The sequence below is a fragment of the Xiphophorus maculatus genome, chromosome 4, assembly GCF_002775205.1.
Source record: "Xiphophorus maculatus strain JP 163 A chromosome 4, X_maculatus-5.0-male, whole genome shotgun sequence".
NCBI classification, from domain to species: domain Eukaryota; kingdom Metazoa; phylum Chordata; class Actinopteri; order Cyprinodontiformes; family Poeciliidae; genus Xiphophorus; species Xiphophorus maculatus.
The window spans coordinates 10,367,189-10,594,420 of record NC_036446.1 but is presented as its reverse complement, the minus strand read 5'-3'; the positions used below and the strand labels follow the sequence as shown (position 1 = coordinate 10,594,420).

Genomic DNA, 227,232 nt, shown 5'->3' with positions numbered 1-227,232 from the left:
TATTTTTTGTTAGTTTCTTTTTTCTTTTTGATGTTGCCAAAAAATGAATGAGCAGAACCTTTAATTTGGGTTTTCATTTAATGTTTAAATTAAAGACATTTAGGTGTTTCCCTGCTGCTGTACACCTGCATTAAATGAACAGGTGATTAACTGGCTTCTGCAGCAATTGAATGAATGCAAAGGAGGTGATGCAATCATATGAATCAGCTGTGCTGGAGTCCGGACTCATCAAAGACATGCAGGACAGCAGTCCCTGAGGACCAGCTGTTGGGGACCACTGTTGTGTAATATATACCATTTCCATGCATTGGGCTATGAAAATGTTATTAAATCTTGTCAAAACCTCTGGTGGTTACAACCTTTCACAATAGACAGCACCTTTCTGTGCAGAAAAAGTCAGGTAGGACTAATAGTAATATTTTTGCTTCCCTCATGACATCATTGACCATTTATGACAGGGATGAGAGTTTTAGGGTTTTTTTAGGGCAATTTATGGCCCTCTTTCCTACTCACACCTTTCTATTTCCCCACTCATCATTTTGTACCAATAGAAAAACTTTTAATTCCCAAGTGTCTACCATTTTGTCCTGGCTCCTTCCATTTTCATATTTAAGCTTCAGCAGTTTCTTTTTACGATACTTATGATTCTATGGGAAAAGATTGATCATGATGAGGGGGAAAAAACTTATTTGTAAACAATTTAATTCTTTAGTTTAATATTTTTTAAAAAAGAAATACAGTTTGTTTTAATTGTAAACAGAGGGCTACACTCTGAAGACTTAGGACAACAAAAGGGAACCAGGTAATAAAAATGCGGGATGACAAATCAAGTATGAAATGTTTTCGAGGTGGGCATGGATCGCAACAGAGTTGCGTACAAAATGGATAAAACTCCAAAGATAAGGTGAATTCCCAAAATTATTATCACCCTTGGGCGTGGCACCCAATGCAACACTTTGGAGATGAGCCAAAGAAAAAGTGTGTCCTGCAGTGACAGTATGCACAAATGGTCTAATTCTAGTTTCTCTTTGCAAATGTTTTTTTTTTTTTTTGTATCATTCTATTGTTAGCTTGTTTTTTGTCATTTGGAAAGACTAAGAAAATCTTGAATATTTTTTTTAACTGCCATACAATAAAATGGGTTGTATTTGGTTTTCTTAAAAACAACAGCAGCAATGAAATGATCACTTTTTCATTTTCTGGTGTCTGACGAGACATCCACTTGCCAAAACATGGACACTGTGGGAAGCACTGTTTTTTCTAGAGAAGCCACAAAGAAGATGTTCCACTTTCACCACAAAGCCAGCACAGATCAACATGGACATAAAAAGCAAAAGCACATCGAAAATTAGGATAAATTTGCGCCTGTGAGCATTTTTTTTTATCCCATGTGCCCTCAATCTTATACTTAACCTAACTGAAAAAGCAGGTTTATTTACCTATTTATTGCCACACACTGTGAACTGTGTGGCAAGTACAAGTGGATGATGTCAGCATCATGCCGTTGTGCAATAACACAATTGCTTTTAACTATATTTAGCTCTCAGATTGCATATTCAAGCAGTAAATAATGCATGTCAGCTATCACCAGACATTACTAATTGTTTCCTACTTGAAAGAAGGAAAGGGTACAAATGCGGCAAGAACAAATTGTTTGTAGATTAGATGTTCCACTCCCTTTAACCTCTGTACCTCTTCTAGCTCATCAATCTCCTCAAGTTTATCTTTATTGGGTAAACAACACAGAAGTGTAAGGCTGTAATGGGTTTCCAGCTTTGATTGTCATCTTGACTGACAGCATTTATGCTGCTGAACAGTTATTTCCTGCTGCAGTAATCCCAACTAATCATTTATAGCAAGTACACACTCTTTGGAAACACATGTAGATGCCAGTTACACGCTTGCACATGATGCTCAGTGGATGATCAAGACCTTTCTGTGTCAAACAAGTGTGTAATGTTTTGCCAAAGGTTTATGCAACACTGATAAACATAGTTATAAACTTTTATGCATACAGACATAAAGGCTGCTGTTCATTTTAGCTGTAACAAATCAATGACTTGTTTGGTCTTAATGATCACCCTGCTGTAAAAATCAACCATTAAGATATATTTTTTATGATCAATTCCATGCCAGCTTTTTGAAATAAATAACTTTGTGCTGTTCTAACAATTAAGATCCCAAAGATCATTTAGATTTTCTTTGAAAATTATGTTAACAAAACATAGATTTTCAGTAGTTGTTTTAAAAGGTTCTGCAGATAACACCCTCTTATTTTTCTTACACAGACACCGCGTACATATGCTCGAAGCATGTGGGCGTACAGACAAGCTCTCAGCTCACAAATGCAGCTCAAAGCATCAATATCACATTTCCTGTGGTCTTTATTTCCAAGCAAAAGTACAAAGGTTTTTTTTCCAACTTATTTGCAATTGTGTGAAGCGCTTCTCTTTGTACATGTAATTTGTTCCCCAGTTCTCCATATTAGCCAAGTTACAAGCAGACTTATAGTCTTCTCAGTATAAAATTTTAAAAGGAATTCCTACTTTGCTGCAACCAACAACAAATAAAAATGCATAACAAATCTACAGTTATGTTGTTGTGTGAAATAAAAACAATCTGAAATGAAAGCAAGAATATTCAAATTTATGCACTCCTATGGCTACTTTAAAAGCTGTTTTATTATTTTTCACTTTTGTTCATTTATACTCTTTATCCAGGTCACCATATACATCATGAGCCTGATATGATTTACATATGCAAAGAAACAATGATCCAAACAAATTTGAGGGAAATATTTGACTGAGTTTCTCATGAGTCTTTTTCTTTGTTCCTGTTCTTTTCTATTCTTTTTTTCATCACTCACTTTAAAATTCTAAAATACGTTTAGATACACTGTTACTAGTCTATTCCATTCAAATTACATTTTATAAATGCAAAACTGCTATTATAAATGCTATTATAAATCCAAATAACTTTGCCTTTCCACAACTCCCACACAAAAATGAAGCTGCAATTTAAACTTCCCTATTAAACAAAATGACACTTTTCCTATATATGTGTGTGTGTCATTCATATTTGGAGATTAAATTTTTTCCCGTGCTGAAGATCCACCCTGGTCTAATTCAGGCTACCTGCATGTCTTATCTTCGCTGATGACCTTTGAAGGGAGAAGATAAAGAAAACAAATTGTGTGGGAGGCTGTAGATGTGGTTTGTGATATTTTGTTCTTGTAAAGAAAGTTACGGAAGAAAAAAAAAAGAAGAAGAAGCACACACTGTCTGCCCCCACACTGGTCCTGTTTCAGAGGTGTCACTCTTTCAAGGATTGCTGCTTGCACACAGTGCACAAATGCAGCGCAGCACCATGGCAATGTGGTGCAACTTTACACATAAATGTCAGCAAATATCAGTCGGTGTGGTTCTGAGGAAGAATGTCTGCTGTCAGAGGAAAAAAGAGTCTTTACCAACTACTGTGGAAAAAAAGAGGACTCTCAAAATCTAATAGTAAAAGTTGTGATTTCATCCATAATCCAAAAGTACCTGGGGTTCTCTTCTGGAATCTAGAATTTGAATGACATATTCTAGGTTGTTCCATGTTTGTGCTGCAAAAAATGTGAAGTTTGAAGACAGAACTGGCATTACTATGAAGATTTCAGGCGACTTGAAACCTTCCTTTATGTTTTATGCTGCCCTCTTATGTTCAGTATGTGGAAGTGCGTGTTTGATTAAATACTCAGATCAACTCAGTCAACGCTCATAAAGCTTTAGGTTAAATGAGGATTAAATTTTATGGAATCAAAGAAGCAAATCACAAAACTGAAAAACGCTATGTTGCTATTAGCAACTTGTGTGAAGCAATAGGTCAAATCCATTGGTATAAGGTGCAAAATGTTATTGTATTGTTTAAATAACATGTTAAGACAAAATAAAAGAGGAGCTATAATATATAATTAATATGAAGTAATAAAAAGTTCAGATGAAATATTTAGGTGCAACAATAAAAAAAAATAGTGTTTCTCTTTGCAAATTTTTAAGATTTCATTATTTCTGTCATCCTGTTTTACATAAGAACTTTGACAGGTGTATGAGAAGTTTGATGTTGAGCAATGTCTTTTAAATAGCTCCAAGTGGCAATGTACAACCATTTATTTTTTTTAAAGTCAATTTGAGCAGCCTTCAGCTCATATATGTTACACTCACCCATCACTTTTTAGGTACACCTTGCTGGACACCGAGTGTGTTTCCCTGCTGCTGTAGCCCATCTGCTTCAAGATTCCACGTTACAAGCTCAGAAATGGTTTTCTGCATATCTATCATGTAACACGTTTTATTATTATTATTATTATTATTATTATTATTATTATTATTATTATTATTGTTATTATTATTATTATTATTATTATTATTATTATTATTATTATTATTATTATTATTATTATTATTATTATTATTTATTTATTTAGCTGCACTTGCCTTCCTATCACTCCCTGTGCATGCATGGGTTCTCTCCAGGTACTCCGGCTTCTTCCCACAGTCCAAAAACATGACTGTCAGGTTAATTGATCTCTCTAAATTCTCCCTAGGTGTGAGTGTGTGTGTGTGCATGGTTGTTTGTCCTGTCTGTCTCTGTGTTGCCCTGCGACAGACTGGTGACCTGTCCAGGGTGTACCCCGCCTCTCGCTCGGAACGATAGCTGGGGATAGGCACCAGGACCTCCCGACCCCACTAAGGACAAGAGTGTAAGAAAATGGATGGATGGATGCCTTCCTATCATTTTGAATCATTCTTTAAATATTCCTCTAGAATCAGCAACACCTTCTCATCCACGTTTTGCTAATAACCTTGCCATGTTCAATCAAGGTCATGTAAATCCTCTTCCTCATTCTGATGCTCAGTTTAAGCAGTTGTTCTCACTACTTTTAGAGGACTAAACACAACGGATTACTGCCATATGATTTGCTGGTTGTTTATTTGTAGTTACAAGGAATTACATCAGGTTCACCTATATATTATAAAATGGATTTAAAAGGGTTGATATCTGGTTTCACAGTTTGCCATAGCCTCTGCAAACTAAAACCATGCACCATGTATTATTAATGTGGACTCTACATATATCTTTATATCAGAGTGTAGTGATTTGAGCTTTTCTGTGTGTTTATTTTGGTTTCTGTGTTCTGTGGAGTCTCTGCATTGTCCCATCTACCCCTAGATTAGTAACATCTGTTCTTTGTTTTTCCTGATTGTCTCCCTGTGTATTTAAACCCACCTGTGTTCCTTGTTGAGTCCTTCTCTAATCTGTCTTGCTGTCTAGGCTTTTGTTAGATGTCTGTTAAGTTACCAGTTGCTACCAGTATTGAACTATTTAGCCTTCTGCTCATTCTGTGCTGCCTGGACTTTGGAATTGTATTTTCACCATTAAATCACCAATAATTCTCTACAACCTGGTCTGCTCTGCCTCACCACCTTCATAACTGCACTGCATGACACAGAGTACTTTTTTAACTAAGTAGTGAAAGGTGCAGGTGGATGATATAATTTTAGATTCAATTTGTTTTAATTGATGTAATGAAATCCATCAAAATGACAAACGCAATACAACATTAGAACTTCAAATATTGTTAGAAAAAATATTTTTTAAAAATCATATCTACATTTGTGTGTGGTGGATGAACATAATGTTCACAATCCTGAATTAAAACATTATTTAATGCAAAAATTATGAAAAAAAAACATTTACAAAAATGATTTTCATTAGCAGAAAACTGTTTTCATTTTTTATGCATCTGCCTTATTTGACATGATACTTTACATGATATGAATATGTTTTAAACTGTCCTTTGACAGTACAACACCCGCCTTGTGTTTTTTCTTGCTCTGTTGTGGACAGCTTACTCCTTAATCGGGACTGTGGGCTGCCAGCTTTTTGGACTGGCAAACATGTGAGAGCAACTCTGTGACTGAAAGCACAAGTGATGTTCCCTAAAGCTTCATCAAATCAATCAGTGAGTTGATTCATTCAGCACATGTTAACAGTGGTCGATGCACAATCAATGCTAAAAATGTGGTCGTATCACTAATGCAGAAAGTGCTTTATATATGTGAATTTGAACACATTTAACTTTTTAGAAGACTACAAGAAGGGAAGATATTTTAACAGAAATAAAATAATAAAAAAAATACAACTCTCATTTGTGGAGAGAAAGAAACAAGAAAACAGCAGAGGTCTGTGTTTTCCTTTGGAAGCTCTGTTGACGCATGCTTGGGGAGCTTAGACTCCTCTTTTATGAGCTTACTCACCAGGCAAAGCAAAAATGCTGGATTATCCCCTTAAGAAATCTGGAATGGCTATGCCAAAAAAAAAATTTAAAATTGGGTTTTCCTAACCCTGACCGTGTCTGCTCGTTTATCTGTAAAGATTAAATATGATTTCATACATAGCTAAAAATTAAACAGAAGCATTTTTACAAAGGGAAAAAAAATCAGAGAAATAAACCTTTTAATTTTTTTCAGATATTTAATTTGTTTTACCTTTGTTAAAGCATGACTCAAAGTCATGTGGACCTTTATTGACAACCATGGTTGTGTCAGTGACAGTCCTTTTTCTCACCCTTGTCTAATCTATTACAGTCTGTGACATTACAGTGCTGACTCACTGGGCCCACGATCAACTGATTGATTCATCATTAGAGCAGGCATGCGGAGTTTGATGGCCTACAAGCCATCGAACTCAATGCTCATATAGGACACTTGTTACGTGCATATACATATATGATATATCATCTATACATATATAGTACAAATTAGTATTGTTTAACCTTTCATTGTATTTAGTAACTCAGTCCACAAAGTGACACAATATATAGATTAATTACACACATAATCTATAATATTTTCAAACCGTTATTTCTGTTGATCATTATGATTTCCCACTTACAGTCAACTGAAACAAACACAGCATTTAAGATTAGAATAGTTCATCTGAAAAATAAATAAATAAATAAAACAGCAACGTGGGATTAACGTAAAGAAAGTTGCTCAAAGGTTATTGTATTCAAAAGGTACTTTTAATCCAACAATGGAGCCTTAGTTGAGTGACGGCGTGGATGTGACTGTGTATACACATTATATACTGTATATATCCTTCACAAAGGTTCTTCTGTGAAAAAAAATGTGCAAAATTTCCATAAATACATTTCTAAATCTTGTGAATGTAAAAGCCATTCTGGCTGCAAAGGTTAGGCTCACATCATATTAAACCCTATAAGTCTGATGCACCTCAATTTAATATGTTTGTGAAGGAAAGTACCTTTGGAAAGTTGAGATGAAATGTTTTTTTATTTATTTATTTATGCTTGATCAAGAAGAACAATCGTGGGAAGAGATAGTCAATATTTGACCAAAGATTTTTGACAAAACTTATCTTTGACGATAAAAAGCTCTTGGAAAGACATTTTTAGAGTTGTAATGTTATTTTAATTATTTTTTCAGAACATGATGAAAACAAATCCTTTCCAAATTTGTCTCAGAAAACCGCATAGGGTTAAAATAAAAATTTAATGATACATCCCACCACCATTTAGTGTGCCATGTGTTTTGAAAACGTCATCAAACCCCGACATTGACGTCATCAGTGCTTACCAAGGCAGCATGGCGCTCCTCGGTTGCTAGAATGCTAATAGCGCAACGGTGTTTTTAAAGAGTTTTGAAGGCTATCGCCGATCTTCAGCGCGTCTAACCGGCTTACCATCGTCAGGTTTGTGGTTTCCTTCTTGACAAGTTACAGCCGGATGATTGCGGGACGTAGTCCGGCCTCATAATGCAGACTTTGAAGGTCGCCCGGGTTGCCTCAGGAGCATTAAAAGCCCTCGGATCAGGCAGGCTGTTCCGCTCTGAGCTACTCACGGCGTCTTTAAGCCATCATTTCTCAGCGACACAGGCTCATTTTTGTCAAACCGAGCCGAACCCAGAGGACACGGTGATCGTCCGCGTCCCACGCTACTTGCTAAAGCGCGTGGAAAACGTGAAGCAAGCCCGAGGCAAACCCAAGATCAGCACCGTCAAAGCGGGCAAGTTGCTGATCCAGAGCAGGAACCCTTCTCTGAACCAGTCTGCCGGGTTCACCGCGGGGAAGTTCGAGCAGCCCGTCCTCTGCTCCAAGGGATGGAAACACAATAAGTCATTTGGTGACTACTTCACCATCAACAACATCAAAGAAGTGGCTCCTTTTATTGCAGCCAGCCAGAGTGGGGACACCGAGCAGAAATCACCCACAACCTTTCAGAATCTTCACATCTGCAAGGAGCTGGTTGAAACTTTGGAGAGAGTCGAGATCACGCACCCCACTATTGTCCAGCTTCAGACCATTCCAAAGGTCATGAGAGGTCACAACATCCTGTGTGCTGCAGAAACAGGCAGTGGGAAGACCCTGAGCTACCTGCTGCCTGTTGTTCACAGGCTGCAGGAAAACACGCAAGACCAAACGACGGACAGGATCCGAGCCGTGGTTGTGGTTCCATCCAGGGAGCTGGCTGAGCAGGTGGCGGCTGTGTCCAGGACTCTGTGTATGCCGTTGGGTTTGCGTACTAGTACTGTGGGTGGAGGACGAGGTGTTGGTCACATCAAGACAGTCTTTAAAAGGAATCATCCAGATATCTTAGTGGCCACACCAGGTGCCCTGGTTAAAGGCCTGCGTAGAAACTGCTTGGATTTGAGCGAGCTGAACTTCTTGGTTGTGGACGAGGCCGACACCATGTTTGACCCCAGCTTCTCTGATTTACTTTCGGAAATTTTATCTCATACAAACATTGCGAGCAATCCCAAGGAGACACGAGGCCTGGGCCATAAAACCCAGCTGCTCCTGATCGGAGCGACCTTCCCAGATGGGGTCGGAGAAATTCTCAGCAAGGTGACAGACCTGGGCAAAATTGTTACAATTAAGAGCAAGATGCTGCACTATCTCATGCCCCACGTCAAGCAGACCTTCCTGAAGGTAAAGGGTGCCGACAAAGTCCTGGAGCTTTACCAATACCTGACTAAGCTCCAGCATGAAAAAGGAGGAGGTGCTGCTCTGGTGTTCTGCAACAAGTCCTCCACCGTTAACTGGCTGGGCTACTCACTGGAGGAGATGAAGGTCCAGCACGCTCGCCTGCAGGGGGAGATGCCTGCTGTGGTGCGGACGGGAATCTTTCACTCCTTCCAGAAGGGCGCTGTGAATGTCCTAATATGCACAGACATAGCTTCACGTGGCCTGGACACTTCCAGAGTGCGCTTGGTTGTCAACTACGACTTCCCTGAGTCCCACACGGACTACATCCACCGAGCAGGGAGAGTGGGGAGAGCGGGAGGGGTGGAGGACGGGGAGGTGCTCAGTTTCGTCACGCACCCCTGGGACGTGGAGCTGGTGCAGAACATCGAGACGGCAGCTCGAAGAAAGACCAGTTTGCCGGGGATGAAATCCGAGATCCAGGAGCCGAAAGCTAAAGTGGAAAACACAGAGCAAATGATTCACATGTTGGGAGATAATTAATGTACAGCAATGAGAAAAACTGATTGTATAACACGTGAATGATGAAGAAAATGCTGTATTGCTGGTTTATCCGTCATATTTCTGTTATTATTATTATTGTTAGAAACATTTCAATTCTAATTCAGGGGTGTGCAAATTGCTGTCTTTGATTTTTTTGTGACCCCCATCCACGGTTCAAGAGTGGCAGGAAACTACACCGCTTTTATTTTTACGAGACTTTTTCAGACCTACAATAATGTGTTCTTTTCTGCTTTGATTAAAAGTATTGCATTTTTAATTTATTGCAAAGCAATGAAAAGTAACAAATTCTGATTTTCTGGTTTAGTTGGACAAATAAAAAATATGACCACTGAGTTCGTTCAACTTGCCAGTTTTGGATCCAAGGTGCAAAAAGTTTGGACAATGCTGCTGTAATCAAAATAAAAAGCTATTTTTAAATTAAAGCAGTCATTGAATTTACAAAAATGTTAGCTGAGTAGATGCAAAAGAAGGTTACCGTTTTGTACATGGTCAACAATTGTTAGGGTTTTATAATATCTTTTCATTAAATTCTATGTGCATATTCTGTAGATCCTTGTACAAATACAAGACATCTTTTCTGGAGTGAATTTGTTGTTGCATTTTCACATTGTCTAAATCTGATCTTTCTACTTTCACTGGGCTAACAAAAACGGAAAATTCTGAAAAAATGAAAGTCTGTAGAAATATGGAATTTTGAAACAAAATGTGCAGAAACCCTTTTTGTATTATATATTTATTCTACTGTACGGTTATAAAGTTTGGTTTTCACATTTGTTTCTTTAAACAAAGAGATCTTTAGGAATTCTGAATCACAATGAAAATTGTTGTATTTCTTGCCTGACTAGAACTGTCAGCATTATTTTCTTGCTTAAATAAAAATATGATTTTTTAAAAATTTAAGTTCGTATAAATGTTTTGGTATCTTTCTACTTGGAGGAAAAAAATTATGCACCCCGTATTGCATACTTTTAACCACACGATGGCGACATTTATCTGATTTTTACTTGGCCCTTAGTAGTTCACTTTTTTCATGATTCTCTTGCGAACCAGTTTATGATCAGTTTTAGGGAAAGTTGTCAGCTTCAGACAGTATCTGGAGCGTCTAGAGATGTTGCGACATCTTTTTACATGTTATTTTAAATGGACAAAATATATATTTTTTAATATAGACTATTCCAAAATAGAACAAGCTAAATTTTGACTTCCATTTGCTACAACTAAATGGGAGTTATGAAAAACAAATTGCAGTGAATTGCTTGAATGCTTGTGACTGTGTAGAGATTATAGCAGCAGACTAATATCAGTGTTAGGCAGACAGTGTTAACTTTAAGTAACAAGAGGCTTGTATCAGAATGTCTGGTATTTAGCTGTAGTTATCCTCCTCCAGCCAGGGGTCAACATCCCCAAGCTTTGACCCCTCCTCATTTAGGATCGTGTTTTTATCCAACTGTACCCTGACAACACAGACCCAGTCTCCAATTATAGCACGTGGAGCAACTGCTACCAATCCCTCAGCTTATATTTTTAACTGAGCTCAGCTAAAGTAAAGTATTATTAAAGTGAGAAACACATGCACATCATGTATCACACTTCCAGTTGCCCGGTTAGCCTCACTTGCTGAATAGAGTCAGTTATCAGCTGGAGTGTTGACTACTTTGTGGCTCTGGAGATTAAATACATACAAGAGAACAACTTAATATGTTGCAGCTAGATATGTTTTTAACAGAAAAATAACACTTTGGTTAAGCAGGAACATGCTAATCTAAGCAGCTTCCTAGACCTAGTTGACAGACTGAGCGACTTTCTTTAAAAAGGTGCAGAAACTATGATATTTAGATGCAAGTTTAACTACAGTGTAGAAAATACTGTTTTATTTTAAATAGATAAAGCCACAGTGAAAATGTACAGTTTCAATAAAAGCAGAACAGTGCACCTCAATAAGTGCTTTTTATGAGACTTTCGTAGACACACTTTTCACATAAAAAAGGAAACATAATAAAGCAATCTACCAAGGGATGAATAAACAAAGGTGAAAAATTCCAGATAGAATAAACAGAAAAGGGTTAATATAGACTATTCCAAAATAGAACAAGCTAAATTTTGACTTCCATTTGCTACAACTAAATGGGAGTTATGAAAGAAAATGAAGTAGATATATATTTTTTTGATTAGAAGTTGTTTCACAGAATGAGCTTAGCTACAGCTGAGCATACAAGTTCAGCATTTCTTTAAATAAATAGCAATACGTCTATGCAAGGCTTAAAGGACAATCAATAAAATCTTAAAATGTCTCCCGCAGAGAACAGAAAGCCAAAACTGATATTACACATATTTTAATGAAGGAGAAAGTAGAGCTGTTATGGAACAAATTATTCATTATGTATTAGTTGTCCATCTCAGTAAGATCAAATATGTTTTTTTAAAAACACCAGGTTGCTGAAAAATATGTTGATATAGCATGGTATATACAGAGATACCATGATCATTATTGAGAGAACTTGTGCTTTTTCCAGCATTCTGCTGGAAAATAAAATCAGCATCTCCATAAAGCTTCTCAACAGAGGATGAACATGAAGTGCTTGAAACTTCACTAGAACCTCAAGAAACTTGAATTTGTGCCTTCACCTTTTCCTCTGGACTCGTCAGTCTTGATATCTGAAATGCATACTTCACTGTCATCTGAAATGACTAAGGACCACCCTGTCTTTCTCATCAGTGCAGGTAAGACAGTTCAGATGTAAAGGGATGTAACTGTATAAGCTGTCCTGGATACGTCCATGTGTGGTGGATCTTGAAGCACAGACTCTAGTCACCGTATGCTCCTGGTTATCTTCTCCAAACTCTTGAATGGCCTTCGGATTAAAATTCCACCTAAAGCTGCAGTCATTCCTGTTGCACGTCCACCTTCCTTTTCCCTACAAACGTTTTTCCTTCCACTTAACTTTCCTTTTATGTGCTTGGATAAAGCACTCTGTGAACCGCCAGCTTCTTTAGCAGACGCAAAGTAACTGAAATTTTAGTTTTCACAACTTCTCGCTGTATTAATCAAAATGAGTGGAAATAAACATTTGAACTATATAACGCTCTGTGTACTAGTTTCACGTTTTAAATTGAATTCCTTTAAAAAAAATAACTCTTCAATAGTATCTGAATTTATTAAGATACCCATGCATGATTTATTCTGACCCATTGTGTAGTTCCAAGGGTTGCGCATCCGAGCCGACGGACTACAAAACGTACTGGCCAGTTATAATGACGCATTTCCTCTTTGCCCCACTCCCCATTTACACACATCCACGCACATCTAACAACACTGTCGCTTCGCCGCTCTCTCTCTCTCTCCCTCCCTCACATACACACACAGCACACCGTCCGGAGCCACTTGGAAATTTCTCTCAACGTGCAGGATATCTCGGTGCTAAGCAGCGGGACTGCAGGCTGGCCGGCTGCTGGTTTATGCGCGTCTTGTCTCTTGAAATGCCCCAGCAGCGCATCTGAAGGTAGGTCTATACTCCAATCCTGTAATCGGCTTATTGTGGAGCCCATCTCCCCCGCAGATCTGGGTGACCTCCTCTCTTTATAATATTCAAACAGCGCCCAGCGTGTATCCCAGCATGCATGTGAGTCTGTGTTAGTGCGTGACTGTCCCGCTTTACGCTGTGGATATTTTTTTTTCCAATTCTACTGTTAATTCTCATATGAAACAACTTGTTCGCTGTCTTCATTTTTTTTCGCTTGGTTTTTGCGGGGAGTTTACAAGCCACGGGGCTGCTACAGCTGAGGCTCGCCTGGTGAGTTTGCGGGCATTTAAATATAACAATTATCCTGCTCCAGAAGCCGCAGCTCTCCAGCCTGCGAATTGCGGCGGGTGTGCAGGACTCGGAAGCGTGGAGAGTTCACGGATAGGCTGGTAACATGAATTACACCACACTGGCCAGAGAGAAGCCAGCCTCCGCCATGTTTCCATGTCAGTCAAAGCTTCCACTAAATGCCAAAGCCAACTGTTTCTAACTTTTTTTGTTTGTTTTCATTTTTAACCCTACGGCTTATTTAAACTGACGACCCACGCAAGGCGCGTTTCTCGTTTGCTTAGCATCGCACTTTATTGAACTTGTAGGGACGCGCCTGTATTCTGCAGCGCCCAACGTATCTCTCAGTCCAGCGTGGGTTCCCACGCTTTGGTTGCGATTCCCCACCAAACTAGCGTCTGTGATTTCACGACGAGTGTGCTGGAGAGAGCATCAAATGCAACGCACGCCCGCTTGTGTTGGGTAAACGCTGATGATGGGAGTCTGTCTGTGTCTCCTCTCCGCTGCCACACCCCTTCATTGAAAGCCGAGGCGCCGATATTCATTCAGCCTTTATTTTATGTACAGGTGAACACATGCTGGCGCAAGAAATCTCGTGATATCTTCAGATGTCATCGCCCCCACGCTGAGTCCTTGCGTCTGTTTGCATGCGCAAGTTTGTGCCCGCGGATCAATAGGCTCTCATGGCTGCTGTAGTATTACAGCCTAGCTGGTCAGTCAGCAGCCAATGAATTTTAGAGTGGCTGCTTGTAGACTGTGAGTCGGCCAGGAGGCAGGCGTGACGGGTCATATGAGATGGGAGATAGGGGGTTCGGAGTGGTGGGCAACCTGTGTTGTTAGAGGGAAAGAGTGTGTGAGAGGTGAGGAGGCTTCAGGGGAGGATTTACGTTTGGCCATTAAACTCACTTGCACATCAGAGTGCCTGGACCTTGGCTTGTCAGAAAAAGACACATGACCTTATAGGCTGCAGCCGCTCCACTGTGTATGTAATTCCTCAGGAACCAGTGCTCTCCTAGCTGTTGTCTTACAAATCCCCTGGGTATGTCGGACATTAGCCTGTGTGTTTGGATTGGAGGTAAACGGTAAATGGAATAGCAATCTTCTTAACAGTTGCAAAGGTACTTCTCAGATGTAATATTGGGTGCATTTCAAGCGAAAAGCATCAACACTTTGCAGGCAAATAATAAATTAGACCAGTTATACTTTCACTGTGTTTGGCGCTCATGGCTGCAGGTGTATCTAAATACGGTTAATCAAAAGGTTTATTTATTTCAGTAATTCCACCTAAAAACTGAAGTTCAAATAGATTCAGCACTTAGCAAGTGACATTTTAAGCATTATTATAATTATGGCTCACCGCTAATATAAACCCAACATTCAGTTTTTCAGAAAATTAGAACGATTAAAATGTATTTTTATGATGCAAATGTTATACTTTCGCCTACATAATCACAAGTCGACTTCCTCTACAATGAGGGTAAGCCACATCATTGCTACAGAGACTGGGTGTTCAGTGTTTCCAAACACAGAACAAGGTATATAAATGGGAGTGGCGGAGAAAGTGTGAGAGAAAAAGGTGTGCAAACTATAGGCATAACCACATCTGTGAGAGGATTTTGTAAAACATTTTGGACAGTGGATAGCCTTGCTTCCGGAGCCACCACACACATGCAAGCTACCACCGTCACTTTCCTCGCGTTAACCCATTTGAAAATTAAGGTCTGTGAATCCGATGGAAGGAATCAAACTTTCCTGAAGTCCAGTGTTAAGTTTCTACAGTGATTGATAATTTGTGCAGCTATGTCAACGTTGGTGCAGCTAATTAATCTGGAACTTTTTTTTTTTTTTTACCCCTCCAGGGGGTCTTTTTGTGGGCTCCAGTGTCCCTTACATGATAGTAGGCTGACAGGAAACGGGGAAGGAGAGGGGGGAAGACATGCGGCGAAATGTCGTCGGGTCCGGGAGTCGAACCCGTGACGGCCGCGTCGAGGACTCGAGGCCTCCAAATACGAGTCGCGCTAACCACTGCGCCACCACGGCACGCCCAATCTGGAACTTTTTGAACACTTCATGCTTTCCTATAATGACAAGCTTCTGGCAGCACTTGCCACCCGCTCACTTTAAATGGCACCAATAACTAGTTTAACGATGATAGTCGACATCAATTAAACCTGGCCAGCAAACTCACCTGACACACAGAGGGTCTGTAGTATCAAGAAAAAGAAAATGGAAACAAGCCAAACTTTCAGATGAAACGAAGGTTATTATTATTATTATTATTACTATTGTAAGCTGGACTTCTTTACCATCACAGCAGAGCCACAGGCTGAGTGCATCCATACCACGCTGCACTGATGCAGTAACGCATGCAGAAGAACCCCAACCAATACTCAAATTGTTTTGAACATTTCACTCTGTTTTTCAATAAATTCAATAACTGAAATAAGTGAATGTTCTGCTAATTATTTTCATTTATTGAAATGAGCTTGCAGATGAGGATAGCCAAAATGCTTAAACTTTAAGAAAGTGGTGGGGGAAAAAAAATAAAAATAAAAACTGAAAAAAGAAATTAAACTATTTCTTCTTAATAACATGAAACTATTAGTTTAGATTCATTCGTCCAGTAAGCATGGTGGATCCTGTGGGAGTGGAAAGCATCCATCCTGAATCTGCAGCAGCAAAGAGAACATTCATGGCGCTCCCCAAAGTGTCCCGTATTAAAAATTTGTCCTTTCAGAATGGGAGCTCCTTGTCTAATGAGGCGGGCCTTTCGTGCTTCTTCGCGCCCATTGCCTCTTTTTCCCTTCCCTGAAAATGTCAGATTTTTTCCCCAGAACCCTGTAGTTAAGTCTTGCCTTCAGCTGCTGCTGCTCCTGCTTGGTATGCGGCTCCACCACCGGCGACAGCCCCAATCATTTATTTAACCGACCAAACTCGCATAACAGCAACAATCAGAAGCCTTCTCATTACATTTCTAAGTGCACTGACCTTTGGGGGAACGTGTTTATGCATCTGTTCTGCTATTTGATATTCCTTGAACAGAATTATCACCCAATACACCAAACAGAGTAGCTGTTCAGTTATATAGTGCTGAAATCACTTCAGGAAAGGCACTGCTGGTTAAAGACATCATTTAAAGCGTCTTCATTTTTTATAGCATAGAATAAGATTTAGCGGAATCTATATAATGTCTGTTAATGGACAACGAAGAAAGCTGTAAACTATCGGTGACAATCGTTTGTTTTACTAGTATCCTTTGGTGATGAACATTTCCTACCAACATTGTCAGGTTGCTGTACTACACATGGCCAATTTATTGATCTGTGTCTTTGTTCTGCATGAAAACAGGCCTCTGTCACGACCAGTGGCCACCAGGGAAGTAATGAGCATGAACCCATAACGACAGTTTAATCACAGTGTGGATCACAGAAGGAGAGAGAGCAAACAGTTTGCTGCAGCTGTGCTCGGTCAGGTAGCCCTGCTGTGCAGACAGGGAAAAAATGGCCAGGCGGGAAATGTCATTATCATCCAGGTCAATCATTGTTGCAGAGCTGTGGTCTGCAAGTACAGCTCGGTTATTACCATTTACCTGCAGAAGATTGCAAATAATGGTGTTGGAAGCACAGTTTGCGATTGGTGTGATTAACAGCCTGTTAGATTTAGATAGATGAAATGCAATTAGGTTAAATAAAAAAGCATGCTTGCATCAAGTATTTCTTTACAGTTCTTTTTCACGATTTCTAATTTGTATCCCCTAATACCTGGCCCAATGTTGCGCAGAAATAAGTTTAAAAAAAGTATAATATTTTCCTCTTTGCTGTTTCCTTTTTCCGTGCAATCTTGAAGCCTGAGACAAATGTTAGGAAATGGTTGCCAGGTTGGTAACTAAGCAAGCTGTGTTTGGTGGCCAAACTTGCCAGATATAATCTGTGTACTGTTCTTTCCTTCCCCCTACTTCAGAGAGATTTTTCCAAATTGGAGGTTATCATTGTGTTGTACACAAATCGAGAGAAAATGATTACCGCTGACATCATACCCAACCACAGCTGTAGTTTATTAGCCATGTTTTATATTGACTCTTTATCTCAATTTAAAGTCGAAAGTAATACGTTTGTTATTCAGAGAGGAAGACGTTGTTCACCTGATATTTTTGTGTGGAACAGTTTAGATGAGAGTTGGCTGCTTTGCTAAAGGTTTCATTTATTGGCTTCCTTACTGGAAAAATAAAATAAAACACAAGTTGGAAGACTCTCGACTTCAAGCAAAGGAGTTCAGCTTCATTTCCACTGAGCTGCACGGCCCGGGTCGGTGCGGTTCGGTACGCCATTTTATGGGACGGCGTATTTAAGAAAGTGTTTCCACCACCAGTTGGGCTCTCACTGGGCAGGTAGGGTGAAACCCAAACGCCTAGCATGTCAACATACTCTCCTCGTGCTTGTTGTAAGCACGAGACAAGTGTTTTCTGTCATCCAATCAGTCGACTGTTGTGTGACACCAATCACTCCACACTAACTTTGCTGTACTATTGGCTTGTGGAACTACAACTGAAGGGGGCCCAGAAATAATGCACTATGGGTGTGAACTACTTTTATAATGGAAACAGACAGCGTACTGAACTGTACTGACCCGTTCCTTACTGGTTTGAATTGAGGCATTGGCGTCCTCTTTATGTTTGATAGGATGATGGAGAAAGAAATGGGCACTTCACCAGTCTCTGGGGATTAGGGAATAAGTGTTGTACCAGAACACCAAATAGCACGCAACTGCAGATACAAGCCGGCAAAATTGGTTTCCTTCAGAACATGTCTAAAATGCATCTTTAATCCTTTTTGCCGTCTGCACTATCACCTGCAGGGCTGAACTGAAAAAAATAAGAGAATCTGTTTTTATTTTGTTTTCTCACATGGTCTTGATTTTGTCACTGCATAATTTTAAATATGTCAAATTGGCGCAAATTTATTTTGATATTTTGTTTGAATTTTAGAAGGCAAAGACTTCTTTTTAAATTCTAGTTGTTTTTTTTTTTCTGGAATTTTGATTGTGGGGTCCAGGGGTTAAAATTCCTCTAAAATGCCATCATTAGGGCACATGGTTGCAAAAAGACATCCTTGTTAATAAAACTCTACCTCTTTGTTTTTTGTATACTCACTATTCACAGCTATGCTGTAGTTGTGCTTTTACATAACTAGATAGTTAGAATGGTGTGTTCTACCTCTAAACACCTAAAGGCGCACAAACATTTACGCTCCATTCTGCCTTTACAGATCAGACGAAAAATGCTTTTGACTTTTTATTGAAGGTTTAGCTTTCTGTTTAGGTTGACTATAATACAGAAAGGTTTCATGATTTCCAACCTACTTTTGTTTTTCACCACTTTATTGAATGTGCTGTGCTCTCTGTATGTTAGAGTTTACATCATTAGTGTTGGCGCCTGCTTCCCCTCATGTTGGCTATATATGCATAACCACCCTTTGCTGTTCTCATGCATTTCTGCCAAAATGCAGATATGTAAGGATTGCTGGCTGTTGCATTAACCTAGCCTGACATTCCAGATGGTTTGCTTCAGAGCCATCTGGGAAGCCCTGTATAGAAACTGTTTACAAAAAAACCGGCATAATCCCCAAAAAATCACAAGAAATTAGGTTAACCATTTGTCTTTTAAACCATTAAGGATACTACCAGTCAGATGTTTTAGGTACAACCCCATGGAAATGACACTTAAGGTTTAGATTCCCAATTGTTCCAAATTTCTTTAAAAAAAATAAATTCAGAGATTCTTGGTAAATATGCTGACTATACAATCTGACATATCCCATGTTGATCCAGCTGCTTTACAAGATAAAGATACTGTTTAATGCTCTTGAGCTAACCAATGCAACAAAATGTAAAACAAACAAAAATATGTTGGAGTGGGAAGCTCCTGCACTACTGTGTGAGATTCTGAAGGGTGATGGAGGAATGTGTGGCCTAGTTCAAGTTGGCAATGTTGCAGAATTTAAATTTTTTTGTGATCAGCCTTGGCCTGTGTAACCTTTGAATATAAAAGTCATGAGATTTTAAGTAGGATAAAAAAAAGGCTAGCATTAAGTCACATTCCTTCATATTAGAACCGCTAGATCTGTTATTGCTCAAAATTAGATTTAAAAACAAAATCAAACTTCATATTTTAGAAGTTTGAATTTGATTTCATTTATTTATTTGCTTAAGATGGACATAATACATTGATGAACCTTTTGAACAACACAAATGTAAATGCACCCAATTACAACTAAGACTGGTTTCTGTTGCTTGTCCCCCTGCCAGATTATATGAATTAATATTCAGATTTTCATAAAACTAAGTTAAGGCATAACAAGTTATGAGGCATAGCTTTAGAGGTCATAACTTACTTTTTTTTTTTTGTTTTTACTAGCTTTCCTTCCCACCTCCCACAAACTTCTCATTTACCCACCTCCCACACAGTATGTAGAAGTATAAACCAGTAACAATTGCCTGCATGACAGCACACAAATTTTCTGCACTTTTGGCCTTTTCTAATTAGTTGATTTAAAATACTTAGACTAGCTCCAGGACAGAGCATGAGGACATCCATTTGTTCAGTCTATATTTAAACATAAAGTACCTTTTTTTTTTTTTTAAAGCTGAGCAGCCTGTAGTTTGAGCAAATTGTACTCTGCAGCATTCTCCATATGAGGCTCATTGTGTCTTGCGATGCAACTCATAGATTCACCAGTTTGCACGAAGAATGCGTTTTGTGCATGTTTCAGTGTTTTGGAACCAAAGAGGTTGCCATAGAGATGAACCGTTGCAAAGATTTTGGGCGTGAGCCAGTAGGATATACAGTATTATGACTCTCCAGTAACAGAAAAAAATTACTCATGGTGCTTGCTCAAAAATATAAAATATATAGATGGATAGATAGATATCTCTATCAACTTAGGAAAGTTGATAGTTTTACACAGCACTGATGTGGACATGGTTTTAGTGGCCAACAATATTTCCAAACAGGCACATTTATCTGTCTAATAAAGGAGGGAAAAGCATAGGAACCTTCTCTTTGAGCCTGTTGGCTGGCAGTGTGCAGGAACAAATTGTGGTGAGGCAGTTCTGTTCTGTTTTTCTTCAAATAGCCAGGTGAAGTCTTTTGTCTTCCCTTGACTTTTTTTTCTGCCATCTTAAGATAAATTTAAACTATAGGAAAAGTATATCAGAAAATTATAGTGATTTTTAAACCGTGACTTTATCAAATCTTGATACACATTGATTCTGATAACTCTTGTCGCTACAATAGCAACAACTGCATTTGCAGTTTGCTATTGTAGGGTTTCCAAACCATCGCTGTCAAAACAAATCCAGGTGCACAGTGAAATATTTAACATTTAACTTGTGGCATTTTGCAGCATCAGCTAACCTTTAGCTGACAGAGTACATGCTCAGAAATGGGTTTATGGCGTCTTCAGCTATTACTGGCCTGCGTCTCCGACAGAAATCCCTGCTGCCATGGTTGCTACCACCTCCAGGCTCATGCCTCTTAGTCACCAGGGCAGAAATGTAACCTAATCAGGTGTCTGTGGCTCCCAGTACATAAGCACACTTCTCTGCAAACAGCGTCCAGATGGCTCTGTGTCCATAGCCATGTGTCCCCAGTTACTATACAACAGCCTGTGGTTTTTAGATTTCTCCTGGTGCTGCTTTATAAAATGCTTCAGGTGGGACAGTCTTGTTCGTTCTGGTTGGAGCCATTTGATCTGGAAACGGAACGCCCAGTAGCCACCCGAAGGTTACAGGAGAACACCTATTACATTGCAGGGTGGAATCCATAAACTGAGTCAGAAAGTCTGCAGTCAGGAACTGAACCAAGCAGTTATGCTTCCATTACGTTTAATTTTAGATATACCTTGTAGATTAATTCAAAAAGCACTTTGTAGGAACGGCAGTAAAATAAAAAAAAATGACTCTATAGTGCTTATAGATCACAGGGTAAAATGAGGAGAAGATGGTGTTGGCTAGAACGGCTTTGAAGCAAAAATAAAAATCCAGACATCATATGAAAGAAAATCCCACTCTTCTATTTTAAAGATGAGCTCATTGACGTCCCTCTCCCCGCGGCTTCGGGGGTCCCTCAGCAGCTGGCTGTAACCGAATCTGTGGCAGAAAGAAATGGTGTTCTCATTACTCAACAGGCTTGTTGACAAATTTCAAACTTTATGTCACTCATCAAGGTATTTCTGTGTCTGTGACACTGGTTTGTGAAAATCATTCAATGTTGGAATTCCCCAGGAAGTGACTTTGGAGCAGCTCACAGCTTTGTTTAGAAGCTGAAGGACTGATCATGGTGGGCATATCCTGGAAATGTAACCCGCCCCCTTTCAGACCTCCTGCAGACTTAAAAAGCTATTCTTGGGCTTTCCATAAGGATAAATTCCTCCTTCAGATGTTTTGCAGCTGACTTGAATGAGGAGTTGCCCTCCTTGGGATAAGGCCACTGTGCTGGCTGAGGGGTTGAGTTTAGCAGAACAGCATGGACAAAACACTCTAGGGAAGAGTGATGAGCCTGGGTGAAAGTAAACAGTCAAAATGTTGTCAAGTAGTTGTGTGTATGTGCAAGATTTCAGATGTTCATTTTTGTTACTTTGCTGATGAAGTAAAAAGGGGAGCATTTGGTGTAGATATATTAATAAATAGCAAAATTGTGAGTCTTCCGATCAATCATGTTGCTGTGTTTTTCTTTAAATATTTGTTCAGCCCATTTTTAAATCAGCCACTTTTCCAAATCAGTTGGTTGTTCTGAGCCATAATTATAATTGCTAACAATTTGTATGCTTTTAGTCTATTATGCATGAAGTGGGAAAATATTTAAATACTTACCTTTTGTTTTCTCTGTTTTGGGAGGTTGACAATACCAGCTGTTTCAAATGTTTCAAAAGATATTTCATCACAATATATTTGAAAAGCAACACATTCTGCATGTGATAGGCTTTTTCATCACACTAATATCACACTGCTTTGTGCTTGGTTTCTGCCAAACAGTGCATTGTTCACAGAGAATATGTCACATAAATATTTGATTGATCTATTGGCCATCAAAAAAACATTTCACCTGTATTTTTAATTTTTTTTTGTATTTTCATGTTGGGTTTATGATTAGTATCCAACTCATTATGGGTGTGCATGAATCATTTTGCATCTGAATTTATGGCTTATTAGATATTTTTAAAATGTGAATTTGAGGCTTTAAAATAAGACCTTACAACTTTCTTCAACTGAACTTATTCCACAGATGTGGATTGTTGTTAATTATTGGCTTTAAGAGATTTCCTTTGTGTATTTGGTTTCCAGAGTTTATGTTAAAGTCATACTGACCTGGCTGATTGTGCTTTTAACTCTGTGTACAAATTCCTGCTGAGTTTTCTACTTTTAACATGGCTTCAAAGTGCAAAGTGCATGCAAATAAAGTGCCATTGGCCATTTGTAACCAAACTCTGAAGGTTGAGCTTGATTTTAAACATCTCTGGTGATTTTTGTCCCAAAGGATGAATTTTGCCCACAGCAAGCAAACTTTTATTTATTTATTTTGCAGTTTTGGGATGGCTGTGCCTCACTTTGCAACCCTCTCAAGCCAATCTAACCTGACACTGCAGAACTCTGTGCATGGAGGGTCCCAGAAATAGCTCTTTAAGTGGCTGTTAATGTATGAGTATTACACAATCATGCTGTCAGTGCTCCGTGCCCTTGGCCTGAAACCTTTCTGTCTGCAGGAGTCCAGCCTGCGATCCCCGTTTCCCTGCAGCCCTCTGGTGCTGCTCTGTAAGGTTGTTGAGTTTGAATAAAGCTATATAAGGGAATCCTCTCTTTGTTTATTAGTTAAGGGAGAGTACATGGGAGGGCTGCCAGGCCCTCGAAGTAGAAAAATTGGGACAGAGAGAGAGAAGAGGACCAAACACCACTCAAACAGTGTACTCTGCAATGTGGAGCTGTAAACATTACTCCTTTTTTAAGGCAGTGAAATTATTGTGGCAGCTGGTCTGTATTACTTCTGGGAAGCTCAGTGTTAATAAAGTGACTGAAAATAGCCATTCCTTGGGCATACATACAGTTGGACACAAGGATGCTGTCATTATATATTATAGCTGCATATCAGTCTTTCATAAATTAAAACGTATTCATCTGAGCAGGGAATTGCTGGTGTTATTGCTAGAGTTTCCAGGTTTGGTTGGGCCAAACCACAGCAGATGTAAGACTCAGACTTCTGGTTTTAATGGATACGTTTAAGTGGTTGTATATGAACAATCAATGGCTTTGTCTTTTTTCAGGTAGAAAGTTGTGCTGTGTTCTGTGGTGGGTCCCTGTTACCATTTTTGCATTTATCTTTCTAGTAGCTTGTGTTATAAAGTCCAACCTTCTTGTTTTTGCTTTTCTTTTGATCTATTATTCAAGAAATAGCAATCACAATTATCCAATATTTGAGAACAGTATACAAAAGTCTGTGTTTTCTGCGTTGGCAGAGTAAAATAATGACATTGACGGCCATAGTTTTGAGTTTAAAGTTGGTATGCGTTTCATATCGACTTGTCTGTGGGGAGCTTGTTCTCCAGCTGGCAAAGAGACAAATGCAGCATTGTCAGATCTCTCTGTCTAGATGGACTCAGGCATTTTGTCTTTCGAAGTGTGGAGAGAATGCCAGCCTTGTCTTCAGTCTGCTGACTTATCTTCCCTTCGCAGAGCACAGCTCCAGGAAAATTATTAGGGAGAAGGGAGCATTCTTACATCCTTTTAACAATGATTGAATAATTTTGAAGAGTGACCTTCCAGTAGCTATGATGTTCCTGGTAGGAATCTGACGATAATGTCTGTGCAGAAAGTCTGTCTGGGTTTTTATTTGGCATCATACCCTGCAAGGATTGTTGATTCAAATGCTTGTTCGCATTGCCAGATGAGAAATGCAGCATTTGATCTCTTTCCTCTTATACCAAGTGCAGCTTGGTCCCTGAATAGAGTTCCAGCTGTGCTGCCAAACATTTTGTATTTAAATTTATTATTTTTTTTATTTTTATTTTCGCACAGCTGTGAGAGCAGGTGAATGCTCCTTAGCAACCTGGCGTTGCAGTGTGTTTCGGGCTGCCAAGCATTCCACAGCTTTCTCTCTCTCTGCTGGGATTTATAGCAGCAGCCTGTGCTTACCTGAGGAGAACACTCACTCACTCATCTTCAGGTTTTTTTGTTTTTTTTTACAGCAGAGGTTTGGGCTACAAAGTTCATTCTTTGATAAATGAAAGAAATGCTTTAAAAATTATTTTGAACGTTAAGGTGAACATTGCCATGTATCCATTCCAGTATTCAAATCTAATTTACTTTGTTGTGTTTTAGACATATTTTATGAGAGACCAACACAAAATGGAGCTTGGCTGAAGTGGATCTAATGTAAAACATTTTTATGAGTAGAAATGTGAAAAGTGTGGAGTAGATTTGCATTTAGATCTCCTGAATCAATTCACTACAGAACCTATTTCCACTTCAGTTGCAGTTTTTACACTTTTTTCTATTTGATTTAGGTCTCTAACTGGGTCATTGTGTTTGGGGACGGAAGTGGTATAATTCTTCAGGCATACATCCAGTGTTTTGCATAGGCTATAATGCTAAATTGACCATAAATGCCCCATTCTACATGTTTACTGTCTCCCATGTGGATTGTGGAAAATGTTTTAAATGGGTTCTTATGGTTTTAAATTTCAAAATGGCTTCTTTCTCACCACTCTTCAACAAAGGCTGTGCATCGTCGGAAGTTTCTCCAGAACTACCATTGTTGGGTTTGGTGTTTCTCATCTTTCCCTTTGCAACATTCCATAAATTCTAAAACTTCTCAGGAAAAGCAAAGCATGAAGTGCTCCAGGATTTTCTTGTAGACGGTTGCGCCAACTTTTGAGTTGATAAAACACAGTGGACCAACCTGAGGAGATAAAATGACTCTTGAAGACATTAGACTGTGGAAACTTCACACTCAAAGGGCCTGGATTATGTGCCACTCGTCTTTCCCTTCATACTCACTGAGATTGATTTTGAAATAAAATATTTACTTTCTTCTGGAAAGCAGACAATTAACCACTGAGCAATTAACCACGCAGCATTGACATAAATACAGTCTCAGGTCACTGTGTCACCCTTTTGCTTTCAAGTGGCCAAAAATCTACTTATCTGATAGTCTGCATATCACCCGAAAGACCAGGTTACTGTTAGATAAATACAGCAGAGCATTTAGAAGATGAAAGCAGAGACTCTGATAGTTCAGCCTCTTTGTGACTGACTATTTGGAACCAGGTGATGTGTGACCATGTTGTCAAATGAAGTTGTGAAGAATAAATATGACCATAAATGACTTTCATCAAATGTGTGAGCACAAGCTTCCTAAAGGTTTTAAAATACTTCACAGTAAGGAAATGAGCTATATTATAGCATATCTTTTTATGCAGCACAGATTCAATTCAGAGTTCTGCTTGACTTTCTTCCCCTCTGTCTCTCTTTGGTGCGTTCGTGGTATTCCTGCTGAAAGATAAGCTGCCCTGAAATCAGCCCCAGTCTGCTGACCGAGCAGGAAACAGTAGCAGTCCTCCCTCCCTGTATCCCTCCAGTCTGTCTCTCGAGCTGAAGCTTGTTCGCTTTCCTCTTTCTCTTGCCTCCCTTATCTCCCCTTCACTCAATTTCTCTTGCCCCTATCTCTGTTTCAAAACCCCGCCCACTTCTCCCCTCAAAACCTCCCCAGCGGCCGGCGAGCGTGTCACCACCTGGGCTGCGATCCATTGACACAGGGATGAAGTGGCACCGGCAGGGCTCACTGGGCTGTAAATCAGCCGACACATCCACGAAAATTGATAAAAAGCGCCACATACCATAGATTAATATATTTGTCATGCTGCTGGTGTGATAGTTTGAACCTCTATAATCTAGTTTGCCCGAGTTTAAAAATAACACTTCCAGTGCATGAATTGTGATAATGGAAAATGGGTTTCCATTCCAACATGGAAGAGCACATTTTGATAAAGAATGAGTCGAAATTTGATAAAAAGCTTGCTGGGAGGTAATAATTTTAATCACATAAATAAAACGATTTAATAGGACTTTAAGCATTTTTTAAGCAACAGTGCCTTGCATAAAGGTTTTTCTTAATGGTATCAAAAAAAAAAAAAAAATAAATCAGGCCCTATACAAATTCATGACAGTTTTCTTTATTTGCTCGTCTCCTCACTGTTATGCACTAATTTGTGCTGGTTTATAACAATAAGTCCTTCTAAAATGCATTGAATCTTGCAGTTGTAAGACAAAGTACCAATAACACAATTTGTACTCAATATGAAAATGTTTAGTAGCTGCTAAAACGTTGATTTTGAGGCAAACACCAACAGGAAAGTTGGTAAGTAGCTAAATTAGCTTCGAACTGGACTTTATATCATTTGACTCTAAAAGTATTTGCACCAGCTTGTTATCCTGTACTTCCCCCCACTCCCCCAAACAATACAGTCTATTTAATGTGCATGAGGTGAGCTGGGAGTGGCTCCTGTCTGCTCCTGACAATGGACCTGACATGTAAGGGGGCTAGGCTTTTACTGCAGATCGCTGTGGAAAAAACAGGCTTGAAGTAACTGAATTGTTCCTTCCACAATAGGCAGCCAGAGCCCTGTATGGTCGCTTACCTCCTGTGTCAATCTTTTGTTCTCCTTTCATGTCCCAGAGCCTCTGAACAGAACCGTTCTTTTTTTAATTGGTTTCCCTGCCTGTTGGTCAGCTTACACACCTAAGATTCTGATCACATCCACCTGCCCTGGAATTACTGTGGCCCCCTTTTGGACTTTTGGAAAGTGTCACGCTTCGAATGGCCTTCATCTGTCATAAAATCTTTACAGCAAAAGCAGCTAATGAGAAGGATGATTAAAATATATGTTGGCCCATATTTCTCCTGACTCCTGTGCGTTTTTGAGTGCCAACACAGCTGGAGGTTCAGAAGCAAGGCGCTAAATGCCTGCTCACAGCTGTCCACTCATCGAGTGGATTATGAGACGCTCATATCCGTACGGCTGAGATGCAAAAAGGAGATTAGGCCAGCAGCTCAAGAAGAGGGTTGGTCCATCCTAATCTGCAGAGCTGCCAGTGCTGAGACACAGCTTTTAAAATGGGGCTTTGATGATTTATTGCGCCATGGAAAAGATGTGTTCTCTCCTGTGGCTGCCTGCACTGTTTTCTGCTTTTGTGGGTCGTTTGTCAGGATGGGTTTCAGGGTGAGGACGTGCACTAAACAGAATGAGAGGTAACTCATTATGCTGCTCGATATGAAGCAGTTTCCCTGTTTATGCTATTTTTGTTCTTGTTTGGCCTTATCAGTACCACCGGCACTTCAAGAGCGCAGTTAGTTGGATGCTTTTCGCTTCAGTTAATGTTATTATCACATTCTGCTTTAATTAATGGACAGGATCTCAATTCCAGCACTAATTGAGGGAAAAACTATTATCCTCTGTCTATTTAAATGTTATATCTGGACTGAGCTGGTGTATTCTTTAACTTACTACCAAGGATGGTGTAATATCAAAGGACCATATATAACTAGAGTTGGATAAGCTTTTATGCCTAAGATCTAAAATATGATTTTACATGCTATTATTTTTCAAAAAGCAACAATTATTCAAACTTCAGTTAACATAACATCATATATTGATAACAGTTGTGTTATCCAGACACTCGCCTACAAGTGTGATCTTAATGTAAAGACTAACAAAAAATGGGAAAAAAACAAACAAAACAAACAAAAAAAAAACACATCAAATGTAGTAGTTTTGGAATATTGTATACTTTCAAAGTTTTGGTCTTTATAGGGAAACAAAAGCATAATAAGCTGATTTTGGTTAATTAGTCTATTTGCTCAGGCAGTTCTTCTCTATGTGGCTACTTTATAGCTGCGTAGCTTGAAAACTGTACTTTTTGATGATAATGATCCTAATTTAGCTTCTTCCCTGAGGGGAAATTGCAGGCTTCTTTAAGCCATCTGATTTTAGTTCAGCTACAAGTGGGGGTGGGGCAGTGCTTTGTTACCTTTTGGTCCGCAGAGCCAAATCTCAGGAATTTTTCTCACAGGATAAATTGCCAGCACTTATCTTGATCAGGAGTTGCAGCCAAAACACTAAAAGAGAGGCAATAATTATGTTCTTAAACTCCAGAAAAATACATTCTCAAAATGATCTCTAATAAAAAATTTAAAAAAAGAATTGTAATGATTTACTCACTGGTTTGACCAGTGTTGATAGACATCTGAGAGCCTTCAGTAATGGCCGGTGATTTTTAGTCATGTGAACCTTTTTGGGTAGCATGCTTTGCTCAGTCATTTTATTTTCAAGGACCTAAGATCCTCCTCATGTGATCTGCCCTTTTCTACATCAAAAGCTTCAGAGAAAATCTGTTTAATAAATAATTAAGAGGTACCATGTGCTCTAATTCAGGTTCAGTGGACGACCATATTAGTTCAAATCGTCTTTTAAAAGATGAATTTCCTAACGTTATAACCTGTTGCTCATGTGATTTATTTATTGTTCTATTTCAAGCCTTCCATGCTCATGATGTTCTATCTTTTTATTTGATCTTTTTTAGACTGGATTTGTATTTTTATTGCTGTTGATGGTTATATGCTAATTGAATCTGGAAAAAAGTCAGACTTTTGTCAGAAAAATTAAAAACGGCATTGTGGGTAAATTAATTTGAGCATTCAGTCTTTTGAAATGGTTTGTTTATTTTTAGTGTATACTAAAGAGCTAAGATAAACCACATATCTTTCTTATGACCAACACAACATGATGCATAATAGCAATGTAGAATGAAAAAGTCAGGTGGTTTTCAAAATGGTTTTTATTATAAATTAATAAAGTGTGATGTGCATTTGTTTTTTGCCTCCCAGTACTCAGTTCTCCCATGCACTATAACATTTCCACCTAACTGAAACATAAAGTGTCTAGCAAACCTCCCCAACAAGCTGCATGCAGGTTACAAATGTAAACACCTTGTTTCTTCTCTGCTGCCGCCCCTTCTGCTCACTCCATGAATGGAGCTGAACAGGGGCGAGGTTGTGTTGGAGGGCTGGATTTGTCTAATTGAATTAAAAGCTTGTCCTTCTGTAAAGGACCCATCCCCACCCCCAAACCCTCTGGAAGGATGGAACTAATCACTGAGAATCTGCCGTCCCAGGAGAGAGTAGACCGGCTGCCTTGTATAGAAGAGAGCTCTGTTGTGTGTCTGCTTGTGAGGAATACCACTATACCAATTATGGTGTTTGTAATTGTGACTATGTGGTGTTTAATATCCAAAGATTGTTCATAGCTAAACCTCATTAAGCTGTGTGCCTGGATCCTTACTGACCTTCTGACCGGCTTGACCTCCCATCCTTAAATGGAGAGGCCATGTAACAACTAAAACATGAGCGTGTGTGTGATGCAAAGCAACAGCTGTTCTCCAGATGTCCTCAAATTTCCAAAAAAGGAGTGTAACATGATATCCTCAACCTACCCTCAGACACTATGCATTGATGCAACTTTTTTGTGATTCGGCTTTCACTTTAAGATATCTATTATAGGAAGAAATAAGAGCAGTGGCAAAAGTACTTAATTATTTATGTTGGACAGAGCAGAGATGATGTCATGGCACTGTTTCAGAGAACAGTCACAGTAAAAATAGGGTTTTTACTAATGTTTTAAAAGAAGAAATGCTTATGACATTGACATTATTTTAGCATCTTATATTAGCAAATAACATGACTAGGATAACAGAAATGTGCAGTCGCTATGCACATTGTGGAGAATGTATATCTTTATCTTGGCCTTTGTGAGAACTGTAAGGCTGACAACATTTTCAAGTCCAAAATGTTTTCCCAACCAACAGAATTTGAAAGTTAAAAAGCACCCTCTCCTGCTATCTAAACTAAAAGTCTTGCTCTCGCTTGCTCTTTTGCAGCTTGATTGAACTGCAGACACATATTGATGTTCCATAGATGGATTTCCTTTTTAAATACCCTTTTACATCTCTCCCTTCATGTCTTTACTTTAAATAATAGATTAATAGCAAAAAATGCTATTAATGGTTATTATTATTATTATGTTATTAATAACATCCACAATGAAGTGAGGTGTTGTCAGTAGAATTTGGTAAAGCTTATTGTGTTGATCAGTAAAAGATGGGATTTTAAAGTTTTTGACAAGCTATGATCAAATAAAATTTTAAACTGAAATGTTGATGAAGAATCTTTAATGGCTACACAGTAGGTCACTGTGAACACCTCTTTTCGTATAGAACAAGTTTATTCTCTATAATGTTACTGCAAGATGAATCTTCTGCCTCTTGATTCAGGGTAACATTTTTTTGCAGACATGTTCACTTTGATCAGGCATACACAGTGCTGGGTTCTGATTTTTGACCCAAAAGTTCACATGATCTTCTTCACACAGACAGTTCAGAGTAGGAGGGTTTCAGCAACTCATTTATTTATTCTTTATAAAATACATTTGACAGGAAATGTATGCCTGTTCATCAACAGTATTTTATTTCCTTCTTTCAGAATTTCCCCTGTAGACAGGTGTCTCCCAATGAGGATGTAGGGGTGTTGAGTCCCTACCACACCACCTCTGTTTCATTCATTAAGCCCAAATCCCCTGGACCCATTTAGCTAATTGAATATCGGGGTCTGGTCTGCTACGTCTCTTGTAGGTGTTAGGAGACAGAAGCAAATGGGTTAATTGGCTTCAATCAGTCTGGAGTGTGCAGTGTGAGGCTCGGCTGTGCCTTTGTCATTATTTAGAACATACTTTCGCTCTTGCAGATAACTAGAAACAATGCGCTTCTAAGGATTCCTTCCTTTCTGAATTGCCTCAAAAATGCAAATTTTACCTTTTAATATGTGAAGTGTTTTTTGTTTGTTTTTCTTTTTGTTTGTTTTGTTGGCTTTACTAATAGACATGATGATGGTAATGTGATGTCTGGGACTGCTTTGCAATGTCTTGGTATCGATTTTTACGAGTTGCTCCGAAAATGAAAGTCTGGACTTGAATACAATTGAAATGTAGTGGTGAGACGAGACCTTATTAAAAAAAGCCATTTTTACTGGAAAACCCACCAATCTGGTTAAGTTTAAACAATTTGGCACCAAAGAGTGAGCAGAATTTTATGGCCAGTTTTCACTAACATCTGATGGCAGTTTCTGTAGCCAAGGGTAGCACAACCAGTTATGTTTAGGGTGAAGCTACATTTTCATACAGGCCCATATTGGTTTGGATTCTTGATTTTTTTTCCTTGAAACTCCATTTCAAGTTATCTTGGTCTATAGATTTGTTGCATCTAAAAAATTCTGCAGTAATGTACATTGTAGAAGTCATGAGATGCAGGATACCCCTAATTTTCTCATGCAAACTCATCAAGTTGGTTATTTATTGACAGAATGCAGATTTGTTTGTACAAATCCTGAAAGCTAAAGAAAAATATGCATGGACAAAGATGATTTTTCAGGTTTGTGAGCAGCTGCCACTGATCAGAGTATGCCTCCAGCAGCAAACTTGGCACTCAGCCTCCTTTAATTGCAAAAGAGCTGCCTAGTTGTAACCATGTTTGGGCAGTAAATCAGCTGAATATAATGAGGCTCCACTGTAGTTTTTGCTTGATATGTGAAATGTCACATCAGAGTACCTGCAATTCAGCAATGGATTTTATTGTCAAACACTCCAGACACTCATTTGCAGATTCTCTGTAATTGATGCATGTTGCCCCTTTGGCCTGTGTGTAATCCAGCTGTGTTGGTTCTGTTTGATGTTGAGGCATCATGGTGGGCAGTTTTATGAAAGGCTCCTGTTTGGAGCTGATGCAAGATGTTTCCCAGGCACCTTTTTTTGTGACTTGTTCCCACTTTACCCCAGTCTGCACAGTGTGATTAATGAAACTGCACGACGGAAGAAACAATGAATTCCCGAGTGACAGGCAAAGCTGACCAGCTGTGATCTGCTTCACCTCAGGCAATTCTAGATTGTAAAAAGGGTTTTCATGCTTAATCAATTTCCTTTATTTATTTATTTTTTTAATTTGGCAGATTTTATTAACAGCAAAATGTCTTTTTTAAAATTGGGTTTGGTTTCTGAGGATATGCTAGACTGTGGAGGTTTTGTTTCTCTGCTGTTGCGGTTTTCATGCTTTGCAGGGTTGGAGAAAGGAATTGCAAGAATGCAAATGTTTTCCAAGTTCTGTGAGGTAATGTTTCTGTCACAGGGCGGTTTTAGTTTCAACTGTGTTATCACATTCATTTCCTTTTATACAATCATTTATATTTACAACAATATATGATCTTTTTAAAAGTACTAAAACTGTTGTTTGATTTATAATAAGTTCCTCTCTAATGTCCTGGAGAGAGTTTAATAAATAGCTCTGTATAACCATACATTATCACAGAATATGAACAGTGGTGGGTCCACTTAAGTAAACCTCCATGTACAACTGTGATATAATGTAATCAAATTTTTCTTATGTGTTGGAGGATCAGATCACACACCTACCAGTGACTGGTTAATTCTTTCAAATGTCTTTTCCCATTAATTTAAGTCCAGACTCTTCTGACTCTATTTTCCACAGCTGCATAATATTGCTGTCAGATGAATGCTGTGGTGTGAAGTGCTTGAACATAGGTTGTGTTTATATTGGCTTACTTACTCATTGACTTTTATTTAATAGATAAACCCTTTAAACTAATATGTAAACCCTATTTGTTTATTAAATACATATTTTAACAGGTGACTATATATTTTTCTTAGATTTACATTTCACATATTCAGAATAATGAGTGAACAAAATCACAAATTAAATTAAATTAGGACAGAATCAAAATACATAATAGAAGAGGTGCTGGGATTCAGATCTTATAAAAAAAAACTATGTAAGCTCCTTTCTGCAATATCAGACGTCTGCTTTCTGGTCTAATCAAAACTGGACTTTTGCTGTTTTGGTTTGACGATCTTAAAACATGTACAGTACTGATTGAGTACATAGGTTTGTCTTGAATGGCCTGATGGTGCAAGATCAAATGAACAAAGAGGTTGACCAAGCACTGCAGACCGTTCTTTCTGCTGGCAGCAGCTTCTCAGACACATCTCAGCATGCTGGCATTCAACTGTGGCCCCCATTTGTTCAAGCTTCTTTCAAGAGATTCCTCAAATTTACTGGCAATTTTATGTCTAAAGAGTATGCAGCAATTCAGAAACCATATATTGATTTTTGTTAAAAACCTAATCAAGGCATGATCTACAAATTAAATAAATTCTTTGTTCAAAGCACAAATTGCATTATTTCAAATGTGACTCTGTATTTTTATTCAAATATATTTAAGGTGAATTTTATTGAACCATGTCTGCAAATAAATTATTTTCATTAAATAGGCTTCTCTTGATTTTATGCAAGGTGGAAAGTGATGAAAGTGCCCCATTTCCCATTTAAGCAGCCTACATTTAACAGCTGAAACTCATCCAAAAATGCCTGACTACTGAGAAGTGTATTAAGCTGATATGATGCTGTGGATTCTGTTTATTTATTTTTTATTACCTCCTCAGCAGAATTTGATAGATTCATCACTTCTAAGTAAAAGAACAACAACAAAATGAAATCTTTTTTTAGGCCCTTGCCGTTGTCAGCAAATCGATGATGCTCAACAGACAGGTCTTTGTTGTTGCCAGTGTCCAGAGCCAAGCTTGAACTGAATTGTTGCACCAATTTAACAAAACTAAAGTGCTGCTCCTTAGTCTTAGCCATTTATTTCTGTTTACTTTTTATATCTTTGCTCCTGGTTGCATTGCTTTATAATTTTAAATAATGGACTCTTCAAAATTAGCTATGATCAGGATCCTTTTCACCATGCCAGTAAAATTAAATCAGTTAACTGAATTAAGTGGTGCATAAACTTGAACAGACAATGTATTTATTCAAGTTCACTTTGGAAGATGTGAAAGTCTGGAGAGTCTCCATCTACGATAGAAGCAAAGCATCCAAACCAATTCACATTTGGAGCATATTTTACTTGTCAGCATCATTCCTCCTTCCTGTCAGTGCAGCGGCTGCAGCTTGTGTCATTTCCTCTGGCTCTGGGAAAGATGCTTTACGATAGGGACAGGTACAATAAACCACACTGTTCATTGGGGAACAATATGGATGTTGACATTGGTTATTCCTGTTAAATTGCAAACTGCGGCTAACTGCAGCAAAATTTAAACTCTTATTTATTTTAGAAAGGTGACTGAAACACAACATCAGCAGTTTAAATTTTGAATGACTAGAGGTGAGGTTTCTTTGCCCTCATTACCAGAGCAGATTGCCCCGTCGCATTGTGTCCAATCAGCTAGCCAGCGACCACTCTAGCTCTGACTAATGTGATCAATTTAAGACATTTGATTGAACAATTGGTGGTATAATTGTGTGCTCTACTTGTTCTTTATAACACAGAAAAGTCACAACTGATTTTTCAGTGTTATTAGCCTACGGGTGCAACTAATCTGAAACCCTAAGCAACTCTGCTTCAATAAAATCTTGGTGCTTGCTCTTTGTTGGATATTACTGATTCACTGAATGTTTGTATATCATCAAAAACAGTATAATTGTGTTAGTCTGTTTAAAACCCTGCTCTTAAAATGCAGGAAAAGTTCAGTTCAAACATGCCTTAATTGCTTTGAGCCTGAAACAATCTCGGATGTGGGCTTTGAAATGGTTCTAACAGAAGAAGTTGTTAGTTAGAAAGTTACAGCAGGGCAGCGATACTCTCTTGTAAACACATATAGAAAATATACAGAGGAGGTAAAGTTGTGCAATTTCTCTTTTAACATAGCTAGATCAGTGTGTTTTTTTATTACATATGAACCAAAGCTTGAAATTTGTGGACAATTTCAAATCTTACATTTTTGTAAAGTTTTGAAATATACAACAGTGGAAGATTTTGCATGTTTGTGTGTATATGTTCTCTGCCAATTGCCTTTAAAATGATTCCTTTTAGTAGTGGCTGGAAGGCCATTTGGGATACGTCACTGTGAAGTTTTGGTTTTTCAACTACTTTTTTTTATGGTTCTTTTTGCCTTTTTTCACAGTATTCAGAAGAGACAAATCTGATTTCACTCTGTGTGTGTTCCGTGGTTAACGTAGATCCTAACTTTGACTTGTGTTTTTTAAAAAGGTTTCAAAACAGAAGTATTTAAAGTATAAAGGGATTAAAGATGACTTCATTGAGCCTTTTTGTTATCAGCCTGTGTGAACCAGAGACATGTCTTGTCTTGATGAAAAGCAATTTTCTTTTAAGTAACTTATTAATTCTGTGTGCTTCCTTTGTCTACTTTGCGTCTTCACTCAGAAGAGTGTGACCTGGTAGTATTTGTATACGCGCATTTATTCATCAGACATGGATGGCGTTTTTGAGTTCATCAAACTATGAATTGGCTAGTTCTGGTGACCGGCTTATTTCTCTATGAAACCTTGATTTTAGCCAGTAATGCTGTTAGTCAAGAAGAAAAGGCTCAATCATAACAATTTAAAATAGTTTTGTATACTATATATGTACCAGTGTGCTTCTTGGCTAGTTCTCCCTTAAAAATTAGATTTTAGCTCAAGGGACTTCCTGGTAAAATAAGGTGGTTGATTTTCTTCTTCTTCTTCTCCTTAATATATTTAAAGCGAAATACAAACCAAATTAAAGGGAATATTGGAGGTATAAATTGCTCTTTTTCTAATGAACGTTCGCGGGTTCAGTGTCCTGTAGTTATTTTATACTACAATTTTCATTTACGTCTTAACATTATCCAGGTTTATGTTAATCCTTGTTTTATGTGGCTTGTAATGATCATTTCCATCCATCAGTTTAAGCCAAGGCCACTTCTTTATGAGAGTTTGTGTAGGGGAAAAAAAGGATATACATTTTACTAGTTATTTTGCTTTAACTACATCTTCGGATCCATGTTATCTTTGTTTGGATGAGGTAGTGATTAACATCTTCTATTGAAAAAAAGGGTAAATGTGCTTTTTGTCTCAAATGTTTCACCGTTTGTTTTTCAGCTGTGAAGATCAGCAGAAACCCTCAGACTGCATTTTCCTCAGCAAAAAGGTAGGAAGCAGTTAATAATGACACATGTTAGATGAGAATGTTACTGGAGCTGGATAAACTTGGAAATGTCACTCCAGATGGTCGACAGGCTCATGGATGCGTTTCTTCAGACATGTGATTGCTGAACAGAAGTGTGAAATTTCACATATGCATACTTAAAATAAAGCACTTCCCTGAAAAGTTAGGTCATTAAGATTGCAATAATCATCATGGTTGGCACAAACTCTTTTACCGATATAAACTGTTAACAGTAATTGCTGTTATCGGTGCTGTCCTAACTTGTAGGATGAATGTTGGCCGAGGAAATCATATGACTACTGTGCCGTGTGGTACATGTTTCTTCTGGAAAGTCTAATATGAATATGGACAAGTTTCCAGCTGCTATATGGGTATTTACTGTTAAATATTACTGTAAATACTGTAATATTTACAGTAATATTTACTGTTGGGCTTTTACATTCTGCAAGCTGTCTGCGTTTCACAGTTTGGTACATACTGTATGACCAAAGTTTTCACAGGATGGATAATGTGTAAAGTTAGGACATGTTGCCCCTAACCCATCTATTGCTGCACACTGCTGTTCAGAAGGCTGAGAAAAGACTACTACACTTGCTTCATGCTTTCAGTAATGGCAAAATTCATCTGTTGGAGAGCGTTTCTAAACGGGGAAAACAAAAATAATCATTGAGTGAAAATAAAAGGAGCACCACCCAACACTTTTAGTGTAATTTCCCACAGAAAGAGAGTTAAGAGTTTATGCCATTAAAAATATGTATGCAATTAAAATTGATTACTGAAATTAAATGGTCTTTAGCTGCATATCTCAAGAGGAAACATTTAGCGATGAGTACATTTGATCAGTGCAGATGTGATCTTGTCTGTAAGATACTATAATAATTGTTAAAAACAAATGAAGACCAATGGCTTTTCTATTAATTATGAGTATGCCACTGTTTAGATATCTGTCTGACAACAATGTTGCTTTTCAAGCTGACTCGATGAGCTGATTTTCAGAGGGCAATTAGTTGGAAGCATCTGGTGCCCAGCTTCTCTGTTTCCACGCTCCGCTCCACAAATGACTTTACAGTCGCTCTGTGTTTTAGTTTTGCAGCAATTAATGAGCTCGGATGTTGATTTGCCTCATGCTGCGCTTCAGCAAACAGCTACATCTCAACATAACTGCGCGTACTTGAAGTCCTATATCGATGTGATATGGCTGCAGGTCAGAAAGTGGTCTTTGCAGAAATGTTAGAATGTAAATGATGATCTAATACGTCTCTTTGTGGACCTGCTAAAAGGGGTTAACTTTCTGCTCTGCCACAACTCATGTAAGAACTGTTCTCACAGCTTTCACCAGATGTTCCTCGTCCATCCAGTTGACGGTCAGGTCCAGTTTCTCAAATTAATCCCGATAAACCTTTCAGAGTTACTGTCCTTGTTTTAGTCCAAGACAGTTAACAGTGGTACATTTTTGCGTTCTTAGTGAGAGTGTTTCATTATGACATCATTCAGGGTATAACAGTTTGCACACTCCATCTTTGAAGGTTTTCAGCTTGATGGCTGAGGTGTATTCCTCTGTGGGCGACAACTCAAACTCAGAAGAGGTCTGTTTTGGGTCACATATTTCAGCTTTGTTGAAAGCTATTTTCAACTTGTAACAGAGCTTTAAGATTTCCAGAAACATGACTAAGGATATACTTGTGTTGAAATACTTCATGGTTGTTTTTTCATACAGTTGGCAACAGACTTTGCTCACTGTAGTGACTGTACAGGCAAGCTCACGTCCGACTATGACCAGATGTTTTGGAAGTATTGAGTCATTGAGCGGCATCATTTAGAGGCACGACCAGATGTATAGATCTGAGCAGCGCTGAGCTCAGTAATGACTGAGGTGATGTCACGGTTAGCAGAAACCTGCCTGTTTGTGGAATGTCACCATTTTTTAAAGAAAGTTTCCACTTCGCATACAGGATGACATCCAGTATGGTGCAAATGTGTCATTATTCCTGAGCGAGACTGTGACGTCGTGTTTAGTATCAGTGGACCCACAGGATGATGAGGTGCCTCATCAGAGGCAGATCTCTGTGGTTTTTACTCAGTCTGGAAAAATGACTGGCCCCTGGCCAAATGCTGCAACTCTTTCATGATTTCACAGCAGTTTTTTTCCCTCGACAAGGCATTTACTGGTAAAGCTTTGTCATGACTCCTGATGGGGGATCACTGAAGCCTTCGCCACCTGTTTCTGTTCAAGGCAGAATAGCTGTATTTTCTGGAAGGTTGGGAACCAAGCTGGGGTGCGGCTTGATTGGTCCTCTTGTTCTGCTATGGCTCTAAGGTGTATATATACACCTTGATTTTTACTGAAATTGATCAAATATAGGTTAAAAGAAAATACTCTGGTTCTGTTATTGGCTCCCAGTCTTTTGCTGTAAGCTGTCTCTACATTACAGTATTTTTGTGTGTTTCATTGGCTTTATTTACAATTAAGTAAAGGCAATGAATACACTAAAGCTGTGTGTTTTGGGTATTTTTAATCAATTTTTATCTTTTTAAATGGATCAAAATGATTAAGTAGTGACCAGGCTAGGTAATTGGTCTATCATATATTTTTGCATGAGTTTGTGTATCAAAATCAAAATAGATGACATGAATGTAATGGTAAAAATCAGTGTTTTAAAACATTTAAGCAGCAGTTGGGGTATTTGCCTTTAAATCACATTATTCATTGTTTAATTTTTAAAAAATCTGAACACCATGATGTAGTTATACCAAGATTTTTTTGTTCAAACTTATTATACAGAGAAACTCTTATAGGTTGATACTTTTATTGTGCTTTGTATACTTTACACCCTCAGCTGTAGATCTCCCCAGCCTTTATTTTTCAAATTTATTTACATTTTAGCCTTTACTATATTTCACATATCTACTTCCCAAACCAAAACACCTCTTCCGTTGTAGAGTTTTTCGAAATGTAGTTTTCCTGTAAAGTCATTACCCAGCCCCTATAACTTGACATTGTTTGGTTGCTCAGAGAAATGTTTCTTTTAAAATAAACACTGTTCAAATTAAACTATTGTAATCATTTCATTTGTTTTATCCATCTGCGCAAGCTACCACATATTTCTTTTAGAACAAAAAAGATTTGTCATCTATGAATGACACAAAAAACTGCCTTTCATATTTAACTGCTGCAGTGTTTGTCTTATGCGAGACAGTTTTGAAAAAATAAAACAAAGGCAATCATTTTTAAATCAAAAGTGCTTTATTGTACGAATGGCAAAATGGCCATTCTTACAATCTGCAGAACTAAATAGAGACAAAATGTTGGAAGATTATTTTTTCGGAAGAAATTTCACATACCTCAAAGATTTAACACATATTAAAAGAGACAAGTATAATTAAGTTATTCATACCGTTAATCCATCCACCTATTGTCTTCAGTTGATATGAGTTTGAGTCTCAAGGACAACATATTTATGTGGGAACCCTGGTGGTCCCTCGTCCGACCAACATCATCCAGGTCATCCTGGTCATTTCAAGGCGTTCCCAGGACAGATGGGATATAAAGCCCCTCCATCGAGTGCTGGGTTGTGTGAGGGTCTCCTCAGTGAAATGTGCTCAGAAAATCTCCAAAGGGAGATGTTTTCTAATATGATGAGGCATAACTATCAAACTATGTAGGACATAAAAGGAAGAAATCTCTTTCACCCAAACAGAATTGCATTTTCAGTGGGAAGATTGTTATAACTTTCTGGCTTTAGAGGTGTTGCCTTGTTACAAAAATGCATACAGTGAAAAAGCTTTGTTTGACTAAATGGGATCATAAGCTGAAATGGGGGTGGGGGAACTAAATGAACATTACAAAATATTTTCTTGGTCCATTAACTGTCTTTCTCTCTTCCTCTATGCCAATTTTTGATAATTGTTCAATTTATCCAAACCTAATTCACTTTTAGATGGAATGACGCTTTGTGGAATAACAGGAAATTCAGAATAGAAATGAACAGAAATCTCCTCTTTTCTGCTGAGTCTTTCCAACAAATGATCGCAGACACACTCTTAGAGATATGTTTGTGTTGGATCTCTGTGTCTGAGTGGTCTGTGTCTTGTGTAATGTTTTTTTTACATCTCTGTGATGGAGATGTAAATGAGATGAGTTGTACATGGCCCTGCAATAAAGAGTTCAGAAAGTTCACTGAAGCTTCAGGTAAAACTACGGCTGAATACATGAAAGCTTTTTAGATGACACACTTATCCCTTTATACATCATCTTCGATATGGATGTCTATAAATTGGCTGAATAATCTGAGGGACACCTGAGTGAAACCATTTTTTTATGCTGCAAATTGCAGTAATAAGACTGTCATATTTTGTCTTATGTATGTTAGTATTTCAAAATTTTATGTGGGTTTAATTTAGCATTTGCTTCAACATCATTTGACATTGCTATTTTGCACTTTATGAACTGGCTGTATACTGGGCAGAAAGTTCAGTGGTGTATCTAAACAGTCTGAATGCTAATTTGCTAAAATAAGGAGAAAATGTATCCAGCTTCTCTGCACTTCAAACATTTGCAATGCCGAGGTGAGGAAATGCTCCAAATTTACGTGTTTGTGCAGCACTGATGTAATCTTTGTAGCTGTACTGTTTCTATAGGGTGTATGTTGTATCTCTAAGCTGCAACAATTGCACAAACATCAGTGGTGAGCAACCTTAGTTGGAAATCAAATTTTACTACATTATCAAATGCATATAAAGGTGATTTTGTAGCATTATTTTCAGGGTTTCTATGTAGTATTGAAAAGTATGTAAATTATTTTCTATGCTTGAATAATATGAAAAAATTAAAGACTTTATCTTATTCCATTGCCTGTATTTGTTGTTGTTTGTCACAACACAATTCAAGTTTTTGTCCAACTGCTATTACTTGAGCTATTGACAAAAACATATCAAAAAAGCAGTTTCACAGCTTTTTGGGGAATGCAGATTTCTATGCTTCATGTAGAAACAAATTGAAGATCTTACTTTTTGGAAATTTGCTAAATAAGGCGATTACTTTTTATAAATATGAGTCTAGGGACAATCCAGTAGTGAATTAACAAATCAAAGTTTTTCCATATGCCAAGGAAACAATAAAATTACTCTTTACTTATCTGCCATATCAGAGACCATGCCGATTCAGAATAATAAACCAGATAATAAAACCAGCAAAGGCAAAAGATTTACACAAATGAAAAGAGAAAATTTGAAGAAACCCTCTACTTACTTGGAGCCACGTGTTTTCATATGCTATTGAGACACAGGAGAGCTGTACTGTAGTGTGATGGACAAACTTTCAGCATTAATTCAGAATCAAACTCTGGGTGAATTCACTTATATTTTCTGGTTTCTACATTCATTCATGGAACAGCATGACCACAGAAATCATTTTTTGGTTTGTGCAGCTTATTTTTGTGCTGGACTATTATTTCATTCAAGTATTTTAAGAAAGGTTACTCGACTTACACCCTCTTTTCTGATTGGTTGTGTGTAGAAGTTTGGCTGCTTATTCCAGGAAGTGATATTTGTGTGGATGACTAAGCTCTTGGAGCTGGTTGAAGGTTTGCACTTGGAAAGTGTTTCTCCCCAAGCACTCTGTGTGTGTGCGTGTGTAGGCGTGCGCACACGCGTGCGTCCTATGGTGATATAGCTGCACAGATAACATCATGTTTTGACAGTCTCTTTGCCAGAGGCAGCAGCTAATAACCAGTGTAGAGCAGGGAGATTGAACTGAGGTGATGATGTTAATTTTATGTGTTGGGAAAATTCCCTCATAAAAATTCAACTTTTTTGCTGTTCTGTTTTCTAGGCTGCTACCATTCACCTTATGAGTTGTTTATGATATTTTACTTGTCATTGATTCCTTTAATTGTTTAGTTGAGTCATTAGCATCTGTGCATGTGCAAAATTGTCAGATATATCAGAATGATTAGTAAGACATGGGCCATCACTCCGTCTCAAGTGCAGGGATTGATCTATAAACTGGGTTTGTGGGCTGAATGCAGCTAAGATCATTTCACAGATGACTCCTGCAAATCTTGTGTAATTTGACGTTTTAATCCATAAATAAATGCAGCGGCAGACACTGTTTGATTGCTATTGTTTTCTCATTCGGCTGTCCTTGTGAAAAACACCAGATATTATTCAGGTTACAACCAGAGTGTGTTACCATGGTGATCTGTGGCTGAAGACATCATTTAGTCGCTAAAAAGAAGGTACAGACTGATTCTATGTTTTGCAGAAAACTACAGCCTTCAAGGGGGCAATACTGTGGGACTAAGTGACTGCTGTGTTGCAAAGTTAACACGAATGGTTTGTTTTTTTACATAGTTGTTATATTTAATGGAGTCAATACATTTAACCATCCACTTTTGATTAATCTTCTCCTGCAGTTCTGGCTCTAGTTTTCTTCATATTGAAACTTAAAAAAGCAGGGGTTAATATATCCCCATGTTTAATGTATGATGGTATATTATGTTGAACTGGGCACTGTCAACAGGCTTTGCAGTATACTAGTGGGACTGTTTTCTCCCTGCATGAAACCAGACACTTGCATTGAAGTTGCTGTTGACAGAGGTGCATCACCTGCCTACTGCTGTCTTTCTCATTCAAACAAGTATAAATGCATAGCATACAAATTGTGCATATGCAAAAGATGCACATGTAGGCCAAAAATTTTCCTGCTACTCAGCCTGTTGACTCCTCTGGCCATGCTAATAATTATGCAAAATGTCTTTATTTCTTTGTTCCATGTCAGGTTTTTGCCTGCAAAGCTATAAATTCATCCCACCTGGCTGTGATGTGTAATGATCATTTAAACTTAGTGGTGCAGTAAAAACCCAGGGTGAGGAGGGAACCTTATTTAGTGGTCAAGTTATTGAACAGGAATAAGATGATAATTAGATTAAAAATTGGCCCTACTTCAGCCTGGGTCCAGATTTGAGGTACTTGGTGAAAGTTAAGCAGTAGTTCGGTGTCACACCTCCTCTGTTCCTCATCTTCCCTGCATTCCCCACAGTCTCCTCCTCCACCACCCTGCAAAGTGTGCTGAATAGTGATGACCTCACTCTGAACCGTGCCGGATTGGTCTTGTGTGACTAAGACTGTGTGCTTTAGATTCATTTCATATTTTCCCAGTGAGCAGCCAGAGTATTGAATGCCTTGTTTGCACTTCATGAGTACAATGAAAGCTAAATCAACAGATGCAATCATAGTTATCAACAGCCCAGGTTATTAAGAGAGATGTTTTGCTTGTTCTGGCTGTACATGTTAACGGTTGTGATTCATCATGGAAAATTACCTTTAACCTGTAGCATTATGACTATGTGTGAAGCTGTAGGGGGTCTTGAGAAAACGCACATTAAATATATATTTGGTCTTATGAAAAGCCAGTAGGCGTTAGGAGCAACAGAGGAGGCCAACAACTTGTCAGCCGCACAATTGGTGCTTTTATTGAGCTATACTCTCAATGCAATATTGATGACAAGAGTTTGTCCACAAAAAATATTGAGCCCCTAAATCCCTTATAGCAGAGCTACATATATCTTCGTCCAATGTGTTCAATATGTTCAATGAAGCTGTATAATTAGAGACACGCCTGATATATTTTTCCTGGCTGATATTGATTTCCAGTTTATATTTCTATTGATTTTTGTTATAACAAAAAAGAAAAAAAAAGTCCTGCAGGTTCCTTCAAACGGGCCGTATTTCTGATTCCAACAAAAACAGAAGAACTTCAAAACCACCTCCGTGTATGCATATCCCTCTAAACTTCTTTGAAGTGCATCAATGCACATGCTTTTGACTGATGTATTTAAAGAACAAACATATTGTGAGTTGTTCATTTGACCATATTGATGACTATGAAAGATAAAATCTTTTTCTCTTTTAATATTGGAATTACTGGCCGGCGCTAATTAAGTTTGAGTTTGTATATCTCAGCCTGTTCTATTAAACATCAGACTAAATAATGAGTCAGGGTTCCCTTTCAGACAACAGTGTATCATATTAATTACAGTACATGGTGCTAAAAGCTTAAGAAAACTAATTTGGAAAAAAAAAAAGTTGTATAAATACATATTAACGACTGTTTAAAAATAAACTTCTGTATGATATGAACTGATGTTGCTTCAGAATAATCTTTAGCATTTTAAATCATTACAGATTCTCATAAAAACTTTGTTAAACACAGATGTGATAAAAGTTTTGAACCTTAACAACCTGGTCAATTTTACAAGCTCGTTATTCAGTAGCAATGCACATAAAATAAATGCCATTAAACACACCAGGCTCCAGGAATTATCTATCCGTTATAATGAACTTCACATCATTTTTTTCCCTGCTTCTGAGATTTTATAGGCAGTGATTTCATATTTGACATTTTCCTGCTTCTGAGATTTTATAGGCAGTGTTTTCATATTTGACATTTTCCTTTTTGAGGCTTTAATCATGAATCCCAGCTTCTGAAAATGCATTTTGAAAATGACATCACAGCACTAGTTTATTTTTAACGCCAGCAGAAATGTGTGAAAGAGGGAATGCCTTTGCCCTATGACATGGCTGAATTGTGGTTGCGTGATATCATGTCTTAACAAGTAAGACTAAGTACTCCTGATTTTAAGAAAGAATTGGTAAACTTTTGACTTAAAAGGTTTGTGGTTGGCATCAGTAATCAGAAGGATTAATAACTGTGTCTGGTCATTTTTATTTCGAGGCTACCACCATGCTCTGTGTTTGATCTTTTTTGAATTGTGTGATGTTTTATTATTGGATTAAAGACCATGTTACTGTAATAGGGCCTGGGCATTCCCACTGGGCTCCGCACTGCTTCATTGATCTACTGAACAAAAGCTGCATGTTCCAATGCTCAGTCTCATTTTCCTTTTATCTCCTGAACCCTTTGTCTGCCTCTTTGGCTGAGCGTTTTCCTTAAATGAAACTGAATTGCTTATGTGTACACCATGACTAAATGTACCCTGCTTTCTTCTGACTCATTTTTTAATCCTCTGTGAACTGCCCTCCAAAACTGGTGTTGTGTGTACAGGTTCAGCAAATATTGTTGGCACTAAATAATCTCCAAAAATAAAACAGCTCAGTTCAACAGGTTGCAAACATACAGACTCTGTATTGTTACAGTGTTTGGATAGAAGAAACAGAATGTTATTTTTAACAAGTAACAAACTAACTTGTCCTAGAGGACAAGGTTTCCGGTATACAGTATGTTTCTATGGTGATGAACCCGGGGAAGAAGTGAACAGACTGTCCTGAACTGACCCTCGGTTTGTCCTGAGGGCTGCAGGTCTCGGTTATGGATTCAAAAACCACAGTCATGACACATCTGAAGGTTGTAAATGTTGCAACACACAGCTAGACCTTAATTTAGGAATTCTCTATGTGTGGCTTATAAAATTTGGAGGCAGTGTCTTACTTTAAAAGATTTGCTGTTATCGTGAATTAATTTTGACAGCCCCAGCAGGAAGCTGATATGTCATTGGGGTGTCATGGATATTTTTATTTAAAGATTGGTAACATTAACATTTCCATGAATGGCATGTAAAATTATTTAATCCTGCAACAGATATTAGGATAAAAAGTTAATATTTTTCTCAAGAAAGATTGACAGTGATACTGATCATAATTTTCTGGTCAAATCAAATCTCAAGTTTTTTGGGGTTTTTAATTTTTTTTTTTTTAAGTTCTGATTATACTATAAGAACTACAATATGAAGAGATCCAAGAAAAGCTTTCTAGACTTCTTGCGGTGAGTGAGCTTTAAATATTTATATTTGTAAATGAGGCAGCAGTACACACCATGGTAATGAGAGAGCAAGTACTGTAGGATTCAGTTTAACTTTTTTTTAAAGTCTAAGAAAACATGATTACAGATTATTAATCTGTCATGGTTAGAAGTCATACACATCAGTTTCTGTGTTAAGTAGAGAATGTAAATCCCCGCTTTAAGATTTTCAGAAATGTCCATGACAGATGGCAAAAAAGATAAAGAAACAACATCACAACTGTGCTGTACTCAGTTCAGTTTTCCTGTTGCTTGCTGAAAGCCTGACTCTTTTGCGGGCTTGGAAAAAAAGACACTGAAATGTCTTGACTTGACATAAATATATATTGAAAAAAAAATGCGTCTATAATTACACAGTGGTAGTTGTTGAAGAAAATTACATTAGTAAGGTTTAGAATGTTGCAAGTCATGGTTTCAGTTGAAGTGTACACCTGAATAATCTCAGGTTGTAGAGGTAACTCTAAGCTCTCCATCTAGATCTCATAAAGAAATTTTTCCTCCACCACTAGTTCAAAAAACCCTCATCTTGAATTTTGATATCATATGCCAAAAAAAGACCCCATCCAAGTATGAAACCCTTTTATTCCTTTCTTGGAATTATACAAATACTCATTTAGAGGTAAGTGAGAATAAAAGATTTCCCAGATTGGGGCCTCTAAGCTCGGAAGGGGACGCCTTCAGCAATTTTCATTCAGAGACTTAAAACAAGGATGAATACTTTGAACTGGTGTTCAAAACATGAGCACAAATGGCGATCGAAGCTTGTTGCAGAGCCAAAGATGCAGAGAAACAATCTTTCCTCTTACAGTCAAAATCTCTTGCACAATAGAGCAAGATAGCAATGCGGAGGTGGAATTGCTTTAGGGACAGATGGCAACCAGGTGAGTGATTGCTTGAAACTAGACGTGATCACTTGATTCCAATGAAGAACTATGGACCAACACAAAAACATCAATTAATATCACAAACACAGCCAGAAAGGTATATATTTATACAATGTGTGCATTGAAGGGGCAGTATTATGTGAAATCGACTTTTTTGAGCTTCATATCATGTTATGTTATTCCCTCATCAAAAATATACCTGGAGTCTTTCTTTGACTCTTTCATTCATGTGTCAGAAATCCTTTAACATCCTGTGGAAATCATTCAGCTGTGCAGGGTGGGTGGACCAAGAACCGCCTTTGAGACGCAGCTCCTTCTGCCTCACAGAGCACAGGACTCAGCTCCTTCAGCCTAGCCAGTAGCAATTAACAAACACCTGGTGGGACTGCAATCCAGCTGAGCTCATTATACCAGCTACAGTGAAATGTTGTAAAAACATTATTAAAGAGTTTCACAAAGATCATTGTTTGCCCAATTTCAGGCCACTAAATCGCAAAGTCAATTTTTAAAGTCTTATTTGATATATAGCATTTACAGCAGAGGTCATGTCAATTGATTGTGGTATAAAATTGCGCTATGTACCTGAAAAACACTCAATACTTCCCCTTAAAAAAACACATAATTGGGTCTTGAATTCTGTATTTTCAAGTTGAACTCTCTCCATTAAGTTTTAGTGCATATTTATATACTACTTCTTGTGTGTTTGGTTACAGTAGCTGTAGTTTATATACTTTCAGGTAATGTAATCTGCTCAAGTGCATCATATTTTATAAGCTCATCTTTTTTCTGGCATATTTATTGCCATTGATCAGATGGGAGCAGTCACTCCAGACAGGAAATATGGGAAAGATTGCAGAGACGTGACATGCAGTAAATGTCTCTCTGGCAGCAGATCGAACTGAAGACCCGGTGCTTGATGCAATTTAAGGCCATGTGATTTCCGCCCTAATTACTCTGCCATCAAGTGGCCCAGCAGCTCATTTACTGTAATTCTTTCTTTCCAATTATTGCAAAGCAAACGTGTAGAGTTGACTATGTTTGAAATACTTGCAAAAAGCACAAAGATATAGAAAGTATGGTCCAACCTTAAGGTAATAAGTGAGTAATTGTTTCTCTTTGATTTTGTTTAGCTATGAAGTAATGATATTAGATGCAGCCATTGGATGTTCATTGGGTTTGGATCAATACTTTTACGATTGATTTCATAAAATCATGCCTTTACATATAGATTACCATTGTAGGTGATATATCTTTGTCTGACATTCTCCACAGACTCTTCCTCCTACAGGTGACTCTGCTAGATCCTGTGATGGAGATGCTATAAGGTTATTATAGGTTACATCCATGCGTTCATCTTCAGTCGTATTGATTATTGCAACAGTGTCTTCACAGGTCTGTCCAACAAATCAATCAAACAGCTGCAGCTGATCCAGAATGCTGCTGCTCGCGTTCTCACTAAAACCAGGAAGATAGAGCACATAACACCAGTTTTAAAGTCCCTGACCTGGCTCCCTGTAGCTCAAAGAATAGACTTTAAAATACTGTTGTTAGTTTATAAATCACTGAACGGCTTAGCACCACAATACATTAAAGATCTGCTTTTATTGTATCAACCCTCCAGACTTCTCAGGTCTTCCGGTTCTGGTCTGCTCTGCATCCCCAGAACCAGAACCAAACGAGGAGAAGCAGCTTTCAGCATCTATGCACCATAAATTTGGAACAAACTTCCAGAAAACTGTAAAACAGCTGAAACACTGACTTCTTTTAAATCTCAACTAAAAACCCACCTGTTTAGAATTGTATTTGAAATGTAATCAATTACAAATTTATTGATATAACTTGACTTAATGATTGATTCTATATTGCATTGTGATTCTGTGTTTGTAATGATGTAAAGCACTTTGAAATGTCTTGCTGCTGAAATGTGCTATACAAATAAAATTTGATTGATTGATTGATGAAAAAACATACCGAAATTAGGACAGTGCTTCTGAAAATAGACCAAAGTTACTTAAATTAGGCTGAGCTGCTTATTCAATAACCAAAGACTCTCAGTACAAAAAGCAGCGTGTAATAGTGATTAAGGTCTATACATATGTGAGGTCAGTTAGATTCTTTCTTATTTCAGGTCATATTTAATTCAAATTGAGATTATTATGGATGGATTTCTGTTTTGTATGTAAATGTATTTTTGAAATATTGCTAATCTTATGAAAATATGTGACTCCTCTATAATAACATTAAAGTTTCTGTGTGCGCTCTGGGGAACTGTTGAATTGTATACTTATGCAGTATTACCTTTCTTCTCTACCACAATGTGTCCAGCAGAAGTATCTCCTCACGTTTTGTGTTGGGTACATATGATACAAGGCTAAAAACACACCATTAGAGCCTGGCAGAAGATCAAATCGACACAAATGTTCTTCACTTGTTTTATCAGTAACTGGAACAAAATGTTAAGAGGAACACCTTTAGTGGTCTCAAACTGCAGTCCTCGATGGCCAAAATCTGGTAAATTTTAGATATGTCCCTAAGTGTCTAAGGGTTTTAGACACTTGAAATAAGTTGAAAAACTGCCTCCATTCAAGCTCTACAGAACTTTTCTAATGAGCTAATATTGGAGCCTGGTGTACTGAAGCAGAGAGACATCTAGAAGTTGCAGGACAGAGGCCCTTGAGGTCTGGAGTTTGAGACCGCTGCTATATGCTATTTAGCACAAAGATTTCAGTTCCATGTCTTCAACATAAAGTTGTATAGAGGATGCAAGCTCATTTAATACTTATGTGAAAGTAGAGCATCTCTACATTTGCAGTTCTATCTATTTTGAAACAACCATTTCCACTTTAATTAGCATCGTCTTAAATTGGTTTATGTTGCTTGGTTAGTAACAGTCACATAGTCCTGCACAATGTTTCGAAACTCGGACATCTTCACAGTATCACTGTGTTAAAAATATATTTGCAAATGACTGCTTAGATGTAATTTTTATTTTAGATGCATTTGAACTTTGATTTCTAATGGAAAATTTACTGCAGTTGGATTGACTTTGCCAACCCTCGATAAAGATCTTAATGACTGATATCCTAGGGAAACGGATAGAAACCTTTTGATGGTAAAAAAAGAAAGAGAACAGTTAATTGTAATTGATAGAATCAACCCGACATTTAACAATATTTTAATCACTTATATCTTGATTTCCGGCATCCCTTGACAAATATTTCTATGTATTTTCACCTAAATAAAGTTCCGCTAGTCCTCCAGGCTTACATGTATTTGTCCATAAAGAACAAGAGAATATGCAGCAGCACATAGAATGAATGAATGAATGAATAACCTAGAAGTATATATTTATACTAGAGGTATAAATATTTCATATCTCTGTTGTCCTGGAATTTTGTTTCAACAAATCATCTTGAAAATAAGTGAGTTTATCTCAGCCAACGTGTTAAGTGAAAGGCTCTTGATTCTTGATGTTTTAAATTTTGGTTAAACCTGACATCCAAAAGCATATTTCAAGTCTTTGACACAAGCACAGAGCTGCCAGACTCGTTCATTGGCCTTACTGCACCTCTTCAGACATTTTGTTACCCAGTATACCTTTGTATTTGATTCAGGCTGCTGACTCAACTTGTTGATCTCATTGTAAAAGAGTGATTTTATTCACAGGTGATGGTGTTTTCATCAGAAATAATCATTTCTTTAGTTCAGGCATAAATGCATACAAAAGGCAGTTTTAAGTGCTCTGGGAATCCCAGCTCTAGAGCAGAAGGAAAAATGTCAGTGGAGTGCATTTCTGTTTGCTATGTTGGTCTGATGCAGATGAAAGAAGAGGCATCATAGTTGGTGGAGTTGAATTTAAATTTGGTAGAGGGAAGGAAAGTTGTGTTTTTGCATTACAATGTGGGAGCATAGCATGCATAACTTGTGTAAAATTGATGTGTGCATGGTTGTTTGTGTGTGTGTTGAGAAAAATGTCATTACTTCCAGCTTAGGTTTAAGGTGGAGGTTTACACAAGCTTATCACTGTTGTTGAGGTTTTTAAGTTTGTTCAGCAAAATGGAGGCCTGATGTTGTAAACTGCAAATTGTGTGCAGCTGCTGTAGGGGGACATCAGTATTGTGTTTATAACAAGAAGGTTCTTGGATGTGAGTTTGTAAATGTATCCGTTTTGGGCCTGCAGTGAGCTGGTAGCTTCACTACCCTGAACGCCACCTTTCGCCCACTGATTGCTGGTAATGGGCAGCAACATTTGTGTTATACTTTCCGCATGAAAAAACTTTATTGCTTTGATGCCCTCGACTTTTTCATTAGGGTCACAAATTGCCAACAATTTAGTCAATTACAACATCATAAAGCCTTCTTTTACATCTTGTAGAGATTAATCTCAAAGTTTTAGAGCTTTGCCACCTCCAGGGATGGTTACAGAATGAATTTGTAAATATGTTAGCCGCCTAATGAGTTGGCTCTAGCTGGTTTAGTTTTTGGGGGGATTTAGAACAACATTTGATCTTAGAAAATGTCTTATCACAAGGAAGGAAAAATCAATGATAAGATGCTTTAGTGGTAATCTGCTTTTGATGGAGACTTTGTCTTGATGCGCAAGGGAGAGATTTGCTTTCAATTGTTTTTGTAATGGCTTTATTGGAGCTTCTTTTGATCAATCAACCCTCAGATCTAGGAGTAGAAAATATCATGAAAGGCAAAAAAACTGATGAAAGCTTTGCTTAATAGTCATGTTTGACTATGAGGCAAACCAGCCATTGTTGTAAACATATTTGTATGCTGTGAAGTAAAGTGTTATTTGCTAAGGAAACACATCTAGAGCTTCAGATTGGTTTAAGGGAAGAATAAATAAACCATGGTGTGTAACATAACCAATTTCCATATTGAGCCTAAAGCATAAGAGGATTATATTTGAACCGATTTCATTTATTGTTTTGACTGCCCCCCTCCTTTTTTAATATAAATTGGTTGTTAGATTTACCTACTTCTGAAATTACTCTAAAAATCCTGCCATTAATGTGTAAATACTATGCTTATTTCAGTTGACACCAGAAATGTAGATCCTCCTGTAAAACCGCTCTGTCGATATTACAAATGTTTATTTCTCTTGCTGGACTCCTGATTGTGTTTTAGAATCGATTTAGATTTAAATCAACATTAAATGTATATTTAAGCACATACAGACAACATTTCCAGGGGCAGTAGGCAAATTCAAATGTAATGTTTTTCACAACAAATAACGTCTTATTTTCAGTGTACATTTCTCTAGCTGGATTCTAAAGCATGTGGTTTTATTTCTGCCATGTAATCCCGTAAAGACAAGCAGAAGTCATCACATCACTGGGGGAACGTTTATAATAGTGGCTAACGGCTAATTCCAAAGGAACATCAATAACATAAACTACTGTAAAGATCACTATTACTGATGAATCAGTCATTCTGCCAGTGATTGAAATGGATTGCTTGATCTGCTCTGACGGGGAAACCACAGGTAAAACAAAAAACATTACTCATTAAAAGGATAAAGTTGACATACATGTTCTAAAATGGATAGATTCTAAAAGACTGATTAGATGCTTATAACTAAGATCATAATCAGTATAAAATAACTATACAAATAAAACAATATATACACGTGTTCCAAATTATTATGCAAGTAATATTTTGCAAGTAACGGACTGTTTTCTTCACACACACATACAACCTGTAAATTTTATCTGCCATTATTTATCTATAATCCATTCCCTAACATTCTTGTATATTCTGTATAATCTGTATAATCTGTGCATATAGCTCCCATATTTATATTTATACACAATATCTATATCTCTTGCTATAACCCCTTATAGTCCATGCATACATAGTCTTGTACATCTGTGAATAAATATTTATATCTCGTAGAGCACTTCTGGATAGATGCAAACTACATCTCGTTGCTTGTACTTGTGACAGTGCAATGACAATAAAGTTGAATTCTATTCTATTCTATTCTATTTTCTCAGATGTTCCTAAATGCAAATGATGGTCAGTATAATTTTCAAGTCATGAACTATTACAGTATAAATCAAATTTTACTGAACAAAGTTCCCCATGAGAACAGTTTTATTTTCAAAAATAAAAAACTCAAAATACAATGTTCCAAATTATTATGCACAGCAGATTTTCTAAACATTTTATGGATTATAAAGAACTGCAAACAGTCATTTGGAACATGGTGGAGTTGGAATATGCCTTATGGGACCAGCTGCTACTTTTCTAACTTCATATGGCTCACTGTACTGCACTTCTATCACTAGGTTGAATGTAAATGAAGAAGCCAAAGCTTCATAGATTTAGTTAATCTGGAACCATATTGTCCTTCCTAGCAGTCTGACATCTTTCCTTCATGCATCAGCCAAGGGAAGTCAGTCCAACTTAACATCAGTTTAAGACCAAAAGTAAAGTATATTTGACATTGTATAGCTGTAATGCTGCTTACTGTCAGTAAAAATTGTAATGATCCTTTTCACCTCTTATGGTTGTTGGATCCTCCTAACTCTTATGTAGAATTACTGGTGAGTTGGGTTGTCTACACAGTGTGTTAATAATCTATTCATCGCCTCATTATAATTACTTATTAATAATTTAGCTGGTTTACATCACTGAAAGTCATAGGTAGAACTAGTGGGGACATTTCTTAAACATACTGTACATGGGTTGGTCTGTTTTAATCTTTTCTTATTTGCACACATGATGGATGATCAGATGATATTTGCAGTAAAGGGTTTTCATTGACAAAATGCTCAAAAACAAAAAAGGAAAATACCTAACAGGTAAATGAGCTGTTTTTATGTTTGAGCCTATTGATGGAGCATCAATAAGCCGTTAACTGCTTTATCACCCTCCTCTTTATTCTGCTGTCATTGCTTTGTGTCTGTATGTTCTCCAGCTGTTTGCCTCCTGTAGGCTTATGCTGCAGCCATTGCACTGAAAGGAAAGGAGAATTAATTATAGATGTAACTCTATTACAGCTTGTTTGCAGAAGGAAAAAAAATACAGAGGAGAAAGCAGACAATTCAGCCGCTAGTAAGTAGCCAAATCAATTCAGCTTTGTGGAGAAACAATATGTAATAAAGGACAAATATTTATGCCAATGAACTGCACTTACCCTCTGACAGTTTTTACATGCTCAATGTGCTAGTGTTTTCTACAAAGAGATTTGTTTAGTTAGATTAAAAGTGTTAAAGCAAATCATCACAAGAGTTATGGTTATTACAGGTGTTAGAATAATGTGGTAGAGAAGCAATTGATTCTTGTATTGAGGTGGCAGGCAAAGTCTTGTTCACCCAGAGGTAAAATCTATTGTAAACATAAATAATCCGAAGAGTTGGGGTTTACTTGAAATCTGAATAGGAAATTTCACAATTTTATTTCTGTCTCTAAAAGATAAAAATGGCAAAATACGTACAGAGAGCATCATAAAGGCTTGTTTGTCCGGCTCATTGCAATGAGGTCTATTTCAGAGTTCAGGGCGTGTCAGAGACGTCATGGTGGGGAATTTTTATTGTTGGCAGCTTGAAGGCGCTGTTGGCAGCTACAGTTCAGAGAAGTTCCTCTTCGCCTGAAGCTTAACAATTTGCAACAGTTGGTTTGTGAACTCTCAAATCAGACATGACACCTTTACTTCAGCCCTATTAAGAACTTCCATCTCCTCAAATGCTGACTGCTTCCACATTTTTCAGGTACCAAATTATGAATGATGAACTGATTTTTCTTAAAATCTTGTAAATCGTTCAATCTTTTGCCAACAAGCCAAATGTGTTTGAAGTAATGCCTTGTCGTGTTTGCTGGTGTCGGCCGCAGCAGCAGATACGTGTGAACATGGCCAGCTGCTCGAACACCTTCCCTCCTGTGTGTGAACAGATCTCACATAGGAACCAGATTCTGAGTGTCTGGGTCAGGGTCATGAACAAACGGACCGGAGGAGAGGCCCCATACGAACGTCAGCCGTGATCTGACCTGACCTCTGACCTCCCTGTCTCACAGCGGCTCTCTGTTCCCGGTGGTGTCTCACAGGATGTCCTCTGTTGGAGATGGCACAATCCTCTTTTGTTGCCCTTTCTCCATTTAGATTGTCATCATAGCAGCTCTAAGTCTAAATATACTAAATAATTGAATCTAATTTAAACTTTGTTTAAGCAACGTATTAAGAAAAAGACTGAAGAGAAATATCTCCAATTTTCTAGTTACTTTGCACAGTTTGCTGCTTTACCAGCTCCGCTCATTGAGTCGTTTTTTTGTTCCCGTCAGGGACCAGATGGGCCATCTCCTGAAAGTGATAAATTTGTTGTCAGCTCCTTTATCTTGTGAAGCATAACAATGGGCCCTCTGTGCACAAATTAGCACTTTCTCCACTTTTATAAAGTTTAATTGTTTATGACAGTGGAAGTGAGGGACATTGTTAGAGCTTCTGTTCAGTAGATGGCCTCAATTTATGCACATAAAGTAAGGCAATGTTTTCTAGTAGAAAAAGAAGAAATCCAGCTTTTTAGTTGTTCAAACTTTGAAAGCACCTTTTAGATAATGGCTCATCTATGATAAGTCTGTCTCATTTGCTTTAGTTGGTAAGTTTGCCTGTCTAATAAGTTCCACGTCACCAGTATTGTTCGTTTTCTTTATGCCCAGGTGTAGCTGCAGTTCCTGCCCACACTGCCGGTCAAGATGGTGGTGTTGTCGCTCAAAATCTGCGTGCGACAATGCAACGTTGTGAAGACGATGCAGTTTGAGCCCTCTACAGCTGTTTATGATGCCTGCAGGATTATCAGAGAGAGGGTCCCGGAGGCTCAGACTGGACAGGGTGAGCCTCTCAACAATACTGGAATCTGCAGCATCAGCTAAGAAACGGCAAGAGTCTGGAGAGTTCAAAAATGGAAAAAATGGCCAACATTTATGCATTGCCTTGCAAAAGTATTCCCATCTTCTTCCACATTTTGTCACGTTACAACAACAATTTTTTTGTTTTTATTGTTTAGGATTGATATTTTTTATATGACAGCAAAACACAAAACGGTGCATGATTGTAGGGATAAAAGGGTGCATTGTGTCCAAAAATCAGCTGCAGTTACAGCTTTAAGTCAGGACACTTGTTTGCACTGTCCTCCACATGGCTTGTTACAACCTTTAAACGTGAATTTTTATGGGTTTCCTTCAACAAAACAATGCATTTCTGCTAAATGCTCTTCTTCAAAGGCCAGAGTTTTAGATCGAATGCCCTGTAGTTTTTGTCATTGGATTTTTCAACCTGAAGTGTGACTTTCTACTCTGGTTGATTAATTACTAATAAGATGACCTATAAAGGCAATTGACTGCACTGGATTTTATTTAGGGGTGTGAAAGTAAAGAGGACTGAATTTAAATGCAGATATTGTTTTTCTTTGGTAAAAACTTTCATAAACTGTTGCTTTCTTTCTATTACACAGTTATGCGAACATCACGTTGAAGTTTGTGAGAAGAGTTAAGGGGGTGTGAATATTTTTGGAAGTTTTTGTAAAAATATTCTCTGATATTTTTGGGAACACTGATTTTCTTTTTTAAATACGGCCTAATTTATGGTACAGATGTTTTTAAATGTCTTCCTTTTACTAAGTTTAATCTAATTATATATTTGGACAATCTTTTGTACATTGTACAATAGATGAACAGTTGTGCCTTTTATGAGTTCAACTATAAAATCTGAAATTCTTTCCACAACATCCTGGACCACATGTTGGAGCCTCATCAATCTTAGCTTTTCATCTTTTTTCATTGTCATGTCAGACTTATTTGTTCCACATGGCTCCACTGAAGTCATCATTCACTCCTCTATGTTTGCAAATGTTTTAGACTTGGGATCTCTGCTCCAATAAACTTTTAATATAGAAAATCCTTGAAAATGCCATTATCTTCTCTAAACCTGAGCAAATGTTGTGCCTGATGACCTCTATTCTCTGTGCTCAAGATGTTTTCTGATGTTCTTTCTTTTTGATAAATATCATCTAAACCTCTGATGTTTATCCTCACTGCTTCAGCTTCAGATTACGGCCTCTTCCTGTCTGATGAAGACCCCCGGAAAGGGATCTGGTTGGAGTCTGGAAGGACGCTGGACTATTACATGCTCCGTAACGGGGTAAACACATCAGTCTGTTTAACCTGCAGCCACATGGGGCGAAGCTGCAATCACGGCATGAACGTTTGCTTTGAACATAGAGTAAAGCTTAAGGGAACTCTTAAATGAAAATTATGAGACCACAAAGACACACACTAGGCACACACAGTTATCTTGGTACCTTTGTGTGAGTCACACACCAGACATGGATGTGTGAATAACGTAGACAAACTCATCAGCAGTCTGTCAGTTAATGCCTGGCTGTAGCTGTGCCACTCTTAAATTGGTTCCCCTCTTCAAATTCACCAAAGGCAGCCCAGGTAGGAAGCATGACTGTGACCGTTTATTGTGAACCAAATCTCAGCCCATTGTTGTGACTGGAAGGGGAGCGGCAGGCCGTGATAGACAGCCATTAAATAAGGTTTTCAGGCTTCTGTTCTTCCTTCCCTGCATACGACCTGGTTGCAAATGATCATTTCCTTAGCGGAAACCTTTGATTTGTCCCTCCGTTTCTCTCCTTCTGAAGTGAAATCTACAAATTCACCTCTTCTAGTTTTGATTATCATTATTTTTAACTGTGTTTTCCCTCTTGTGTTTGAGCAGGATATTCTTGAATACAAGAAGAAGCAGAGGCCCCAGAAAATCAAAATGTTGGATGGAGCCGTTAAAACAATCATGGTGGATGACTCAAAAACAGTGGGCGAGCTGCTTGTGACTATTTGCAGCAGAATAGGTACATCGTAATCATCCGATCTGCATTCTTTCTCCTTTTTTTTTGCTTTCAGCAGAATGTATTTTAAAATAAGATATTGCAGTCGAACAGCATTGATTTTGCTCGGAGTAAAATTTGTCCAAACTGCTTTTATTGCTTTTGTTGGTGCAGTTTTGTTGCACATCCATAAAATAAAATATATATCTGTGGCTTGCCTCCACACTCATGCTTATGTAGTTTTCAGGTGTAAATGCTGCAATTATCAAATGTGAAATTTAAAAAAAATATTTAAAATAATTTCATTTTTATTCCCTTTTCTTAATTATGTGCAACTTCACTTTGGTTAGCGAGTATTGACATTTTTTTTTTGCCCTTTTGTAGCATGACAAAGTACTTTTGCAAATGACGCTCATTGCATCTTAAGATTTTTATTTAGGTCTGTATAACAAAGTCACTGGACTTTTATCTAAAATAAATATTTTTACTTTTGATCTCAGGCATCACAAACTATGAGGAGTACTCTCTGATCCAGGAGACGGTGGAGGAAAAGAAGGAGGACGGGACGGGGACGCTGAAGAAGGACAGGACACTGCTGCGAGACGAGAGGAAGATGGAGAAACTGAAAGCCAAACTGCACACGGATGATGACTGTAAGTTAAAAAAAACAACAACATAGAAACGTTTTAACTGACATGGAAAGTTTCCCAACCTAAATGAAGTGGATCTCTTACATAATGCACACATATGAGAAAATTTCAGCTACTTATAAAGAATGCAGCTGGACTTCTTGTCTCTTGAAGACGTTTCACCTCTCATCCAAACAGTTTCTTCAGTTCTGAACACAGGAGTATCTTCTAAATTGTAGTTTAGTCATTGTCCTTATCTTCTACTCGGTTTAATATGTGTGTTGTTGTCATTCAAGTAACAAATAACTGAGTTGTTTTGGTCACATCTTAAGAAATGGCTGAAGTAAAACCGCCAAGAAAGAGGAGTCATGGCTGCTGTGTACGTAGGTGTTAGAAAGATGATGACTTTCTGTGTCCACCACCCTTAACTGGAATATGGGAGCTCTACATCTAAAGTTCTTACTATTTTAATCTGAAAAGCTTTCCTGTAAGGACATGTTCAACCTTGCAAACACACAGTCACTTCTTCTCATAAACATTAACTGATCTAATATATGTGGTAAACTGATGGAAATGAATCTGTGATTTGCAGTCCAATTAGATTTTTGTAAACTGGCTTTAATGTTATGACAAATGTTGCAGCGATTTGTTTCCCATGATGTTTTCTGTACATTTTTGCTTCACAGTGCGAGGTAATAAATGTATACACAGGACAACACAATATTTAAATCTAGTGCATTGACAACAGCTCAAACAAATGAAATCAGTTTACTTCATTTAATGTTGTTTTTTAGTGAACTGGCTGGACCACAGCAGAACATTTAGAGAACAGGGCGTGGACGAGAACGAGACTCTCCTGCTTAGACGCAAGTTCTTCTACTCAGACCAGAACGTTGACTCCAGAGACCCGGTCCAACTCAACCTGCTTTACGTACAGGTGAAGTGTTTAAGATATATTTATTGTCCTTCGCAGTAAAAGACGAGCAAGAGCGATTTTTTTTATTTTTTTATATTTTGTTAAAAAAGGTCCACCAATTTGTGTTTTGTTGATCAAAATTACTCCTGGAAAATAAAGAGATATATATATGCTTTTTATGTTATAAAGTTACAAAAATATGCATGCAAGTAATTTTAGGACAGCACAGCACTAAAGTTTCTCCTTTTTTAAAAAATAAAATTAATAAAAAAATATTATTTGTTGCTGTTGCAGGCACGAGATGACATCCTGAATGGTTCCCACCCAGTGTCTTTTGACAAAGCCTGTGAGTTTGGAGGCATTCAGGCCCAGATCCAGTTTGGACCTCACATAGAGCACAAACACAAGCCTGGGTTCTTAGAGTGAGTATTTGACCTCATTTTATGATTTCCATGAAGATTCAAGATAAAAATAAAATATTTAGAATTTTTTTCCCCCAATAATGAAGTTCAAAGATTGTGGCGAAACTGTTTAACTCATCTTTGCTGCATTAATTACATTCTCAAATGTATTTAATTTCTTTCAAAGTCTGAAAGAGTTCTTGCCCAAAGAATATATAAAACAACGGGGAGCTGAGAAGAAAATATTTCAGGTGTGTGAATTTCATCCTCATTTTAGTTTTCTTTTTATGTCAACAATGTTGTATGAGTAATAAGTTCCTCTAAATTAATTAACCTTGCAGGAACACAAAAACTGTGGAGAAATGACAGAGATTGAAGCAAAAGTGAAGTATGTCAAACTGGCACGGTCTTTGCGGACGTACGGTGTCTCCTTCTTCCTCGTCAAGGTAAGTCTGAAGTTATGCACAAAATTTAGTGTTTTATGCTAAAAGATTCTGACGAGCTGCACGAAATACTATGAAATTGAAGCACAGAGTAAGAGAAGAAGTCAGTTGCAGGCAGTTCATGGTGGTGCTGAAAGGAAACTACTGCTGTCTGTGCAGCAGAGGAGGTTTCAGAGTGAATATAGAGCGGTTGGAGTGACTGACAGGTAATAGGGCACAATGTGCAGGTATATGTTCATTAGAGTCCAACTGGCAGCAGAATCCAAGTGAATCCAGCAGACTTCTACTACTATGTACTATAAAGACAATATTCTGCATTACATCACTGGAAATCTTTCTATTAGCTGAAATTTATTTTTAAAATCTTTTTGATTATATTAGTCTTGCACAAATTAATATTTCACACAAAGAAGTTAGTTTATTTTATCTCATCGTCAGATAGTTTAATCTCTAGAAATTAATTGCAATGAGCAAATATGAAGAATGAAATCACTTCCAATAGTAGAGCACATGTTACAGTTTCTGCTCTGCCTTTTTATTCCTCCTAAAAATGCCACAGAAATCTAAAAGTGTCCTTTAACTTCTTGGTCCTCCATATGAATTCCCGTTGAACAGTTCAGCTTGGTATCTCCTTTTGTCTTTGAGTCTTTGGTCTCGAGGTTAATCCGGTGGAGCAGAAACATCTCTGAAACAACCCTGGAAAACTTCAGCCGGCGGCTCCTAACCTTTAACTCTCGGAGGCCTGCGGAGAGTTTGCAGTCCCTGCAGGACTTCTGCACACCTCACCTCTTGGCCCTCACGTCACAGCCCATCACATTCTCTCAGCCTGCTCCCACCGGCTTCGTTTCCACAAGAGGCCTTTGCTCTTTTCCACACTGAAAACACAAACGCTTTTATGCATTTTAGAGAGGGTGTTTGCAATATGATATTGAAAGCTAAGAGAATTCAGGAAGAGATTTCAATTAGCTGATGTAAAGATAAGGACACACTTTTTTTTTTACTAATTAAGACAGTTTCTAATTTTTCTTTGCTACTTAGACTGATGTAAAGTTGTGCCACCAGTAAATAGATATGAAAACTAAATCAATCTCTAAGTTAATTTTTTTGCATGAATTTCTGTCTTGTTTTCTGTCTGTAATCTGTCAACTAAACATCATAAAGGCAATTCAAACTTGTAATGATTTTAATTGACTCTTTATATTCCTGACTCTTTAAATTCACTCAAGTGATGTACATTCATTGCTGTCAAGAATGAAGTCATTTTATATGCCATAAAATTCCTGGGTTGAAACAGATGTTACCGTTTTTATGTCATGTTATAAATTTTAGCAACCACATTTTGGATTTTTACTTACTTTAATGATAAAATTGAACAGAAATTAATACTAGAATATATCCTTTTGTAACTTCACTCCGTTCTAATTTGCTAAGAGTCACCTCTACATTCTGTGTAATGTTTGAGGCTTAAACGTTATCTATTGATGTGTCTGGCTGAAGTCAAGACTCTCTTTTTATTACAGGAAAAGATGAAGAGTAAGAACAAGCTGGTGCCTCGGCTCCTGGGCATCACCAAGGAGTCGGTGATGAGAGTGGATGAGAAGACCAAAGATGTGGTTCAGGAATGGCCTCTCACTACGGTGAAGAGGTGGGCTGCGTCGCCCAAGAGCTTTACGCTGGTAAGACCGCCACAAGCCCATGTTCTGTCCAGAGGCAGAATGAGAAAAGCTGCACACACTGCAGACCCAGCTATACTACACATTAATCACATAAATAGTTTTTGTAGTCTGGAAAAGTAGGTAAATTAGCTCTTTTATTTTGCAAGTCTGGATAAGAACTGAAAAAAAGAATGGAGTCTGGAAAAAGGTTTGAGTTTCTACACTGTTACGTATTGGGCAATCTGAAGGTAGATCTGAAATGATTTTATATTGTTTTATATTTAGATGACCTCTTTCAATAATTGATTTCCACATCAAAAATAAAGTTTTATCCATCTCATTAATTGCAGATAAATTCACACACAAAAAAAATTGAATTTTGATGGTAGTTCATATTGTAGACCTTCATACAAATCTTTGGGATATTTTATTTACAAAGTAAAGTTATCAAAGATCACAAATTGACTTAGAGGAGTATTTATTGAAAATCCAGTCTAGCTTTAGTATTTTAGAGTTTAGAATGATGAACTAACTAGCGTGCAGTTACCAAAACCCAAAATTAAAATGGTACCTGCTGAATTGGACAGTCTTGTTTTGTGATTTGTGAATCTTACCAATAATAAAACTCATCAAAGTAAAGATTTTGTGTTCAAACGTCCAGAGGATTATAAAGAAAACTGATGGAAATATGTTTAACTTATAACTTAATTTTGTAAATAAAAAAACCCAAAATGCTTATGAACCCTGATTCTGACTTTTCTGCCTTAGAGATTTTTATTTTTACTTTTATGGTGCGTATTGCTCACCTTTTCATTCGTCTCCTTCAGTCCTCTGAACAAACTCTTTTCTCTTTGCTGCCAATATCTCTCCTTTGTGTCAGCACTCAGAGGTCGAGCCACTAAACACAGCTTTAGTTTTGTAGGTGTGTTGAATCTCTGTTGCAGCTCGATTAACACAGCCTATTGTATGGAGGTTAATTTGCTGGAGTGCTTTTAACCATTTAGGTTGTCTGTATTGGTGTCACTGATTTAGAGGTTGTGTAGCTTCTCTCTATTTACCCTTTTGAATATTTTTGTGTGAAAAGGTGCTAAAAATAAGTGGAAGCCGCAGCTAAATCTTTCCTCATGGAAGCAGTTAGTTTTCCTGCACTAAGGTTTACGTCCAGAACGGCTCTCGGGTTAATCTGACTCTCTGCTGCAGCTTCATATCAGCCAACACAATGTGCGGTGCTCATCTGAGTTGAGCTGTCTCCATGGATTCACTTTAATCCTCCCAGAAAATCCTCAGCCTGTATACCGTACACGCTCTGCTTTCGGCTACTCCTTTTACAATTTCACACAAATCGGATGTTTCACTCTGTGGATGCGTTTCTGCAGGACTTTGGGGAGTACCAGGAGAGCTACTACTCAGTGCAGACCACCGAAGGGGAACAGATCTCCCAGCTCATCGCCGGTTATATTGATATCATCCTTAAAAAGGTGAGACATTCATCACTGGAGACCCCGTAATCCTGATGTTTTAGTATTCTCCTGAGGGCTACGTGTTTTCAGCTTTGCGGGTGATTGATGGAGACCATGCCGCTCTGTCATGCCGCTGTAGTTAAATGAAAAGTAGCAGAGGAAGGCTGGCATCATATGGTGCTGGTATACAGCAGGAGCTCATATCTTAAGCCTAAAGTAAAATCTGAAATGTATGTCTGGGTATCTGAATGTGTGATTTATTTTTATTTAATTTTTTTAGGAAAGTTGAAGATCTTGTCTCATCTCATGATTTGTTGTCCACTTTCCAACTAAACAGGTCTTAACTAAACCACAGTCTGATTTCCTGCTTTTCTGCTGTGTTTGCCTCTCTCCTGCAGAAGCAAAGCAAGGACCGGTTTGGATTAGAGGGTGATGAGGAGTCAACCATGCTGGAGGAATCGGTTTCCCCTAAAAAGTATGGAAATCAGACCTTCTCGGTTTATGTTTGAAGCATGGCTTGAAACTTGCCATTTCTTTATGTGTGCATTTTGTTGATTGATTTGAACAAAAAAAGAATCGCTTAACTGTATTCTCTTTATAAAACATACATATCCCAGTTTAAATAGGAACATTATGATGATGTTGAACACATAACCACTACATAACAAAGCTATGTACACATCACTCTAACAAGCTACTACAACAGCTTTAACATCCATCTATCTACCTGGACTACATTTTGACATGGAGAACACATGCCTGACATTTTTCATCCTCCTGAGGGAGGAGCATTGCCTCATTTAGCCTCAGGTGAAACTGTTTCTGTGCATTCTCAGCTGATAGTTTTCCTGCTTTCAGCGTTTTACAACATTTATACTTTTATATACAACCCCTACACCCCCATTTTCTGTGCTGATGCCAAAGGCAACAATCTGTAATACTGCAGAAACATTGCACACCCAACTTTGCAAGTCTGTTCTGCAGCAAAACAAACAAGGCTTTGTTTGCTGAAGGAGGAAAGATTTTTCCCTGTCAGTGTTTATTGTGTTTAAGGTCTTTGTGGCTAATGTGTAAAATCCAAACGAGCTCAGAGTGATGATGAATGTGTCCAGTTAGAAACATAATTCTAGAGCAATGTATTTTGGTGGTTTGCTTCTTTTAGAAAACGTTTTTAAAGGATTTAATTTGCAGAATTATTCATACTAAACGAGCGTTTCCCCATTTTTTTCCATTACAACCAAAAGCTTTATGTATCATTGTGGGATTTTATGTGGTAGATAAACACAAGTTTGCTCATAAAATGTGAAATGGAAGTTAAATGGTACAGAGTCTCTCAAAATTGAATACATTAAAATTTAACAAATGTGCCCGGATTTGTATTGAGCCTTCTAACTTTGAAGGCATTTGGCTATGAAAGACTTTATTAAAGTAAATCAGTTAGTCCACCTATGTGTAATTTATTCTTAGTATAAGAGTAGCTTTTCTTTGAAGGGATCACAGGTTCCCTTACGCTGTGGGAACACAGGAAACAAATGTGTTCCCACATTCCCGGCGCTCACAGCCGGTCAGCGCTTCTTGACTCAACAAAAATCATATTGGCTAAATAATTAAAAAAAAATGCCGTGGAGGAAAACTAACAATACTGTTCTGTCAGTGAAACATGGTGATGGTAGCATCATGCTGTAGGACAGAGGTATGAAACGCATTTTCACCTCGGGCCACATCCAAATTACAAAATTCCTCAAAGGGACAGAGGTTTGAAAATGTATTGATAAAGTTAGTATTTCATAAAATGTAGCATTTTTTAATAGCTTTTCACATTGGGTCATGTACAAATGAAAAGTGACTTGATTCGACTGATAAAATAATACTTAAGCACACAAATGTTGACATTCAATTTATGAGGGCCACATAAATAACTGGTGAGCTGGATTTGGTTAAAATATGCAGAAGACTTGAGCCTGGGACAGAGGTTTACCTTCCAACAGGAAAAAATAAAAACCCAAGCGATACAGCAGTAAGCTACAGTGGAAAGTGTAGGTGTTGGAACAAAGTCCTGACCTAAATCAAGTTAAAAATATTTTTGCAAGGCTTATAAATGTAACTTTGTGGTTGTTACGTGAAATTTGTAAGAAAGTCTGAGTAACATTTTTGCATGGCACTTCAAAAAACATTGCTATACGAGCATCAGCCTTCCACATCATTATGCTGCACGGCTGTAGACTCAGTGCTGATGGTGCTCATGTTGTACTCTTGCAGATCCACGATACTTCAGCAGCAGTTTAACCGTGTGGGTCAGGTGAACCAAAGCTCTGTGGCGTTGCCGGGAGTGATCCGCTTTGGCTCTATTGGCACCGAGTCGCCCAGCATGGGCACCATGCCGTCCCCTCAGCAGCAGATCACCATGGGTCAGATGCACCGTGGCCACATGCCTCCACTGGTACGACATTAGATGTTGTGTGGTGTCTTAAAGTGCAGATATTTTTTCATTTCTCATTATTAGTTTGCAATATGTCACCTCAGGAGAGTGTAAGCTAATTAGCTTCTCATAAATTGTTTGTATGCAGAGTTCAGCGCAGCAGGCTCTGATGGGAACCATCAACACCAGCATGCAAGCTGTTCAAAAAGCCCAAATAGACCTGGGAGAGGTTGATGACCTTCCGCCGCTGGGGCAGGACATGGTAGAGTCACCCCCTCACACCCAAAGGAGCATAAAGTGTTTATTCACAGCAGTGATGAAACCTGCTAAATGTGCTCACGTCCAAAACAATTTCTGCCATCTCCGCTTAGGCCTCCAAAGTGTGGATCCAGAACAAGATGGACGAATCGAAACATGAGATCCACTCGCAGGTTGATGCCATCACTGCAGGAACAGCTTCTGTTGTGAACCTCACAGCCGGTCAGCACTTCTTGACTCAACAGAAATCATATTGGCTTTTTTTTTTCTTTTTTTTTTTACTGTGTCTCTAGCATTTCTGAAAAAATATGTATATTTTTTTAGGAACAGCAATTTTTTTTATTAAAAGCAATACATGTCAACGGGCTTTACCCGCATTTTTACAAGTGCGTTTAAGGCATGGTGTGCTCTGCAGTTAAAATTATTTGGCCAGTTTGTTTGGGTAAAGTAGAACTTTTCCATCAGGCTGCTGTTTGTTAGTAGCCATGTAAAATCTAATAGTTCCCTCATATCCTGCTGTGGTTTGGAGAATGTGGGAGAAAGTGGCCTGGCAGCCTGCAAACCACTCCATCTCAGATGTTTGTTTTTTTTTTCACTTTTTTCCCCTCGTATCTTTTGTCAACTGTAAGTTTGTACAAGGTCTCACACAGACTCCCTGCAAGTAAACGATTTTGCACTTTGTTTTACATTTACCTCATGTTGTCTTTCCCTATTTCCTCCCAGGTGATCCCACTGACACAGACTACACCGCTGTGGGCTGCGCCATCACCACCATTTCCTCCAACCTGACGGAAATGTCGAAGGGTGTGAAACTGCTGGCCGCGCTGATGGAGGACGATGTGGGAGGAGGTAACGACCTGATGAAGGCTGCCAGGACGCTCGCAGGCGCCGTGTCCGACCTCCTGAAGGCCGTGGAGCCGACCTCCGGAGAGGTGAGAGATGGCATCTCAAATTTTCAGACTTAGATTGGGTCACTTCCCTCGTAATTGAAATCTATCCTCTTCACATCTTCATTAAAAGCACATTGTCAGACTGGAACTGTTTAATTTGTGGGAAACGGGCATCCCTTCTGATTTGAATTCAAGCAGCAAAACAAACTCCTCAGCTGTTGTGTTTCAGACCTGATGTCAAACAGCCAGCCAAAGGCTAATTAAATTTGTCGCCAAGCAGCTGCATCCCGAGACGACTCGTCTTCTCTTAATAATTCTGTCTCTCTGCTGGTCCAAATCCTAACCCAATTATATAAACATCCTCTTCTGCTTCCCTCCAGCTAACTGAAAATGTCCTGGGTGATCAAAATAAAGATTCCAGACCTCTTTAAATCATCAATCCTGGAGCTGGTTTAAAATTACTTCAGGGAACAAATGCTCGTTTTGCAAATTGTCCATTTTGATGCTTTTATCAAAGCCTGCTTGCTTGTGTTTAAATCTTCAGTATTTGCCTGACAGCCAGTTTTTAAAGCCACAAATGGTGAAATAAATGACAGTGATACTCTTACAGCCAGAATAGTAGAAGAGATTCAAATGCGACTCCAGGTCCTGATTGATCTTTTTCTGTTTGTGTGACTTTAGACCAGACAAACAGTGCTGACCGCTGCAGGTAGCATCGGTCAGGCCAGTGGAGACCTCCTGCGACAGATCGGCGAGAACGAGACAGACGAGAGGTTCCAGGTAACTCATCAGCTTTCATTTTATCATTCTGCTATAGCTGTATTATGAATATGAAGAGAGAAGAAAGTTCATCAATGTGCATATAATTTTCACCGATGTAGCTGAACACAATGCATGAAAAGTAAAAAAATTGCCTTTAAAAAAAGGTGTTTTTTCTTTTTTTTGTAATTTTTTTCTGCTTTACAAGAACAATTTCTAAAAGTGCTTGTGAAAATATTTGGTGATCTCTTATTTTTATCTGTGATGACAGGATATCTTGATGAATTTGGCCAAAGCGGTGGCTAACGCGGCGGCCATGTTGGTGCTGAAGGCCAAGAACGTTGCCCAAGTTGCAGAGGACACGGTCCTGCAGAATCGGGTCATTGCTGCTGCCACACAGTGCGCCCTGTCCACCTCCCAACTTGTGGCTTGTGCAAAGGTACAAGAATGAACATTTTACAAACCGACCTCAATAAATCAGAACATTATAAGTTAATTTGTTTTAGTAATTTGATTTAAAAAATTATGTAGATTCAGTATATGGTGATTTTCTGTGTTTAAAATGTGTTTTATTGGTGTTGTGTAACTTTTCAGAGTAGCTGCATTTTGGGTTTTTATTAGCTGTAATGAATATCACTCTGTGGCTAGAGAATTTACATTAAATGAGTGTCACTTTATGGAATGAAATACTGAAATAAATTACATTTCAAAGCTGTTCTAATTTAATGAGAAGCACTTTTATACTAAAATTACATAATATTAATAAACTCTAGGCAATTAAGTAAATTAAAGAAAATGAGCACGTTTAAGTATTGGAGATCTCTGCATTTATCTTTTTTTTTTTTAAAGTGAATGTATGATGGTGCAATTAAACACTGTGTGCTCTCATTATTTTGCTCTTTCCGAATCATATGGCCCACATGTGTGTAATTAGTGGAAATGCACTGCTGGCTTTGAGTCAGAACAGTTTCATTTATTAGCTGCAGTGTGCTGAGATTATTGCAATTCCTGTCCAATAATTTTTTCTCTTTTTGGGTCGTTGCTTAGTTTCACTTTAAACAGAAAAAGAGGATCAAGATGATTTGAGTGTTTCATTAGCATTAAAACGAGGAGCTTCAATAATTTATCAAGAGGAAAGTTTTCCACTCAGTGATAATTTGTCCGCTGCTGGTGACAGAAGTTAAATATGGCCATATTTCTCAGTGACAGCTTTAATACTTTTAACCCTTTGGTTGTTTCAGGTGGTGAGTCCGACTATCAGCTCTCCGGTTTGTCAGGAGCAGCTGATCGAAGCCGGGAAACTGGTGGACCGCTCGGTGGAGAGCTGTGTCCAGGCCTGCCTCTCAGCCACCGAGGATGGGGAGCTGCTTAAACAGGTCAGCTTGATTCATGGACAGATATACAACAAATCTGCCATTTTTACCTTTTTATTAGTATTGGTTCTAATATTAACACTACAGGCTACAATGGGACACCTTCGTTTAATCAAACAGGAAGTTTGATTTGTTTAAAAACAGAACTGGTGATGCTAGTCTTGTGTCCTGAAGGTGAGCGCAGCAGCAAGCGTTGTGAGTCAGGCGCTGGCAGATCTTCTGCAACATGTCCGTCAGTACACTGCCAGGGGAGAGCCAATCGGGCGCTACGACCAGGCCACAGACACCATCATGACCGTCACAGAGAGCATCTTTACTTCCATGGGAGACGCAGGTGAGCCTGAAACATACATAAACCAGCAGCAAGACGCTGTAAAATAAAATAAAAATGTATAAAGATGTTTTTACCAAGCTTTCTTGTGTAAAAATATTCCCTGGTTTTTACATACACATGAAAAATGCAGCCAAAATGGTCAGGCCGTAGGGGGCGACACATGACTCAGCGGTTGAGCGAGCGCACCGTTTGGAGAGGTTACTCAAAAAAATCAATAAAAAATTATACAGTCAGGCCATGTGTGGGAAATGTATTTCTAAAAGTTCTGAGTATCATTTCTGATATTTTTTAATTAGTGCGGCAGTTTTTTTTAAAATTCTTGCTGGGAAAAAAAAATCTTCAAACACAACACTCCTATTTATAATGCTGTTCACAGGAAAAGATGCTTCTTTTAGGTACATTTGATCCATAAATATGCATAAACATCTGTATTTGCCCATATGGATTCTCTGTATTAACTGAAAGACGTTGATTGTTTAATCTATGTTTGTGTACATTCAGAATATTCACTAAGAAAGGATCATCTGAGCTCTTGGTTAGTAGTTTCTGAAGATGCCCTGTTGTGGCTTTACTCCTACCCGGCCCGTCTTCTCCTCAGCTTTACTGACACTGTGATGTGTTTGAAGTGACTGCTGTCAGCTGAAAGCACAGAGAAAAGCTGACAGTCATGTTAACAAGTCTGACAGTAGAAAAAGACCAGAGGGAAGGAGGAAGATGCACAAAGAATGTTGTTGGCCTGGAGGTCAAACAAGGAAATGGATCGACCCAATAAGAAAAGTTGAATATCTGATATCTGCTGCAGACTGTTAGATTGAAACCGCCTCCTCTGTCCTGCCTGATGGTAAAAGAGAGACAACAACTTTAAAAGATTACAGCAGAAACATCATCAGACTGGAACTGTTTGATACTTCAATTTATTTACTTCTGATCAGGTTCTATAGAGAACCTATGTGGTATTGTGAAGACTAGGATAAAGGGACACCAGATCCAACAATGGAGATGAACTGGAGGCCGCTGTTAAGCAACCTGGACTTTCTTTATATCTCAACTGAGCTGCAGACTAGTTGCTTCCACGTCGGGCTTCATCGAAGCAGTGATTCATGCGAAACGAGCCTCTGAGAACCGTCAGGCGCATATTTAGTACATTATATAGACACTATTTTCTGGAGGTCAATTTTTCTGTATTAAAATACGGTCCTGTGTATGGTCGGAGAAACTGCGATTTAGTTTTTATATGCTACAAACTAGATTTATCAACTCACTTTGGCAAAAAATAATCACTCTGTAATAACTCAGTACAAGTGCCACTTTTATAATTGAATTACAGAAATAAATTAGCTTTTTAATGACATTCTAATCAATTTAGATGTTCCAGTGGTTTAGTGTATTTGTTGTAAATTAAATTGTTTTTAGCTACTAATTTGACTATATTAATTATAATTGAACCATAATGAACATCCCTGTGTTTTGTACGTCAAAAAGACTCCTGGTACATGTAGCTGATTAACAGCAGCCATGGTGGCAACAGTATGGCCAGTGACTTAAAAAACAACAACAAAGAAGGTGTTTTTAGACTTGTTTTAGACAGTGACTCAATGTATAGTGTGGCCAATGATCTCAGTTGTTTGTGGTCAGCTACATGTAAAGTTGTGAAGCAGGCACAAACAAAAGGAAACAGTTGTGAAAGTGCGAGAAGACATCAGAATGTTCAGATAGCCAACAAAAAGCCGAAGAAAACGTAGTCATTGGAAACGGGAAGGATTGGGTCGTGGAAAACTGGATTCAGATTCAGAAAACTTAACATTAAACATTAACACTTCAGTTTAAGGAGCTGGTACTGTGTGGCTATTGTGAACATCTTCTAAACTCAGTCTCTTTCTTCATCTCCATTCATTTTTGGCTGTCGCCATACAGGAGAGATGGTTCGGCAGGCTCGGGTTTTGGCTCAGGCTACCTCAGACCTAGTGAATGCCATGAGGTCCGACGCTGAGGTCGAGGTGGACGTGGACAACTCCAAGAAGCTGCTGGCAGCCGCCAAACTGCTGGCAGACGCCACTGCAAGGATGGTGGAGGCAGCAAAGGTGAGCGGCTTGGAAGATGAAAAAATCTTGGAAGACAGTTATGTCTTGTTTTTTTTGTGGCAAGTAGATGTAACGTTAAAATGGATGGAAAAAATGCAGAAAAAAATATGTTTTGTGACTTCAAATTGTTTTAAAAATTATGAACTGAAATAGTTATTTCTCGATGTGTGTCCACTTCAGAAATGTCTCAAAGTAAAAACGCTTTTTTAAGGCTTTCATTCTACATTGCAGAATGTTTTTAAGGCCATCTTAGGGACTAATAGTTTGATGACAGGAGTGGCATTTTTCAAAACCCGGGAAACGGCTGCTCTCTGCTTATCTGGTGACCTTTTCTAAGACAGCAGGGAAGAAAACGCAGAACCAGGAACACAGCAGTAATGTGGTGTGAAAAATGGGACTGAGAATGACACAAGTGCAGAAGTCTGCTTTGTCTTGTTAGTTTCTTGGTAAAAAAATGACATTTAAAGCATCTGCGCGTTCAAAACAAAGCATTGTTTGAACGACTTTTTTTTAATTTATGAATTTATTTGCTTTACGTGACAGCGTAAGAAGCAAATCTGCAGTGTCTTATAAAGTCTGGCCTTTGTTTTTCCTCATTTTTCAGGTCTGGATGAATATAGAAAAATATTCATATGAAAATGTTTTTTTTTTTTGTTTTTTTTTACTTCTACCTTTTTAACTATAGGACAAAAGTCTATTAATGCCTGCTTGTCACATGAGTTCATATTAATTTGATATGCTTTATCTATGATCTACTCATCTGTATTTTTATTTCAATCTTTTGACTATTAAATTAAGGCTCAAGATTTTTTTTATGGAACCTACAGTCAAGCGTTCAATACTGTTCAAGAAGATTCAAGCTTAATTATTTCTTCTCAAGTAACCAAGATGTGCAAAAGTTTGCATTAAAATCAAATCTTTGAAAGTGTGGATATTTATTATTAAATTAAATATGGTGGGTCTGGTTGCCATGCAGTGTCAGATTTTGCTGCTCGAACCGCACATGTTCCCATTTATTATTTAAAAATGAAAATGTGACTGCATATGTAAATAAAATTATCTTACTTGATTAATATTGACTCTAACTTCATAAACTAATGTTAACCTTTGCAGAGGCAGACTTTTTGCTTGGAAATGGCACTTTGCTGTATAAAGACATCTTAGCACTGAATTATTGATAAAAGCAATAATCCAGTTCTCAGTCAATACAGAAATAAGCTGAGTCAATACAGGATTTAGTCACTCTCTGCTTTTTATTACATCTCATATTTTTAGAGTAGCAAGATTAAAAGTAGAAGATCTGTTTCCTCAGACTTGACTCCCTCGCTGCTCCATCCATCTGCTCTCTCCCCACATCAAGTCTCATTATCTGTCGACAGGATTGCTCGCCGATATTAATACGCTTCTCTTCCTCCATGGAAATGAAATGATGCCCTCCAGCTGGTTTGCAGTTTGATGCCAGATTTCTCACCATCACAGCTGTATATTTAGTTGTGTTAATGGAGGCCGAGGCCCACAGTTGATTTGGCAACTAATTATTAATTTGATTTACTTCATTAATTTCTCTGTGTTGGCTTTTAAAAATTGTCAGGCTAAGATCTGCTGTATTCACTTTTAAGCAGATATGTAGTTTTGCAGGGTTTTTTTTGCAGTGAGGACATTTGACTTCAATTTAGATGTTTTTTAATACTACTGCTTGTCAAACAATAAAACATGGAAATGTTGTCATTGTTTGCAGAAAGTTTAACAATTATCCTAATGATTTGTTTCTATGCAAAGCCAGGTTCCCAGTTATTAACTTAATAGCCGCAGGATTTTTCTACAGAAGCAGGAAGCTTTCTAAGTGTTAGCTTTCAAAAATTCAGAAATCTGTTCTCTTGAATAAAAAAAAACCTACAGAGAACAAAAGGAAAGAGCTCTTTAATATTAACGGATATTAAATTTGACTATCGGCAAAAGGATTATGAGTGAAAAAGCTACTGTTTCTTTCTCTGACCCCAGCTCATCCTTATTAGATATCAGATGCATGTAAATAAATTTGATTATCATTAAAAAGTCAGCTTAAGGGTTTCAGGAAAAAATTTAATATTTAAGAGATATTTTATATATAATTTAATATTTGCTGATCTACTAAAATTAGATAAATAATTTTAGCACTTGGTTGCACAAAATATGCACTTAGCATTTGATTGGGGCTCTTTTAGCTTGAATTAATGCATGAATACTTCACAGTCCTAAAGACTGGTTATCTATCTTGTTTATGCAGTTTTTTCTTTCACTTAACTTTCCAAATTAAATGTGTGGATACAGCACTAAACCGTCTTCCCTATGGTTATGTAACCTCACAATTCTGTATTAAAAATGAATCTTATTTAATTATCTAATTATCTATTCAGTATTCACATTTGTAGAGAAACTGAAATCAGGCTTTTCCTTAGCTGTGAGCCATAATCATCAAATCAAAACAAATTAATCCTTGAAATGCATCAGTCTTTATATAATGAATCTACAGTATATCGCATATAAACTTCACTTTTTGATAATCTAATTTACTAAGTTGCACATTGGTATACCGTGGTGTGTGTTTTCAGGGTGCAGCAGCTTACCCAGAGAATGAGGACCAGCAGCAGAGGCTGAGGGAGGCTGCTGAGGGCCTGCGGGTGGCCACCAACGCTGCGGCTCAGAACGCCATCAAGAAGAAGCTCATCAACAGGCTGGAGGTTAGCAAGGCAAAATCAACCTCGAAAACAGACAGACATATATCTGTCTTACCAAAATATTTTAGTTGTATATGTTTTAAAAAAAAAAAAATTACAAATATGTTTTTTTAACAGACTGTTGGTAATTGCATTTTTCTGATCTAGTACTTTCTGCAGATTTGCTTTTTGCACATTGAATATTTATTTTGTCCTCAGAACGCCGCCAAGCAAGCTGCAGCTGCAGCCACACAGACCATTGCTGCTGCGCAGAACGCTGCCGCCTCCAACAAGAACACAGCAGCTCACCAGCAGCTGGTGCAGAGCTGTAAGGTGAGGATTAGAGCAGACAGACAAATGCATTTATGACGTCTGTTGTTTTTTATTTAATAAGTCTCCGTCAAACCTTTTATTAGCTCTTTGATCTGCCCGCTTGAGTTTTTATAAAGTTATATAACAGGATTTTAACTGATTGTGTGTTTGTGCGACCACAGGCCGTCGCAGACCACATCCCCCAGCTCGTCCAGGGAGTCCGAGGCAGCCAGGCAAAACCAGAGGACCTGAGTGCCCAGTTGGCCCTTATCATAGCCAGCCAGAACTTCCTGCAGGTACAGCATGCTACAACCTCAGCACTTCTAACTTCACTTGCCTAAGGACCTCTAGAAACTTCATATTCCCAAACTCTTCCCCAAATAACTTCAGTCCCACATTAGGAACCAGGCTGAAATTATTAATAGTGCTTCTGTCATGGGAGGTCCCGTTAAAGTAGGCCTGTAACCTCTTTTTTGTTTAAAGAAACATTAATAGTGTTGTCTTCTTAATGCTTCAGGGCTGCATGAGGTGAAACTTCTGAAAATGAAATGAGCACAATACAAGACCATTTCATTCAAGCAAAATCTTTTTAGTGAGTGTTTATTTAGTTGGATTCGGGAAAATAATGCATCTGCTTTTCATTCTGCAGCCTGGTAGTAAGATGGTGACCTCGGCCAAGTCATCTGTTCCCACAGTGACCGATCAGGCCGCGGCCATGCAACTGGGTCAGTGTGCCAAAAACCTGGCCACCTGCCTGGCTGAGCTCAGGACATCTGCACAGAAGGTAGAGCAAAGAGAAACCCGCCAAAACAACACAGTTTAATCCTGCAAACTCAACATAAACCTTCAATTAATTGAAACATTTGCATTTACAAATGACACAAGATGCTGGAGTATCTCGACGTACAGTAACACAAGATTGATGGAGTTGCATTAGAAGGCTGAATATTCCCTTCCAGGCTCATGAAGCATGCGGCCCCATGGAGATCGACTCGGCGCTCACCGCCGTCCAGACCCTGAGAAGCGAACTGCAAGACGCAAAGCTGGCTGCAGCGAACACCCAGCTCAAACCTCTGCCTGGAGAATCGGTATGAGGCATTCTCGACCCAAGAAAAGATGTTCAAGGGGGATTTTCCTCCAAACACAGCCCCCCCACCTAAGCTAATTTTTTTTTGTTTACACCTTTCTTGTTTTAGTTGGAGAAATGTGCTCAGGATCTGGGCAGCACCTCAAAGGCTGTGGGATCCTCCATGGCTCAGCTGCTTACATGTGCAGCTCAAGGAAATGAACATTACACTGGTTGGTTCTGCAAAATGGGCACTTTCTTTTGTAGCCAGAAAATAATGCTACAAACTTGCCTGCCATCTCATTTAGAAGGCATGCATCTTGTGGTGATACATGCTGCTGTTGGGGGAATCTGTTTCCAGGAATCGCTGCCAGAGAGACGGCCCAGGCCTTGAAGATCCTCGCCCAGGCAGCACGAGGCGTTGCCGCTTCCACCATGGACCCCAAGGCTGCCGCCGCTATGCTGGACTCTGCCCGAGACGTCATGGAGGGCTCAGCGCTTCTGATCCATGAGGCCAAGCAGGCGCTGATGTCCGACGGAGACGCTGAGAGTCAGCAGAGGCTGGCGCAGGTGAGAGGGTTTGGGTTTTACTCCAGGATTTTATTTTATTATTATTTTTTTTTTATTGCATTTTCCAAGAAAATGATGCCACTCAATATTTTAAAAATGAATATTTTGAGTTTGTAAGAATCTTCAGAATCTTAATCTGGTTTTGTTTTGCTGATTGTTTTTTTTTCCTGTGTTGCTTGACTCATGAACATCATGAGCAGATTTTTAGCTAAGCCAGGTCACCTCCTCTTACCTCTGTAAACCCTGTGTTGTGATCCTGCTGTGTGTTCCAGGTGGCCAAAGCCGTCTCTCACTCCCTGAATAACTGCGTCAACTGTCTGCCTGGCCAGAAGGACGTCGACATGGCTCTGAAGAGCATCGGCGAAGCCAGCAAGAAACTTCTGATTGAAACTGTGAGTCAACATCCCGCTTATTGTTTATGTTTATGTATTTTTCCCCGCTGCAATAAATGATCATATCAGGAACAGCTTCCATGCTGCTGAAATTTCACTTTCTTTCTGGTGTTTGATCTAAAAACTGCGATGCGTCTCTCCCCTGTGTGCCCTGCTCAGATCCCTCCGGCCTCCAAGTCGTTTCAGGAAGCCCAGAATGATCTGACTCAGACAGCAGCAGACCTGAATCATTCGGCAGGCGAGGTGGTCCATGCCTCCAGAAGCTCCAGCAACCAGCTGGCTTCAGCCTCCGGAAAGTTCAGCCAGGACTTTGATGAGTTTCTGGATGCTGGCATAGAAATGGCTGGGCACACGCAGGTTGGATTTAGTGAAAATCAGCTCCCCAATTATGTCAAAGTAGAAGCTTGGAAATGTATTTTCTCAGTTTGATTATTGCCGTTATGATGGTGCCGTTTCAGAAAAAGGATGACCAGGTGCAAGTGATTGGCAACCTGAAAAACATCTCCATGGCTTCCAGTAAATTGTTGCTGGCTGCTAAAAGTCTGTCTGTGGACCCTGCAGCTGCAAATGTCAAAAACCTTCTCGCTGCTGCAGCAAGGTAGGACAACTAGACACAAGAATGCTTTGCAACAACGAACTATTTTGCATTCTGCAAATTTACTACTCCAGGAAAAATTAAGCCTGTTTTTCAACACCTTTTTACAATAATTTACTTTGTTGCATATTTTTTCCCATATGTAGCTTTTACAAACTACAGAACTTATCAGTTTGCTTTTTAAAAATAATAATTTTGCTCCTTTTTTAAGATGGGCAGATTTATAGAGTGTACCACTAAAAACCTAGTAACAGAATCTCCCATCTGAGTTTTTAATATCGGCAGGTCATCCAGACTTACTATGTGCCTCTTTATGAGACTCAGTCACATAGAGGAGGTACATTCACTAACTAGGTTACTTGTAATTGAAAACACTTATTATTTAGGGGTGTCAGATTAATAATGCACACCAGTCTTAACAGAATTTTTTAAATGATCTAAGACCTAAAATCCTCCACAAAACATTAAAATCTGTGGTTGGAACCCGACTAAAGGTGTAAATGTTATGTTTGTGAGGAGTGAATACTTTTTTTTAAGTTCCCTTATATTCAAAACTAAAAGATGGAGCAGACGCCATGAGTCTAGAGACACTCAAACTTGATTCAAGGACCTAAATGCCTCTGCACTGGAAGTAAATGAGAAGCTGGAGAAACTAAATAGGTATAGCATATTATCCTTGTTCCAAAAAAAAAAAAAGTCATTGAAAGCAATATTTACACTTTACAGTTCCATGAAATGAAATGTATACAACCCATATGTGCTCATGACACATGCAACACTAATAATTGTACTGCTTTAACAATTGATTTTGTGTTCATTTTGTTTTTCAGAGCTGTGACTGACAGCATTAACCAGCTGATCACGCTGTGTACCCAGCAAGCGCCCGGCCAGAAGGAGTGCGACAACGCCCTTAGAGAGTTGGAGGTAAATCTATTAGTTTCTGATTATTTGCTTGTCTTTCTCTTTTATGTAGGAATAGGAGTCACTCATTCTCTTCTGCTAATTTGTTCACCAGGCTGTCAGAGGAATGCTGGACAACCCCAGCGAACCCGTCAGCGACCTCTCGTACTTTGACTGCATTGAGAGTGTGATGGAGAACTCCAAGGTAGGCCTTTATGTCCAGCAGCCTGAAGATCAGAACACCCTCTGCCATACCACAGCTTAATCATTGGTCATCCTCTTTATGGTGCTTTGTTCAGGTCCTGGGAGAGTCCATGGCTGGCATTTCTCAGAACTGTAAGACCGGGGATGTGCCTGCGTTTGGAGACTGTGTTGGCTCTGCCTCCAAAGCCCTCTGTGGCCTCACTGAAGCTGCGGCACAGGTACAGAGTGAAGAAGCTGCTGTGTGTATGCAGGTGATTGTGACTAGCGGTTGTGTGTGTTTTTCTCAGGCCTCCTACCTGGTGGGTGTATCGGACCCCAACAGTCAGGCCGGACATCAGGGGTTGGTGGATCCCATCCAGTTTGCCAGGGCCAACCAGGCTATCCAGATGGCCTGTCAGAACCTGGTGGACCCACAGAGCAGCCCTTCCCAGGTGCACATTTATACATGCAAATCTTTGAACTATCAGTGATTTTATAACAACTGCTCTTTAAAAAAAAATTTGTTACAAAAATCTGCATTTTTTCTTCCTACATTTCCATCTATCTTGACCTGAGGGATGCTGTTTTTATAACATGTATATATATATATATATATATATATATATATATATATATATATATATATATTTTTTTTTTTTTTTTTTTTTTTTTTTTAGCTTTGGTGATTATACTTATACTGTGTTTGTGAAAATGATAATAAAAGTGACCCAACTTGTCTTTTTAGTGGCAAACCTTTTACTGATTTGTATTCAAATGGCCATCCTCCTTATATGAAAGTCTAATATTGATATTTCTCATTATCAGCTGGATTTTTCTATTATTATCTTCTTGAGTACAGCTAGCCTAAAGCTGAAGAGATGCTTATTAATATAAAAGTACTTCTTTTCTCTTTTCCTCACACTTCTATACAAGACTCTAGTTGCCATTTTATTGCTTAGTGGAGTTTCAATGATTCACTTTAACATTTATATAGTTATTTTTTGGTGTAAAAGGCAGGATGTTTTTGTAGCTGCTTTGTTTTAAACGAATAATTGTTTTGAGGTCAAATCTCCCTCGCTCAGTGTGTTTTTCATTGTTTATCATACAACAGGTGCTGTCTGCAGCCACAATTGTTGCAAAGCACACCTCTGCATTGTGCAACGCCTGCCGTCTGGCCTCATCCAAGACCACCAACCCAGTTGCTAAAAGGCACTTTGTACAATCTGCCAAGGAGGTAGCTAATACCACTGCCAACCTGGTCAAAACCATCAAGGTAGGTCAGAACCGGCATTCCGCAGTGCATAATAATAATATTTTGGTAGAATTTTTTTCTTAAGTTTTTTGACTTTGATTTATTTTCCATATTAAGATATTTCTGCTCAATAATTTTGTGTCTGGTCTTAATATTCTCTCAGTTTTTTGAAAGCTGACCCACTGATTTTGACTGGTTCTGTTCCGTTTTCAAAGGCTCTAGATGGCGATTTCTCAGAGGAGAACAGGAACAGGTGTCGGGTCGCCACCGCTCCGCTCATCGAAGCCGTGGAGAACCTGACGACGTTCGCCTCCAACCCCGAGTTTGCCAGCGTCCCAGCTAAAATCAGCACCGAGGTGTGTCCACGAGAACATCAGAAGCCACGGTTTACACCTTTGTAGTGAAACAGAGGAGTGTGGAACACATTCAGGCGTTTCTAATTTACTTAAGAAGCATTTTTCCCCTTAAAGGGCTCAGCAGCTCAGGTACCCATCCTCCACTCGGCACGCTCCATGCTCGACAGCTCCACCCACCTGCTCAAAACGGCACGTTCATTGGTTATCAACCCCAAGGACCCGCCCACTTGGTCCGTACTGGCTGGTCACTCTCGCACCGTCTCCGACTCCATCAAGGGTCTCATCACAGCCATACGGTTAGTGAGGGAGGGATTGTTCAGATCTTATGCATCATGTTTACGTTGATTTCTATGAAGAGATGTAAATGTTAAAATTGCAAAATGAGAGTCTCATTAACTAGATCTAATACACACTAGATCTAAATAAACAGGACATTTTTATTTCTGTTCATTAGCATGGGTTACAGCTAATCGAAAGTTCTTATAAAAGTAGAACATCACAGAAGTCTGATAAAAACACATTGTTATGTTATGGCCTGCATCATTATGGACTTCTGCTTACTTGACATTTGACTAACGCACAGTCATCAGGGTGCTGCCTCCAAACATATGAATGGAAAGTTAAGTGTTAGGCAAAAGTGTGGCAGAGGCATGGAATCCATGCTGCTCAGTGTCCATTATGGAGTTTCCAGAGTCAGTAATGATCTGTGTCATCTACTGGTAATGAAACACGCTCAGCCGTGTTTCATTAAGTCTAAATCTTTGCAGCTGTCTATCTGGAAATTTTAATGCAATTCATGCTTCCCTCTGCTGATGAGCTTTTTAGAAATGCTGATTTTAATTTTCAGAAAGTCCTAGTGCCTGATCACACTTCAAACCTGCCAAAACTGCCTGTAATGACCTTCATATTTCCTTTTTACTCCTATAATAATAATAAGGAAAATTATAGGTTTCCTTTACCTTTAAGTAGTCATAAAAGTTTTTTGAATATGTCAGTGTGTGTATAATGAATCCTTATGAACTTCAGGTTGAACTGAATGAATTAAAACATTTTTTGATTATATCCCCATTTATTAAAATTCACCTCTAAAGATGTTGAACTTGCTCAGCCAAGATTATGGATTAAAATTGTCTTTATACAGTCATTCATGATGACAGTTTTGCAGGTTTATTTTTTTCTTTCACACCTTTTTGCTCCTGACCTTGTTCAGAACAACACCGATCCCCCAGAGGGACTCGACCCCCAACAACAGACGCACTGAATTTTGAGGCTTTCTTCTCTTCCCAGAACATCTACAAATTAGCATTCACACACAGCCAGCCAGCTTATCATCTCTTTCAGTTCTGCTGCTCTTATCGCAGGCTTCCTCATGGACTGCAAATTCACAACTGGGACTTTGGCCCATGCCTTTAATGGGATTCTATGAGCTTCTGCGGTGCTGGCGAATACAAATGGCAAAGGACCTCTCTGTCCTGCAGAGGTCGATCTCATAACTCTGTTCGTCTCATTAAACACAAAGATGAGGTTTTCTGGTAGATTTCCTCACTGTCCCACCATGAGGCCAAAGTGATACTTAACAGACTTAATCTGCCCATGAGGCCAGAGCCACAGGCAGCTAAATTACCTTCTCATCTTGATTTTCTTGCGCAAAGAAAATGTTTTAAAAATACATCCGTTTTTCTCTTCTGTTGTCCTGTCTTCTTCATCTGTTCATTTTTATTAATATCAGAGTATTTCATTGCTTTCAGTTCTTAACCTTTTTTTTTTTTGTCTGGTTTTCAGAGACAAGGCTCCTGGCCAGCGGGAGTGCGACTCGTCAATTGATAACATTAACAAATGTATCCGAGACATTGAGCAGGCCTCTCTGGCAGCCGTCAGTCAGAACCTCCCCAGCAGGGACGACATCTCACTAGAGGTGAGCAGCTGAGACAAGACAATTTTATCACAATGTTCTGAGCCCATTAGATCCTCCTGCTGAATGTTTGTACCAAGAGAATCCAAAAATCTTCACGTTTCTCCTTTGCATCTTTGTTTTATGTTGCTTCCTGACGGCTTGTCTACACAAACCAATACATTTTAATTAAATAAAATGAAATAATGCCACTTAACTTCTTTTAATCCCTGGTTCAGGCACTACAGGAGCAGCTGACCTCTGCTGTGCAGGAAATTGGTTACTTAATTGACCCCGTTTCAACAGCTGCCAGAGGCGAAGCTTCCCAACTAGGACACAAGGTATGTGGGCCAGGACGGTAATCACAAGTGCACTGGAATAATGGAACAACAGAGTGGTGTGATTTTTGATATGTTCTCTTAAAGCAATGGGAAATGTGACAAAATTATGGAAATTACCAAAACTTCAGATGCCTTTTAATAAGAGTTGGACAGAACACACTCACCTTAGCCAGGTAGGGTGGGGCAAGGTCATTAAAAGCCATTTTTAAAATCAATTTTTTGATTTTAAAGTTATATTTATTGATTTATATTCTTTATCTTCAGTTTGGAACATGTCAACTTGATTTTAACATTTTACCGAGAGCGTTTGTAGTTTTGACTTACTGATTGAATGCATACATCTAAAACTAAAAAGGAGCCGTTTTAAAAGTTTTAGAGTTTTCGACTCATATTCAGGTTAAACTGGAACTGTTATCCTTTAAACCTGATGTGGTTAAAAAAGTGCTAAATCTTTTTTTGTTTTTTACAAATAGATTACCAAAGCTATCAAATACTACTTGAGGGATTTAGCATTGATTTTAAGATACCCAGTCCTTTTTGTGCAAATTGAATAGTTACAGATTTTGGAGTAGAGCTGGTCTAAGCTGCTGTGAAAGGTCCTGCACCACACTATGAAAACTGAAGACAATTTCATGCGATGTGTTGTTTTGTGATTTGTAAAATGTACACAATAGACTTCTGAACTAAAACTGAGTCTTGAAAAGGATGGACATTTTAAATAGAAAATGTGTATGAGCTCTGTAAAAGTTTTGTTGCACGCTTGAGGAAAAGAAAGTTAGAAAGTCATGTTTAGCTTCAAGTATTATTGAGTCTTCTGCTCACAGAACGTGTATATTTTTGTGTATTTTTCCCCATCAGGTTACCCAGCTGGCGGGTTACTTTGAACCTCTCATCAAGGCTTCTGTGGGTGTCGCCTCCAAGCTCAGTGACCACCAGCAGCAGATGACTTTCCTGGACCAAACTAAGACACTGGCTGAGTCTGCCCTGCAGATGCTCTATGCTGCAAAGGAGGGTGGAGGAAATCCAAAGGCAAGGACATTTTTTAATCCCCTATGTTTTGTTTAAACTAATTCTGCCCAGCAGCTGAGATGATTTAAGAAGTCTCAAGAAGGATATTTAACCTTCTCCGCTGGTACTTGTGTGATAACTTCATAGGCAGCCCATACCCATGATGCCATTGCGGAGGCAGCTCAGCTCATGAAGGAGGCAGTGGATGACATGATGGTGACGCTGAACGAGGCGGCCAGTGAGGTGGGCATGGTGGGAGGAATGGTGGAGTCCATCGCTGAGGCCATGGCCAAGGTAAGTTCATCCAGGGAGGGAAATTGTAACTCCACAGTGAATGAATGAAAACCCTCTCACTCAAGAAATGTTTGCTGCCATTGCTTCCTAACTGTACAGTGTCTTGGAAAGTCTTACTACCCTTTGATGTATAGTAAGTCATGTCCCTAAAATTTTAGGGGATTTTATGTGAGCCCATAATCAAAATGAAAGGAAAATTAGACTCAATGTTTTACTTTTCTTCACATAAACATCCCTTTCCAGTTTTGAATGACTGATTGAACAGTTCTCCATGAGACAACCTCACTGATTTAAAAGTTTTTTCTCTGATGTGATTTGCAGGTCTTTGTGATTCTGGTTCTGTAACGACCCACTGAGGCCTTTACAGAACATTTGAGATTGAGATGAGATTTGTCATAGGTTGACTTTTTCTGTCACATAAAATCCCCTAAAAAGACATCAACACCTGTGGTTGTCATGTGACAAAATGTCTGAAGGCTCAAGGTGTATTGATGCTTTTGCAGTGATCTAGAATAAATTATTGTATAATAATATAAGTTTCAGAATTTATTCTGTTAAAAAGCTTATTGGTTTTCTTAAGCTTGTCACCTCATGTTCGCAGCATAATGACTGCAATCTTTGTTTTGTTTAAGCGCATTTAAATAATTCAGTGGGGGAAAATTAACTGTTGACGTGTCCATCCTTAAACAAAGCCAGGCTTTTTTCCAACAGAAAAACTGTTGTCAAAAAGATAAAGTGCAAAGAAAGTCAGGAACCTTTTTACCCTGATAACAGGTGAGGAATAACACTAGCTCGTTACTTTCTTACACTCCAGAACTAGAATTATCACTAAGGCAACAATTACTCAGATGTGTGACCTCACCAGAGAGAATGACGTGTTTGAATTCATTTAACATTATGGATTATTTATAAAATGATTAGTTGTAGCTCTGCATTTTCAGCATTCGGGAGTCTATTTGCCTGCGTGACCTTCAGCGCAGTTGATTAAACGGGGATAATCAATCTGTATAATGGTTTGTTGTCCTCTGTGATTCGAGCAGAGCTCATTTGAAGCTTTTTCTCATGAACTCAGTCACTTATTCAAGGCTGCAGATTCCAAGCTGCGACATCTCTCAGCGGGAGTGGCGAAGATCACGCACTTATAATATTATGAATTCCTATCAATCCGGGCATGCTTTTCCCACATGTTATCTTTTTTCGTCTCTTCCTTTCCTGTGACAGGCACTTGTGTTGAGCACTGTCTAATTTAGTAAAAGTGCTGGAAACAATATGCCTGCATTGCTTTTTTCAAAGCTGTAATTGCAAACTTGGGTGGATAATTTATAATGAGTGTAAAGAATTCATTTGTTTGCTTTTAAAGATGATTTGCAGGTGAAATTATGCCTGAAGCTAAAGACCTAAAAGATTTTCTTTCTCTGATGTGTGCATAGTGAACAAATACAAGTGAGCTGCATTGCCATTTCTAACTAGTTTGTGTCCAAATTTAGCTTGATGAAGGAACGCCTGCCGAACCTGAAGGCTCCTTTGTGGATTACCAGACTAACATGGTGAAACATTCAAAGGCTATTGCAGTTACTGCCCAGGAGATGGTAAGCCTTCACGACAAGTACAACTCCAACTTGACAAAGTTGAGAATATTTACAACATTATCATATGTCCTGTAAACAATTGTGACATGTAGTAATTTGGCCGATGCTTTATGAAAGGTCACCAGTTTTAAAACGCTGATCACTAGGCTGAAATGAGCCCCTGTGTTTTATCTCTACTCTGAAGTTCATTGTGTGTGTTTACCCATTAGATGACCAAATCAGTGACCAGTCCGGATGAGCTGGGGGCTCTGGCCTCTCAAGTGACCGTGGACTACAGCCAGTTGGCCGTTCAGGGGCGGCTGGCTGCTCACACTGCTGAGCCAGAAGAGGTGAGGAGGAAACTAAGACACTCATAAAGCAGCTCCACTTTCACAAGCCAAGGAGATGGAGTTTAGTCATCAGGAACAAAGAAGCCAGTTAATTAACGAGGATCTTTCTGTGCAACTAAAATCTCGTCTTTGTAAATCTGTGCTAAAGTTTTCTGGTCGGCTTCTCCGTTGTTGCAGATCGGCTTCCAGATCAAGAGCCGAGTGCAGGAGCTCGGTCATGGCTGCATCTTCCTGGTCCAGAAGGCCGGAGCTTTGCAGATCAGCCCGTCTGACAGCTTCACAAAGCGGGAGCTCATCGACTGTGCCCGTGCTGTCACAGAGAAGGTATCAGATTTATAAAACCTAGCTGCGTGGCATTTCTAAAAAAAAAAAAAAAAACAACTAAAAAAAAATTTTCTGCAAGTTCATAAAAAAATTTAATTGAAAGCGATTAGTTTCCCTTAATAAAGAATTAGCGAACAAAACTCACTCAGCTATTTGCTCTTTAAAAAAAAAAGGTTGTACCTGCAGGTAATTGTCCATCCTCACCTGTATATTTATGGATTTTAATCTCTCTACATCCCCAGGTGTCCTTGGTGCTGTCAGCCCTCCAGGCTGGTAATAAGGGCACCCAAGCCTGCATCACCGCTGCCAGCGCCGTGTCGGGCATAATCGCAGATCTGGACACCACCATCATGTTTGCATCAGCAGGCACGCTCAATGCAGAAAATGACGAGTCCTTCGCAGACCACAGGTCGGAGCATGAAATACTTGAATATAAACATAATTACAGCTTCTTGGTTCAGGCAATTTTTCATCCCAGACTGACAGAATGAAGTGTAATCTGCTAAATGCAAAGGAAGACTTTGGTGTTTAAAGATACAAATTACCCAGAGTGCACTAAAGATGGCGGAGGTGTCACACTGCATTAAATTAATATTTTGGACTGTACTTCACGCTCAATGCACAGTCTTACTGTTTTTAGGATGAATTGATTGATTTATTTGTGTACTCCTGGGCCCCTCTTCATGTTTAAAAGGCACATTGTCTCCCGTCAATGGAGTTCTGAATGCAGCACAGTGCAGAGACGGACATATCTGCTGATTCAAGCTGAGACCTGTGACATTACATGACACAGTGACATGGATCCTTTCAGGCAGTGCTCAGGCAGTTTTTGCCTCATGCTAGAATAGAAAAGCATAAGTGGTAGTGCTGCATGAATTTGGTCTCAGGGTGTACAGAAGTCTTAAAAACTTGAGAATTTCCTGCAGATTTGTGGCTGTCCTCCCTAACAGTTTTGGAAACAGTTCTGCTTAGAAATCAAAACATCTGTGCGACCGATGATTGTTTCTGCAAGTGTTAGGCTTTGAGTTTAAGCTTTTATTTACTCAAAATAATATTTGAAATTTTTCCGCAAAACCTCACATTTCTTCAAAGCTCAACTGAATACTTGTCATATTTTGTGGGACAAGTAGTTTGTTTGTTTTTTTTAACTTTCACTCTCTTTTCTGGAATCAGGGAAAATATTCTGAAGACCGCCAAAGCCCTGGTTGAGGACACCAAGATGCTTGTGTCCGGAGCCGCTTCTGGACAGGACAAGTTGGCCCAGGCCGCCCAGTCTTCTGCCAAAACCATCACCCAGCTCACCGATGTTGTCAAACTGGGAGCAGCCAGCATCGGCTCTGATGACCCTGAGACACAGGTGACTATTAGTTGTGAAATGATGTCATGTCACATCTTTGTGCTTCCCAGACGTCACGGTAACAAGTCAGTGTCCCTGTCTACCTTTTTCACCAGGTGGTTCTGATTAATGCAGTCAAAGATGTGGCCAAGGCGCTAGCTGAACTCATTAGTGCCACCAAGTGTGCAGCCGGGAAGGCAGCAGATGATCCGTCTATGTACCAGCTGAAGAGTGCTGCTAAGGTGGGGGGATCATTCTGGAAAAAAGTGTTTGACGGATCAATTTCTCCATGCATTGGTGTAATATGATATGAACTGTGAACCTTGAACAACAAAAAATAAACCCGTCTAAAATACTTTTTTTTGGTTATTTATATCTTATCGTGGGAGGCCTAAGGAAAGAGGAAATCTGAAATGCATATGAAACCCTGTTCAACAGAAATGAACAGTTGAATTGTCTTTTCTGACACACATGCAGTGTTAAAGCTGCAGCTCATAATTCACTGATTACACTGTTCGACTCCTCATTATCACTCTGAGCTGGGAAGATGTCGTTCAGTCAGCAACAGCCCAAGGTGTCAAAGTCTTGCAGATGGTGAAAAAACATCCATATTTAGGTTTAAGGTTGGAAAACAGAAACTGTAACTAAACTTTTTAGTTTATTTTCCTTCTGTCATTCATTAAGGTAAAAAGCATCTTTATTTGGATATTGAAAACTACAAACAGAACAACAATGTTTCCCATAATTTAGGTGTAGAGGTTTTAGAATTTAAATTAGTTTATATCATGAGCAGGAGAGTCATTCATGCGAGACTTTTAATGATTTGTTTACAGCGTTCTTTCCTTTGTCTCAACTGAAGAAACAACTCTATTGGGCTCAAAAGTTTAATTTCATCGTGGAGTTCTAGAGGTGCTATTAGGACTTTTCTGGAATTTAAAGGAAATGTTTTCATTCCCTACCAAAACATTACTTGTATGTGACTTTCGTATCTTTATACTGCATACAAAACATTTTTTACTGATATGACAAAAAGCTTGAACATATACCGACATAAGGTAAACTATTAAAATGCTGTCTACATTGTTTTAAACTGTGTGAGCGTGAGTGGGAATAAAAATAGCAATAGGTATTTTTTTTAAATCAAGTCAAATTTTATTTGTATAGCACATTTCAGCAGCAAGGCATTTCAAAGTGCTTTACATCACATCAAACACAGAAACACAGTGCAACATAGAATCAACAATCAAAAACATTACATTAAGTCAGGTTCCATCAATAAATTTGTAATTGATTACGTTTCAAATACAATCCTAAAATAAAATTTTGTTCCATATAACACAGTAGGAGTGTAACCTTTAAACCTTTTATGGATGCAAACTCGACTAAAAACCCACCTGTTTAGGATTGTATTTGAAATGTAATCATTTACAAATTTATTGATGGAACTTGACTTAATGTCGTGTTTTGATTGTTGATTCTGTGTTGCATTGTATTTCTGTGTTTGATATGATGTAAACACTTTGAAATGCCTTGCTGCTGAAATGTGCTATACAAATAAAATTTGATTAAGCTACAGTATGAGTTCATTTTCTGACAAGAGTAATCAGAATTGTGACCCTCTGTATTACAGTCCTGCAGATTACAGCGCCCCCTGGAGCCACAATGTGTAATGGTTACTGAATTTGATGGATTTTAATCATTATTCAGAATACACAATATGCAGAGGATAAATTAACGTATGATTGTAACTTTCCATTTTACTTTTCCCTTTTATGTATTTTTATCACCTTTATAACCAAACTGTGAATAAATGGGCCTTTATTTACTGATTTAAGAATGATTTGTCATGGGGGTTAGGCATCTTAACTGGGTGTAAAACCAGTAATGCTGTGCTCCAGGTGATGGTGACCAATGTGACGTCCCTGCTGAAGACTGTCAAGGCTGTGGAGGACGAGGCGACTCGGGGCACCAGGGCACTTGAGGCAACGATCGAGTGCATCAAACAGGAAATGGCAGTAAGAAAAGCCAGGAAAAAACTCTTTAGCTGGAAAAACTCATCAGTTTTTTTTTTTCACCAAGACTCAGTGATTTAGTCTTTTAGTTGCGTAACTTTACTGTCTGGTTTTCTCCATCCTATCAGCTGTTTCAGTCTAGGGACGCTCCCAATAAGACCACCACACCAGAGGAGTTCATACGCATGACTAAGGGCATCACCATAGCTACCGCTAAAGCTGTGGCTGCAGGAAACTCTGCACGCCAAGAGGACGTCATCCATACAGCCAACCTGAGTCGCAAAGCTATCTCCGACATGCTAACAACCTGCAAGGTGCCGAGCCGCTTCAATATATGCTGGCTGCCATGTGCTAAAGAGATTAAATTGGAAAAGTTAAAGTGTTTATTAATTGATTTTCCTTTCCAGGAAGCGGCTTACCACCCAGAGGTCAACGAAGAGGTCAAGAACAGAGCCCTGATGTTTGGAGCAGAATGCACAACTGGATACATTGATCTGCTGGAACAAGTATTGCTGGTAGGTTAAAAACCACATCAGGAAGGGTTTGCATGGAAATAACTTTCTCCTTTTTGTTAGCTAGCTCCCACTCTCGCCTGTACAAGTGTGTTTAAGTGATCAGCGTGTGTGCTCAGGTGATGCAGAAGCCCTCAGCAGAGCAGAAGCAGCACCTGGCAGCTTGCTCCAAACGAGTGGCCGGTGCCGTCACGGAGCTCATCCAGACTGCTGAGGCCATGAAAGGTAACGGCCGCCACCCAGACCGGCACCTAAAGACAGAGCCGTGCAGAAGTATTCCAGCCTCTTGTACCTTTCCGCATTTTGTCACATAACAACCACAGATTTTAATCTGTGTTATTGGGGTTTTATTTGATGCTCCAACACAAAGTAGATCATATGTGTGAGTCCGAAGAAAAAGAATAAAAGATTCTCAACATTATTATTATTATTTTGTTTTTACAAAAAAAAAAATCTCAAGTGTTGTTTGCATTTGTATTCAGCCAACCAATGCGAATACTGCATTGAAACATTTTACTTTAGAAAACGCCTCAACCTCAGTCAGATTAGATGGAAAGTATCTGAATTCTTGTCTCAAATCCCCAAATGGATTTCGGTCTAGACTTTTATTTGAATAGGCTTTGATTTAAGTACTTTGATTTAAGTAATTTAGATTGTCTTTAAGGGGGGTTTAGTCTGTCTGTTGCAGCCTCTAACATGTCTTCCTCAAGATATTATGTATTTAGCTCCATCCATCTTTCCATTAACGCTGATGAGCTTCACTCTGCTGGAGAAATGCAAACCATGGAGGAGATGTTGTGTTCAGGATCATGTATTAGTGTTAGATTTCTGTCACACTGTGTCTTTTTATTTTGACTCTTTTTACCCATTAGATGACTTTTGATAATGGCTTGCACTGGATTTTATTTAGGAGTAGCAGAGCCTAAATACAAATGTGCACCACATATTTCTGAAGATATTTTTTCAGTTTTGTTTCATTCTATCAGGACGCCCTACATTGTGTTGGTGTATCACCTGAAATTAAATATCACTTGGAAGTTTTTGGTTACAAAATGTGAAAGAGCTCCAGGGATTTGCATAATTTTGCACGGCCCTGTATAAAACAGACATTTTTAAACATTTTAATAATGTTCCTGTCCCTTCTTATTTTGCCACAGACGAAGGTAAGTTAGCATTGATTTGTGTACTGTGACTTCTTCAGCACTACCAAGGGTTTCTTTAATCAGCCACCATCAGGCTTCTCAAGCATCTTTGTCTTTATTTATCGCACCTTATTTCCATTTAATCTACATTACTTCATTTTCAGCCTGTTTGTTCGCTCCATCAGCTGTGCATGGAGATGTGCGGAGATTTGCTTTTTTCTGTGCTCACGGTTCTGTTGTTTTCTTTTGTGATCGGCGTGTTGAGGCATGCTCTAATGCAACACAGGTTTCTAAGGCAGTGTTTGATTTCTGCCTTTGAGTTTAAAACCTAATGGTGTGTGTGTATTCCGCGCTTCAGGTTCGGAGTGGGTGGACCCAGAGGATCCTACTGTGATCGCAGAGACTGAGCTGCTCGGGGCCGCGGCGTCCATCGAGGCGGCAGCGAAAAAGCTGGAGCAGCTGAAACCCAGAGCGAAGCCAAAGGTGGGGGACTTAGTGATGGATAACTGAGGGATAAAAGGGGGGAAATAGTTTTAAAATTTCTTAAATTGCACAAAAATGTAGACATTAATTTTGTCGGCTGCTGTAAAAAGTAAAAAAATAAAATTAAATAGATTTTCGGGCGTATATTAGTAAATGTACAACTGAATGAGATATGGATATGAAAGTATGTAATTCACAATTTTTTCTCTGCAAGATAGATCTAATTTAAATTTTTTGATTTGATGTTAATGGATACAATTTCCTTAATTTGTTGTTTACATTTGTTACCAATGGTACGGTGTCACTAAGATGAAAATAATAATTCACCGGTGATTCTAAATATTAGTCAAACTACTCTTTTAGCATTTATTTGTGAATGAAAGTTAATTTTATAAAAACCCACTGTAACTGCGCAGCTGCTTTAAGTACTTCAAAGGATTTTATAATATCTCTTGTTTAATGCAGTAAAGAAATGTATAAAGGTTAGAATATGCTCTGGTAAAAGCATTTAGGATCTATAAATAGGGTGTTTCATTGTTAAAACAGCACATCTTATATCTAAAACAACTTTTTAAAATAAAACTGTTACTGAAATGTAAATAATGCATTTAATTTTACATCAGTCCTTTATCTGGTGTTTGTTTTAGCAATGAAGCCTAATCAGAAAGACATTAGTACTGTTATATTTTTAATAACAAAATATCATCATGTTGTCATTCCAAAATTGACTAATATTATTGCACATTAAATGTTTTTGAATACATAAAAAAGTAACATAGTTTCTTTAGTTATTTAGGTGTCTTTCTAAAGCAGAACACTTTTGTGAAGATTTCTGTCCACCTTCATCTTCAGTCTTTCTCATTTTTATGTGAAACGCACAAACCCAGCCTCTGAGGTGCCGTCTCTGTTTGCATCCCACGCTCCCACAACAACACAGTTTACAGTCCCCCCTCCTCCTCCTCCTGTTCCTTTTCCCTAATCCATTTCCCATCAACTCATATGTCCTGGTTTTAGCTTAGTCCGTCTGAGTCTGCTGCCATTTAAACCCCCATCCTCTCCTCCCTTGCCTGCCCCCACCACCGGAGGCCTTCTCTGCAGGGCTCTGTCTGATATGTTTGATATATTAGGTTGTTATTCAGTCCCAACTATATATCAAACATATTCCTACAGTGTCCCGCTCTGTCTACAGACTTGTGGTGTGAATGTGTGTCTGTGTGTGAGAATGTCTGAAATACTGAATGTTTGTTCCTCTTCAGTTGATCCAGACTAATTTTGTTTAGTTTTTTTAGGAGTTAGGAACTAGTGTTTCTGGTATTTTACTGACTGGCCCTCCTTCCGCCCTCAGCAAGCAGACGAGACGCTGAACTTTGAGGAGCAGATCCTGGAGGCTGCCAAGTCCATTGCCGCAGCCACCAGCGCGTTGGTCAAATCTGCCTCAGCCGCTCAAAGGGAGCTGGTGGCCCAGGGCAAAGTGGGCTCCATCCCTGCCAATGCTGTGGATGATGGACAGTGGTCGCAGGGGCTCATCTCTGCCGTAAGTTCTTGCCGCTGAAGAGATCCAGCCGATAACAATCAGAGCAAACATTTGTAAAATTTCCTTTAATTATTATCTCACAGGCACGTATGGTAGCAGCAGCAACAAGCAACCTGTGCGAAGCAGCCAACGCCTCAGTGCAAGGCCACGCCAGTGAGGAGAAGCTCATCTCTTCAGCCAAACAGGTGGCGGCCTCCACCGCCCAGCTGCTGGTGGCCTGCAAGGTGAAGGCGGACCAGGACTCCGAGGCCATGAGAAGACTGCAGGTATGCAGTTAGCATCCTGAACCGTATTTACGAAAACCTAAATTTATTTTTATTAGTACCATAAATTGTCTCCTTGTTAGTACAGTGGTGAGTATCCCCGCCTGTCAGGCGGGAGACCGGGGTTCGATTCCCCGACGGGGAGCGAAGTTTGTTTCAGGTCCCTCTTGAAAATGAGATCTACATCTCAACGGGGTTTACCTGATTAAATAAAGGAATAATAAAAATAAAAGTGTGATTATGGTGATAAAAAGCTGTTTTGATAATCTCACTAGCGTTTTTTCTTACAATTCACACCACTTTTCTATTTTTTGCCGTGGTTAATCCATCTTTAGCAGGAAAGAAAAATCTGAATAATTAACAGTTTTCATAGAGAGCATGTGGTAAGCTTGACTTGTAATGTCCAGACACTCCATTTGTTTCCTGGTTGTTAGAAAAACATCTTAGTTCAAAATGTTTGAACTAAATGGAAGAATAGTCTCTTCCATTTTCAGCAGCTAACACTTGCTGCTGAAAAGTGCATTTCTCAAATGGGATATTTTTTCTCTTTTTTGACTTGCAATGCCATTAATGTATTAACATAAAACAGTTTGAATGAACAATTTTCCATTTAACCTTTCTGCCATTGTTCTATTTTTCTCCGTAGATTGCCGGGAATGCAGTAAAAAAGGCATCAGACAATTTGGTCCGGGCGGCTCAGAAAGCAGCTTTTGACAAAGCGGATGAGGACAATGTGGTTGTCAAGACAAAGTTTGTGGGTGGAATAGCACAGGTAATGATTTAAACGTCATGTCTTTTTAGTTGCTACATAAATGTTTTCTGATAGAACGTTAATATTATTGCAAACATGAGAGGCAGATCTGTTGTAAAAAAAAATCATAAATAAATTTAAAAAACAATAATCAAGTTTTATTATTATTATAATCTGTGATTGTGCTGTTTTATAGTATTACTACTACAAAGATTATTTATCCATCTTGGCACCCAAGAGGTGTTGAGAGACAAACTGTACTCTCCAGCCAAGTGCAATAAAGTTTTTGGTCATAAAAGGAAAAATTGTCAGAGCTAAATACATTTTAGCTTGACATGTTTTTACTTATTTACACTATTTCAGTAGAGTATGTGTTATTTTAATTATACAATTGTGGGAATTTTTGTTCACTGTCATTCAGACGTAACGACGTAAAGAAAAAAATACCTTAAAGGATTTGTTTTGTTAATGTTCTCAACTTTGTAGCAATACCAGTTTATTTATGCACGTGCAACCTTTTGGACTAAATGTTTCTGCCACCTCTGCTAACATGGGTATTAAAAAAACAAAAAATTTCTGTACTGTCTGCGCAGATCATTGCAGCCCAGGAAGAGATGCTGCGGAAGGAGCGGGAACTGGAGGACGCCAGGAAGAAGCTGGCTCAGATCAGGCAGCAGCAGTACAAGTTTCTGCCAAGCGAGCTACGAGAAGACGCCAACTGATACCTGCTGTGTGATGAGCACATCTGTGTTTGGTGCGGCAAACCTGGACAGGCGTATGGCTTCAGTGACTTCTGTGACCGGTTCTTGAAAGACCGGTACTTCATTGCATGAAAAGATCTTAAATAGCTACGAGTCGGTTTAAAATACTGCTGTGTGGAGTCAACTACTTCCTGCAAACAACATAAAGATCGACCTGACAGAACTTAGTGCTCTCTTATACTGTCTATAATAACTACTTAACCCAGAATGTGACATCCCTCGGACAAACAGCACAGCTCACATTTCACCCTATAAGCTTTTGTTTTCCATTTCCGCTTGCAGCTCCATTGTACAAGCTTTCAAATGAAGAACTGATTGTACTGCTGCTTGTATTGCTTAGCCATATAAACACAACATGAATCTGAAGGCAAAAAAAAATACTCCCCAAAACATTTCAGCTTGGTACTCTGACTGTGTGAATGTTGGCCTTTATGCTCCAGTTGCACCTTAACGTCTGTGTGAATCGTGTGAATCGCTGTGGCACGTCTCTGCTTTAATTCAGTGGTCAGTAACCTTAATGTGAAGTAAGATAATCCAGTCGTATAAATATTTTTTCCTCCATTCTGCTTCCTTATATTTCTCATCTCTTTAGGCAAAACATATGAAGATGCAACACATTTTACTGATTTCTCAAAGACACTATGAATACGTTTTATGTGCAACCACTGTGTTACATTGTGAATGTTTTTTTTTTCTTCTACGCAGGAAAACATGTTACCACAGAGATTATTTATTATGGTAGGGTAATTTTAGCTGGGAGGGGTCTATTTTCAGGGTCAGATAAGGTCTGAGTTTATAGCAACCAACAGCAGAGGATTGTGTGGCTTCCAAGCAGGGTGTCGGATATTTTCCAAAACCATAAAACATGTTTTTTTTAATTGCTTATCCTTGAAGGCGATGAAAGTATGAACAATGCAATAACATAACAGGTGCTTTAGGGGGCAGCATTGGTTGCGTTCATGCTGTGCAGAAAGTGAAATGTGTTTTTTAAGTAAATAAATATTTCAATGATCTTTGTAACCTGGCAGCTGTACAAAGAAAATTGAGACTACATTTATGAAAAAAAAGTATATTGTTAACGCGTTGATTTATTTGGAGGGCACAATAACTGTCTCTTCTAGAGTTACTTAATGACAATTTCTAAAGCAATATCTTCACTGCCTGGTATTTCTTTTGGTCAAATTCAGCAACAAAAAATGTTGCAATCAGTTAACTCTCTCAAACATTTGACTGCTGAGAGAAAGTAAAAGTGAAGCAAGTGCAAAGATAATCACAAAAGTTTTGTCTTGTTTTTTGTTGCTGCGCTGCAACTTTAACCAACAAGCAGAACAGGTTATGTTTACAGCGTTTGATTGTGATGTCATCAAACATTTCCCTCTTCTTATTCTAGAGGACATTATTCAGTTAGATATTACACTACACTGTAAGTTTAGGTCCTAGGTGAGGATGCAAAGCATTATGCTTTAGGAGTAATTCACACCTCCACATAGCAACACTGTATCCTGCAGCATGTAAGCAGTGTGTTTTTCTAAGTTGACTTTTGTTTCAGTTGATTCCTGGTATTGTGACCTGTGTGTGTGTGTGCGTGTGTATGTGTGTGGACATTTTGAAAGAGATGGGGAGCATCCACCGCTTATCAGTACAGTCTGTAGTGTTATTATTGTTAGTGCCTTAGTCGTTTACTCATACAGCGTCTGCTGCTGCAGCGATAGCTTCACGTAGAAGACAAGTTTTTGCTCGGAAACGTCTGTTCCTGTCTGTGGTATTTTAACATGCTGTTCCTTTAAGTGCTGAAACAACTGCGCCTCCTTTATCTCTCCTCTCTGCCACATGTAAAGCCTTTTCTGGGTTGACAAATGGACTGTCTGCCAGTCAGAAAATAAAATGTGTTTGAAGTTTAAAATGTATTATAATACATATATGAATACATTTTTGTACTGACTTTTATGGGCATGTAACCACAGTGCTTCTGAACAAAAACACTTACCAGAGACAAAAGTGTTTCAGCCCAACTGCTTTGTGTGTAATGAAGTCCCCAACATTTTACGAATGAGTTTTTTTTTTCTTGTGCTTTTAAGATACTTCGGAAAATAAATTTGATAGGAATATTTCAATATATCTGTCACTGTTTTATTGCTGTGTGGAGTAATAGAAGTGTTCCCACTACCGTAAAAGAAATTGAATTAAAAGGTTGTTACACTAAAGATGAATGATAAATTAGGATACTGAGAATATTTATCTGGCCTGAATAAAACTTATTTTTTGTATTCACTGAAAATAAAGCATTTCAATGTAAATGATGTTTTGCGTGTATTTTTTGAGTCCCTGGCATTTCTGTGGAAAATTTCTACGTATGGAAGAGCGCTGTTCAATCATCTGAAAAGGATAAGACACAACAAACCTACAAACACATATCCATTGTAATTATTTAAGTTCTCTTGGAATTATTAAAGTACTTTACAGGTGAACTAAATGTGTTACTCATATGAAATCCTAATTGAAGTTTGTGGTTGTGATGTGATGTGATGAAAATGAAAAAGTTCAAGAAATTTATTTCTTTGAAAAGCACTTTTAATGAAATTCATGCTTCCTTTCATAACAACAATCAAGGTTTTGAATTATCAAACATATTTGATAACTCAAAATTGCTGGTTTATCAGTGTAACAAAAAACAGCAGTTTTAAAAATGAAATAAGTAATCAAGCTTGTAGTTCTCAAAACATTTGGGTTTGAGCAACATTTCTGATAATTTGCCTAGTATTTAGCAAATTCTCAAACACTTTATTGTAATTAATTCCATGACATAAAATTCAGACAGATTAAAACTAACTGCAGAAATCATTAAGACTTTTGACGATTCATTGTGCCGTAGCTTGACAACAATGTTTAAGGGCCAATTTTATATCAGTAAAAAGTTTCACCTAAAACATTAGTTTTTTAAAAAAGCTTCTCCATACTGAAGCTTTTTTTCAAACCTGAAAATTTTTAAAGTATTGTGCACATTTTGTCCACATTTCAGATTTAATTTATTTTTCAGCTATGTGTATTTTATCTTTCTCACTAGTTTACAACCCAGTTCTTCAAAGACATTTGTATCCTGGAAAACCAGAATCTCTGAAGTCTCCTAGCAATCACCAAAACTGTGTCCTGTACAAATGACAGTACTTTATTTTATTTGCAATCAGAGTAAAAATAGATTTTCTGATTTAAATCAAATCTCTGTTTTTATGGTTGAGATTCCAGGACCATAAAGACTCAGCTGGAATTTTCTCTTGTCATTCTATGTAACTTTTGCTTGTGAAATACATTTAGTACTGCTAGTTTGAATAGTTTTTCTTTACAGATGCATTTGGAATAACTTTCTCTCTACATCAGCAGGACCGACTTGACTCAGGCTGAGTCAAGGTCTTCTGAGGAAAAGCAAGAGAGGTCAGTTCTGCCAGGAAAACAAGGTTTCCTTTTTATTCACAAGACCAGATAGTATTTCTGAGTCAGCACAAATCTAAAGGATATATTGAGTCCAGACTATGTACTGAGACTCGTGCTAAATCTGTCCGGCACTAAAATCCAAGGAGGCGACGTCAATTTCAGTGGCACAGCTGCTCCTGGGACAGAGTTCAAATCTGCCTTCCATCCTCTGATATTTACTCAAATCAGCTTCGTGTTGCAATTCTGTAAATGCTTGCTGAAATTACTTGAATCAAGTTTTCTTGTGAATTTGACTTGGATGAGATGAAGGAAGAAGAACTTGGCTAAATTAACGATGGCATTGAATTTAATGTTGACTGGCGGCAGATAGAAGACATCTCATCTAATATTTTCCTGTTCTAAATCTAATTCTAATAAAAGTCAGAAGGCCGATACTGTTACTGATGATGACAGCAGATTACATGGCGATGCTGGTACTTTCATGTCATTAAAACACTTGTTGTAACATGGAGGCTTTTTTTTTTTTTCATTTTGTTACAGTTCTGAAATATTTCAAATTTTTCAGGGTGCCTCACCTACCAACCTGATGGGAGATTACTGACTTGTGGCATACAGAAAGTACTATGTACTTAATTTGTGCATGTTAATAATTTAATGAGATCTCACCTGCATGTTGTAAAGAAAAGTGTTAAGATGGAAATTTGGAAAATAAGACTGAACCTCAACTTTAATCCTCCATAAAATTTAAAACACTTCTTAAAATTTCAAAATAAAATATCCTCCAACATTATACTGTCCACATATCAGATTAAATTATACACAAGTGGATTTATATAGACGTACTATGTAGGTGACTTCTGGATATCAGAATAAATGTGTTTGAATACAAATGTATATCACACTTCTTAGATTTCAAATGCAAATTAGAAAAAAACAACCTTTGTTGGCTTATTGCATAAAATCTCAAAATATGTTGAAAGTCGTGTTTTTAATGTGATGAACTGTGAAAAGTTAAATTGAATTTACTTTTGCAATGCACTATACTGCATTGGCTCGGATGGTTCGATAGGCAACCTAAAAAATAAAATAAGAACCTTAAAGAAGGTAAAAATATGTTTGGAAACACCACAAACAAACAATCAAAAAATAGAAAACAATCTGGAAATGCATGATCTCAAACAATTAATGCATAACACATGTTTTGTCAAGTTTCAAAAGCTTCAACATCTCACTTCTGACTCAAAGGATTAATATTAATAAAGGATATTATTATAATTGGAAATTCAAAGAATACTGAGGGTAGTTCCAGGTAATCCATCAACCGTACATATTTGTTTTTGCCTATAATATATTTTTTTAATCCTTTCATTTCACATTTTCTTTAATAAGCTGTCTCTTTAATACCGATAGAAGAAGCCCACCTTCTAAATGTTTGCTAGATCCATGACAATCTATTTTGAATCAATAGCGCCTTAGTGTTATCTCTGAATCTTTAAATTCAGTATTAATAGAAGTGTTTTGTTCTGAATCAAACGCCTGATCTAATCAGACAAAGTTATCATTTGCTGGATGGGTACAACGTGATGATCTTTGTCTCTTCATTTATTCAGAGACTACGGGTGACACGGATTGTGCCCTGAGGCTCCCTGATCTCTGACTATGACTGGCATGTGTGACTGGCTGCTAAGGGCTCCATAAAACACATGGCAGGATGACAACATGGTGACAGCTGACTGGCTCAAAAAAGCTTCACAGGAAAGATGTTGCACACGCCAGACCACCAAGAAATAAAATAGAGGGGTAGGGTACAAGTAACCTTAGAAAGATCAGCAACATGAGTCTTTTATTTCTTCTGTTCCTCGTGTTCGAACTTAAGGTCACAAACTGACACGCAGGAATTTGTCCACAGGATTTTCTTATGTAGCACATAATTTATCTTTCCATCAATTAAGGCCAGTCATTCAGGTCCTGAAGAAGCTAAACAGCCCAAACAATTACACTACCACTACCATGTTTGACTGTAGGTGTATGCTTTCCTGAACTGCTGTGTTAGTTTAACCGTGAGTGTACCAGGACACCCTTCCAACTAAAAACTCATCTTTTTACAATTGATTTTAATTGATTATATTGTTATGTTTTTAGTATTTTGTCCACTGAATTTTGTGATCTATATCTTGAAAGGTATTACATAATTAAAGTTTTACTTACTTGCTTTGTGACCCTTTGCAGATTGATAAAAGTTAGTTACTGTTTCTCATCTGCTCTCTAAGTTTTTATTTCATGTTTCAGACAGGCCAAGCATTAGTGATTTATTGATTCTGCAGTTCTGACAGTGAAATTGCAGCCACCTATCCACAAAAATATGTAAATTATTACATTTAATTTCTGATTTATTAAAAAGGCAATAACTTTTTGAAATAGAGCCTGGTCAACCTTCTGCCCTTTATAAATGAAATCATCATTTGAATCTTTCTTTTTTCTTTACAATTACATTCATTTGATAGTCTTAAATATTTAAACTTGATGAAAGAAAGAAAAAATAGAAGAAATCTCTAATGGAACAAATACTTCTTTTTTTTTTTTTTTTACAGAACTTTATGAGGCCTGGATGGTGTCCAACAGGTGGCACACAGTTCATCAGATCCTAAAATATACACTCAACAAAACAAATGCAGATCATAAAGGCCAATGGAAGAATATCATCATGGGATAGTAAAGAAGTATTTCTTCTTCTCTCATTTTGCCGTAAATATGTGCAAAACTTGAGCTACTGTAACTGACAGTGACTCTTTAATGGCCAACCATCCACTGTTCTTAACAGCAGGCTGTGTGTGACAGCTGCGACTGTGGCACAGAACTATTACAATGGGGGTTGTTTAAATGCCAAAGCTTCTCTTTTGTCCCCCACAAATACCATCGCTTTCCCTCAAGCCCATTTGTGACAGAACTCTGAGGAATCCTTAATCCACCACAGAAGCTGGACAAGCTCGACTGTTTGGTCGTACGGTTGATCCTCTCTGATTGCTGCCCCGGTGTTGAGCTATGTTGAAAGGGAGCTGCTGAAATGATCAGTGGAGGACGAGCAAGCTGCTGTGGTTAACATGACACGCCTCAGAGTGAGAGGGGATTTCACAGGGGCTTATCCAATCACCTCTGTGTGTTGTGCGTGAATAGTTGTCATACTTGAAATGCTATTGCAATTCATCGGAACAGATCTCTGAATGAACAAGGAAGCAAATTTGAAATCAAGTTTCACTGTTTGATTTTTTTATAGGAGCAAATAAATAGCAAAGAATCAAATAAATGTTTGTGATCAGTTTGTTTTCTTATCTCAGTGTTTTTACTTCATCTTTCTAAGTGATAACTGAGTGAAGATTATCTCCCAAGTAACCCCTCTTGGAGCACTACTACCTTTTGACACTTCACTTCCTCTTGGAGGGTGATAGAAATAGGAGAGGACGTCTTGCTGCTAGGTGTGGGAGTAGGACGATTCCTCTCTGACGCCTGCACCCCATGTATAGTCATACAAGTGGTCAAATGTCCTGGGAGAGCGAATCGGTGTGGAGATTGAGTAAAATCAAAGAGCCCATGTTGGCTAACAGCTGCAGCCCTTTCCAAAAAAACATTGGGTGTCCAGTATCTGACTTATTGACTCTCAACAGGCTCTGCGACTTCACACTCCAGCTAGGTGTTCGGTGTGGTTCAGACGCTCCCATCTTTTCTGTTCAGGTTCACAGATTTGCAGGCAGTGCAAACACTAAGCAGCCATGGATGCTATCAAGAAGAAGATGCAGATGCTCAAGCTTGACAAGGAGAATGCCTTGGACAGAGCTGAGCAGGCCGAGTCAGACAAGAAAGCATCTGAGGACAGAAGCAAACAGGTGGGTGTCTGGTTTTAAACCTGTTCTTGTGTTTTTGTACACAAGATGCCTTGCATAGCTCATATTATTGTGCCTGTGCAGCCATGTGTTTTCATGTGCAGGATCAAGACATAAGAAACTTTCATGTTGTAATTATTTTCTGTTATATGATGATTTTATGCATTGAATATGTAGAGAACAGCTGTACTTTATAAGAACTGAGGCTGTTATATGAAGTTAGATGACAAGGTAAAGTGTCTTTTGAGGACAACAAGAACAATTTCTTTGAATTTTGTGATTGCTTAAAGCAAACATTTCTGGTTTATCTGTGCACCAGCTTGAGGATGACCTGGTAGCACTGCAGAAGAAGCTGAAGGCCACTGAGGATGAGTTGGACAAATACTCTGAGGCCCTGAAGGATGCACAGGAGAAACTGGAGCTCGCTGAGAAGAAAGCCACAGATGTGAGTGTGAACTGAGGGGAGAAACACTTTCAGTAAAATAATGCAACTCCCCATGCAGATTGATGCTAATTCTGAAGTACCAGAGTAATATGTTACAAAATACACCTATGGGTTGCATATGAGGAATATAAGGGTGCAGGTAAATTTAGCCCTTGTGCTGGATATGGTAATGCCACAGTTCATAAGCTAGCTGTTGTGCCATTTGGATGAATGTTATTGCCAGTGTCCAGTTTCAGTCGGGCTTTTTTACAGGCACATTTTGGACTGAGAAAATCCTTGATATATTTGTGGTCTTTCAGGGATCAGTTGGCACACCCAAGGTCAGCCCTACTCAGCTGGATCAAAACTGTTGATTTGGTATAATGTTTAGCCAATTAACCTATGCCATATTGAGTTAAAAAGCTCATAAAACAACACTTTGCTCAAAGATAAACCTTATTAATCAGCTTAGAATAAACTTAGGTTTATAGGTAGTTCAAAATTTATAGACTGACCAATTAGGTTACCAATAACAATGAAATATTTCACAGATGTTCTATGAAATTTCTGTTTTCTTCTAAATAAATAAATAACTTAATGTGGAAAAAATTAAGTTAATAAGAAAATGTATTTTGTAAGTATTTTGCCTGTTTTTTTGGTGTCTTAGAAAGCGAAAATACTTTCTTTTGTACATTTGGCAAATCAGATGTACATTTGTACATCTGATTTGTACAAGTCTCCTGAAATATATATATATATATATATATATATATATATATATATATATATATATATATATATATATATATATATATATATATATATATATATATATATGTACTGCTCAAAAAAATAAAGGGAACACTCAAATAACACATCCTAGATCTAAATGAAAGAAATATTCTCATTGAATACTTTGTTCTGTACAAAGTTCCATTTGCACAACAGCAGGTGACATTGATTGTCAGTGTTGCTTCCTGAGTGGACAGTTTGATTTCACAGAAGTTTGATTTACTTGGAGTTATATTGTGTTGTTTAAGTGTTCCCTTTATTTTTTTGAGCAGTATATATATATATATATATATATATATATATATATATATATATATATATATATATATATATATATATATATATATATATATATATATATATATATATAACAAAACATGTTGATTTTCAAGAAAAATCAACATGTTTTGCATATTTGTCCAGTTGTGTAAATTACAGCGCTGTCATCTCCAAGTTTACGGATAACTCTCATTTCCTTATTGTGTTGTGCTATGAACAATAATTTTGTTGTTTTGTTGTTAGAATACAGAGTTCAACAGGGAGGGTTTGAAGAGTCAAGAGCGAAGTGCTCAATGATGGGTAAATGGAACCATAGCATACAGAGACCCCAGGCTCAGATTAAGATTATTACTGAATTACCATCAACAATATTAGAACATATTAAAATATGTGTTTAACAGAAATAATAGAAAGTCTATTTTGCTTAGTTTCATCTGCATTACAGAAATTAAATTTACACAGAAGATTTGACAAATGCATTGCAAACTTACACATTAAGAACTATGTTAAAATAGCTTTATGGCTTGAAAGATATGTTAAATACAACTGTAATTTAAAGCTAATTAGATCCTTTCTTCTGCTTATGTCGGGGCTGGTAATTGTGGTAATTTTTACAACCACTACTGGAATCTGCAGTATGCCAACACAAAAAGGAAGACAGTAAACACAACAACAAATACATTACAAAAAATGCACCGAAAGATTTCGTAAACATTGCTGTCCTTATTTGGATGCCAAATTAATTAAATTAACAGTGCAGGAGTAAACTGTGATGTCTGAGGCTATGATCTTGATGGGACTGGCTCAATTTAAGATTCAGGGATGCAAGTCAAATTGCAACACAATTATTTGTACATATATCTTCACAAATCCACAACAAACGTTATAAAACCACAACTAAAGACTCCACAAGAACAATCCATGAGATTTATTTTTTATTCGGTGGACGCATTTTATGGTTTGCGGGTAAAATGAGTTACTTCCGGGGCTGGTGGCACGTCCCGATCCTCATCAGTGGTTGATTAAAGGCGGTGGGGGCAGGGATCAAACGCGAAGCATCCCCAGCAGCGGGCGAGGCAGCCAGCGCACAGCCGGGAGAAAACTAGCGTAGCTGAGGCAAAATTAAACGACAAAGCGAAAAAATGGCCGGTGGAAGCTCTCTGGAAGCCGTGAAGAAGAAAATCAAATCGCTGCAGGAGCAGGCCGATTCGGCGGAGGAACGGGCATCGTTGTTGCAGCGGGAACGGAACCAGGAGAGGAGTGCGAGGGAAGCAGTAAGCTGCTAATGATTTAAGGCAATTAGGGCTCTTGGCTGCGGGAGGCATTAGGTGCAAAGCTGGTCAAAAAGCGTGGCCGCCAGGCCCAACACCCCGCGGTTCCTGTTCGAACAGTGCCGAGTGGGTATCAAGCGAATGAGTTTGAGCTCAGCGGCTCAGCGTCGGGGTTGAGGGCAGGATGGTGTCTGGAAGGGACAACACCCTGAGCGCTCCGGATAAATTAGCGGCCGCTCCGTTAATAAAAGGCTGACGTGAGAGCAGGTCCTCTGAGGGAGATAAAACCCTCACTAACGGTGCCACCAGCTAGTTTAAGTATGGGGAGGCGCCTTTATCCTCAACTAAGCCTCGTTTTCTTTATTGGTCAAAATAATACAGTAGGAATAGTGTAGTTTACGAAATTATACAGCATTTTCTTCATGCATATTGCTAAAACGTCAATTTATAGTAAGAGAAATGCAGTTTTACTCCCTAACCAGACTCCAGAATCTGCATTATGCATCTTAACATTCCTCCCCCACTGGGTCCTAGAGAAGCCCCTCTTGTTTTCCAACACAGACCTGATTTATCATCGCTTGACCAATAAACTTGATCTGATTTTGGTTGTGTTGCTCTCTCCAAGGCTGAGGGTGATGTAGCTTCCCTGAACAGACGCATCCAGCTGGTTGAAGAGGAGCTGGACCGAGCTCAGGAGCGTCTGGCCACAGCTCTTACCAAGCTGGAGGAGGCTGAGAAGGCTGCCGATGAGAGCGAGAGGTGGGTGGTCAACGTCTTTTTCCTGTTCAAATACAAAGGTCATTATTTTAAAAAAACAATGGCTGAGTCAAAAACTAAAAAAGGGGATTGGTTGACCAGGTACTCAAAATTAGGGAGTTCCCGTTTTTTGATCAGCCAACAGAATCTACAATGATGCAGGTTTTTTGTTTCACTAGGAAAAACAGATAAATGCTAGAAACAAACTTTGATACATTGTGATTTTTGTAATTTATTTTTGTTGAATTCAAAACCAAAACCTCTACATATTGTGTTTTAAGCTTTAAAATAAAAATTTTGAATCAAATCGGAACATAAAGACAACTGGAAACATGTATGGGTCAGGAAAAAGCTTTATTATTGCATCTTTAGAAATAAATCACTGCATATTCATGTTAAAAAAGATTTTTTTGACTATGCTAATTCTTAAGGTCTTATGTTTTGTGAATTTCTTGTCTTATTGTTGGATTCTCTGGATCACTTTCTTTTATTTTCAGAATGATAAATTTGTCCAGTATTTGAGACCTTTTAGAAAGGCTTTTTTTTTTTTTTTTTTGCTTTCCTCAATTCAGAGGCATGAAAGTCATTGAGAACCGAGCAATGAAGGACGAGGAGAAGATGGAGCTGCAGGAGATCCAGCTGAAAGAGGCCAAACACATCGCTGAGGAGGCTGACCGCAAATATGAGGAGGTGAGTTTCTCAGCTCCTTACTGTACTTCTTAAGTGTTTTCCACCCTCTTTTATCAGATATAGCAGCCTCCACGCTGCCTTCATGTTCACAGTAGAAGCATAAAAGCATTTTGGATCCGTTTGGTGACAGAACGCCGTGCTGTGATTGCAGGTGGCCCGTAAGCTGGTGATCATTGAGAGCGACTTGGAACGTACAGAGGAGCGTGCTGAGCTGTCCGAGAGGTAGCATCCCCCCTTCCTCCATTTGTTCTTGGTGACAACCTTAAATAGGATTTACAATGTACTTTGTTCAATGCTGACACTCTACAGTAAATGCTCTGAGCTGGAGGAGGAGCTGAAGACCGTGCAGAACAACCTGAAGTCTCTGGAGGCCCAGGCAGAGAAGGTAGGTCGATTAATTAGGTTTGATGACATTTTAATGTAAACTCGTAGGGGAGATGATGGGTGCTGCAGGTTTTCTGATTTCAGTCTTTGTTTGTAACCACAGTACTCACAGAAGGAGGACAAGTACGAGGAGGAGATCAAGGTTCTCACAGACAAGCTGAAGGAGGTGAGTGAGCTACAGTTGTGCTGAATTACACATTCAACTCTGCATGTGTAACGGTTTAGAAAATATTTCTGCTTCATCCATCCATCCTATGTTGTCTTCGATTTGGCATTTTGTGAAAAGGTCTGCCTTACTGGCTGCTTTTTAACATTAGCTTATTTAACACTTTTAATTTCAGCCCATTAAGGCTTCAGTTGTTAATGTAAACCTCTTACTGGCGGTTTGCTGATGTTGCTGTGTTGCTCCGCTCAGGCTGAGACTCGTGCTGAGTTCGCTGAGAGATCAGTTGCCAAGCTCGAGAAAACCATCGACGACCTGGAGGGTATGATTACTTTACTTTCACTCTTCATCTGCCTAAAATGACTTGTGCTTGATTAAAATTTAAAGGGATTTCTATTTATTCATGTAGTCAGGTAAACGACGTAAGCTGTAACTGCTGAGACTTTAAATCAAAGTAAAATGAATATTTGTCTCTGAAAGATGCTAATTCACTTCAATGCTTGACAAATGGAGAATCGTTCACAGGTCAACTTTAGAGCCAGACTAATTTGTTGGCACCTCTTGGTAAAGATGGTGCTAAATTAAAACGGTCTTGTGAAGTATTGTAAATTCACATGAAGCGATAAGAAAAACCCAATACTAAATTTGAGTGCATGTATTAAGTGCGGGGACCAACAGATGTTTGGAACTAGTCACTGGTCGTACGTTTATTGCTCCTCTAAAAGATGCCTTAATGTTTATGGAGTAGTTATTCTTTACCATCTTATGGCATTTTAACATCTCACAGTCTCTAACTCAGGTAGTGGTAAAAATAATCAGAGAAACCTTGGGAAGCTGATGCATTGTTGCTCCTCGTCCATTTTTACCATACAAACATTTTACTTAATATACTGGAAGTCTTGTGTAAGCTGCTAATCCTACAAACTTTTTTTGAACAAATTTGGCTCTTTATTTACAAGTGTACCTCTGAACGTCTTGAAAGTGCTATTAATCCTTCCATTGCTTAACAGAAACAAGTGGAAAACCAAAAACCTTTGGGAATGTAGAGTTAAGGGCCAAGAGTGAGGGGCAACAGGTTAAATGGGATTCAGCTCCTGGTTCATGTTAAAATCCCAGTTAAGTTTACCAAACTAGGGCTAACTCTAGAAACTGGGTTCATCCTAAACTTGAAATTTGGTTACAAACATCCAAATGGATATGATTTGTTGCTAAAAAGTTTGAACTTATGCCCATTGGCATGCATGGTAGAGGATCTGTGACACTGTGGACCTGTTGGGTCTTGCAGAAGCTTTGAGAATCTTGTTAGAAAAATAATTTTACATGGCCTTTATGTACCAGGTAGATTTTAATGAAAATAAGCAATTGGCTTCTACCAGAAAACTCGAAATAGGTTATTGAATATCATAATCCGAGATGTATGAACAAATCACATGCAGTCAACATTTCCTGTAGTGACTGATCTCAGTTCCCAGACCTAAATCCTGCCGGACAACCTGTGGGCTGAGCTGAAGAAGAGAAAACGCAAAACTCTGGACTATCTAGAGTTTCTGTAAATAGGAATGTAATGGTCTGTCTTCGTACTTTTTAATATTACGACAAGACTAATTGATGTTTCCCATTTACAAAAAATGAGAGGAGGTGTAGTACAAAGTATTTATGGAAGGAGTGCCAACAATTGTCATGAAGGCTTTAGTTATGCAATTATTTGGTATTTGTTTTTCGTGTAGTCTAAATGTACCTAAAATAAGAGAAAGGTTAATTTATTTTAAAGGTTTTTACACATTTCCAGTAGCATCAGAAAATGTTCCATGCCTGTCTGCATGGTGAGTTATTCATCATAAGAAAAAAAGTATAAGCGTGACATTATTTATGTTGGCAGTATTTGTCACTATGATGTGGTTTGCCACTGTTCAGTCCACGGCATTCATCACTGGGTCACGGAACATGTGAAGCAGGTTTTCCAACTCCTCAGGAATTTGACCCGACATCAGCAGCTGTTCCTTCACCCCTTCTCGTTTCTGCACCTCCTTCCTTTCTTTTAGCTGTTTCTATTTTCCTTTTTGCTTCTATGCTCTGACATTTATATTTTCTGTTTTTGTTTTTACACCATCCACTGCCACTTAATAACAATTACAACTTGGTAGATGAGCTGTATGCCCAGAAACTGAAGTACAAGGCCATCAGCGAGGAGCTGGACCACGCCCTCAACGACATGACATCCATGTAATTTACAACATGCTTGATTTTTGATTTGCTTTAGATCCCACTAGGACTAACCTTCATCTTAGTAGCTCCCCCTTGTGGCATGGTGACTGCAGTGAACTAGTTTTAGCTCTAGATTTAACCTTTTGACTAACACCATAGGTTATATTACGCAAATAGTTTTTTGGAGATCCTCAGTTGTTTTTCTTTCTTACCCTCTCCTGCATCATAACAGCATTTAATTTCCCAACTTTCAAATCCTCCCTGAATCTAAGTTTCTTTTGTTTTTCTTATTTTCTTTTTCCCCTCCAACATCTGTTCTTTTGTGTTTTCACAGCTAAACCTTTTCACTCTTCACTGTGGAAGCTTGTCGAACAACATTTCACTCCTGTGCAGCTCAGCCTCACTTCCTGTATTTTTTTTTTTTTTTTGTCCATTTCTTTATTGCCCTGCCAGGACTGCACACCGGGCTTTTGCTGCCAGCACCCCTTGTTCCATGTCTTATACAGATTTTTGAGCCATATTGCTTTCTATGAAATAAACAATCTTTCATCTATGTCTATGATCCATCTTTCCCTTTCTGTTTTCTTCATTTGTCTTTTTTTGTCTTCACTATTTAATTTATTTTAGCTTAAACTCTGTAGCTCCTTCCCTATTTGCTGTTCATGTCTCTGTTTGAGAGGATGATCATGGTACTCCTGATATAATTGGTTTGATTATTATTGAAGTAAATGAAGCATTTTCAACACTATCATAGCTGTTTGCAGTTTGTGTTCAGAAGTTGCTGAATTCTGAGAAGAAAATGAGTGGTCCAGTAAAAAAGAGAGCTTTAACATCATATTAAGCCAGTTGGTGTTAAAAATAGTTCAAGCAGTTAAATGTTGCATTAAAAGACATTAGATGTGCTGTATATTGCTTGATGGATGTGGAAGTTTTAACCCACCAAGTAATCAAGAGATTGCGAGGTTATCATCCTTATCCAAACTTTTTATATACATTTCGCTAATCTCAAAACATTAAATCAAATGGGTTGTTTGTGTTGAGAGCTCAACTGTGATCTTTCAGTTTCGACACATTTTAGTACTGGAGAGCAAATTTAAGAATGCTTTAGACTATGCACACAGGGCATTCATAACTTTTCTCTCCACGAGGCAGTAGGCATCTATAGTTGTAACCATAAAGTTCAAGTCTGTTTTCTTTGTTTCGAGACTTTTATTTTGGTGTTTGCTGAGTGGAAAAACATATTCATAGTACAATTTAAGCTACATTTTTCTTTACATGTTTAGTTGAATCTCAATGAAAAACCAGATCAAAAAGTCAAACTTTACCTAATTTGCTGTCAAGATGGGTTTTATTTAAAGTGTCGACTCCTAAGGGTATATATCAAGACAAATACCAAAGAGTATGTAAGTTTTACCTGAACACAGTTAAGAGGCCTTCTGCTCAGTCTGTCAAAGGTGTGTGAGATTTGGTGTACTGCTGCAGGTCTTTCAACATTTTTAACCAAACAACCTGTCAAACAGTTGAACTTAGCAGTTCTTTGCAAGCAAGACCAACTCTTTAAGTTTGACTGGTGGTTGGGGATAGTGAGTGGAATATTAAGGGGCCTAGAAAAAAACTAATGTATTGGAAAGTCTCAAGATTTCAGTGTTTAAGAAAATCCAGTTACAGGTATACATCATTTAATCGATTGTGGGGGAAAAATAACTAAGCAATTCATAAAGGCTGTAGTTTACCAGGACTAAACTAACAGTTTTATACCCAACTTTCTCCACTAACATTGTCTTTATGTACTAACTTGTCTTCTGTCTCTTTCCCTTTTTTCCCTTACTGCTTTCTGACTGTCAAGATCATCTATACAAGCAGCTTGATAAAAACCGTCTTCTGACCAATGAACTGAGAGTAGCCTTAAATGAGGCCTAACCTGGAAAGGGTTTGCTTGATGTTGGCACTTTTTTTATGTCGCAAAATAATCCAAGAGCATTGTGGATTTATTAGATTAAGCAGGTAGAGATTGACATCTACACCACAGAAATATAATCAAATGGTACAAATTGCAGTATACTCAGATGTTAAAGATGGGGTATCAGAAAGTAAACATGGTGTTGCGTGTTTTCTTTTTTTTTTTCACTGAATTAGTTAGTTAAGTTTATTTTACTGCAGGTTTGACTTGCTCTGCCTTATAGTTACTGGAGTGAGTTACTTCTACATGTAGCACAAGCCCCAAAACAAGTAAACAAGAGAATCACTAAGATTTGCAATTCACCTCCAGACTGAGCTCTTAAAAATAAATAAAACACAAAGTAGGGTTTCTACATGGTAGATTAACCTATTCAGATGTATAAAAACCCTCATTTAAATTTGTGACAAATGACAATAACTTGGTTAAGTTAATTCATATCTAATAGATAAAAATGTTCTTTTGATCCCTAACAAACTACAAAAAGTCAGCTGAGACCAAATTCTTTGGGTAACGGAAGGTGAATATCTAGGTTGAGTTATTTCATAGTTAAAAGAACTCCAATGTGTAGTGAAAAGGATGAACACATTCAAAATATAACTGAATGTAGTTTAAGACCCACTGTGGAAAAACTGGACTGACTTTCCAAGTACTAAATTTAAGATTATTAAATTTCAGACCACTCGGAAACCTTGGTTAAATACACTTCAACTTTTTTTCGTTTTTTTTTAACTCAAAATGATTTGCCATGCAGTAAAATGAAATTAAGTTTCTATTTCTGCTTGATTTTAGAGTCTGAGAGGCTGAAGTGGTATTTCAGCAGTAATGGATTTGTTTCAAAGCCTAATTTCAAAGAAAATGATTTAAAGTTATAATTATTTTTAAAAGTTGAGCACTGTAATTAGTCCCACTAAATGCATTGGAGTCTAGACTTCATCTCTGTCAATAGCTTGAGTTAAACCTTGTCAAATGTTTATCATTAATTTGGGTTTCTGGTACTAGTTTACAGCATGAAGCTTTTCAGATGTGCTTGGTGAACACTTAATGGGGGGGTGAAATTAATTTTGATTCTTGGCTCATCAGCATGTATGTTTTCTGTCCACCAGAACCTCAACAATGTATATTCTCTGCACTGTTTATCTAGTGGTCCTAAACTGATATAATGCTGTATTGACAGACAAACTCGCACGCGCTAAAGAAGAGGGCCTGAGCGTTAAGCAGATGATGGATCAGACCCTACTGGAGATGGTTAATATTTGACCCAGCTCTGTTCCTCTCCACTACCTGACTTCACATGTTCTAAATGACCGACTCCCACATGCTGCTGCTACGGTAGACATGTGGGTCTGTGTTTAGCTGTACCTCTGGCATTGTTGACTACAGAACACAAGCTCTGTATGAAGTAGCAGAAAAGGCATTGAGCGCCAGCTCAGCTACAGTGTTTATATTGCACTCTCTGTTCAAAGACCTGTTTAAGTTCGCTGTACATGACCGATGGTTTACATATGTGTTGGGACTTTGCACTTTTGATGATGAAAATACTGCACATTATCATTATGAATGAAGCCATAATTTAAGCCAAGCCTGTATAAAAGGGACTTTTATTATATGTACTTTTGTAAGATCATGTATGTGTTAGTTTTTTCTTTTGTTATAAACTTGCATTCAATGTCTGATCTTTTTTTCTTCTGAAATTTAAGGACTTCAGCTATGTGAAGCAAACACTTGTGCTCTGTACCGTTTCTAACATTTTCTCCCATGAAAGCTAATTTGCTTGTTTTCCCATACATTTTTATCTTGGAAATGTAAGAATAAAAGATTAAACCAGATCTTACTTGTTTTATGTTTTATGTTCTTTGACAAAAAAAAACATGCAACAAAACTAGAAAATGTATGTGATGTTACAGCCACAAGCTTCATTGGCCTTTTTTGGGGGAACTTTGTGATGGACCAAAATATAAAAACTTAATTGTAAAGGGAGAGATGAATTGTTTTTCAATTTTAATTTTTTTAACAAAGTTTTAGTTGTTTGAAAACTTTAGCAGTTGTTATGCAGTCTGACAGATGTTTTCTTTGACAATTTTTTTTACGGTTTAAATAAATGGGGTGGAAAAATGTGTTTTTAATTGCAGCTTGCTGTGTTTTACACAGGCTTTTCCTAGAAAGGACTACCAGGAAAAGACTTTTGTCTAGTTTTCTAAAGGACAAATGTCTTAACACAGCTTTAATTTATTTATTACATGTTTCATCTTTAGTTTGCCAAATCCCAACTTTTTACCCATCAGTTTTTTTAAAACCTTGCTGACTGTATGCATACACATTCAAGCCCCCTGAAACCATTTTGACATTTAAAATTTTATACCTGAAATTCTTGTGAAACTGAATTTTGCAAGAATTTCTGTGGTCTTTAGTTCCTGGTTTAAAAAGCTGAACATTACACTAAATGCTGCTTTTCTTTATACCTTTTATAATAAGTCATAAAGTTCACAATCTGCTGTAAATTTTGCATTTATTTTAGAATATCTCGATCCTAATTTGTCAAATGCATCTGATGCACAACTTGAAATGGAGTTGTCTTAAGTTCAGTACATATGCCAGAAACTAAAATGGCTACAAATCTCATTCTGAAAAATGGATAAAATATTGCAACTTTCCAGATGTGGCACATGTGGCTGGTTTTAAGTTTGAGGCATTGTAATGTATGATTATTACTCTGAAAGACTGTACCTGTAAGTGTAACATTTACCTCATTTCACATGTTTGCAGACTCCCTTCTCTTCATGAAGGACAAATTTGTGGAGCACACAACTGTTTGGTCAAAAATATTACTCCACCTGAGCTATGGCTTTCTGGCCTTCCTCCAGAGCTACCATGGGCCTCATGGCTGAATTTATTATTATCTCTTTTATCAGCATGTCAGATTAGGTGAAGGCCATGTCTTGATTTTAATTTTAATTTATTTTGTACCATGTTTTTTTTTCCCAGATGTAGTTGACAATACTACTCAAAGAAATGAGATGCTAAAAGCTTCAGATATTGTTTCATAACCTTACCTTGCTTTAAATGTCTCAATAGCTGAATCTCTGACCTGATTGGTGAGTTGGTCTTCAGGATGGAGTTTATTCATTCATGTTCTCTAACAAATCTCTGAGCCCTTTGTAGACCTAATACAATTACACTCAGATGGACTCTTGCTAAGTAATAAGGTGACTGCTGTCTGTAATTGTTTGCACTGGGTTTTATTTAGAGGTAGCAGCTAGAAGCATGTCATACTTTTCTGATTTTATATTTAAAAACACATCAGTTATGTATTTACCTTGTATTAATCAGGACAGAAAAGATGTCTGATTTCTGGTTGTGAAATAATAAAGGGACAAGGTCTGAGTGTGAACTTGCATGACACTCCATTGCCACAGTGCAAAATGCAATAGGGATTATATATCCTAATAAAGTATTTGGGGAGAAATAAGAACTTTTAACATAACTTTTAAAATTGTGACATTAGACTTCCTGATGTTGACTGGATGGAAAAAGCCTGTGCGTTTTACCCTCCGCGCCGCTTGGGGCGGTATTGTAAATTTACAAGAGGGTTCAACAAAGGAAGTGCAGAGGTAAAAGTTCCTATCTGGGATAACCGACCATCGGATATTGAAATATGAGTGAAAGTCTGGATTTTTGCGAACCTTTTCAAGACAGCAAGGCTGCATATGTACTCAGCAATGTCGCCGAAGTGGTTGAGAGAGTTCTCATGTTCATACCAACCAAATCGCTTCTGCAGGTCGCCAGGTAATGGGAAATGTTTACAAGCTAAACTGCTATCTTGGCTAGCCTTAGTCTCCTGAATAAAAAAAATGAAAATATGTATCTAAAACAAGTAAGCTGGAGAGTAACCTGAAAGAAAAATAGGTAGTTGGTTATCACAGTGATGCATTATATGCTTAGATTGTAAGCAGAGAAGCGTACTCTTTTTGAGTGTGTATGGTTTTTGGTTGGGCAGCAGGTGAAAGTGTGTGTCCTGGTTAGTGTGTGCAGATTGTGGAGGAACTGTGCCCGCAGAGTGCTTCGGACTCAGCAGCATCTGACCTGGGTCTCCTCCTCTGGACCCTCCACCACAGAGCTTCACTCTTTCTGCAGCATCCTGGCTGAAGAAGTGGAGGTAAATCGCAAAACTGAAAACCGTAAAAAGTATGGCTGGAGATGAACCGAAAAAGAGAAGTAGATGAGAAACAACCACTCGGAAAGGGAAAAACAAAGAACCTTCTTTGTCGGTTTAAAAGAAATCACACGGTGATAGCTGCTATGTTGCTCCTTAACTTCGTTAATGTAAAGGTATATCGTTAAATTAGAATAATCATCGGTAAATTAATTTATTTCAACAATTCAGAAAGTGAAACTCAATTGCACGCAGAGTGACGTATGACGTTTACTTTGGTTATTTCATAATTATGGCTTACCGGAAATGACAACCCTTTATCAGAAAACTAAATGTGTATTTAGACCAATCAAAAATGGGGTTCTTAAAACTAAAATGTCATTTTTACTGCAACATATAGCCAGTATGTGCACTAAATGTTGGGTTGGAGCTCTATCGTTGCAACATAGATCAGCCTTTAGCAGATCTTAGGTGTTATGGAATCCCAGGTTGCTTTAAAAGTTGCATTCAGTTTCTCTGCATTGATGCCTCTGATGTTTCTCATCTTCCTCTCAATAATAGATCAAATCTGTTGGGTGTTTTGGCCATCTCCATATGTTTGGTAAAGAAATGTCAAGTCTGCAGTCTTCCTCATGATTGAACTCCAGTCACTGAGAGTCACTGTCTTGCAACTTTTAAATTAATTTCTGTTAAAACTTGCAACACCTTGGCATATTGAAACCTTCTCAACATATCAAGTACTGCATAGGTGCCCTAATGAGTCCTTAATTTGATTCAGGTGTTGAACTGGGGATGCATCTAAAAGTTGCAAGACTTTGACTTTCAAGGACAGGAGTCTGGAGGCCATACCAATGGAGTAAAATCTTTGTGTAATTTGTTTTCATTGGTTTTGTGTAATATTCAATTTTTTTGAGAAACCAAATCCCGTGTCCTCATTAATTGTACACCGTAATCATTAAAATGATCTGACATAGGTGCTAACAAATACAACACTCTGTTTGAAATAAAATACATTTCACTGATTTTCTGATTCATAAAGAAGTAAAACCTCTTATTGGTTGCACTTTCAAATGTGCATTTAAGAAGCTTAATACACATGTGTCTTTGCTGTTTTCTGTTTGTTTAGCTAAGGAAGTAAAACAGGCTTGTATTGCATAATATTACAAATTCATGCAACTGTGATGGTAAAATCAACAATTGTAGTATTGTGGCAATGATGGTCACAGTTGCAATAGATCCACATGTTCCTGTCTGATCTGTTTCTCATCCATCATAATGATGCTTCCAACACTTTCTGTAAACTTAAACGTCTTGGACAGTGTCATCTTGGTCACTTTGTTCAATCTCACTGCAGTGAGGTTGAAGACAGAATATTGATTGTACACAAAGTGGTATAAATGCTTGTAATGTATCAAGCACATCAATATTGTATTGATATCTGTTTAACATGTTGTAAAGCCCTGTAATTTGTGCATTATTGCACAATTGAGGCAGATATTAAGCAGCTAATAAATTATACAGGTGGTAATATATATTTGCATACTTATGGCTCTATGAATGATGATGTTAGTTCTGGAATTGATCTGTCTGCAAATTCTCCACAGGATGTATCAGATTAAATGGAGGGTGTGTGAAATGTTAACTATTTTTGACTATACTTCTCCATCTGATGAGGCAGTGAGCGTAGTAGATGTGACGTAGAATGACACATAAAGGAGAATTAAATGTGTTCCTGGGTTAATTTTGATTAGGGCTACTTAAAATCTTCTTGGAAGATAAATGGAGTGAAATGAGGAATGACCTAGAAGTTTTTCACAGTTCTGTAACTTGGAGGTTACCAACAGATTAATAAAGCTGCCTTTCAGGTATAATTACTTCAAGCATCCCAACATTATTCATCAGTTTAACAGTAAGTGCTTTAACATGTTCAATTTCTTTCCTGTTGTTTTCAGAAAGTATTCCTCCTGCCTAAAACAGTCCTGATGATGGTCGACTGTGAGGCCTTGACTGGACAAGCTTATTGTTATGAACAGAGCAAAGGTCAGTAGTAATCATTTTCTCTGTGACTCAGCAGGAGGTTTTTATAATTGTTTGTAGAGAACATGTTCTTGAATAATGTTTGTCTCGCACTGTTTGGACCATCATACTTTTTGTTTTGGCAACTTACAAAAAAACCCCATCTTGTTTATTGTTTTCAATTTGGTAATTTTGATTAGCCCTGTAGTCTACTGTATGTTGCCAACTTCACCCTTTTTCTTCTTACTTTACCCAAGTATGACATAAAAACGTAATTTTGCTACTTTCGATGTTTTTCATACAACTCAATGTGTTTTTGGGACTGTTTCCTAATAAAGTCAGCTTTGTTGAGTGGCAGTTTTAGTAGCTTAGCTGTTAAGGAATAAGACTAGATTTAGGATTTAAAATCTTTGGCTTATTTACATTAGGCCCTCAGCATGTTAAGGTTGTATTCTAGTGAAAATTTATGCATTCAGATTCAAATGCAACAAACAATCCAACATTTGCTTGGTTTTTAACCTTTTAAATGTGAGATTCTCATAATGTTGTAAATTCAGTGTCACTCTTATCTGATGCCTCTCTAATGCTAGTTTTAAATCCAAATAATTGAAAGTTCTGAATCGATTTGATTACAATGTTTTTTCTTCTTCTAAACTGAAGCAAAAAAGAGTCGCCAATGCATGAGTACGGCTGAAGAACTGAACCAGATCTTCCCCAAAGGCTGTGACATTGTTGGCATCGCTACACCAGGCATAGTCTGTGAGTTTTTCTCTTCTTTCTTTTCTATTTATTTACCTATGGAGAAAAAAAAATCACACACTAACCCTTTTGCATATAAAATATATATTTGAACCTGCCACAATTCTCCACTAGTGTGTTTAATTAATGTTGTAAATCTGAACTATAAACATGTGTATGCATTGTACTTTGTTCCTCTGATTTGTTTAACCTCTATAAGAAGACCAGTGAATTCTCTCTGCTTCTGCCTCCTTGGAAAGCTCCGCTCACGGCTTGCATCTTGCTGTGTCGCTCGCTGATCGATGGCCCGCTGTCCCCACTGCTGAGCCTCCCATTTCTCGTTATAATCACAGTCCCCTGGAGAAGCGATTCTCCATCAGTGTTGTTCTCCTTCCTCCAGAGAATGTGCTTATGAGGCTCTCTGTCTGCCATGTTTAATAGCTGCATGAGCTGATGGTAACAACACTGACATTTTGTAATATTGCAGCCATAGGTGACTAACAGGTTCAGCCTGCTTAACTGATTCTGCTAAAATAAATCGTCAGTGTGGTGAGATTTCAAACATCTCAAATAGCACTTTATTCAAAATAAAAAGAAGTGATGTCATAATGCAGCTCTTTGAACTAAAAAGTCACAGTCTGACGATCCAATATGTAGTCCACCTTCAGTTTTGATTAGTTATGTTTTCTTAAGCACATAATTTCTGTCTTTGTGGAATTGGATCAAAGGTTGCTGCTTAAGACCCTTAAGATGTCAAGGTTGGTTGCAGATCTCTATGCAGTGTTGCTCAAATTACTCCTACGATTTAAACCTGGTGAACCTCGGCATTATCAGCTTGTAAAATGAGAGTGCAGTCAGAAGACAAAACCTTTATTTTAGTTTTCGGTATATTCGGTCATATGGTTTTCGAGCATTCAGTGTTACTTAACATATTCACAACCAGCTGAAGTGGCCTCAGACATACCACTGCTCTCTCTTTTATTAATAACCCTAAGTGTGATGTGTGCATCACTTTATCTGGCAATGTTCTTATTCTGTTGCTCCAAGGATTTCATGTGGGCTGATGAGTCTAGACCACAAGGATGATGCAGTCTAGACTTAACAGACCACCTTCGTCAATGTTGCTTTAATATTCAAAAGTGGTTTTATCATGCATCTTTTATTACTGGTTGCAGAGAGTTAGTTTAGATTTCTTGGCTTAAATGGTTGAAGGAGACGAGACGGATGTGTTGGTGTAAAATAACTGCTGAAGCCGTTTTCTGTATTCAGTCGACAGAATTTCTATCCTCTATTTCTTTTACCTTCTTTCCTTTTTTCACTTTTAAACATCTCGGCTTTACTTCAGTGTTGCCATAGTTACAAAAAGTACTGCTTTGTTTAATGAAACCAAATACTACATTAGGAAGGTAGCAGGAGGTTCTAAGGGCTGATAAAAGTAAGACACTGTCTGCCACAAATGTCAGTGTATGTTATTTAGATTTTGTGTGTGTGACCATCACACAGTGGGTCATAATTTGTTGTGCAATTGTATTCAGTCTAAACTGAGGAAGGTAGGTTGGATACAAGTGCATATCATACTTTTTAGAGTGTTTGTAAAATGTTTAATTTTTGTTCCACTTCACACTTATGTGCCTCTCTGTCTTTGCATATCACATAATGAATAAGTAAGTAAATAAATAAAATACATTAAAGCTTGTGGTTACAGTATGACAAAACAAGGAAAAGTTTGATTGAGATGAATAGTTTAGCAAGGTGCTGTGTGGCTGTGTGGGTAAATTGGTTGTCTATCTATTAAATCTTTGTGTTGGCCCTGATTAATGAGGTCCAGGTTGTAACTTTACTACTCGCTGTTTTACAGCTGGATACAAATACTAGTTCAAACCTAAATCTGGAACTAGGTGAGGACAGGAATGGAATGCAGGCACTTGAAACATTTATCCATTTCAGAATTAGTATTTTCTTTGTACTAATTCAGCTGTACATCAACAGTTAGGCTCAGGAATAATTTACAACCTAATTTAACATCCTTATCCAATAAAAGCTTAGGAGTGGTGATTGAGACAGTCTGTCTTCTGAACCTTTATATCTATTGTAGAGCGGCTTATCGTTCTCTAATTTCCATAGCAACATATTTATGTCCTGGACTGATTACTTTTGTTGTCAGTTTGTGGTTGTTTCAATTTTTTGAAAAAGTATGCTGCTGCAGTTTCTCTAAACTCCAGTAGGTGGTGACTTAGTAAAAGCCAGCATGAAACTCTTAAGGATTTATTTTCTTGAATTTGAAGTTTTCATGGTTTATTTTGCTTGTAACGTAATGAAAAAAAAAATTAATAAGGTGGAACTTTGAGATGTGGTTTAATGATCACTACTGAAGAAAATTGTTTGTGATGCCTTATTAGAATGGATCATTTGATGACTAATAAGGAGTTTGGGAAATGCAGATTATGTAGCATGTATACTCACGCAGCATGGTTTTCACCTTTTTAACAGTAACTCCGACCGGTTCGTGGACCGGTGCTCCTAAGGAGTACCAGGAAGGGGAGGCAGGCTTTGCAGTCATGCTCCCCAACACTGATGGTGTTCACATCAAGCCGTTTCACTTTTGTAAGAAAACAATCTCTTTGTCAGCCATGAAAGAAGCAGGTGAGTGCAGATGTTCAATAAGTTAAGAGAAATCCAATCCTTAGCAGCCTCTTATATTTTGTCTTGTTGTTTTTTCTAGGACTAGTTGACAACCCAGAGCTACGCGTAGTGGTGATGTTCATCTATGAAGCGTATAAATCTGGAGGAGCACGGTTCCTCAGCCAGATCCTGGAGCCGCTGACAAACAGCAAGGCTTTAATTGCAGGAGGGCTGGTGGAAGGCGTCTTCTCTCCTCCCAGAGATTGGTGAGTTTAAGGCTCCACATCGGATTTGACGACTTGATACATATGGCGTAGTGCTTACAGTTTTCGTCATCTCAATCTCTGTAGCTGCAGCAAGGGATCATACGGTGTGATTGGCCTGGCTCTGAGCGGCCATAAAGTTCAGGGGGCGTCCGTGCTCCTTGACCAAGACGTTGGCACCGCAAAGGAAGCGGAGGCCACGGTCAGACGGCTAAAGGCAGCCAGGATTCCTGAGAGAAACACCCTGGGCTTCATGTTTGCCTGCGTGGGGAGGGGCCAGAACTACTACCACAACCAGCACAACGTGGAGGCCGACGCTTTTCACAAGGTCTTCCCCAATACTCCGCTGTTTGGTCTGTTTGGCAACGGCGAGATCGGCTGTGACCGGATTGTTAAAGACGACTACACCCTCTGCAACTCCGACTCCGACACCTTGCAGCACGAATACACCACCGTCATGACTCTGGTCCACTTTGGCTGACTGACCAGTGGGAAGAAGGAGTAAGAGGAAAGAAGTCAACGTGTCATGCTTCTGTTGTCAACAACGACTTGGAGCAGCAGACATTATGTACATAGTGTCACCCAGGATATTGCTCTCTTCATTTATGCTTACAAAGCAGGACAATAATCCCCTCAGCCATGAAGGTGTAATGGCAAAACCTTTGGAGGTTTTAAGTCTTGGAAACTTTGAGACGAAAAGATTTGCCCAGAGTGTACATACTGACAACAAATTCCGCTTGTGTTAGTAGTATGTTTATGTTTTTCACCCCAGTTTCCTCGCATACTGAAGACATATTCTTCCCCGTGGCTGCACTTTTTTGTTCATGGAGGTAAAGAAATTTGGTTTGTTTTTCTTCCACAAAATCAGGGTAAGCTTTGGCAAGTTTGACACAGTTTTGTGTCACCAGTGTTAACCTACAGATTTCAATTTTTTATTTTTTTTATACCTCTGTTTAATTCATCCAGCTGTTAGCTTGGCACGCTGGTCGTATTATCTCAGCTTCCAAAATCTTAGGCTTTTTTCAAGTTTTCTGCTTGAGTCAAGTTGTTATAGAAAACATGTACAAACGGGGGGTATTGGGGCGTAGCAGTATTTGGGTTTTTGGATCATTACATGCTAGATTATTTGAAATGCCGTTTCACTTTTGTAAGTGAAACGGCAAAGTGATAATTTGCCCTGCATGCCGAATGTTTAGTTTGGATGTTTTTCATTTTCAGATACAAGTTGTAGAAAGTGCTCAGCTTTAAAGATGTCTCTTCAGTGCCTAGATTCACACTCCTTGAACCTTTTTACATTTTGGTAAGTGACGATGTATTTAATTAGGATTTTGTGTTTATAGACCAACAAAAGGTCATAATAATTGCAAATTTGAAGGAAAATAAAGCATTTTTCATTTTCACTTCACAATTATTTACTACTTGGTGTTGGTCTACCACATAAATGTTAAATAAATACATTGAAGTTTGTGATTGACAGAAAATGAAAAAGTTAGGAGAAATGGGACAGCATGTCTAATAGCATTCATCCCTCTAAAAATGTACTAAATGCTAATCTTTATGTCGATTTTTTCTTATTTTTATTTTTACCGATGCTGAAGAGTTTGTTGCTAATTGGTGCAGTTTCAACATATACATGGTTTATCAGGTGATTGTTTTGTCTTGAACGTTGCTGATGGTGTCATTGTGGAAAAAAAAGAAGAAAAAAAGCTGCAACTGTGATTGTAACAAAAAACTATTTAAAAAAATTCCAAAATCTTTTTCTTTTTCAGAAAATAACTCTTGTACATCGTTTAACTGTAATATAATACACCATGTATAGTTTTTGAAATAAATATGAATATAAATTGTATTAGATAAAAGAAAATAAGTTTGGTTATTGTCAGACTTATTTATGCCCAATCAGGTTTTCCTTAAACAGACAATAAATTAGACATGCAGTTTATTGTAAATATTGTTTGGAATCGAATCATTCAACATTATCTGTAGACAATATTATAGCTTAAATTGGTAGATTTTTGTCAAACTCCCTTAAAATATGCGCGTCAACTTCTTACATCCTCAGCAGCCCACATCCAGGCGTGTTTAAAAGAAGCAGCGACGCTTCAGATTGATGGATGCACTCTTTAACCATCGACTGGCTAATCCCGATGAGTGACAAATGGTTAAGCCAATTGCTGCACAGGCAGTTTATATTCCCATAGTATCATTATTTTGGGACACCAGGAAAAAAACAAAAACGTAGCTCATGACACCGAGAGGAGCGACCAACCAGGCGTAAAGCTAATAAAATCCTCCGAGGCAACGATCCGATCCTAAATTGGCCTCAACTGGGGAACCGCACACCTTTGACTCGCAGGTTTTTCTTATCCCGCTCATGCACACAGATCCACCCCACGGCTAATGTTTTTACTGCTCTGTCGTGACCGGATCGATGCAAATGTCACACGATTCACTGGCTACCGCCAGACTTTGGCACGAAAGCGTCAATGTTTTGGCCGCCTTCGCGTGAAAATTCGCGGTGTTCCGTCCTCCCGCCGCTCCGGAGGCGCTTCTCTGACAGAGCCGAGGCTCCGTCGGGCTGTTTTCAGCACCTGGACAGCTCCCCTCTCGCAGGGTTCCCCGCTGCGCACGTCGGGGAAGCCCTCGGCTGGGGAGCGCAACCCGGACCCCCAACTCAACTCGTCTAATCCAGGGAGATAAAGAAAAAAAGAAAAGAGGGGGGGCAATTGACTCGGTTCTTGTGACTGCACTTAAAGCTAACATGGCTCTTGTTGAGTGACGATGCTTCATGCATTCGAGTTGCAGCCTCTGGTTTTGCACCGAAATCCGCACAGCGCAAGGGAGCAGCGAAAGCAGCGGCGGTGCTCGTCCAAAGCAAAAGTGCAGAGGATTGCTGCAGCCTACACACACTGCGAGCCTGCCGCCGCTGCTTCACTCACTGTGAGCGCCACCGAGGGAGACATTACTTTCTGCAGGGGAGCAACGACAGGCACAATTACATATCAACAATATAAATCAATCACAGGTAAGAGGCTCTCTCTGTGGTTTTTACTGTTATTCAGTGCATCTAATAGCAAAAAGGTTCTCAGTGCAGGTGTAAAATATAAGCTATTATTACTGGTGGTTGAAGCGAGTGAAGTCTGAAAGCCAACTCTGTTGATGGGTGGATGTAGAGCTGCAAGTCTAAATAAGAGTTAACGTCTAGAAAAGTTTGTGGCATTTTAGAAGCAGCTTTTAAAACTGTATTAATCTTGTTTAGTTTGACTAAGTGTGCAAGTATGTGGATAGCACAGTGCATGAGCTTTGTTTGGTCAAGAAAGCTACTGGATGACATGGCACCATGAGGCAGGCAACTGTTTCTAACAACAAAATAAGTCAGTCAAAATATCTAAAAACATATCTTTTAAAAATATTCACATTTCCTGACGCAGTTCCAGACTTTGTTACAACCATACATTTTCATGTAGTTTATCAATATGTTGGATCAAAACAGAGTGCTGCATATTTGGAAAGTTAAAGAAAAAATTATTTACATTTTTTGGGCTGAAATCACGGGGAGTTAATCATTGGTCTGCCCCTTCAGAGTCCCCGAAGTTGTGAGAATGACCTCAGCAAAGTATATGAACTTTCTGACTGATCACTTTTTTTCATGGTTCAAAAAGAAGAGCTGTACCATCCATAGCAAAATCATCTTCATGCATCACAATGCACCATCTCATGCTGCAAGGAATACCACTGTGTCATTGGCTGCTATGGGCATAAAAGGGGAGAAACTCATAGTGTGGTCACCATCCTCCTCTGACCTCAACCCTATTGAGAACCTTTGGAGTTTCCTCAAGCAGAAGATCTGAGGGTGGGATGCAGTTCATATCAAAACAGCAGCTCTGGGAAGGTTTTCTGACTTCCTGCAAAGAAATTCAAGCAGAAACTCCACAAGCTCACAAGTTCAATGGATGCAAGATTTGTGCAGGTGATATCAAAGAAGGGGTCCTATGTTAACATGTAACTCGGTCTGTTACGATGTTTTTGATTGAAATAGCTTCTGATTTTAGTACATGTGACCACTTAATGCTGCACAGGAAAATTTGTAAGAATGTGAATACTGAATAAAAAGACTCACACATTTTGTCTTGCTTAGGCACCCCTGAATGGCTGCCACAGGAGATTCAAGAATTTCTGAAACATGCATGAAAGAATCAAAGCAACACTCCAGGTATGTTTTTGATGAGGGAATAACATTATAACAAGATGTAAAGCTAAATAAGTTGATTTTACATAATGTCTCCCCCTCTTCCCCTTTAAAAGTCAACTATCTCTGATACTGACCAAATGTATGTAAACTTAGAATTTTATGGCATTTACAAGAAAATCAAACATATATATATATACTGTATATAATAACAAGCAACCAAAATACATAAACCTAAAACCTCAAAGATTGCACTTTTTAGTTTTTAGTTCTGCTTCTTTATCTTTTGAATTGTCGATTTTCCAGCTCAGACTTTTGCTTTTCCACAGAGACGATCTGAGCTTCAGCCTCTCTGAGCTGCTTCTTGTCTCCTCAGACGGGCTCCTCTGGTTCTTCAACTCCTTATTCAACTGTTTGAGCTCCTCTGATTTCTCCTCATTCATCTTTGTGAGTTCCTCCTCCTTACCTATTTTAATTGCTTATCTTGATAGTCAAGGAACAACTTCCATGGAAGTGAAATGAAACATGAGCAGAAAAACAACCAAAATCAGTTTAAAAGTTACTTTCATATTTTTTATTTTGATTTTGTATAATAGAACTGGACAAAATAATGCATAACTACATAATCGTAGTAAAGTGATATATGGTTTGACAATCGATCCACTGCTCAGGCAGAAGAACTGCAGCAAAATTTTACTCTAGGAAGCAGTGTTGTAGTCAAGACCACCTAAACCGAGACCAAAACAAGACCAAGACCAGAGTGTATAGAGACCGAGACAAGATCAAGACTTTTATTGTCCGAGACCAAGTCAAAACCAAGACCAGTGCCCAGCGCTACATGACACAATAAAATGTGAAATATGATCAAAATTCCTAATCAAATTGATCTGAAAGATTCACATTCCTATAAGAACACCTAGATATTAAATACTTAAGATCTGAAATAAATTTTACCAATATTAAAAGCAGAACAAACTCTTTGTTCTGCTTATCTAAAAAGATAATGCCCTGGGCATTTGCCCATATAATTCATGTCAGAAATCACCACTGTCTGCACTAGCAATTGAGGCAATGGCCTGACGGTAAACAACGCTCAACTATGAACACTGACCAAAGAGCAACAAGCAAGAAGTAACCAAGCACAAGGCGCTCACCATGACTGTTCTCACCTTCTCTCCCACTGCATGAAGTCAGGCAGCACAATGCTGTAATGTCTACCATCATGACAGACATTACAGCTGCCACTTTGAATGAAAACAATCAATGAGCAATGTGCATGCTATGCATGCTTTTTTTATTCTTGTGTTTTATTTATTTGCTAATTAAATAAATATCAATGTATATAATTAAATAAAATAATGATAACTACTGCAGTGTACTGCATTACAAGAACAAAGAACGGCTCTCAGTGAGGCTCCAGTCCTATCTTCTTAGTAAAAAGAAGTTTAGAAGACTCGGATCGTTTGTGAATGTCACATCACTATATTGCAGATTTTTGGACGCAGTGTTGTCCCATATATACGACACCTTAGTCCAAGGGTGTAACCTTGTGTTTCCACAGTTGCGGTCTTGACTGGTCTTGAAATAAAATCCCGAGTACTCAGCACCCGAGACCGAGACAAGACCGAGACCAAATGCGGTCAAGACTGAGACCATCAAAAAATGGTTTCGAGACCAAGACCGGTTTCGAATACTACAACATTGCTAGGAAGGACATCTTTATATGTAAAAATTTTCAAATGTATATTTTGTTTTTCTTCTCTTTGACTGTTTTGTCAGTCTGTGTGGTTCTAACACACAAAGTCCTGATAAAATGCATCGAATTTTGAGTTTGAAATGAGATAAATGAAGAAAATATCAAGGGGATTAATACTTTTTCAAGACTCAGAGACTGTAGCTCTGTTGGCTTTTGAGCTACCGTTTGTCTTTAAAAGCTTTGCACGTCCAGAGATAAAAAGTTTGGCTATTCTTCTTTGTGACGCAGCTTAAACTCAGTCAGATTGGATAAAGAGTCTGTTAACATCAATATTCAAATTTTGCTGTCTTCCCACAGGTGTACCTTTCCCCTTTATTCAAGTCTTTTACAACCTCTAGCAGGTTGAAACCATGTATAATTTTCTTTCCAGTTAACAGTGCTGCCTTGTTTTGGTACATCACATAAAACCTTAAAAAATTCCACTCAGGCTCATGTTTGTAACAATGTGGAAAAGCTCAAGGGGTTTGAATTATATTGCAAGACACTCTATGGATTATAAAATAACATTTTCCTGCTGCGTGAAGCTGTGTTAGGTACAGTCGGACTGTACGTCTCTGAGTTCCTGACGGTGTAACTAGATGTGCTCTCCGCAGGTTTAGCATGAAAGCGGGACCTCTTAGGTGGAAAGGCGAACTGCAGCTCTAAAACAAAAGTAAGGGGAATCGTGTGGAGAGACTTCACCACCTCATCGCTTCCCTTCTCCATCATCCGTCATTATGGCTAATGCTGAGTAAGTAAAAATCATAAACTATGTTTACCATTGATCCAGTCACTCAAAATCTTTAAAAAAATAAATAAATCCTTTTCCTTTAGTTAAGTCCCCCCCCAAGCATTTCCCCCCATTTGCTCGTTCTCTCACTCTGTCACCATATTTGTGTTTGTGTCTCCATTGGAACAATAATGGCCTTTACTGTATGGACTCACACGCGTCTGTTTGAATGAGGATGCACAGGTTGGGTCAGGCACAAATGCTGACCGTTATGTTGATTCTTGAGGTGAAACGTCTTCTGTGTGTAATGTGTAGTGAGAGCAGACAGACAGACAACAGAGGGAACATGAAGTTTACTGTGGGTCTGTGAGTGTGAGGAGAAAAAAGTGGGCAACGCTGAAAACAGTTTCTCTCTGTCAGGGTATAATACTGCTGGCGTCGTATTACTCTGTAATTTGTCTCTTCTTAACGAGCTGCATTTATTCTCTTGACCTAGATAAATGGCCTCAAATCATTGCTCCATTTTGGCTTTTATGAGTATTCCAGTTCAGTTCATTATTTCCTACAATGCTGGATTCACCGGCTCTTTGGGACATCGCCATATGATGACATGACTGAGGTCGTATTCATCCTGAGAGCGATCTGAATGTATTCATGAAAGAGGAAGGCTGATAAAGAAAGGCTCTTGTATTATGTTCAGATCTCCTGGGGCTTTCTTTAAACTTCACTCTGTGCAGCATGTAGACGTGCGTCAAAATTGTCCTTAGCCAGTTTGATGTTTGAATTTTGTTGCCGTTATTTTTTCATGTGAGATCCAAGTTTGAAAGGTTGTGTCTGTCAGTTAAGCTCTTTGATTTATGTTTATGAATTTGTAGCCTGACAGATTCTGTAGAAAAATAATCATCTTACGGACGCATCTTAGTAAATTACCATATCACTGAAAATTTTCAATCATTCCACTGATTCACTCCAAAGAGTGAAACTCAGATATTAAATACATTTGTTACACATAGAACAATGTATTTGAGGATTATTTTAGTTAATTTTTCTAATTGTGGTTCACAGGAAATGAAAACACTTTATTTTTAAAAAAAAATCTGAATATAATTTTTTTCTGATATATATCTTCCTTCCACTTAACTTTTCATAAATATGTACAGTACTTTAACAGGCACCAAATACTTTTTTTGTGAATTACCTGCGTTGTATAGGCTATGAATGTGTGCCAGACATCTGTCAAGTCATTTAAAAATATTTTATAATGATCTCAAGTAAAATTCACATTTTTTGAGAATTTGAATTTTCATTCCCTGTGAGCCGTAATTGTCAAAACAAACAAATAAACATTTAAGATGAACTTATTCAGTAGCAATAAGATATAATGTGAACTGAACTACAGGTTCTTCAGAGCTGGATGTGACTACAGTACGCTCTTTTTATCCATTCAATGTTAAAATGTTGATGTTTTTTTTTAGGATTTTCATTCTCTTTTTCCTTGTGCCATTTTATAATTAATCTAGTACAAGTTGTCCATTGTTGTGAAACTATAAGGCCTAAATTCATGTTATCTTTAAAGTTGTTTCATATTTTATAACTTTGTGATGCTCTGTACGTCAAAATGCAAGAAAAAGCATGAGTAATCTGTCTTTTCAGTTGTTTCGTCTTGGAGGATTCAAACTTCAGGATATTGAAATAATGTGTAATTATTTGGCATTATCTGACACTGAGGCTGTGCAAAGAGGTCTGCGGACCTTTCCGCTCCGGAGACAACATGTGCTGTCTTCGTCCTGCACAACAGGGCTCTCTGGGTCTCCTGTGTCTTCTGCTGCTTCTATCCGTAAAAGTTAGATAAGACACTGGTCACTCCAGGGCCAGAACAGTCTATTGTGCAGTTTGCCAATTCATCACAGGTTAATCTGTTATATTATAAATGAGCTACTGTGCTTGGCAGACTTCATTAATATCTGCTGGCAAGAAGTAATGGAAGTTTCTCTGGAAACGGAATTGGCTTTTCTAGTGCATAACCTGAGGCACTTCCTAAATTCTGTTAAAGTGACAAATGCTACGACATTAACTATGTTAAACACAGACTTTTCAAATCCATGACCATGCTTAGTGGGAATTACAGACATAACTTACACTTTGTTAGAGGTAAGAGAAGGCTTGTCTCATGGTGCCAGAGCTGGAGCCGGGCTTCTGACTGAGGCATAGCACCTTCCTATTGGATAAAAGTAAAATGCAGTGAACTGTTGGCTGTCTCTGACTCCTCTGAGGTAAATCTGTTATGCCCGGTGGTGTCCGGCTTCTCTAAAGTTGTCCTCAGCAGCTGGTGGGAGCAAGGGACATCTGCTTTGTTCTCCATACTCTGACCAGGTTTGATGTGAGCTTTTGATCTTCAAAAACTGTCCTGAAACATTCTCATTGTCTCTCGCCTGCCTGTGGTCTGTTAGTCGACCGAGATGTTTAAGATGGTTTCTGTTGTCGGAGAAAATCCTTTATCAAAGACGCTGTTAGACGTTTAGAAATGAAGTAACAAGGAGTCAGGAGATCAAAACTTTAACTTGAAATAGTAATTCAAGCCATTTTAAATGTATCCATATTTAACCTGTAGTCACTTGACAAGTGTTAAAGTTGCCAGATTTATTTTAAGCGTTTCACACATTTTTATTTCTTGTGGACACTTACATCTTTATTATTATGTATATTTGGACCTTTGGAACAAATTTGAAACAAATTTGCATCCAGACCCTCATGTTTACTGAAGCTTTGGCCAGTCCTTTTTGCAAAATACACTTTTTGCCCCCTTAAAAACAGTTAGCACCAAAAAACACAAAGGAAGTTCTATTTGACCATCCTTAGCTGTGACTATAGTACATATTTGCTTCATTATTGATAAGCTTCTGCAGTGTAACAAGATGTTTTTCCATCCAGCGCTGTATTCATTTTTTACCTAGATTTTGCATTGATAATGGGAGTCTGACCATTAACTCTAGTTTCAAACATTTCACAGCAGCTCATGCAAAATGTGTTTTATGAATCTTCCACACATAAAATATGTTTTAAATTAATTGACTATTTAGATAGAATCTCATGGTTATTTTCGGAGAAAGTCATGTTGGTCTACAGTTCGTAGCAACGACCTTCCCATTGGAAATGTGTGCCGCCAAACATATCGCTGAGTGCTGTGAAATATAATTTTTTTTACTCCGCAAATTTTTTGCTCATCTCTGTGGATTTGGGAAGGTCATCACTACACTCCAAGAAATGCAATTGCGTATTTAATACAAACAGGACAGAGCTCTAAAGGACCATAAAATATTGGTCACATTATCTGCGATAACATTTCTGGGACTGAAGTCATTTTGAGATGACTCACTTTTGTCTTGGTTCTGTCCTGGCTAGCCATTAGCTTTAAAACTCAATGAAGTTCTGCAGTGCAGTGAATAAAGCGTAAAATTCAATGTTTCTGTGCTTGTCTGTTCAGTGTGTTGGTATGCTAATATTTTTAAGCAAGCAACAAAGCTTAATTCGTCCTTATTCTTGTCCCCTTGGTCTCTTGTGATTTATGTAGAAAGAAGGTAGGGTTGCTAGCGTTCATTTGAGAGAGAACATGCTTCGGTGCTCCAGCCCCCCAGTTACTTCCATGACCTTCTCTTATGGCCAGTAAAGTCCCCTAAGCATATTTTGGCGCATAATAACCTTTCCTACCTGACCCACAACATGACAGTCCACCATTTAATTTTATCTGCCGCCCTTAGGGCAACATACTCCCCTTAATATCACCTCTGTCCTGTGGCTGCTCTTCTGCAGTTGAAGCTTTTTTTGTTCTCTTCTGGAATTAATCATTCAGAATTTTCCCATCGCCCATTTTTGTTACATAAAAACACCAACAAAGGTCAGTATTTGTTTAAAAGGTACCAAGTGCAGATAGACAAGAGTAAGAGTCTTTGTTTCTCAGGTTTGTTAATAATATTAGCAATGCATTTTAAAATTATTTAAAAAATGATTTAGAGACTTAAACTGTTAACAGTATGTAATGTAATGACTTTAAATTTTATTTGATTCATGATAAAGTGCAGAATAGCTCTCATTTAGGAAGAAAAAGATATTTCATCTTATTTTATTTTTTATTTTTTTACAAATGAGAAAATTAGACTTGATGGATATTTTTATTCAACCAAAGCCCTGTCTAATTGTAAAAAGAATATCAATATTAAAAATTTGCCAAAAATTTGATTTAACATGTATTTATAATTTAGATTTAACCATTCTATTGTCACACTGGCCATATGCTAAGGTGAATTTTCTGAAATCTTCATCTGAACGAACTTTCTAATCCCTGTTGAAAAACCTTCCTCACAGCATGATGCTGCCACCACCATATTTTCAAATTCGGTTTTTGCTCCTCAACCACCTCCACTTCTTCTTCGATGATGTGTTTGACATAACTCTGTTTCTTTTTAAATTTGACACAGTTCGACTATATTGACTTCTGAAAACAATTAGTTGTGCTGCATTATATTTAGTGTTAATCAAAGTCCATGCCACACTTTTTAGATTTTAATTGTAGCATATATGAAAATAATTTATTGTTTTCTTTTCACTTCTCAATTATGACTCACTTGCTGTTGGTCATTAACTTCCAACAATGTAGACGGAAGTTTGTTCAGGGCCTGTAATGCCTTTTGCAAGAGGTTGTTAAAGTGATGCAACTTTTTGTTGCAACTTTACCTGCTGCTTTTTTATAGCTTTTTTTAAAAGTCTTTTTGTTGCACTATAATGGAAGATAAATGTAAGGAAACAAATATGTAAGTTAGAAAATATGAACACATTCTAATCTAAATAACTGAATGAGCGATAGCTAAGATGCACTGCTAATTTCATTACTTAAGATCCAAAAATCTCTGAATATTTTACAAACCCATGTCAAGGTCAGCACCTTCTCCTGACATCTTGACTGTCAGCCAGGCAGAGAAGTACGGCCGCATCGCTGCAAGCTGTGCGTTGGTGAGCGCAGGACAGCTTGTGTCTGTCATGAACAGTTATGTGCGCGCTTCTGATTGCTTGGGAATCGAGCCAAAGCCTGCTGCTGTGCTGTGAATGCGAGGTGGTATGGATGAGATGTTGTTTGTAGGAGAGGTGTGGAGAAAACAACATCTTTCTGGCCTACACACTGTGGCAGAACATCGCATATCCACAGTCTTAGCGGATCAATTCTTCTCTACAGAATCTTGTTTTTGCGAGATGCCGACATTTCCAGAAAATAATACTGTTTGTTCGTTGTCACTTACAGTAAATGAATTGTAGTGGAAAACAAAGGAATACATTGCATTCCCTTTGCTTGTTGGCTACTACAGAGTGTCACCTTTTTCAGAATTAAATGGTATTGGCGAAGCTGCACAGAAAATCAGATGCTCTCTTGTCTTTGTGAAGGTAAACATAATCTTCCTGCTGGCTGATCTCAAGTTTCCTGAAAGTTCACTGTTACAATTGCGTGCATATGTACTTTAAAAAAAAAAAAAAAAAAAAGAAACACCCTGGAGCTTTAAAACTGGTTTTATTAGCCTCAGACATGTAATGCATATTGTGTTTCTATCTATGAGTCAACAGCATCTCAACCTCTGGTGTCTTATGTTTTGAATATATAGAAGATATGAATCTTCAGAAAGTGTTGGGCCCTTCTTGCCAAGGGAAATATCCCTGTCAGACTTAAAATGAGAGCTGCAACTCTTGAGACTAAAATACAATAACAGTTTTTGAAAGTGAAAAAAGCAATTCTGTTTCACGTCAGACAGTGATAAACCACTCTCAAATAGTTTAACCCCATTTATTTCTTTTAAATCATATTAATGCTACATGTTATGTTTCAAACAGGATAAAGAAAAGTCATTGCTGTACTTTTATATACATTAGAGACCTGGAATTTCACAGGACATCATGTCACAACATTTTTGTAACAGCTGCTTGCTCTTACAAATCAAGTAAAGGTTTTAAAGTGTGCATAAAATATAAAAACTATGAAATGTTGTTGCTAAAACAAAATTACTTTCAAAATTACATTAAATGCTGAAACTGATAAATACAGTTATTTGCCAACAAGAATAAATCATTTCTCCAGGGTGTTAAAAAATTAGATGAAAGTTGTACATTTATTTATCTTATTTAGGGTTTCAATTTTTTTTATCTAAGCTTAAAATAACAACGCCATCTTCCAAATCACTTCTAGCTAGAATTTAAATGTGTACATTTGTGCATTTATTGCTTTTTCTGTTCATATTTTGTTTTCACTTTGAGAAATAATTTGGTGATGTGAACAAATGTGGACATCACATTTGTTCACATGTGCTGTTCACAAATGTTCACATCACATGTGGATATTCACCAAATTATTGGAATTTTTATGCAATAGGCAACACAAAATAACATATAGGTTTGAAGTGAATTTATACATTGCGTTAATCAGTTTTTACATATTAATAGAAAGTGAGACATATTTGTTTTCATCCCTCTTCTATCTGGTCCAACCAGTTGCTTTCAGTAAGCACCAAGTTCATGAATAGCTTAGAGTAATACTTTCATGATTTAATTTAAAACTTTTTTTTAAAATCACATGTCATTTTCCTTCCAAAACAGTGTACTACTTGTACTACTTGCAGTTGATCTATCAGGAAAAGAAAATCCAATAAGTCCTAAAAAAATGTGTGGTTGCTATGGGTGTGTTACGTGGCTCTGTGCTGAAGTGACTCTACAGAAAAGGCGTAGCTTTATGCAGCATTTCAAAAAACACACCATAGCTTTCTTTCATGCACCAAATTGTTACTAGTTGTGTTTTTATTTTTTTATTTTAGGTTGAGCATTTTTATTTTGCAGCCCAGGTTGTGGCAGCCATCTCTTACCATCTCCAACTCCGTTCACCATTGAAGTTTTCTGTCATACTTTAAGCTCTTTCCATTAGTCCATTTCAGTCTTTCCTCTCTTGACTCCATCCTTATGTCCTTTCCTGGTATCTCTTCTTGGTTTCTACCCTCATTTGTGTTGTGTAAGCCCTCCTGTCCTTCCCCCCTCCCTTACTCTGGTTTCCCCTCCAGACCCACCTTTTCTAGACTCCCTTTGACATTTGTATGAGAGTGGGGATTCACTCAGCTGACAAAGGGAGAGGCAATGACGTCACAGCAGGCATGATACACCAGCATCTGCTCTGGTCTAAAAATACCCACCACAGGGCACACACAGTCAGTCTGCAGCTGCACTCAGCATTTATTTCCACCTCCACGCTCTACTGAGATGGCCCAGCTTTTACTCAACTAGGGCTTGTGGGCACGCTGGGGTACATGCTGCTTCGCTACAACTAAACAGTGGTGATGTGTCTACATATCTTGCTTGAAGAACAGGTTTACAAGGGTGTACATTTGCTCATGAAGACGTTTGCATTCTGCTGATAAATTGTTCAAAGCTCTTATGTAATTAAAATATTTAATATTCCAATATATAGTTTTATTTTAATTGCCTTTTGTATTATGGCAAATATGAATAACATAGCATATTTTGAATAATAAAATTTTAGCATTGCTTTCTAAATTGTCTATTTTTTTTTTAACATTTACTTACATTTTTATTGTTTTGCCCCCTCAACATTAGTTATTAAACTATTTTTTTTAACAAAACCTGACATACAGTACAGTAAAATAGCTCATGCATTACTTTATATTTTGCAAAATCCAGGACGAACAAACACACATACACAAAAATCATAACAGTGATAACCCCAATAGTTAAAATAATAATGAAAAAGATTCTAACATTTTCCTGGTATAATTGTTCAACAGCTTTCTCAGTCTGTTTTTATTTCCAATTAACTTATATTTCTTTCATTAATAAAAAACAGAAAAGTTTGTAAATGTGCAGAGCTAAAATGATCTTGACAGTTCCTGTCCCTTTACTCTTCCATTGTAGCTGTTTTAAACAGTTTTTTAATAACATGCTAAACCATTAAATAAAATCCAAACAATAAGGTCCTAAGTTTGCAATTTTATTTTCAAAATCAGCCACGTTTTAATTTGAATTTCCCCATCTGTTGGGTCCAAACTGACGTTACCGATTTGATATATTTGTACATGTTTCTAAAATAAATCTTCATTTTCTAAATCTTTTTCTCTCTTATGTCTGCCTGTGTGTACATGTTCCGCCCATCTGTTGCTGGGTTTGGCATATAACTAGAGAAGTGGAACAGGAAGGTCTGTCAGACTTGGAGATCATCTCCCAGCCGGTGGAGGATGAGAACCAGCGCCTGGCTCCTCCGGTCCAGCTGGTGAGCTTTGGCTACAGAGATCTGCCCCTCGCAGCTCTGGACCTCTCACTGGCCGGCTCTCAGCTGCTCTCCAATGCAGACGAAGATGAAAACAGGGAAGGGTAAGTCACTGGCAACATGCGGGAGGCATTCAGGACTTTAGACGTATTTGGCCATAGACAGGTTACATAGGCGTGGTATTAACATATAGTAAATTGCTAAAGTAATTTACTATATGTTTTTCAACAATTTTAGGAAATCAGCCTTACATGAAAGAGCAAAAATGGTAAAATCCTGTAGAAACACTTGTTAGAGGCTTCAAAACACCTGAGTCTTAGGTTTAGATTTAATTTGTTAGCAGAGCAACAACCTCAACCATCCTGTAAAAGTAAAGTAAAGCAGCTTAGATCAAAGTATATTAATTTCTTAGAATGGCAGAGTCAAAGTCCAACCCTCAAATGTATTGAGAATTTGTGGCAAGACTTGTACGATGCTCTTCAGCTACTTTGACTGAATTTGAACTAGTTTTCAATGAAGAATGGGAAAAAACCTTCTAAAAGGTCTATGTGAAAAGCAAACATGGAGGTGTAAACCAAAAGACGTGATGCTGTGACTGCAACAAGTATTTACTCAGGGAAGCTAAATTAAAAGGTCCTTGTTTTGTTCTCTTTACAATTGTGAAGTATTTGCGTTAGTCTATCATAAAATTGTATAAAATATATCAAAGTTAAAATTTTAAGCTAAAAAATTGTGAATATGTTCAGAGGTAAGAATACTTTTGCCAGGCTCTTATAGCAGCTGTAAACTATGCTCAATGATTTTTTAACTTAAATAAGACCCACAAGCACTGAAAGCCATTGTTTCAGAGCTTTACAAGAGTTAATTTCTCAATCTTCAGTTTCTCCTTTAGTTCATTTGTTTTTCAATGTGAACTCTGGTTTACTATTTTTCAGACCAGTGGGACTATTAAACATTTGGTGTGTTCTTTTTGTTCTTACTGTATGAGAAGAACTTAACAGCTTTTTCCAAAGAACTATCCAACATTAAAGGCAGGAAACATTCATAAGTCTGTAAACAAATATAGTGTATTAATTTAATGATACGATCATTCCTTAAGGCAGTTACATTGACTCAAACATCAGACTTTTAGGCAAATGACAGAAGTGGCATGCCAGTCATCCCCAACCTGTCCTACTCACACACACACACCCCTGTTGAAGAAGAGGCTATCTTTTAATGTCCCAGTGCAAAACCTGACTGATGCAAAGCAAATGTTACTGATCTCTTCCTCGTCAGCAGGGCTCTGAAGAAACCTGACGAGACAGCAACGCTCAGCTTGTGTTGGCCTTTGCAGAAATTTTAAAGAAGTTGCCTGGTCTGGGTCACGAAGTGGATGAGCATTATTGATTGATCATGTCAGCAGTGTGTAGACTAGATATAACCAGGAATGTATGCTGGCAATTTCAGCTGACCATATGTTTTGCAAATGTTGGCAGAATTTCTTTTAACTTCACTTGAACAGCCATAGCTATGCTCATGTGTACTGCACATCCCAACTGGTATGCTCAACAGTTCATGAAAAACACTTTTAATTTGCATATCAACCAGGAAATCAGAGTATAAAACACCCCATCAGTTCTGCACAGAAAATGCAAATCCATCATAGAAAATGTTTTAAATCTCTATGATACTTTAGACTCAGCTTTTGTCCGCAAACCTTTGTGACTTTTGCAGGACATTTTAAATAAAAGTACGGCAACTTCTGACACTAAATTAAATTTGGTTACCATGGGCTTCATAATAATCCAGGATATTCCAACAAACACAAAATCAACCTTGCATTTCTGTCACAGGTTCCCGACCAGCATCATACTGAAACAGTCCATGAAAAGGAGAGGAAGTCATGACTCTGGATAGTCCAGAGAGATTGTACATAAATAAATGGTCATATAATCTTTCTCTGAATTTGTAAAAATTTTACAGATTATGCTGCTGCGATACAGTTGCATTTCAGGTTTACTTTTTAAACCACCTCTGCTCTCCTTGCACAATGAAGTGTATGAGGAAGTGCCAGGACTAAAATAAATCTATCTACAGCAGAGGAACAGTTTCTAATAGTTATGTCTTTAAGAAATAGTAAATAATTCAACAATGACCTGAGACAGAATCGCTTATCATTCCTAAATCTGAAAATAATATTTTGAGTCTTTGGTAGTTTTGCAAATTGATATCAGATCACGACACAGTAGTCTTTTATTTTTAATTTGCAACGTTAGGTAGTTTTTTTTTCACATGCACAATCCATTAAATATGAGTCAAACCTTACTGTAAGCTCTCTGAGAAGCTCATACACTCTGTACGCTATAGCACAGGATTCAGCACACACATCCAAAAACTCCGTTTGACACCAAATCAGGCTTCACTCCATTGGTTCCCTTCAGTTAGCCAGTAATAGCCAGGAACAGATGGATTTCACAGACGCACCATCAACAGCAGGTAGTGAAGACTGTCACAGTATGCTGGTATCACACCTCGTGCAACCCAGTTAAATCTTGTTCCATATCGGGATCAGTAGTAACATGAATTTCCATTGCTCTTCGTGCTGACACAGATGTGTCAGTGTTTGTTAAAGATGTGATTTTTGTGGTACAATGATGCTAAAGCAAGGCCACCGGTTTGTAAAAAATAAGCTAAAGAGTGAGTCTGTTTTTTTTGGTCTGCAGGCAGATAAGTGCTTTTAACAGACAGGGGCTAAAGTTATTTTACCGTTGAACTCAATTTAATCAAAGTGTGTGCAATGTAATGCGGATGCTTTCATATCAAAGTCATTGGCGTAACATATCTGCCCATAAAAAAATAAAATGCAAGTAGGAGTTATAAAAGTAATCATACTTTCTTTAAGCGTTAATGAAATTCCATTTTCAATGCCAGGAAGAAATTTACATGCACTCATCCCTCATCATGGGCATTAATGCCAGGACATTTTTGGGGATTTATTTATGTACTTTTTTTCAGGGTGATATAATCATGCAAACTGCAACTTCAGTTCTTTTTAAAAACAAAAACCAAATGTGAATTTGAGTGGATTTTCTTTAATACACAAAGACTCAGAAATATACATGCATTTGTTTAAGATAATCAGCCAGATTTTAATGTCATTCAGACTCAATGCAGTTTTTAAGTGATGATTTTATTAAAATAGATAAAAAGACACTTGATGTATTTTGTGAGATGTGCCTCTGTGTTCGCATTTCTTCGCTTTGTAATATTTCTCTTTCTTATTGTTCAATCGTGAGATCTGAACTGAGAGTTGTGTTGTTCTGGGGGTTTTTTGTGAGCTTGTGTGTTATTTGAGGCTACGCACTTGAAGTACTTCAGGTATGTTGGTAATTCCTGCACTGTTCCATTTTTTCTGTGTTTGTAGATAATGGCTCACAAAGTGTTTTGCTGAAGTCCCAAACCCTTAAAAATGACTTGTAACCCTTTGCAGACAGAAAGATGTCAGTAAAGCCGTTTCATAAATATTGTTGAATGTCTTTATGTTAGAGCATGAATTTTTGAAATCTTTTAGCCTTCTTCATGTTTTCAGACAGATTCATAGTCGATTTCTTGATTTTGCTGTAAGTGAATGTAGTTACTGAAATTAAACCCAACTTTTTCAAAAATTAAAACTAAAATTAACATGGGTTAGTCACAGTTAATCCTTTATTGAACAAAAAGGTAATTTCTTTTTCATGTTTTTTTCCCTTTCTGAAAGAAAACACCATTAGAAAACTATGCCTAGTATTTTTATTTGATTATCTGAAACACACAAATGCTCCTAAAAAGCAATAACATAATTATTATGCCAGGAAACAAATACTCTTCCACTGCACTGTTGATACCTTGATACCTACGAAATTGCTTGAAATACATCATTTTGGGTATCTTTTTGTATTTATTTACTGGAGTAAGTTAAATATTCAATAAAATTCTGATTTCCTGTGAACAATTTGTACATTTTTAAAATTACAAGTTTACTGTAGAATGGACATGCTTTACTCAGCTAAGCAAAACTCTTTTCTTAATTGGATGTAATCATGTCAGAGTTTTTAAGTTGTTTGATACTCCAGATCCACATCTATGCTATCAGGCACAGAAAAAAGAAACTGTTCATGTATCCTCTTTGTCTGAGTGCTTTCGTGTCACCTGAGTTAAATGGCAGAGCAATGTGTGAGAGCCGCCGCACCAATATCTGTTCTCACTTTCAGAATGCAAATAGGATGAAGCTGGAGTGTGTATCTCAGGGTGAAGGATTGCTAAACTCACCTTTGGGGAAATGGAGCAGAGGAAATGAACCCTTTTCTTCTATTGACTAGCAGAGCGATGAAGGAAAACTGAAAGGAAGAACGACAGAAGCAGTTGGTTTTCAATTCACAGCTATGAAAATGAACATTTATACGGATGAGGAATGTTTTGGCTGCTCTGCTGACTCCACCTGGGAAAGTGGATTGCCCCACTGCTGGCATCCATCTGCCCCCACCTCTGAACATACACAAACTCACCCACTTCTTCCAGTCAGCATTAACTGGCTCATTGGCTCGATGAGTCAGAGGTAGAAGCATCACAACAAAGGCTAGCACGGTGAATGGTCAGGCATGATGATAGCTCTGAAAGTGAGTGTCACAAACGCAGTACAGGTGTTTCATCAACTCAGTGATTGCTGATTGGGTGAGGGGTGGGAGTTATTTTCAGTGGTAGTTTGGGAATAAGTTGCTGTCAGCAAGTTTTCTCATTTAGCCACTCTGCAGAAAAGGTATATGCCAATAAAAAAATGCATATTTAACTGATGAGTTTTCTCTCTTTAGTTTATTTTAGAAACTGTCAGCCTGTCAATTATTTTAAAGTTGTGAAACCATTCAGTTTTAGTGTTTAGTCCCTAAATAGTAACATAAAAAGGAACTGCAGCAGTTTTTGAATAATTGGCATCGTGGTTTATAAGAAGGAAGCAAGCAGCGAGGATTAATCAAGAGAAAAGACTTCAAGCTGCTGCTGTGTGATGAAGCACCTTCTGTCAGGCATGTTTGCATATCATAGCCTGTAACATTGTGAAGGCGGAGCTGACCTTACGGCTATCTCCAGAGTATTTGCTCCCTTCGCTCCTTGTAGTGGCAGAGGAGTCACTTATATACAACCTGTGTTTCTCGTGCTCCCCTTGTCTCTCCTCCACACATGTATATTTTTATGCGTGAGCAGAAATGCAGCACTCAGAGGATTTACACCACAGAGAAAGAGAGGCAGAAAACAAGGCCAGGCCTGAAAAGCTTTCTAACTGCGCTGCGTAGTGGTTGTTATCTAATCCTCTGTAATCATGGTTCACTTCATATTCCAGTTTATACTGGGCTGTCACACCTCATTAGGAACAATGGTACTCCTTTACTGATGCCTCTGCATATTTAAAAAAAATGCTTCTTTTTCACCACCTCTCTGTGTGTTTTGTTTTGGGTTTTTTTCCCAGAACGTCTCTGAATCCATGCTTCTACTTATATTCTCATATTCTGCCCTGTCTTCTTTAAGCAAGTACTGTTTAATTTCCACCCCTCTGCATTTTCTTCTACCCAGACTCACACTGACTTGTATTCAGTGTACGGACTTGTCAGTACCACAACACTAGATCAGAGAAAGCAACCTGTGTCATTCAGATTTATTTAATTTAGTGGGTGAAAGAGTTGATGGTTTGGAGATTTCCAGCACACGACCGCTGTGTTGCCAAACAGAATGTTCCCATCAGGAGCAAAGTGGGCGACATTGTGGGAGGTGGTTGTTTTAGGTAGCATCAGGGGGCAGCTGCAGTGTTAGCGGTTTTGGCGCCATGGTAAGTGGAGTGTAGTTATTATTAGAGTTGGGCCCATCCATCTTCCTGTCTAGAAAAAACCCTGGAAGGACCAAGGTGGCGTGGGCTTGTGTTCAGCACTTTCATGTCCTCCCACACACCCCTTAGTCGTCAAGCTGCTTCTGTTTTTTGCTCTGTTTTTTTTCTCTCTCTCTCTTATTTTCCATCGCTTATCTGGTAAAGAGTTTTTTGGTTTTGGTTTTCACAGATATATCTCTCTGACCTGCTCCCATTAGTCGTCCCCCTACAAGATTCTTGCCCTTTATGCTCAACAGCGCTCTGCATGTTCTCCATTACTACATCCATTAACCCTTAAGACCTCAACATACCTGTCCGCATCTGTGAATGTGAGCTGCTTGAGCCATGCTAACGTCCAGTTCCAGTCCAGTTCCAGAGGATTAACAGAAGACAAAAAACAACAATCCTTGTCTTACTTGTTTTTACATTTTCCCCTACTTAAATATTTTTGTATCAGGAACCACAGTAACACAAACCTGCATTTGTGTCTGAAACTGATACTTCAATTGTTGTACAGTACAGAATTCGCACCTCTGCTAAAGAAATCTTGGTCTTAACCTTCACAGCTTTATAGTGATACTTACTCTCATGTTCTTGATTGATGTAGCATCAACTCATCTCATTGTTGGAGGTAATCTAATCAGAATCTTTTAATGTCTGCCACTTTTAATGGCTGTTTCAGGACACCGATCTTTCCAAACAGTAGCCTCCAGACTTTGATATGCACCATCTTTATTTTTGTGCCAGTTGGACTGTGGAGGTTTTAACAAGCAGCTGAAGAAATTTTGCATCCAATAAGCTTTTGTCTGAACTTGAGCTTTCATGAATGTTTGTTTTGGTTTATTCTTCTGTATTTTTTGTTGTTGCATACTTTATTGGGATCCATTATGTGAAGCAATCTGGGGCCTTTTGTTTGTGGAACCAGCTATTTAAATGACTTTTTACTTAGTTTACAAGTGAACCCCAGCAGTGTGTACAGATGATGAAACTTTTGCAACACATGCTTTGTGGTCGAGCAGACAGTAGAGGCTGGGAGGTATAAATAATGTGGTCTTTCTCTGATTTTTTTCCACTTTCTGTTGGGAGATTCATTATTAATATTTATTGTCCAATATATCCAGTGTCTTCCTCTTCACACTTTCAAAGCATCTCAGCTTTACCACTCTATGCAGTCCTGATTAGTCAGTACTTTACAGAACCAACATTTGATGCTGTTTCAGAATCAAATCTTTTAGGCTTTGTCTTTACGAATTTTGCAGATAAACGGACAAGACATTTTGCTCATTCTTCTTTGCAAAAATATCTAAAGTATTGTCAGGTCGAAAGGAAAACTCTGTAAATCAACTGTAAGTCTAAACCAAACCTGTGATCATATTCAAAATGTGAAATAAGTGATATGATCAGCAAGACGGTCTTACTGTCTGAAAACAGGGGTTTTGGATTAACAAAATATTCACTATGTAATTTTGATTAATTTTCTTTTCAAGTTGCCATATTGGGTGATTAAACCACCTTGTGCCATTGATTGAAATTACAAGTTAACACCTGAGCAATGGAGTGATGTCACATCCCATCCCAGTGATGGGTGTGTGGCTGCCAGACGCTGAGACAGAAGCATATGTTGTTGGTATGACTGGTCCAAATGTGCAAGGAGTCCATGGTTAGGTACCAACACCAGATGGTTTATCTAAATTTGTTGTAAGGAACAGGAAAAAACAAGTCCTCCTATCGTGTACCACCTACCAGCTTTGGTGCCAAAGGTCCAAACTTGTATTTTGGAAATAACAACGCATAATTTTGTGAAGAAATTGGCTCTGTGGCGCAATGTTTTGAACATTACTCACACTGTGACTTTTTCTGTAATTAATTAATATAATTATAATTGTATAATATATAATTGTGTTGTATTTCAATGCACTGTCAGGCAAATTCACAGCTATTTTACAGGTACTGAATGGATGCAAAACTAAATTTGTTCATCGTTAATTCTGAACAGAGACACGGGAAGAGATCTACTTCTAAAATAGCTTTACCAACCAAATAGCATCTCACCTCAAAGACTGTCCATATTTAAATTATAGGAATGAATGGAGTAAAGTCCACCCATATTTATGTACATCTAGAGTAAGAAACATTGCATTCTCACGGGAAAAAAACTGTTTGTGTTACTCTGATTGCGCAACAAAATAAAGCTAATATAGAAATTAAATTAAATTAAATTAAAAATCAAATCATGACAACCTGGTGGCATCTTTAATGTAAAAAAACAACTAAATAAACAATCTGTTGTCCCACTAGCTTCACAAAAATAGGTCCGGGTGTCGCAGAAGGTGGGATTCATCCTTGTTTCTCTTAAGGTAGGCCTGATATGTGGGTAGATATTTATTCTAAACAACCAAAGTTTTAAATTGTGTTTAGAATCCTAACTGAGAGGATAATGGCAATGCGTTGCAAAATGTAGGTTTAATTTGCTCCCATCAACATGACTTAATGGGTGTGTTTTGTATCTACATGTATTTAGTCAAACTTGTACATGGAAATATGCAGAAATTAGGTAAATAGCCAGTAAAAAAAACTGTTGCAAAACATGCAGCTGATTTATCTTAACATACTGCATGCCTTATTTTATTCAAAAGTAAAAAAGTAGAATGTTAAAATCCTCCTTTTCAGAGTAATGCTCTCTCAAAGGGCTCTCACCTGGCTGAGCCAATTTGTTCTGATTTAATTAGAGTGCAGAACCTCTCTCGGAGTCTGACCTGCCTTCCTGTTATCTTCTCAAGTCCTCTGCCACATGGACTGCTGCAGGCCCATCTGGTAGAGAGACAGCCTTAGACAAAATCTTTACTATTCAGTTGTATATTACAATTTTCTTTTATTGAGAGTATGTTTTTTCCCTGCAAATTATTTTTATTTAGTTACCCTTTAAAATTCATATTAAATTTACTCAATTCAAATTCAGAAAACATCAGATTTGTTGTTTCTGTTGTAAGCGTATTCTGATCAATGCTTGCTGTGAATGTCTGGAAATATATCAGTATCAGTGTGGTACACAGACATGGATTATAAAATAGATTCATCTGTGTATGATAAATATGCTACATTGATTCAGTTTAATCTGAAGCAATGTAATCTGATGGAACATTTGTCTTGTATTCAGTCAAGGTCGACTTTAAGTCACCTAATTTGGTTTTAGTCAGTTGGTCACACATCAGTTTGTTTTTTTGGGGGGGTTTTCTGTACCTGGTAAGATTCATACATTACAAATTTTCAGAGTCAGAGGAACAAAACAGCGAGATGTTCTGAAAATGAGGATAGAAATCATGTCAGTGTTTTATTAGTCCTTATACAGTAAATTGCCAACAATTTTTGCTCATGATTCCAAACGATGATATCCATGTGCTCCAGTCAGTTTCTTAGCCACATACGTGTGAAATTCAGCACCTTTTCTTTCAGACTGATTCTACAAACATTTGTTAAAGAATAGGTCGCTTCCAGAACTGCTAAATGAATTCCAGCAAGGTAAAATGATAGGATGCCAACTGTGCAGTGAGTCCAGTCATAATTTCCTTGCTACCCAATGTTCCACATTGAACTGTTATTGGAGTTTTAATGACGTGGAAGTAATTGGTGACAACTGCAATTCGACCAGAAAGTGGTAAATCATGTAAATCCCATAGTATGGTTAGTGAATTTTAAAGAGCAGTGTATGCAGGTTGGCGACTTTTTGCTAAATTAATAGCTACAAACTTCATGTGGCCTTTAGGTTAGCTTAGTAACAGCTTGTAGACAGATATGTGAAATGGCTTTTTATGGGCAATCCAAGCCTTACATCACCAAGAGCAATAAATAGCATCAAATGCAGTGGTGTAAAGCACTCCACCACTGGACATCAAAGCAATGTAGTTGTGTTGTCTGGACTGATGAATCACACATTTCTGTTAATTACTCTAATGGACGAGTTAATCTGAACATTGGAGTATGGGTTTGGCAGTTGCCAGCAGAACAAGAGGAGCCCAAATGCAATATTTCAAGTGTAATGTTTGGTAAAGATGGGCGATTTGCTGAAACATTGTAGGAACTGTTTGGTGATGTACCCTCTTGTTCAGATAAACCTCAGTGCCAGTGCAGAAGTGAAGGTCTATAAAGACATGGGTGAACAAGTTAAGCTGTGGAAGAACTTGATTGGCCTACATAGAGTCCTGCCTTCAACCCAAGATTAGATTCAAGATTAAATGGAATGGAGACTCGGATTTAGGCTTTAAGTCCAACATCAGTGTCTGACCTTACAAATACACTTCTGGAAGAATAGTCAAATATTCCCAGGAACACACTCCTAAAGTTTTCTAGGTCAAGCATATATTTTTGTAATATGGTATAGAAAAAAGTGTAAAGGTAAAATGGTGGAATGCTTTGCTGTCTTTTTTTAAAAGAGATCAAAATCAAAGAAATCATTGTTCTTGTACAGCTTATTATCTGAACTCATATACTCAACATCACAGCATATCTTAAGTTTTGAGGAAAAAAGCATACAACAGCCAAATGGAGGATATTTTTCTATTTTAAGGTTGTCAGATGGTGAAAACAGCTGGTAGAAAAGCTGTGCAACACCAAAGTCATGCCGCTGTCATAAGTGTTAACTGATGATGATATTTCACAAGCTACAGAAGGATCAGAGAGGATGATAAACACAAAACAGAACCAGCTAGTCTAACTTAACTAAACCTAAATGTTATTCCAAACTAATCAACGAAAATCCAAATTTACTTCATTTTAATTGACTGCATGTTGGAGTATAAATTTGTCTACTTCACTGGTGTTAAATTTCTCAATTGTTTATTGCAAAAACAATGTTTTGTTCATCTCTTTTACCTCTTCTAACAGTTGCTGTCACCAACTGTTTAAAACTCCTCAGGTAATTGCCCATTGAAGATAAAACAAAACAACCTTTGAGTACAAGACAATGGCAACATTTGCACTAATATTTACATATATCATGTACCTACAGTCATAACAAATAGCTCCTCATTCTTGAAAACGAGTTTTTGTTTGGTTTCATGCAAATTCTGCCAAAACGGTTCTGTATAAAGCCGGAAAAACAAATTTCATCCATCCATCCATTTTCTGTACACCCTTGTCCCTAGAGGAGTTGGGAGGGTTGCTGGTGCCTGTCTCCAGCTAACGTTTCGGGCGAGAGGCGGGGTACACCCTGGACAGGTCGCCAGTCTGTCGCCCCTGCCTGGGCTGCTAGTTAGCATTTTTTAGGATCAAAATGCTAACTAGCAGCCCAGGCAGGAGTGACTTCGGTTAGAGATCTTCAAATAGTAATAATAATTTTAACGTCTATCCCATAAATAAAAGCAAAAAACCTCAAGATTAAATCAAGGATAGTGAAAAAATAGAAATAAAAATCGTCACCCATGGCCTCAGTGCACAGTGGTGAAGGTTCTGTTCTTGATTTATAAACAGGCTCTGTAAAATAACCCAGAAAATAGATCTATACCACAGCCCTGCTTTAGGTTGTTTGTTGTTACTTGCTGTACCTTAAAGTGATCAATGGATCTATCAAAGCTGTAGGAGACTGTAACCTTTATAAAGTTCTGTGAGGACCGTATTTCATTTTTATCACTTCCTCTTCCTCCAGAGTTTTATAGTTGTAGCCTTTTTCTGCCTTCCAGCGGTGGAATGAAGCATTAACTTGATAAAAGGCAAAGACCATGATGGGCTTTCAATCAGACGGTGAAATTTGGCTGAACCATAACTTATGAAAATGCCTGCTTTTTCAAACTTGTATTTTTAATAGTTTCTTTATTGTAAAATAAAAAGAGATTTTACAAAACAGCTACAATAAATGTTGGATGTGCTAAAGTCAAGGTTGAGCACTTTACAATGACACCTACAATTGTGTTAAGTGGTTGCAAACCAAACATTGTCTTTATGCTACTTTAGAAAAAATATCCAGCCTTCAACTATCTCTTGCTTTTGACTATTACTTTATATTTTATTGTAAAAAAAATCTTTTTAAATGGATTAATTTATTTAATTCCAGTAATTTTATACCCTGCAGCAAAACTTAAGTGTTGGAACTTAAATTATTACTCGAAGGATCTGAGACGTCTTTAAACATTGCTTTCCAGATTAAAATGAAGCGCTTTAATAGTTATACTGTTATACTGAATGAAATGTTCACATTCCTCCATGATGTGTGGTGTAAAATCGTTTCTGAGGCCGCAGCCATTTTGCCACCATTGCAGCTCATATTAGCACCATGCCAAGGAATGAAGACATGATCAGAGGAGGGAAACGCTCTGCCAAAGTCTGCCTCATCCATGCCAGACCATGAGGAGATGGGAAAGGTAGTGGGCAGAGCCAACTTTCCATTCCAGCTGGAAAGCTGGAAAAGAGGCATTGTTTTTCTCAGCTCCGGCTGTCGGCCCTTGTAGCTGATATGCACGAGTCAGTGGAAACAATTTACTATTTCAGAACAGGATTCAGACACTTTAATAATTTAATGTTTGCATAATTACCATATCTATCAGCACCCAGTGATCACAAAATAACTTTGTCTGTTTTCAGTTTTTAAAAATGTGTCTAATAATAATCGGAAAGCAAGTTCCCTTTAAAAAACAATTCACACATCGGTTCCTCCTTCTTCTGTATAATACAGCCAGTCTTCTGTTTTGAGGCACTATTTGTGTGAAGCAGAAAACTCTTCCTTCTCAGTGTTATCCCCTACAGGGACTTCCTTCATTGCCACATAAAAAGAAGCCCATCAGTATTCTGGTTACAGAACTGATAGTGAAAATAGTGGTTCACAGAGCCTCACTGTCCCTCTCTCTGTCAATGGTGTCTCTGACCACCGTTCGCTCTGACTGTCAACCCCAAACCTCGCCTGAATTTGAACGAACATCACCTTTCATGATTGGAAACTGACGCCCTCTTTTGGTCATGTTTGGAACTTCAAGCAAAGCACCTAAAACATCAAGTTGGTGGTATGGGTGGATGCTTATAAGAGTAAATATGTAATTCTTGCTATTTTTAAGATAATGTGCAATATTTTATGTTTAATATGGGTCTGACTGATTTACAATCTCTGTTCTGTATTCAAATTGCTCAAACAAAATGTGAAATGCTGGTGATTTTTTAAAGTTTTAACTTACCCACCACCCATCTTCCCATTTCTCGTAGGTCCAACTGGCTGAAGCCTTGCTGTGGGCGTCGAGTGGCTCTGTGGCAGGTCTGCCTGTTCAGTGCTGGCTTCAACTGTGTGCTGGTGGCCTGTGTTATTCTGGTGGTGCTTTTTCTGTCTTTGGAGTTGCTCATAGACACCAAACTCTTACAATGTAAGAATTTGATTTGTTCTGTTTTGCTCTATAAATTTCTTTCTTGCTATGGGAAAATGTGCTACTTTAATCATGATTTGTCATTATTTACTCTACCTCTGGTTTCCTGCACATCCATCTTTTGGAAAGCACTATTTAAAACAAAGAGAAAACAGATGCCTTTATTTTCATAATTAACATTTTGCTGCAGTTGTACAATCTTTCAGCAGGTATCACTTATCCAGGAATGTCTGGAAAATACCTTGCTCTTTTGAACAGAAAACAATTACAAAAATACCTAAAAGTAATGATGGAAAATTAATGTCCAGTAATTACAAGAGTATACACAACTAAAATAAAAAATCAGAAGCCTCAAAGTAAAACTGAATGTGGTTTATGTCTTTGCTCTTGGCACTTTTAATTTCATTTAGTTTAATTTTTATTTTATTTTATTTTCCATCCATCCACAGTCTTTACTGCATATCTTTGCCTTACCAGCTCAAGCCAGCCTTTTATTTTGTATTTTGTTTTGGTTTTGGGATTGATCACACATTTGGCACCAAATAGACTCATTTCTGGGACACTAACTTCATGGGAGTTCATACTTGCATATTCTCATTGGAAGAGATTAATTAATTAATTAAACCTTGGAACCATCCTCGTCTGGGCTTTTCTGAACTCTTTGAAGGAATTGTATTGTATGTAAACGTCTAACTTTAAAGACAGAAATAAAAAATAAATAAATAAAAAATTGGTAATTCTGAATTACATATAGCACTAAAAGTGTTGACTAATTCTATATCAAACAGTGAATATAAAACGTTGTTATGTATCTGAGTTTAAGTAACTGGTTTCAGGGGTATGTCACCAATTTTGAGTTTATGGTCTGTCTGTCACAGCAGAGCTGCATGGTGAATTATTGTGATGTAGACTCATGCAGAGAGGTGATAATGAACAAAGTCTCTTGTCAGTGGCTGCCAGCATATCTCTATTGATTACTGGCCAGTATCCAGGCCTGACCAGAGTCTTAAAGCACAGACTGTTGGATTTCAGTCTCTCTAAATCTATTGTAATTTCATCTAATTCCACTGCAACTCCAGCAAGGCAAAGAGAAGGATGTGGTGGATAGTGAGGTGTGATCAGTCCTGCAAGTTAGTAGATGAGTTCTCAGATAATAGATAGGCATTTTTTCGTTTATTTTAAACTTCTTCAGGGATGCATGAGTTGTGTTTCAAAATTGATTGCAATGTCATGGCTTCTTTACAGCTAAAATATTTTCTCCTGATTCCTCATCCTTCAGTTTCCAATGCGTTTCAATTCGCCACCATCATCCACTGGATCAGCCTTATCATCCTGTCGCTTTTCTTTTCAGAGGTAAGACACGTCTTAATCACCTTATTTTTCTTTTGATTGCAGCAGAAACTGACCTTATGCAGTAATCTGTGTTCAGAAAGTTAAACTTGCTTAACATTAAGCGTGCTTAAGGGCCTGTCATCAACAATGCAAGCAAGTTATTATCTGAAGAAAGAAGAGACCCAGGATGCTGAAATTTAACCCAGTGGAACCTAAAACAACATTTCTGAACAGGATGTTTTATTGTGTACAAAATACAAAAAATATCAAGTTTTAATTTTTCGTAATTTCCAGATTGTCCTGATGCTGAATATTCTACACTGGCAGAATTTTATTATTGTCTATTTTGTCCAACAGTTCAAGTCATTTTAAATTAATAAAACTAAATCTTATTTAATTTAATCACCTTCTAATATTTTGGTCTCATTTTTATTCGTTCATGAAAACTGCTGTCATTTTTGCAAAGTCAGCCAGCTTGTATGGGTTTTAATTAAATTTTTACTGTCTAATGAAAAATAAAGAAGGAGACAAAAACTGTGATGGAAATTATCAGTCAGACAAATAGCATTGGTTTGTATATTTGGATACATCTTTAGTTTTGTCTCTAGCTTAAGGAAGTATAAGTAAGTGTCATCATCTGAGTTAAGGCCTCTGTGCTTTCCAATTTTATTTAGCCTCTTTGACCGAGTCCAGTTTCTTTACATATTATTTAGCTTAATTTTTAGTTATTATTTCATATCATTTGGTAATAACATACATTTAGAAATTAATGCAGGCAAAATCTCACAAAAGTTGCTTGGTGTGATGCCAACTCAAAAAGACTGAGAAGATGAAAAGGACTTTTGAGACATGCCAGCATTGCCTGTGGCTTATCTATTTTAAAGTTTCTCTTTGTCTTTTTGTCTCCATCAGACTGTCTTCAGAATTGTAGTGCTTGGGATCTGGGATTACATCGAAAACAAAGTGGAGGTCAGTACTGGTTCACCAGCAAAAACTTTGCAGTATATTACAATGGTGTGTTTCCATTTTACAAAGCATCTTGCTTTTATTTTACCAACCCAGTCTTTTTTTAATTTCATCAAAAACTAACAAAAAACCCCCAAAGCTACACAAACACAAACAAGGACTGTGCTCCTTGATGTTGGATAGAGTTTACCAGAGGTCTCCAATTCTCTGTAAATTCCTCTGCTTGTCCTCTAACTACATAGATCAGATACTCTGTGACACTCATTGTACCTTCCAAAATAACCCAAGCACAATCGCAATGCACATATTCTCAGTGGGATTTATATCTGGACTTTGAATGGATCGTCATCTAAATCATTCTGTTGTGGTTCTGGTTCTATGTTTAGGGTCACTTTTCTGTTGGAGGTGAATCTCTGGTCAAGATTAAATTTAATCAACATCAACATACGTAATGACAAATTGCATGATATACACACACACATCCTTCCATTTCATTTCTAAAAAGGCTTCCTAGAAATTAATCTTTTGTATTTATTTAAAGAGTGCTGATGAGTGTGGATTGTTAAAATTATCACTCGAAATGTTTGTTGTGAAGAAGATCACATCACAGTCATACTGTCTTACTCTGAGTTGTGAACCTTGTCATTACCGCAATTCACAGTTTAATTCTGTAAACAGAGAGAAATTGAGATGAAAGATGACGTAAATTACATACAAGTTTACTTTTGATCCTTATTAAAAGAGTCATGTATATTCTCTGTCAAGTTTCTGCTTTACTGAATCTATGCCATTGCTAGCTATTGTTACATAAAGCTTATGTACTTGTACAGCTCCTGCAAACTTAGCACACTTTTTAACTCCACCAATCTGTGCATTAAGTTCTTTTCTGACACTCTGCTACCTTACACAAACACACACCATATATTGGCATACCATTGGACATTTAATTATTCATACACCTTAACGCCTAAGTAACTTTTGTTTTATTTTTTTCATAATTGTAAATATGCTTGTGTTTACATCCCCAGGTGTTTGACGGTGCTGTCATTGTGCTTTCTCTGGCCCCAATGGTGGCCTCCACAGTGGCCAATGGGCCCAGCAGCCCCTGGGACGCCATCAGCCTCATCATCACCCTGCGCATTTGGAGGGTCAAGAGGATCATCGACGGTGAGAGAGAAATAAAAACATATCTAAAAATGATTTGTCTTGTAAAGAAACTAAGTAATTTCTGAAGTCACAATGATCACAACAGAAAATTAGCTGGTTTTTCTAATAGCCTTGTTCTTCCCATCAATGTACAAATTATTTGCAGTTCAGGGCCGTACAACTATTGATCATCATTCAGAGTAAATTGGTGCCTCTCTGCTCTGACTCGGATTGATTTGAAGGGTATGGTTAAGTAGATTCAAAGAAAGTGTATTGAATGTAATTGTTGTCTCAGCTATGTTAATGCATCTCGGTTCGATCCATGTTCAGAGGTCACCCTTACAGCGGGTCTCTGACTGCATACAGGAGCGGCTGGGCACAAAACACAGCTGACTGCAGCTTGTTCATGTTCATGTTTATCAAGGATGGCTAACAGCTAACATGGCCATGTCACATTTGTAGTTCTTACTTAATCTGGTTTTTGTCATTCTTTGAGTGTTTCTCTCATATTCTTAACGTAAATAACCTTCCTGTCAATATTTGAATGACTTTAATCTCGGTATTAAAGTTTTAATGAAGATAAAGTCATTATCTAGGTGTCACTATTTTATTGCATAATTTAAGCGGATTTACGAATGGGAAACAGAGCCAGCAGCATATTCTGTTTTAACATACAGCTGCAGCTGGAATAAACCTATTTTCCTGCTGCTCACTTCAAGCTGAGTGATATATTTTTTTGTTTACTCAGTGGTAAAACACATCAGTAATCCACAAAAACGCTCAAGCTACTACAGCAGGTGGTCTGTCTGCATAACTTGACATATTAGGCGGCAGCAGTCTGATGATAATGGAAATGCAGAGGAACGAGCTGTTACTCACTTCTATGCAGCTGAAAAACTGGGATTTATTAGCTGTGTCAGATGGGAAATATCACCCGCTTAAAATAGAAGAGGATGCGTGTCTAAGAACACCCAGAACAAAGTAGTGTTTTTACTGAAAAGTGAAAAACTCAGTTGACTTTGTAGCTAACTTTTCAGCTCATCCAAATGAGTCCTTTGGATGAGTTCCTCGGTCTCTAGGGCATTTCTAGCATCTCAATTCAGCAGCTTATATCCAGAATCTCCTTCCTTTGGTGAGGTTACATATCTTATGATTGATGGTTGCAGCCTACACTCTCTCTTCTATTCACACATCTGAACATAAAAGTAAAATGACCTTTGATCTTCACTACTCTTCATAAACTAACATCGGTTATGGTGTGAGGTTGTTTGTCAGGATTTTTTTTTACTGTCTTCAGCAAGTTAATACTTTCCCAGTGACACACAACGCTATTTACAATGGCAAGATAGAAAATGTAATCAGGTCAGGTCTGTCACTCTCTGGAAACACTGGAGTGTTTTAAAATGAATATTGTTAATAAAAATAAAAAAACTGCTAAAGGTTTGCTTAATGAGTAGAAACAGAAACACAATTTCTTCAAACAAAAAATAGAAATAGTTACATACTGGCAATCACATCATTAAAATAATGTTGACAAAGATAATATTATTATATTTAATATGTACCGGGTCTTTTTTTATAAACAAGCTCTATGCTAGCTACCAAGTGTGAATAAGTCTTGTTTTACGTTTTCAGACGGGAGTCTGTGATTTTGCCGTATTTTTCATTGGCTTGTGCATTCAGTCAAACATCCAATGAGGCGAGTTAACAGAGCGGAGCAGGACAATGTGTTGGCCTCTTTGACTTTTACGAGAATCCTTTGTGGTGTAAATTACACTTGCAAGTGTCTGCTGCACAAAAGCTGCCATCACTGCTGAGATTTGCACACATGCAGACGCTCACACAAACAGAAACGCAGTATAAACACGCGGCTGACTCTGACGCAAGCGTCTACAGAAATATGTGTCACATTTTGTGGCCAGACAGCAAGCTTCTGCTTGAGATTCTGTGCCTGTTTGAAGTCTGACTGAACTGACCCCTTGTGACGTCTCCTCCTTTTGTTATGTGAGCGTGCCAACATGACTATAAATAGGCATAAAGAAGCATGTGGTGTTGGCTGTGAGCTTTGCTTTGCTTTACTTTGTAAAAGAAAAGCAATGGTTCATTTTCATGCCAGCATACTTGAAACGCAGGAACCAACAGATTAAAAGACCTGAGTTCAATTGTAAGTTGCTAGGTTTAACATTTCAAGTCAGAATATATAATGTCACCATGTCTGATGTCATGCGGCAAAGTTACAACTGTGAAAACAGGAAGGTGTGAAATAGTTTGTCTGGCAACTGGGATGCCACCAGGTATCTAAATTTATTCTCATCGCGTTTGTTTAAGCAGATTACCATTCAGAATCACCCCATAAATAAACAGATATATGGTATATGGTATATGGTATGAGTGTATACTTTTGCATTCTATAACTATCGCTACTCCTTGATCTTTTTCACATTTTGTCAACAACAACTTCACACACAGATTAACTCTGTTCAGCAACGGGATGATTTCAGAAGGTATTTGGTTACATCTGATTTTTCTCAATGGTGTTAGACTAAAGAGAGCTTTCTACATATGCCTGCTACACTTCAAAGTGTTTTATTTGTAAAAAAAAATTAAACCATTGATTATTTTCTTCGTTTTTCATAGTTTTTTGCTACTTTGTTTTAGTCTTGCATAAAATCTCAATAAAATAAATTGAAACTTGTGGTTATAATTAAATTTTGACTAGAATCAGATGCAAACATAAAACTTCTGTCCAGGTGTTGTTGGCTGATATGGCTTAAAATGAGCCCACACACATTTGAATGACAAAATCCATGTCTTTTGTTTTATTTTCCAGCTTTCTTTTTGCACATCAAACCATTGCAGAAATACAAATCAGTTGAAACAAAAGTTGAGCCTGATTTATTTGCATCCAACATGAAACTGTTGGCAAACTAGTGATGTTTCCAAAACCATGTAGCACTTCTGTCCATATGGATTTTTGTGACTCTTGTCAGAAAATACTTTATTTTGGCTATGTCTTATAAGAGTGTACTTAAAATTTATTTAAGCTTTAAATAAACTTTATGTCAGGACAAGTGAGCTCTTTTCTTTTTTAGCACCTTGGTTTATTCATTCAGTGAGGTTATAATGTTACTATTAAACCCGGATGGTGGTCTATGTGATGATGGATGTCTTGGGAGTGAAGGGCTAATTGTCCAGCCACACTGACCTCCGACCTTTAAATAGTCCTGATAAGATACAGGACTTTTATAGAAAAGTAACTGATGTGTCTAAATACTATGCATCAAAAACCAGTCCCCACATGTTAAACTGTTAAAATCCTTTTCATATTTATTTTTTCCCTGTCGTCCTTCTACATTTTTAGCGTATGTCCTGCAAGTCAAAGTTGAGATGGAACTGGAGATCCAGCAGTGTGAGAAGACGAAGGCTGTGAGGGAGGAGCAGCTGGAGCGTCTCACTCAGATCTGTCAGGAGCAGGCTGTAAGTCCACATCCAGAAAAAACCCTCAGAGGCAGTTTTTTTTGACACTTGTGCACAAACGTATAGGTCAGTATGCACATGTGATCTCAGAAACTGTCTTTGAGGTTGATTCTGCTTTACATTCTGCAATATTTTGACAGAAAAGGTTGTTTTGTCAAACAAGAAGACTTTAACGTTGTTAAAAGCTGTTTTGTAGAAGTTGTTCTATCTTTTAAAAGAATTTCTGCTCACGAAATGTTCTGTGATACAAAAAATCACAGAAAACCTTTACAATACTTAAAAAAATGATGGTGCATTTCTAGCTCAAGATTTAAAGTGAGTTAAAATGAGAAGGACGATGTCCAGACAAGATCAACAAAATATTGGACATATATAGCACAACATAATGTCACATATGTCAAAGTATATCCTAAAAATCAGTAACAATTGTACCTAACCCCAGGACATTAAAGATGCTGAATTATATTTGTTTTAGATACAAACACAATCATTTTAAAATTTGTGCTGCATTTTCCAACTGGTAATGTGTCAGAAATATTTTCTGTCATCAATCTGACCAAGATTTTTGGGTTATTAATTTGTTATTAGGTATTCTTCTACATAAACTTGTCTTTTTTAATTCAATAGAATTAAAAATATATATATTTGCATCCTTACAGAGTCTTTCTATTTTTGTCAGAAAAATGAAATGAACACATGTGAGAGAGACGATATAGGCCACCTTCTGTCAAATTTTAATCGGAGTTTGATGGATGAGTGATTGATGACTAATAGATTTTGATTTCCGGTCACAGGATGCCCCTCCCCCACCTTTCCCACCCATCCCCCACACAGATCCGTTATTCCCACGCCTTCTGACCTCTATGGATTTGAATCAGCCAATAGAAACAGACAAGGGGTTCGGCCTTTACTGTTTCTGCTATAAGTAATGTTGGAAAAATCAAGCACTCTACTTGTAAGAGTTGTTCAAGAACTTTACAATGAATGGAACTAAACGAGTTCATCCTGCTGCTGAGAAAAATGGACCTACCTCCTCTGCATCAATTGATACGGATTCGAAGTTACCTAGCCCTAAGACATTCGCTAAAATGATGAAGTCAACACCGTTAACAAACAAATACTTGCTTGCTGAACAAGAAGAAGAAGAACCTGATATTGTATATGAGATCCCGATAGCAGTGAAACCGGATATGTGCCCTGTGCTGGATAAACCTGCAAGCTCACCTTCATCGCCTGATGCATCTGCCTCAAACACTGCTGATAAAAGAGAAATACCGACAGGCGGAACGTCTCTTCTATGCGAGACCCCAATATCCATCTATGACAACTCCAGGTTTGGAGCGGATGCCCCGAAGAAATCGACATTTTATCTGTGTCGTGTGCAGAGCCCGGTATTTGGATCTCTCAAGGCAGACTGGTCTTTAAAACCTCATGGTCTATGGGGGTCATGGGGTTATGTTTTCCGTTATGAGATCGGAGAGCTTTACCTGTACCAGCTGGACAAGGATGAGGAGCTTTCACCGATATCAAATACATGCAGCCTCACCTATAACGACTGGGCAGTGCTAAGGCTCGCAATTCCTTGCGCCAATGAAGATATGGAATTGGCCTTAGAGCAAAATACAAGAGAAGATGAGGCTGACCCTCGATCTGCAAAGAAAACCAGAAGACAGTGTTTCCCGACCGATACTGAAATTGGAAAGGGACAAATTCTTTTCAGCGCAGTGTGGAAAACGAAAACTACAGAATCAGGGCGCTGGTCCTTAAGGGCGAGCAGACAGAGGGGACAATTTGCAGTGACCAACTGACCTGACCGACATGTTTTAGGAGATGTGGGGGGAACCGGAGCACCCGGAGAAAACCCACGCAAACACGGGGAGAACATGCAAACTCCACACAGATGGTGTCTGTGAAGACGCAGCGCTAACCGCTGCACCACCGTGCTGCCCACGTTTTTTCCAATTGGGTTGGGAAGGGATCTATTTTCTAGTTTGTCAATGGGGGGAAGAACTTTTTAAATTTGGTCTTGACGGAGCGTGGCATGGCGCCCCGTTCACAGAGGCTACAACCTCCATGCGTTTGATTCCAGTCCTCGGTTCGTCTCCTGCACGTCTTTCTCCTTCTCTAAATATCAAAATCAAGAACTTTAGACACGTTCTTGATTGTCTTCACTTGTTTGTTTCTTTTTTGGCTTCTTCCATCGCAGAGTGTTTCGTACTTTCTTCCAAAATGAAATTTTAGACTTTTTCTTTTTACCATCTGGATTGTCCAAATCCTCCAGGATGGTTTCTCCAGCGACCTCGGTCTCTTCTGAGGATTCTGGATCCGTGGAAGAACCTGGTAAAAGTTCTCCTGAGAGTTCCTCCTCTGAAGAAACCTCTTGATTTAATACTTTAACTTGGTTCTGTGAGTTTTCTTCCTTCTCTTGGGAAACTGTGATGGGTTGTTGTTGGAAACCTTCTTCCTCGGCTCTCAGAGTGTCGGCCAGCAGCAGATCGTCTCTTGCTCTTTGTAAATCATTTTTCACACAAATGAGCTCCTCCTGGTGTTTTTCTGCTTGCTGTTTTAATGCAGTTACTTCGGTTTCAAACCGACTGTTTAGCTCCATGTACAAACCGTTAACATTCTCCAGCTCAGCCTTGGCACTTCTTTCCTTGTCTTGCAGGATTTTCTTCTCTGTTGTTGTGATTTCTTGGAGGATGGCATATTCAGCTCTCAGCTTCTCTAGAAGCTTCTTGTCCTCCTCTGTTTGCTCCAGGTGAGCTTTTCTCTCCTGCTCTACCTGCTGCTGGTATGTCTCAACCTCCTGCTGTAAATCCATATTGTCTCTTTCAAACCTACGTTTTATCTCCTCGTGCGAAATGTGAACCTGATCCAGTTCGTTCAGCATCTGCTTCTCTCTCTTTCTCAGAATTATGATTTCTCTAGCCATTTTTCGAAAGAGCTCCTCCTTCTCAGCTCTCAGCTTGTTGACTAGCTTCAGACTCTCTTTCTCTCTTTCTATGTTTGCGTCTTTCTCACGTTTCACCTCCTGTCTTACCAGAGAAATATCTGCTTCATACTTACATCGCAGCTCCTTGTAGGAAGTCTGGAGTTGGTCCAGTTCTTCTTGGACAGCCTCAGTTTTCTTTCTCTCAGCCTGTATTCCAGCTACAAATGCTTCCTGGCTGAGGAGGTGGGCCACCTTTAAATCCTCAAACTCCTGCTGCAAGGTCTTCTCCTTCATGTTTTTCACATCGTTGTGAACCTTGGAAGCAGTGACTTCAGCGTTAAGGTCTCCTGGATCACTGGACATCTCTTCCCTCTCTTCTCTTTCTAGTCTCTCAAGTTCTCTCTCTGCCTCTTTGACCTCATTAATAAATCTCTCTCTGAGGGCTTCCTGCTGTTTTAGCCGGAGTTCCATCTCTTCCAGCTCCGCCTCCAGGTCGGCCATGTTTTGATTGTCTTCTATTCTGGCGCTCTCCATTTCAAGACTGGAGTCCAGTCTGTGGGTTTCCTCATCTAAGATATCCAGATGTGCAGGAGCGAAGCTGCCTTGGGGGTTTTGCTGGACTCCCGTTCTCGCCTGGGGTCCCATCATTTTGTTGCAGTATTGCTGAAATAAGTGAAACATTTCTCCTCAATACAATCACTAAAGTTGTCGATTGGTAAACTACCTCACTCGTTTTTATCCAAACTCATTTCCGTTTTGGGCCAGATCAAAAACCTGAATGTTCATAAAGGGCCTGTTGTGCCAGAACATATTGATAAAAACCAATTAAATTGTTAAAATATCAATAAATAGGTGTTTCAGCATCAATAAGTGTTTCTTAAAATAACATAATATTGAACATCTTTTCACACTAATCAGTTCATCCAGGATTGTTTTTGTGCTTTTCTGCAATCAACATCACAGATTTTGTGGCGCTAATTTAGAAATATCTGTAAGGAATTTTTTACAATATTTGCGCAAACATATGATGTTAAATGTGATCTTTTATTAATCGCTCTATCGGTCATGGACTATAACTTGACATCAGGTCAGGCTGAGACAGCAGGCACTTGATCCAAAGTGTTTATGGTCAATTTTGAGAAAAAAATGTTGATAAACTCAGAAAACATGTTGATAAACTCAGAAAACATGTTGATAAACTCAGAAAACATGTTGATAAACTCAGAAAACATGTCGATGAACTCAGAAAACATGTCGATAAACTCAGAAAACATGTCGATGAACTCAGAAAAAATGTCGATAAACTCAGAAAAAATTTCAATAAACTCAGAAAACATGTCGATAAACTCAGAAAACATGTCGATAAACTCAGAAAACATGTCGATAAACTCCGAAAAATGTCGATAAACTCAGAAAACATGTCGGTAAACTCAGAAAACATGTCGATAAACTCAGAAAACATGTCAATAAACTCAGAAAAATGTTGAAAAACTCAGAAAACATGTCGATAAACTCAGAAAACATGTTGATAAACTCAGAAAACATGTTGATAAACTCAGAAAACATGAGGGGATCTGTTGATTTTTGTGTGAATTTTGCCGTTAGTAAATTAGTAATGTTTTTCTTTTAAATAAAGCTAAGTGGGTTTAAAATGACAATTTAGAAATAAACTAACCAAATTAATTGTGTTGATCTGCGTCTGGAGGGGCCCATTGCAATGATTTGGAGTCTAGAGGGCCACATAAAAATCTATGGCTGTTTGACTAAACAAGCAAAATTAACTTCAAAATGTATAGATATTGAAAAAAGTTCTATAGATTATCATATGTGGCACGTGTGTCAAACTCAAGGCCCGAGGGCCAAATCTGGCCCCCCATAGATTTTTTCACATTTCGCACGAGGAGATAAAACGTAGGTTTGAAAGAGACAATATGGATTTACAGCAGGAGGTTGAGACATACCAGCAGCAGGTAGAGCAGGAGAGAAAAGCTCACCTGGAGCAAACAGAGGAGGACAAGAAGCTTCTAGAGAAGCTGAGAGCTGAATATGCCATCCTCCAAGAAATCACAACAACAGAGAAGAAAATCCTGCAAGACAAGGAAAGAAGTGCCAAGGCTGAGCTGGAGAATGTTAACGGTTTGTACATGGAGCTAAACAGTCGGTTTGAAACCGAAGTAACTGCATTAAAACAGCAAGCAGAAAAACACCAGGAGGAGCTCATTTGTGTGAAAAATGATTTACAAAGAGCAAGAGACGATCTGCTGCTGGCCGACACTCTGAGAGCCGAGGAAGAAGGTTTCCAACAACAACCCATCACAGTTTCCCAAGAGAAGGAAGAAAACTCACAGAACCAAGTTAAAGTATTAAATCAAGAGGTTTCTTCAGAGGAGGAACTCTCAGGAGAACTTTTACCAGGTTCTTCCACGGATCCAGAATCCTCAGAAGAGACCAAGGTCGCTGGAGAAACCATCCTGGAGGATTTGGACAATCCAGATGGTAAAAAGAAAAAGTCTAAAATTTCATTTTGGAAGAAAGTACGAAACACTCTGCGATGGAAGAAGCCAAAAAAGAAACAAACAAGTGAAGACAATCAAGAACGTGTCTAAAGTTCTTGATTTTGATATTTAGAGAAGGAGAAAGACGTGCAGGAGACGAACCGAGGACTGGAATCAAACGCATGGAGGTTGTAGCCTCTGTGAACGGGGCGCCATGCCACGCTCCGTCAAGACCAAATTTAAAAAGTTCTTCCCCCCATTGACAAACTAGAAAATAGATCCCTTCTCAACCCAATTGGAAAAAACGTGGGCAGCACGGTGGTGCAGCGGTTAGCGCTGCGTCTTCACAGACACCATCTGTGTGGAGTTTGCATGTTCTCCCCGTGTTTGCGTGGGTTTTCTCCGGGTGCTCCGGTTCCCCCCACATCTCCTAAAACATGTCGGTCAGGTCAGTTGGTCACTGCAAATTGTCCCCTCTGTCTGCTCGCCCTTAAGGACCAGCGCCCTGATTCTGTAGTTTTCGTTTTCCACACTGCGCTGAAAAGAATTTGTCCCTTTCCAATTTCAGTATCGGTCGGGAAACACTGTCTTCTGGTTTTCTTTGCAGATCGAGGGTCAGCCTCATCTTCTCTTGTATTTTGCTCTAAGGCCAATTCCATATCTTCATTGGCGCAAGGAATTGCGAGCCTTAGCACTGCCCAGTCGTTATAGGTGAGGCTGCATGTATTTGATATCGGTGAAAGCTCCTCATCCTTGTCCAGCTGGTACAGGTAAAGCTCTCCGATCTCATAACGGAAAACATAACCCCATGACCCCCATAGACCATGAGGTTTTAAAGACCAGTCTGCCTTGAGAGATCCAAATACCGGGCTCTGCACACGACACAGATAAAATGTCGATTTCTTCGGGGCATCCGCTCCAAACCTGGAGTTGTCATAGATGGATATTGGGGTCTCGCATAGAAGAGACGTTCCGCCTGTCGGTATTTCTCTTTTATCAGCAGTGTTTGAGGCAGATGCATCAGGCGATGAAGGTGAGCTTGCAGGTTTATCCAGCACAGGGCACATATCCGGTTTCACTGCTATCGGGATCTCATATACAATATCAGGTTCTTCTTCTTCTTGTTCAGCAAGCAAGTATTTGTTTGTTAACGGTGTTGACTTCATCATTTTAGCGAATGTCTTAGGGCTAGGTAACTTCGAATCCGTATCAATTGATGCAGAGGAGGTAGGTCCATTTTTCTCAGCAGCAGGATGAACTCGTTTAGTTCCATTCATTGTAAAGTTCTTGAACAACTCTTACAAGTAGAGTGCTTGATTTTTCCAACATTACTTATAGCAGAAACAGTAAAGGCCGAACCCCTTGTCTGTTTCTATTGGCTGATTCAAATCCAGAGGTCAGAAGGCGTGGGAATAACGGATCTGTGTGGGGGATGGGTGGGAAAGGTGGGGGAGGGGCATCGTGTGACCGGAAATCAAAATCTATTAGTCATCAATCACTCATCCATCAAACTCCGATTAAAATTTGACAGAAGGTGGCCTATATCGTCTCTCTCATGTGTATGCATTCTCTAAAAGATTTGGCTCTCACCCTAAGTTGTTGGTTTAATTTTCTATCGTTTCAAGTTGTTTAAGATTAAAAAAATGTTAATTTCGCACATTTGTGGCACACAGAAGGCAATAATTGCATGAGAATTAGCAAACAAACAAATCAATAAAACCTCTTGGCGCCACTTATCGTCACCTCATGTTTATGGGCTTTATGGCCTTCCACCACCAGAGGGCAGCAGTGATTCACAAACAAGTCGAGACTGCCAGTAGATTTAATCTCCGTCCCTTAGAGCTAAAACCAAACAGATAAGCTGTGCTGGAAAATAAAGACAGTCACAAATGTCATTTAAAATCTTGTGTGCATTCCAAAGAGCAACTTAATTTTGCACATATCTGGGGTTTTGATCAGATTTTAACATAAGGCTGACGTCATAGCGATCTAAATCAATCTGTCTGTATGGCTAAGTATATTTTTCATTCTCAGTAAGCTTTTTTCAGTCTTTCCTCATCTTGTCTCTTTCTTCCCATTACACTTACTTTTTATCTCTTTCTTTTCTTTTTCTTAATGTTTTCTATTCCTGTCATCTCCCCCATGATTCTCCGTTTGTTCAAAAATCCCCCAAATCTTATTCTAAACCTTCATTTTTTCACTTTATATTCATTCACATGCACATCTGTATCATTTTCAGTTTGAGATCCGACAGCTGCGGGCACATCTGGCTCAGCAGGACCTGGACCTCACAGCAGAGCGTGAAGCAGCTATGCAGATCCACCACGCGTGGGGCAAACAGGGCAGGAGCTTCCAGGTCGTGGAAGGTTTGACGCCTGGGGAGTCTGATGATGAGGGCGGGCAGAGAAACCCCAGGGAGCCACATGCTAATACAGGTTCGACTCTGGAAGCTACGCATGTAAGGTCTGAGTCAAAGCTGAATGTACAAAAATATGTTGTTTGTTTCACCATAATTATTAAAACTGTCTCTTTGTTGTAACAGTATGGTATGAAACAGATAGTCTGTGAAACAATCAAGCTCTTCTTCCTCCTCCCAGTGCTGCTATTTCAGTCCACAAAAATGCACAGGTTCCGCTAAAAAAAACAACTAATCAGAGCGAGGAGGAGGAGGATCTTAGTGCTGTTCTCATACTCACAGCCTCTATCGCTCTTTGTTGCGCTACATCTCCTTCACAACCCCATGAATGCTCAAGCTAGTTACAATGGTCACTGATGACAGTTGATAAACAGTTTTTCTTTACTGGAAAGTTGTTTCTCAGCCATTAGCACATTTAGCAGCATGTTAACAAGCTTAACTCACAGCACCAAGACCCTCCTCCTGGCTCTGATTGGTTGTTGTTGGCCGGAAGTGGTGCATGTTTTCAGACAGCAATAGCAGCGCTGTGAGAAGGCGAAAGAGTTAGATTTTTTCACAGATTGTTCGTCTCATTTTACATTGTCGTGATATGGGGACAGTTTTGACAAATATGTAAAAACAACATATTTTTTTACAAAAGTTTTATGGATCATTGAAACTAGACTGGGAAGATCTTACACCAAGTGAATTGAAATTAATCAAAACTCCTAAAATGCCAAATTCAACACATACCAAACCAGGTACAGTTTTTGCTTATGAAAAAATAAAGACAGAGCCATCAGAGAGCTGTAGCATAAAGTATGTACATAAATATGTGAAACAAAAAGACTGTAATGAGGTAACATCAGGTGAACTGGGTGCTGGAGTTGTGTACAGTTAATCTGGAGCAGTAGCCCTGGAGCAGCTTGGAGGCCAAACTCTTAGCCTCTTCATGCTTACATACAACTGCCATCAGACTGCAGGCACTCTGGGATTAATGTGATGGCAAAAAAGCTTTTAGGATCCGGAGAATACTTGTGACAAAACAAGCATGTTCTCCAACATTGTGTCACACTGCCGGGGCTTCATCACGCCCTAACCATCTGTCTTACTGACCCATTATGACCAGCCAAGCTGAGCCAGGACATGTCACTTGGGCCAGTTCAGGTACAGAGTGCTCTCCTGTGGGCTCGAGTGGGCTCCTGTCAGCAGCAGCCCCCCACCTGCAAACCACGACAGGCGCTGAGGAGGCTCCACAGTGACCACAATTTTACCCCGAGGGCATAGTGGGAAATCTGGCTGAGAGAAACAAGCGAGGCTTTTTGCAGAAACATGGTCACTGGGACAAGCACTGAGGCCACAGAGGCTAAAGTCAAGTCAGATGAACTCAAATCCAGTTAAATTTATTTGTATTACTCAACAGCTCTGGCTGTTTCACCTGCAAGGTGCCACCAAACTATCAGGGAATCTCACGAAATCAGCGGCTCTCACAGGGGAGTCTTTGTTAAGTGCCTGAAAGTACAAAACCATGTTGATTTAAACACAGTTTGGTAACAAATTTTCTTTTGTGGTAATGGTCATTGTTACATCATGACCACATTGTTAAACAGCTCACTGGAATAAGAAATGCCCTTGAGATATAAATGAATAACAGTCAGTGGCTTGTTAAATTAAGTTATGTGAACTAATTAAGTAAATTTAGTTTGTAGTTTCCCACAGGTGCATTCCTTAGCAAAGAGAGAGAACCGCACACAAAAACACCTCAATGAATCAGAATATCATCAATGGGAAATTTACAAAAATTAAACTAATATAATCTACTGCACACATATTTCAAGACTTTATTTCTGATAACTTTGACTCTGTCAGATCGGATTTACTATGCACTTATGTATTTCAACTAGATCTGGTTTGCTTTGTCATTTCTGCCTTAGTAGTTGTAGCTTTTTAAATAAACAGAATTAAACAGAAGCTGAATTGAATCAATTATTTTCTCAGAAAACAAGCACACCAAAGGAGTTTTAGGAAGATTCACAAGGTGTGGACAACATAGAACGATTGATAAAAATTAAATCGAACAGAATAAAATGCTTAGAAATTAATTTACTTCAGGATTTGCAGAAAAAAACAGAAAACAATCACTCTGTGTGCACTTAATATTTACGAATTACACATTTGGAGTTTGATTTCAGAAATAAATGGACTTCTTAATGATATTCTTTTTTAGAGAGATGTACTTGTATCTGTATGACAAAGCCCTACAAAATACACAATAATATAACTATTTACATTTTAAACAAGCTTACATATCAACTTCTATGGACTAATAAAAGGCTTCCTATTTCTGGCTGCAGCATCTGTCCCTTCTCTTTACCTTTAGAGAACAATTGCCTTAACAATGAAATTCACAGTTTAGACTTAAACTCAGTAGACGTGGCGCTGCCAGTTTTCTGGTGCCACCATCGTATGACAGCCTGGTAAGCTGAGTGTCACAGACAGAAGAGGAAAACCTTTTACGTATGCCGGATAGCTCATTCTTTTTCTCTCTCTCTCTCATGCTTTATTAATTGTAGAGTGATTGTCTCAGTCTTGTTTTAGTGACTGCAATGCTTCCTCTCCAGGGGTGGCTCAGGGATTAATATTTTAGACAGAAAAATAAATGAAACTATCCATCAGAGTCTGCTGCATGTCCCGGGGGACAGCGGCTAGCACTCAGGGTACTCTGGCTTCGCACTCAGCCAGCGGACAGTGAGCTCAAGACCAATCAAGCGAGTAGAAAAGCACAGCGGATGGCAGCCGTTTGCCATGCATGCAGAGGCCAGCTAGGCCGGAGGGATCAGCGCTTGAACAAAGAGCTTCTGGTCTCCCAGCTCCTACCCCACCCCGATGTGTCCCAGTTTATTCATGGCGCACTAAGGTGCAGCTAATGTACCTAGTAGCAGCATGTGCATGATCCTGACCGCCTGTCTATAAAGCATCTGTGGCCTGGGGCACAATCCTCCCTGTCAATATTGTGGTGTAAACATAAGATATAAATGCCAATTGGACTTGTTGGTGCTGTGATTACTGAAATAGACCCAACGTGTTGACGGAAAATTATGAAAATGATTAAAAATGTAAATATGTCATGCTTTGCAGAAGTTTGTAGTAATGTTACACCAAAATTACAGTTCACTGTATACCACAGAGATACTAACCTTTTACCAGTGAACAGTTTTTAGAACTACTGTGCTAAAACTATATCTGGTAAGTGCTGGAAATGTGTGAGTGGAAATATCTTTAACTCATATTTTACTCCCATTGAGTGGTTGTGTTATTCTTGTCCAGTAGGAAGTCGTGAAGGAGGAAAGAAGGAATCAATGCCACGTTAAGATCGTAATAAAGTCATTTGTTTCTTAATGTCCATTTCTTTAACTCAGATGCAGTGGTGCGCGATGACATGAATAACTACATTAGCCAATACTACAGTGAGGCCAGCAGCGGTAAGTGACTATTACAGAAGACATATTAGTTCTCATCCAGCACCCTGTCTACTTTTCAAAATGTTTATCAAATAAAATGTAAAAAGTGTGGCATGCACACCCATAAGTAAAATCCCGTTTAAACAATTGTGTTATTATGTCACCTACTTGATAAACAACAGTCCAGTGGTGTGTAATTGAATTGCAGTATAAATGCAGATGTTCTGTGAAGGGCTCAGATGTTTGTTAGAGGACAGAAGTGAACAAACAACATCACCTGAACAAGAAAGTGGAACAGATGCATCTCTAGTTTTCTGTAAGTGGAGAAGTTGCAGTCCAACAATTTTACATAGTCTCCGTTAATTTTAGCTTTACTGTTTAAACTAACAAAAAATACATATTAGAAATAATAATCTCTCAGCTCTTTTCAACTAACTGATTAAAAAGCCCTTCATCTTATTGTTATCTATGGACTGTTTGTAGCAATGGACAGGAAAAGTAGAGTTCATGAAAATCTCAGTTTGCGTCTTATGTGTTTGAACACTTCTGCATCTCTCAGACATTGTAAAGCCACGTGTGGTTTTAGATCTGTGAAAGGTGCTACATTAATAAAGTTAGCTAAATAAAATACATTTTACTGCTTTGCAGGCGTAAGACACAGAAAAAAGAGAGAAGCATGGTTTCAATTCAGTTTATTTATACAGTGCTAACTCTCTACAATGTCATCTCAAGACACTTTACAAAACATATTTTCAATTCAATCACATATACATTCCAATTGGTCCTATTTATCAGGTACTACAGTGTGCTCAATTAGTTATTCTAATAGGTTAAAAAGTTCCTATCTAAGGAAATCCAGCAGATTGTCATGTGTTTTATAGAGTTTTATAATGAACTGGCTAAATTATTTTAAAATATGATAATTTCTTCATCTATATGTTACTTTTTTCCAAATCTTTATCAAGATGCTGGAGCATCTGGCATAGGGGCCCGGGTCATCACCACGGCAGCCATTGATGTCCACCTTCCTAACAGCACCAACTCCATCCAGTCCAATCCAAAGCTTACCATGCAGCGGGTCGGCAGCGCTGTGAGCGACGCTTCCACCAGCATATCACAGTCCAGCGGCAGCTTGACGGTCCGGCCTCCCAGCCTGAGCAGCCACACCCCGGGTTCATCGCTGACAGACTGCAGCAGCAGCTCAGCACAGGCCGCCAGCCTGAGCTCGCATCGATGCTGCCCCGCTTCCTTCTCAGGCCAGGACCCCTGCAAGGACCCCAGTGCTGTGGTGCAGGAGCTGCTCTCCTCCCTCTCAGAAGACTCTTGCCTCGCTCAGAAGGGCCTGGTGGTGAACCCCATCAACCTTAAGCTTCCCAGCCCCACCGGCTCGGAAAACGGCAGCCCCGAGCTGGACAACAGAATAAACCTGTTCAATCGCAGGAACCAGGAGGAGAGGCGAGGCCGGGGCAGAGGGTGTGTCCTGCTGCAGACCAAGCCACTGATCCACCTGCAGGGCAGCACCACTGAGCCGTCTCTGGAGGAGAAGTACAGACTTCTGGGCCCAGCCGACTCACCTCTGGGGCACATGTCTGACACTTAAGCTACATTTACACAGAAACAGAAGCTTTTCATTTACTTTTTTCTGCCATCCTGTTTGGCACACGTCTAACCTTTTCTGACAGGTCGATCCTCTTGAGAGGAGCCACATAAGAGTCAAAAAATGGGTTTTATCTTTTGCTTGTTAAAGCCAAGCCTATTCAAACTAAGCTTGAGTTGCAGCTTCCAGCTAACTCTGATGTTCCTTCAAAATAGAAAAACAAAAAAACAAAATGAGAGTTTTTCTCATTTTGTTTTCCAAGGCCCTTTGTAAGTCTAATCAGTCTCATCAGTTTCCTCTTAATGGTTTTTCAATAAAAAAAAGTACCCAGGTATAGCACAACAGAGCCTAAAATACCATGGTCACAGGGAATCTAATGTGTCCTTGGACACATTCATTATCAGGAATTCTCACTTTGCAGAGGTCAGAAATGCACTGAACTTCACAAGAATTAAAACCAGCAAAGGGTCACTCAAGCCTATACTGAACGAAAAAAAAAAATGGTGAAGAAATTTCAAGCAGTTGAACAAATGTTTGCAATTGCGTTTTCTTTTATTTTTTGTTTTCTTTTGTTTGTACTATTAATTGTAAATGTTGCTCAAGCTGTTGTCTGTTCAAACTGTTACAGGGTATGCAAGATAGGATGGACTTTTCAAACAGCCAATTGTTTTTGCCTTTGACTTCTTGCTTTCCATTTGTTTGATTTTTTTTAACCCATGGACCAGGAATGAAAGCTGTCTCATTGGCATTTTTGTCTTCACAGAAATCTTAGCGAGGGGAACGAAACTAAAAGTTACCTGAATGGTCTCTTCACACGAAACTAGACCAGAGTGCTTGTAGCATGAACCTTTAAACGAGACGTGCCAGAAATGGCGATCAAATTCTTTGCACTTTAACGTTTACTGACACTTTTGTAACCTTGATACGAACAAAGTTGTTGCCAATTGCAGGTGTTGTTCTTTGAAGGAAAACAGCAACAAAAATAAAAGTTCTTATTTCCTTATCTGCTCTTAGATCTGTCTGACTCTTGGAAATCCGCAGACACTTAACACTGCACCGCACCACACACACAGCCTCTCAGCATCATCTACTTTATTGCATGCGGTTCTGAAATTGCTAAATTATTTAAGATTATTAACATTAGACTTGTCACAACAGCGCCTAATTGGTGAAGCCAATGGGACAGAGCTGTGACAAGAATCATCTTCTCCTTAATTATCATCTCATATCATTAATTCAGAAGATAAACTGCTGTACCATTTTGCTTCTTGTCACATGTTTACAAGTACCCAGAGATTTTTTTTTTAATTCTTAATATCTACGGGTATGTTGTAATAAACGTTCCAAATTTTCTTTACTGTTAATTTCAAGGAGTATGACTTACAGCTAATGAAAACCCCAAATTCAATTTCTCATAAAAATGGTCCGATAAAAATTATTTTAAATGCAGAAATAAAGATTCAGACAGCTTAATTAATTCCAATGGACAATTTACTTATAAACCGCCAGTTCATACATTCACCTCTTACGTGGATCCACAAGCAAAAATCCTTAATCATGTCAGCTCACTGGAATATCTGTACATGTACTTTACAGTATATGCACTAAAGGCATGGAGGCAGTCAGCCTCAGTCAGATTCAGATTAAGTCTTTCTGAAGTAGACTGAATCTTTCCTTCCACTCAATTTTCCATTAACACTCTTCCACACAGGACTGTCAACAGCCAGACTGCCTGCTAAACAACTGTCAAGTCAGCAGTCTTCCCCATGATTGTATAAACATCCAAAGCATGTTATGTTTTGGAATAAAAATGTTTTCCAATTGGTTTTAAACTTTTAACATTGGTGGCCTTACATTACTGATATAAGGAAGTAAAAAGCTGCCATTATATTTTAAAGTTGGTTAAAATTCTGGATTAGCATGTTAAAAAAATAAGGGTTGAATTTGGGTTTTTGTCAGTTGTTATTTTATAACAACTGACATGAAACTTTGTCCAGAGTATGTGCAAACCATTTGATAAGATAGTGCGTCAATTTGGCTTACAAAGACAACAAGGCACATCGGCTGTCATGGTGTCAGTAAATAAATAATGACTCGCTTGGCTGTTGATCCACACAAAGGAATCCTGTTGAACATGGGTGCCAAACTCTGGCTCGCACTCTGTGTCTCGCAGCTGCCATTGCATTAATGCCTGAAGTGAAAGTGGGCTGTCTCTGAACTAAATCATCTGCCCATGTAAGAAAGGAGATAAATCAGATGGTTTCACCCTGAGCCACACAGACAGGATGTTATTTGCCACAAAGAGTGCTAATGCTGCACTGCTTCCACAGTGAAAAAACAACAAAACAAAGTTAGCAAATGTCTTTGCTTCCAGTTTACCCACTTGATTTATATTGATAGTAGATTATCCAGCAGTTGGATCCAAGTGTTCAGTTTTGATAGAAAAGGACACTCACACAAACCTTTAGGAGAAACTCCAAGCAGTAAATTGCTTTTGGGACCTCTCCAGTAAAATTAGAGGTGCAGTGCCTGTCACTCTCACAGGAAGAAAGTGAATTAAGATTGACCATTAGATTCTTAATAATTCAAATGTTTTAATAATGGCTCAGAGGGAGTCACTTTGATGGCATTAACATTACATGATCACTGTTTTAATTTTGATTAGTTGAGGGACACCAATGACCTGCTAGATTAGGTTTTTATTCACTAACTTGAGCATCAGGCCTAAGTACAAATAAGCAAACGCTTATTGTTACAGGGTTTTGATAAATGAGTTCCCAAAATCTGAAAAGAGAAGTCAGTACATAAAAAATAACTTATGTTCTTCTCTAAAGTGGTGAGTTATCTTCTTAAATCACAAAATTATTCATATTTTTAGAATACAGAAGTTTTTTTCTGGTCAGAGCACTGTGTTTCTTGTTTTTGCTTTGATGGTCATGAAATCCACACATGTAAAGATAAACAGTTTTTATTCTAAATTTTACAAATATATATGTTAGAAAACTGTTAGAAATAAATGTTTTCGCAGAATGATACAAGAGTTTCTGATTTATGTCAGAAACACCACTGGTCTTGTTCATATGTGTAATTTTAAATGTCAGTAGTGCTGTGCTTAAACTCTCAGTAGAGATTTTAAGCACAGCATATTGGCACCAAACAGCAGGGTGTACCGAATATAAGAAAAGTCTAATTGAGAACAAACAGATGTGGGGTATCTGACTGCATCTCTGCTTCATTCTGACAGATTCAGAACACATCTCACGCAAGACACTCCTCCAACGGGCTCTAACGCAGGAGAAAAATACAGATAAATTATACATGACTTTTTAAAAAGCTTCTCAGGTTCTCTTTTTGAAACATTCTTCTTAAGTGGAAAAAAGTCGCTCTAGAGACTGTTGTCATAGCTACAGAGGACTTTGTTTTTTCGCATTTCTTTAAAACAGTTTTCATCTGTGTCCCCTCAGACGTGTCTTCTCTTCATGAGTAGAAGTGGGTCAGCTTAAAAAAACTGAAATAAAAGAGAACTAGAAACACAGAGTGACCAAACTAAATCACTTCACTCCTCTGGGAGGACATTATTAATTATTTAGTCAGTTTGTTCTCTAAACTTCACAAAAAAATGAGGTCTGAAACAAGTGCGCGAATCTGATTTGACTGCCCACATTTTTCCCAGTATGAAAGGCAAACAACTAATTTACATCTTTAATGGCTTCTGCATAATCAGACAAGAAGTAGACGAAGCTAGTTAGTCAGGTGACAAACATGATAACACAACTGACTTATTCCCATAGTTAAAGGAATACAATATGCACCATTAAGACAACACAGTGAAGATCAACATTATTTTAGCAGTCATCTAAAGAATTTAACAATCCATGACTGGCCTGAGAAGAAATAAGTAGAATAAAGTAGTAAGCATTCTTTTTCAGAAATTAGGTTTCAGACTTCAGATAGTATTTATGCCGACATGAACATGTTTTGGTTTGATTTTAATTTTGAGATTTGCATTCATCTGTTATTTCTGTCTGATATGCTCAAGAAAGCCAAATTAAATCTTTTGTTTTCTGATAACCAAATTAAATCTTTGATTATCAGAAAACAAAATATTTAATTTGGTCATCAGCGCTGATAACATCAGTTATCAGTGCTGAATAATTCAGTCAAGGTTTGACCTGTTTTAAAAGGTTATTTTTATGTTTGCCAAAATCTTGTTGCCAAAACATGTTTTGCTCTTTTTAGTACAGAATAATCAAATTCAGCTCTGACTAGTCTATGTGTTTCATATTTTAAAACACATAGACTGTGTTTTAAAAGTCGTCCAGATTTTACAAAAAAAGTGAAATTCTTTAGTCAGCGCAAACAGAAACCAACTTTGTTATCCTCAGTCTTCTTAAAGTGCTTACATTATTCGTTTGATCAAAACTACGTGTTACGCTCTCCCAATGGGCTCACAGCAGGAGAAAACAAGATAAAAGTCATGCCGTACCTAATGGTTTGTCACCCTGGGCAGTAAACCATATTGTCCATAATAAAAGACCTGGAAAAAGACTTTAAATAACCCCATGAATGTTTCATTATTTCTTTTCTAACTTCCTGCATCAGCTAAGTGTGCTGCAGTGCTATCAGCCTCTATGCACAAACAAAACTAATCAAAAGTAGAATACATGTAAAATATTTCATTCAAAAAAAGAAGGAAATGTGAATATGCAAATGCTGTATTAGATGTCTTGTTGTAGTTGTTCACTTGCCAAATGATTTTCTGTGTTACACACCAGGTATTTAGCAGTATCTGTCTTCATGGGGGTTGATTTGGCCTTCTTAATCTTGTAGTCTTCAGCTTAGCCTCGGCTAAATCACAATCACTGTCCTGGCCAGAGCTCAGGGTGTCTGCTGGCGCGTGTTGGGGCCCTGGAACATTTCCATCTGGTCTCTGGGGAGTCACACATCAATTGCTCTCAGCTAAATGCACTCACATATGAATATTTCAGTACAATTTAATGTTTCAGCTACAGCCCCAAAGGAGCAGAGCATCAATTTGTGAACACAGTTCTCCTGGAGTTAAAAGCCAGGCCGAATAATACAGTATGAAAGGCGCTGTCAATCTAGAATGAAAAAAAAAAAAAATCACTCAAGGGGGAAAAAGAAAGCCCTCTTACCTTCAGCATCAGGCTGCTCACAAACAGCTTTTTAACGTTTCCTCTGGAAAGATGAAGCAGACTGAAGCAGCAGCAGGCAGATGCTGCTTCAGTTGACTTTTCAGACCAGGTCTGTTTCCCCGCAGCTCTGGCTGACTGCCATTTGGTCTCAACATGCACCAACCAGCACACAGCTGGTGAGCAGGTCAGGGAGTTGTGCACCTGCTGTCCTGTTGATAAAATGCCCCAAAGTGATGCTGAAACCTCTTCCAGGTGTGAGAACATGAGTGCCTCACAAAACAAGCAGGTCACGAGACAAATCAGGTTCATCAGCTGGTCAGTAAACAGCAGAGAGCATACTACATTAATCCCCATAATTGACCGCCAATAGGACAAACCGCTTGTGTTATTTAGAATAATTAAAAAAATTTTGTCAAAAAGGTTAAATTAACCATATAATTTACCTATCACTGCTCCTATGTAAGATCCCAAATTATCATGTCAAACATGGAGCCCAAATTTTAGAGGATCAAAATCAGAAATGTTTGTTCAAAATCAAAAATACTTTATTGATCCCAAAGGGAAATTACATGTTGTGGTAACACATTAATTCAAAGTCTTGGTGTACACGGCGATGGCTGTTGGCAAGAAAGATCTCTTGTAGCGGTCTGTATTACAGTGGATTTGAAGAAGCCTCTGACTGAAGAAACTCTGTCAAACCATCAGACAACCACCAACATTGTGCCTGTCAGTGTGATGCTCAATTTCTGGAAATCTGTGTTTGTTTTATGAGAGATGTTACAGGACATACGCATTTCATGTGTCAATCCAATTCAGAAAATATTTAATCTAATTCATCTTTTAATTTGTGAATGTATATTTTGCTTGGAAATAACATTAACATATTGGAGAGACCAAACCAGATTCCCGAATTGGATATTTTACGCTGCAAATTGAGCGAAGGACTATGACACATGAAAGGGAAGTTTTTCAACCTCATATATTTGATATAACATCAAAATACCAGTGGAAAAATACAAAACGCTAATCAAAATTATAAGAAGGATTTAATGGTTCTAATGCAAATAAACATTTTTAAGGTATAAATATTTTTTGCAACATACTAGTTTTACCATGCCATAAAACATTGACATTGTTTTATTATCTTAGCAGCAATGCCTGTCTCATTATCTATAAGAAAAACAAAAAAACCCTTTTGGCTGACTGAAAACAATCTTACATCTAATCTACCAGGGGAAATAATAATACTGACCCTGCCTGCAACTCCACCTACCTGGAAACAAACTGAAACTGCATGTTAAAATAAAATCAATTAAGAGAAGTGAACAAACTACCTGCTATTAGAGAAATATCTCAGATTTATTTTACAAACATCAAGTTGCTTAGCAGAGTCTACATGTCAAAAATAATGAAGGTAATTGTTTTGACTAATCTAAACAGAGCTCCTTTCCCATCATTTAAGTGACACAGCCGTCCGTTAATGGTGCCGAAAAGCAACAAGGTGTTGATGAGAGCATCTAACAGTAAAATACAAGATGCATATTTGTAAAGTAAAACAGGCAGCTGACAGTTACACTAAGAAGGCAATAACGGTGCAGGTTATTCAGCCTAACAATGCAACGCTGCCCTGAGGCACCAATCAAAAATTAATCCTAATTATCATGTGAATAGTGCATTAACTCTGAAGAATTATGAATTATAAATTTGCAACATGGTTCCCCTCTCAGTGCGTACTTGCTCGCATGTGGATGTGATTTCTTGTTTCCAGAAGACAGGTCACAAAATAAATAAGTGTGAGGGGAAACCTGACATAACTTTGACATTGAAAACAACTTGTGAAATATATCAAAATTATGTTAAAAACTGAATATTTTATCTATGAATGCAGAAATTATTTCAGAAAATGGCTACCTTTTAAAAAAAATCTTTGTTAGTTTTTGCTGAGTCTGGACGTCACGATTGGTCGCAATGCACTTAAAGACAAGTTAATGTTGGTTCTGGTAAATTATTCAGCATCTTTAAACAACTCATCAACTACCTTTCAGGAATGTAGCATAAATGTCTTGAAGTCAGCAGAAAAGCCAAAAATTACTTATGTAAGCATAAAAAAATTTAAGGATGGCCCTATTAAATAAAACTGACATAGAGAAGATTTTTTATTCTACATTAATCTCATATTGTTAGTTGTTGGGGTTTTTGTAGTCTTAAAAAATGCAAGATTTTTCATATGTATTTATTTAATTTTTGATTATTATGATTTACTGACTGAAAGTCCAAAATTGAGTTTTATATAAAATAAAAATATTAAAGAACATCAATAAAAACTTATTATAAACACCAAAATATGTAAAAGCTGAAAATGTTCTGTACAGTACGTCACCCAATACTTGCTGACATCTCATTTTACATGAATCACTGCAGCATGGCTTGAAGGTAAGCAGCCTTTGATTCATAAATTAAACAAAATCTCCATTTGTGGTTCTCATCCTACACCATACCTGAATTAAATCTGCTTAGAAAAGAGCTTCCTAAAAAATAGTATTTGATGATCATAATACCCGAAAGCAGTAAACACCAATAATTTGATGATTTTCACATTTCATTAGCATATTTTAATAAAGGACAGAATAAAAAAACTGTATAGGTTCTGTAAAATAGACAATATGAAATGTTTACTTATAAGTGTGGACAAAACCCTGATGTCAGTCACACACACTCTGGCACAACTTCAACTGAATCACCCTTTGGGACTCAGAAAGGACGACCATAGTGAATTATTTCTGACAATAGAAGGAAAGCACAACTGAAACAATTGTGAGACAACAAGTCACCAAGAAAACACATTTTGCCCTTGAATGCCCCGTTGAATTCCAAACAGGCGTATTCGGCTCCTGCCAAAGTTTAAGTGGATGAGTTCAGTCACACATATATATTTCATGAGGTTAATGGGCCCAATCAAACTGTGATTAGATTCTTCTGGGAGCCTCTCATGCCAGGGCTGCATACGGGGGTGACTGGGTCACATCTAAACACCATAAACACAAACAAGAACCAATAATGTCCTGTCAAAGAACGTAGACAAGATTCTTCAAAGATAAACCACTGACCAGCAAAAGAAATGAAACACAGAACTCACACAGCAATTCAGCCTTTATCAAGTTTTGTTTTCTTCCTTTGGGTACACACTGATGGCAATATTAATTTATAATACATCATGCATATATAAACAGAAATATTATGGCTTGGCCCAGAGTGAGAGCCCAGAGATTCATTGAATGATTGCTGTACAAGGCATTTCTGTCTGCTTACTTTACTTGCTCTGTTCATCCCAACAAGAGGATCACTGCCACATGTACAGACAGAATTTGGCCCAATGTACAAATTCAGTTTCATTGCCAGTGAGAAAAATAAAGGTGAGGGCATCGCTCTTGATGAAGTTCCTCAAGAGATTTTGAAAAAGGTTGGTGAAAGTAAAAAACGACTGCAATATATCAATATTCAGTTTAAATATAACATATACACGTTTTTGTTACATTGGAACCAGTGTTTAAAACATTAATTATTATAAAATCTCACTATTTCTGAAACAAACCTTATGTTGCGGTTCAAAATGTGTAATGTTTTTGATTTGATCTCATCAGATTAATCATATTACTCCTAGAGGATAAAAAACAGATGTATCTGTGAAAATGTCAAAGAATTTACACTTTTATTTTTATGTAGAAAATACATTAAAAATATATTTAGATCCTTAGCTTTATAGTAATACCATATACTCAAACATCCTAAAATATTAAAGATCAAAATTTCACCCTTAAATAACAAACAAAAATGCATTAATATAAAATATAAATCTGATTATCATCTCCAGGTTTTTGTTGAAGCTACAAAGCACATTGCAAAAGTATACTCATTCTTAACACTTGGTCAATTTGCAGTCAGAAACTATAGACAATCACAAAGTGATGCATAATTGTGAAGTGGAAGAAAAACTTTTTTTAAATGATAACATGCATTTGTCCCAGCCCATTTTATTCTATATATAATTTGGTGCAACCTGAGAGTTCAGAAGTCACATAATTAGGGTTTATTTTCAGTAAGTCTGTAAAAGCTTTAGAAGTTTGTTAGAGTATACAAGATCAAAATAAAATCACAAAGGCCAAGAAATCAAATCAAATTTTATTTGTATAGCACATTTCAGCAGCAAGGCATTTCAAAGTGCTTTACATCATATAAAACACAGAAACACAAAGTCATCAAGTGGGGGGTTCTTGCTTTTGCATCCATAAAAAGTTTACTGGTTATATGGAACGAAATACCTATTGGTATTTTTATTGTTAAGAAACACATCAGAGACATTGTGGACAATGCTACAGAGAGATTTAAAGCAGGGTTAGGTAATAAAAAACCCCACAGGATATCAACATCTCACAGAATACTATCTAACTCATCCCTCAACTGAAACTGTGAAAAGTGTAGCACAACAACAAACCCTCCAAGATGTGGCTACCAATCCATACTGACAGTCTTGGTAGGGAGAGCATTCCTTTGAGAAGCAAACAAGATGACAGCCAAAGACAAGACCAAAATTTAACTTCATAGGTTATATGACATATCCCACAAGTGGCAGAAAATAAACACTGCAGGTCACTAAGCACACCATCCATCCTCATGGTAAAACATGGGAGCGTCTGCATGCCTGTTTCCAGCAGAATCAGCACAGCTGCTCAGAGCTGATGAAAAGATGAACTACAGAACTACAGTAAATGTGACACAATCCTGAAAATATTACCTGTTAGAGGCTACAACAGGTAATATTTAGACCGCGGGGCAGAGATTCACCTCCACACACAACAACCCAGCAAACACACAGCCAGGACAGAACAGGATGGTTTTAGATCAAATAACCCAATCACTGTTCAAACACAAGTCAAATTAGGAATCTGAGCAAGATTTTCAATTATTGTTCACAGATGTTCTCCATTTGATGACAACTGCATGAAGCAGAAGTTTAATTTTAGAAAAACAATTTTATTATTTACTATTATTGTAACACTGCATAGTGATATCTAAATCTGTGTCACCAGAAAATAAGAGGTCGTGGGTAGAGAAAGAGCAGACACTGAGCGGGAATAGCGTAGCTTTGCAGACTTTTATTCAACCGTCTAACCGAACAGCCTAACGTCTCCGCCCCTCATCAGAAGAGAGCCCCCAACGAAGAGACTGGAGAAAAAAAAAACTCGAAGAAGAAAGAAATATATCCTCTGGAAGGCACAGCGCCCCCACTCATCCATGCAACATCCCCAGCAAATAACCAATCTCACATAAAACCATATTAATTGAAAAGGAAAAATAAATCATCTTACATTATCAATACACATAATTTAGAATGTGGCGATAGTTGCCATCTTGAGAAATTCAACTAACTGAATTTCTTAATTGAAAATAAACAAAAAGAACATGAAGTGTAAAAGATACCAACTAAGGCAGGGAAATCCAAAAGTTGTTTTTTAAAGTAAATAGAAACCCTAACAGCAAGATACATTTGTAAATGATAATTTTAATCATTTATTTGATTTTATGTGATTTTTCCTGGCAAACAGCATGTATTGATCAACGTTTTTTTTTTTTTTTCTATGGTGGCAAGTATTCTACTGTCATTTTATTTTCTCTTACCCAACTTGTTTGGCAGACACCAAAAGTCAGCCATCAACTTTAAAATGGTAAAGGAAATGTTTTATCAATAAAGTTTTGAAGTCTGTACAACTTGTGATACCAGAATTGCAAGGAGGTGAAACGTTTTTGTAACAAATTATTTTATGAAGGTAAAATTATTTCGTACATACAACAGAAACAAAGGGTTTACGTTAAAAAAATAATATATCGCTGTTTTTCTTCTGTTCGGCTGGCGACTCTACGCTTCGTCTCTTTCACCGTGTTCCTCAAAACTCAGCAGCCTTCAGTCAACGGGTTGTAGTTCTCATTTTGCCCCAGTAGATGGCCTCGTTCAAGAATGGATGACGACTCGGGATCAAAAGGAGGATCACTGATGTATGTCCGCTGATCTGCTGGATTTATGTCTAAACAGAGACCAAACGTATGGCCTGCTATAGCTTAAGTAGATATTTTAATGAGAAGACCAAAGCTGAAGTGTCTCTCTGTCCTATGTCATGCAAGGCTTCGGGAACTCTTAATGAAATATGACTTGTTTTTTATACATTGTTTATTTCTAAATACCGCTAGAAATTTTTTGTTTGTATTTTACAAGACAAATTGGGGAACATCCTTATCATGGAAAATAGTGATTTCTTTTAACTGTGCTAGTCCGTGAGGCTTATCAACACATAAAAAATAGACTAACTTAATCTAAATAAATATTTTTTATTTAAATACCAGAATTTGATTATTTTGTTCAAAACAAATGACCTTCTAATGGAACTTATGTCACAATCATGTTCACCAAACTAACATCATTATCAACAGCGCTGGGTATTAAACCACTGAACTGTATCTACAACAAAGATAACATAACATCTGCAATCTTGGGCTTCCATTCATGTCACGATTATTATTATTATTATTTTATGCTTCTCTCCAAAGCCGCCTGCTTGCTGCAGAGGTGCAAAAGAGCGATTGGAGAGCTCAGCGCTGACGCGGTGACGTCATGCGAGTAACGTGTGGGGACCTTGTAGCCTCTCCGGCCTCCCTCTCCAGTCCGGAGAGACACAAGTTATCTGGGAGGCTGCCGAAGGGCCGGCGATCTTTCCCCATCTTTTCTGCGTCGAGCTCACTCCCCTTCATCCGTCCTGTATGGTGGATATTATTTTCAGCTCTTCTTTCTTGGGTGATATGGGGGATCATTCCAAAAGTAAGTACGCCGAATTGCTCCGTGCGCTTTTCAAGCAGGAAGATTTAAGAGTCCCGATGCAGCAACAGCAGCAGCAATAGATCGGTGAACAAACGGGTTAGAAAAGCTCATATTGAGCAACGAGTCCAATTAAGAGAGCAATTATCTTCACATCGCGCTGCTGCACAGGATTATTTCTATTATATGGCTTCGGTGGAGATTTTAACAAGCAACACATGTCAGGTTTTTTTTATTGCGTGGAAAATGCCCAAATCTACCAGTTGTTACATAACATTGAGTTTCATCTTCATTAGAAAAAAAAAGAAGAAAAAATCTGCCAAAAGAAACAAAAAAAAATAATAATATAAAAATAAAAATAAAACAATGCTATAGGATTTTGGGGTGTTAATTCGACTGTGCATACAACGTTGCGTTGACAAAGCTGTGGCCTCTTCGCAGAGAAGTCAGGATTCGCGATGTGTGTAGGATGTGGAAGCCAGATCCATGACCAGTACATACTGAGAGTTTCCCCCGACCTGGAGTGGCATGCTGCCTGCCTGAAGTGCGCGGAGTGCAGCCAGTACCTGGATGAGACCTGCACTTGTTTCGTCCGGGACGGGAAAACTTATTGCAAAAGAGATTATGTAAGGTAGGAGTTTTTCAAAAGTTCCCCTCAGGTTTACTCACGGGTTGTCATAAATGTGGTGTATAAATTAAATATCATTATAGGGAGGATCTCCTAAAAAAAATAATCAGAGTAGAAACAACTAGAGAAAAAAAAATCATATACAACGGCTAGTTAGTTTCAGATAAAATGATTTCAAACATTTTGTTATTTCAAATAAATTATATATATTTCTTTTAATTTTCCCCAACACTTTACAAAAATGTCTAAACAGCTGCAAATTTCGCAGGCTGTTTGGGATAAAATGCGCCAAATGCAACCTGGGGTTCAGCAGCAGCGACTTGGTGATGAGAGCCCGGGACAACGTCTACCACATCGAATGCTTTCGGTGCTCGGTGTGCAGCAGGCAGCTGCTGCCGGGGGACGAGTTCTCCCTGCGGGAAGAGGAGCTGCTGTGCCGGGCGGACCACAGCCTGCTGATGGAGAGGAGTTCTGCGGGAAGTCCCATCAGTCCCGGACACATCCACTCCAACAGACCGCTGCACCTGGCAGGTGCGAATTTATTATTATTATTATTATTATTATTATTATTATTATTATTATTATATGGAATAGCTGATTTTTAAAAATATTCTGTAGACGTTTAATTTAAAAACAGCTCAAATAAAATTTGTACACATTTTTCTAGGGTTCAACTCAGATTTTTATTTTATTTTATTTTTTTGGTTCAGGTCGAGCAATCAAAATGTGTGTTTTATGCATGTGTAAGTAAATTGCTGTGCTGTGACCTTTCCGTAGGCCAACTTTATAATTGATCTCATTAGCAGTAACCTGCTCTGCTGCCAGTATCTAAATAATCTGGGACTTGAGTCGCGGCCATGTCTGTGCGTCTTTCCGTGTGTGTGCGTGTGTGTGTTTGTGAGGAAAATCACTCCACCAAAATAAAGACGTATGTAAATAAAGATGACCTTCTTCCTGCGGGTATTCGGAAACAAGTCTCAGAGGGAACCTCAAACTAGATTTAGTTTTTTTTTTTTTTTTCATATTTAAAGGGGAACGTCTGTTTTTCGTGACAAAAAAAATTCCTTTTACTCAGCGAATCAAGTTATGTTTGAAGGCAGTACTTTGCACTTACAAATGCTTTTTCTATTATTTTTTTATTATTATTTTCAAATCTGGAATGATTTGTCTCTCTTGATTGACATTCAGGTAGAATTTCGCACTATTTAGGGAAACTACATTTATATTTTCTAAATAAGAAATGTCCCTCTGTGGGACATTCCGATTCAGGGCAAAAACTCTGCTGGGGTTAATGTGAGCTCTGTATCTGTGAACGAACATTTGAAGCCTTGCAGTCTGTGAACCCCTGTCTTTTTCCCCACCTCTTCTCCGTCCTCAGCAGATCCCGTGGCGGTTCGGCAGGCTCCACATCGGAACCACGTCCACAAACAGTCGGAGAAGACGACGCGGGTGCGGACGGTGCTGAACGAGAAGCAGCTGCACACGCTGAGGACTTGCTACAACGCCAACCCGAGGCCGGACGCGCTGATGAAGGAGCAGCTGGTGGAGATGACCGGCCTCAGCCCCAGAGTGATCCGGGTCTGGTTCCAGAACAAGCGCTGCAAAGACAAGAAGAAGTCGATCCTCATGAAGCAGCTCCAGCAGCAGCAACACAGTGATAAGACTGTAAGCATCTTCGTAAGTTTGGCCGCTCGATTCCTCTTTAAAACACTTTTTTTTTGGCTTTTTGCTCACACTTAAGTTATTTGTTTTGTGAATATTTGTGTCTTATTGTGCTTTTGGTTTTATTTGGTGGGACTTCTTTATTTTTTTGTTATATATATATATATATATATATATATATATATATATATATATATATATATATATAGATATAGATAGATAGATGGATAGATAGATATATAGGTCTGCTGCTTTGCTTTGAACAATTAATTTTTGCCACATACATAGGCTGGGATGACAACGTTTTGTCATAAAATAATGATCACAAAAGAAATGTGAAGTTAAAAACATATCTGCTTTTCTCCTCAATTTTGTTTATTTATTTATTATTTTAGACAGGGCCGGCCCAGGTTTTTACGGGGCCCTTAGCAGAATAAGGGGACCCGCGTAACGTTATTGTGGCAACAACTTATTTGCTTTGCTCATGTTTGATTGTTTTACTGAACTAATTACAACTTGTACATTTAACTAGTGAGTCCATAACAAGTTTGAGTCAACTGTATGTCAAAATGTTTTTGCTTGAAAAATTCTGCATGCAATTTCAGTTTTGAACATTGTATTTATACACATACTTTGTATATATATTTTAGATTTGTCATGCATTGAACAATATTTATAATCTTGATCCTTCTGATCTAGGATCTAGACAGCAATGCACTTTTTTTTGTTATTTCTGCCAGACTGCTCATTGAACCTGTGAATAAACACAGTTCCGTTTCTCTAGTTTACTAATCTGCTCTGGCAAATTTGTTTAGTGAAGAAGCTTTAGTGCATGCCCAAGTTTAATTCAAAATTTACAAGCTCCAGCATTACGGTCCCTGTGACCCTATAGCTCAGACACAAACTGTACATTTTTAACCCTTTGGTGGTTCCTCCAGAACATGCTTACATATCAGCATGGCTGTTGTGGGAGAATAAAAAAACAAAAAACAAAACCCAGCTGAAATCTAATTCAAGATTTTCCCTTCGTTTCTCCCTCAGAACTTGCAAGGCCTCACAGGAACGCCCCTTGTTGCTGGAAGTCCTATCCGGCATGAAAGCACTGTGCAGGGGAACCCGGTGGAGGTTCAGACCTACCAGCCTCCGTGGAAAGCACTGAGTGAATTCGCTCTGCAGAGTGACCTGGACCAGCCAGCTTTTCAGCAACTGGTGTGTGACATAGCAGTCTATTTACCACTTTAAAAGCACAAAGCTGAAGGTATTTCCACAAGGTGAAACATGGTGGTGGTAGTGTCATACTGTGGGGAATGTATTCTGCACTGTAGCTTAGAGTCTATACATGCAGAAATAATAATAACAAATAGTAAATAATAATAATAATAATAATAATGCAGTTTTCAACATAAAATCCCGTAAATCTGACTCTGTGTTTCCTCCTCTTCAGGTGTCTTTCTCTGAATCGGGCTCTCTTGGAAACTCTTCAGGCAGCGACGTGACATCGTTGTCCTCTCAGCTACCGGACACCCCGAACAGTATGGTACCCAGTCCGGTGGAGACGTGAGACCCAACGGTGGTCTGTGACCATCACTACCGCTGCCACCTCCTTCTCCACCTGCAAGGACAATTTGCAGCATGATCCTGCCCCCCTCCAACCCCTCCAGCCTCCCCACCTCCACACCCACTTCCACCCCTGCATGTGACCAGCTCATCACATCGCTCGTCGAGAGGAGACTCTTTTCTTCCTTTTTTTTTCTATACCGTGGAGAAGGTGGAACAAAGAGAGCACCGATTGACTTATTTTGTTTTTTTTAATGAGACCTCGTTGACAAAAGAAAAAAAGACAACTAAGAACAGTTGATGCATGACTCTTCATACGGAGAACAAATATGTACAGAAGACTTCCCAATGGATATATACAACAAATCTTCCCTCAGAAAAAAAAAAAAAAATCACAAGCTACTGGATCATTTCCATGTTACAGCAGAGAGACTTTCTGCATTTTCAGTGTGATCATATTGTGTCTTGTTTCTTCAACATGAGAATTTTTTGATACCTTACTTGTCGAGTCCACTTGACTCTTTGTCTTAAGGTCAGAGCATGATATTCTGCAAAAGTATTCGTGGTGTAAAATACTTTATCTTGAAGGGCCGGTTGTTTGAGCTCAAAGAACAAAAAAGTAAATTATTGTTATATTATTTATTGTTAGGAAAGCGATTCGTTAAAGGGAGTATTAACTGATAAGAAGAATAAAAAAAGATGAATACAAGAGATGTCTTCATGATCTTTGTGCAGGCGATGCTTCCTAACAAGCGTTCATCTTTTCTTTTTCTGTGATTGAATAAAATATCCGATTTTTATTTATTTATTTATTTTTATCAGACTGCATAACTTTTAAAAATTGAAGGTGTAAGCCCCGAAGGAGGAATTTCTGTCGCGTTAACCATGTGGTTTGTCCCGTTCCACCTTATGAACTGGGCCGCTGCCTGAAGGCGATCTACTTCTTGTTATCTCCCCTCTCCATCTCTTAGGTTGTGTGGCAGGAATTAGACAGTGGTCATTTACTATCTCGGGGGCAAGAAAAGCAAAAGAGAAAAAAGACAAAAAGAAAAGAAAAAAAAAAGTCTGCTGTAAATCAGCTTTGCTCAGTCTGGTTCTCCTGGTTGAGTCACAAGCCGGTCTAGACAGCGCGCAGGGATCGGCGACCTCTTATCTGGTCCTGGCATCACCTGCAAGCGATACACTGACTAAAGCCACAACAAAACCAAACACCCCCACCATATCACCGCCACCTTGAACACACAGAACCCCGATCAGAGAAGCCCCACCCTCGTAAATGTGGGGCGCAGAAAGCGTCGCTTCTCCTTTGCGTTTATTTTTGCTTCCACGAAGCCGCGTTTTTACGCACGGGTCAGACGGGGTGAGATTGTTGGCTAAATGGACTGAGCGTCTTCGACAGAAAACCACCAAGAATTCAAACGCAATTTATGGATTAAATCTTTTTAACACAAAACCGTAGCGTTGTTTGCTATTGTTCTGAAACGACCAAAGTGCGAGGTTGCATTTATAATTCTGGGCAGAAAAAGAGGAATAATGCAAAGACCACAAATTCAGCTGCATTTTACAACTTTTACCAAAGGAGGAAGAAAGAAAAAAAGCTGTTAACGCACCAAATATTTCAGAAAAGCCTTTCCCCCCTCCACTGTTGTTTGCATGGTCTAAATTGCATGCTTGAATGACAAAAGGCAGATTATAGATTTGTAACTGAGCTATTTCAAATACAACAAGCAAACAATGCGTGCAGATTAAGATAAGGGAGATAAGCGAGGGAATAACAATAGGCTCTGAGAAAAAGACTGCGAGGCCTATAGTAACAATTCTCTGCAGAAAAATCATTACAGGAGGCCAAATATGATTCCAAGGCGGCTCCTTTTCAGCGTGCGCTGACTGGATCCCGCTTATTAAAATGAGCATTTCATCTTTTCAATAGTTGCAACATAATGTTGAATTTATTTTTTAACATGAATTTTCAAAACCTTCCCACAAGAAAAAAATTTGAGCACAGTGAGAAAACAGCAATAAAGTATTTCGGAAATAAATAATGTAAGTTGTACAAAGACACAAAAAATAATTATTGTTTAAGAATGGTGGAATAATTTGAAAAACACGCACGTAATAAAATACATATTCCTCCCCCACTCCCCCCTTTCATATGTCGTTATCCGCCTTGCTTCTTCCTCGCACTTTCGCTCAGATCGGGGTTCGGGTCATATCAGAGGTATGATCCCTTATCAAGCCTTTAAATGGGCGTTTCCCTCAGTGCGATAAATAAGCTTCAAAATAAACAGCTCAAAGTTCGGGCACGCTAAAATGTTCCAACCTCCAGGTTGACAATCCTTCACTGATCTTTCACTTAAAGGGAAAGTATTTGGCGTCGTCGCACAGATGAAAATAGTAAATATTAAATTAATCTGACCCGAAACAAAACAATTGCCCCACTCCTTCCCTCCCTGGTTAGTCTGGAGGTGTGTCCGTGCTCGGTGCAGGTGTCATGTTGGCATGGGAAGGACGTGATGCAATTCTCTGATTCTAATTGGCGGAAGGTGTAATTAGATCAACGACCGCCTACTGCAGGCACAGACTGACGCACAACCTTAACAGCAAAATATTGATATCGTGTTTTACTTAGTTAAATTGTTTCATTGTTTTCCCACGGTTTTTTTTTCAGCAAATATATATTGCAGTTTATAATAAAAAATACATTTTAAGACATCGCCAGTTGATTGGCTTAAATTGATGCAATCAACAAAAAAAAACCGCACAATTATTTCATGTGCGTTTATTTAACTCGTTTTCTTTCGTTTTTTTGTTTTATGTGAAGCTAATGTGTTTAAATAATGAATTATTTTTTGGCCCCACACCCAATTTAAAATGCCACGTCAGTAGTCTCTTCTGCTTATAAAAACAGGTATTGATCACACGTAATTTGTGTGGTTAATTGATCTATTGATAACATTTCTGTAGGAGTGGAGGTGTTGATAAAACGCAAGATTAGGATATTTCCTTCTTCTTTTTCATTATTATTATTATTATTATTATTATTATTATTATTATTATTGCTTGTGAATGATAATTATTACACCAATAATAACAACAACAACAACAATAATAATAATAATAATAATAACAACTTAGGAATTAATTTTTGATTTATGGGAAAACTGAAGAAAATGTCTGAAAGCATCAGACTTAGTTTATGAATATACATTTTATTGTATGCAATTCTGCTATGTACTTAATAAAACGTAATAAAATATAATAATAATAATAATAATAACAAAATAACAACAACAATAACAACAACAACAACAATAATAATAATAATAGTAATAATAATAATAATAATAATAAAATAACAACAACAATAACAACAACAACAATAATAATAATAATAGTAATAATAATAATAATAATAATAATAATAATAATAATAATAATAAAATGTCATATTACATAAAAAAACAACAAAGCAAACCAAAAACCCAGACTGTGTGACTATCTCCACATCCATTCCTGCCGTGACCTTGCCTCTCCACATCGGGGGCCACCGGCCGAGGAACAACTGGGACAAAGTTGCAGTCCAAACCTCTCAGGGGAAAAGTACTGACAGCTTGATTTAATGCAGAAACTGAGTTGGGAGATTTTTCTTTTCTGGAATAGTGGGTGAGAAACAAGCAAAATGAGCTTGTGTGAAGAGAAAGTGACAAAACAATGAGTGAACTGACACTCCCAGAATCCTGGCTGAAATCAAAGCATAAATAAGTCGGTCTGAAAAAGCAAGCTGTGTTTGAATTGTTTTCATGTTTCTGCTTGCTGATTTCTTAATAAACACTTTCACATGCGAAAGGTTCAGGGAAATAAGACACTATTTATTATCTCTGATCTATATTGTCCCTGTTTTACATCACCAGTGTTTTTTCCAGTGTGATGTACTTAAAGGTTTTGACCATTATCAGGTGTTTAAAGTAGGAAATTTAGGGGTCAATTTATCTCAGACAACTAACAGTCGATTAAATATCTAAGTGACGAGAATTTCCTCATCTTTAGGATGCACTGATAATAAAACAGCACAGTCAACATTTGTGTGTGTGTGTGGGGAGGGAGGGTGTGTGTGTGTGTGCTACCTTGCCACTTGTTCACTATTGATCCTTAGAAATGAATGCTGCTTTTATGGGAAGCTGACATGATGAGTAAATATCCAGACATTATCCTTTAAACTTTTAAAAGCACTAAAGCCAGCAGGGCAAAAGCTTCTTAGAAAGTGTAATGTGAAATAAAATCCATTTTATGTGTTTGTGTATGTGGGATGGTATATTTTGACCATTAAGTTTATTATTATTCTTATTATTATTATTGTGATTTTAAAGAGATGACAACAAAATGATCATACAATGGAGCTAAAATATCTACATTGTTGTTTTTTATGTATACCAATATAAATAACTTCTAAAGTTTCCCCAAATTTAGGAATACAAATATATCTGTTTAGAGGAAAGAATTGAAAAATGAAAAACATCTGTACTAACCTGGTTGATAAAATGTGCACACATTTAAACGGCTACTTTGTGGGAAAAACTTTGAATTTCAATCTTTGGTCTTAGGACAGCATCTGTTAGCATGCCATATATTTGCTTTGCAATATTTGCAAAAGATGTTATCAGATTGTGAGGAGGTTTTATGTCCAGAGCGCTCTTCAGGTGACCCCAGAGATTTTCTGTCAGATCTAGCATTGGGAGATTCTATTACTTCTCTTCAAGCAAAGTCATGATTCTAGTGATATTTTTTTAATCCAATGTAGCATTGAAAAACTAAATCATGGTTTATTATCTGCTATCTGGGGAACACACAAAGAGTTGGAGTCAAAACTGGCTCCTATTTGAAATAAATTCATAATTTCTTCCACTCTGGAAAAATTCCAAGATTCATGTGAAGAAAAGTAACCCCACAGCATGATCCTGCCATTACCGTGTGGATCTGATGTTCTCTCTGAGATGCTGGGTGTTAATTCTTGTTCCTTCAGACCATAACGCACTCTCTTCCAAATGGTACTTAAAGATTTCTTCCCGTGTCTGATTTTTTTCTTTGTAAAGAAAGGCACATGTTTTGTACATTTTTGCTTTACACCTTATATGTTGAAAGTCATCAGTAGCTACTTGGCAGAAATTGTTTCAACTCCTTCGGTCTTGCTGTCAATCTTCTTGGGTTTCCACTTTCTGTTTGTTATTTTTAGCATTTTGGAAAATATCTACTTTTGGTACTCTCTCAAACTCCAATTGTTAATGGTTGTCTTTAATTTATCGTAGGAAAAATATAAAGCTTTCAAAATTTTTCTTTCTCTTTCCCCTTACTGACAGCACTGCATAATGTGACCATTTTGATGCTTTGGAAGCTCTTTGAAGTGAAGGATATAAATGAGCAAATGTTAGGGAAGCCCTTCTAAGATAGTTGAACTTTTATATCTGGTTATTCAAATTCACTAAAATAGAAGGCAGGTGTGTAATTGGAAAAATTGAACAAGTGTTTCCAAAAAAAAAAGAAAATAATAATAATAAGGTGTGCTTACGCATAAAATCAAGTTGTGGCACCTTTTCTTATTCAGTTATATTCTTCCTCTATGCGATTGTTGATTTTTGAATTAGAATAAACAGGATAAATGTCAATTCAAACACTGAAAAGTAAAAAAAAAAAAAACTTTTAACATGAGTGTGAATGCTTCTGAGATCAAAAGGGCAAACCATATTCTTAGCTGAACCTTTAGGGCAGAATCTGCATATGCAGCAGATTCTCTGCTGCAGAAAATGCTCTGAATTTCTTGTCTTCTGTGTGTTGGGGTGTGTTTGCGTGCATGTGCGGCTTTGATGATCAGACCTCAGGCTCACCTGGAACACACAGAGAGCAACAATCTGCTTCCATGGTCCCGCAGCTGAGAGAGTGTCAGAGCCGCGTAAATCACAGCGCCCCATCCACACATAAATCTGCTGCAAAAACAACCCACCAACGCCCATTAGGAGGAGAGGGGAGGGTCAGAGCCGCCCCCATTCCCCCCAACACACACACTTTACTCGCTATAAAACACAACGAGAGTTCACCTGTACACCGTCCTGTTATTAGCCCAACAAGGAAGACAAACACGTGTCAACGGATGCAAACAATGAGGTAGTGAATGTGAGTCACTCTAAATGAGGAGCGGCATCAAAAGGTTTCAGGGAGACTCTCTGGCGTTCACCAGGGTCATTTCAGTGTCAGTTCAGGAGTTCAAGAATGTTTTTAGGAAGTCTTTACATTTCAGATTTAGTACTGAAGTTCAATTAACCCTCTGACTCATGAGGAAGGACGAAACATAGCTAAGCCCCTAATTATAGCAAACAGAGCCAAAACGAAACTGTAAATGTCATGAAATATTGCTCCTGTCAGTTGGAAACAGTGTATCTTTTCACAAGGTGTGGGGGAAAGTGAAGTTCAGCTTGACATGGTTTCGGCCTGGATGAGTCAATAATAGAAACAGATAATACAGAGATTGATACACCAAAAATAGCCCAAGTTAGTGTTTGGGCTGGAAAGCAGTTGACCTGCTACAATCAGTTTAAGAAATGACCCCAAACATTTGTGATGCTGAGAAACACAGAAAGTCAGACAGAAAGGATGGGGACTGTAGTTTAAAAACAAAAAAGAAGCATTGGTTAAGGCTCTGTGGTGATCCCCCTGTCCCAAGGCGATCCTGCCACTTTAAGAAATGAAGCAATATCATTAATGGAGGCCTCGGAGGGCTGACATCTTGCTCCAATTCACCAGTTCCCCCGTCCATCACACCATTACGGTGGGCCCAGCCGTATTAAAATCCAATCACTCCTCTGGCTAGTTTGATTAAGGAGGGCAAGTGCACAAGAAAGGGCTCCCACCCATTGTTGCCTCTGCTGGGGAGTCCCCTGAGGCCGGAGCCGGGTTCCTGCGTCAGACAGGGTCTGCTCACAAGCTACAGTAGGACGACTCCTAAATTCTCAATGCTATGACTTCTCTATTTTATTTAAAACTTCCTTTTGACTGATCTCTGAGCAGGGAGGAACTAGAAGGACATATTCCCAGAATGCAGTTGAGCAACTTTTAGATCAAATTTTCCCTCAGGCCAAGCTGTCAGCTATAACTCACCCAGTAAATATGGCAACCATATAAATGTCTACCTAGCAGATTTGAAGCAAATTTAAAATGTTTTATTTGTTCATAATTTGGGAGGTTGAGGTTCTTGGAATGAACTTGTCATATATATTTTTAAATATTTATTCCTCTTCATTCACTTCCTGAAATTCTTACAGTTTAATTTCCTAACATATTTCCAAGGGCTTTTGATTTCATGTGCAGTCTAATAAATGTGGCATGAGACAGATTGTCACTTTGAAAGCGGTGAGAATGTAGTAACAATTAAGCCATGCTTCAACTGCTTCCTTTCTTTATAAATAAATAGATACTTATTGATTTATCAAATATTTTGAATAATGCTGTAGACCTAAATGTTGACCACTGATCGAAATTGTACTTCCAAAAAAAGTGATATAATTATTTTAAATTTCTTTTGATGGGTTTTACAGTCATTTGTCTAATAAAATGATAGCAACAAAACAAAATAAATGCCCCTGTATTTTTGTTTCGCACTACTGTGAAACCAAATAATAAACCAAAGAACAATAACAATGATTTTAATAAGCACAGCATTTATAGTTGCATTTTCATTGCTTGCTGCTCTGTGGGTTATTATAAATTATCAGCCTTTTTGATCCAAATAAACCTGAATTGGTTTCCAGCCAGCAAGTAACTAATCTGTCTTTTGTTTAAACATCAGGCTACTGCTGCCCTCTCGGAGGGAGATGCATCAGACAGATTGGCTCTGGGAAACAAGGCAGCATCACAGGTACAGACCCCGGAGCCTGAAGCAAATTAAAGCCAGAAGGCCAGGCCAAGCCTCTACGACCACAACGGTATAAATTACTGGGATTTACAAGTTTTTTAAAACACTTTTAACAATACTCCCCTTTAATGTGCTCTCTGTTTAATAATGCACTTTGGGTTTTAAGAGCACGATAAACAAACCAATAATTCACTTTTTTTATCATCTGAGGGTGAAGCCCTTCAGGACTGGGTTCTACAGCAGCGTTCAAAGGGGCCTCAGGCGGATGACGTGGACGGCTGTCGTGAGATGTTTTGGACAACAGCTGAGATGTAACTGTTGAGCTTTGTGCTTTCTTACTGATTAAAGCGCACCAAGGTTCATCTTCTCAAGAACAGCGATCTTTTAAAAGCGAGACTGATACTGACATGAATAAACACCGGATTTGGTGAAAGAGCTGGCTCGTTTCAAGGCATAAAATAACAAGGCTCCTGGGTATCCAGCATGAGAAGATCTCAAAATAAAATGCTAGTGTAAACAGGATGTGTGTAGATTTAAGATCTAGTAAGATATTTCAACCTACTGAAAAGGTAAAAAAATGTAATTTTCTTGCTTGGGTTATTCAAATTAACATGTCTTTTTCTTTGAACAATAAGTTGTGTGTGTTTCAGAAAGTGAGCGTGATCTGGGAAGGCTCACGGTAGCATTTGGCTGTAGTTTCCAGTCTGCAAAGCTTCATAGGATAAGTCAATGAGTCTCTTGGCTGCCAAGACCCATAAAGAGGACACAGCAAGGCTTTCATAAAACATTAAACAACCATATTCAAATAATAGTAATCTCTCATCAGGAAAAAGAATGTTATTGTGTGAAAACATCTTCCTCTGGTAACTAAAGTGCTTTTGTCATAAATGTAGGAGCTCAGAGTGAGCAGGCTGGGAGACAACTGATGTCTGTGTTAGAGCGAGGACCTGGAACAAATACAACACACACCCAAACACTCCCTTGCATGTTCACTGTAACACCCACACCCTCCTTTGCGCTCACACACACTCTCCGAGTCACTGCCAGCCGCCACAAATCACTAGGCCATAGCATCTAATCCTCCACCAGCCAGTGCCATGGCATTAAGCATCCAAACAAATTGTCCTTCATCGAGTGCTTGCAGCAGTAGAAGACATAAAGCAAAAGGGAGAATACAGGGGAGGGCTGAGGAGTTGGACCTGGAGAGGTGGCAGACCTTGCTGCTCTAAGCCTGCATTAACACACTCCCCACAACCTTCTGTGAAAGAGATTCCAGGGATAGCACATGGACTGAAAAGCCACTTGATTAGACAATGTTCTGTTTTTTTTTTTTAGTTTGGTACTTGTTTTCAAATCAATCCATTTAAATAGAGCAGAGTAGACAGAGGTGTTGTTTTTGAACGTGAATGTTGGGATGTGGTGGAAAAAAAGATACAGTGCCTTTTAAAAGTATACTTCCTTAATTTCATTATATTTTAGCACGTCACAATTAGAAATGTCTATGTACTTCACTCGAGTTCATGTGATAACACAAAGATACAAACAATTTAAATTTTTTAATTGTAATTGTAATTTTGTAAGATATATAGCTGGAAGAAAACCTGGTACAGGCTGCAAAAGAACTGAAACTGTGACAGAGGTTCTCCTCCCAGCAGAAAAATGAAAAATGTTTGGTCACAGCTACAATTTAATAGTTTAGATTAAAGTAAATGTCAGAATTGCACAGTCAAAGTTCTGACCTAAATAAAATTCAGAATCTGTAGAAAAAAACAGTCAAACTGAGCATGTTTGCAAAAAGGAATTGGCAAAATATTAGGCCTCTAGATATTCAAAACTACTGCAGGTGGAATTATGTCTAAAGGTGATTCTATAAAATATTGACTGAATGGGGCTGATTTTAAATGCATCCCACAATTTAGATTTATATCCATATATTTAAAATGAGTGAAAAGCATTCATTTACTTTCACTTTATTCACTGTGTTGCTCTATTACTTAAAATCTTAATAAAATACATTTAAGTTTGTGCTTGTAATGTGTCATGATGTGGAAAAGTTCAAGGGTTATAGATACTTTTTCAAGGTTTTATGAATCCCTTCTTGCAGAATGCTTTTCCTTTTTGCCAAAACAAATAAAAGACTAGCCGTTTGTGGATTTATTGTTATCTGAGGATGTGAAGGAACAGTAAGTGGCATTCTTGGCTAACTTGATCAGTGTGTTTGAGATCAAACAATGTATTTATGATCCATTGTGCATCAAAGGGTTTGGCATTGATAAGGGTAAAAATCTGAATGATTGTGCCATCTTAATTAGGCTTACTATATCATCGGATAGGAACTTCTCATATATTTTACACTGTTAATTGGAGAGAAAAGTTCTAAATATAAGTAGAAAAACTCTTTAAAGTATTTATATACAAATGGAGGCATGCATAAAGTAAGTAGAGCTCTCGGAATGGCTCCTTTTATGTGGATTTATATATTTGCAGTCGATAGCTAAATGTCTGGAATCAACTTCTTTTGCAAAATAGTCAACTAGACTGCCATGAAATTTGCTACAGACTGCCATGGGCCCCTGCGGATAAATTAAATTAAAGCTGACCCCTTGACATTTTATCTAGCATCACATCAAAGTAGGTGTACAAAAATCTAATTACTCCAAGACAGCATTAGGTTGGACTTCCTTCATTGGATAAGCTGTCATAAAATTTGTCCTACTGCCTCAAAATAAACAGTGTGGGGGGTCCAGTTTTAAGTACATCTGAAACTGTGCTAAATATAACATTTTGCAAAATAATAAAAAACTGCACATGTGAATGGGTCAACAATAATGTATAAAAACACACGTTCTAGCTGATCACAAGGCTTTATTTAATGGTTTAAAAAAAAAAACATTAAATGGTTGTGCCCCCTAAAAGTAAATCTCAAAATATGTTTTTCCATCAAAATATAGCTGACCTGAAAGTCTTTAAAGCATAATAATAAAGCCATATATCGGATGAGGTAACGATATAACTCCAGATTCGTCCGTTGACACCCTGAACGTTGTCTCAGCTGAGATTGGAGATATGCATCGGCCTACTAGCTGCTGGAAGTGGGCATGGTCAGGTTGCTGATAAGAGGGAGGGCACCGCTCTATCTGTGAGATCTGAGAGATGCCGACAGCTCTCGTGAAAAGGAAGCTGACTTAGGACTGCAGTGGAGGCTTATCTTTACAGTTTCCTATACCACCTACTGACAGGGCCTGAGACTGTGTAAATTCCTCTGTCCTCTGAAATGACTCCGACCAGACAATGAGACGACACTCTGTGTACTGATGTGCACTACGGCACCGAGAACAGAGGAGATTTTACAAGGCTTGACGGAGACGAAGACAAACACAGGTCACATGTGCTTCAAATTGTGTTTGGACACAGACAGTGAAGAAGGCTCCACACCTTTCTTTTTATAAATTGCAAAATTCCAACATCATGCAATTCACTTGGACAGAGTAATGGCTATTTGTTATATTTAGTAAGAAAATAAATAAATGTAATAAAAATTATGGTAAATATTGATCTTGTCGTGTTAAAGTACTGACAAATTTACAGCGGATGAGTCAATATGTGAGAAACACCAGGGGTGAAAACTCGGCCCAATGTTATTGTAAGAATAATGTGTATAAGTCACTTCTGAGATGGCTTTTTTTTTTTTTTGCTGCTTTGAAGCTTTTTACATCAGAGGAGCTGGGGTGGCATTTATCATCCAGTGGATAGTGGTTCCCTTTCAAACTTCTCTTTTTATGACGTGCATTATTTCCCGTGTGCACACATAAACAAAGCCAAGGCTGCCGGCACTGAATCAGCAGACTGTGTCACCGCTTGGCCTCCCGGGTCAGGCCAGCTTTCTTGTGCCGCCCAGTGCTTACATTAGCATGTGAAAGGCTAAAGCTGTTCCAAATATTCCCTCTAAACATTTATTCTGCCTTAATGCTGAATGAAAAAAAAAAGTAAATATCAAGGAGCGGCATGAATCCAGGATGCAAGTAAGTCTTTTGCCATAACAAACCAGATAACAGAAGAATGAATGAGTTCTCACCGGGAACCTGTAGCAATGATTAGCGATTAGCTGAAACTTTTGAGTTTTTTCTTCCGTTTCCAAATCGGTTCGAAACATATTTCACATGAGAACTCGTTCATCAGCAAAGTCCTGCCTGTCCCCAACGTGGCAGGCAGCCTAGCAGGCAGGCACCAGGAGTCTGTGTTTACATTGGAAGTGCCTGGAAATGAATTTCCCCACACTAGTCTCATTTGTCTTATCAGCATATAAATGTGCCGCTTCGCTTATGGAGGACAACATCTGACAGAAAATGTCTCATGGGCTTAGAATATTTCCTTTTAAAGTGCAGTGACCAGGTGCATGCAGCTGAAGATAAAGAAGCATCATCTTCTGACCGGGATTCACCAGAATTTAGCTGCCGCACATTTTTTAAATTTGCAGTGTTGGGGAGGGGGAGGCTCTGAGGAACGTATAAATATTCAGGAGGTACACGCCGTATTCCCAGTCTGCTCATTCTGCTAACTTTTCCACACTGCGAGCAGAATCATCTGTCATTCACCCTAATTTAATCATCGGCCACTCTCATTCAATTATCCAATATAATATGCAAATGAGGTGAACAATGGCCAGCTCATGCTAATTATGTACATCAGAATAATTAGATTGGACAGCAGTGGTGGTAGGGAAAGGGGGTACCCTAACTATCATAAAGTAAGAAGGGGGGAGATTCTTTAATTAAGGTTGCAAAAATTTTATTAGAATCTGTAATATGCCCATAAATTGTTGAATGGTAGCCATACACAGGGGGGACATTACTCTTATTGAAAAGGGCTCCCTGAAGACTTGCACTGTGAAGCGCAGAGGGAATGTCCATACCAAGGGCAAAACCATTCCAAAACAGGATTCTCCTTTAAAGGCAGCAAGGATCATAGCATGTAAATAGGAATTACTTTTGGAAAAAGTCAGTAAAAAATATAAGATACTAAGGTGTTTTACAGCAAGATTTATGTTGCAGCTAATAATAAAAGACAGAATAAATACCAAAAGTGTATATTTTTCTAATTCACTGCTGTATGGTACAACCTTTAGTATATTTTCTTCAGCCAGCTGTAATCAGAATCAAATGATGTAAAATGTGTGAGGTGTGCCAATGCAGTAGAGCGTGCCTGGCAGCCAGTTAGACACAGAGAAACGTCAGCCCTAATCCTGTCCTCTGCTGCTGCATGCATGCAGGCACTGCTGCCTCTCCACAACAGATCAGCAATGTCCAGCAGCCCAGCATACAACGGGCTGCAGCGGGGCGCACAATGGCTCTGTCCAAGGACCAGCAGAAAGCGAGCAGCAGGACCCTGGACGGGGTGCTGAGGCCACTGAAATATTTACAGAGGCGTGTTTTGTTGCTTTTGTGTTGAATGATTGAAGGGTGCTGTGTAGACAGTCTCTCTGGGGTTTGTTGCTGAGGGAAGGAAGTCGCTGGGGGAAAAAAATAAAGGTAAAGACAAAAAAATAAAATAAAAATAAATCACTTCTTGTCTTTAAAAATAACATTGTTTGTCCCGAGCTGATCTGTGTGTGTACAAATGAAGTTTACTTAGAGGGAAGAAATGCACGGGGGTGTTTGAAGTTTGAAGGAGTCTGAGGATGGCTGAATCCTACATAATCCATCACTCTCTGTGGAGACAGACAACAACACCTCCGTAATGCCGCGGCGTATCCTGCTCCGGCCAGACAGTATTTGTTAAACATGTCAGGGTGACAGACCAGCAGTAGGTCAGGAGCACAGTAGATTAAAGTGGGAGTGAGTCGGAGTGAGGATGTCGAGACATGTAAACTGACACATTCACGGCAGCGATAGGCTGTCTGCTATCTCTTCCTTTTCCAATACATCCCCACTAAATGTGCACACAGAGGGGGGCTCACTGTTTACGTTGCACGTCTTCTTTGCAGTACATTATCTGCAAGCTATATGTATGGCAGCCTTACTTACACACAGCATAAACATACTTGTGTTCAGTCAGTTTAATACAGGTTTTCCATTACTTTGTAATCATTATGAGGTAATTCCCATTAGACTTGGACGTTTTGCATCTGAAACATCTCTTTGTCACTTCCATTCTCCGTCAACATTTCTTTTCCTAAATACACAATATCCATCCTATAATAAAACAAATGTTTTACAAAAAACAGATCAGTAAGCATGGTGGTGGTAGCATTATACCATGGGGATTTTATCTATTGCATACTCGCAAAGTAAAAGGAATTCAATTCAAACAAATATGAAAAGTAAAGTGTGTGTTTGTATTCAACTCCCATTACTCTGATACCCCTAAACAAAATCAAGTACAACCTGTTGCTTTCAGGAGTTATCTGGTAATTGGTCATTTAATCTCAGCATATACATGCAGTTGCTCTGTGAAGGCCTTAGAGGTTTGTTTGAGAACAATAGTAAAAGAAAAAAGCATAATTCAGACCAATAAATACACCAGAGATATCACGGATAAAATATGAGTAAGCTTAAAGCAGTGTTACTGTTAGGGTAAGAAATAATATCCAGCACATCTCACAGAGCTCTGTTTAATTTATCAGTCAAAGCTAAGAAGAAAATGTCAACAGAGACACGGCTGTCCACCTTCACTAGCAGGTCAAGCAAAGGCAGGATTAATTAGGGAAGCAGTCAAGTGGCTCATGGTAACTCAGGAGGAAATGGGAAAACTATCCTGACAGGACTATTGATCCACAAATCTGACCGTTATGAAAAAATACGAGAAGAAGTTTGAAATGTGGAGACAGAGCAGATTTGTGGAGGAGGGTCCTCTGGTTAGATAAGACTAGAACATATTGCCCTTATGAAAAACACTCAATATGGCAACATGGTGGAGATGGAATCATGCTATGGGGATACTTTTCTTCAGCAGTGAAAGAGAAGCTGATCAGAGTTAATGTGAGGATTGATCGAGCTTTATACTTCCAGCTTGTTCCAGTTACAAAATGTTCCTAAACATGCAGAGAATTAGAATGGAAAGCTGTAGCTGGTTGAGACACGTCCTACAGGCTGGGAACTGCATTTGCATTAAGAAAATCCAGTATTGACTGAATCTGGATGAATACAAAAACACACCACACTTTTAAGACTTGTATGTATAACAAGTGTGAGAAATCAAATATAACTTTTCCTCCACTTTACATTTATGCACTACTTTATGTTGTTCTGTAATATAAAAACAATACAAAACATTGAAGTGATGGTAATGTGACAAAATAGGTAAACAAATAAAAGCACAGCAATACTTTCTTTGGTGGTGGGAGGTCAAATAATGGCAAAGAACAGAAAACATTTCAATGGGCAAGTTAAAGAAAACATGAGAGGAGCGTTTTAAGCTTCACCAATGAACCTTTTAGACAGTTTGTGCATTTACCTTAAGCGACTACCAAAACCAGTTGCCACAATTTTATATTGCTCACTCAGATTAATACTTATGTGGGGATTGTGGTAGATGACAGCAGACTCCTCTAACACAAACACACCATAAAAGCTTAGATCCAGGAACAACAAGATTTAGACTTCATTCTTGCGCACATAATGTGTCACCTGAGTTATGGCCAAGCATCTTGTCCGAAGCTAGGAGTATTTACTTTTGCTAATGTGATGATGTTTGTAGTCGACATTCCAGGAAATGATGGTAATCAGACTCATGTGATGAATCAAATCTGAAACACTGATGCACAGTCTACCATTTTAATTTGAAATAATAATCTTTCAGGCTCTTTGAGTCGCTGTTTTTGAGTTAAATAACAGAAAAAAGTTGACAGTAGTAAAGCAGGCATGAACTACCTCTCAGCTGATTATTTGTTTAATTTTTCCTTGTGTATTTTAACGGTTTGTAGATTCTGCTTGGAGGACCTAAAGCAAATAACAAAGACACATTTACTTCTCAAATTACTAGGGGTTCATGCTTGAAAAACAGCAGGTCTGCTGAGATTGGTTGATGCAACAATGCAATGTCGTGGCTTTGTCTTATCTCACTCCATGATGAATGTGCGAAGGCCAAAGGTCACACTCGTTCGTTCTTGTGGAGGAAACAGCTTTTCCTCCTGACAATTTATGGGTATAAACTGAATGTTCACTAATATGTGTAGTATGAGCACAGAAATATGTGTACAGAAAGCTGCACTTCAAATCTGACATTTGAATTACAACTAAATATTAAATAAGCTCACTTTTTTTTAGGAAAGCTTAAAACTAAATTCACATATCATTTTTTTAATGAAAATTGGGTTTATTTACCCAAATGTCAAATGTCACTCTATATGAAAAGTAAAATTTCAAAGACAAATTTTAACACATTTTGTTATGAAAGACTGATTACATGAAGTTTCTTAATCATACAATCCCCCAAATGATGTGCAAAATCAGACGAAGGCAGTGAAAGTTAAGTTTAGCTGCTAAATTTTGAATATTACAAAGAAATCCCTGTATTGAGATGAAAGAAGTGGGAGCAACATGTTGGAAAAATGATTATTTGATTGAACACAATTATCTCTGATTATGTAATTTAGCTTCCACATTCAACCTAATAAATGTCAGCCATGTTCATTGCAGGGACACCAGACAAATACAAAACTGTCTGATCTCTCAGAGAGCTGTGGGGTAAGCCGCTTTCAGGATTCATAATGACTCAGCAAACATTTTCACAGCAAATTTGCCCCACTTTCCATCTTCTCCCTATAAACACCGCAGGCAGGTATCACATAGTCATCAGTGTGCTCTGCACAGCTTGGAGACGTGCTTGCCAATACCTACACAAATGAAAGGGCCTGCTTGTGAGTGGGTCCCCTCTTCACTCTTAGAGATCTGAGTATGAAATATGTCAGTCATAAAGTACCTCAGTATTCACACCCCTTTAATGTTTTTACATTTTATTACATGTGAAAAAGCATGTCAGTGGATTTAATTTTGATTTTATATGCCGGATATACAGAGTCATGTAAAAAATATGAAGCGGAAATAAATAATACGTGGTTTTCAAAACATGTTGCATATGATAATTTGGAAAGTGGGGTGTGTATGCATTAATTTGACACTATATAATCTAAGGTAAAATGTATCCATCAGATAAATTAGTAAATAGAGTCTATCCATCTGTTTCAAACTACAGCTAGTCAATGAAGACATAAGTCTGTTAGAGAAGACTAGTGAGCAAATTGGAAATAGAATAGAATAGAATAAAATTCAACTTTATTGTCATTGCACTGTCACAAGTACAAGCAATATCTCATGCCTTGAAAATCTACCGATTTGAACATAATCCATCATGTGAAAATGGAAAGAGTACGGCAAGAACAAAACAACCACTATGGACACAGTTATGAAAGCTCTAGAAAATACACCCCTCTGTGTCTTTGAGGCTAATCTAGATGGACTCCTCAACAGAAAAGTGAAAAGTGTTCCTTTGACAAGAACTAAGATGACAAGAAAAGTGAAGGCACAACAAAACCTCTCCTCCATTTGAAAATAGGTTTTTCCCCCATTCTAACTATGACCATGGCCTCCACTCATGGCTGAAAAATGATGAAGAGAATGAGCGGCAGGTTTCTCACACATATTCAATGACAGGCGAGCCGCCGATCAAACGACTGGCTGTCATTAGAGAGCAGCAGCTGGGGCGGGTGAGGAGGATGGCAGCAGCAGACGAGCAGTGCTGACTCTGACCCAGACAGGAATCTTTCACAAAGTTGTTTTATTTGTCTGTTAAATGTTGGTATAAAAGATGACAGATGGCACAGAACCAATTAAGCTCTGATTTGCTTCAATTTTGAAGCAAATCAGAACCTAGAAAGAAAAAAATGTAAAGAAAATTTGCAATTTCTGGTTAGTTTTTAAAGAAATAAACACAGGCAATTCTATCATGTTTTGGGGTTACTCTTCATCAGAAAAGGTTTACTTCCATCACAGAAAAGTAACCCCATAACATGGTTCTGCCAACCTCATGCTTGCTAATGGTTGTGGTGATCTTTGGAGATCACCTTTGGAAACGATCATCTAAAAGTTTACGTTTAGCTTCTTCAGATCACAAAATTTATCCCAGATTTTAGTGAGGCAGAGATTGACATATGTAACTTTATTGTATTTGATGCACAGTAATTATTCTATTGGCACCTTAAAGTAAGGAACATTGGACCATGAATAAACCTAAAGTCTGCTGAAATTCTAACCTGTAAGCTTTAAAATAGGCCTCCATACCAGTGCATTAATGTGATATGTCAAATTTGTCCCTCGGTGACAAGTCCAGAGAACATTTCCCCTCTACATACTGCAGTACAAATCACTGGTAATTGGCCTATTACTCTGTCGCCATATCTGCCCCAGTACTCACTCTCTGCAGCCCGGATGAGGAGCCAGTGGAGGGGATCTGTCTCACCTTGTCTGAGTGGCTCAGGTATGTCTCCCCCTGAGGGACTGCAGTACACTCATTTTAAAGGGTTACCCTGCAGAGAGAGCTGTCCATCACCAGACCTCCCGGTGAGGCAAAATTCTCCCAGTCACTTCTGGGGGCTGAACAGCAGTCGATCACCACCACTAAGAGCATTTTAAAACAGCGATTTTTGAGCTAAACTCTCTTCTCTGGGACAATCCCACTCTGTCACGTCTTTGTTAAAGCTGTCAGTCAGTGCAGACTTTACATAAACCAGTAATTGCAAATTCAAACCACTCACAACCTCCTTACTTGCTGTGTCACATGTCACAAAGACCTAAGCTTTTTGTTATGACATTCTTCCTCTAAATGGCTTCACTAAGGCATCTATTGTCAGTTTGTCAGTCTGCACTTAACAGACCAGTGTGGACTTACGTGGTTTTACAGTAGACTAAACTTTGCCAGGCAGACTCCAGAATCACTGTAGTTGTTGCAAAGGTTAATATAAAGCATGTTTTGTATTTATTTAGTTAGTAACTCAATTAATGCTAGTATTTATTATTTAGAAGACTTGCTATGTTGCTGTTCCAATCCTGGTAATAATAAAAGCAGACGTTTGAAACACATAAGTAGTTAATGTAATAGTTCCTATTATAAATTATTAAAAACGTGTGGCTACAAACGCCACCTGATTTTGACCTTTCATTGACAGACTCTTTGCTGTGTTGCTCACTTCAACTTGCTAGCTGAATTTGTATAATTTAGCCAGAATGCATCTTAAGCTTAGCTGCTTCCACACCTGTCTAAAGTCTTTTGCAGCCTCCATCAAGTTTTCTCCCAAGATTGCCTCCAGTTTGCTTCCTTTCAACTCTCAGCTTCTTGTTATGTGCTGATGAAAAGCTTTTCCATACTATAATACAGCCACCACCATGTTTTATTGGTGGGATAGTGTGTATGGGATTATATATGGTGTTAGTTTTTAGTGTTTTACAGGTAGACCAAAAAGTTCTGTTTTAAGCTAATCTCATTAAAATAATTCAAATTGGATTTCTCAATTTGCTAATGTCTTAGTCCTATTATGACTAAATTAGTAGAAGACAGGAAAAATGTCTTGACAGATTCTTCCATCTGGGCTGTGGTTCTTGAATACATATTTAAACATATTTAAAAAACAGTATTTGACAATCCTGCACTTCTGTGTTTATCACATGAACTTGCAATAAAATGCAGCGATGCACCATGTACCATGACAACATGCATCAGTACTTTTTTGTAAGACATGGGATGAGGGGCAGTAGTTGGGGACACTACATTGTGTGACTCTGCAGGATCATTTACACCACTGGGCACTGACAGAAGCCTCTGTCCTTGCCAACTGCCAGTGAAAAGTGGGAGCAATTAAAAGTCCTTCATAAATATTAAACACTATCTATCAGCAAATTATCCATATAAATGATGCAGCCACTTCCAAGCACACACTATCAGAATCTAAATGTTCCCTGTAAATACAGCACAGTCACAGGATCTTTATGCTCCACTCTTATTCCAGATCCAGCCAGTTTTAAACTGGCATGGTGCCAGTGCAGCACTTGCCAGCAAACAAAGAAATGGTAGAACTAAAATTTGGCCACATGCTTGTACGGTAACTGATCAGCTGGTGGAAGCAGGAAGAGACCTGAACAGCACTGATTTAACTGTCACCCGTGTGAAAAAGAGATTTGCCGAAAGACACAGAATTATGATGGAAAAATAGAATTAATGAAATCATAAATGTGACAGGGATCCCAGAACATATTCCCTGCTCTGTGATGACAAAGTGATACAAAATGTGCAGAGGTGTAAGTAAGCATTTAAAAAAAAAAAAAAAGAAAAATCATTATCCAAAATACCGGTAACATTTGTGAAGTTAGAATCTATAAACAAAATCTTCAGAAGGACATTTAACATTTTTACAGACAGAATCTAACAAAAGTTGCAGCTTAAATTGAACCTTATAGTCTATCCTCACAGAGAAGAATGGTCTCAGACAGAATCTCTCAGCATTGTGCCATGAATAACAGCACCTCTCTGTATTATTAATCAGTTCGGGGATAAAATTGGACACGAAAAGACACAGTGACAGATACTTTCTGGTCCGGTGCCAAGCGGAGGCAAGTGAGAAGTCTCGGAAGTGTTTGCAGCAGAGTGTAAAGGAGCCGTGCAGGTCATGTTAGCTGTGTTCAGATAACCACTGCTAAAGGCTGAGGCGAAACGGGGAAGGCTTCGCTTCGAGAAGCATCCAGAGTTTGGTCCTGGTTGCAATCAGCGTGTACAGTCTGTGCTTACAGTATGTCATGGAATGTGAAAATGTCAGGGAATGCGAGTAGTTTTTCTCAGCTTCTGCAGAGAGCTGCAGTACAGAGAGAAGCTTTATCATAGCGCACCCAACAGCCTGACTAAAATCACAACATAGAACTCATACAATAACCACAGCAGCACCAAACTAGTGCTACTGCATCTGCAAGCTAGTTATACTTTGGAGATGCAAAGAGGGACAAATTCATATATTCTTTTAAACCTGATGGTCTGTTTGACCATAATTAGTCCCTAAAATGTGAAGCTATGAAAAAGGGCAAACTTTCAAGCCTGTATGGGGATCATAGCATGATGGAATTGGAAAAAGGTCCAGTAAACTATTTAGTTGAGCTTATAGAATAATATTCAAAATGTTTACACAGTATGAAACATAAATACTAATGGAACGTATGTAATTATTGAAACTTTTAAATACGTTTTTAGTTTTGGCTATTAGCAAAAAGCAATGGCTGGACGGGTAATTTTAAGTCTTATTTAAAGGCAAATGGCAAGAAAAAAAGATTGTGTCTTTTTTTCAAAGTGTACATAAAAACATCCAGTTTTAATAAATACTCTCTTGTGCATCTACAAAAACAGCAAAGATCTGCACTCATTTTAAAGTATCTCTATTACAACAGTTTGAATGTGACAAGTATATTTTAGATTTTGGACTTAAATTGAATCTTAAAATCAGATGGCAACTTAAGCATCCCTTTCCAATGACTGTATCTAAAAATAAACAGAAAATTTGTTTTGTTACATTATGAACATTTGTTTATATTCAGATATGTAGTACTACATATTTCTTGTAATCAAAAGAGGGAATTGTGATAAAAAGAAATTATTTTTTAGAAAATATAACATTTTCCACCACAAAGTACTCTTTATGCCTCCTGAAGGAATGGACAATGAACCATATCAATCAAAACAAAATACCACAAAAGGTTGCCCAAAAAACAACAAAAAACATCTTCGTCCTCTTGAGCTTTTTGAGTCCAGAAGAGGATTTCCTCCAAACAGGAATGTCAGTAATTGTTTTGGACAGGATCTGTGAGTGTCAGTTGACGGTATTAAAACATGTTTGCTCAAGAATCTGGAAAGCTTATTAACAGACTTATCAAACAGCGGTGATGGTGGACACAGTTAAATTTATTCCATTGGTATTGTTTTAAACAACCAGCAGTTATAATGAGAGGTGATTTTAAAACAAGTGATATAAATGTGAGAGACAGCAAGCTTATGGTATTCCTGCAGATATGTTAACTTTAAAGAAAAGTACAAACAATGTTGTAATTTTCACTGACATAGTTTGCCTGAACAAAATAGATTAAGCTATTGCAGCATTGTTTTGTTGCTCACTTCCTGAATGGTTGAAAGAAGAAAACCTTGGCAAGTACTAGTTCAAAACTAGAAAAGGAAATGGTTTGATGGACACAACCAGAGTCCAAGACAACATAAGGGACTTGGAACCAAAGAAAAATTTAAATTAATAAAATAAGATAAAATAATAATAAAACTGATAATAATATACAAAAATTATTATACATCAATTATAAACATTATTATAAAAAATACAGTTAGACTTTTTTTTAATTTAAATTTCATGCATTTTGATTTATTTTTACCATAAAGTAGCAGTAAGGTACTTGAGTCCAGGAGTGAAACAGGGAAACCATTTGATTTGGGCTTCTTCCTAATATGAACCATATGTGTTGCATGTTGTGAATATTTCTGACAAGTTGAGCTTGTTTAGTCTGCACGGTTCCGTTTACATGAAAATGTGACAAATTCAACATCATGGCTGTCTCTCGATCAAGTGATAGGCTTTAAAAAAACACATTACTGCAACGTGCAACAAATTGGCTTATCATTAACATCTGTTGTTCCATGGAGGTATGTACTGTGAAACTACTCCTCTTGCAGGTACAGTTCCACATTTAACCAAACATGGTGCAGTTAAACTCATGGTCTCTTTCTGACAACTTTTGTCCTTCCAGTTTGGAAGGAAATTCTTGGGATTTCTCTGCAGCCTTGCGGAGCAATTCACAAAAGGAAGAGATTATGTAGACAAACAAAGCTGCACTCACTTTACACTCATACATCTGTGAAGAATTCATTTGTGCCTTTAAATGCTGTGCTAATTTCATAGAGCCTGTGTTCAATTATTCATACCAAGTACATAACTTTTCAATTAACTAATTGGCTGACTCTGGAGGTTTCAGCAAACATGGGTTCCCCCGGGCACAGGTCACTAGCAGCCACAGAGAGTCGTTCTTCCCTTGCATTGTTAATTTCCAGAGACTTAAAAAGCAAATAATTGAATAAATATTTAAGAGAGCAAAATGAACTTTTAAAAGTGTGCATCCCAGACTAATGTAGAATGGATTGCTATTCATTTCTGAGTCCATGCATTTTCAGTAAAAGTCTGCCGTTTCTGCAATAATTATTAAGCGTACTGAAGCTTCTTTTGAAATAACACCACATTAATCAAACTGATCAGATCACTTACTGAAGATTAAATAGTCTGTCTTTGATTTTTATGAGCTGCAAAGTTGGGATTTTTTTCAGTCCAAGAAGATAGATATACATCAAGGAAATTCATGCACTACCCCCATTTTAAAAAAAGAAAAAGAAAATCAATGAGGACTCTTCTTCCTGTAGTTTTAAACTGTATAACTCAGCAGAACACCTGCCAGCTTTTGTCAGATGAAAACAATTTCACATAACATTGTGACACCTCTTATCTCTTATCTTATATCTGTACAAAATACAGAACGAGGTGGTATTGCTGATGATATGCAGTGTCTTGTAAACACATTTCAAAACTTTTAGGTTTTTTGCATTTTGTTTCATCACAGAATTGATTTGGGTAAATAAAGGAGAAAGGAAGGGAAGCCACAGAATTTTATATTTACTTTCAAATTTTGCACTACTTCATATTGATCTATCAGGAAAATTCTCAGTAAACTACATTGAGTTTGGTGGATGTTATGTTACAAAATGTTAAATATTTTAAGGGGTATAAGAATGTAATAACCCTGAGCTTTGAGCACAACAGAGAGTAAATCTGACTGACTTTCAGGAGGAAGTACAGGCTAGTGTGATGCATTACCAGCTCCACTACAATACAACACAACAATAAAGTGCATTCACTAATGCAGCACACTAATCCACAAGATTACATGCTTTCGTTTCTTGTCACCTGCTTAAAATTAACAGTTGACATTTAATTTGTCCATTGTTATCTAAAACTTAGTGAAAACATAAGCTGGTAAATATTTGAGCTTTTTGACACGCAAAGCAGCACTGAACATCTAAAAGAAGCGACAGCAGAAGAAGAAGTTGAGATGAGTGAGGAAAGGGCAGACAGAAACCGTTTCACTCACATGCCAAATTCTGTCATGTTACCCCAATCTAATCTCTCTGACCTGATGACCTATCTGCATAGATAACAGGCAGGGACGAAGGGAGTTCCCATGAACACCAAGCCACTGCCCTGAGAATTGTTCAATTATGCACATTAATACATTCTATACTTTCTCATGAGGTTTAACAAAAGTTTTATCTCTTTATGCAAAGCCAACTTTTCAGTATTTTTTTCCTGTAATATTATTATTCACACCAGTGTAATTTCCATTATGGGGGAAAAAGCAAAAATATAAAAGCAAAATATCTAAGTCCAGTTACCTTATTCTAAAGCCAGAAAACCTACATAAATAAATCACAGTCAGTCTATTCAATGCTTTTCAAAATGCTTAAACAATTTCAAAACAATTTCCTGAAACAAAAATGGCCTTTTGATAAATCACCATCTCCTTGCCTTTTTTCTTTCACACTTTTTAATTTATTTCTTTATTTCCGACATAAAAATGTATATTACTACTATGAGCTGCAAAACGTAATTCAATCAAAGAGGAAAACTAAAATGATGATACATGCCCTTCAGACTGCTCTAAAAGTCCTACATTAAGTCAAGACAAAGTTTTAGATTAGATGCGAAATTGCAACCTGTTGAGGATCGTCAGTTTTCAAATTTATTAGTTGGGATGCAGTAATTCTTTTCATCTGTTATGTTTCTGTCTTAAAGGTCCAATATCAGCCAACGTTCACTCAAAACAAGACATGTTCAACGCTCCAACCTGAAATTGAATTTCGCCCGAGAGGTTCAGGCCTGTGATATTTTGAAGCAAAGAGCTTCTCTATTCTTTGTCATAAACATTTCAACATCCATGATAGCTTTCTTCATGTGGTACTAATTCTCAAAGCAATCCTTTCTGGAATAACAGTAGACATCATAAACCACAAAATGCATGAGCCTGAAGAAGCTGCATGGAGCTGCGGTTGCCCCAGATCGAGCAGATTTGAACATCGGTTAACTAAGGCTGCTTCCCCTTACAGCCAGGTAAACAATGTAATAGGAAACTGTCACAACTGATTTGAGAGGCACACAGCCAATAGCATGAGATGATGTGACATGTCTGCTCAGATCACAGCCGGCTGATAAGAATCTGTTACGTTGGAGGGTGTGTAAGGGGCAGCAGAGCATGAGAGGAAAAGGAGAAGTGCGAAGGAGAATAGAGAGGAAAAAGGATGGCATCAGAGGAAAAGAGGACATGGATGATGGGAGGAAAAAGAGCAAGAGGTGGTAGAATATGAAAGGAAAGAAGGAAGTGACTGTTAGCGCTGGACAGTGTTAATTTTGGTTCCTGTCGGCTAGCACGCATGGGTAAGGTGAAACTCCCTCTCTAAAACCAAACTGTGTTTTCTGGGCAATGGCCCAAGCCTGGGGATGTCTGTGAATTTGGCCCGTATAAAAGCCACTTGTGCAGCTTGGCAGTGTTAATTCCATCCAACCAGCCCAAAACAACTCCACAAACCACATAAACCAACATGGTGAGCCCCATCCTGGGAGCAAACAAAGGATGTGTGGATGCAAATTGTGTGTTAGGACTCAGACGGTTTCACATGAAGTACATACAGACATCCTCATGTTCAGAAATTAAGAAAAGGTTTAAAGAAGTTCTGAAAATGTCCACTTTTTCCAAAGTTGCATTTCTAATGCATGTCTATTTACATGAAATTCATTCAACTTATTTACACAAGGAAATAAATCCATATTAGTAAATTAATTAAGTGGATAAAGAGGGATGGCACAAGGACTAGATATTGCCTGCATGAAGGAAAGAAGCTGCATATAGAAACCCAAGAAGATCAATGAAATCTGTTAGAATTTAGAAAGCCATTCAAGTCCCCATCAGAGGCAATTATTGATTTATTTAGTCCTACATGATAGCTTTAAAAAAGGTGTCTTGTTTCAAAGTATGGCAAAAAAATTTACTTCAAGATAAGAAAAACTGAGTTTTCTGAAGGTTTTGATAACCCCATTGTTTTAAAATATTCTGATAGCATTGGTTGATGATGTGTTTCTAAACATCTGAATGTTCCAGTAGCTAGCATAGCAGACATTGAACAGCCCCACTGAAATACAAACCATCCTGAAACAGGTGCTTCGGACACCATTTCAGACAAAACAGTCGTAAGATTTATCAGAAGAGTTGTCCAAGAGACAAGGATCACTCATAAGGCGCTACGGGAGAATCTGGAATTAGCAGGTACAGGTTTTCATAAAAACGATTAGTACTAGATTTAGTCACGGACTTCATTTAACTGAACGAAAAATTAGTAAAATTAAGAAACTCCTGAGTTAAATTTGAGAATACTTAAGTCACTTTGAGTGATATTGATCAGGGCTGTTAAATTTTAATAAAATATCAGTTTTGAAAGTTATGTGGTTCATCAGGATCAACCCAGATTTTCCATTTGTCTTTCTTTTAAATCATTATAAATAAACTGGCTGTGTTTGGGGCCAGATGGTAAATACAACAGGTCAAATATTGCTTGAGTTCATGGAATATAAAATAAAATAGACTATCAAAAATGCAAAATATGCAGCACTAATGTTCAATGTGGAAAGAAAACTGTGGTCTGTTTAATACTTATTTTCCCTGCTGTATGCTACGTGGAATCTGGTGCCATAAGATTTGAAGTTTCAATTTTTTATTTTACTCAAATAAGCAAAAATGTGTTAAGTATGGCACCTTTTATATTTTTTGCCATAACTGTGTATTGACTCTCATTACAGCTTGTATGAGGGAACGTTACTGTGTAAAACATTACTTGCAACACAAATATATCTCCAATTTCATTGATTCCACTTGGAGATGCTGTGTAAGCTTTATTTGAGCACAGGAATAAATGGAGAAAAATGTCCCACTTTTACAACTGAATACAAGATAAAAATGCCAACTAAAACACAAGAAATGAAACACTAGGGAATCATACATTTATCACCCTTTTACGGGCACAGATTTCCTGTGCTCTCAAGTGCTGCCTCTGTCCCTGTGCGAATCAAGCCCTCTTTGATTAGCCATTCAGAGTGGATGGGATAAGGCTGGCCCCAGGTGGCCCCCTCCGTTAAATAGCAGATTAAAGAGTGCACAAGTAATTTCTTTAGCCTAATCTTATTAAGGAAAAAACAGCTGTCAACTGTCACCGCGTGAATACAAAAAGAAGTCTATGCTGCTCAGCAACTCGACACAAATGTAGAGACAAACCTTATGAATATTCAGCATCTGCAAAGCTGAAACCTAACCAGTGTCATCAATTCACATACAAACCGTAGGAGATATTTGCAGAAAACTGAGCTATAAAAACAAACTGTTGTAATATTATAAGACTGCAGCAGAAAGATTGAACAAAGGAGTATTGCCAATATTTTAATAAAATTGTTTACTTTTACATTTTATGTTGCAAAGTAATCTTGACATAAAATTTGTTGCCAAATTTTCACATCTAACAAATTTCACTGTCACAGCTGATTTGCAGATAAGGAATTTTTTTATATGAGAAATTAATGTTAATGAAGTGGTCATGTAAAAGTATTTCCAATCCCTGAATATTTTAACATTTTTACATGCTACAATCACAAATTTTATTGCATTTTGTTATTATTCTATATGTATACCATCCACTATATATTGTAATTTTTCACAATATTTTATATTTTGTGAAGTGGATGGTGTTGAATAGTGTTTGAGGTCCTCTACCCTGTAAGAGTGCAGCTTTTTTTTTGCATCCATCTGCACTATTTCATTTTCATCGCTCGCTCAGATTCACAGCTCAGCTTAGAAATTTTTGGCCCCGTGCCCTCTGACATGATCTGACACCAGGTGCTCAGGACCACAGGGTACTTTGGGGACCCCTCCGATTTAAAGCCTCATCACCTCTGAATCCCCACCCATGTAATTCTACTACCTCTGTACACACACAGGCGGTGGTCGTGTTCATTGCTGGGTCCACTTCAAACATTCAAATGAACTTTAAATCACATGTAGAATCCTCCACAATGTTTTTTTCTAAGGCGTTGGACGGAGAGTTGGTTAACGTCTCAGTCATTTATGACACCTAAGCACCACTGGCCACACACTTTGGCGCCGCACCATCATGGCCTTTTGATTGGTCCTCCTCTCTGTAATTGCCAGTGATTAACCCTGGCATGAGAGCAGGCCAGACAGAGTCCCTCTTCTCTCTCTGCTGACAGTTCTTGTCAGTGGGCTTGAGGGGCAATTTGGCTGCTGACATGCCTTCCCCAGTCTCTTGTTACCGAGGAAAAATGCAGTGCTTGACCCGGTACTTCCAGACTATCTACCGAATTCCTCCCTCTCTCTGTTCCCCTTCCTCTTTTCTCCCCCACTGTTTGCCTGTCTTTCTTCTGTCATTGCCTTCCCTTCGATCTTTTTGCTTCTCTTTTCTTCTGCTTGGCCCCTTTTTCTCAAACGTTTGTCTTTCTTTCTGCTAGAGTTCACTTTGGACAACCCGACTCCTTAGCTTTCGAGCTTCAGCTGCCTGTATTTGCCTGCTTGCAAGACTGCACAGGGGAAACAAACAATGGGCATATTGTTAATCTGTCCGTAAGAAAGCCTTATCTGGTTGTAGACATGGTATTAAATTTCAGAGTGGCCCCATGCAGCCATGCTGGGGGCGGGGAGCATGGGACAGCGGGGGCAGAGAGACAGACTCAGAGAGAGAGAGAGAAGAAGAGAGAGAGAAAGAGAGAGAGAGAGATGTGGATAATAAGCTGTGTAATCTCTTCACCTACTCTAAACAGCTTAACCTTGTCAGTGGCTGCTGGTCCACTGGCACCCTGGTAGGGGATAACTGGGGGCTAATAATTATTGGATGCAATCCAGGCTGAAGAAATACAAAAAAATGGAAGTGTGTAGTTTTAGGAAACATTTTATGCAGTGCATGTATTTGAAATTTGGATTTATTTATGACAATGAAACATCTATTTAGCACCCATAATCTAGGACCACCATTAAATAAAGTCCAGTGCAAGCAACCATCTTTGGAAGTGAGAAAACAGGCTCTAATAGTTTAATTTCAATCTGAGCTGATCAGCGAAGGCCTCAGAGGTTTGTCAGAGAACATTACCAAAACAGTATTATGAAGACTAATGATTATAGCAAATAGGTTCCGGATAGAGTTGTGGAGAACTTCATAGCAGGATTAGGTTTTAAAAAATTTACAAATTTCACAGATATTATAGAGCAGGATGTTCAAGTCATCATCTGTAATTCAAAGAGTATTGTAAAACTACAAACCTATTAAGACATGGCCGTCCACTTACACTAACATGAAGAAGAAGAAACATTATCAGGCATCTATTTTATTTTATTTATTTATCTATTTTAATGCTGGAGGAGATGCAGAGATCCACAGCAAACATGAGGACATGTTGGTAGGACAACTATTATGCTCTGTCAAACAGTTGGCTTCACTAAAACAAGACATCCTGTTCAAAGCTTGCCACAAAGCATGTAGAGGAGAAATAAGATGAAGAAGCTGCTCTTCAATGAGAACAAAACCGAATTCCTTAACAATCAAAATGTTGGGAAACCATTACTACACATCACCATGAACACACCTTCCCATTGGGAAAAGGATGGCAGCATCATGCTGTGGATATCCTTTCTTGAGCAGAAACAAGAAAGCTGATCAGAGACGGTAGGAAGCTGTATGGAGCAAAATACAGAAAAATCTTCCTAAAGTCCAATCTGAATTCTTCAACAGATGGCTCATCTGAGTGAGGTGAAAGAGGATTAGTGAAGCTACAAATGACTTTTTTTTTTAGTTTAGACAATTCCCTTACTTGCCTATGAGCCATTCTCTCAACCTATCATTAATCTCACAATTTCTTTGTGCATCTGCAGTCAATCCTAACTGTCCGGAGCTAATGTGGAAACTGATATTGAGCTCACTTGAAAGAGTTACAATATATTCAAGCAGTAAAATTTGAGTTCAAGTAAAAAGACAAAAGATCCCACATGTGGTGAGGGATCATGGGGGATTAGCCTGCTCAGGGCCATGCACCCAACCTTCGGATCCCCGAGTTCAAAGTGGACCCCCCTGTTAATACAGAAAATAAGAAGGTGGATTGGAAGATCAGGAGAGTGCTCAGCAGACTTATGATATACATGGTGTCGTCCTTTGATTTGTACGCAGAATGAAACTTTCTGCTGAGGTCGCATCTGCGATGGCAAAAGATATCATGTTACATCAAAAGGTTTTAAAGAGGTGTACTTTTTAAAGACACACAAAACATCTAGAGCTGAAATGCCCTTTTTAATATCATCAGTTTTACATTATGTTACAGATTTTGCAAGGAGGCAGCCTAATAAAGAACTTTAGAAATTATATCTAATATTGAGAAAGGATCACAAGCACGGTAGAGTGGCTCTTTACGGCATCAGTAACGATGCCAATCAGATGTAAGTGGAGAAATTAGGCACAATTTGATGGCACCTTAAACTACCATTTTAATCTTTCAAGTTTCACAGAATTAAAATGAAAACGTATTTTAAAAATGGGACACAAAAATGTGTCCACAGACTTACGTCTGTCTACAAATACAGTAGTTAATAGGGACTTGAACGTTTCTCCACCTGACTAAGATCACAAACGTTGCCAACAATTTTAGATAGAAAGGCCCACTAAAAGGAACTTTTTTTTTTTTTAGAAAAACATGTATTATTGCACCTACTATGCTATTTGTATCTTTATTCAGGTGCAAGTGGGAGGCACAAACAGAAGGAGAAAGATGAGGCGGTTTATCTGTACTGTGAAAGCACTGCCTCAGGTGTGAACCAGCACTTAGTGCTCGCTGTGGGTATTTTTCTGTCAGTGTCTCCCTCCACACTTGGTGAGTTGTGGTCTGGTTTGCTGACAGGAGGCTGGTGTTCAGCCCAGATTGTGGGGACACACAGCAGTGACACCACTGCTGCTCTTCAGCAGCACCTACTGGTGTCTGCATGAACTTACAAACAACAGAAAAACTAAGAAGATCTCTCACTCTCTCTACATTTACCGGCAGGAAGAAAAAAAATTTAATTGACCTGGATATTTTTATTTTTATAGGGACATATGCTATATATACCTTATATTTAAACTAATTTTCATTATTTGTTCCTAACAGTAAGAAGTTGATCCACGATTTAAAATGCAAATAAAATCCAAATTAATAACATATAGCTCATTGAAACCCACGAAAACAACAATAACTTAGCATACTGTCAAGAAAATAAACTTGATAATTATTCGTACTTACGCAGCTGGTGCTTCTTAAGAAACTGCTGCAGTTTTAACCTAAACTTGACCCAGTCAGAGTTCAGTCTCAGTTTTGCAGAGAGAGAGGAATATTTTAACTCCTCATAAAGATTAGGCGATTTATCCGAAAGAAGTGTTACATAATGACACTTTAAATTTCCCACTGAATGGTCAGGGAGTAACAGAAGCTGGAGTTTTAAGAGTAAACTCAAGGTCACTGAGCAAATTACGAGCTTTACTAACATAAAAAAAAATAAGGCTGAAGTTTGAAAATTTGATTTTTTTTTTATTAATCATGATCAGTTTTAAGCATTTTTAACCATTTTATCACAACGTAAAATGGTAAACAGCCTAGTCAAAGAATAAAATATTTTCTTACAACTGGTCACAATCTTAACTTGCTTGTCAAATTCTAAATGGGTTTCCAGTATGATAACATATTTTACTTCTGAGACAGTTTATATTTTACCTCATAAGCTTCAGATTTATGGACACTTGGAGAAAAGCATATCAACACAGCATTATTAATATTTAAGTGAGATATGACTTTTTAAAACCTTTTTCTTCATATTCCAAGACATCTATACTGTCTAAATATAAAACCATTTAATCACCATACATCAGGAATTTCTGCACCACTATAGGAAATTATTTTCGTACAAACTAAAAATAAGTGTAACAAGAACTAAGCCTTGGAGTATGTTTGTATTAATTTATTGAAAGAATGAGTTCTAACCATCTACAACAACACATTGTTCACATCTATGATTTAACCACTGTAAGCTTAAAAAAAAAAAAAAGTTTGATCAATTTTGAAGCATTTTAGTTTGGGATAAACCATAAAATTAAAGGGGATATACTTTCTTCTCTCTCTCCTCCAGGGGGTCTTTTGTGGGCTCTAGTGTCCCTTATATGAAAGTAGGGAAGACATGCGGCAAATGTCGCCGGGTCCGGGAATCGAACCCGCGACGGCCGCGTCGAGGACTCAAGGCCTCCAAACGTGGGTCGCGCAATCCCCTACGCCACCACAGCACACCCCGGGGGGTATAATTTTTATACACATGGAGGGAGATGCAGCATTCAGAGAGGAGAAAAAAGAAAGTGAAAGGAGAAAATTAGGAAATAAGGGAGGGAACGAGGGAGGTTGAAAGAATGGCAGCATGCAGACAAATGGCAAAAGCTACTAATATCTTATGTGTAACCTTGTCTTTATTTATTAGGGACCTTTACGGTCAACGTCTTTAAGACTGTCTATGCACATTACATGCATATTTTGGGTGGAGGTTGCGAAGCTGGTTATTAATGTGATGTGAACAAAAGTATAGACTTCTTGCTTTGAGCACTACAGTCATTCCTCAGTGCAGAAAAAGATAAATGCGCTTTGCTTTCAGACCTGCACATAAAATTGAGGAGCTGAAGTACAGGCATTGTGCCTGTACTCTTACAAGCACAATGCAGTTTTGTGACAGAATGAGCCATTAAACACTAAAAGATCACAACTTTTACCTTGTTAATTAAATGCTTAAAAACTAAAACTTTCACTGCTTTTGGTCCACAAATGTCTCAACTAACAGCTTGTGTTTTCAGGCAATTTCAGAATTTCATAAAAATAAGTTTATCGAGATGAAGTTTGATACATAGGAAACATTGTATAATTCCATCATTTCTGATCATTTTGAATCAAGTTTGGTCCAAGCTCCGACCCTCAAAACATTTCTGAATAAATATAATGTAAAGAAAAACCATTAAGAGTAAACCATAGGGCTAGGCTTTAATACTTTTAATTTGACTTAATTTTTTTTTCATTGTGCTAGATGAGGGTAGTTATCACTTAGCTTAGCTTAAGGAGAAACACGCATATTAAAGGAAATAGCACAAGAACAAAGCTGGTTTCTCTCTGCATTACATTTATGAGAAGAATGATGTTACCATCTACTTATGAGCTATTAGAGAACAGAAAAAAGTGACAAGTGGGGCAAAAGTAATCACAATTTACTTTTAATGATGTGATTTATCTTGCTATCAACCCACAATTTCATAATAAAAAAATCTTTGAGGAATAAACATGTTAACAAGCTCTGGGGATTCCTTGAAAGGCCAGTCTCTCTTTTCCAGGTATCCTTTTCTGCTTCCATAGTCATTTAGGTTAACGACTTGACTTATTTAAGCAGCACTGATCAATACGCTCCGGAGGTAAAGTTGCTGAAGAAGTTACTATCTGCACAGGAAGTGAAGACAAGGGGTAGCAACACAGCTGGTCCAAATATATCATACATAACATGAATCTCCTTGGTGATGAAGAGGAAATGAGAATATTGTAATGAGTGTTAAGTGATGATGTCAACACAAACTGGAAGTAAAATGGAGAGAAGAGACCCTAAAAAATAGTGAAGCAGACCAAAACAAACACAAAAGCTTCAGACTGACGGGAAGGTGAGAGAGGAAAACAAATGATCTGTTTGTAAAGGGTAAAACTGACTGATCATAATTTTAAAAAATGTCGTTTGTGAGTTGTGGTGAATGATGTGGTTTTTGTGGTCCATTACAGTAAAACCAGATACTGAAAAAGACAGACCATGGTGGACCACCGTGGTTGCTGTGAGCTTTTACAGCTTGCTGGTTTTTCTCAGCAGAGCCATGTGTGTTTGTGTCACCACGCTTTTAAATATTTCTGCAACTGTACTGAAACATATGAAAGTTGTGTTTCTGTGAAGCTGCACTGCATATGTACTCCCCTCAAACCTTCAGATTATGTCACAACTCAAAATTTAAGATATTTGGGGGAATTTATGTGATGGACCAACACAAATTAGTATAAAATGTTAAGTGGGTGGAATGAGACAGTTTTGGAAAAAAAAATATGAGAAGAGTCTGTTTTATTTGTATTCAACCCCACTGAGGCAATTTGTAAAACTGCCTTATGCTGAAAGTACAGCTATCAGTCTGTTGTGGTTTGTTTCCTCCAGATTTACAAGTATTGAGAATTTTTGTCCATTGCAACCAGCTCAAGCTCAGTCCTACTGGATGGACAGTGTCTAAAACTAAAAGTTTAGAGCTGAACATTTGGCAATTTCAGAAAAAGAATACACTATGATCTTGAAAACCACTGTACTAAAGTTCTGGCTGTGTGTTTAGGGTTTCTGCTATCCTGCTGGATGGTGAACATGCCTTACAGACTGTAGCAGAGACTTCATCCAGAATTACCCTGTATTTCAGCTGAGTTTAGCTCTCATCAGTTCATCAGCTTCTCAGTCCCTGCTGAAGAAATACATCACCACAGCATGGTGCTGCCATCACTATGTTTCACAGGTAGAATGGAGTGATCACAGTGATGAGGCATGTTAGTTTTCCTTCACACAAGAAAGCCAGAAAGTTCAATTTTGATCTCGTCTTCCATATTGTTTTTATATTTCCTCTACATTACGTGTGGACACTTATTTGGACATTATGTCTGTCTCATAAATAGCTTTTCCTTGCTGCTCTTTATTTGTGTGTTTCAAATTTGTGAAACACACAACAAATAGTTGTTATATCAACAAATTCTCCAGCCTGAGCTCTGGAACCCTGCAGCTCCTCCAAAGTTACCATGGTCTCCCTGGCTCCTTCTCTGACTAATGCTATTAGGATTTTAGGTAGATATAAAGAGGATATGTTTAGGTTTTAATTGTAAGAAAAAAAAATTGATGTAAATTTCTTTCAACTTTATCATTATGCACTACTTAATATTCACATGTCATAAAATTCCAATAAAATAAGTTGATTTGATCATTAAAGCAGGGAAAAACATGCAAAAGTTCAAGAGATATGGATACTTTTGCGATTGACTGCATTTAGTGCTTCAGTCCCAATTGTGTTTTGTTGCGTGTGTTCGTGTGTGTGTCTTCGGAATGCAAAAGTTGGACTCTCGTAGTCTACGCTCCAAGATTAGGTCCATATGAGTGATCTGCAAGCAGTAATGATGAGATCCTTCACGGGGGTCTCACAGCCCCCTTCCTGGTTCCCACTTCTCAACACCAGCGATAACACAAGAGGAGAAATCTCTCACACACCTCCTGAGCATGCACAAACACTTTCACACACGGGGGAAGCAGAGGTGCTGGGGAACCCCCTTTAGATGAAAACAGAGCCCACTTGCTTATCTTATACACACTCTTGACATTTTTCACTGAGATCTAAAGGAGAATTTTAGAGGAATGTTACCCAAAGCCAAAACAAACTTTCATGACACAGTACAGATCTTATTTTTGGATAAATAAACTCACATGATGTGTTAATCTTCTTCCATTTATTTATTTGTTCTTTTCAAAAATGTACTTTTTGAAAATAAGTCTGGGTGCCACTCAAGTTCTGATGTAAAAGGCCAAAACTAGTCAAAAGTTTTAAAATTCAATAATGCCTGGATTCATTCATTCCCCTCTGAGAAACTACCACACCCTCACCAGTGTATTTTCATGTTTTGCAGCTCAAACCAATACTTTCTCCCTAATGCAAGAAGGAAAAAAAAAAAAAAAGCTTGCTTCATATTCTACAATCGTGTAGATTATGATATTGATCGTCTTGCTCTGTAAAAGCATTATAAATATAAAGAGCATTTCTCCATTAATGGTGAGTAGGAAGCTGGCTAATGCTAATGAGCCTCAGAGTGGCCATTCCAGTCCATTAAGGGCTCTTAGCGCTGGGAAATTATTGTGTTTTTGCAGGGAGGAAAAACTAACACAGCCAAGCGGACTCACAGCTCACACACAGTGAGGTTAATGATGAACGGTACTAATGGACTATCGGTGCATTTGAGCGGAGGAGGGGAAAAAAGCTGCAAAATAGGAAAATGTATTTGTTGCTGTAAACTTAAAAGACTCAATTCATTTGAGGATTTGATTTGATTTCCAATGCATGACATGAGAAGAAGGTTTTATGAGGGAAGAGAAAGTTATACTGCTGATGTTACAAACAGTTTGAAAAGTTTCCAAACTTAATGGGCGAGGTGCCCGTCCATTCATGCATTCATCTGTTCATGCATCCTTCACTTTTTCCTACAAGTATAATCAGGGCTGAGACAAACCAGATACTCAGATACAAGGCAGTGGGCGTCTTGAACAAGCCGCAATCAAATATAACAATAAAATTTTGTTGTTTCGGCACATTATTGCTTTGTCATCAGTCGTTATGAATAACTTATGACAAGTCAATTTATTGCATGTAACTGTCATGTGCAACATAAAATTGATCAGAATCCCTCAACCATAGCGTATTTTATTAGCTGAGAGGTACGGGTTGTTTCGTTCGTCGACATCACAAAAAGAAGAAGTAAACCAATTCTGAGGAGATTACGGGAAAAATGCCATTCGGCTATGGAGGAATCAGTTTAAACAAACATGCATTGTGAAACGAAGAGCCCTCTTGTGAAAAGGTCTGACAAGGGTCAGAACTTTAAACAAAGGAGCAGAGCGAACAGTGTGTTATGAATAGTGTGTTTAGAGGGGTCAGGACTCTTGTGCTTAATACTGAAGCTTTACAAAGGAATGCTCATGGGGCTGTGTAAAAAAAAAAAAAAAAGAAGTGAGGGTGGGTGGTGGAGCTGGGGTTACGGTGAACTACCTGTCTACTGAATCAACATTAAACTGATGGGGTGAGGAAGGCAGAGAAGCACAATGAGAATGAAAGTACGGGGGGAGAAAAAGAGGGAGAAAGATCGTTCAGTTAAAGCTACAATGTGAGAAAGAGATGGAGCTTGTGTGTTTGTGTGTGTGGCGAGAGGGGAGGAAGGAGGTGGGGCAGTGAGTAACAATCTGGAGAATCAGTGTTCCCCTCCGACCTGTAACGTTACTCCAGCTGCATTGTTCAGTGACGGACGGAACAAGACACAGTCAAGAACAGCCAGCCAAGCCAAGGGATCAAATTATTCTGAGGGAGCAAAGATTTACCTTTTACAGCACCACCCCCCATTCCCAGCCCACCCTCATTTACCCACCTTCTAGTCCTTCTTTCCCCTCCCATACCCACCCTTCTTCCTCTGAGAAGCAGTGTGATCCCCAAGCCATTCCTGCTTAATCTCACAATCCAACTCGCCCGCTTCAACCCCACCCACACAGACACACACACACACAAAGAGGTGCACCCATGCACACATCTTAGACTCAAAACACTCCAGCAAAGCATTGTGTACAAGCTGAAATGCACTCATATGCGTTGCTCGATCTGAGTGCACAAGAGGTAGGACGAAGACGGAAAAGCTGAGAAGAAGCAGGTCTGTTTGAGCAACATGGAAGTTTAATTCAGTCCAGTCCAGAGGGTCATTTTTCTGATGGAACACCATCAGAACAATTGCAAGAGTCAAGATTTTCTATATAAAAATGAAACTAAAAATAAAAATGTATCCTTCCGACTGGTGTGTTTCCAAGTGGCAGCAGGTGATTGAACGGTCCACCATAGTGATGTTGGTTCAACACGGTTTGTTCTTTTTCAGAGGTTCAAAATCTGATCAAACTGAGGTAAAACCCTTTTACTGCTCTGCAAGTAAAGTTCTAAAAATTTAATTTAACTGTATATTACTTCATCTGTGCCAAAATTTTCATTCTGTCACACCCTGCAGAGGAAAAAAGAGGGCTGGACGAACGATATGAAGCAAGTTTTTATCAGCCCACTTCATCCCTCCCAGAAATTTAGTGTTTTGGGACATTTTCAAAAGAAATTGGATAACCCCCCCCCCCCCCCCCCCCCCCCCAAAAAAAAAAACCCCAACTATCATTGCACCATTTATAATAAAAAAAAACTGGAGAAAAGAAAGTGGTTGCTGCATACTGATAGAAAACCTTAAAGTGAAATTGGAAATATATATGTGGAACAATGAAGGGTGTTTCCATTTCTATATATATACAGTATATACTGTATATACACACACGCACATGGAGGAGAAGTTTGTATTTAGCATGTGATAGACCAAGTAAAGAAATTTCTAGAGACTTGCATGATATTGGAAGTTACTAACATCCTATGTTAGTAACAGTCTGAGTAATCCACAGACACACACACAAAAAAATCAACATAAATAAGTCAATACATTAAGTTATACAGTGGAATAAGTATTGAAAACATTGTGCACTAAAACAGCTAATATCAATTTGCATTGATCGGATTGCTTTCTAAAAGCTGATAGATTTCTTTTGTGGCTTTTTGTTCCATTTCCTCCTTTCAATATTTCTTATTCTCTCCCTTGTAAGATTTGTCTTTTAGGTATTGAGCTCCAGTTTGACACTTTTCTTGAAGACATTAAGTCATTGTGTAACATGGGGAAATTCCAATTCTATCCCACTGGCAAAGCAAATCTGGCCTGACACAACAAGACAACCAGACCCTCTGTACTGATTCCCTAAGCTGTCAAGTTAGGAGACAATTAAAAACATCAGCTAAAACACCTTGACAATAGCACTGACATGCTGTACGTTATATGAGGTCCAGGAAATTATATCTTTTAAAATAGTATATCAAATTGTATGATACAAATTATACCCTTGTTGTGCTGCTAATAAAGACAAATAAAAGATCAGACAAAAGTGAAAGACAACAAATTGTATGCATGACACAGCAAACAAAGACCTTTGTCTCCAGTCAGTTTTGTATCAAAGCCTAAAATATCACGTTTCCCATTTTCTCCCTGAAGGAGACATGATTTTTTTCACAAACTGACATGATTTACTGAAGTCTTTATTAAAGGTCTGTGACTGGTCAGAATACAACAGGTATAGATTACCAAATCCTCCTCATACAACCTGTTTTAAAAGTTCAAGGCCATTGCAGGACTCTTCTGTTTCTACAGTTTATTATTTTGGAGATGGTTAACCACACACCCTAACCCTTGAACACAACCCTTAGCATGGATCTAGCTACATTTGTTTTAATGAAATGTAATATTCTTGATCTGCATGAGTCATGACTAACTATCAATGATTTACAGTCAATGATTTATCTGTAGGTTTGACCAAGGTGATTAAAGCACTGCATCAAAGATTCACACAATGAGTAATCCAACGTCTGAATGAGTAATTTTCATCAAATTATATGGACTGTCGGGAACCAGTTTCATAAACTCTGATTCAAACAGTTTATTGATTTATTCATCCTGTTTTGATTTTGGATTTGATCGCTTAGAAGAGTGTCTTTTTAACTTTCTTTACTGGCACTCATTTCTGACAACAAATTATATGCTGTCATGTCCATAAAGAGGATTTTCTTTCACTCTGATCCCTTAAGGTGGTACGTTTTGTGACAACTTAGTTCTTTTTTTTTTGTTATGGAAAGTATTCTGATGATAGCTATGTTTTCCGTTCAACGGTTCCAAAGCTTCAAAGGTGTATGCTGTAATTCTAGTCTGCCTACTTCAATGAGACGGTATGACATCCTCACTGTGTGGGTGCTTTGTTCCAATATCATGCAAGTCTCAACACATTTTAGATAAAAACACAGCAAACTTTCCCTTCAGCTGTATCCAACTGGCTTGCTGGCCATCATTTCAATTGCCCAGTGTATTAATCATGCTGCAGGAGGAAAGGCATGTTGGCAAGGTGAAAAACAAGCCTATTGGCCTGATTTCACAAACATATCCAACTTCTAATTTGGACAGTGTGTTTTGATTTTTTGACTTGTTTGAGCTTGAGAATAACTTTAAACCTGTGTTTTTTTTTTAAAAAAAAACAAAACAAAAAAATAAACACATACACAGTTGCAGTATTTTTGATTAGATTTCAGACTTACCTCAACAATGGTGAATAATAAGATTACAAATAACTGATTAACATATTAATTATTATCCAGAACAGATCAGAGTTTAAATGTAACAGGAAGGCTTCTCTAAAAACTGCTTGGTCGTTCTGTTATCGGTGGAGGAGTACAGTAGTGAGGTATAATCTTGATATTATTTCTCCATATGCTTTATCTAACTGTCCTAATCTAAAATAAAGCTTCTGTTTTGCATTCAATTCCAGCAGGCATTTTTGTTATTATTTTTGCATTGTTTTATTCCTTTGTATAATTTTAATCATATCTTTTGTAGGTTTTTGTATCAACACAAAGGGATTCATTAAGAGTAAAATCAACTGAGCCAAGACAGAAAAAACACTGGTTAATAAGTAAATAAAGTACAAAAAACAGCTAAACATTTTGCAAAGCTAAAGAAAAGCCACATAATTAAAGAAGCAAATGTTCAAAATAAATCTCCAGTGATTAGGAGGGTGCACCGATTGCAGTTCCTGGCAGATCACAGATTACCGATCTTTAAAAAGATTCTGTCCTATTCTGTCGACAGTGAATCTATTTATGAGTTCCATTTTCTGGAGAGAATTACAAAACTGAATTTTAAATATTTTAGTTTGCTACAATGTAATTACCCTCTTTTACCTACTTAATAAATTGTGCGCTTTTAATTTTTCTGTGATGTCATAAAATGAATGTCTTAGCAGTTTGTAACTGATATAATCAAAAATAACGGAGGAAGGGCAAATTTGAAAATCAATTTCTCTTTTAATGAAAGGCAAAGGAAATAGACAGACAGACTGTTTGCTCCACTGACCATCAACTAGATTAAAGACCCAGTTCTTGAGCAGCAGACCAGAGAATAATAGGAAAGGTGGACAGGGTGGGACGGGAAGGGGACTGTCCCAAAGGTGAGCGACACAACTCAGCCCGCTGTATCCTGTGATTAGCCCTTTGTGTCCTGTTGTTCGTGGCTGTAATCAAATGACTAAGACAGGGCTAAGTTAAAAATGAGGGCTAAGGAGAAGCCAGTGGGTGGGCCAGACGAGGTCTTTGTACTGCCCTTTTTTCACCACCTCCCCTTACTAATTAGCTGACACTGTGGGTGGAGGAAGTAGAGGGAGGCTAGCAAGATATAGAACAGAAAACTACAGGGGAGGAGGAGGAGAAATGGGAGAGCAGAGAACAGATGATGAAGGAGAAGGAGGAGAAAAGGATGATCATCTTGTAAGATTTCAGGCAACAGATGGTCACCAAACAGAGAGGAAACAGACCAGTGGGAGTCGCAGAAGGGGGCAAACCTGCTACTGTTACAGCACATTTGACACACCGGGGGATGGAAACGGACTCAGTGTCAGTTATATTTCAACATAGCTAAAATAATGATAACACATAAAATAACACAAAAAAATAACTGATAAAAACAAAAAACAGTTTTTTTTGCATCTGGAGAGCCTCTTGTAGATTATATATATATATATTATCAGGGTAGGATTGTTTTTTTGCTGTGTTAGAGGTGCTGAGTTGGAAAGGAAGTGCTGGAAGTGAGTAGAATCAAAATTTTAGAGAGCTGCTCATACTCAACACACATCAAGAAGAGTATTCTGTTTTAAATCCTTGTTTCAAGGATACGTTTCCAAAACAAATGCCGCAGTGCATAAAGTAATGTACAATTCAGACAACAGATCTGTTTGTATTTAAAGTATTGAAATTTCCTTAACTATTATGTTTTTTGTACTGTTGCAACCACACACTGTTAATAGGACAAAGTTTGTTAGAGAACATTTGTAAACATCAGTGGATGTCATCAAGGCCACCAGACACCAGATAGCTACGCCATAAAACATTGAGAATTTTAAATCAGGATTAAGCTATAATATGTCATTAAAAAATTTAAACATCTGAACATGAAAGACGCATGGAAAAACTGCAGACTCACCAAAACACAGCCATCCACTGAAATTGACAGGTTGGTCAATGAGGTCATCATTGAGAGAAGTTGCCCATGGCAACTCTGAAAAAGTGGCAGAGATTTTCAGCTCAAACCAAACATTTTCCTTTCAGCTGAAAGTAATGTGTATTTTCAGCTGGTCAATAACAATCTTTAATTAGAGATATACGTATGTGTGACTGTAATGTGATAAAATGTGTAAAACGTTAAAGGGCACCAAGTACAAAACACTGTACATTCTTCAAAGCAACACCTTTTACTATAACAAAGTAGAAGACATGGCGACCCTGAAGTGTCATGCCAGGCACCTTTGGGCTGCACAGGGCAGGCACGGACAGGCTCAGCAGCTGTCAAATCTGCCTCCAAACACCAGTCCAACAGACAAAGTTGCCAACCACAGCCTCTAGCAGCTCCCAGCATCCTGTAAACACTGTCCATCTTAGCTACCTTTTATTTGAAAGGTGTCACAAACAATAGCATGCCAGTGTTATAAACATGTGAGCTCATGACAGGTTTAGGTTGCACAACTGCTGAATTTGTCCTGCAAGTCTGAGTAGAGTAACACCAAAATGCACTTTGACACAAAATAAACCATTACTAGTCACCAAGGGAGCTGCACTGGGGGGTCATGGGCTTTGCCCGATTAGCAGATGGGTAGAGCAGAATAGGGTCAGAAGGACCGGAGGGTTGAGGGCTGGTGGAGGCGTAGTGGGGGAAGAGGGGGATTGACTGAATTCTTCACTTTCTTTGCTTTTGAGTAGAAATGGAGAAC

General features: G+C 38.2%; 6 protein-coding genes across 20 annotated transcripts; all 6 read left to right on the top strand.

Moving 5' to 3' along the window:
* Positions 1-7,627: 7,627 nt before the first annotated feature.
* ddx28 (DEAD-box helicase 28) lies at positions 7,628-10,409 on the top strand. Its single transcript, XM_005796205.2, has one exon. It carries the CDS (start codon positions 7,819-7,821, stop codon positions 9,526-9,528), a length of 1,710 nt encoding a protein of 569 aa, XP_005796262.1. The 5' UTR covers positions 7,628-7,818; the 3' UTR covers positions 9,529-10,409.
* Positions 10,410-12,844: 2,435 nt separating this feature from the next.
* Positions 12,845-96,856, top strand: LOC102218259 (talin-2). 3 transcript variants are annotated; one of them, XM_023332080.1, is made up of 59 exons: positions 12,845-13,049; positions 36,444-36,492; positions 55,879-56,050; positions 57,261-57,358; positions 57,941-58,070; positions 58,547-58,699; positions 59,470-59,612; positions 59,886-60,013; positions 60,180-60,243; positions 60,334-60,438; positions 61,956-62,111; positions 63,467-63,568; positions 63,949-64,025; positions 65,810-65,990; positions 66,118-66,231; positions 66,341-66,449; positions 66,951-67,159; positions 67,799-67,897; positions 68,148-68,315; positions 69,118-69,252; positions 69,424-69,583; positions 71,498-71,664; positions 74,256-74,384; positions 74,580-74,693; positions 74,855-74,968; positions 75,322-75,456; positions 75,632-75,760; positions 75,869-75,971; positions 76,100-76,308; positions 76,581-76,700; positions 76,860-77,057; positions 77,159-77,298; positions 78,126-78,219; positions 78,311-78,400; positions 78,495-78,617; positions 78,687-78,830; positions 79,490-79,651; positions 79,846-79,986; positions 80,101-80,282; positions 81,769-81,901; positions 82,117-82,218; positions 83,077-83,247; positions 83,374-83,520; positions 85,008-85,109; positions 85,319-85,438; positions 85,616-85,762; positions 86,005-86,171; positions 86,936-87,119; positions 87,215-87,340; positions 88,997-89,113; positions 89,239-89,424; positions 89,518-89,625; positions 89,742-89,847; positions 90,780-90,785; positions 91,123-91,247; positions 92,593-92,781; positions 92,865-93,047; positions 93,691-93,816; positions 94,389-96,856. In XM_023332080.1, the coding sequence occupies exons 3-59, from the start codon at positions 55,915-55,917 to the stop codon at positions 94,515-94,517; spliced, it is 7,635 nt and encodes a 2,544-aa protein (XP_023187848.1). In that variant the 5' UTR covers positions 12,845-13,049; positions 36,444-36,492; positions 55,879-55,914; the 3' UTR covers positions 94,518-96,856. The 3 variants fall into 3 exon arrangements, with proteins under 3 accessions (XP_023187848.1, XP_023187849.1, XP_023187850.1); XM_023332081.1 differs by lacking the exon at positions 36,444-36,492; XM_023332082.1 differs by lacking the exons at positions 12,845-13,049; positions 36,444-36,492; positions 90,780-90,785 and having other exon boundaries at positions 55,915-56,050; positions 94,389-94,517.
* A 4,769-nt stretch (positions 96,857-101,625) lies between these two features.
* On the top strand, positions 101,626-112,613 carry LOC102217146 (tropomyosin alpha-1 chain-like). 8 transcript variants are annotated; one of them, XM_023332713.1, is made up of 10 exons: positions 101,627-101,866; positions 102,183-102,308; positions 105,255-105,388; positions 105,958-106,075; positions 106,227-106,297; positions 106,385-106,460; positions 106,563-106,625; positions 106,875-106,944; positions 108,767-108,845; positions 109,162-109,571. In XM_023332713.1, the coding sequence occupies exons 1-10, from the start codon at positions 101,753-101,755 to the stop codon at positions 109,163-109,165; spliced, it is 855 nt and encodes a 284-aa protein (XP_023188481.1). In that variant the 5' UTR covers positions 101,627-101,752; the 3' UTR covers positions 109,166-109,571. The 8 variants fall into 8 exon arrangements, with proteins under 8 accessions (XP_005796216.1, XP_023188482.1, XP_005796215.1 ...); XM_005796159.2 differs by lacking the exons at positions 108,767-108,845; positions 109,162-109,571 and adding an exon at positions 111,962-112,613 and having other exon boundaries at positions 101,626-101,866; XM_023332714.1 differs by lacking the exons at positions 108,767-108,845; positions 109,162-109,571 and adding an exon at positions 110,674-112,613 and having other exon boundaries at positions 101,626-101,866.
* A 1,769-nt stretch (positions 112,614-114,382) lies between these two features.
* Positions 114,383-122,425, top strand: fbxo22 (F-box protein 22). Its single transcript, XM_005796204.2, has 7 exons — positions 114,383-114,570; positions 114,808-114,940; positions 116,890-116,977; positions 117,614-117,712; positions 120,182-120,334; positions 120,414-120,579; positions 120,664-122,425. Exons 1-7 carry the CDS (start codon positions 114,440-114,442, stop codon positions 121,055-121,057), a joined length of 1,164 nt encoding a protein of 387 aa, XP_005796261.1. The 5' UTR covers positions 114,383-114,439; the 3' UTR covers positions 121,058-122,425.
* Positions 122,426-122,625: 200 nt separating this feature from the next.
* On the top strand, positions 122,626-169,542 carry LOC102216896 (transmembrane protein 266-like). Of its 2 annotated transcripts, none has more exons than XM_023333040.1 (13): positions 122,626-123,601; positions 124,715-124,789; positions 125,142-125,212; positions 127,115-127,251; positions 135,448-135,639; positions 148,593-148,747; positions 150,027-150,100; positions 150,992-151,048; positions 152,074-152,212; positions 155,553-155,668; positions 163,335-163,530; positions 166,910-166,972; positions 167,917-169,542. In XM_023333040.1, exons 4-13 carry the CDS (start codon positions 127,238-127,240, stop codon positions 168,549-168,551), a joined length of 1,641 nt encoding a protein of 546 aa, XP_023188808.1. In that variant the 5' UTR covers positions 122,626-123,601; positions 124,715-124,789; positions 125,142-125,212; positions 127,115-127,237; the 3' UTR covers positions 168,552-169,542. The 2 variants fall into 2 exon arrangements, with proteins under 2 accessions (XP_023188808.1, XP_005796214.1); XM_005796157.2 differs by having other exon boundaries at positions 125,095-125,212.
* A 10,890-nt stretch (positions 169,543-180,432) lies between these two features.
* LOC102216635 (insulin gene enhancer protein ISL-3) lies at positions 180,433-185,125 on the top strand. Of its 5 annotated transcripts, none has more exons than XM_014473258.2 (6): positions 180,433-180,572; positions 181,011-181,200; positions 181,466-181,728; positions 182,579-182,862; positions 183,901-184,068; positions 184,304-185,125. In XM_014473258.2, the coding sequence occupies exons 1-6, from the start codon at positions 180,515-180,517 to the stop codon at positions 184,418-184,420; spliced, it is 1,080 nt and encodes a 359-aa protein (XP_014328744.1). In that variant the 5' UTR covers positions 180,433-180,514; the 3' UTR covers positions 184,421-185,125. The 5 variants fall into 5 exon arrangements, with proteins under 5 accessions (XP_014328744.1, XP_023187718.1, XP_005796213.1 ...); XM_023331950.1 differs by having other exon boundaries at positions 182,579-182,874; XM_005796156.2 differs by having other exon boundaries at positions 182,576-182,862.
* The last annotated feature ends 42,107 nt before the right edge of the window (positions 185,126-227,232 follow it).

Bases quoted from the DNA above. Each gene is read 5' to 3' on its own strand.
- LOC102216896 (XM_023333040.1), top strand. The intron at 135,640-148,592 runs GTAAGTCACTGG...CATTTCTCGTAG, and splicing joins GAAGATGAAAACAGGGAAGG to GTCCAACTGGCTGAAGCCTT. The intron at 152,213-155,552 runs GTGAGAGAGAAA...CTACATTTTTAG, and splicing joins GGTCAAGAGGATCATCGACG to CGTATGTCCTGCAAGTCAAA.
- LOC102218259 (XM_023332081.1), top strand. From the start codon at position 55,915: ATGGTGGTGTTGTCGCTCAAAATCTGCGTGCGACAATGCAACGTTGTG. The intron at 64,026-65,809 runs GTATGGAAATCA...GTACTCTTGCAG, and splicing joins GAATCGGTTTCCCCTAAAAA to ATCCACGATACTTCAGCAGC. The intron at 87,120-87,214 runs GTGACTATTAGT...CTTTTTCACCAG, and splicing joins CTGATGACCCTGAGACACAG to GTGGTTCTGATTAATGCAGT.
- fbxo22 (XM_005796204.2), top strand. From the start codon at position 114,440: ATGAGTGAAAGTCTGGATTTTTGCGAACCTTTTCAAGACAGCAAGGCT. The intron at 116,978-117,613 runs GTCAGTAGTAAT...TCTAAACTGAAG, and splicing joins TTGTTATGAACAGAGCAAAG to CAAAAAAGAGTCGCCAATGC. The intron at 117,713-120,181 runs GTGAGTTTTTCT...CCTTTTTAACAG, and splicing joins CGCTACACCAGGCATAGTCT to TAACTCCGACCGGTTCGTGG.
- LOC102217146 (XM_005796159.2), top strand. From the start codon at position 101,753: ATGGATGCTATCAAGAAGAAGATGCAGATGCTCAAGCTTGACAAGGAG. The intron at 105,389-105,957 runs GTGGGTGGTCAA...TCCTCAATTCAG, and splicing joins GCTGCCGATGAGAGCGAGAG to AGGCATGAAAGTCATTGAGA. The intron at 106,945-111,961 runs GTATGATTACTT...CTGTATTGACAG, and splicing joins AACCATCGACGACCTGGAGG to ACAAACTCGCACGCGCTAAA.
- LOC102216635 (XM_023331949.1), top strand. From the start codon at position 180,515: ATGGTGGATATTATTTTCAGCTCTTCTTTCTTGGGTGATATGGGGGAT. The intron at 181,201-181,465 runs GTAGGAGTTTTT...CAAATTTCGCAG, and splicing joins TGCAAAAGAGATTATGTAAG to GCTGTTTGGGATAAAATGCG. The intron at 181,729-182,575 runs GTGCGAATTTAT...CTCCGTCCTCAG, and splicing joins CAGACCGCTGCACCTGGCAG to CAGATCCCGTGGCGGTTCGG.
- ddx28 (XM_005796205.2), top strand. From the start codon at position 7,819: ATGCAGACTTTGAAGGTCGCCCGGGTTGCCTCAGGAGCATTAAAAGCC.